Below are 236,742 nucleotides of genomic sequence, written 5' to 3'. Positions count from 1 at the left end.
CAATTGCTTGGCTCCACTTCTTCCTGGAGGGCAGAGCTTTTCCTTTTCCATTCTACCATCAAACTTTCTATCAGATAGACGTGAGAAAGAGACTTGGCTCTAAAGCCCTTAATTAAGTTACCTCTCATCACCAATTCTAAGGTTTTTACCCTTGGGACTCATACTTCATGCCCAGATTGCTCTGGACAACGTTGAGGAGACCCAAGCGCCTTCAAACCAGTCCTGTGGCACCGGTTTGTGTCTTCAAATATAGGCCATTTGGATTTGGGGCTGTGAATGTTCAGGCATTTGCAGCCATTGAAAAGAGGGAACCTTGAAAAGCTTCTCAGTTGCGAAATCTCCTTGGACCCAAGACAACCAGAGACTGTAATGTATATTTCCTTTACCCCTTTGATATACATTTTCTGTTCATTGTGGGAATTCTGTGTGCCATATTTGGTTCAATTCCATCATTGGTAGAGTTCAGAATGCTCTTTGATTGTAGGTAAACTATACATCCCAGTAACTACAACTTGCATATATCAAGGTCTATTTTCCCCCAAGAGCGCCTCAAGAGCGCCCCTGGGCAAAATCAACTATACTGCAAATGCTTACTTTGCGTAATGGGTTGAGCCGCCCCTGCCCCTTACCCAAACCCAAATCCTAAACCTTGCCCTAACCCTTACCCTAAGTGTCCTTTGTTTTCTCTCCTTCCTTCGCTCTCCCCACTCTCACTCCGCCCCCTCTCTTCCCTTATTCACAGCCGCCTTTGTGGCATCTCCGTAACGCTCGGAGCTTCCAGACCCAGCTATCATACTATCACCCTGAACATCTGGGTCAAATGGAAGAAAATTATTCCCTTTCCCAATTTTCCACAAGGTCTTCACAATCTCCACAGTGGGACACCAGCAACAAAACCCTTTTCAGAAGAGTCACTCATTCTATATATTTTTATTTCTTATTTTTCTCAGCACAGATATGTGCTGATTCCTATCAGCACATGTATGAACCAAGTTTGCAGCAACAGACCTCTTAGAAAAGCAGCATGCCCTAATCATCCTTTGATCAAATGTATCTCTCTCCCTTTCAATATGCCTACTTGTATCCCTCTCTGCCACTTCCTGCCCACATTATATTTTATTTCCTACACTTTCTATACGTCCATGCCCATATCACAAAATATATTTCTCATCAGAGACAGCCTCGGGGTCACCACCCTCCCATTGACCTCTTGGAGAAATTTCCTCGACTTTCAAGTGCGGCTAATCCTACACAAAGAGGACCATCAAGGATTCATTGATCATAATTATATCTGCTGATCTATATATGTGCACATGTTCACGAGCTGGGCACCAACCAGGAAAAGACAACAGCAGCTACTGGCCCCACACCCAGAGACAATGTTTCAGCCCTTTCAATTAAATATAACTAACTTGACTCACTTTAACTACCCTGTATCCCTTGCCTTCCTTCCCTATCTCTTTTGTGAAATGTGTTTTAGGTGATATAAAATGATATAAAAGGACAAGCCACACTGAGTTGTTGTAGATTTTTCAGACAGTATGGCCATGTTCTAGAAGCATTCTCTCCTGACATTTCACCTGCATCTATGACAGGCATCCTCAGAGGTTGTGAGATCAGACCTCATAACCTCTGAGGATGCTTACCACAGATGCAGGCGAAACGTCAAGAGAGAATGCCTCTAGAACATGGCCATATAGCCCGGAAAAACCTACAACAACCCAGTGATTCCGGCCATGAAAGCCTTCAACAATACAACCCACACTGACTTTCCCACCTCTACCCGACTCAAGCCAGATTCGGCTAATCCCGGAAATGTCCAACTTTGCTTCAGGCGGAGTGCACAGTCTGGGCAGGAACCATCTGGCCATTGTACACGACCAACATCGGTTAATGAGTTCCCCAATTCCCAACTGGGACTGACCCAGGTGCAAGCCAACCATCAGCTGGGTGTAATTCAAAAACAAAAGGACACTGATCACTTGGACACACCAATAGACATTTTTGGGACCGGACCCAGAGATCATCACCTTTTGTCCCCTACATCCTGGACTCCTCATCTCCATAATTCCATAATTGTCACACCCGGCTGACTGTTGTCTTTGGATCAAGAACTTAAGCTTCCCAAATATGGATGGGTCTTTCTGGGGAAGTCCATCCATCCAGAGAAACACCTCCAGACAGCTGATTAGACAGCCCTGGACTTCCTTGCCCAACAAGGAGGAGATTCCTGACTGTGCCATCAGGTCTTATACCAGTCAAGAAGCAAACCAGTCTAGCGCCTCCTCTTGGCCAATCAGGGTGGAAGTGTAGCTGGCCAGTCCCCATGCTCAGCCAATCATGTGCAGGGGCAGGAAAATTAAACAAAGTCAATATATGCAAATGGTATGCTTGCATACAATGGTATGGTTATGCTTGAACAACAACAACAACAACAGTTTTATTTCTTGCCCGCCTCTCCTCACAACTCAAGTCAGGTTACAGCATTACTAAAACATAAACAAACACATAATAATTTCAAAACACTTGATAAAATACATATATTGAAACATGTTTACATTGTAACCCTGAGGACAGGAAACTAGCACTTTCACAATGGGTAATATCATGGGTGGGCATTTTTAATTCCAGTATGTTATTTCATGCAGTAATTCACCATCAAGCTGGTTTCAATAGCTGAATTTGAGACCTCCAAGAATGCTGGTCATCAACAGTCTTGCCTCATGTTTTATAGCAGGTATGGACAAACCCAGGACCGGGGGCTGGATGCGGCCCCTTGGGCTCTTTTCTCAGGCCCTCCTCTCTCACACCATCCTTTCCTTCCTTCCTTCTTTCTTTCTCTCTTTCCTTCCTTCTTTACGTCCTTCTCCCCCCATCCCTCCTTCCCTTCCACCTTTTGTCCTTCCTTCCCTCCCTCCCTTTTTCCTCTCTCCTTCCCTCTTTCTTCCTTCTTTCCTTCCTCCCCTTTTGTCTTTCCTCCCTCCTTCTTTCCCTTCCACCCTTTCATCCTTCCTCCCTTTCCTACCTGCTTCCCTCTCTCTCTTTCCGCTTCCTTCCTTCCCTTTTGTCTTTCCTCCCTCCTTCTTTCCTTTCCACTCGTTCATCCTTCCTCCCTTTCCTACCTCTTTCCTCCCTCCACCCCCTCTCCCTTTCCCCTTCCTTCCTTCCTTCCTTCCTTCCTTCCTTCCTTCCTTCCTTCCTTCCTTCCTTCCCCCTTTTCCTCCCTCCCTCCTTCCACCCTCTCTTTCCCCTTCCTTCCTTCCTTCCTTCCTTCCTTCCTTCCTTCCTTCCTTCCTTCCTTCCTTCCTTCCCTCCCTTTTGTCTTTCCTCCCTCCCTCCTTCCCTTCCACCCTTTAATCCTTCCTTCCTTTCCTACCTCTTTCCTCCCTTCTTCTCCCTCTCTCTTTTCCCTTCCTTCCCTCCCTTTTGTCTATCCCCCTCCCTCCATTCCCTTCCACCTCTCCTACTTTCCACCCTCCTCTTCCTCCCTTCCTTCTCTTTTTCCTTCCTCCTTTCCTCCTGGGGATGTCTAACTGGGAGAAGAGACAGTTGAGAGGGAAAGAGAAGAGTCAAGGGAGGAGTTGGCAGGGAGGAGGCTTGGAGAGAACCCCCTCCCTACTGGCCTGCCCACCCTGTTCCGCCCGCCATGTGGCCCATACCTGTCTTATAGTCTCTATGCTGTGGCTTAATTAATTGCATCAGTCTATCTCAATTATCATCATCTTCTTTTCCTTCTTGCTTCCACTTTCCACTAAAGTAATGCAATGTAAATTGAAATACCTAATTAGAATCTGAAAAAGCCCTCTCCCCACTTTTAATGTAAACTCAATTAAATGTTAAAAGCTTTTTAAAAGCTTTTTTGATGTAAATATAACATAGTTATACTTTTTCACTAATAACACTGGTTCAAGTACTGCCAGTCTAAGACATTTCCAAACGTTTATTTTATTAGAAGATACAGAAAAAATAGCATTATTTTCCACATCCATCTATCCATGCCATTCACCTGCCATGCTATTCACCTACAATGCCTGCAGCATTTCAAAATATTATCTGAACACAAGATGAGAGGAAGGTAGATCTGAATGTACCATGACATCTTTAGGTGATCTGAAATTCTTGGTGATCTGCAGATCATCAAATTCCCGACTCCCAATTATTTAGCAATAGTTGGATGGTGGGCATAGGTAAAAGTTTCCCCTGATACTAAGTCTAGTCATGTCCGACTCTGGGAGGTCGTGGTTTTCTCCATTTCTAAGCCGAAGAGCTGGTGTTGTTTATACACACCTCCAAGGTCATGTGGCCAACATGATTTCATGGAGCGCTGTTACTTTTCCACAGAAGCAGTACCTATTTATCTACTCACATTTGCTAGGTTGGCAGAAGCTGGGCCTAACTGTGGGAGCTCACCCTGCTCTCCGGATTTGAACCTCCAAGCTGTTGGTCAGCAAGTTCAGCAGCTCAGTGGTTTAACCTGCTATACCACCAGGGGGACTAGGTGGGTATAGAAAGAGCCTAAAATATATTGCTATTATGAAGCAAGTCTGCTGCAACTGATACTCAGATTTTTTATACTGATGAATTATGAATTTCATTCAGACCCCAGGATGATAACACTGGCAGCAAAGATCCACATAGTTAAAGCAGTGGTATTCTCCGTAGTAACCTATGGATGTGAGAGCTGGACCATAAGGAAGACTGAGCAAAGAAAGATAAATGCTTTTGAACTGTGGTATTGGAGGATAATTCTGAGAGTGCCTTGGACCACGAGAAGATCCAACCAGTCCATACTTCAGGACTGTTAATTGGAGGGAAGGATATTATAGGCAAAGCTGAAGTATTTTGGCCACATAATGAGAAGACAGGAAAACTTAGAGCAACTGGACAACGATTTTAGTAAGGAGACGCGGAGGATCTTGTTTTTACTAATATATTTGCTTTTTATATTATATTTGATATTTGTTATGGTATCGAATCGCTGCCGACTGTGAACTGCCTTGAGTCGCCTCTGGCTGAGAAAGGCAGTATACAAATGTGGTAAATAAATAAAATAATAAATAGAGAAGACAATGATGCTTGGGAAAATGGAAGGAAAAAGGAAGAGGGGACAACCAAGGGCAAGATGGATGGGTGGTATCCTTGAAGTGACTGGCTGGACTCTGAAGGAGCTGGGGGTGGTGACGGCTGACAGGGAGCTCTGGCATGGGCTGGTCCATGAGGTCCCGAAGAGTCAGAAGCGACTGAACGAATAAAGAACAAACAACCTCAGGATGATTAAATTATAAAAGTTGGCCTTCTGCACCAGATTCTCGCTGGTGGATCTAGGGGTTCTAATAAAAAAGCAAAATTAACTGTGCAAGTCTGACATTTACCCACTGTTTTAATTAAGCATTTTTTAACTTTTTAAAACCATGTTTCAATATCTCATATTTTAGAAAGAAGCAGTTTAGAAAACATTTTGTAATACAGTTCCCAAAATTTCATGCTTATGGAGGAATTCTGGGAATTCTAGTCCAAAAAAGTAAGATTTCGATGTCCTGGCATTCAAGGACATAAGATGAGTTTTTCATATATTTTTTCCTAAAAAAATAATAATTCCAGAACAAAACTATGTCTTCAACTTTATCTGTCCTTTATAGGATATTGCCAAGGTCCTCTATTTTGGAACATCAAAATACCTTTGTAGCGACAAAGGTACAAGAGTCCCCTGCGAAAACTCGGTTGATCTTTAAAATTTTAGATGTGAGGAAAGGAATCTGGAAACTTCAATGGGAAAAATCTTGCTTCTTTTGTTTTTCTATATTCATCACTATACTTCACAGAAGGATTTTTAAATGTTTGGTACTTTATTCTCTTGGAAAGGTCTGACCCCCATACTCATGATTGTATCTGCAAATTAGTCTGTAATTGTTAAAATGTGCCATCTTCTCTGGAAGGAGAGATTTGGTCAGAGCTCCTTAAGCATGGCACAATATAAACACACCTCTCACTGTTTAATCTGTTGGTCCATATTTACATTCTCTACAATGGAAAATTACATTGAGCACTATACTGATGTGCAGGCATGCCCCAATGTATTTATTTTATGTATCTACCACACTTGGCACTAGGAGCCCCCGGTGGTGCAATGGGATAAACCCTTGTGCCGGCAGGACTGAAGACCAACAGGTTGGAGGTTCAAATCTGGGGAGAGCATGGGTGAGCTTCCTCCATCAGCTCCAGCTCCCCATGCGGGAACATGAGAGAAGCCTCTCATAAGGATGGTAAAACATCAAAACATCCTGGCATCCCCTGGGCAACGTCCTAGCAGACAGACAATTCTCACACACCAGAAGCAACTTGCAGTTTCTCAAGTCACTCCTGACACGAAAACCAAACCAAACCACACTTGTACCCTACCCCTCCCAACTCTGAAGGGGACTCAGAGCGGCCTTACAAAGGCAACAATTTATGCCACATGTATATACACATATCAATAAATAAAAATGCATTAAAATGTGGTCTTCCTTCATTTCACTTAGCCTCTTGGATTCATTTGTTTGCCATTTTAAAGAAGGAATACCATTTTGCTATTCCATTGTATATACTGTGGGCCCTTCCTCACAACCCTATATCCCAGAATATCAAGGCAGAAAATCCCACGATATCTGAGTATGGAGTCAGATAACCAAGTTCAAAGCAGATATTGTGGGATTTTCTGCCTTGATATCCTTTGATATAGGGCTGTGTGGGAGGGCCCTGGGATTTGAGCATCAACATATTTTGGTATCCATGGATTTTGTGACGTCTTGGCTCTACCTTTCCCTCTCCCCTGTTTTAGTTCCCCTGTTTATAGGCCTTCCTAACAGTGTAGATGTATTCCTTTGTATTAGTTTTTGGGTGGAGCTCCCCAAGAGGCCAATCTTAGTTGGTCTATTCCTTTTCCCTGCACAGAGCTCATTGCTGGACTCCTACTTTTTTTTCTACAGCAGAGCTTCTGTGATTTAGGCTTGAGATTGTCTGGTAATCCTAGGCCTAAGCAATTCAAACAGACATTCTTAGCTGCTGCATTTAGCACTATGATTATACCAACAGTCCAAAGGGCATCAGAAGCTTTTGGCCAGCCTAAGCTTCACAAGAGAGAAGATTAAGACAGTTTGTAAGCAACAACTTATAATCCATTGCTTTGCACTAGAGGCAAGAGAGACTTTCAAAGACCCCAGAAAGATTACTTCAACCAAAAAGATCTCCTTTTGTAATGTATTGTTTTAAATTACCTTCTAATAGTCCCAGGTGGAGTTAACCCTTTATTCATCTTGTTTCAGTAAACTCATTTTGGTTATCTTTTCACCTTGCCTAAAGTGCCTCTGTGCGTTAAGGGTCTGATCCTTAACAGAAGGTATACAGATACCCCCTGAGTAAAGCCAGACATTACAGTTTTCCCAAAGGCTTGGTCATGCCATCACATTATTGGACTAAATTTTTTGGCAGCGCACTCTAGCCACTTCCATTTTTAAAAACCCTTGCATGTTTTACTTGTGACCTAAATGAAAAGAATGATGTATTTGGAGTTCTAAAATAAAAGCCCATGGAGATAATTCACCCTGGAGACAAAGCAGGAGAAGGCTAGAAAATGAATTGCCTGCCAGGGCAGATGCAGCCAAAATCTATAAGAAATGAGACATCATAACCAAAGGCTATACAGAATTGCTTCATGCTTTGCTTCATCTCCAGCAGAAATCCTAATTTGCTTGATCGTTTCTTCATATTCAGTCAGTCCATGTTATTGTACATGATCATGGGCTCTTACAATTTTATGAAGAAAAACATATTCTTAAGAGAATGATCAAATCAATAAATTCCTTCTGTTGTAAAATATTAGATATCATCTATACTGCATTTTTGAATAATTGTTGTTGACAGAGATGTAATGGAGAGAAATGCTGGAAGTTATAATCCAAATACATCTGGAGGACTGCACATCATAGCTCTAAATCAGGGCTCCTTTTTTCCATTTGCGACCCTTTTCTGTCTGGGAAAATTTGACATTACCCCAGATATATATAGTAAATACGTAAATAAATGAATCCATATATGAAATAGGTATAAAATTAAATATTTACTGATAATAAATCAGCATTTGCAAGGCTTGCTAAACAGGCTGATTTGCCTTTTTATAAAGTATAGCTGAAGCATTTTCGATAGAGTCCACTGTAAACACTGCATGTTGTTGCTAAACATTTGCAGAAATGTATTAGTGGTATTCAGAAACCTTTTACTGTTGCAATTTTTTTTTCTGCATCCAAAATATTGAGCTTAGGAGACACCATTTGGGATCAAGACACACAGTTTAAGAAACAGTGTTCTAAATTTAGGTTCACACGAAGGAGTCAAACAGGCATTGCAGTTGGCCTATCACCTTTGGTTACAATCCTTACCACAATACTATGGGAATCCCACCAACAATTTATCTCCCGCAACCCATGATTCTCCCATCAAAAACTCCCTATCCCATTATATTTCCAATACATACTACAGTACCGTGGGTCCCTTCCACTTCTGTGCCAGCCTGCAGGAAGTCCTTTCCTCTCTCACCACCTTATGAACAAGGAAATTGCTGTTGCTTTTATTTTACATATATATTATAATTGTCAATGTTTAAAATGCTAGAATTGTACAATTGCGCTAAAAAAAGAATTGTAAGGCATGTTGGATAGGGAATAGTGCAAGAAGACAGAGTCACGAGGGTTTGTGGAAGACTGATTGTGGGACCATGGATTGGTGAACTGAGTTGCACTACTGAAGAGAGTGTGATATCATAGAATCATAGAATAATAAAGTTTGAAGAAATCACATGGGCCATCCAGTCCAATCCCCAGACATGCAGGAAAAGCACAATCAAAGCATCCCCAACAGATGGCCATCCAGCCTTTGTTTAAAAGCTTCCAAAGAAGGAGCTTCCGCCACATTAGGAGGCAAAGAGTACCACTGCTGAACAGCTCTTATGGTCAGGAAGTGATTCCCAATGTTTAGGTGGAATCCCCTTTCCTGTAATTTGAACTCATTGCTCTGAGCCTTAGGCCCTTTCTACACTACCATATAAAATCCATATTATACACTTTGAAATGGATTATATGGCAGTGTAGACTCGTATAATCCAGTTCAAATCAGATAATGTGGATTATCTGATTTGATAATCTGGATTATAAAATTTGCTAATCTGAATTATATGGCAGTGTAGAAGGGGTTCGAGTCTCCAGGGCATTGGAAAACAAGCCAGTTCCCTCTCCCTTATGGCATCCTTTCAAATATTCATATCTGTCTATCATGTCTCCTCTCAGCCTTCTCTTCTGCAGGCTATTGAAGCTGCTAAACTTGGTATGTACTCATTATCTACACATTACTGCTTCTTGAACTGGATACCAATTACAAATGGGGTCCCCTTAGCTCAATGTTCGCATTGTGAAAGTTTTGTCAGCAGTAAAAGGTTTCTAAATGCCACTCATTCACATACATATACATACACATATACATATACAGCAGTATGCAATGAGTTTGAATGTTTTCTACTGGGGGAAGGGGCATTTTGGATCCATCTGCTTACTTTAATGATTGATAAATCAACATATAGGCATGACGTGATATGAAGCTGACATTGTTAAACCCATATAAGATTATGAACAATTACCACACTTGTAATGTTTTTGCTCCTTCCATAGAAGCTTTATATCTGTATCATTTATGCAGAAACACTGTTTACACTGTAAAGCTAGTCCAAACAATGGGCCATAAGAGAGCAAGCAGGTTATAATAATTCACTGGAACAGTTAGGGTGTGCCCAAACTGTCACTATTGTATTTCAGTTTGGTTTTATCTTTCAGTGTCCTGGCACTAATCTCATGTATTTTCTGGATCTGGTGGCTTCCTTGGCCGTTGAACTTCCAACTAGGTTATAATCTTCATGAGCTGGTGAAAAACTGTTCACAGTTCAGTCCATATAAGCATTAATGCCTTGATTAATCTTTGAAGAAGGGATTGGAAAGTTGCAACGTCTAGCTTGCAGTTGAAATCCAGTGTACACTTCGGGTGCATCTATGCTGTAGAATTAATGCAGATTGTCATCACTTTTACTGCCAGGGATCACTGTTATGGAATCCTGATATTTGCAGTTTGGTGAGGCATCAACACTCTCTGATAGCAAAGGCTAAAAACCTTGTGAATCTACATCTCCGCACAACACTGAGCCATAGCAGCTAAAATGGTATCAAATCACATTCATCCTACAGTGTAGATGCACACTTAGACATATCACTAGACATGGCTAGATCAGGAAACAAATGGTAGTAGTACCAACGAACTGGAGGAGATAACTGTATACTTAATGATTCAATTCCCTCCTCCCTGAGTTCTAAAGGGTTTAAATGTCCCATTAAGAATGAAAAATTGGTTTATAGTTTGTTTGAATGTTCACAGTTTTGTGGATAACAGGGATATTAACGTAAAAGCTCTTATTGGCAAAACAGTGTTATTGAACTCAAAAAGAACCCCCTCCCTTTTATTAATGAGATGATGCAAACAGGGAGTTCCGCAGATCTTCCCCAGCACCAATAGAGCCACTGGTGGCCACCCTCAAACTGAATGGACCCAGCAGCAGCCAGAAACCCCATGGAGAACTCCACAACCAGTTCCTAAACTTTATTAATAAAATTAGACAAAAGAAACTCAGGTTTTCTATATGCTCTCTATGTATTTATCTGTTTTCCCTCCACTACATTCAAACCACTTCCAGGTTTTTCACATCAGCTGATGAGACCGGGAAAGCCAGCACAGACCCACTGCAGGGCCTGCATTTCCTTCCCCATCATGATCACAACTGTATAAAACAATAAGTACACATATAAAACCAGACCCTGCCCCCACCGGGCTCCAGGAGCTTCGACCCTTTAAACCACGGATACGAGGGCCATATCCGTGATCTTATGTGCCATGGTTCCCCCGAAATCCTCAACACCCCTCACCTAACCTATGACCCCTAGATTCCCCGGTAGCCCCACGATCGCCCCTATAACCTTTCCTTTCCCCAACTAACTACCTAATCCATAATCCCTTACCTTGCAATGAGACATTGTTCCCACCAGTATTGTTTTGTACCTAGTTTGGGCCTGGGGACCCTAAAAGTCCCTTGCTGCCCACTGATCCCGTGTATGTTTCCCCAAGCCCACAGACCCACTCTTGCCTATGGGACCCTCATGTGATTGCCTCTCCTCTCTTGTTTTCCCACACTATTTGCTTATTTTAATTCCCCATAAGAGGACCAAGGGAGGTAGGAGCCCCTTGGAGAGCCTTATCTGCCCCAATTTGTGTGTGAATCCCCTACCCAAGGGGACCAGGTTTCCAGTAGGGATACTTCTGTAACCACACCCCCTCGTGTGTATATATGTATAATTTTGTTTATGCTTTTGTATCACTGTATAAAATTGTTGGTGAAGTTGCCAGCCTAGCCTTGTCATGATGTTCATCTGTATTTTTCCTGTCCTGGGAAGATCAGCCAACATCTTGCCAGGCTTCATTTGCATTTGATTGGATTCAATCAGCTGCCTCAACGTAACCCATAAGACAACAGGAGCCAGGGGGGACCAACTGACCTTTTGTGTTGCTTCTTGAAAAATACATGACACTTGCCATCTTGGTATGGTGTTTGCAGTTGGGGAAACCATGCCACTGTCTTTGGAAAGGCTATTTCCCTTTTTTAATATTCCCAGCCACCAGACATTTATCCTTCCAAGGATGGACAATACTCTCTGCAGGAACTAGTTTGAAAGTCCGGTGCTCAGGGTGCTGGGCTCCATCAGGATTTTATATGGCAGTGTAGACGGGGCCTAACTTTTCCATTCCGATAGGCTATTAGGAATTGTGGGTGTTGAAGTCCAAGACACTTGGAGGGCTGAAGTTTGCTCATGCCTGATGTACAGTAGCTACATTGTAAAATTAATGCTGCTTGACACCACTTTAACTGCTCAATGCCATGAAATCATAGAAGTCGTAGTTGTACAAGGTCATCAGCCTTCTCTAACAAATAGTGCTAGTTCCCCACCAAACTACAATACCCAAGATTCCACAACATTGAGCCAATGTTGTGTCAAACTGCATTCATTCTATAGGACTATAGTGACCCTAGAGGGGCAAATCTCTCAATATCATTTGTATGTGACCCACGAACTCTTCCAAACTAAATTTGAATAACTCTACTAATGCTGATAGCAATTGTTATCCAAAAGTAACTGTAAACATGAAGAAAAACAAATAGGTTTATATTTCTTGCTTTCTCAGCTATGATTGTCATCCAGTGCATCTACAGGCGAATTTTCTTTCACACTCCCCTTTTGGGAACCAACATGTAAATCTCTGCTACCGGTCATGTCCGGCATAAGAACAAAGCCCCTCAGGCCGTGACTTTCCTGTATCCAAACAATAGTAACACCAGTGCTTACAGGACACATGAGTCATGACACACTTTGCGTGTTACAACATCCCACCAACTTTTCCTGTTCCTATTCAAGTTCTCCCTAGGAAAAAAAGACACTTCTGCCTTTGAAAAGAGAAGGAAAAAACCCAAAGCTCAATACAGTTAGGCAAGTCACACCCAGAAGTATTGAGTCAGTGTGATGTATTGAACATCTCTGTACAGGCAAAGCCTTATTTCCTGTTCCATCTGGGTGGATTACCAGAAAGATTCTGCAACTACATGGAAAGTGGTGTGGAGAAATGGATTAACCATAGCACGCTGTCATAAAGCACATATTTTGCAGATGTGATTCTGTCCCAATTCTAAGATTTGCAGGATTCCCTCTTCTAGTTCACACTGAACGACAAAATGAACTGAGTGACCTTGGACCAGTCATTGTACCTCAGGGTGCATCTAGACTGCAGAATTAATGTAATTTCGTATCACATTAACTGCCATGGTTCAATGCTATGGAATCCTTGGAGGTGTAATTTGGGGAGGCATCAGAATCTGATGGCAGAGAAGGCTAGAGACCTTAAAATCCTATAGCTCCCATTTTTTATGTGTTATAAGCAACTTGAGAAACTGCAAGTCACTTCTGGTGTAAGAGAATTGGCCATCTGCAGGGACATTGCTCAGGGCAGGCCCGTAGCCAGGATTTCGTTTCGGGGGGGGGGGGGCTGAGTTTCGGGGGGGGGGCTGAGTCTGAGTGAAAGAGGGTCTAGCCTAGCAAACCCCAATACCCCCATGCATATGGGATATATTGAGTATGGTGATCAGATCATGATATGAATAAACATAACCGTTTAAATAATGCACCAGTAAGGCCTTTTTGCGAACCACCATGAGAATTTGGGGGGGGGGGGGGAATGAAGCCCCTCAAGACCCCCCCCCCCCCGGCTCAGAGGATGTCCAGATGTATTACCATCCTGTGGGAGCCTTTTCTCATGTTTCAGCATTGGAAGCTGGAGCTGACAGATGGGAGCTCATCCCATCGCAGATTCAAACCGCCGACCTTCAGGTCAGCAGTTTAGTCGGCACAACGGTTTAACTCATTGCGCCACCATAATTCCATAGCATTGAGCTATGGCAGTTAAAGTAGTGTCAAAAGTCCTAATTTTGACAATGTAGATGCAGCCTCAGTCTGACCTTCCTTGACAGACTGAGGCTGCATCTCAGTTGTTCCCGCACGCCTGGCGGGAACGAGAGACAGGGCGTTCTCAGTAGTGGCCCCCCAGCTGTGGAACGACATTCCTACAGACATTAGATCGGCCCCCTCCTTATTGGCTTTCAGGAAGAGAGTGAAGATCTGGCTCTTCAAACAGGCTTTCAACTAAGCAGTGCAATTGATTGATTACTGGAATATGGATTAATGGACAACGAGATCTGATGCTGATTCTATTGATGAGATGTGATGGATTGTTGTTTTCCTGTATTGTTGTATTGATGTTCTGGTGTTAATTAATTGATATTACTGTTTTAAATGATTAATGATTTTGTACTGTGTTGTTGATACTGGTTGTTAACCGCTCTGAGTCGCCTGATGGCTGAGAAGAGTGGTATACAAGTGAAGTAAATAAATAAAGAAATAAATTATTGGAAGAAAGGGGATAAACACAGATAATGCATAAATAATAAGCTAGGATTGCTATCTTGCAAGCCAGGGTGAAACTTCAAATGTCTTCAAACTTTTCCACCCATTCTTCCTACTCCCACACACCATTAAAAACTGCCCTGAAATTTGCCTGTAAGTGACTTTTGGTTTCTCAGACCTCTCTCCCATTTACCAAAAATATTGGCATTACCAGTCAATGCTGGAAGAACAGAATTTTTTTTCAAACCCTCCGAATAATTTTCTCCAATATCATCTCCTCTGACTTGCAATGGCCCTTCAGAGATACAGGGACATAAAGTTCTTTTTCATTTCCTGAAATTGTATGCCACATTTGTATTTTTATTTATTAGGGCATTTTGACCCTTTCCTTCAGCCAAAGAGACTCCCAAAGCAGAGTCTTCTATTTACATATGATGGCTGATTCAGTGACTCCATCACAGGGTTTGATTTTCAAACAAGATTTGTTTAGGAGGGACTTGCCATTATCTTTAAAAGATGCTGAGGGCCTGTCCAGACAGTACCTTTATCCCAGGAGCTTCTGCAGTAAACAGGAGGGTGGCCAGATGCCATTCCCTGTAAAAACAGAAGCAATCGCTACCAAAGGCAAAAAACACAAGATTTCTAGGTGTGGGAATATTGCGATTTTGATCTGAATATACAGATCTTTAAAGAATCCTACTCACTCCATTGTATCAGCTAATCTTTAAGGTGATACTAAATACATTGCTTGTTTTTTTGCTGCATCTAACTGAACTTTTGGGGACATTGCAAACATTAGTGGCATTATTCACAAATAAGAGCATTGAGTATTGATTAGATGGAGTTTTAATGCTAATTGTTCATACTTTTATGTTTATTTAACTTTGTTTTAACTGGACACATACTCCATTTGATGATGTTCTTATTTTAACTGTGTTTTGTTTGATGGCTTGTTTCTTTATTGTCTTATAGACATTTGGTCCCATGTAAGCTGCCCTGAGTCCCTTTGGGGAGATGGTGGTGAGGTAAAAAAAATAAAGTTATTATTATTATTATTTGAAACACAACAAGGTGAGTCCACAGCAAACAAAATCACTCTGCTGGCTGTTGTATTGGATCACACGTCCGACACTTCCCAAGTGTCTAGGACTGTGTGACAGATCGGTGGATAATGCATGTACATCCCAGTAAGGTGGCCTTTTGCAGCTAGCAGATGGTAATTCTGTCAGCATCAATTGTGTTTAAGTGCAGGCCAAGGTCTTTAGGCACTGCACCCAGTGTGCCGGTCACCTTGACTGGCTTGTACCAGAGCCTTTGCAGTTTGATTTTTAAATCCTCGTATCATGTCAGCTTTTCCAGCTGTTTCTCTTCAATCCTGCTCTTGCCTGGGATTGCAACATCAACGATCCGTACTTTGTTTTCTAACACGATTGTGAAGTCAGTATTGTGCTCCAAAACTCTGTCTATCTGAATTCAGAAGACCCAGAGTAGTTTGACATGTTCATTTTCTGTAACTTTTTCTGGCTTGTGATCCCACCAGTTCTTTGTCGCAGGCAGATGGTATTTGTGGCACAAGTTCCAATGAATAATCTGAGCAATTGTGTCATTCCTCTGCTTGTAGTCTGTCTGCACGATCTTCTTGCAGCAGCTGAGGATATGAGCTGAGAATAATAAGTTATTATTTTTGTTATTATTAGTATCTTCACATGTCTATATGTCCCCTGCAATCAGAAATCACTGGATTTTTTTTATATCTGTGTTTGTTCCCAGGTTTTAGATGTTTGTTCCTGATTGGTTGGTTCCTAAAAAGAAACCCGCATCTTGAGGGTTTTTTTTTTTTAAAAAAAAAAACTTCTGAAGTTTCCAGTGGAAGTCCTGCGGTGGCCATCTTGGGAGCCTCTAAATCTCGTAACAAAGGCATCAAGTCTGGACAACTGAGGCAGAAATCTCAGAAGCAACAGGTCTGTACATGGACCTGTTCTGAAGTCCCAGGAATTTTTTGCCCCTAAAACCAGTGATTTAGTGCTGTTTGGAAGCACCCTGAGACTATCACTTACCTGAGGTCACCCAATAGGTTTCTATGATTGAGCGGAGATTTGAACCCCTGTATCCTAGTCGAACACTCAAGCCATTACACCATGCAGATGGTACCACTAAGCTGTAATCCTTGTAGCACTCACCGGGGCCCCTTCCACACAGCTGAATGTAATCTGAGTCCTTACTGGCATATATCCCAGTTCAAAGCAGACAATGTGGGAACATTATCTGCTTTGAACTGGGATATATGCCAGTAAGGACTCAGATTACCCAATTCAAAGCAGATATTGTGGGATTTTCTGCCTTGATATTCTGGGTTATATGGATGGGTGGAAGTGCCCTGGATGTGTGCTTTGAGAGCTGGTGCTTCCTTAGAAATAGTGTGTATATTCTGTTATGTTTTTACTTTACACTTTCTCCAAGTTCCTCAAGGATTGATCCAGTGCTATCAAGAGTCAAAGGACGAAGGTCACCCAGCTGGATTTTGGCGCCAAGATGATAAACCAGATCTGCCCAGTTCAATGAGATAATCACTAAGCCACATCAATTGTACAATGGAAAAATATGGCTAACTTCAACAGAATTACTTTTGAGCAGGTTCTTCTCATAATTTGATCTTGGGATCATGTTCAAGCATAAACACAACAAAAGATATAATGGATAGAAGAGAGCCAATGCGTTACTGTGATTTAAGTGTTGGTTTTAGACTCAGATAACCCAGTTCAAAGAAGATATTGTGGGATTTTCTCCCTTGATATTCTGGGATTTAGGGCTGTATGGAAGGACCCTATGGTTTCTGAGAAATTGCGGAGGGGGTTGCAGACCACATGCTCTCTCTCTCTCTCTCTCTCTCTCTCACACACACACACACACACACACACACCTTTTGACTATGTGACCTGTTGATGGCTGCTTGTTGGAAAAGGGATGTCCTGGCCAGATGGCACAGAAAATTATTTCAAATATATCTGAAAATGGATTGATACATTTTGTACCAGTGTATGCTGAACACATGAAAGTTGTGAGTAAACCAGATATGTTATTTTTTTCTATATCAAAGTCTACTTTAGTTTTGTCTCTTGAGTGCATAATATAAAACAAGTTGTTTTGTGGGAGAGTATATATTTTGGTCATATATACTGGTATATATACTGGTCATTGGAGGGAAGGATATTAGAGACAAGGTTGAAGTACTTTGGCCACATCATGAAGAGACAGGAAAACTTAGAGAAGACAATTATGCTGGGAAAAATGAAAGGAAAAAGGAGGAGGGGCTGACCAAGGGCAAGATGGATGGATGGGATCCTTGAAGTGACTGGATTGACCTTGAAGGAGCTGGGGGTGGTGACGGTCGACAGGGAACTCTGGCATGGGCTGGCCCATGAGGTCACGAAGAGTCGGAACGAATGAACAACATATATTTTTGGGCACTGAAATACACTTCTGAAGCACTGCTTTTTTATGCACTGGCAAAAATCTCTGTTTTCCTAACAAATCAGCGATAACAGGTTATTCAGTCTAACAACTGAAAACCATTGCCTAGTAACGGCGCTCCATGCAGTCATGCTGGCCACATGACCTTGGAGGTGTCTACGGACAACGCTGGCTCTTCGGCTTAGAAATGGAGATGAGCACCACACCCCAGAGTCAGACATGACTGGACTTAATGTCAGGGGACTACCTTTACCTTTTAGCATAATTATATCTGGTTGTACACCACAAGAGAAGATTCTACTCTAAAGGATTTTTGGCTCTCCTCTGAAAGGTCATGCTTTTCTAAAAAGTTACGATTTCCCAAAGATGTTTTACCAAAAGGTTATAAATGCCATTTTCCTAAAAAACAAAAACAAAACCCCAAAACCAGGGTTTGAATTCCCACTCAACCATGGAAACCCAATGGGTGACTTTGGGCAAATCTGAGGCCCTATCTACACTGCCATATAATGCAGTCTGGAACTACATTTCATGGTCAGATTCATATAATACAACTCAATGCAGTTAAACTACACTATACGAGTCTACACACTGACCATATAATTATATGGCAGTCTAGATGGAGCCAGACTTTCTCGGCATCCGAGAAAGGCAAGGGGAACTGCCCTCGGAAAAAGTCTTTCCAAGGAAATCCCGTGACAGGTTTGCCTTATTGTTGCCATAAACCAGAAACAACCCGAAGGCACACAACGAGAACAATAATGTTTACAGCCACTACATGTCCTAACAACAGCTGTCTTCAGAGCACCTTGTGAAATAGATGATGTAAGATAAGACACAAAAGTGTGGCGTCCTCAGTTCAGATGTAACCTGAAGGAGAGCTCCTCTGATATTATCTTTCCAGTGGGGGAAAAAACGTGCAGAGCTTTCGACTGTCTGAATGTCGTCAATGGAAAAATACAGTATCTGTTTGCAAAGAGCACAGCCTTCTTTGTGGTGTCACCATAACCTGTAGCAAATAGGCAAGGACATTGGTAGCAGAGCTACTTCAAAACCACGGATTCCAGAATTCCCATTTGAAATTTCCCATTGATAGTTAGCAACTATACAGCTTAATGAACAGGGGCACTGGGGCTGCATCTACATTTATTTACTTCATTTATGTTACTTACTTACTTACTTAGGCAATCCCTCGTTGTCCGAGTAGGATAGTCTTCCAAGATCAGTGCACTGGCTGTGGGTCCGTAGGTGACTGTGGAGCCCTATTCTTGACCTGCATGTTCTCCTGCATTGAGGGCATTGGTTTTTAGGTGGAAGGTGGTCCCGGTTGGGGTTGGCTTGACGTGCCTTCCTCTTGCCATGTTTCTCTCTTTCGCCCTCCATTCATGCCTCCTCAAATTCTACAGCACTGCTGGTCACAGCTGACCTCCAACTGGAGCGCTCAAGGTCCAGGGCTTCCCAGTTCTCAGTGTCTATCCCAGAGTTTTTAAGGTTGGCTTTGAGCCCATCTTTAAATCTCTTTTCCTGTCCACCGACATTCCGTTTTCCGTTTTCCGTTCTTGAGTTCGGAGTAGAGCAACTGCTTTGGGAGACGGTGGTCAGGCATCCGGACAACGTGGCCAGTCTAGCTGAGTTGATGGTGGGGGACCATCGCTTCAGTGTTGGTGGTCTTTGCTTCTTCCAGCATGCTGACATTTGTCTGCTTGTCTTCCCAAGAGATTTGCAGGATTTTCCAGAGGCAGCGCTGATGGAATCATTCTAGGAGTTGCATGTGACGTCTGTAGACAGTCCACGTCTCACAGGCGTATAGCAGGGTTGGGAGGACAATAGCTTTATAGACAAGCAGCTTGGTATCCCTATAAATGTCCTGGTCCTCAAACACTCTCTGCTTCATTCAGAAAAACATTGAACTCACAGAGCTCAGGCAGTGTTTTATTTCGGTGTCAATGCTGACTTTGGCGGGGAGGTGGCTGCCAAGGTAGCGGAAATGGCCAACATTTTCTAATGTTACACCATTAAGCTGTATCTCTGGCATTGGACAGAACACTCAGAATCCCAGCCCTGGGAAATTAAAGCGAGGTCAAACTATTTCAGCAACTATTTTTATAGGCAGCCCTTACAAGACTGGATGGAAATGAGAGCCCTGAACTAGACACAACTTTGCAAAACTACAACTCCTAGGATCCCAGCCCTTCTTTCGAAGTCAAACCGCTTCAACAACTCTTTGAAAGGCAGCCCTTATAAGGCTGGATGAAAATGATAGCCCTGAACTAGACACAACTTCGCAAAACTATAACTCCCAGGATCCCAGTCCTGGGAAATTAAAGTGAGGTCAAACTATTTCAACAAGTGTTTTGATAGGAAGCCCTTACAAGGCTGGATGGAAATGAGAGCCCTGAACTAGACACAACCTTACAAAACTGCAACTCCCAGGATCTTGCAAAACTACAACTCTCAGGATGCCAACCCTGCAAAATTAAAGCGAGGTCAAACTACTTCAACAACTCTTTGAAAGGCAGCCCTTATAAAGCTGGATGAAAATGAGAGACCTGAACTAGACAAAACCTTAGAAAACTACAATTCAACTGATCTTGCAAAACTACAACTCCCAGGTTGCCAGCCCTGCAAAATTAAAGCGAGGTCAAGCTACTTCAACAACTCTTTGAAATGCAGCCCTTATAAGGCTGGATGAAAATGAGATCCCTGAACTAGACACAACCTTGCAAAACTACAACTCCCAGGATCCCAGCCTTGGGAAATTAAAGCGAGGTTAAACTACTCTTTTGAAAGGCAGCCCTTATATGGCTGGATGAAAATGGGAGCCCTGAACAAGACACAACCTTGCAAAACTACAACTCCCAGGATCCCAGCCTTGGGAAATTAAAGCAAGGTTAAACTATTATTTTGAAAGGCAGCCCTTATATGGCTGGATGAAAATGAGAGCCCTGAACTAGACACAACCTTGCAAAATGACAACTCCCAGGATCTTGCAAAACTACAACTCCCAGGATCCCAGCCTTGGGAAATTAAAGTGAGGTCAAACTACTTCAACAACTCTTTTGAAAGGCAGCTCTTATAAGGCTGGATGAAATGAGAGCCCTGAAGTAGACACAACCTTGCAAAACTACAACTCCCAGGATCTTGCAAAACTACAACTCTCAGGATCCCAGCATTGGGAAATTAAAGCGAGGTTAAACTGCTCTTTGAAAGGCAGCCCTTATATGGCTGGATGAAAATGAGAATCCCGAACTAGACACAACCTTGCAAAACTACAACTCCAGGATCTTGCAAGACTACAACTCTCAGGATCCTAGCCTTGGGAAATTAAAGTGAGGTTAAACTACTCTTTTGAAAGGCAGCCCTTATAAGGCTGGATGAAAATGATAGCCCTGAACTAGACACAACCTTGCAAACCTACAACTCCCAGGATCCCAAAGTGAGGTCAAACTACACCCATTCCACAGAGGCAGCCTGGAAGCCTTGCCTGGCTAAAGAGTGCTGGTTGGTGCCTCCTCCCCCTCCTAAAAAAACTACAACTCCCAGGATCCTAATTGCATTCCTGGAGCCAATGGGAGTGAAAGTAGCAGCAGCCTCCTTGCAATTCATTCTACAGTAGAGTGAGTGGAAGAGAGCTTGCATTCAGAGAGTGGAAGCTGCTGCTGGGTTGCTTGCTTCTTTGCTTGCAACCGGGCCCCAAGGAGGAGAGGCGGGGAGAGGGAGTGTCCTTTCCCCGCGTGTCCCCTCCTTCTTTCGGGGGAGGAGAGAGGAGGAGGCCGGCGAGAAGGAGCAGCAGGAGGAAGTGGAGGCGTCGGCGGGGAAGGATCGCGCCCCGAAAGAGAAGGAGAAGGAGAGAGAGAGAGAGGCTGCTTTGCCTTGCCTTGCCTCTCCTTGCTTGCCTCGCCTGGCCTCTCCAAGGGCCTCAGCCAGCCCAACAACTCCCCAAGTTTTCCTGATGGCTGCAGAGGGGCTTCTCTTGTGCTCCTCCAGATCCAAAGCAAAGGAATAATAACACCCCCTTTTTGGAAGAAAAAAGAAGAAATAAATTCCCCCTCCAAATAACCCCAAATGGCAGGGAAATCTTAAAGAGAGACCTTTTTTCCCAGCAACCTAAGAAGAGGAGAGCACACCAATCTCTCCCTTGGTTGCATTCTTTTATTATTATTTGTTGACATTTTTTGTTTTGCTCTGGAAGAGAAGATGCAGACCTTTCTGAAAGGGAAGCGGGTGGGCTATTGGCTGAGCGAGAAGAAGATCAAGAAGCTGAATTTCCAAGCCTTTGCAGAGCTTTGCAGGTAAGGAAGAGCCTGGGAAAAGAATCAGTGGTGTGTGTGTGTGTGTGTGTGTGCTTGTCTCTCATGTGGAAATCATTCATTGCATGTTCCCATACTCTCTCTCAAGGATCTTAGGCATCAGTTCTGTCACTGGTGTGTGTTTGTTGTGTGGCAGTAATATAATAGTAATAATAATAATAATAATAATAGCAGTGGGGAGATCTCCACTGTGGCATGAATGCAGTTTGATCCCACCATGTATGGCTCAATGATTTGGAATCGTGGGATTTGTAGTTTGGCGAAGCACCAGCACTCTTGGGCAGAAAAGGCTCCAGACCTTGTAAAACTACAACTCTCGTACTAAGCCATGACAGACCAAGTGGTGCTAGACTGCATTAGTTCTAAAGTGCAGATGCTCCCTTGGGCAGAGAAGGCTCCAGATCTTGTAAAACTACAACTCTCATGATTCCATAGTACTAAGCCATGACAGTTCCAGTCGTGTCAGATTGCATTAGTTCTAAAGTGCAGATGCTCCTTTGGGCAAAGAAGACTCCAGACCATGCGAAACTACAACTCTCGTGATCCCATAGTACAAAGCCATGACAGTTCGAGTCGTGTCAGATTGCATTAGTTCTAAAGTGCAGGGATCCCATTGTACAAAGCCATGGCATTTTGAGTAGTGCCAAACTGCATTAATTCTAAAGTGCAGGTGCTCCCTTGGAAAGAAAAGGCTCCAGACCTTGCGAAACTACAACTCTCGTGATTCCATAGTACTAAGCCATGACCAAGTGGTGCTAGACTGCGTTAATTCTAAAGTGCAAATGCTATCTTGGGAAGAGAAGGCTCCAGTCCTTGTAAAACTACAACTCTCATGATCCCATAGTACTAAGCCATGACAGTTCGAGTTGTGTCAGATTGCATTAGTTCTAAAGTCCAGATGCTTCCTTGGGCAGAGAAGGCTGCAATCCTTGTAAAACTACAACTCTTGTGATTCCATAGTACTAAGCCATGACAAACCATGTGGTGTCAGACTGCATTAATTCTAAAGTGCAGATGCTCCCTTGGACAGAGAAATCTCCAGACCTTGCGAAACTACAACTCTCCTGATCCCATAGTAATCGAGTTGTGTCAGATTGCATTCGTTCTAAAGTGCAGATGCTCCCTTGGGCAAAGAAGGCTCCAGTCCTTGTAAAACTACAACTCTCATGATCCCATAGTACAAAGCCACGACATTTTGAGTGGTGCCAGACTGCATTAATTCTAAAGAGCAGATGCTCCCATGGGCAGAGAAGGCTCCAGACCTAATAAAACTACAACTCTCATGCTCCCATAGTACTAAGCCATGACAGTCCAAGTGTCAGACTGCATTAATTCTAAAGTGCAGATACTCCCATGGAAAGAGAAGGCTCCAGACCTTGTAAAACTACAACTCTCATGATTCCATGACATTTAAAGTGGTGTCAGACTGCATTAATTCTAAAGTGTAGACGCCCCCTATATGTATCACTACTTTAGCATCTCTCTCAATAATCTAAGAAACCATTTGTGCCTTCTGTGTGTACCAGTGGGTGCATCTACACTTCAGAAATAATGCAGTTTGATCCCATTTTAACAGTAATGGCTCAGTGCTATGGGATCCTGGGAGTTGTAGTTTGGTGAGGCACCTGCTCTCTTTGGCAGAGAAGATTCCAGATATTGTAAAATTACAACTCCATTATGTTGTCGAAGACTTCCATGACCGGAATCACTGGGTTGCTGTGAGTTTTCCGGGATGTATGGTGATATTCCAGAAGCATCCTCTCCAGATGTTTCACCCACATCTATGGCAGGCATCCTTGCAACCTTGGAGGATGCCTGCCATAGATATGGAGAAAAAAAATCAGGAGGAAATGGTTCTGGAACATCACCATACAACCCGGAGAACTCACAGCAACCCTACGACTCCATTGATTTCATAGCCTTGAGCCATGGCAGTTCAAGTGGTGTTAAGATGCATTCAATCTACAGGGTGCAGAATGAAAATAATAATGCACCCCCTTTTTCTTGACTCTCAACCTGACTCCCTCAAGGATCATCTTAAGATGGGCCTCCTTTTCCTTTAACCACAAGCTCACATCAACCTGCTCCTTCCAACACACAGTCGGATCCTGATAATTGCTATTTAGGGGAATAAGCTTTACAAATCATAATAACACCCTTGATCAAAGAGAAGGGAGCCCATGCCTGATGCCATGAGGATGTGAAAAACCTTGCAATTTGCTGTGCTTCTTTGGCTGCCACCGCCTCCTTCCTTCTTTCCTTCCTTCCCACTCTCTCCCCTGATGTACCAATAACAGATGCAGCATAATATGAGGCTTTGGGGATTATGGAGACACGTGCAAAAAATGTTTCATATTGAAGGAACTTCATAACCACACTTGTTACCGCTTATGATAACTTCCTACTATCATAGTAATTGGTCCATGAAGGCAGATTACTATCCTTTGGACAAATAAGCAGAGTCCTGTGCTGGTATTGAGGATTTGTTTTTTTATGGTAGGTGAGAAGCTGTTTCGAGCCATAATATGTGTCTTATAATGCATGCACTGTATTTTTATCCTGCCTTGAATCTCGGTATACTTATAGTTGTGAATCTTGTTTTATTTAATGTTATTGTGTTATTTTGTTTATGTAGTTGCCATTTATATGTTTGCACTATTGAGTACTTTTGTGAGCCACCTTGAGTCCCTTTGGGGAGATGGTGGCGGGATATAAATAAAGTATTTATATAAATAAAGTATGCAATTATTTACTAGCTTCGGGACCCGGGTTTTTCTGAGAAAGGCATTGTGTGCCAAGGTTGGTTTTTATCAGTTATTTATGTGGCTCACAGTGCTCTCGGGAAGTTAGTGAAGGTACTGCAAGTCCCATCGTCCATGGTCCAGCCTCCTCCAAACCGCACCAGGATGTAGAGTGGGTCATGGGTGCTCTGTGTGCCAAGTTTGGTCTTCATCAGTCATTGAATGTGGGTCGCAGCGGTCTCGGGAAATGAGTGGAGGTACTTCAAGTCCCATCATCCATGGCCCACCCTCCTCCAAATTGCAGTAGGATGTAGAGTGGGTCATGGAGGTTCTGTGTGCCAAGTTTGGTATTTATCAGTCTTTGTTGGAGGCTGCAGTAGTTTGTGGGATCCAAAGGGTTTGAAAGTACTAGAAATCCCATCATCCATTGTCTGTCCTCCCCCAAACCTCACCTGGAGGTCATGGGGGTTATGAGTGCCAAGTTTGGTCCTGATCAGTCATTGGATGAGGGTCACAGTGGTCTCGGGAAGTGAGTGGAGGTACTTCTAGTCCCATCATCCATGGTCGTCCCTCCTCCAAACTGCAGTAGGATGTAGAGTGGGTCATGGGGGCTCTGTGTGCCAAGTTTGGTCTTCATCGGTCATTGTTGGGGGCCATATGGTCCGTGGGAACCAAAGTGTTTGAAAGTACTATAAATCCCATAGTCCGTGGTCCAACTCCCCCAAACCGCACCAGGGTGTAAAGTGGGTCATGGAAGTTATGTGTGCCAAGTTTAGTCCAGGTTCACCATTCGTAGCGGTCACAGTAGCTTGTAAAAGTGGCAGCCAATCAGAAAGCTGCCACATACACTGCCCTTCCTCCCTCCGCATACAAACCCTGACTTTTATTATATACATAGACATAGATTGATCAGGATTTAAGGTCACTAACAACAGAAACAACAGCTCATACTTCCTCTGCAAAAATATAGAACTACACTAGAGTCTTGCTAATCCAACCTTCGCTCATCCAACGTTCTGTGTTATGCGATGCAGTCCACCTCCTACTTGGATCCACAGCTGTTTCAATACATTGTGATGTTTTGGTTCTAAATTTGTAAATACAGTAATTACTACATAACGTTATTTATTTATTTATTTACATTACTTATATCCCGCCCATATCAGCCCGCAGGCGACTCAGGGCGGTCACGTTATCGTGTACTGAACTGCTTTTTCTGTCGATTTGTTGTAAAGCATGATGTTTTGGTGCTTAATTTGTAAAATCATAACATAATGTGATGTTTAACAGGCTTTTCCTTAATCCCTCCTTATTATCCAACATTTTTGCTTATCCAATGTTCTGCCGGCCTGTTTATGTTGGATAGACGAGAGACTACTATACTCTAGAAAATGGGGTTATAAATATTCCGGAACTGGCCTTAATGAATACATTTTCTCGTTTGATAAAGGAGAAGTTCGTTGACAGCTTTCTTAAAGCATGGGAACCATTTGTATCATTCATAAAAAATGTGAAAATGCCTGCAGGTTTTGAAGATGAAATAAAATATCTGGATAGTAAGGTAGAAATAGAGAAGTCATTTATGATAAGAAGTCATCGCAGATCTTTCAGGTGAGAGGTGAGAATGTTTGAATTTAATGTTTTTATTATACAACAGAAGCAACACAATTAATAACTAATGCTCCCTCTGCAAAAATATAGAACTGCACTAGAGTCTCGCTTATCCAACCTCCACTCATCCAACGTTCTGTATTATATGGTTATTGTTTTTAGGTGGGATGGTGGGAGAGTTAGTTTTAATGGGGGTATAAGAGATATAAGTGACATTGTGGGAATTACTGTATACAAATTGCAGAATGAAGTTCTATTTCTGAATATAGATAGATAGATAGATGTTCAAAGGAGTATTAGTTATCTCATACACACGCACACACATTAGCTTGGGTACCCGGCGTTGCCCGGGTAATTAAAAAATGTCATTTTCTTTATTTTACAAAACGAAAAAGGTTGAGGGGAAACTACAACTCACACTATGCCAGGTTAGCCCCCTGAAATTCCATAAATACTTAAAGTTTGTCATGTTGGGCAAGTTTGCTCAGGATGCATAATCAGGGTCCTCTCCAGCTGCAGGATGAATTACAACTCGCACCATGGTAGTTCAGTAACGTCAAAACCCTTCAGTATGTTCAGTTGGTCATGGGGTTTCTGTGTGCCAAGTTAGGTCCAGGTCCATCATTGGTGGGATGCAGAGTGCTCTTAGATTGCAGGTGAACTATAAATCCCAGTACCTACACCTAACAAATGTCAAGGCCAATTCCACCCCAAATCCACCAGTATTCAAATTTTAGCATATTGGGTATATGTGCCAAATTTGGTGCAGATACATTGCTGTTAGCATTCACAGTGCTCTGTCGATGTAGGTGAATTATGATTCCTATAAATCAAGATGAATTTTCCCCAAAGTCCTCCTGGACTTTTTGTTGGTCATGAAGGTTCTGTGTGCCAAGTGAGGTCCAGGGCCATCGTTGGTGGGGTCCAGAGTGCTCTTTCATTGCAGGTGAACTATAAATCTCAGTACCTACAACAGCTATAAACCAAGGTGAATTCCTCCCAAACCTCTCCAGTATTTTTCTTTGGCCATGGGGGTTCTGTGTGTCAAATGTGGTCCAGGTCCATTGTCAGTGGAGATCACAGTGTTCTGACTCGATACAGGGTGAACTACAACTTCCATCATGTGGAATCAATCCCCCAAACTCCTCCAGTATGTTTAGTGGCTGATCAGTTCTGCTCTGTTTGTGGTACAGACAGAGTTGAAAAGAGTAGGAAAGGGTTAAGAGAGAGGCAGTGGGCGGGATCATGCAAATTCCACACCTATGGAGAGGGTAAGAAACACTGGGATGTCTGTGGTGGAGGAAACACATAAAATATTGGATGAAATTGTCTCCAAATGAAAGCATTCCTTAGGTGGTGGGCAGTAAGGTGTTTGGGGAGGACATGGGCAGGGGTTGGACTGTATGTCCTTGGCACTCGCTATAACCTAAAATGTCATTGGAGTTAGGGCTTTTGGTGGCCCCTCAGCACTGTGGGTTAAAGCTGTTTGTGGAGGTGGGAGCCAGTCTGTGGAAGTGGACACTCCAGCCACATACACATTTTCACTTTTATTATGTGTATAGGAGATATTTATATGTGTGTGTGTGTGGCGACTTAATCCCCTTTGATCTTGCTTTATTGGAATGAACATTGTCTTATGATATACTCCCTCTCCCCCTTAAAAAGGGACGGTAAAAATATATGTAAGTAACTGAGATGACCTTAAATGCTACCAGTTTTGCAAATAAATCATCTATGCAGAGCCTCCTCTTTGCCCTTTCCCAGCCTTACTCTTCAGGGCTTGTATCTTCCATTCAAAATCTTCCAGGGCTTATTAATAGTAAAAATAAGACAGACTTTTGCTTCGGGCTCGGAACCAAAAATGGGAATACGGTGGTTGGTGCTCCTAAAGCAATGAATGACCTGATTGTTTTGGTGAATAACACAAGCTATTGAGGTTTAACGATAAAATAGTCCTTTCACATGGGCATTGAATGGGTAAACAAGACAATCTTCCCAAGCTGTAGGAAGCTAAGTAATTTTTGAAACTGGTTGTAATGAACAAACAAAGGTTGAGTCTGTTAGTGGTGATGCCACCTTCATTCTCAGAGCAGTGATGCTTGCTTCTTGGCCTTTGTTGTCCTGCTGAATTCTCCAAAGCAAGTATTCCAGATATTTTCTGTGAAAAGCCAATAAAAACAATTGAGGCTTTATTGCTAAACCTCCAAACAACTTTTCAACTGTGTTGCTGTCCAAGACAATTTTCTTTGCTCCTTTTAAACACGATTTCCTCTTCGTTGACCTGCAGGGTTGAACTCATATATAATTCTAAGTATATTTTTGTCTCATAATGCAATAGTTGAGCTCTTTATGATATTTTGTTTTGTTATTGGGGTGCTAAAAGGTTAGGAGGGATCAGATCTGCTGTCCCACAGAGTTGGCCTGGGAGTTGTGTAAAAGTGAGTTGGCAAATTAAATAATCTGAGCAGAATTGGGCAGTGTGAGCAGAAAGTGTTGTCTGTGCAGGATGGATTTTATAACCAGGAGGAAGCTTTGCTGAGTGTGTTGCAACATCCAGGAAGCTTCTTTAAGGTTTAATTGGGCCATTGACCTGACAACATGGTTGACTACTCTGAGTAATGGTACTTCTCCAGGATTTTGCCAGCTACTCTTAGCAATGCCAACGTTTGAACCTGAAGTTTTTTGTATGTAGGATATGTGGTCAGTATCACTGAAAGTGCCTCAGTACCGCAGAATTGAGGCAATTTGACACTTCATTAAGTGCCATGGTTCAGTGCTTTGGAATCCTGGGAGTTGTGGTTTGGTAAGGCTCCAGCACACTTTGGCAGAGAAGGATAAAGACCTTACAAAACTACAAATCCCATAATTGAGCCTTGACCATTAAAACCATGAGTTGGGATGAGCTCTGTTGTTAGCCATAGCTTTTGCCAACCTAGCAGTTCGAAAGCATGCAATGTGAGTAGATCAATAGGTACTGCCTTGGTGGAGAGGTAAAAATGTGCTCCATGCAGACATGCCGACAACACAGTCGAAGATGTCCATGGACAACAGGCTCCTTGGCCTGGAAAAATGGAACAGCAGCACCTCCCCATGGCTGGAGTTGAGCATTGCCTCCAGACGCTGGAGATGAAAAGGGGAAGGCCTTGACCTTGTCTGTGTATTGTATGTCAATGTTGCAAAAGGCACTGAATGTTTGCCTTATATGTGTAATCCTCTCTTAGTCCCTCCAGGGAGATAAAGCAGATATAAATAAAGTGTATTATTATGGTATTATTAAGTGGAGTCAAACAGCATTAATTCTACAGCAGATGCACTCTGAGATACAGCAACATCTTCTGGTTATTCTCCTTTATATTATTAGTGCCACAGTTTGATCAACTGAGTTGACACAGCTGACGTCTAAAAAGTTTGGGGAAGTGTATGCTGCCATTTTCGATATGGTTCTAACGTGTATCTCAGCTCTCTTTGGCCTTTATGTGATGAGGAATCCTGTTGCCTTTGTAGCAATCTAGTCTGGAGTGGATGGCAGCATGCTTTTTAGAAAGTGTAATAGATGGCATCTTATTGTTTTACCATCTAAGTTGAAGTCTTCTTCATGGTCATCGGAAGTGGGATTCAAGCATCCTTAGCTACCATAGCCAACAATGAAGGTGAAAAATGTTCCCCTGAGATGTTTTCTTATTAAAGAAGGGCCGGGCTTTAGCACCAGCTGCAGAAAATCTTGCCAATCAAAAGATTGACAGTTCAAGTCTGGGTTAGTGTGACCTTCTAACCATCAGCCCAACTTCTTTTCACCAAACAGTTCGAAAACAGTAATGTTAAATAGGTACCGCTGTGTTGGGGAGGTAATAAAAGGCGCCCATGCAGACATGCCAGCAATTTGATCGGGAGAGCATCTAAAGACAACAAACTCCTCGGCATGGAAGATGGCGCAACAGCACCCCATGTGGCCTTAGTTGAGCACAGCCTCCAGATGCTAGAAATGGAAAATGGAAGCCTTTACCTCTGTTTATGTACTGTCTGCCTTTGTTAATTGTACAAAGGCATTGAATGTTTGCCCTATATGTGTACTATAGTCCACCCTGAGTGATAGAGTGGAATATAAATGAAGTATATTATTATTATTATTTTCAGGCGACAGGAATTTGTTGAATTTTTCAACTTCAGAAGAATGGAACTCTTGACCCATGATTTTTGGCATGAAAGTAGAATTACATTGTTTGTTTATTTAGGGTATTTATGCCCTACTCTAACTGCAAAGTTGGATCGCAAGGGAAGTTATTTTCTGTTGCTTATGATGCTAAAATTGTATTACCTCCTTTTTTACCCTTTGTCTCTGCCCCCCTTTGCCTGCATTGAGGTCCACCCATACCATCTTAACTCAGAGTAAAATATGAGACAAAATGTAGGCCTTGCCGTCAGTGATAGCCATGTTAACCATCTAAAACAAAATCTAGAACCCACAAATAAAAAATTCTTCATTCAGCCAACTCCAAAGCATAAAATACACTTGTTTATCATTACATTGTGCAAGTTTTTGAAGCTTCACTGGCTTCTTCATTAGACAGAGATGTTAAAAACAATGCAGAAGAAAAAAAAGGCGAAGATGTTAGAGCCATAGACCTACATTCTGTCTCAGATGTCATCATCTTGGCAATTAAAATGGCTTTGATGTCACACTTCAATGAAGGCAGAGACCATTACCCTTTTTGCCCATATGAGAACTTCATTGGAGGCAGACAACCTCAAAGACACAAGTTCCTGTTGTTTGGATCCATCTGGTTTTAAGGTTCTCTTGCTGTGTTAAACTGGATATCTTCAGATCCAGGAAACATATTCAGGGTTAGCTTTGTTGGCAAAATAAAACAAAATCCACAGAACAGCCATACCTTTATTTGGCCTGTAATTCAAACATTGCCACCTTTCTTTGAAATCTTGCATGATGAAAGTTAGCAATAAGCTCAAAGCTCTGGCAAGAGCAATCAATCTTTCTTCCGCTCTTCTGCTGGGCAGAAAAGAATAAAGAGGGGAGAAAGGGGCTGATGGAGAAAAATAATTGGCATATGAATCCTGGAATCCCAAGACAATATGCATGAATATTTTTGGAGATTGGTTACCCCAAGAAAATATTCACCATGGCATTACTTAACTAACTATGTATTAAACTGCAAGTAGAGACAGGAAAAGAACTGTGCACAATAGCCTCCTAACTGACTTCTTGTCTGTTCTTCTGCTGGGATACATGTGAATTTTTCGCAACTTGAGATTTCCCATTTTGTTGGAGTTCTTCCAGTTTCTCCACGTGTGTAAACAACATTGCTCTGTCATGTATTTTTAGATTCATAGCTGATATTTTTTCTCGAATCTGTGAGCAATTCTTACATTTATGATCACAGTGATAAGACGGGCCTTCCTTTCTAAGTATAGTTGAGACATCACGTTTCTTTATCTCTAAACTGTGGTTAGAGATTGAGGAACATGTTCTGGGTTCACGTAGTCCCTTTTCTCTCTTGTGTAGAAATGTCTGTTTCCTTTGCATCATTTTCTGTATTAGTATTATGCCTGTTATCATAGCTACCCAGGGGTAAAGCTAATCAGGTTCATAATTTGCAGACTCATGCCAGTCTGTGTTCTGTGATATTCTGTGGGGTGGTGGCATTCTGTAATTCTGCATGAAAGCACAGAATATGAGCCCATCTCCCTGAAAATGCAAATTCTTACTTTAAAATAAATATGGAAAACATCTTCTGGGGCCCTTTTTGTTGTGTGCCTTCAGGTAGTTTCTGACATATGACAATCCTGTCACAGGGTTTTCTTGGCAAGATATGTTCATAGGGGGGTTGCCTTTTCTTTTCTCTGGGACTGAGAGAGATCATCCGTCTCGTGGCTCGCCACGACTTTGTAGGGATTTAGACCCTTGTCTCCAGAATCATGATCCAACACTCTGACCACTACACAATCAGTCTTAGAGATTGGAAATGGTTACCTCAAGGTAATACAATTTTAGCATCATAAGCAACAGAAAATAACTTCCCTTCCAATATTAATAACGAGAGTAAAACAATAAATGTAATAACAATGGTCAACATTATCACAACTCAATAAAAGTTAGCCTTCCTGTCATTACAACTAAGTGTCTTCATCAAAAGCTTGCACGAACAAGAAGGTCTTTAGCTGCTTTTTAAAAGATGTTAGGGAAGGGGCTGTCTTAACTTCCTTGGGGAGGGAATTTCAAAGAGTTGGCGTGGCCACCAAGAAGGCCCTTTCTCTCGTCGCTGCCAACCACATTTGCAATGGTGGCGGCAATGAGAGGAGGGCCCCACTAGAAGATCTTAACGTTCGAGCAGGTTGGTATGAGGAGATGCTGTCAGATAGGTAAGTAGGACCTGTGATGTTTGAGAATGTAACATAGGAGTAAGCTACACTGAATGCATGGAGATCTTTTTTTTAAAGTACACATTATAGTTGTAAGATTCTTCATATTTAAGACTGCTAAATGGTACTGGGTAGGGAAGGTAATTTACCTACCATTCACTCATAGTTTTATTTATGCTTCTCCCTTTTTCCGACTCAAAGATGGCTTGCAAAACAGAAAATTGTAATTAAAGCTTACCTATTTAAAAACAGCTAAAGCTGAGATTAAAACAGTATAGTAGGCCCTTGGTATCTGCTGGGGTTTGGTTCTAGAGTCCTGTGTGGATATCTATGTTCTGGATGCTCAAGTTACATCATAAACAGTAGTGTAGTAAAATGGTGTCCCTTATCTAATGTGGGTTCACTTTTTGAAATTTATTTGGAAGTATTTTCAAACTGAAAGGTTGAATCTGACTGTATTAAACTAACAACAGAATCACAGCCCCTTAAAACGTAACTTCAAGACAAATACAAAAGATAGCACCATCTGTTATCAATCTGGCTGAAACTCTTTGGATCAGGTGAAGTTTCCAAATGCTCCCTATGTGAGTAACAGAAAGTAGACAAAATAGATACCTCCCACACTGAAAGCAGTGTCAGGATCCCTATTCTGTGCTAACTGCAAAATTTAAGGCATTGTAAGGTCTCCCTCTACTACTGTAGAATTGCGTCCCAGAGAAGTTCTGGCAGGCAGTTTCTCTCTTCTTTCATCTTAATTTAATAATGCTTATGGTGTTGGTATTTGTAAAAATCTTTCTGCATTTCGTTCTTGCTTGAACTTTGGAAATTACATTAGGGTAGAATATTGGGCGATACTCTAGTCCAGGGGTCCTCAAACAAAGGCCCGGGGGCCGGATGCAGCCCCCCAAGGTCATTTACCCGGCCCTCGCTCAGGGTCAACCTAAGTCTGAAACTACTTAAAAGCACACAACAACAACAACAATCCTATCTCATCGGCCAAAAACAGGCCCACATTTCCCATTGAAATACTAATAAGTTTATATTTATTAACATTGTTCCCCATTTGAATTATTGTATTGTATATATGTGTTTTTTGCACTACAAATAAGATATGTGCAGCGTGCATAGGAATTCATTCATGTTTTTTTTCAAATTATAATCCGGCCCTCCAACAGTTTGAGGGACTGTGACCTGGCCCTCTGTTTAAAAAGTTTGTGGACCCCTGCTCTATACATTCTGTACATTCACTGGCAAACAGTTCTTCCACCATGGTCTTACCCATGACTTGCTACCTGATCCTGGAGGTTGAAATGCAAGCCATCTGCCATAACACTGGATGACGGCTCTAACTATTATTAATATATATTTTAATGTGATTATAATGTGGTATTAATTGATTTTAGCATTTTATCACATCCCCATGAATAATTGGATCTTGAAAAATGATGTATAGATAACATTTCTCAGTGATTGCAGTAGGGCCTTACATTGTGATTGTATGCCTTCAAGTCATTTCCAATTTACAGATAAAGGTTCACCAAAAATACATAAAACATTATTGGTTTTTTGAAGTAAAAAAGGACCCATATCTGTAATAAACTTTTGGACCTCTGTACCTGAAATCTCCTAATGATGATTCATTTACCATACTGCTAAAATGTAAGACCCTTTTTCCTTCTGCCCCCCCCCCCCCCAAACTAAGGTAGGTATGTACCTTGGCTGAGATGGTTGTCATCTTTCTTTGGTTAGGAACTTTTCCTGTTATATGAATGACAATGTTTCTATCTTGGCATAATGATTAACTTAGGACTCTCTCCCAGGGGGGAAGTGGGAGAAAGTGTCCTTAAGAGTGGGCACCCAAGTTACCCCAGCAAGATCTGTCTCCAGGGATGGCCAGCCATGCCACGACGTTTCTCCATCTTCTTCCCACTTTCCTCCGGTTTCCACTGCTTTCTTCAAGCAGGAGTTGGAGATCATCATGAAATGGTTTCCATTTGCCAGCATACGAAGACATTAAGTAAACAGGGAAAATTAGAGTGGGATAATATCCTTAGTGTGCTACTTTACCATTATTCTATTTTTGTATATTAGCAGTTCATGTTCTGTGCCACAGTCTGCTCCTGGTCTTTTTGCAGAGAGCACGCTTCTTCTCCATCTTCAGCTTTCAATTATGTAATACGTTTGATTTCTGTATTGGACATTTGATATTCATGTGTACAATTTTTTATTTGATCATTGAAGATGTTTCAAATGAGCAGGCTTCACAAAATTCAATAATTTGCTCTCCCAAACAGGGATTTTTTTTTGTCTGTTGTTCGCTCTGAATGAGGAACGTAAGCTCAACTTCCAGATTCCAGATGTGGAATCTTGCATATAAATGGTTACAAACCCTATTAAATGAAATTACCCATTGTGTATCATTGAGTCGCCTGACATTTTTTAATGCACAAAATGTCAAACTTTAATATTGAATCATTCAAGTCAATTAAGCAGTGAATGCAAGTTATCCGTTTGGTACAGAAGGCTTAAAAAGAACCACATTTTGTCATCTGTTGAAGATTTGTTCCTCCACAGTTCTAAGTAACTTTTCCATTCCCCAGTTTATTGCTCTGCACAGTGGAAATCATAGCAAAGAATACCAGAAAGCCTTGTTTAGATTGTATGGATAATACTGGGGGATCCATGCTCAAATCCCTATTCAGCTGTGATACTCACTGTTTAGCCTGGGACCTATCTCCATATCTTAGCCAAACTTCAATTGTAGGGTTGACATAACAATAAAATGCTGTGATTTCCCTCAGAAAGTAAGAGGAAAAATACTATATACATTTTTTAAAAGTAGAAAGGTGGTTGACTGTTGTTTATCCTTGCCTGGCCACTGTCCATTGTCTACTACTGTGTTATCTACTAGGAGATTCGTGTTCAATGATTCGTAAAAAGCTGAATATGCTGAGTTTGGTGTGTGGGTGGGGACAGTCACCTGTTTGTGCGGAACATGTCAATGATTTAACTTTAGAGGGTGCTTTTTTCCCAAGGAGCGGGGCAAGAATAATTTTGGAGACTCGCCTGATATGGAATTGTTTTCAGCCGGGATTAAATCGACTCAATATGGAGTGCCTTTGAATTGTGACAGAGCCAGATCACTGGAGCAGAGCCGATGCCTGTTTGAAACCTATTACATTACAGGCTAATTGGAGAGCTCAAGTACACCGTGTTTTAAGTGCAGAGGAGCTCTCAAAACAGTTTCGAGTGGGCAAACGAATGATTCTCAACTTCTGCTTGGAGTGGGCAGGGTGCATATTTGGTAGAAAATATTTTGCATGACCATCTGCACACAAAACTGTACATTTTGAAGGTAGCTATCCCAGTGGTATGGAGCGATGCCAGCAAAATGATATTATAACATTTCCTCTTCAAAATAATGGGATCATGAATGACGCTTTAATGCTTGATAATCCACAATTGGAATTTGGTTGAGTTGGACAATGTTTGGCAATTAGATTGGATACAAGGCCGGGCTAATACAGTTCAATGTTCCTTTCTCTTTTGACTCTTCTTTCCAGCAGATAAATGAAAGTGAAATTTAGAAAATTTCTGACTGCTGTGTAATATGTATGCTATCACCTAATAGAAATGCATGTGCTTTCAAAGGTACAGCATATGGAAATAGTCCCATTTTCAATCCTGGGTATCATCAGGTAGTGCCGGGGAAGACCCATATCTGGAGAACGGCTGCTAATAGAACAGTCATTCCCAGCCTGGTGCCCTTCACATGCCTTGACACTACCTGGCCAAACATTTTGGGGATGAAGAGAGATGTGGCCCTCACATATCTGGAAGCCGCCAGTATCGTTGAGCAACCCATTCTGGCTTCAGAGCTGTTCCATAGAAAGGCTGGCTATAGCAGAGATAGATTCATAAGAAAGTAATTGTTTTGGGTATATTAGACCTGTCTTCTAAAAGTCCATTGGCATTTTCATATGTTGTTGATATATGGTGTTTCTTGTCTCTGTGTTTGAATTGTAATGCAGGCAACATGTGACTTTACACTCTTCAGTCACTGAGCTCTTGGCCTTATGAAAGGTCATGAATCATGTGTGTGGTTAAATATGAAGTTGGGACAGTGTTGAATTTTTACTGCCTTTTGTACGTGTGTCAATGACCAAACCTACTGAATTCGCCATTGTGTTTAATGTTTTTATATTGTTTTTATACTGGACGGGATATAAATGCCCTAAACAAATAAATAATAAATAATAGTTAAACTCAGTTATGTCAGGCAGATAAACTTGATCCATGGTGCTGTAGTGGTTTGAGTGTTGGGAGACCCAGATTCAGATTCCATTGTAACCCATTGGGTGATTTTGGTAAATTACACTCTCTCAGTAGAGCAGTGGTTCTCAACCTGTGGGTCCTCAGATGTTTCGGCATTCAACTCCCAGGAATCTTAACAGCTGGTAAACTGGCTGAGATTTCTGGGAGTTGTAGGCCAAAACACCCGGGGACCTACAGGTTGAGAACCTGCAATAGAGGAAGGCAGCGGCAAACCATTAATTGAATTTTGCCAATTGGTTAGACCACACCTGGAATATTGTGTCCAATTCTGGGCATCACAATTCAAGAGAGATATTGACAAGCTGGAATGTGTCCAAAGGAGGGTGACTAAAATGATCAAGGATCTGGAGAACAAACCCTATGAGGAGCGGCTTAAGGAGCTGGGCATGTTTAGCCTGAAGAAGAGAAGGCTAAGTGGAGATATGATAGCCATGTATAAATATGGGAGAAGAAGCCACAGGGAGGAGGGAGCAAGCTTGTTTTCTGCTTCCCTGGAGACTAGGACGCGAAACAATGGCTTCAAACTACAAGAACGGAGATTCCATCTGAAAATGAGAAAGAACTTTCTGACTGTGAGAGCCGTTCAGCATTGGAACTCTCTGCCCCGGAGTGTGGTGGAGGCTCCTTCTTTGGAAGCTTTTAAACAGAGGCTGGATGGCCATCTGTCAGGGGTGATTTGAATGCAATATTCCTGCTTCTTGGCAGGGGGTTGGACTGGATGGCCCATGAGGTCTCTTCCAACTCCTTGATTCTATGATTCTATGATTAATCAAACCCTGTTAATAAGGTTGCCTTCCATCAGAGTCAGCTTGAAGGCACATAACAACAAAAAATAGATATTAGCATGGAGCAATCCTATCTGGATTTACTTTTGATAGAAATCTCTGTTTCTTATCAATGGAATGTAAAGAGTTCTAGTGAACTCAAAAGCTTACACTTTATTATGGGGTTGTACTTGGCTGATTGTAGATTTGGGGTTTTGTTTGTATCATGCAGTATTGGAGGCTAATTTGGCAATCTGACCTCATGATGACGACAAGCAGCTGCTATCTGAGATTTCTGTGCAAAGAATGAGAAAAATTATTCCGGTGACTGTTTCATCGTTTAGCCCTACGGCTGTCACACAGATTCTGAATCATGAATGAAATGGAAAACTTGCAAACCCTGAATACTTGAGGTTTTGGAATAATTATGTTTAGTTCTTTGTTCATATAATAATTAGAGAAAATAAATTGGTAGCTGATTCGTTTCTGTGTTGAAATAAAGCAGCTGCGAGAATTCTCTGTAAAATACCTAAGAAATGCAATTGCCCCTCCATGTCCATGGAAACACATTTTTTTTAATTCCAAAAAAGAAAATCCAGTCTATATGTCACTAGAGAACATATATTATATCCTAAAATACACTAAAACTGGGTATTGCCAGAACCACATGAAGGCAGACATGATATTACATGAAGCCTGATTCAGAAAATTACATTGGATAGACCACATCAGCTCTAGATTATTACTGTAAATATGGTTTTCTGTGGGCGAGCAGATGGCGACTACTGGATGGCATATGTTCTGTATCAGAAACTAGAGCTGATGTGGTCTACCCAATGCAATTTTCTAAATCAGCACCCCAAATAATCAAACTGAATCCAGCAGATAAATGAAAGTGTGGAGCTCCTGGTGGCGCAGTGGGTTAAATAGCTGCGCTGCTGAACTTGACGACTGAAAGGTTGCAGGTTCGAATCCGGGGAGCGATGTGAGCTTCCACTTTTCAACCCAACTTCTGCCACCCTAGCAGTTCGAAAACATGCAAATGTGAGTAGATCAATAGGCCCCACTCCAGTGGGAAGGTAAGGTGCTTCATGCAGTCATTCTGGCCACATGACCTTGGAGGTGTTTATGGACAACGCCAGCTCTTCAGCTTAGAAATGGAGATGAGTACCAACTCCCAGAGTTGGACACGACTGGACTTAATTTCAGGAGAAAACCTTTACCTTTACCTATCGAATCTAAAGTTGACCAAAAACGGATTTGTAACCCTTTTGATACTAATGTTGGAGAGTGGATCCTGGTCAAAATGGTCCCTGGTAAAGTGGTCCCTTGTCAAAAAAAAGGTTGGAAACCACTGATATGTATGAATTGAATCAGGTTTCCTAGAATGAATCTTTGTAGCCAATAACTATTTACCTATTACACAAATATACCAATATATGTTAGATAATAATAATAATAATAATAATAATAATGTCAGCTGTAAAAGGACACCTTGCTTTGATCTGCGCTCATCATTCGAAAATACATTACACAGTCCTAAACTCTTGGGAAGTGTTTGACTTGTGATTTTGTGATACGAAATCCAGCATATATATCTCATTTGCTGTGACATACTGTGTTTCTATGTTAGTAAAATAATAATACTTTATTTATTTTCTATTCTATCTCCCCGGAAGGACTCAGAGCAGATTCCAAACATAAAAGGCAAACATTCAATGCCTGAATACAACAACAATACATCCATAGTGACGAAATTTAATACCCCAACATATAAACACAAATTATGACTTAACCACTTAAAAATTAAATAGAAAATGCAGCTTGCTCTATCAGACATAAGACAAAACATCAAACATCGAACAGAAGCAACAATTTCCCAGTTCCTTGGGGGCAAATAGATTGATCATTGCTTAAGATATCTAATCAGCTCTCTGTATCTACGGATTCTGCATCCACAGACTCAATCATCCACAGTTTGAAAAAAAGCCAAAAAGCTAACTTAATTAGCTCTGTTGAACTCCAAGAAAACTCCCAAGTTGTACTGTTGTGCAGTTATGCAAACTAATATACTTGCACACATAATATGGAAAAGAAAATATACCCTTTAACCAACCAGCATATAAAGTGAGTTCTTGGTATTCCACAGAGGTTTGGTTATCCAAAATCCATGGATATTCAAGTCTCATGATATATAATGGCATAGTAAAATGGTGTTCCTTACATAAAATGCCAAATAGCACCATGGTGATAATGTCAAGATTAGTAAGGGCGTAGTCAGCATCAGGGCTTGCTTAATTAGTTCTGCTGCCAACTGCACCCTTTTTTATCTTGACATTATCACCATGGTGGTAGCGCTGGTTAACTGTTAACTGCTGCAATGCTGTGGCTGATGGTTAATGGGTACATGCAAATATTAAAATAAACATGTTCACTGCCCTTCATTACACTGATAAGTTATTTCATTACTCCACCACAGTTATTTCATTACACCATCACTAAATTATTTCTGGGGTTTCATGGAATTGTTTCTTCCAAAAGTAAACCATGCTTCTCCAAGCTACAGGGTATAAATAAGAAAGCAATAGGCTTCACATGATACAACAATGATAAAGCAGTTGTAAAATCTTATATAATTTGTTTTTTAAGAGGACAGAAATTAGGGATTGTGGCCTAATATGGTATAGGAATTGGGAGCTGTGCCACTCTGAGTCTCCAGTGAGTTTCTGAGAAAGACAGAAACAAGCATATGAAAGCACAAAACAACAACAAATAAGGCTTATACCAATTTGGATCATTGGTGTAGCAAGTCCAGTACTATTTACCCCAGTGTTTCTCAACCTTCCTAATGCTGCGACCCCTTAATACAGTTCCTCATGTTGTTGTGACTCCCAACCATAACATTATTTTCATTGCTACCTCATAACTGTAACTTTGCTACTGTTATGAATTGTAATGTAAATATCTGATATGCAGGATGTATTTTCATTCACTGGATCAAATTTGGCACAAATACCCGATATAACCAAATTTGAATACTGGTGGGGTTGGGGAGAGATTGATTTTGTCATTTGGGAGTTGTAGTTGCTGGGATTTATAGTTAACCTACAATCAAAGAGTATTCTGAACTCCAACAACAACGGAATTGAACCAAACTTGGTGCACAGAACTCCCATGACTAGCAGAAAATAATAGAAATGCTTTGCGGGCACTGACCTTGAGTTTTGGCATTGTAGTTTACCTACATCCAGAGAGCACTGTGGACTCATACAGTGGTGGATCTGGACCAAACTCGGCATAAATACTCAATATGATCAAATGTGGACACTGGTGGAGTTTGAAGAAAATAGACCTCGACATTTGGGAGTTGTAGTTGCTGGGATTTATAGTTCAACTATAATCGAAAGAGCACTCTGAACCCCACCAATGATTGAATTGGGCAAAACTTTGCACACAGAACCCTCATGTTTTCTGATGGTCTTTGGTGACCCTTTGTGACCCCCTTGGGGGTCCCGACCCCCAGGTTGAGGAATGCCGATCTACCCATAATTGTCATGTTTCTCCTGTGACCGGCAGACATTCTCTGGTAGTTCTAATTCCCTAGCATTCCATGGTGACCTGTCATCTAAACAATAACCAGATAGGCATTGCTTAGCTCCTGAAATCAGATGAAATTCTATATGTTCAGGCAGATATTGTGACCATATTTGCTCTACTTCTTAAGAGACATGTCTTCACTACATGTTAGAACAGTGGTTCTCGGTCTGTGGGTTTCCAAATGTTTTGGCCTTAAACTCCAAGAAATCCTATCAGGTGGTAAACTGGCTGGAATTTCTTGGAGTTGTAGCCCAAAACAACTGGGGATCCACAGGTTGAGAACCACTGTGGTAGAGACTTAATTATTGAGCTCATGCACATCCTATTTCGGCTGAAATTAGAACTTAACGTGGAATCTATTTGTAAGATACAATACTGCATTATGACTCAAAACAACCCCAGCATGGCCTTATGTGTTTCTCAAAACATAAAAACTGGTAAGGTTATCTTTTTTTTCAAATGTCCATTAAATGAGAAGTATCATGTGGAGTGCAAATCCTATTAGCTTGCCAGTCTAGCCAATGGTGAGGAATACTGAGAAGGTCCAATCCAGCATCTGGATAACTATATGATCGCCATCTGTCGCTCAAACAGTTTAATAGAAAACTGTCTGGTGAATACAATAATCTAGAAACCATTACTAATCAAGTTTTACTTATTAATATGATGAAGTATGCTTATAACATTTATATGATCGAGATCCAATAGAGTATCAAGTACAGAAGAAAGAGCACTTTTATAGCTCGAGGCAAAGATGGGAAGATCCAAAAGATTTTAACTAAAGTATGGTCAGCATCTGGGGAATCACTTTAAGTTCCATAATGAAAGACATGTACGAAATTCTTTTTTTTTTTCATGTCAGGAGTGACTTGAGAAACTGCAAGTCACTTCTGGTGTGAGAGAATTGGCCGTCTGCAAGGACATTGCCCGAGGAAGGCCTGGATGTTTGATGTTTTACCATCTCATGTCACCGCATGGGGAACTGGAGCTGACAGAGGGAACTCAACCCACTCTAACCAGATTCAAACTGCTGACCTATTGATCAGCAGTCCTGCCAGCACAAGAGTTTAACCCATTGCTCCTAAATGAATGCAAGAAATAAACAGAACCAGAATGTTGTTGAAGGCTTTCATGGCCAGAATCACTGGGTTGCTATGAGTTTTCCGGGCTGTATGGCCATTTTCCAAAACATTATCTCCTGATGTTTATCCCACATCTATGGCAGGCATCCTCAGACGTTGTGAGGTCAGAACCAGAAATAAGTGACGCAGGGAAGGGTGAAACAATAGAGACTATGAGCATTTTGGACCATGAATGCATAGTCTAAAATAAATATTTGTCTCCTCTATTCCTTTATAGTGTCAAATAGATCAGGAACATACAATTACTGGAACTGGTAACACTTAAAAGTCTTTCTGTTACATAGTTTTAAGGAATAATTTTGGGACGAGTAAATATATGAACATTTTACTCTTCATTATAAAGGAAGATTTCCATAATCCATTTTTCAATATTTCCAATTTTTAATATTTTCTCATTTTTCTAAAAAAAGGGTTTCAGAAAAACACTGGTTTCCAGGTTTCCTTCCACTCCTCGAGCCTTCACATCAACAAGCAGAAAAATATTTTCCCCTACACAACTGGTATTTTCTGTTGGTCATGGGAGTTCTGTGCACAAAGTTTGGTTCAATTCCATTGTTCTTGGAGTTCAGAATACTCTTTGATTGTAGGTTAACTATAAATCCCAGCAACTACAACTCCCAAATGACAAAATCAATCCCTCCCCAATCCCACCAGTATTCAAATTTGGTTATATCGGGTATTTGTGCCAAATTTGGTCCAGTGAATGAAAATACATCCTGCATATCAGATATTTACATTACGATTCATAACAGTAACAAAAGTACAATTATGAAATAGCAATGAAAATAATGTTATGGTTGGAGGTCACCACAACTGAGGAACTGTATTAAGGGATTGCGGCATTAGGAAGGTTGGAGTAGATAGTGCTGGACTTGCTACACCAATGGTCCAAGTTGGTATGAGCCTTATTTGTTGTTGTGTGCCTTCATGTTGTTTCCAAACTAAGGCGACAGAGTTGTCCGAAGCTTGCCCAAGGTCAGCCTACGGGTTTTCATGGCCAAGTGGGGTTTCATGCATTAAAACACTTGTGCTAAAGAAGTAAACATTAATCTCTGTCTAAGCATCAAACAAGTGAAATGTTAATTCCTCTGCACAATCCTTTAGCTGCGTATCTGAGAGTCTAGTAAATTTGCTCTTATAATGAGTGTTAGATTTTGTTTTACTTTAGAACAGTTCTTTCCTGATGAGCCTATCACTGTGTATGTACACATTTCCACAATGGGCATTGTTTTATGGGAGACTTGGCCCAAAACCCTCTTCCTGTAATATATTTTTCTTCTCTGTCCTGAAGTTAAAAAGTAACAGTCATTATAGCCTTGTTTTTTTATTATATTATTTTTGGCTAACTCTCCCTACCATGTCCGTTGCTGACATAAAGAATGAGAAAGATATTCTTGGTTTTCATCAACTGGATGATATATTTAGCACTGCTCAGAGTTTGCAGTTTTGCTGGTTCCAAGCTGAAATCCTCTGATAGCTACAGAAGAGAGAAACGGATTTGCATTTGAGCTTGAAAATATATTGCTTGAAAATACACAAGACACTGTGCACATTTTTGTTATTTTATTTTCATTTTCTGTATTTGATTTTGTATTAACCTGTTTTGTTTACACTTCATGTTATTATTTGCTATATGTATTTTATTTTAATTTGTTGTAATTGTTGGGCTTGGCCTCTTGTTAGCCACCCCGAGTGGCTATGAGGATATGGTGATAGAGTATAAAAATTATTATTATTATTATTATTATTATTATTATTATTATTATTATAACAGACAGAGAGGTACACAAAGCTTAGTTCTAGACCTTTGGTTTATTGATCATTCTCTCCCAAGGATGGTCTTTATTTCTCGTATCTAATTCTTTATATGTCAGATGAACAAAGAAACTATCTCATGTGCAAATTGATATGGTGAATATAGCTAAAGATAAAGGTTTTACCCTGACATTAAGTTCAGTTGTGTCCAGCATTGTCCGTAGACACCTCCAGGGTCATGTGGCCAGCATGACTGCATGGAGCGCTGTTACCTTCTCGCCGGAGCAGTACCTATTGATCTACTCACATTTGCATGTCCTGACTGAGAGAACCATCATAAAGGTAAAGGTTTCCCCTTTAAAGTAAGATAAAGGTAAGGGTTTCCCCTTAAGTCTAGTCATGTCCAACTCTGGGGGGGGGGGGGTGTGTGTGTGCTCATATCCATTTCTTAGCTAAAAATCCGATGTTGTCCATAGACACATCCAAGGTTATGTGGCCAGCATGACTGTATGTAGCGCTGTTACCTTCCCGCCAGAGCGGTACCTATTGATCTACTCACATTTGCATGTTTTTGAACTGTTAGGTTGACAGAAGCTGGGCTAACAGTATTCGAACCTGTGACCTTTTGGTCAGCAAGTTCAGCAGCTCTGCACTTTAACCCACTGTGCCACCAGGTAGTCCTTAATGGTGAATATAGGTTGGTTTTTTAAAGATCTTTGAAAATGGTCCGAGTGTTGGTTTTGTACAACAGTCCAACCTCTTTTTGTTTGCTTGTTTATGACAAAACGTAATGGGAGTGAAGAATGCTTGTCCAGATGGGATATTTCTGTATAGACATTTCACTATACCATATGACTATCTTATTATGAAAAGGCAAACAGTTGGTTGATAGCATATCACTGCTTTCCAGCTGTTGTGAAGAGCAAGAGAGAAATATGCATTCGTTTCCTTATTCTTCAAAATTAAAAACAGCCCAAACAAGTAGTCTTGGAGCCCCAGATATTTAAGCTCATACAATAAACCCTTCTGGATTTACCCTCCCACTTCCCCATGCCCTTCGCTATATTTGCTGCTTCCAATATTGTTGATATCCAATGACATCTCTAGGGTTAGTGTAACTCAATGTAGTAATTCCTGGTGTCACCCAAATGGAGGTCCTTACAGACCATGCCATGCCATGATGTTGTGGCTAAAATATGAGAGATTTTGACAAAATTGGCTACTGTAAAACAACGTGTGCTTGTAGAGCATGCAGGTGAAACAAATAATTCAAAGCATCATTGCAATTGACTGGTGCACATAAGCATTAGATCAGGGGTCCTCAAACTAAGGCCTGGGGGCCGGATACAGCCCTCCAAGGTCATTTACCCGGCCCTCACTCAGGGTCAACCTAAGTCTGAAATGACTTGAAAGCACACAACAACAACAACAAAAATAATCCTATCTCATCACCCAAAAGAAGGCCCACACTGCCCACTGAAATACTAATAAGTTTATATTCATACTTTTTTCATATTATAATCCGGCCCTCCAACAGTTTGAGGGACTCTGACCTGGCCCTCTGTTTAAAAAGTTTGAGGACCCCTGCATTAGATGGTTCAAAAAGTAAATTAGCTTTACATGTAATGATACTACACATATAAGCTGGGCTAATAAAAATATTTTTGTGGTTAGACTTAATTACAGGGATATTTTTATTAAAGAGGTTCTGCTGAAACACTGCACAAAAGAATTATAGATAAGTCATTTAATGTTTCCTCCTATGATGATGCCGCCTGGTGAGATCCGCACTATTCAGTGTTGATACTGCGTAGATATCTCAGTTGCTTTTTGGTGCAAGTCTTTTTGGCAAAAAAAAAAAAAAAAGAAGTTAAATGTGGGCTAGGCAAAACTATGGTTAGGTGAGTCTGTAATTGGTTAAGTGAACGAACCCAAAGGACGTTCACCAATGCTTCCTCTTCATCCTGGAAAGAAGTGATGAGCGGAATGCCTAAGGGATCCGTCCTGGGTCCGGTCTTGTTCAACATCTTTATTAATGACTTGGATGAAGGATTAGAAGGCATGATCACCAAGTTTGCAAATGACACCAAATTGGGAGGCCAATACCCCAGAAGACAGGAGCAGAATTCAAAATGATCTTAACAGATTAGAGAAATGGGCCAGAACTAACAAAATGAAGTTCAACAGTGACAAATGCAAGATGCTCCACTTAGGCAGAAAAAATGAAATGCAGAGATACAGAATGGGGGACGCATGGCTCGTCAGTTGTACATATGAGAAAGATCTTGGAGTCCTCATGGACAAGAAGTTAAAAATGAGCCAACGATGTCATGTGGCAGCTAAAAAAGCCAATGGGATTTTGGCCTGCATAAATAGGAATCTAAATGTCTAGATCCAGGGAAGTCATTCTACCCCTCTATTCTGCCTTGGTCAGACCACACCTGGAATATTACGTTCAATTCTGGGCAGCACAATTGACAGGAGATGTTGACAAGCTGGAATGTGTCCAGAGGAGGGTGACTAAAATGATCAAGGGTCTGGAGAACAACCCCTGTGAGGAGCTGCTGAAAGATTTAGGTATCTTTAGCCTTCAGAAGAGAAGGATAAGAGGAGACACGATGAGGGCCATGTATAAATATAGGGAGGAGGGAGCAAACTTGTTTTCTGCTGCCCTTGAGACTAGGATGTGGAACAATGGCTTCAAACTACAGGAAAGGGAAGGAACATTAGGAAGAACATTAGGAAGAACATTAGGAAGAACTTCCTAACTGTGAGAGCTGTTCAGCAATGGAACTCTCTGCCCTGGAGTGTGGTGGAGGCTCCTTCTTTAGAGGCTTTTAAGCAGAGGCTGGATGGCCATCTGTCAGGGGTGCTTTGAATGTGATTTTCCTGCTTTTTAGCATGGGGTTGGACTGAACGGCCGATGAGGTCTCTTCCAACTCTGTGATTCTATGATTCATCAAGAGATGGTGAATTTTAAAGGTAATTTAAATAATATTGTATTTTAGCTGTCTTAACTTTATATCCATGAAGAAGTATTTAATTTTTTTTTAAAAAAAATGCATTTTCCTATTTAGAATTTTATTAGGTTGTGTGATAGTGCACCACCTTTAGTCCCTATGGGGAAAAAGGCAGGATAGAAATGATGATTATATCCTCAGTGATGGCTCATGATGTCTATGCTGATGAATCTGTTAACTTGTTTTAGTTTGAATTTTAAAGGCTATATTCAACTCACAGTACATATTTGGGGAAATAGAGGTCAGTGCCCTGGCTAGTTCTTTTAAAATTTGGACTCAAACCCAGAGTGGATCCACTGATGTGGAAATCACCAGTTGCCACTGAAACTGGTGGTTGATATGGCAGCTACTGGTGGAAGATGACTTACATTATTTGATCCTGGAAATATCATACTGACTATTACAGTAGTTGTTCCTGTAACTACCGTGCCCAAGAGCAAATAGTCAGAGGTCAGTTTGCTCAAGGTTAGTTATGCTTGCACAGACTTGATGTGAGGTATGTATTTTATTTGTTTCAAATTCCATTCTAGAATCTGGGCTGTATTTAAGTCTGACTATCTTGGTTTTCTTCCCAGTAATGTTAGAGCCATTTCTTATATTGTTCAAAATTCAGTTCAATGCACCTTCTCTTCTCTCACCTCAGATGTATGCAAACAAATAAAAAATCATTTGTATGGTATGTGTTGGGGACTCCAGAGGACAAGAAAGAAATGGATGGAATACTATAAGACAACCATAACTGTGGAACCCATATCCATGGTATCATTTACCTACACCTGGGAGAAAGTGGTCTTTGTAGGGATTTGCACTATTTACTCTTTCTATCATATGCTATCTTCAGAACTTACTATAGAGTTGCATTAGAGGACCTAGAGAATTCCTCACTTAACATGCTCTTAACATGCCATAGTTTCATTGGAAGACCTAGCCTCTCTAAATCTTCTAATGCAACTCTATGGTATGTTGGTACTGAATGTAAGCTAATTTAATGGCTTTTGCTTGTATCTGTGGCTACAAGTAACCATGTTCTTATCAGTGATGTATCTGCTGCTGACATAGGGTTTTACTGTATATGAAATGTGTATTTGTTATAATGGTTCTGGAGCCCCCGATGGTGCAGCGGGTTAAACCGCTGAGCTGCTGAACTTGTTGACTGAAAGATTGCCGGTTCGAATCCAGGGAGTGGGGTGAGCTCCACTGTAAGCCTCAGTTCTGCCAACCTAGCAGTTCGAAAACATGCAAATGTGAGTAGATCAAATGGGTATCGCTGTGGTGGGAAGGTAACAGCACTCTATGTAGTCATGCTGACCACATAACCTTGGAGGTGTCTGGACAACACCGGCTCTTTGGCTTAAAGAGGAGATGAGCACCATCCCTCCTCCCCAGAGTCAGATACAACTAGACTTAATGTCAAGGTGAAACCTTTACCTTTACCTTTATAATGGTTCTCTCAATCAGAAGTTTTGTAGAGGATGCTCTAGTTTTATTTTGCTTTTGGAAGTGCTGTGTATAGACCCTTGCTTTGACAGAACCAGTAGTTGCATTTGTTCTCTATTTTCTATAGCCTTGTGCTAAAGTGATTTTGTGATTTAATACAAGTACCTTCTCTTGAGTTTATACTCCCCTAATCTGCTTATAAGAATGCAATCAGTACATTTATAGGACTCTGAAGAGTAATGAAGTTACTGGCATGGAGGGAGGGCATATTTCACATTATTCAGTATATCCAGAGAATGATACTAATATATTGCAGGGAGAGATTCGTCTTAGTTGGAAATAATTTAAGCTAACTACATGTTATTCATTCCTTAAGAATCTGAAGCAATCCTTGTGCGTAGGTGTTGCTAGAGTCAACATGAGCCCAAATGCTCCAGTTCATTGCTTGGGGGTGTTTTTTTAAATGATGCAGCAGCGATTATGGGATTGAGTTACATGAGACAAGAGGTATGTCTTTCCCCCTTCTATTCCTAAGCAAACTTTCCAAGAAAATGAGCATGATTAATTAAACCTGCTGATTATATTAAACTTCAAAAAGCTAGTAAATTGAAGTCACTGCTTTGATTCTCTCTTAGAGGAAAAAAAAGGTGGTATATTAACAACAACAAGAACAACAATAAACAAGGTGTTGTTTTTGTATCTAGTGAAGGCATGGGCAAACTTTTTTGTCTTGGGGCTACATTGCGGGAGGAAAGAAGATCAGGACATGTTGGGTGGGGCGGTCCTGGGAAGGGGAGGGTCTGGGAGACGGTGGGGCCAGGAGAGGGCAGGGCAGGGCCCAGGTTATCCTCAGGTTGTCCTCCCAGCATAAGGACGAGGCTGCTTGACCTATCCTTATGTCAGGAGGAAGGCGGGACACGTGACGAATTCACCAATCCTCTCCCCCTCACCCGATCCCCCTTTCCCGATCCTCGGACTGTCTGTTTGGCATTATGTCGGGAGGAGGGCAAGACAGGAGGTGGTTGAGATTGCTCCAGAGGATTCTCAGCTGCCACATGCCTTCTTTGAACCATCCTCCCATCATAAAGATGGGCTGCTTGTACTGTCCTTATGCCAAGAGGAGATCGATACACATGCTGGCTGAGAGCACTCCAGAGGGCTTTCAGCTTTCTCCCCCATCTTTTTGGCAGAAGGATGAAGTGGGCCACCGTGTCCCTCTGCCAAGAGGACAGGTAAAATGAGGAGGGCCTGAGATAAGCACTCAGGGGGCCGCGTCCAGCCCCCGGACCTTAGTTTGCCCATGCCTGATTAGTATATCTTAGAAAAGCTCTGAAATGGCAGGTTTGGAAACCTGGAGTGGATGAAACTGTCTTCCCCCATTCCCTCCTGTCTTTCCTCATCTTTTGTGATGGCAAGCCATCCCACGTGCTTCTTCCCCCTGCCCCCCGACTTTCTGCCGGATTCTGCTGCGTGGAATTGGGTTTAAATGTTTATTTAATTGTTTTTTCTTCTTTTTTTGGTTTTGTTATTATACGTTTTTAATTGAAGCTGTTTTATGTAGTATTTGATTTGGTCTTTCTGCATTATTTTTTGTGGCAATGAATGTTTGTCATTTTTGTTTGGAAACTGCCCTAAGTCCCTTAGGGGAGATGGGGCAAGTTATAAATAAAGTTATTTATTTTTTATTTAAGATGATTTAATAACATGCATGACGTATTATTAAGGCCCCCTGGTGGTGCAGCGGGTTACACAGGTGAGCTGCTGAACTTGCTGACCAAAAGGTTGGCGGTTTGAATCCTGGGAGTGGGGTGAGCTCCAATTGTTTGGCCAAGCTTCTGCCAACCTTGCAGTTTGAAAACATGCAAATGTGAGTAGATCAATAGGTACCACTTCTGCAGGAAGGTAACAGCGCTCCATGCAGTCATGCTGGCCACATGACCTAGGAGGTGTCTATGGACAATGCCAGCTCTTCGGCTTAGAAATGAAGATGAGCACCATCCCCAGTCAGACATGACTAGATATAATGTCAAGAGGAAACCTTTATCTTATGACTTTAATGTCACCCATTTCTCTTTAAATACCATCAGCTTTCATGGATTTATAGATACAGGGTTAAAATCTGATTTTGAAAGTTGTAGATGGTTTGTCCTCTACTTCTCAACATTAAATGGTAGCTCTATGGCCGAAAACTTTAAAAATCGAAAGGGTCTGTAAGGTTACTTCACCACATCCACTGTAAGAAGAGATTGAATAAATAAGTCTTTCTCGGATTGAAATGGTTTCCCCCAGAATGGACCAATTGAAGCTACTTAGTGCGGAAATAATATTTGGCTTTGACTTAACGCTGCCATTTTAGAGCATTATAATTTTAATAGCCTGCTGGAAATATCTGCATTCTTTAATCTCGGTGGCTTGTATAGCTGGGAGGAACAAAAGCCCTTACAATCTCACTAGTCTTGTTAAATCAAGACTTGGCTGCAGTGGCTGTTCTGAACAGCTTTCCCCTCCCTTCGCTGTCATTTTGTTAGGTTGGGATTTTAGGGTTATTTCTGGCTATTAGGGCTCAGATCCAGAAGTGTAATACTTCCATCCTCAGGCTACAGAGCATGTTTAAGGGTTTTTGACACTGAACTCAGATTCTTGCACTTTATCTTTTCCCTCATCTGCCTTTACTGGATCCATAATTTTGAAACTAGCTTCAGTTTTCAGTTGAAAGCAAAAGACTACGGGCAAGGTGACAATATAGCCATGCTCACAAAATTCTTATGTGACAAAAAGGATGCAAAAGATCCAAGTGTTAGGGTTTTACTTTTCCCAGCTTGCAATTTTTTTAAATAGATGTTTCCTCCCTGAGATTTTCTAGACCAGTGGTTCTCAGCCTTCCTAATGCCGCAACCCCTTAATATAGTTCCTCATGTTGTGGCAATCCCCAACCATAAAATTATTTTTGTTGCTACTTCACAACTGTAATTTTGCTACTGTTGTGAATCGTAATGTAAATATCAGGATGTATTTCCATTCACTGGACCAAATTTGGCACAAATACCCAATTTGCCCAAAATTTAATACTGTTGGGGCTTGGTGGGGATTGATTTTGTCATTTGGCGGCTGTAGTTGCTGTGATTTATAGCTCACCTACAATCAAAGAGCATTCTGAACTCCACCAATGATGGAATTGAAGTGAACTTGGCACACAGAACTCCCATGGCCAACAGAAAACACTAGAAGGGTTTGGTGGGCGTTGACTTTGAGTTTTGGAATTGTAGTTTGCCTACATCCAGAGAGTTCTGTGGACTCAAACAATAATAGATCTGGACCAAATTTGACACGAATCCTCAAAATGCCCAAATGTGAACACTGGTGGAGCTTGGGGAAAATAGACCTTGACATTTTGGAGCTGTAGTCCTGGGATTTATAGTTCACTTACAATCAAAGAGCATTCTGAACCCCACCAATGATAGAATTACGCCAAACATCCCACACAGGAACCCCCATGATCAAAAGAAAATACGACATTTTCTGATGGCCTTTGGCGACCCCTCTGACACCCCCCACGTGACCCCCAGGTTGGGAAATGCAGTACAAGTTAGGTAACTGTGGTTCTCTTGCTTTCTAGACTACCGTTCCTATAATTTCTACTATTTGCTATGCTGTATAAGACTGGAAAATGTTTAACTCTCTTTTTTATAAAAGAAAAACTCTCAGTTCGTTATCACACCATTGTTAAAACTCCTATCCCCATTATCTAAAAGTGATGTCTATGCCGGCATGTCTTTGCTTGATTATTTTGATAAGGTACAAGAGCCAGACTCAGTCTCTTGAATGGCAGTGTCTTAAAAGAAGCTTAGTCATTTCCTTTTTCGCATTCAGGAAGAAAGAAAAGGAAAGAACGTGTTCTGGGTTTGTGGTACACAGGAGGTATTTCCGTTTTTACAGATCAGCTGATTGATTGATTAATTAATTAATTACCACATTTATATCCCGCCCTTCTCAACTCAGGGACTCAGGGCGGCCTTAGAAAGGCAACAATTAAATGCCATATATTAATACATTGGTAAATAAACAAAGAATGTTAAAACCAAACCCATTAAAAACATTAAAATCACATGATCCAAATCGTATTAAGGCGTATAGTCAGCCCTCCGTAGAGCAAACTACAGACCACCTATAACAATGCAGCCTGAGCCCTGCCACATGCACAATGGAGGACTTTTTCGCAGCCACACCAGAGACATCCCAAGTGGCTAGCTACTGGTCAAAGGACATTTAATATAATGCCAAGTTTTTAAACTTTGTGCTTTTTGAATACATTATAACTGTACCCTTGGTTTGCTTCTTCTACGATAAATAAGCGCTCCGTATCCACAGATCCATGTGTCCACTGCTTGAACACATTCAAAAGAAATCCCCAAAGCAAACCTTGATTTTGCTAATTGATTTTATTACAGCATTGCACAATGGGATTTAAGCACCCATAGAATTCTATATCTACAGGATGGCCCTGGAACTAAACCCCAACAGCGACCAAGGACCCATTGTACTATATAAATAAATAATAGACAAAAGCTAAGTTCTGAATCAATTGCAGTGGAATCCTTGAAACGAATGGCACTTGCTAATGTGGTACCCTTACATTTAATGAGTCTACTTCAGGGAAGAACTCACATTGGGTTCAGTTCACAGCACCAGCACTCCACCCAATTGCTTGGGAGTAATTTGATGCTATGTAGTAACTCTTCATGGTATTTTTGCCAATAATGTGCAATTTTTTCTAGGTTATTTATTTGCTGTCATTAACAGATTAGTTGCAATTATGTTCCTTCTACCTCTGAAAGAAAAAGTGCTCGGCCCCCATAAAGTCTTTTGGCTAGATTACTGTGAATTAATTGTGCCCACAACTCAGTTTGAGTTGTTCACCAGGAGCACCCAAGGTTTCAGGGCATGCTCTGCTTCCTTTCACATTCCAGTAGTGTATCTTCAAATGTGTGAATCTCATGCTACAAACTGTATGAAACTGATGTTGACTTGGCAATCTTAGTGAAGAATTCATTGTTTCATTCTAATAATGATCTATCAAAATAATTAAGCAATAGCTAAGCACCTAAGATGCTTTAAAGCAGTGGTCCCCAACCTTTTTTGTTTGACCAGGGACCACTTGACCAACATCTCCAGCATTAGTACCAAAAGGATTACGAATCAGTTTTTGGTCAACTTTATATTTGCTTTGGATATTTGAGGTGCTGAATCAGAAACTTGCATTGGGTAGACCACATCAGCTCTAGTTTTTGATACAGAATATATGCCATCCAATAGTCACCATCTGCTCGCCCACAGAAAACCATATTTAATAAGCCTTGGCACTATAAGAGGGTTTCATGAGAACAGTCACTCTCATTGTAACTGTGTAGCAACGGTGAGGCCTCAGATCATATTTTAGTTCATATGGACCACTGGTGGTCTATGGACCACAGGTTGGGAACCACTGCTTTAAAGTCTAAAAGCATAGAATTGAAAGAGGTCCTATCAAGTCCAACCACCTGCTCAATAAAGATCTTCAGCAGATCGCTGTCCAACCTCTTTCTGAAAATATCCAGAACCCCACCACTACTATAGGCATTTGGTTCCCTTTTGGAACTGCTCACACTGTCAAGAGGTTCCTTCTCATGTTCAATTGAAGTCTACCTTCCCGTAATTTGAAACAATAAGATTTTGACCTACTCTGTGGGGCAATAGGGAGCTAACGTTCTCTCCTCCTCTCTGTGGCATCCCTTGAGTATTTAAAGAGGACAATTGTGCTATTCCTCAGTTCCTACGACCTCTCCTCATATGTTCTGTTCTCCATACCTCCCATCAAATCCACCTACTACAATGGTAGTAGAATACAATCCGGAGGGTCCCAGATTGTGGAAGATGCATCTAATTCAGTCGTTTTTAGTGCAGGAATAGCTTTGGTTGTGGTGGAACCTTTTGTGCTAACGACAGAAATGAATGACGCTCTGTGTTGCTTTGGGTAGCACTAAAGCTGATTTCTCCCTTTCTTTGCAGTGCATTCTTTAGTGCTTATATAAGTCATCTGTGGCCATTTTTTAGTAGCAGAGAGCTTCAAGATTTTTCCCTTCCCTCAGTTTCTCTCAGGCCAGATATAGATGCGAAAGGTTGAAATTCCTATTTGTAAGTAGAAGAGAATTTATTTGAAGTGAGTTAACACTGAGTCACAAGACAGTGTTGTATGCACATGCACACATGTATTCACAGTCTGAAAAGTGACCCAAGTGGATAGCTGTATAGACAAAAAATATAGACATGTCTCTATCAAATTCCTAAACCTCTCACATTTAGGATATTTATAATACAGTCTTACCGGTGGCACAGTGGGTTAATCTGCTGAGCTGGACTTGCTGATCAAAAGGTTGGTGGTTCGAATCTGGGGAGTGGGGTGAGCTCTCGCTGTTAGCCCCAGCTTCTGCCAACCTAGCAGTTCGAAAACATGCAAATGTGAGTAGATCAGTAGGTACCGCTTCAGCAGGAAGATAACGGCGTTCCATTCAGTCATGCCAGCCACATGACCTTGGAGGTGTCTTCAGACAACGCCGGTTCTTCGGCTTAGAAATGGAGATGAGCACCAACCCCCAGAGTCGGATATGACTGGACTTAATGTCAGGGGAAAAACCTTTACCTAAACCTACCTACTTCATCACACTAAAGAATGAATCCACTTTAATTCTGGTTTCTGCCTCCTGCAGGATTCTGGGGTTTGTAGTTTAGTGAGGCTGTTAAAGGCTCCCCACTAAACTACAAACCCCAGAATTCTGCAGGAGGCAGCAACCAGATTGAAAGTGGATTCTTCCTCTAGTGCAGTGGTTCTCAACCTGGGGTCCCCAGATGTTTTTGGCCTACAACTCTCAGAAATCCCAGCCAGTTTACCAGCTGTTAGGATTTCTGGGAGTTGAAGGCCAAAAACATCTGGGGACCCCAGGTTGAGAACCACTGCTCAAGTGTAATGAGGTCCTCGGCTTGTTAACAGATGTAAGTAATAGTGGGTAAAACAGTCTTGAACAAAGGAGGTCTAGTCAGATAGCCCTAGTGCTATAATGTATTCTTCTGTTTCGACATTTTATTATAGTATATTATTTATTTATTTACTGCATTTGTATGCCGCCCTTCTCAGCCTATTGGTGACTCAAGGCGGTTTACAACAAATCAGTACACATAATATCAAAATACAAATAAAAACAGTATAAAACCACAACCACAACAACACAATAAAACCAACATCAGTGGCGTCTCGTTGTTAAAGCATTGTTCAATTTCATCGTCTAGTCATTTCATTTCCTATGTCAGTTACTCTGCATTTGTAAGCACTTTCCCCATCTTAGCTGTTTAAATATTTTTTTGCCTGGCTTTATCAATTGCCATTCTTTGAACTGCAGTGGTGCTATACAGGAATATGGACTACGTATGTAAACATCTCTTCATCAGTGGTTTTCTAAAAAAAGAATTACAGCTGGATTATCTTTAGCAAGTTACCGAAAAAGGAGGAGGGAAGCTGGGAGAACATTATTCTGCATAATGTAGCAATAGGAGGAAGTTCACAGAATTACCCAAGAATCTGTGGGAGGTTTCTTGGAACAAAACTATTCAGAAGTCAAGGGTTGTCAAGATTCCTCATCTGGCAGTTGGCATGTTGAAACTATATGACCCTGAAGATACTAAAAGATATGTTCCTCTCTCCTGTTCCATTCCTCAGTAGGGTGCCATCACATTTGGAAACAGAACCAGCCCCTCATTTGTTTTCAAGTTTCTGTATCTCCCTGCTCCTCTCTTCTCAGGACTGTGAGAAGGCAGTTGGATCCTCCAAGCTTTCAATTTTGCTTAATGTTGCTTATCATTTAGTTCTGTGTCACATGCACACTCAGTGTTTACAGCAATAAGTGACATTAAATCCAAATGAAAATAAATACAATGAAAACAAAAGAAGCAGTGAAAATGTGTAAACACTGAAAATGGAGGCTTTGAGCCCTAGATTTCATTCAGTTTGTTCTAATAAAGGTAAATCACAGTCATGTTCTAAGAAGGAAGAACACTTATATATGTTTACATTTATTTTCCTGGATATGTCATAATAATAATAATAATAATAATAATAATAATAATAATGCAAAGGTTCTGGCATAAACCAGTACAGGTGGTCCCAGTGGTCATCGGTACACTGGATGCCGTGCCAATAGATCTCAGCTGGCATTTGGAAACAATAAACATTGACAAAATCATGATCTGTCAACTGCAAAAGGCCACCTTACTTGGATCTGCGCGCATCATTTGAAAAAACGTCACGCAGTCCTAGATGCCAGGACTCCCCAGTGGTGCAGTGGGTTAAATGCTGGCAGGACTGAAGACCAACAGGTTGCAGGTTCGAATCCGGGGAGAGGCGGATGAGCTCCCTCAATCAACTCCAGCTCCAACATGCAGGGACATGAGAGAAGCCTCCCAGAAGGATGACAAAATATCAAATCATCCGGGCGTCCCCTGGGCAGTGTCCTTGCAGACAGCCAATTCTCTCACACCAGAAGTGACTTGCAGTTTCTCAAGTCGCTCCAGACACGACAAAACAAAACAAAACAAAACAAAACAAAAAACAGTCCTATACGCTTGGGAAGTGTTCAACTTGTGATTTTTTGATACGAAATCCAGCATATAGATCTCGTTTGCTGTGCCAAACTGTGCTTTTGTGACAGTAAAATAATAATAATAATAATAATAATAATAATAATAATAATAATAATAATGGAAGTGTCCGATGTGTGATCCAATACAACAGCCAGCAGAGTGATCTTGTCTGCTGTGGTCTCATCTTGTTGTGTTTCAAATAATAATAATAACCATCATCATCATCTTTATTTATACTCCGCCACCATCTCCCCAAAGGGGACTCGGGGTGGCTAACATGAGGCTAAGCCCAAAAATACAATACAGCAAAATAAAATACAAAGAAACAAAAAATTACATCAAAATAAGATACATGAAGTAACAAAATAAAATAAACAGTTGCAAAATAACATAATGAAAAGATAGAACACGATGGGCAGCCAAATGCACAGGATAAAAATGATAAAAACCCTGGATGAGATAGTAGTGGGAAAGTGTAATTCCTCTTGGGGATATTGCAACTCCATAATATTTGAAAATTGTAATAATCTACAGGCTCATTTTGAATGTCTGCAGACTACATCCCACTTCATTATAATGAAAGGCATTGCATAAATATATTGGCATAAATCAGGGAAGCACTTCTAGTTGTTGTTGACCTACAAGTCTTCACCAGTATAGCCAATAATAAGGATTGCTTCAAGTTGTCTTCCAGCTTTGAAGAATCACATAACTCCCACTTGTGGTCATAACAAAATTACTAGTCCCATCTATATTAGACTTGTTGAATCACTGGGATTTACGTTACTTATTTGTTGACTAAATTCCCATTGATTCATTGGTTCTTGTCTAATTGGAGCCAATAATTGGATTTAGGCTAATGTAGTTTACATGTTTTCCCCTTTCAGACAACTCAATTTTTTGGGTTTTTTATTTTGACTGTTTTCATAGAACAGCCTGATTGATATTAAATGATTTGCCAGTTTAGTTCTTTATTATTTATTATTACTGAAGCATACTGTCTTTATCCTAACTGTGCCTGTGGTCATAATTACTTCTCTTCTGGACTTCATAACAACTGTTATTTGACCTATTCAAACATGAACATGTGATATTTTGTTATGCGGTGAATCATCCTCTTTCATTCTTCCTTGCAACTCTGCGGGAAGGTAAGATATATAAAGAGATTAGGCAGACTACGTAGTTTGGTGTACCAGTCTGTCTGGGTTAAAATAGGACAGCCATCATGTTTATGCTTCATGTCTCCTAATAGAAAGTGGGAGTGATCTTAAAGCAAGGGGCTTTGTGAAAACTGAATTATTTTTAAAGGAATTTTTGTATCCCCTTTGTGAAAAAAAATAAAAAAAATAAAACAGTGATGCAAGATGAAAGAAGAGAAACATTAGAAACGAATGATTCACAAAGCTAAAAGGCAAGAACACAGCCCAAAATATCAGCAGATGTGCATTTTAACTACAGAAGAGATCCATCAAGTGGATAATCCCTCCATCTTCAAAATGACCTTTCCTTCTGATCCTAGTAACAGAGAATTTGGTAATTGAGTCAAATGATGGATGGCAAAGGCAAAAGGTGTATGTACACAGGATTTTCATCAGGAGGTCTTGCACACTGCAGTTATAGTACTATGATTCCTCTGCAACTGACATGGTTCCATCCTGTGGGATCCTGGGATTTGCAGTTTAAGGAGAAGGGTATTTCAGATTATTAACCAAAAAACTATTTTCTCCCCAAACTGCAAACCCCAGGATTGGATGGGATGTAACTGTGGTAGCTAAAGTGGAATATTAGTGTGATAATCCCGAATAGACTACTGCAACACACTCTACGTGGGGTTGCCTTTGAAGACGATTTGGAAGGTTCAATTGGACCAACAGGCAGCAGCCTGGTTTCTCACCGGAGCGGCGTGCAGAGAGAGGACACCCCTCCTATTGTGCCCGCTCAACTGGCTGCCAGTCTGTTACCGAGCACGATTCAAAGTTTAGCCTATAAAGCCCTAAACGATTCTGGCCCAGCTTACCTGTCCAAGTGTATCTCCCTCTATGATCCACCTCAAAGGCTAAGATTGTCAGGGAAGGCCCTGCTCTCAGTCCACCCCCCCCCCCTTGCAAGCACGACTGGTGTGGACGAGAGACAGGGCCTTCTCATTGGTGGGCCTTTGTCTACGGAACTCCTTTCCTAGTAAAATTAGATCACCCCCGTTCCGCCTGACCAAGCTTTTGGTCAGGAAGCAGCTTAGTAAGAGACTAAAAATAACGGAATTATTACTTGGATTAGAATATGATTTGGATTTTGTGTTTTTAACAGATGTTTTATTGTTTATGTTTTTAGTTGGGTTGATTTAAATGCAGTTATTTATTTACCAATATGTATATGTGTATATGCCATTTAATTTTGCCTTTGTGGGTCCGCCCTGAGTCCCCTTCAAGGCAAGAAGGGTGGGGTACAAGTGTGGTAAATAAAAGAAAATAAATAAATAAATAAATGTGTAGACTGAAAGTATCCCTGGTCCTTCTCATTGTTTTCCTTTTTCAATGGTCTTAAGTGGCTGAATTGATTTTGCTTGCACAATCCTGTGATTCTGTGATACAGGATGGTTTATAAGTATTTTAATATGCTAGTAGTTACTGTCATCATTGCACTTTCCAAAGCTGAGGTCCTCTTGAATATGTTAATGTTTTTATTTAGGCATTTCTATACTGATTTTTCTTCCAAAAGCCTCAAAGAAGTTTGCAATATTACATATTTAACCCACAAGATGCAATACAGTCAAATAGCAAAACTATACCACAGCAATAAAACAAAGAAGTCACCAACATAACAACATCACTAAAATTACTAAGAATACAATTACCTAGCCATGGTTCTTGTAGTCCAATGTAGTAAGGAAAGGACTAAGTTGAGGAAAGTTGATCATAAACAAAGAGGAACAGGCAAGTTCAATTTAATCAAACATTTTCAAGTTAATAAGTGTTCTTTCTCTTGGTAGCATTGCTGGTAAAACTAGATTTTATTCCATCCAGTTAAGAGCTGCATTTTTGTCTCATTTAGTTTGGCAGTTACTGTAGTTTCGTTTTTGTTTTAGGTCAGCGCTCACGTCTCTTAAAGGCATGTGTGGTTTGAAAAACTTGACATTTTATAGTTCTGTTTTTAGAAACAGCTTGCTATTCTTCCATAGTTTTGCTTAATCCGGTGATAGCTGACCCATGGAGAAGTGTGGGTTTTCTTAGGCTTCCCCTATCACCAGAAATGTCTACTATAAAATGACTTGAAGGCACGCACAACCACAAAATGACCAAAGTTTCATCAATCATGTTATGTGTTTCTCCTATGGTGGATCTTCATGGAATGAACATATATCTGGTTTATCCAAATCACTGTGTTTGTTTGTTTGTTTTTCCAAAGAAGGCGGGATTAAGATCAATCTGTTTGTGACTATTCATCCCACTTGGCAGTACCAGCATCATCATTTTGCAGTTCGCTTTTGGAGGTTCTGGGTTTGATGTTGGAGATGAAGGACGACTCCAGCTGGAGCAGGGAAGTAGATGAACACAACCTCACTTGAGAAAACTACCAGTTCACACAATATAGTTGGCAAAAGAAGTAGCCACAACTTTATTGATCATGTCTGTAAATAGGGTTACCCCTTACATGTGGATCCTGGATCTAGGCATTGACAAACCAGCCTGTTAATTCATGAGCCAATAATTCAGACCTCTGCAAAAACCTATGGAAAGGAACTACATGGGCCAAGGCCACCAGAAGGTGCAGAGAAGGGGCCCACTCCTGAATTGGGCAAGACCCCATTCTGTCCACCCCTCTTTAGGGGACCCTCATTCATTTACCAATAACTCAGACTAGTAATCCATATCCCAGAACCAGGACCCATGCTTACTTCCCCTTAATTGTGACAAAACAGCAAGCCTAACAATCGTACAGTCCAAGATATAAAAAGCCAACCAAGGTGACCACAATAGAGGGTGGAAGGGTTGAAGAAAACTGTTGAGTGAAAGCAAAATTAATCACCTAAATCCACCCTTACCAGACCAGAGTGAATACTGCAGTTCACTCTAGTCCATTGTAGCTTGGGAGTGATCCTAGACTCATTGTTGAGCCTGGAATTTCAGGTCTTGGCAGAGGCTAGGGGAACTTTTGCACAATTAAAACTTATGTGCCAGTTGCGCCCGAACCTTGGGAAGTCAGACTTGGCTACGGTGGTTCACGCTCTCGTTACAGCCCAAATAGATTACTGCAACGCACTCTATGTGGGGTTGCCTTTGAAGACTGCTCGGAAGCTCCAACTAGTCCAATGGATGGCAGCCAGGTTGCTCACCGGAGCGGCATACAGAGAGTATACAACCCCTCTGCTATGCCAGCTCCAGTTGTTGCCAATCTGCTACTGAGCACAATTCAAAGTGCTGGCTTTAGCCTATGAAGCCCTGAATGGTTCCTGCCCAGCTTACCTGTTTGAAAGTATCTCTTGCTATGAACCATCGTGAAGTGTAGGATCGGTGGGAGACGCCCTGCTTTCTGTATCACCGTCCTCACAAACGTGACTGGTAGGGATGAGAGACAGGGCTTTCTCAGTGGTGGCCCCTCACCTGTGGAACCCTCTCCCTAGTGACATGGTTATGGGCCCAAGCGTTCGAACAGTAGAGGCAGCAATCAAGAATGAGACCCAATGTGTGTGAATGATAATGGACTGACCTAGACTATGATTTTAAACTTGCATGATTTTAAACAGTGTTTTAGTCATTTAATGTTTCAATTGCTATTATTATTTATTACTGTTATTGGCATTGAATGAATGCCTGTGGTGATGCCGCCTTTAGTCTCCCTCTGGGAGTGAAAAGGACAGGATACAAATATGTGAAATAAATAAATAAATCTTCATCAGCCAATAAATGCAAATCCCTGGCTGTTGCTTCCTCCTTTCTTGGGGGATCCCTGGGAGAAAGAAGCAACCACCCTTCATTACCAAGAGGCACCCACATGCTCCACAGCACCTCAGACCGCAGTGCACTTGCATGGTGAGCTGTGTAGCTGCATAATTGTTGTGGGAATTAGATGGTTTAACCCTTGGTGTCAATTCTTCGGGTAATGTGGAAAATGGATTTTCCATATGCCACTCCTATCTGAGATGGCCAACCTGTTCACCATCCCACAACAATTGCTTCACACTGAACCATCTCCTTTTGGGACTTTTTCTTCTCTCAGGGTGCATATACACTGTAGAATTAATGCACTCTGACACCACTTGAATTGCCATGACTTAATGCTATGGAATCATGGGGATTTATTTTCACAAAGTCTTTAACTTTCTCTGCCAGAGAGTGCTGTTGTTTCACTGAACTATACCCCCCCCCCCAAAAAAAATCCATAGGTTTGAGCCATGGCAGGTAAAGTGTCAAACTGCTTTAATTCTACAGTAAAAATGAACCTTGGTCTTGCCCAAGTTGCTTGGGGAGTGGACAAGGAAGCTGAACATTCACTTTCTTTTCCTCCTTCGTTGCTCCTTCTTTTCCTCTCTCCAGCTTGGTGATCATGCTGCAATAAGAGAAAGAGAACGTGCTGGCAGATGGCAAGGGATGCAACTTAGAGCACTCAATCTGTTCTTTTTATAAGCTTTAAGCTCTACTACATAATTGCAGGCAGTACTATAGGATCCAGGGGCTGACAGCGGGTGGGGAGAAGAGCAGGTCCAGACCTTCTGAAATATACATGTGTATATTAAATCTCATTAGGGTTGACTATTTTTGGTTCCTTCTAGGCAGATGTATCTTTGGGAGTGGAGCTCACGTTAGGTAGTAGTAAATAATATTTGGATGACCAGAACCCATTCTTAATACGATTTATTGCTTGAGCAAAAGAGTTGCAGTTCACTGTTCAGTGGCTTACTATTCTCATTCCATGTATATTGTAAATCAGTTCAGGATTCTTTTTGTAGCTATGTTAAACTATATGTACACGTAATAAATTTAATCGAATAGCCTCTGTCATTGCCTTTGGAAATATAACAGAATCAGAAAAGCACATTACACCAATACCTTTATAAGACTAACAACAACAACAACAACAACAACAACTTTATTTGTATACCGCCCTATCTCCCCAAGAGGACTCCTCTTCCAACATATAATGTAAAACATTCAATTGCCAGAAAGAAAAACCATACGGACAAATTAAAAGAAACATAATAAAACATAAAAACCTGCTAAAACATACACTATTTTATTTATTTATTTGTTTATTTATTTATTTATTTATTTACAGCATTTTTGTCCTGCTCTTTTCAGCCCTTAGGCAACTCAGGGCGGCATACAGATTGGCAACAATTAGATGTCATAAACATACATACATACATATCAATTAAAAACATTTAATTTTACATAATAAAATCCATATAAAAACCAATAAAACTATAATAATTAATGTCTACCGATTCGACTCCATATCCATTTGCATCGTCTAATTTTTTTAAAACCAATTTCATTATAGTTCCATCTGATAGGTTCAAAAAACCAATGGCCAGGATTAGAAAATGGGTGTGGCCAACTATAAAATGGGTTGGGCAAGGGGTAGTGCAACAAAATATCATAGGGCCGGGGAAGTGGATAAAGTGCAAAACAGAGTACTATCTAATGGCCTAAGGAAAGGACCTAGGGATGAGTCATTCTCAAAAACCTGCTGGAACATTCAGGTTTTCAGGAAGACAGTGTGGGGGCCTGCTTAATCTCTCTGGGGAGGGAGTTCCAGAGTTGGGGAGCCACCACTGAGAAGGCCCTCTCCCTCATCCCCACCAACCGCTCTTGTAATGGAGGCGGAAGCGAGAGGAGGGCCTCCCTGGCAGATCATAGAGCCCGCGCCGGTTCATAGGGGGCGATGCGATCACGAATATTGGTAGGGCCTGAACCGTTTAGGGCTTTGTAGATGATAACTAATCAAAAGGTGCAAATTACATTACATAAGCTTTTCAAACTTACAGGGTTCTTCATAAAGAACAGATGTTAAGAATTATTTTCGGCAAAATGTGATGGTAATAGCTAAACTGCATCTTTCTTGAGATGTTAATAGTGTCATTAAAGACGGCCTTGGAAGAAGGATTGAAGCAGTTAGAGAGACTTCCCCTTGTTGACCAATAGGCAATTTGGGACACAAAGGATTTCCTTCTCTGTTGGTAAAACTAGATTTTATTTTAAAGCTGGGATGTATCTGTCCTGGTTATAAGACATTTTATAGATAAAATACAGTGAATCTTTCGAAAACCTTGTTGAGTTGGTTATATCTTGTGAAGAAAGCAAGCTTGATTTGATGTAGCCATCATACTTTGGTTCTTGACAGGGAACCAAGCTATGGACGTCCAACTATGGCTATGGACATCCAAGCTATGGACATCCAACTATGGCTATGGACATCTAACTGTGGCGTTGCTCTCTCCTCTTGGTTTAAAACCCTCCTACTAGATACATCCTTTGTTCATGTCCAGCATTTACTTTTAAAGTTTTAACTATAACATCTGGCCCAGCCATAGGTTTTTAAATTCTTCTGTGTTATTGTCCATGTCTGAGTTATACTAATTGTATTGTTTATTTTGTTTATTGCTTGTTGATTTTACTATTGTTTGTTGTTTTATCATGTGTTGTTGGGCTTGGCCTCATGTAAGCAGCTTCGCGTCCCTTGGGGAGATGATGGTGGGGTATAAATAAAGTTTTATTATTATTATTATTATTATTATTATTATTATTATTATTAATTATGACATAGTAAATCAGATGCTTCTTGTAATCTTAGGAGGCTCCCTCATTTGTAAGTGGACTAAAAAGAAGCATAAGTCTAGAACAGATAGAGGCATTGCGACTTTCTCATAGAAATGACTTGGGATATTTTGGAAGTCATGTGTGTTCATAGAAGAGTGTTATGGAAGAGGTATTGTTTGATTCCCCTGAAGGTTGAGAATCTGTTGATATTTTCTAATCAAGCCAATAGTGCTTCTACTAAGCGCCAGGCTTAATGTGTGGACAACTTTATCCTGATATTAGCTGAAAAGAGAAATGCTAGTGGTGAAAGTTTTGAATTTCTGATAAATAAATTACACTGTGTTATGCGATTTTTGTTCCTAGGTTATAAATGTCATTTCCTAATTGGTTCTATCCTAAAAACATTGAAAAAATGCATTAAACTGCAAAAACTGGAGCACATTTTGCTAACGTTTTTCAGTGAATATTCATTTATTTACCACATTTATATCCCGCCCTTCTGAACCCCGAAGAGGACTCAGGGCGGCCTTGAGTCTCATTGAGTCTTAGCCAATTCAACATAGTTTGTGGCAGCCACAAAAACAAAGTTTCAGGAATATAACAACTACCTTCAAAGTAAGTACAATTAAACACTTTCGAACTAGGAACATAAAAATTTGTTACATAGCATTATTAGACTAGTAGTTCAACCTCATCACATTCCTACTCACTCAAAAATAAATCCAGTGCCTGGAGGAAAAGAAAAAACATCAATCAGGCTTATCTTTAAGTAAATGTGTATAGATTGCAGTCCAAATTTTTACCCAGCACAGTCTATTAAACCTGGATCACAATTTTTTGTTAAGGCATAACATAATCTTTGATATAAATATAACAGACTAGCCTCAAGCTGGGCACTAATACCTATGTGTGTCATCCTTCCCCTTCCCCGTTATAATCTTGCACTTATTACATATGAAATGCTGCTTTTCTTATGAAGCTGATAATCTTATTGCGGCAGTGAGTCATTTGTTCATCATTGAGGGTTCCCTTTGGCTTCAAAACAATTTGATTGCATTTCTATACTATCAGCAAAGTGGGGATTTGAATTTTTTTCTGTTTCAATTTTGATGTGTTTCTCTAATTCTATCTGTATTTTCTTTGTGTCCTGATTTTGTATTGGATTGTAATACTTTTTTTTCTTACCACATGGAAATGTGTACATTTCTCCTAATGTAGCCATGGTTTAGTCATTTTACTTAATCATTATTGTGTATATGAAAGGTAAAGGTTTCCTCTTGACATTAAGTCCAGTTAAGTCCAACTCTGGGGGGGGGGTCAACTCGGGGGGGACGGACGGTCATCTCCATTTCTAAGCTGAAGAGCCTGCATTGTCCATAGACACCTCCAAGGTCATGTGACCGGCATGACTGCATGGAGTGCCATTACTGTCCCGCCGAAGCTGTACCTATTGATCTACTCACATTTGCATATTTTTGAACTGTTAGGTTCTAATAATGAAATAATAATGTGCTAATATAATATATTGTATAAACATAACATCTATATAAATAAAAATGTAATGTTCGTTTGTGGGATTAACATAACTCAAAAACCACTGAGCAAATTGACACCAAATTTGGACGCAAGACACCTATCAGGCCAATGAGTGACCATAAATCATAAAAACACTGGAAAACACAGTGGAAGGGACTTAAAAAGCCCCAAAAAAGTAAAAAGATGCTACAGTGCATGCGCAAAATCACACACGCACACACACACACACATACACAAATATATACACACACATACACACACAAAGCACACAGACTGGACCACAGCAACGCGTGGCAGGGGATGACTAGTATTGATAATATTATAGTGTAATACAATATATTACTAATAATAAAACAAGACAATAATTTTATATTTAATATTACATGTAATATTACTATTAATGTTACACTATAGTGGTATAGTTCAATATGGTAATATATAATATTAACATTGTGCTATGCTAATAATATAATATATTGTATGTACGTATACCTTGTAAGCCGCTCTGAGTTCCCTTTGGGGTGAGAGAGGGCGGGATATAAATGTCGTAAATAAATAAATAAATAGGTCGGGAGAAGCTGGGGCTAACAATGGGCGCTCACCCCTTCGTATAGACTCGAACTGCCGACTTTCCAGTCAGCAAGTTCTGCAATTTAGCAGTTTAACCTGCTTCACCACCGCGGCCCTATTGTTTGTATAGGCACTTTCAAATAACCTGTCAACTTATGGCAAACACATAAATTGCGTAAATTTTTCTTAGGAAAGGACTACTCAGGTGATTTTGCCCATTTCTTCCTCTGAAATAGAGCCCACAGTATCTATTATTATTTTGATTATACCACCCTTTTCCCAACAAATTAGGAATATGGGCAGATGATTTTGCCCATTGCCAGAAACATTTATGTATATATTTTTTCCAAGCATATACATTTTTAGCTTTTTTTAAAAAAATCATCATATGGTTGTGTATGTACTTAATGTGTCTAAAGCAGTGCTATTCAAAATGGCAATCTAGTCCATAGAAATTGGCTTCTGATCTGTAAGGAGTTTCCAGGAAGGAAGGAAGGAAGGAAGGAAGGAAGGAAGGAAGGAAAGAAGGAAGAAAGGAGCTATAGTTACTGGACATGAGTATGGTGCCTCTCCCTGGTCCGTTGTGGAGAGATAATCTTGCAGTTCCCCCACATCAGATAACTTAAAAATCACTAATCTAAAATACTCCGTAAAGCTCAGAGATGTGTGCATTCCCAAGGTGTGATTAATTTCTTCTTGCATCACCTCAGAAGTTTCAGAGAAGTTTGTGAGATTGTGGCATCCAAGAAAATTACTTTTAGTCTCTACAGCTGACTATATGCAACGTCTGATATGCATGTTTGATTGCTTCCGCAATACCACTTGCAAATCATTTCCAGACAATAAATACTTGAAATCTACCCACACCCTCATTGCTGTTGGATTGATTGCTTCATTTAGGATTGTGGGTGTTCACATGTAATCAATGGATCAGTTACAGTTTATGGGAAACAAGGATATGAAATTAGGAGAAATGAACAAACCTGTAAGGCTTGCTGAGTTTCTTAAGTATCTGTCAGCATTCTTGTACTGATTCAAGGGAGTATTTTGCTCCACATATGTTTTTTCTGGATTATTATGTACCATGTATTTAATGTACACCTATTGTATGCATTTTTACATTTACAAAATCATATTTACATTCATGTTTCAAATATAGCCAGCTCTCCATATTCACTGGGGATAGGGGCACAAGACCCCTGCAAATGTGAAAAACACAAATTACAAAATTGCTATTTTTTTTACCTCTCTAGAAAGGTTTAGTTTTTCCAGCATGACACTTTGGTCAACTTCTCCTTCTCATTGTCACCTAGGAAAAGAAAGCCAAAGCTGATGACTTAAGGAATTGTGCATATATTCCATTAAAACGTCTGTCATGTTGCACATCTTTTTATTTCCTTTAGAAGTGGGTGACATGAATTAAGTGAATAGACAGCCGATAAAGAAATGTCTGCTAAACCGCAAGTCAAATCCTATTTATTCCTGTGCTTCTGAAGAGCACCCTATCTCTCTTTGTCCCAGAGAAAGTAAAATAAACTTTTACAGGATTATTGCTGAGTGTTTGGCAGTTAACATTTTATGTGTTGCTTATCTATAACATTCTTCTTTTGAGAAAGCTTCTGATGGCTGGACTATTGAAAGAGCACAGTATGTTTGGAGTGCATCAGTAGAAGTGGGTTTAATGGGTTGGTTCCAGATTTACGATTTTTGCAACTTGGCTGGCTGAAACAGTCTTTTCTCCTGAAAAGCAATAGGAATATAGTACAGTACACAATAGGAGTACCATGTTCCTTAACTTATCGCGGGAATTCCATTCCAGGACCACCCGCGATAAAATAAAATCCACGAAGTAGGGACACCATATTAATTTTAATATTTATGCATTATTTTATATTTTTATATATTATTTTCTTACCCGCTCTTCCTTACCTGCCTCCTGGCCCATCCCAAGAGCACCTGCCTGCCTCCCTGGCCTCCGCAGAGCCTCCGTAGCCACACAGGCAGCAGCAGGCCAGGGAGGCAGGCCTTCCACCCTGTGCCTCAGGCCGCTGCACTTCCGGGGTCCCTGGCTTCCCTAGCCTCCACTGGATGTAAATATTTAATATTTTTAATTAATATTTTCAAAAATTCACGAAACAGCGAGTCCGCTAAAAGCGGACCGGGAAGTAGTGAGGGAACACTGTATAGAGTCTAGATCAGTGGTTCCCAACCCTTTTTTGAGCAGGGACCACTTTGACCAGGGACCACTCTCCAACATTAGTACCAAAAGGGTTACGAATCAGTTTTTGGTCAACTTCAGATTCGGTTTGAGGTGCTGATTCAGAAAATTGCATTGGAAAGAATGCATCTGTTCTAGTTTCTGATACAGAACATATTCCATGATCAGTAACAGGGAAGGAGTGGCAGGTGGCATGAAAGGATAGGAAACACATATATAAAAATAAATAAAGAGGAAGGGGGCTTGTGGACCAGATTTTCGATCTCGTGGCCCACTGGTGGTCTGCAGCTCACAGTTTAAGAACCATTGGTCTAGATCAAGGAAACTAACCTCACCTGGAATACAGAGTCCAGTTCTGGCCACCACATTTCAAGAAGGATATTGACAAGCTAGAAGGTGTTCAGGGATGGTGACCAAAATGATCAAAAGTTTGGAAACCAATCTCTACGAGGAATGGCTGAGGGAGCTGGGTATGTTTAGCTTAGAGGGGGGGCTGAGAGGGGACATGCTAGGAAAGTTTAAATATTTGATAGATGTCACATTGAGGAAGGGGAAAGCTTGTTTTCTGCTGCTCTGGAGACCAGGACACAGAGCGATGGATTCAAATTGCAAGAAAAAAAGATTCCACTTAAAACATTAGGAAGAAGTTCCAGATAGTAATAACTGTTTTGCAGTGGAATATGCTGCCTCGGAATGTGATGGAGTCTCCTTCTCTGGAGGCTTTAAGCAGAGACTGGATTGCCATCTATTGGGAATGCTTTGATTGTTTGTTCCTGCATAGCAGGGGTTGGACTGAAGGCCCTTGTGGTTTCTTCCAACTCTATCATTCTCCTCAGGAATTGATGGATCTACTCAGGAATTGATGGATCTACATTATGGTGTAGTGGTTTGAGTGTTGGACTGGGACTCTGAGAAGCTAGGGTTCAAATTACTCTGAGAAGCTAGGGTTCAAATTTTGGTTCAGCCATGGAAACCCAATGGGTGACCATGGGCAAGACACACTCTCTCAGCTGTAAGTGGTAATTCCTCCACACTGAATACATTGTGATGAGAAAACCCTTATCTAGGACAGAAACAGCTTCAAGGTACAAACCACCACCACCACCACCACCTGCACGACCACCACAAAAGACAGATCCTGCCATTTCCGTTCTGTATTGAACATCTTAGAAGATAATATCGACTGTCTGTATACATGTCTTTCAGTAGCTACTGTTAAGGGTTCATTTGGAGATAGCAGTAGTGTTGTCTAACCGTGAAAATAGTGATGGGCAAAACTCAGGATGACAAATACAAACCAAATAATTTTTAGTTTATTTCTAATTCCAAAGAAATTGAGTGCTGAAAGTAAGAATAGTTATATAGAGTATTTCTCTCCCTCCTTTCTCTCTGTATGATCCATCTATCATGTGTCCAGGCTCTTTTGTGGCATTTCATTTTTCAAGGGGAAAATCTCTGCTATGCAAGGAATGGTGATAAATCACTTCTGAACAGCCGAGTCTTCTAGTCAGCTGGAGTGATGGCTAAGAGTGCGTACAAAATTAATCCCCAAGATCATGAGTCAGCTTTTTCCTTTATGAAGTCTGATAGCATGATAGGTCTACTTTCTGATTTATCTGTGCATTGCCACCCTTCTCTTCACCCCAACATATGTTAAAGAAGCCCTTAAAACCTATATCAAGGTTCCTGTATTTTTATTTAAAAAATCAACAAGGTTTACGTAATCTCATTGAGACAGAATGTGCATTGATGACTTAAAACTGCCAAAGCCCTCTAATCCAAAACAGGAAGACGGCAAGTAACACAAGTTCAAGAGGAAAAGGATTATGATGTATGTACTGAAAGGCCAAATCCTCTACTGTGGCCTAGGAAACCCTGATTCTTTCAAAACGTTGCTTCTGATGCCTGGTGCATCTGTCTCTTAAAAACAATAGTTACTACAATGTAAAAGGAATATTTCAAATGCACCTAGCATTTTCCAACTAAATGTTAATTAATTTGTTATTTATTTATTTACTGCATTTCTATGCCGCCTGTCTCAGCCTGAAGGCGACTCAAGTCGGCTTACACTGGCATGATTGGATGCCACGAGGAACATAAACAAAATTAAAACAAAATTAAAAAACATTTAACACACATCATAAACACCCTGTAAAAATCATTAAAAGCATAAAATACCAGTAACTTCCTATCAGCTCATTTCCCAAAGATATTGTCAAGCCGTTCCATATTCATCCATTATGCTGCGTTTTCAAAGGCTTGTTCAAAAAGCCAGGTTTTTAATTTTTTCAAAATGTCAGTCAGGAGGGGGCTGATCTAATACCCCTAGGGAGGGAGTTCCATAGCCGAGGAGCCACCCCTGAGAAGGCCCTGTTTCTCGTTCCTGCCAGGCATGCCTGCGATGAAGACAGGATCAAGAGTAGGGCCTCCCCAGAAGATCTTAAATTCCTAGCTGGTTCATAGGGAGAGATATATTCAGACAGGTAGACTGGGCCGGAACCATTTAGGGCTTTATAGGCTAAAGCCAACACTTTGAATTATGCCCGATAGCAAACTGGCAGCCAGTGGAACTGGTGCAACAGAGGAATTGCTCCCTGAGCGCTGCTCTCATTTGCAACCTGGCTGCTGCCTGCTAGACCATTTGAAGGTTCTGAACAGTCTTCAAAGGCAACCCCACGTAGAGCATGTTGCAGTAATCTATACGGGATGTAACCAGCGTGTGGACTACCGTGGCAAAGTCTGATAATATACTTAATCCTCAGAAATGCTAATGAGGAAAACTGCATCAATTTAAATTATTATATTAAATATTTCTCTATTAGTTGCTTGATTAGTTGCTTTGTTTATCTATAGGTGCTCTAGCTCATATTAGGGGCAAGCAATACCCAACTTGCATGATAAGGCTCATGTATATTAATTGATCATGTCCTCGTGTACATGTGTAATTCCAGTCATTATTCCCATTGGGCATAGACCCACTGAATAAATGGAACACATATAAGGGCTGATGTGCCAAATTCTCAATAATCCATTGACTCTACTCACAGTTGAGTTCATTGTGCCACATACACAATGGAGGACCTTCTCATGGTGACACCAGAAGCACTCCAAGTGGTCAGCTTCTGGTCAAAAGAAATCTCATATAATGGCAAGTTTTTAACTTCGTTTGTGATTTTAAATACATTATAACTGTACCCCTAATTTGCTTCTGACATGATAAATAAATAGCTCAAGAACAAAAAAGTGAAGGTAAGTTACATAGAAATAGCTTGAATTCAACTCCACTTTCCATGACAGTGATTAGTGATTTCAAGTATTGCTGCTTTGGCGTAATATACTGAATCAGGTTCATATTGGCAGGGCACAAATCTTAGCCTATCACAACTCTGTACCATATACATGTTATTGACTGCAAATCTCATAGTTACCCAGTTATCAGACGAGCACTTCCAACACATCTGATGCCATGTTGGGTTACTCTGAGTGGTTATACGTACTTTACCTCTGCTTTACCTTATGCCATCTTGTCATATTACTATTTCAGGAATGCCTTGCTGTGTAAAATACTGTTGATGTTGGATAACATTTCTATAAATGATTTCCTAACTCTAACCCACTATAGCGGTGGTTCTCAACCTGTGAGTCTTCAGATGTTTCAGCCTTCAACTCCCAGAAATCCTAATAGCTGGAAAACTGGATGTGATTTCTGGGACATGTAGGCCAAAACACATGGGAACCCACAGGTTGAGAACCATGGCACTATAAATTTGGGTGTTTTTCCCCCATTTTTCATTCTAGTTATGACTACCACTGTAAAAATAATATTTAATCCAATTGTGAATGTTAACAACAGACTTTTTCTCCCCTTGAAGGTAGCAAAATTCCTCACCTGAATTAAGACCACGATGAATCTGAGGTTTCAGTCCCCCCTGTCTCTTTTGCTATATCTTATACTGTAGAATTCTGGAAATTGCATTTTATTTTTATTTAAAAAAATATTTTTATTTATTTTATCATAGTTCAATACATCTGTTGTACTTCGTTTGTTTTACAGCAGATACATATTATTCAATAAAACCTACCGTACTTTAACTTTGGGCATCTACTGTTATTTTTCTGCTTATACATATTATCTATCCCTCACCACTGTGCTCTCCTCCCCCCCCCCCCCACACACACACACATACACAAGCCACTGCTTTTACATATCATTCATCCAAAATTTCAATTCTTACTGTGGTGGTAACTTTTTGTCTTTCTTTTAAAATCCTTTTTCAATAATTTTTCTTCATACATCATCAGTCAGCCTTTCTCAGTAAGATGCTCTTTGTTTTGGGTTTCCATCAGCCCAATCAACATGGTCAGTGGTCATGGAAAATAAGCACTGTGGTCAGAAATATGTGAAGGGTACTAGCCTATAGTATGTCAAGGTATCTTTCTCTCTATAACATTAGAGCATCATAAAGATCTAAATCTTTACCGAGTGTCCACAGAAGCAGTGGGGAAGGTATGCAAAGTATGACCTCAAAATCTGGTGCCCCGGGACACCATAGAACTTCCAGACTCCCTCCTTTGTTTTTTTATTGCATTTTCATTCAAAAATAGCTCAAAACAAATGTGAAAGTTTTACTCCCTATAATACAGAGAAAGGATTCCCCGAAGTACAAGGGCAAGAGGCCACTATAAACAAAAATATAATACAATAATATAAACCATAAGAATGCATATATATGCTATAGTCATAGAACATTCAATGTACAAACAAAGCTTGTCGACGTTCAAAGTATACTCAACAATGACTAAAAGTACAAGTCTCTCAACCAAAATATTCCTTATATGGGAAAGTCAGATGATTCGTAAAGCAGAATTCAAAGGAATATGATCAATGTATTACAAACAAACATACTCAAAGGAAGGAAGATTTTGGTTGAGAGACTTGTATTTTTAGTCATTGTTGTGTATACTTTGAACTTCGACGAGCTTTGTTTGTACATTGAATGTTCTATGACTATAGTATATATATGAAAAAGATTCTTATGGTTTATATTATTGTATTAAAGTTTTACTCCCTTCATCCCCCTGATTCTTGAATCTCCAAATCCTTCTAAACTGTCCAAAGCAGAAGTGACTATATAGGAAGCATATGGCATAAAGAACCTGAGTGTAGTGTCATAAATATATAAGTGTGGCGCTTTTAAAATTTAATGACCTTAGCTTCAGAAGTGGTCATGACAAGTTGGAATCTCAGTGTGGTACTTTGTTGGCTTTGTATATATGGAAGCCAGATAAGATAGAAGAGATAACAAATGATGACTCGTATGATTGTGGGAGAAGTGGCTGAGGATAACATCCTGATGAATGAGGTTTGTCATCTGGGTGTAAAGCTGGATCTGATGTTCCATCAGATAATGTGTCCACAAGTTTCTTTTCTTGGATTCTGCTTTAGTAACTAGTCAAGAGTGTCTTTTTATCAGCTGCAGCCTACTTGCTGACTGTCTTTCTGAAAGGCGAAGACCTTGACCAAATCATCCAGTTTTTGGTTACTTCTCCAGTCTCCAAACTGTACTGCATGTATGAAGATCTGTTCTTCAAAAATCTGGAGCTGGAAGCAATACAGATGTTGCATTTTAACTATATCATCGGGATATCTGGATCAGGTTCCATTCCATATAATGTATGTTCTTTTCATAGCAAATACTTTCTGCAATAACAATGTACCTGACAGTGCTTTGGTTCTTCAGATCTTAGTGACTCCAACCAGTATGACGAGTGGCAGGGAATTATGAAAGCTACAATTCAAGAAAAGCTGGGGCAAAGTTCAACTTTACTATATGCCAGTGGTTCTCAACCTGTGGGTCTCCGAGTGTTTTGCCCTATAACTCCCAGAAATCCTAGCCAGTTTACCAGCTGTTAGGATTTCTGGGAGTTGAAGGCCAAAACATCTGGGGACCCACAGGTTGAGAATCACTGATATATGTTTGGTTGCCACATTACAGGAGTTTAATAATAATAATAATAACAACAACACTACCATCTCCCCAAGGGACTTGGTGCAGCTTACATGAGGCCGAGCCCAATACAACAATACAAGCAATAATAACAATACAAGCAATTAAAATAAAAACATGGACAATAAAATAATGAAACATTAACAATAAGACAACACATAATTAAAACTGTGGGAAGGCCAAATGTAAAATTGATGCTACATGGGAGGGTGCAAAATGAGGGTATTGCCTTCCCATAGGAATTTTTGAAACTTCCTTCAGTTCCCAAATTTCTAGGATTGCAGTGAGTGAGCCATTGGAAACTGTTCAAACCTAGAGCGCTTATGTGTGTTTGTGTTCCCTTGGCAACTTTGCTTGCCCCTTTTCTTTTTAGGTCAAAACTGTATTTCCAAGTACGCAAATGACGCTTAAATTAGTGCAATGCTAGAAATGTGGAGAGTGAAGAACATTTCATTGGCGGAGGCAAAACTCTTGCCTGGGAGACAATTTATGTACTTATATACCGGTATTTATAGCATTTCTGTATTGTCTCCCACCCACAAGTGCTCCTGAGGCAATGAACAAATAAAAACCAATTAAAACACTACAGAGATAAAAACATTTTGAAACATATAAAATACTCCCTCAAAACTTCCAAAGGCAGTATAAAACAATCATAGAAACCAATTTTGAAAGTGTTAAAACAGCACTTTTGAACATTAAATGCCATGTGGAATTTTGGCTTCTCACCAGAAGATTAAAAGAGATGGAGCTAGCTCAACTTTCTTTAGTAAAGAGTTTAAGAGTCGGGGCACTGCTACAGAGAAATGTATTATGTGTATCCATCAGCCTAACTTCTTGAGATGTTGCTACAAGCAACATGGTTTCCTGAAGAATTCAGATTTCTGGTAGGTTCATATTGGAAGAGGCGATGTTTCTGATGCCTTTGCCAGGTTGTTTAGGGCTTTCTAGGTCAACATCAGAAAGCCATAAACAACTGAACTGGAAATCAGTGCAGTTCTTGCAAGATTGGTGTGATATGGTCTCTTAAACATACCCAACACCAGTCTGTCTGGTGCATTTCGTACTAGCTTCACCTTGCAAACACTTTTGAAGGGCAGATCCACCAGGACACATTACGGTAGTCTGGTTGAGAGGTAGCTAAGGTATAAACTGCTGTGGCCAGGCAATGGTGCTCCTTGTTCAGCCTAAAGTGCTGTCTGATATTACTGTCAGTGGGGATTCTGGGTCTGAAAATGGGGATTCTGGACCTGAGATTTTAAGTCCTGAAACTGAGCAGTCTGTGTCTCCAGCTAGTCAAGGCCAATCTCTAGGAAAAGGACTTCAGAAGCTGAAATTCCAGGTGCCTAGAATAACAAGCTTCAAGATAATGGTAATGAGTTTGTTGATAGAAGACCTAGTTTTAGTAGACTTCAGGCTGATCAACAAAGAATATGAAGGTCACCGTACTTATTAGAAAAGAGGCCCATATCTGAATCTCATGTGAAAAAACATGATTGTTGGGTATATTAGGGAGGCCAGGAGTTTTGTCTAGCAATCTGGTCAACGTTAATATTTGAGGTAGCAGCTCTTGCCATGGGAATTACAGCCCATGCTCTTGTTCATGTATCTTGCTTCCAAGTTTGAATAATTGTTCCTGTATTCTTGTATTGGATTCTGTGCTGCATTGTTTTTCCTGGTTTTATTTGTATTCCTATGCTGGATGTTCTGCTATTTTGGGATTCTTGAATACTCTTGTGCCTTGAATCTTGTGGACTATTTTTGCTTACGGACTTTGAAGTTTTACTACTTTTGCTGAACTGCTTTTTATATAATCTTCAATAAACTGCTCTGCTGATTTGACTTGGTCTGGAGTATGGTGGTTAAGGACATACTTGTTTTCCTGGCCTGGAGTGCAACCTCCTTGCCACCACAGCAACCTAGCTTTCTAAAAGCAACACTTGCTTCAAAAGTACCTCCAAGATACAAACCTTGATCTCTCCACGTGTAGCTACACCCCACCACTTTCTGAGGATCTTTGTTGAGTGCTTCAAGAAGTAGGCTATTGCAGACATTATATAAAAATCAATTATTGCTGGGGATGTTTTTTTTAATTTGTGTGATGACTTCATGGTGAGTATGGTCTCCAAGCATGCTCATCTGTCTAATCTTTAACTGGATTTTCCTTAGGATTTTTAATTTTTTAATTTTATGGATTCTATAAGCCACTTAGGAAATTTCCATGGAAAGGCAATTTGACATGTTATACCCAAATTACTTGCAACCTGCACTGTGTAATAATCACAGGAGTTGCTTAAGACTTAGCATATTCCTAGGAATTTCTCTTGTGCTCAATGCTGAGCTACAGCATACAAGAACCAGTTTTCCATGCCTTTATGGGCCTGTAGATTGTCTTCTTTTGGCAGCTGTTTTTTTCCCTTATGTAAACATAATAAAGGGTTGCTGATCTGGTTCAGACATCTACTTGCATTTGCAAAGATGAAACAGTGCATTTCAATTAGATGAAACATAAATTAGTGCTGCAAAGCTACTTTTAAAAAGATTTCCTAGCCAAAGCATACTAAAACCTATCTACCTGTAGCCCCATTTGGTCTCTTATTGAAGGAAACGTTTAATTTTCTTAATTTTGAACAGTGAGAAGAACCACCATGCTGTAATGAATTTAGTGTTGGGCAAAGACTTTGGAGAGCAGGGTTCAATTTCTCATTCAGACAATTGTAAATTCAATGCGTTGTCCGAAGGCTTTCACGGCTGGAATCTCTGGGTTGCTGTGGGTTTTTCAGGCTGTATAGCCATGTTTCAAAAGCATTCTCTCCTGACGTTTTGCCCACATCTATGGCAGTCATCCTCAGAGGTTGTGAGGTGGGTTGGAAAGTAGGCAAGTGAGGTTTATATATCTGTGGAATGTCCAGCGTAAGAAAAATAACTCTTGTCTGCTTGAGGGAAGTGTGAATATTGCAATTGGTTACCTTGATAACATGGAATGGCCTCAATGGATAACTTTAAGCAAGCTGTACACTCACATGTCAAACCTCCCTTGAATGAATCTTGCCAAGAAAACCCCCATTATAAGATTGCCATGACTTCAAGGCATGCAACAATTACCCATCTGCACTCTCCCTTAAGGAATACTGTGCTTCTGATTTTCTTACTTTTGACAAGGCTGCAAATATATGCCTATCTTATTCACTTGATCTTGGATCTTTTTTGTAGTCTGACTGGTCCTCGTGAATCATCCGTCCAGCAAAAACAATTTTATTGGTGCTGTAAAATGACTTTGGGAAGAGACCATAAGAATGTTTGGCCACTAGGTTGTTGACATTTGTTCCTTCTGAAAGTGCAATAAAAACTATTGTTGAATGTGTTCAAATCTTTGGGGATGACTCCATCCTTAGTTATTTTTGCCTTTGTGCTGTCGCCAATGTGACATAGTATGAACATCAAATAGCCAGAGATGATTGTATATGGAAATAACCTGGACTCTTAAGAATTGCTGTCTGGTTAAGGAGTTATAACTAGATAATGCTGAATCCCCTAGTTACTTACTTACTTAGGCAATCCCTTATTGTCCGAGTATGCAGTGTGTTGGCGGTGGATATGTAGGCGACTGTGGAGCCCTATTCTTGACCCACATGTTTTTCCACAGTGAGGACATCGATTTCCAGGTGGAAGGTGGTCCCGATCAGGGTTGGTTTGAAGCACCTTCCTCTTGGCACATTTCTTCTTTTCAGCCTCTATTCGTTCCTCTTCTAATTCCACAACACTGCTGGTCACAGCCGACCTCCAGTTGGAGTTCTCAAGGGCTAGGGCTTCCCAGTTCTCTATGCCACAGTTTTTAAAGTTAGCTTTAAGCCCATCTTTAAATCTCTTTTCCTGTCTACCAACATTCCATTTTTCTTTCTTGAGTTGGGAGTATAGTAACTGCTTAGGGAGATAGTGATCAGACATTTGGACAACATGGTCAGTCCAGCACGCTGACATTTGAGTGCCTGTCATCCCAAGAGATTTGCAGGATTTTTTGGGAGCCAGCACTGATGGAATTGTTCCAAGAGTTGAGTATGATGTCTGTAGACAGTCCACATTTCGCAGGCATATAGCAGGGTTGGGAGGACAACAGCTTTATAAACAAGTACCTTGGTCTCCCTACGGATGTCCTGGTCCTCAAACACTCTCTGCTTAATTTGGAAAAATGCTGCACTCACAGAGCTCAGGCGGTGTTGTTCTTCAGTGTCAATGTTGACTTTTGTGGAGAGGTAGCTGCTGAGGTAGCAGAAATTGTCAACGTTTTCTAACATGACACCATTAAGCTGAATATCTGGCACTCCAGAAGGATTGGCTGGTATCTGCTGGAAGAGCAGTTTGGTTTTCTCACTGTTCAATGAGAGGCCAAGCTTCTCATATGCTTCTGCAAAGATGTTTAGAGTGGCTTGTAGGTCTTCTTCTGAATGCACACAGATTACATTATCATAGACATATTGCAGTTCTATGACAAATGTTGTTGTGACCTTGGTTTTTTACTTTCAGTCTGCTGAGGTTAACTAGCTTGCCATCTGTCCGATAGATGATTTCCACTCTGGTGGGAAGCTTCCCATCAACAAGGTGCAGTATCACAGCAATGAAGATGGAAAATAAGGTTGGGCAATAACACATCCCTGCTTGACACCTGATTCCACATTAAATGGGTTTCTTAGGATGTTATAGTCTAATGTATCTGAAGAGTAACAGATTGGGTACGTCACTGTAGAATTATTATTTTCTCTGTTGGAAATATAGATATTAAGCGCTGGGAACATCCAAGACAGTGTTTTCAGTCATCCTAAAACAATAATTAATCTATTTCTTTCTCTTTTCTTTTCACAGGAAAAGAGGAGTAGAAGTGATACAGGTGAGTACCATTCTTTCTGTTTGCTGTCCATATTATTTGAAAAGGAATTTCCAAAATCTCTTCTCATTCCTCCTCTTTCCTCTTACACTTGCAGACATTTAATATGAACAGTTACATGGATAAATTATAGCATGAACTACGTATTCATGGGGGATCGCTTTTAGACTATTTGTGGGGGGTCGTTTTTCATTCTGCAGGGCTCCGAAGAGATCCTTTTGAGTTTGTTTTCGGTGGCTCGGCTGCCAAGTTGCCAAAATTATCTGAAATGTGAATCGACCGACGGAATTTCACACACTGCTATTGAATTGTATGTTATTGTATGCAACCCCCAAGCATGAATAGAGTTTTATTGGTTTTAAAGTGTTTTCAGTGTTTATTTTTTAATACTGTTAATGTTTAATTCTATTTTAATGTGTGTACATTTTTAGGTTTCAAATTCTATTGTATTGGTTTTATTGTTTAGTTGATTTGTCGCTCTTTTTTAGAGAGAAAAAACCAGGATATAAATAGTAATAGTAGTAGTAGCAGAAGAAGAAGATGCTAATTATATCCAGAGCTTAAAAACAGCTTTTAAAAAGTAACATTTCTTGTGACGATTTTAAACAATGAAGTTAACATTTTGGATAATGAGCAACTTTACTTGTTTAATGTGTTATTTTGGAGTTTTGAACTGGGAAGCCATTCTTTGTGTGTGTGTGTTTTTAAAAATTAATAATTCACAAGATACTAATGAGTAGTAATAAAGGTAAAGGTTACTCCTAACATTAAGTCTAGTCATGTCTGACTCTGGGGGGTGGTGCTCATCTCAGTTTCTATGCCAAAGAGCCGGCGTTGTCCGTAGATGCCTCCAAGTTCATGTGGCCAGCATGACTGACTGGAGTGCATTACCTTCCTGCAGAAGTGTTACTTATTGATCTACTCACATTTGTATGTTTTCGAACTACTAGGTTGGCAGAAACTGGGCCTAACATTGGGAGCTCACCTGCTCCCTGGATTTGAACTGCCAACCTTTCAGTCAGCAAGCTCAGCAGCTCAGCGGTTTAACCCACTATGTCACCAGGGACCTGATAGATAGATCTGTTCAATTGCCTCAGACTTTGAGTTGATCTACTCACATTTGCATGTTTTCGGACTGCTAGGTTGGCAGAAGCTGGGCCTAACAACAGGAGCTCATCCCACTCCCCAGATTCAAATCGCCAACCTTTAGGTCAGCAAGTTCAGCAGCTTAGCGGTTTAACCCGCTGCTTTAAAAAAAAGGTATATGCAAACACAGATGCTCTGAAATCTTTAAAGATCCAAAATAATTGGTCCCAAGCATTTCAGATAAGGGATGCACAGCCTGTACAATCCTACAGATGTTACTGGACCATTAACTAAGATAGACAATGCTGGCTAGGACTACATTGGTGCACCTTGCAGACCCCTACCTCCAAGCCAGTTTTTCATACAATTGCTGTTAACATATAATGTCTATACTACATGGTTAGGTTGGACTGCCATTGTTAGAAAATTGATCCTCACATCTCAATGTCCATGTCTGTTTATTAGAGTCACAGAATCAGTGTGATGACTATCCTGCATGTATCTGATATTGTGTTTGTGTATGTATGTATACGCATGCATGTGTCTGTGCGCATGCCTGCACTAAAAATCTGGCTTTGAAACAAAAGCTAGATTTCAGAGAGGTAAAAAGTTTATTTCCATGGCATTCAGATAGTAGAGTGCCAAAATTCTGATGGACAGGAGCATAATTGCAATATGATTGGATTTCAGCTTTTGGAAGTCTGTAAAAATGAAGTAAAACCACATCTGAAATATAAAAAGAAGAACTAATAAATCTTTAATATAATGTTGGATTTGGAAGGAACTGAGTAGCTTAAACATGGCATGCGACCCAGGCTGGAGAAGCAATAGTTCCATTATCCAGAAGACAGTTTCAGTTTCTGGGTTAGCATGCTTTCCATTCCTTCCATTCTAACAACATTGTTCTTGAATGTTGTTATTAGCTGGCTCATTGCAACATGATGTATTCACAACATTAGCCTATATAAGCAGGATTGCAAACATCTAGGAATTTTAATACTGCTGGGGACTTTTAACTGGAATATTACTGCTGAGAATTAGTTGCTTAACAGTTAATTTAAATAAATGTATGGGGGAAACTAAGAAAGTTTTCAGCCATGATGATAAACACAAATATACTGTATACCAAATCACTGATAAGAGCTGATATGAATACAGTATGACATACACAATCAAAATCCATGAATGCTGCATTCACATTATATACAGTGGCCTAGTAAAATGGTGTCCCTTATATAAAATTGCAAAACAAGGAATTTTAAGAAAGGTTTTCAAGCTCTGGATGATTGAATTTGTGGATGTAGGATCCATAGATATGGAGGACTGACAGTATACCTAGTATACATTGGTATATTAACATCTACATAAATAAAAATGTAATGTTCGTTTGTGAGATTATCATAACTCAAACACCACTGGGCGAAATGATACCAAATTTGGGCACAATACACCTATCAGGCCAACAAGTGACCATCACTCATAAAAACATTGGAAAACACAGCAGAAGGGACTTAAAAAGCCAATAATAATAATAATAATAATAATAAGAAGAAGAAGAAGAAGTACATTACAACGCATGCACAAAACCATACGCACACACACTTATTTATTTATTTATTTGCTTTATTTCTATACCGCATTTTTCAGCCCTTGACAGGCGACACACACACCTATACATATTCACAAATATATACACACATATACACACATATATACACACACAAAACTCTACACAGACTGGGCCACAGCAGTGTATGGCAGGGGATGGCTAGTAATGGATATATAAGTATGTTTGCTTGTTTGTTTTTAATGCAATACAACTGTTTTGGTTCGTTCCTGACACAATAAATAAATAGCTACGAAGATTCATCCTAGGAGGAGAATTATATACATATAGATACATTTATAAATACGGTAGCACAGTGGGTTAAATTGCCAACAGCAGACAATCTTGCTAACCAGAAAGTTGGCAATTCAAGCTGTGGGTTGGGGTGAGGTCCTGCCATTAGCCCTAGCACCTGCCAACCTAGCAGTTCAAAAACAATAATGTGAGTAGATCAATAGGTACTGCTTTGGCGGGAAGGTAAAAGGCACCCATCCAGACATGCCAGCAATTCAATCAGGAAGGAGTCCACGGACAACAGGCTACTTGGCATGGAAAATGGAACAAGGGCCCCTCCTCATGGCCAGAATCGAGCACACCCTCCAGATGCTGGATATGGAAAGGGGGAAGCCTTTGCTTCTGTCTGTGTACTGTCTGTCTTTGTGATTAGTTGTATAATGGCATTGAATGTTTGCCATATATGTATTCTGTAATCTGCTCTGAGTCCCCTCGGGGAGATAGAGTGGAATATAAATAAAGTATATTATTATTATTATTATTATTATTATTATTATAGTCTAAAATGGCTGTTAGAATGAAAATCATATTTGACTCCATGTGGTTCTGAACAGTTTATTATGACATGGCAATATCCAGTTTTAGTGAATTTGAGGAGAGGAATATATGTCCTCCAGTGACGTATATATTGTTTTAGTTGTGTTTCCGAAAGAATAATTCATTTATGAATTGTAGCCTTTTCATAATGCTTTGTCTTTTATTATCTTACCTAAGTCTAATAGGAATAGCAGTTCAGCCATACATTTCCTTGTCTAACATAGGGCAAAAACATTGTCTGAAAGCTCAGCGTGATGATTTCTTGTCAACTCTTTGGGGCATACAATTAAGTTTAAGACTGGAAGTGTTCTTCTCTTTTTATCAATAACCACATTGCAAAATTCTAGATTGCGGTTAGTCAAACAATTGGGTTGGTGTCAAAAACAACTTGTTCTTGTTGTTATCATTGTTCTTTCTTTTTCCTAAGAGGACAGTTATTTACTCTTGGTTGTGATGGTGGTGATTCACAGCTGCACTTTCTTTTTATTCTTTAACAAGGATATATAAGAAGAGAGAGGCATTGTGCCATTCTTAGTTTTTAAGTTTAGATTCTTGTTTATGTACAAACCTACATACCAGGAGTACACCTTAAAGACTATGCTACATCTGTAGAGAGACTGACATATATTTAACCAAGTGTACTTTGGTGAAGGATTGTCAGATAGTGAGAGGACAATGTGATCTCTTCTGTTGCAGAGCAAATGCTCTACCACTGATCGACAGGCCCTCCTCACGACAGCATACAAAATGTACGAGAGTTATCCGAAAAGTAAGGTTACAAGGCACATAGCTCTTGTGGGGAATTTTCTTGGGGAAGTTGGTGTCACTGTCGTGTAGTGGGAAGTTAGTGGAAGCGAATGAGCAGTGCCAATAATCAGTAGCTCATTAATTGGCATTGTGGTGAAGATTAGAGATGAGTATCCTCATTCTGTTTCCCTCCAAGTGCGGAGTTTGTGCTGTAATATGCTACCTAAATGCTAAGGGCATGAACACCACTGCGATTAATTGCAAAATTATTTCAGTTTATGGAGTGGACATAATGACAGCATGTGACAAAATGGGTACGGAATATATTGTGAGACTATGAAGAAACTTCACAGAGCCATCCAAAACAAACGTTCTAGGATGCTGACGGCAGGAGCTTGTCTCCTTCATAGCAATGTGTGCCTGCACACTGCTCATGCAACACAAGAGTTGTTGACTTCATTTGGTTGGGATGTTTTAAGCTACCCCTCTCACAACTCCGATCTTGCACCCAGTGTCTATCATGTGTTCACTAAACTGAAGGAACACCTTGGGGGGAAACACTTTTCTGACAACAACGAGGTGAAAATCGAAGTGACAAACTGGTTGAAAAAGGTGGAGGGAAACTTCTATGATACAGGCATCAAAAAACTCGTCCCATAGTTGACAAAATGTCAACTGAATGGCAATTATGTGGAAAAATAATGTAATACCTATGCTACAATCCATGTAAGTTTTATTAATATATATTCAGTCTTTGTAGTTTTAAAAAATCTTGTCACCTTACTTTCCGGATAACCGTCGTATAGATTGAAACACAGGTAGGGATTACATATGCAAATCTATAAAACCACTGCAGTTGTTCAGCATAAGTGCAAAGAGACATCTTACACCAGTAGCAATTGGTGTTCTTTTTCCTAATGAAATGAACAAAAGTGGGTTCTTTTCGTCTCCTCCCACAGAGAAGAGTTGTGTTCTTAGTGATTACATCATTCCAATTCAGCCAAGATTTTCCAATTTGGAAGCAAAGAGTTGAATCCTGTGCCCATTCCACATCATGAACCTGAACTGGTGGCATGATGTTGTTGTTGTTTATTTGTTCAGTTTTTTGACTCTTCATGATCTCATGGACCAGTCTACACCAGAGCTCCCTGTCGGCCATGGCCACCCTCAGCTCCTTCAAGGTTAAGCCAGTCACTTCAAGGATACCATCCATTCATCTTGCCCTTGGTCTGCCCCTCTTCCTTTTTCCTTCCATTTTCTCCAGCATCATGATCTTCTCCAAGCTTTCCTATCTTCTCATTATGTGGCCAAAGTTTTCCCTCTAATATCCTTCCCTCCAGCAGCCAGGCATTATTTCCTGGAGTATGGACTGGTTTGATCTTCTTGAGGTCCATGGCACTCTCAGAATTTTCCTCCAGTGCCACAGTTCAAAAGCGCCTAACTTCCTTCACTCAGCCTTCCTTATGATCCAGCTCTTACATCCATAAGTTACTATGGGGAATACCATTGCTTTAACTCTGCGGATCTTCGTTGCCAGTGTGATGTCTCTACTATCCACTATTTTATCGAGATTGGTCATTGCTCTCCTCCCAAGAAGTAAACGTCTTCTGATTTGCTGGCTGCAGTCTGCGTCTGCAGTAATCTTTGTACCTAGAAATACAAAAGCGGTCACTCCCTCCAAGTTTTCTCTTTCGATTTCCCAGTTATCAAACAATCTGGTTGCCATAATCTTGGTTTTTTTTATGTTTAACTGCAACCCAGCTTTTGCATGACAATGCCCTCTTACTATTTTGGAAGTCCTCAGGCTGCTGATTTGCATCACACAGAGTTTTGTTCTCTATCACCTCGTGTGCCGCTCCACCCACATTGGACCCTTGTACAATGGAGTGGGCTAAACTACATGTTCCAGGATGGCATAGGATGGAAAACTTGATCTATCATTTCATAGCACTGTAATTAGGTAGTGTGAAATGCCCCACTATTTCCTGGCAGAGAAGAATTCCACACTCTGCCTAAGGCTACTTAGATCATAGTCTGAGGACATGGAACTGTCAAATTAACAATCTATAAGCTGCTCTGCAAGTTTTGGGTGGAAATACTCTAAATAAAATAAATGTAAATAAATGATAGGGCTGGTTCAATATTAAGTAGAATTGCAAGGATCCCTAATGAAAGAAACTGTCATTTGAAATACAGTATCATCATCATCATCATCAATTTATTCATTTGTATCCTGCCTTTCTCCTGATACTGGTGCTCAAGATTTCTAACATCATATTAAAAACAATGCGAATTAAATTATGTCCCATCTTTCATTTTCCTCTAACAACCCTTTTCTCTCCGATGTATGTCCTAGTGGGCATCTTCTTGCACTCTTCTGTTTTGTATGCAGCTTTGGCCAATTGAGTTTTGTCTTGAATGCAAAGAGATTGCACGGCTCACATATAGGCTTTGCATAGGAAAATAATTGGCCAGCCCTAGCTCTCCTGTGCTGTAGTTTTGGCCACTCACTTCTGCTGAAGAGTTCTTCTCAGGACATAGCAAGGGCTCTCATAAATCTTCACTAAGCTTATGACAAGAAATCGCTGGTAGCACTTGAACATGTCACTTCTCGGCTGCCGAACCATTCTGCACGCTGTGGGGAAAATGCTGAAGGTAGGATGTGTACACTTAAGGGGTTTAATTGGAGCTCTTCACACCAGTTAATGGCTGAAAATGAACTACTGTTGAACTAGCTCATGTACTTGGTTGCTCCTTAATTAACTTGAATTCTGTATTCTTGCTAACTTTCAAAGCAGCTGATGTGAAACTTCGTCTATAATTTCATATGACAATACAAACTGGTGCTAATGGGAGTCGCGGTCAAGGGACATCTAGAGGATCACATGTTTACCATGCTGGTTAGCAGTTTCCCATAATTAAAAATTAATGTCCAAATTATTTTTTAAATGTCCAAAATTACTTATTAAAATCTAATATTTTTAGATACCTCACTCTAAAATGATTCAGGTCAACCATCTTTTACATGCGATCTAGGCAGTTTCTTGATGGGCACAGAATAAAATCAACAGTCGAGAAAAGCATTGTGGAAACAAAGTGGAACATAATCCTTGGTTTCCTTCTATCGGCAGTCAGAAACATTTTTAGGCTTTTTTGACAGAATGAGAAGTGCTTTTAATGATGTGCTGTGTTGTTTTTAGGCTACATGGCTTTTTGGACAAATGTTTTAGACAAGGATTTGAGAAGGTTTTTAATAATGCGCTGTGTTGTTTTGTGGTTTGTATAATGTTTCTGTTTTAATTCTATACATGGTTTAATTGCTCTTTGAATAAAAAAAGTTTTTGTATAGTTACTTAATGGATTTTTTATTTATCATGTTAGAAGCTAATTGAGAGTACAGTTGTAATGCATTAAAACACAAACCAAGTTTAAATACTTAGCATTATACTAAATGTCCTTTGACCAATAGCTGGCCACTTGAAGTGCCTCTGGTGTTGCTATTGTGCATGTGGCAAGGCTCAGACTGCATTGTAATAGGTGGTCTGTGGGTTGCTCTTCTCCACACTTGCATGTTGTGGACTCCGCTTTGAAGCCTCATTTTTTAAGGTTAGCTCTGCATTTCTTGGTGTCAGAGCTCAGTCTGTTCAGTGCCTTCCAAGTCACCCAGTTTTTGGTGTGCTCAGGAAGGAGTCTCTCATTGGTATCAGCCATGGATTGAAGTTCCAGGTTTTAGCCTGCCACTTTTGGACTCTTACTTGCTGAGGTGTTCCTGTGAGTATCTCTGTAGATCTTGGAAAGCTATTTCTTGAGTTAAGGCATTGGCGTGCTGGCTGATATCCGAACAGGAGATGGGCCGGAGATGTCACTGCCTTGGTACTTTCATTATTGGCGGCTACTTCTGTCTGGTGGTGCAATACTGGCTAAACAGTATAATTTCTCCAGTGGTGTGGGGTGAAGACATCCTGTGATAATGCAGCATGTCTCATTAAGAGCTGAATCTACTGTTTTGATGTGGGACATTAGAGAAGCTCCAGGATTGTAACACATCTGAGCGTCCCGTGGGCACTCTCACACCAGAAACAACTTGTAGCATGCAACTTAAGAGATGACCTTGAGCAAGTCCTACTTTTCAGCCTCAGAAGGCGGCCAAAAGGCAAACCTTATCCGAATGCATCTTGTCAAGAAAACCTTGTGATAGGTTCACCATAAATCGATTGTGGAGACAGAACAACAACAAAGTGTAAAATTGGTTTTAAGAGTAGACATCTGGAAAGGTTTGCTGAAATGAAGGTACAAAATCAGACAGTTTTAGGGATAAGTAGACCTTTCTGGGAAAGTTATTTCAGTTCACTAGTGACACAGTTAAAAAGACTTGTCTCAGGTATCTACGTAGATAGTTGATTGTTCCTTAGTTGAACAAAGTTTGCAAACAAATTCGTATAATGGTGGATAGAAGATACAGAGATAAAGAGCCATAGAAAATGAACAAAAGGCCACTTTAGCCTCTACAGGATAAAGGAGTTGTATTGTATAAGCTGGTGATAGCTAGAGGAAAATATGTTTTTATCATCTTCTTCAATTTCTGCTTCAGAAGGGAATAATAGGAGGAATCCTTTCTGAAACTGCTGGATTTATTCACAGGCTGCAAAGAAGTGAGTTTGCCCGCAGTCTAAATGAAATGCAGCTGAAAATAGTTTTCACTAATTGTTGCTAGGCGACACTTGTTTTTATGAAATGTTGAGGGGTTTATTTTTGCGTGAAATGTTAGTGGACTAAGCAAAGGACAGCCCAATGTATCCAAGGAAAAGAATCTTGTAAAATACATACCCAATAACATATACAGACAGACTTCCCTGGAAGTCCTCCAAATCAAGAAAGGTCTGGAAGATGTTGGCGAGCTGGTTCCCTAGTATCAGAAGGAAAGAGCATTCCTTTAGAAAAACAAAACTTTTCAAATCCTTGTATGTCAATATCTTAATGAAAGGGCATCTTGCTTGTATTTTGTAACTCTCATCTGGATATATATATACCTTTACCTTTAAAGCTTGGACGTGCACATTAGACAACTTGACATTAATAAGTAATCTAAGACCAAGAACAAGTTATGAGAGTAAACACAAAGATCCACCCAGAGGAAAAATGTTCTTACCATACATCAAGGGAACCACCTTACCGCATAAGGAAGCTGGTGAAGAAACACAACCTGCAAACTATCTACAGATCCACAAATAAAATCCAACAAATGCTACGTTCAACAAAGGATAAGAGGGATCCTCTCATTTCTGCAGGAGTCTACCGTATACCATGCAGCTGTGGACAAGTCTACATAGGAACCACCAAGTGCAGCGCCCAAACACGAATCAAGGACATGAAAGGCACTGCAGACTACTTCAACCTGAGAAATCAGCCATAGCAGAGCACCTGATGAACCAATCTGGACACAGCATATTATTTGAGAACACAGTAATGGTGGACCACTCTAACAACCTCCTTGTCAGACTACAGAGAGAAACCACTGAAATCTACAAGCATGTAGACTATTTCAACAGAAAGGAGGAAACCATGAAAATGAACCAAATCTGACTACCAGTATTAAAAAACTCTAAAATCACAACAGTAAATAAGGAGGAAGAATGAAAAAACAGGGAAATTCCAGACAAGAATCAGTCAGGGCCAGCTAACACCTCTCAACAAAAGATTCCCCCAGGCAGCAACCAGCCGGGATTTGAAGCTGCTAGGCCATTCAGTGCTAATCTAGGAGGCCAATTGCAACATTCACATTTGCCTCAAGCAGACAAGAACTCTTTTTCCTACCCTGGATATTCCACAGATACATAAACCTCACTTGTCTTGTTTCCAACAGACCTCACAACCTCTGAGGATGCCTGCCATAGATGTGGGTGAAATATCTGGAGAGAATGTTCTGGAACATGGCCATACAGCCCAGAAAACTGACAGCAACCCAATCAGGTCCTTGCTTGTATCAAAGTGGTTCCAAATGTTGGTTCCCAATTCTTCCATCCATTCATTTCTCACCAAACCGAGCTTGCTTTGTGAGTGGGAATGAAGCTGGAAATTCCTTTTCTTTATTGAAAGTTTCACAGATTTCTACATTGACACTTAGAGACTGGAAAACAGATAGGAAGCAATTAGTAAAAGAGGAACACAATCAATAAAGAACCACATTAGATTCTTTATCATAGTTTGAAATCTGCTTCAGAGATTTGGAGCAAATGCGTAAGCAACAAAAGAACTGTAATGTCATTGTGATTTGGTTGTAGCACAGAACACAGTGCTGCGTAAAAGGCGCAGTTGCGTCAGAAATTGGTTTTTAAAATAATCTGTTTGCAAAGAGATGCCATCCTGTGTAAGTCTGCTCCTAAAGTGGAAACCGGAGTGGAGAAAGGAACCAAACAGCAACTTGAGGGCTATCTCTTTTTAGTATAGCACCTTTAAGTGTGAAGTACAATAAACCAGTCAGTCTTAAATTTCTCTATATATCTATATCTATAAATCTACCAAAAGTGTGTAGTTAGGTTCAGAAATCACAGAAACATGGGTCAAAAATAAAGATTTCCAGTGATTAGGAACAAAGTTGCTCAACAATTATGCAAAATAGTAAAGAAACAAATAAAAAAACAATAATGTGTGCTCCATATACAGTTGTATTGTGTACCTTCAAGTCACCTCCAACTTACTGTGGCCCTAAGGCAAAGCTGTCATTGAGTATTTTTGGCAGAATTTGTTCAGAGGGATATGCCATTAACTGGCTGGGTATCACTTCTCTAAAAAGCTTGGGGCCAGATTTTGGATCCCCCCACCTATATTCTTGTATTTGCATATATGTACATAATGAGATATCTTGGAGATGGGAACTGAGTCCAAACACAAAATGTTGTGTTTGGATATCATAATAAAGATGTTGTGAGCTTGTTTTCTGCTACTCTAGGGAGTAAGATATGGTGCTAATGGATTCAAATTGCAGGGGGAAAAGATTCCACCTGAATATTTGGGAGAACTTCATGACAGTGAGAGCTATTTGACAGTGTAATGCACTTCTTTGGGATATAGTAGAGTCTCTTTCTTTGGAGGTTTTTAAACAGAGGTTGGATAACTATCTGTGGTTTTGTAATTCTGCATGGGAGGGGGTTGGACTAGATGGCCCTTGTGGGTTTATGAAGATGGTGTTGTTTCTATGACTATGAATAGGTATCAAATTCTGTAATGATCAGTATTCATGTGCATATGTGCTGCAGATGAGGCTGATCTGCTTTCCCTTCATGATAACCTCAGATGGATTCAGTAGCAAATTCTACCAACAATTGTGGTGGGTTTTATAGTCTAGCAAATTACTACATTGTAGTAGTCTATTTGGGATGTAACTAGAGGGTGGACTATCGTGACAAAGTCTGACTTCCCATTTATACAGACCGAGGGTGCATCTTCTATTTACACTATAGAATTGATGCAGTTTGACATCAGTTTAACTGCCATGGCTTTTTTTTTTTCATGTTAGGAGCGACTTGAGAAACTGCAAGTCGCTTCTGATGTGAGAGAATTGGCTGTCTGCAGGGATGTTGCCCAGGGGGGACGCCCAGATGTTTGATGTGTAACCATCCTTGTGGGAGGCTTCTGTTATGTCCCTGCATGGGGAGCAGGAGCTGACAGAGGGAGCTCAACCTGCTCTCCCTGGATTTGAACCACTGAACTGTCGGTCAGCAGTCTTGCAGGCACAAGGGTTTAACTCATTACGCCACCGGGAGCCTAAAAACTATGTTAGGATTTTATGCTGTTGCTTTCAACTGAGCAATTTACCCCTTACTTTTCTTTCTCCTTATCATGAAATTGGAAGAAGTTTCCAAGTCATATTGGTCCAGTGGCTCTCAGGCTGTCTGGTTGAAAGGGAAAATAACTATTCTTTTCTAGTTTCTCAGGATTCCGCATTGATTTTGTGCACACTAGATGCAATTGTTTCTTTCCTGGAAACTTGCCCAGGACTAGTGACCAATAGCTCAAGTCTAAGCTCTGGTCAATGGATCACCATTTTTAGTAGCACTGATCTAATCTAACCTTATATCGTTACAACTAAATTCCATATGTGCTTCCTTGGGCAATCCCTCGTAGCCCGAGGATGATGGTCCTACAAATGTAGTGTCTTGGTGGTGGGTCCGTAGTTGGCTGTGGAGCCCTATTCTTGATTTCCATGTTTACCTGCAGCGAGAACATTGATTTCTAGGTGGAAGGCGCTCCCGGTCAGGGTTGGCTTGACTTGCCTTCTTCTTGTCATGAGTCTCCCTTTCTCCCTCCATTCGTGCCGCTTCAAATCCTGCAGCACTGCTGGTCACAGCTGACCTCCAGTTAAACAGCTCAAGGGCCAGGGCTTCCCAGTTCTATCTGTCTCTGCCACAGTTTTTAAGGTTGGTTTAAGCCTATCTTTAAATCTCTTTTCCTGTCCACCAATTTTACTTTTCCCATTCTTGAGTTGGGAGTACAGTATCTGCTTTGGGAGACAGTGATCAGGCATTTGGATAACGTGGCCAGTCCAGCAGAGTTGATGGTGTAGGAACATCGTTTCAATGCTGGTGGTCTTTGCTTCTTCCAGCACTCTGATATTTTTCCACCTGTCTTCCCAAGAGATTTGCAGGATTTTTAGGAGGCAAATTGTTCCAGGAGTTCAGTGTGATGTCTGTAGACAGTCCACGTTTCTAAGGCATATAGCAGGGTTGGGAGGACAATAGCACCTTGGTCTCCCTACAGATGTCCCGATTCTCAAACCCTCTCTGCTTCAGTTGGAAAAATGCTGCACTTGCAGAGCTCAGGCGGTGTTGTATTTCAGTGTCAATGTTGACTTTTGTGGAAAGGTGGCTGCCAAGGTAGTGGAAGGGGTCAACATTTTCTAATGTTACACCATTAAGCTTTATTTCTGGCATTGCAGATGGATTGGCTAGTGACTCCTGGAGGAGTACTTTCGTTTTCTCAATGTTCAGTGAAAGGCCGAGCTTCTCGTAGGCTTTTGCGAAGGTGTTTAGAGTAGCTTGTAGGTCTGCTTCTCAATCCCATTTATATATAATCCACAAAAGTATGGGCTCTGGTCAAGGGTTCCTATTTTTCGTAGCAGTAATATAATCTAACTGTAATCCATTACAACTAAATTCCATATGTATATAATCCCCAAAGAGCATGTTATGTGAAACTAGGGGAATTTTCATTTCAAACATAAATGGTTTACTCATCTCATACCAGAAATGTTTAGGCCATTCTATCTTTATTCTGGAAAGCCATTACTTCAGTTGTTAGTAAAAAGACTCCACAGTGTTCTCCCCTTACCCAACTCTCTCTTGCCAAATAACAGCCGGTTGTTTATAGTACTCTGATAGAATCAGCTGAAGAATGGATAGAAAAGACACCACTGGGATGGAGTTAATAGTGTGTTGAATCAAATATAAGGAAAACAAAAGATGAAATGTGTTGGCTAGTTTTGCAAATAATGAAAACTTTTGAAGCTTGAGCAAAGCACTCGGCCTTATGGTCTACATGCGTTTGAAAATAGTTTGTCTGATGGAACAATTTTGAAGTACAGCTTGACATTTGCAGTCCTAAGGCTTGAAAGTGAAAGGACTGCCTTTCACATGAAAGCCGGATTTGTTGTTGACATGTACCTTCAAGTGGACGCTGACTTATGGCAACTCTATCTGAGAGTTTCTTAGGCAGGATTTATTCAGGGTAAGTCTGACATTGATTTTCTGTGTCCAAGGTCATCTCAATGGCTTAGGGTTATTTATTCAAACTCTGGTCTCATAGAGTCAAACTAATACATGATGCTGGGTCATCAAATCTAATGAGCCCCCAGTGGCTCAGTGGGTTAAACAGCTGAGCTGCTAAACTTGTTGACCAAAAGGTCTCAGGTTCGAATCTGGGAGTGGCGTGAGCTTTCGCTGTCAGCCCCAGCTTCTGCCAACCTAGCAGTTCGAAAACATGCAAATGTGTGTAGATCAATAGGTACCACTCGGGCAGGAAGGTAACGGCGCTCCATTCGGTCATGCCAGCCACATGATCTTGGAGATGTCTACGGACAACGGCAGCTCTTCGGCTTAGAAATGGAGATGAGCACCAACCCCCCAGAGTTGGACACGTCTGGACTTAATATCAGGGGAAAACCTTTACCTAAGTCATAGTATAGGTTGATTATCTCTTATTCTGAAATCCGGAGTACTCCAAAATTATCCACACTAATGGTTGAGGTAGTGATACCTTCGTTTTCTGATGGTCCAGTGTCCATAAACTATATTGCGTGCATAAAAGTATTTTAAAATGTTGTGTATAATATTACCTTCAGGCTGAATGTATACAGTATTTATAAACATAAACAAATGTTGTGTTCACCTGGGTCTTATCTCAAAGCTATTCCATTATGTATTTGAAATATTCCAAAATCTGAAATCCAAAATACATGCCTAAGAAGTATTCAACTCATGTGTGTATATATGTATTTGTCTGTTGGTCTGTCATTCTAACAATTTCATCATCATATCACTTGTGGCTGAGTGTGATTGTTGTCCAAGTGTAGAGTCTTGGCAGCGGGACTGTCCAGGTCTTTCATAATGAGAGCATGCATTTCCAGATGAAAAACGGTCACTTCAAGGGTTTGCTTGATGTGCCTTCCTCATGGCACATTTCTTCCTTTTGCTGTCTGTTCATGTCTCTTCAAAATCCACAGCATCAGTGGTAATAGCTGACACTGAGTTACAGTGCTCGAGAGGGCCAAGGGTTTTCAGTTCTCTGTGTTTATGCCACATTTTTAAAGGTTAGCTTTAAGCCCATAGTTGCCAGACATCCCAAATTTTAAGGAACAGTCCCGCATTTGGATGAAAAGTCCGCGTCCTGTTATGTCCTTTCCCGGGACATTAATTGTCCCGTATTTCCACCAACCTCTTTCCCCTGCCCTCCCTCCCTTCACAGCAGCAGCAACACACTGTGTTATCCAACAGTGTCTGTGTTATCCAACAGTGTCTGTATGCTTCGTGTTCCAAAGTTCATTTTTCTTCCTGGAAGCCCCTAGCTATGGACCAGCACACGGGCGGTTGAATTGTATTCAGTTGTTCTAACTCAAGGTCTGAGGCAATTGAACAGATCTATCCATCGGGCCCCTGGTGATGTAGCGGGTTAAACAGTTGAGCTGCTGAACTTGCTGACTGAAATGTTGGCAGTTCAAATCCAGGCAGCAGGGTGAGCTCCCACTGTTAGGCCCAGCATCTGCCAACCTAGTAGTTCGAAAGCATACAAATATGAGTAGACGAATAGGTACTGTTTCAGCAGTAAGATAATGGTGCTCCGTGTAGTCATGCCGGTTGCATGACCTTGGAGGTGTCTACGGACAACACCAGCTCTTCGGCTTAGAAATTGAGATGAGCACCACCCTCACAGTTGGACACGACTAGACTTAATGTCAGGGGAAACCCTTGCCTTTTTACTATCTATCTATCTATCTATCTATCTATCTATCTGTGACATTGATTTTGGCAAGATGGACAATAGATCTATAGCAAATAGGATGATTTCTGGTTTCACTGCACTTTTTTTAAAACCTAAAGTAGAAACTTTCCCAAATTTGACTTGCGAAATAGTCCAGAGGGCAAATGGTAGATACATTAAGGAATAAAGAAGTTGTGGACATTCTGTTGTTTTGACACGTATAGATGCATGCTGATCTCCTCCTCCTCCTCCTCCTCCTCCTCCTCCTCCTCCTCCTCCTCCTCCTCCTCCTCCTCCTCCTCTTTCTACCCTGTTTTCTCTAAAAAGAAACCCAAAATAGCTTAAGTGGTTACGTATCTTTTTATTATTTAAGTAAATTTTAAAACAAAACAAAAAACAGATTGCTCTCATAGCTTACTGTGTATAAATAATGGTGATGAAAATATTAGACAGCCTATACTTTGAAGATTTATGGCATTATGAATACTTCTAGTTTCTGCACTTTTATTGGTAATTCTTATCTCTGCAAAGACAATGACCATAAAAGTTTATGAGAGATTGAACGAATGCTTTTTATTTTGATTGCAATAATTCCTGAATATAGTTGGTTGTGACTCTTTTCTGACAGTGAACATCTTTATGGAATATCTCAAGGTTATGCATGACTTTCAGCACAAGTGTTTATTTTCAATGTGTGACCTAGCAACTGAGTGTGTTGCAATGATGGGCATGCATAAAAAGAGCAAGTGTGGATTGATGTATCATGATATCTTGCGAGAAGTGTTCAATTTTGGGTAAAAGGAACTAAAGTCCACCAAAAATAAAATACTGCTTAATTGAGTTATAAAATTGTTGCATTTGGTAGTCTTCACATGGTGTCATTAAAGCATAACTTTTTGTAAAATTTCCTCAAAATAGAGCAAAATGGAGAATTCAATTATCTAGTTTTTATTAGAACCCATTTAAGATCAAACATGTTTTGTATATGTGTCTATATGACAACTATGTACTTGTAAAAACTAGGCCTGGGTAACAACGGAAAAATTTGTTTCTAAAATCGATTCGTTTTTTGGGGGTTTTTGCGTTTTGTTATTTAAAATAATTACAAAATTTTCCTTTTAAAAAGTTCGATATTTACGAAATTTCGTAAATGTGAAAAAAATTACAAAACATTAACGAATCGATTTCCAAAACAATAACGAATCGATTTGTTAATGGCGGACGCAACTGCGAAATACGCTAAAAAACCTCCAAAAACTTCTGAAGCTTCCCTCTCCCTCTGTTGTTGACTGTTGGTGTGATATTATAATTTTTTTTCACTAATTAAACAAAAAACTTGCCCCAGACATGCGGAAATAATAACGAAACGACCTCAGAACAAAAAGAAACGAATACAATAACGAAATATGAAGCATTTACAAAACGTGTTTAAAAATTCGTTTTTTTAAAAAAAATTGCTCCAGAATGGTTCGTTATCGTTTTGTAATAAAAAAATTAACGAATTATTAACGAATTATGAATTAACAAAACGAAACCGCCCAGCCCTAGTAAAAACGTCTCTTGCAGTATTTTGTTACAAATGTAGCCTAGGAAGAAATGTGCTTATTTATTTACGATATTTCTATCCTGCCTTTCTCGAACCCAAAGGTGATTCAAGGCGGCTTATAACCCTTACTTACTTAGGCGACCACTTGTTGTCCGAGTAGGATTATCTTCCAAGATCGGTGTACTGACGGTGGGTCTGTAGGTGACTGTGGAGCCCTCTTCTTGATCTGCATGTTCTCCTGCAGTGAGGGCATCAGTTCCAGAAGATCAGGAGGGAAGGGGCCGATCTAATATCCCTAGGGAGAGAGTTCCTCAACCGAGGGGCCATCACTGATAAGGCCCTGTCGCTTGTCCCCACCAGACGCGCCTGCAAAGAAGGTGAGACTGAGAGCAGGGCCTCCCATCGTATTCAGTGGAATCTACTTCTGAGTAAATCCAAAGGATTATGGTGTAAACTGAGACCATTGATCAAATGAGAACGAAATTACCAAGCAAGCAGCAATCGCTGTTCCAACTTTAACACAATGCGTCCTTGGTACCAAGATAAGCAATTTTGGGCATGTTGACTTTTGCAAAGAATAACATCCAAAATACTGTTTTCTGGTCCTGTGTACTGTACTGTTTCCTATTTCTTGCATAATTTTGGATCAGTCCATTTGGATCAGTCTATATCCCATACACATAAAAATTCATGAACAAAAACCGCCCATCAGTTGGTTTATTTTGAGTTCATGCTAATACGTAGGAGACAATTGCAACTGCAAACTCAAGCTAAAAAAAAGGAAGTGAAAACATAATAAATTTTATACACTAGTAAAATGCTAAATGTGCTTTGGCGAGAAAGGCTTTTGGTGAAGGCTTAACATGTTGTCTCTTTTTTGTCATATTCTAAGACAAGTAAACACAAAGAACATGATGCAGTAAATGTTGAACACTACTGACATGGATTCCAAGAGGCTTTGTAAGCAAGTGCTTATAGCCCTCTCCCCAAGCTGAACTAAATGGAACTGTTTGGCTTTGGTTGGATTGCTCCCAGATATATTTTTTATTGTTTGCAATTAATAAGTTGCAAAGGGCACACTCATTCAGTGCGGATCTTTATAACAGTACAGTTTCCCCCACAAAAAGAATCCAGTGAGAGGGATATTGTGACTGGCATCTCTCTCTGTCCTTTTGAACTTAATTCTGATTGTGTTTGGATAGTAGCCTATCTGGGGATTTCAGCTATCACTTTCACTCTGTTGCAGAATTTTGCAGTGATTTCCTGGGTTTGTTTTTGTTAGCCCTGTTTGATCACTTCAAAAGAGCTTGAGTTTTGCAGCCATCATGAGCAAGATGACTATTTTGTGTCCTTGTAGTTGAATATTTTATTCAAAATGGTTATGAGTTGAAACCATGGAAATGCATATCATGTTATGCCCTATGCGTCATAGAAATAATTCTCATCCCACCTCCAACAAACTATCCAGTATCCATTGTCTGCTGTAATGGATTGCAGCTCACCTTCACTTCTACTTTCTATTTCCTGAAAATGCCAGAACTGAAAGTAGGAAAGGGAATGTTTGCTACTGTTATGAATCGTAATGTAAATATCTGATGTGCAGAATGTATTTTCACTGGACCAAATTTGGCACAAATACCCGATACGCCCAAATTTGAATATTGGTAGAGTTGAGGGAGATTGATTTTGTCATTTGGGAGTTGTAGCTGATGGAATTTATAGTTCACCGACAATCAAAGAGCATTCCGAACTCCACCAACAATGGAATTGAACCAAACTTGGCACACAGAACAACCATGACCAAGAAAAAATACTGGAAGGGTTTAGTGGGCATTGACTTTGTGTTTTGGAGTTGAGTTCACCTACATCTAGAGAGCACTGTGGACTCAGCTTGAGTTTTGCAGCCATCATGAGCAAGATGACTATTTTGTGTCCTTGTAGTTGAATATTTTATTCAAAATGGTTATGAGTTGAAACCATGGAAATGCATATCATGTTATGCCCTATGCGTCATAGAAATAATTCTCATCCCACCTCCAACAAACTATCCAGTATCCATTGTCCGCTGTAATGGATTGCAGCTCACCTTCACTTCTACTTTCTATTTCCTGAAAATGCCAGAACTGAAAGTAGGAAAGGGAATGTTTGCCCATGATTTGATTCATCTTTAAAATTTGTGAATATACAGCCATTGACAGCTCCTTCATTTTTGCCACACCACCCTTTTAAAATTCTTATACTAAACAGTTAACCTTTTAAAGCTAGGTTTCTGGGAAGCCAGTGATTTTTTTACAATGGAGGATAAATGCTTTTGGATGCTTGCTGGTACTTACTGACTTACTTAGACGATCCCTCATTGTCCGAGTGTAGTGTCTTGGCAGTGGATACATAGGTGACTGTGCAGCCCTATTCTTGGTCTGCATGTTATTCCACCGTGTGGGCATCAATTTCCAGGTGGAAGGCGGTCCCGGTCAGGGTTGGCTTGATTCGCCTTCCTTTTGGCACTTCTCTCCCTTGCACCTTCCATTCATGCCTCTTCGAATTCCGCAGCACTGCTCGTCACAGCTGACCTCCAGTTAGAGCACTCAAGAACCAGGGCTTCCCAGTTCTTGTTGTCTATGCCACAGTTTTTAAGCTTAGATTTAAGTCCATCTTTAAATCTCTTGCAGGTATAGTTCCACATAACTCTTTCAGATTAGTTGGCTTTTCCTGCCTGCTTCCTTCACTGTCCAGCTCTAATAACCATACACAGATGTCTTCCTGTGACATTAATGAGAATTTGTATCCAAATTGAAATCATCTCAGATATGCGCTTAGTAAAGATCAATCACTCTTAGAGGAAAAAACTGTTCAGATTTAATGGTATGAGGTCAAGTAGGTTTATAAATGTCTTCATCTGTAAGCCAAATGTTTTTACGAATTCTAAGAAGAAAGGCTAGTCAAGGTTGTTGCTAGATTCACGGAGATAGCTTTCTCTGTGACTGGAATTGCTTCAGGGAGTGAGTGGAGGCCAAGAAACAGTGGAAGAAGACGCCTGGAAGTTTTGCCCGCCTACATTATAGGCTTCCTATCTTGAGCTATGCAAATATGTGGTTTGACATTAACATCCCAGTTTACCAGATTTTTGCATATTCATCTCCTTGTGTTATTTTGAGAACTGTAGTCTAGGAAAACTATATCCTCCAAATGTTGCCATGACATCCAGTTTTCTATACCATATTAAATGTAATAAAGTCAACAACTTGTCCCCTCGAGGAGATAGGGTGGGTTATAAATAAGTTGTTGTTGTTGTTGTTGTTGTTGTTGTTGTTGTTGTTGTTGTTAAACCCTTCTTCACAAGGTAGATGAGCCTCACCCTTATTTTGTGTTTTGCCAAGTTCTTCAAGGGCTGTCATAAAGCTGTAGCCATTTTTTAGTTAGAGTTTCTCCCATTTTTGCACAAGTACAGTTACAATTTTATTACAATCACCACTTATTTATTATTTATTTATTTACTACATTTATACACACCTTTCTCCCCATATGGCAGTGGTTATCTAATACAGCAACCCCTTAATATAATATCTCATGTTGTGGTGACCCCCAACTATAAAATTATTTTTGTTGCTGCTTCATAACTGTAGTTTTGCTACTGTTATGAATTGTAATGTAAATATCTGATGTGCAGGATGTATTTTCACTGGACCAAATTTGGCACAAATACCCGATACGCCCAAATTTGAATATTGGTGGAGTTGAGGGAGATTGATTTTGTCATTTGGGAGTTGTAGCTGATGGAATTTATAGTTCACCGACAATCAAAGAGCATTCCGAACTCCACCAACAATGGAATTGAACCAAACTTGGCACACAGAACAACCATGACCAAGAAAAAATACTGGAAGGGTTTGGTGGGCATTGACTTTGTGTTTTGGAGTTGAGTTCACCTACATCTAGAGAGCACTGTGGACTCAAACAATGATAGATCTGGACCAAACTTGGCACGAATAATCAATATGCCCAAATGTGAACATTGGTGGAGTTTGGGAGAAATAGACTTTGACATTTGGGAGTTGTAGTTGCTGGGATTATAAAATCGAAGAGAATTCTAAACCCCATCAATGATAGAATTGAGTCAAACTTCCAACACAGAACCTCCATCACCAACAGAAAATACTGTGTTTTCTGATGGTCTTTGGCGACCCCTCTGACACCCCCTCGTGACATTCCCAGGGTCCCGACCCCCAGGTTTGGAAACGCCGATCTAGATGTTCAATCCAAAACCGAATGGAGTTTTGCAGGGAAAAGCAGGAATGAATGAAACCCCTCCATTGGTTCCAGGTTGCTTGGTCAATTGGAGCCCTATCATTTGTACAGTCTGGATCTCAAACTTAGGAATGCACATTCTTAATTATTCCAAGGTGTGCCCACAGGTATACTATATTAGTTATAGGAATAAAGGAATCCTATATACCTTTGAGAATAAGAGGAGGTGGAAAATATTTCTGATACAAGCTTTCATGGACTCCAGATCACTTCTACAAATGCATAGATATCTTAGATCTCCAAGCAGTAGATGTTGAACAAAAACATTTTAAAAGGCGATTAGGAAGAAGAAACAGCTGAATTTGGCTATATATCCACAGGTTACAGCTCATTGTCAGTCATTTGAACATAGACAATGATTTGTTGGCATACAACAATATTATATCCCAGGGTTCCTATGCCTACCTAATTGCAAGATCTTAATGTATTTGGGCCCTTTCGCAGTACCATCAATCCACATTAACTACCAATGTTTCATCATATGGAATCCTGCTATTCACATTCTGTAGAGGGACGTTTAAAATTCTATGCCAGTGAAATCTAGTGCCTCACCAAACTACAAGTCCCAAGATTCCAGAAAATGCAGCCATGACAGTTAAAATTGGATTATAGTGCTATCTAATTTCCAAGCATTTGATGGTGTGCATCATTGGACAAGTAGTCCCCCTGTGTACCTATTGCACTGAGATAAACTCTACATGGAAAAATGCTGAGAATAGAAAAACACCTCTTGGACTGTGGGTTTTGTCCACTGTAACTTCTGAATTATCACATTTGTGAACAGACAACAACAGCCCTTTCGTAAGCTTTATTGCTCATCCTTCCAAACCATTTTAATGTTCATCTTGTGTATGTTTTAACTTTGGTGTGATTTAATTTGTAAGCTGCTTGAGTTCTAGTATTATTAATTTCTTATTTGAATTGGAAGCCATCTTTGGCTTGAAAAATGATTCATACCATACAATTATGCCCAAATTATGCCTAAAAGAACATTGTGTCTACAAGCTTCATTGAAATATTTGCCTTGATCTAGAGTAGTCATGCTGCCACTTTATCTGTTTATCTGTTTTTAATCAGTAGTGCGTGAAGTTCTTGTTGAAGTTTTTTGCCACTCCTTTTTCTTTTGGATTGTCACCAGCTAACAAGATTACACTAGAACACTAGCGTGTCTCCTTTGATTTTTACCTCCTCCTTAGATGCCCAATGAGTTTTGACTTCTTTGCTCAGTTTACACAACTCTGTAGAGGAGAAACCAATAATAGAGATTTTGGGCCCCTGGTGGCACAGCAGGTTAAACCACTGAGCTGTTGAACTTTCTGACTGAAAGGTTGGCTGTTCGAATCCGGGGAGTGGGATGAGTTCCCACTGTTAGACCCAGATTCTACCAACCTAGGAGTTCAAAATCATGCAAATATGAGTAGATCAATAAGTACAGCGAGAAAATAACGGCATTCCATGCAGTCATGCTGGTCATATGACTTTGGCGGTGTCTGCAAAGATCGTGGGCTCTTTTGCTTACAAATGGAAATGAGTAACACCACCACTCCCAGAGTCAGACACAACTAGACTTAATGTCAAGGGAAACCTTTACCTTTTAGCAATGACCGAATACCAAGCAGTAGTTATTTGGTAAAGCCCAACAATTTTAAAGACTATTTTGTAATGGAGCTTTTTCTTGGTAGTTGTGGTTGCTACTAGAGGTTTACAATAGGCTTTTTCTAAGTAACAGGTAGGATCAGAACCATTTCTGTTACAGCTGCTACAAGTTAATTGGGTGTGTTATCTGCTTCTGCATATAACAAGGCACTAGGTTTGTGAGCTTTGAGCTTCGCATTTGGCTTGATGGCTCGTTAGAGCTGAAGCAGTCAGCTGGTGCTGGGAGCGGTTACGTGGTTGAAGACTGAAGCTGTTTGGAGTGCCAAGGAAAACTGCTTATTTATGGCAAGATAAGGACATTCTGCTGACAACAAATTAGAGAGACTGTATTATTTGCTATGTGTTTGCATGTCCTTGTTTAAAGAAGAAGACTCACCGGAAATATTGTTTGTTGTACATTAGTGAGAACAACTCTTCTGTTTTATTGAAATACAGTGAAAAGAACTATATTTTCTCTTCTTCTTAAAGCAACAATCCAGAGTGCCACACATAAAATAAACATTGGTCAGAGATCCCCCAGCATCACCATCTGGGTCCAATCTTCCAGGAAGGAGCGCAGCCACTACAATGCAATGTCCCCAAGACCCATTCCAGAGAGCCGACCCAGAAGGATACCATGATCAATGGTATTGAAAGCTGCTCTGTTAAAAACTCCAATGTCTTGGTTTTGCCAGTCAAAGACATGGACTTGAAATGAGCTAGTTCAGCAGTACATGTTGAATGAGGAATTCATTAATGAACAAGTAGATTATTTGAGCTAAAAGGAGATTCTGTGAGACAATTGGATCAAAGTTCCTATAACATTTATGATATTATGTAAGAGACTGCTTTCCTCCATTTTTCTATCTCTTTATTATTTTTGGATGCAAAAAGAGACATTTTTATGTCTGGATAATCTGGTAGAAGATGGCCAACTAAAATAAAGACTATAAAATATTAGCATAATTGAGAGTCAGACTAGAAAGGTCGGGGCATAGCCAGGCTTGTATGCATGTCTTCCCAGTCTAGTAATAAACTTAGTATAATTATTGTATAATTAGTGTATAATTATAGTAAATTTTAAAAATGCACTGGTTATGGGAACCGGTTATCTCATTTATCGCTGTATTAATTACTTGTAGTCTGACATATTACTAATTATTTGATTTGGGTTGCAGGAGGGAAGTACTTCCAGTAACACAAAGTATCTGATGATGTTGGTTTTCTTCACCCATGTGGAGAAAAATATAAAAAGAAAGTGGGTGGAGACAACAGGGTATAGTAAAGGCGGTTTTGCACTAGAAAATGTACTAGTTCTTTATATTTTGTTATAATTTAGAATCAGGAGTGTTATTCCTGATTTTACAATAAAATGCCATCAAGATTAGTTATCAAGTCCTGGGAATGTTCCAGCAAATGATATAAAGATATCACTTTATAGAGGTATGTTTTAATATGTGTATTTGTGGTATTTTTGCTATTGTTGTTGTTTATTTGTTCAGTTGCTTCCAACTCTTCGTGACCTCATGGACCAGCCCACGCCAGAGCTCCCTGTTGGCCGTCACCACCCTCAACTCCTTCAGAGTCAAACCAGTCACTTGGATATCATCCATCCATCTTGCCCTAGGTTGGCCCCTCTTCCTTTTTCCTTCCATTTTCCCCAGCATCATTGTCTTCTCTAAGCTTTCCTATCTTCTCTTGATGTGGCCAAAGTAATTTGCCTCTAATATCTTTCCCTCCAATGAGCAGTCGGATTTTATTTCCTGAATTATTGACTGGTTGTATCTTCTTGAGGTCCAAGGCACTCTCAGAATTTTCCTCCAGCACCACAGTTCAAAAGCGTCTATCTTCCTTTGCTCAGCCTTCCTTATGGTCCAGCTCACACATTTTTTGCTGTGCTTGTGTTTTGATTCTGTAACGAGCCTTGAGCCATGAGAAGAGGCGGGTAAGAAATAAAATAATTATTGTTATTCTTATTATTACTGCTACTTTTAATCATCAACATTGTTGCAATCAGGATTAAGTAGTTATTGATCATATGGAGAAATGTCTTAAATATTACTGTGATAACTGCAAGAGAGTGATCATAAATGTATTAGTGTTTGAGGCATCAGAAGACTCTTTGTTTTGGTAGCCGCAGGCAATGAGAGGCACTTAGATGAGATTAAAAAGATCAAATCTGCAAGAACAGTTGGCAGGTGGAGAAAGCAATAAGGATTATGTAGAATTTGGGGATATTTTGTTTGCCTTTTAATAATTGAAAGGAAGAACCTATGGCTGGCATGATCTTTCCGAGAAACTATTTTGACATTGAAGAAAATTAGATGAAGTTATCTCAGAGTTCCTGTCCAATTTCTCAATTCTATTGGGAGCAGCTTTTGGCTGGATACACTAATTGAAGTTTAGGGAAGTTTCTTTTTTGGATTGCAACTTCCAAAACAACCTCATTCATAAACAATTATAAACCATAGTTCTGTTTTAACAGTATATGGCTGCCTTTGAAGGTAGTTTGGGAGCTACAACTGGTCCAGAGATCGGCGGCCAAGTTATTAACTGGAGCACTGTATCGTGAGAGGATGATGCCCGTGCTACGACAGCTGCCGATCTGCTTCCGGGCTGAATACAACAAGTGCTGGTTGTTGTCATACACCAGAGCAGGAACACCTCTGACCTTAAACACCACACAAGCTTGGTAAAAACAATAAAGGTCCAACATCCAAAATACTTCATAAGCTTCAAAGGGGAACAATATCATTGAGTACATAGAAATCAATGAAACAAGGCACTTAAAACCATGAAAGAAAACAGCATGAAAAACCCATAGGCAAAACTTAAACTTGGCAAACACCATTTATAGAGGATGAATAGGCACTATATGAAGGTTGGAAGTCCATTATTTTTCTAATAATGCAGGTTGAATTGATTCATCTGCATGCCAAAATACCTATTTTTGAAGGCCATGTAATGAAGTAAAGTAGTGTAGTTTCTCATCATTTTTGGTTGTTTTGTGTCTGAAAATTTGGGATTTTTTTATGGATATGGATAATTTTGGAGGGTATGAAAAGTGTTTTTGCAAAAAAAAAATCTGAAAATCACACAAAAAATTAAAAAATTGAGGATTCGGGGGCCTACAGAACTGTTGAGGAACTTCAAGACTTCCAAGAGTGGGCTTCAACCCTCAGTTTAGAGTTCGAACAACATGCTGAACTACAATTAATTCAAAATGAAATAAAGATGTATCAGGTTTTCTCCTGAGCCATAGTGATGGAAGAAAGAAAGCACATGAGCCTATGGCTCACTGTGGTTCATCCTTATAATGCTTAGCCATGCTTTAGCACAATGGTTCCCAACCTGTGGTCCGTGGACCATCAATGGTCCACAAGAATGAAAATATGGTCTGCGACCTCACCATTACTACACCGTTGCCTCAAAACCACGTGGCAACAAGAGTGACTGGTCACGCGAAACCCTCTTATACTGTCAAGGCAACAGGGATGTCGGGGGGGGGGGGGGGGAGAGGCTAACTACCCACAAATGATTACTACTACCACATCAGCTCTAGGTTGTTAAATGTAGTTTTCCGTGGGCAAGCAGATGGCGACTACTGGATGGCATATGTTATGTATTAGAAACTAGAACTGATGTGGTATATCCAAAACAATTTTCTGAATCAGCACCCAAAACAACCAAACCGAATCTAAAGTTGACCGAAAACTGATTTGTAAGCCTTTTGGTACTAATGTTAGTGAGTGATCCCTGGCCAAAGTGGTCCTTGGTCAAATGGTCCCTGGTCAAAAAAAAAAAAAAAAGGTTGGGAAACCTTCAATTATTATTAAAATTGAAAGAATGTCAACTCCCTCCCCCTGAGTGCCCCCACCCCCCGAGTATGCTATGAATACAGGTTGAACATCCCTAACCCAAATACTGCAAAATTTGAAAGTATCATTATGGGTAACTGAAATAGTGACACCTTTGCTTTCTGAAGGTTCAGTTTACACATACTTTATTTCATACACAATATTATTAAACTATTCTCTAAAATTACCTTCAGTCTACGTATATAAGGTGTATATGATGCATTAATTAATGTTCAGACTTGGGTTCAATTTCCACAATATCTCATTGTGTGTGTGTATATAAACACTAGTATTCATAAAAAAAATCTGAATTCCAAAACATTTCTGGTCACAACCATTTCAGGTAAAATATATTATACCTATATAACATGAACAGCTCATATAGTCTGTGCGTATGCAGGCTACCGAAATGTTTTATAGGACAGCAGCTATTACTGATTTATTTGCCTAGGCATATTCATCCCAAATCAACATCAAAAACTGCGTACTAGGGAGCAACCCAAAAATGCAGGAAATGTTACACAACAGAACTGGTGTATCTTTGTAGAGGCCAATGTTATTCTGAGACAGTAAATAGTTCTCCATTGACCCGTTTGCACATTTTCCCTACCCTGTTTTAAGAAGTGGGTCTAGGACAATTTGGAATATAAGTGGCATATCTTAGTCCAGTTTTAAACCAGTATGTAATATGATTTAATTCTTCAGCTTTTCTTCTGCTTCTGTATGCACCAAAAAAGGGGAAACATCCAAATGTTTTGGGCTTTAGTTCCCAGGAGAAGTTTCAGCCAATATGTCTAATAAGAATGGTTTGAATAGAAATCCGATCAATCAGGAGAACCAGTACGTACTTCAAATGATGCAGAGTCTATACCTGTTTGCTTGCAGGTTTTGAACAGCAGGCTGCCATGTGGGTATTTGCTAAAAAGGAACGTCTAATAGAGTTCATTATTTATTTATTAATTATATTTCTGCCCCACCTTTCTTCTCGGTGGGGCGGGGGGGGGGGGGACCTCAAGGCGGCTTACATTTATCCGATGCCTTCAAAGAATAGTATACAATCAAAAACATATAAATAGAATTATAAAATACATTAAAACAAATAAAACAATACCTTCACTGTATTGTTGAAGGCTTTCATGGCCGGAATCGCTGGGTTGTTGTAGGTTTTTTCGGGCTATATGGCCATGGTCTAGAGGCATTCTCTCCTGACGTTTTGCCTGCATCTATGGCAAGCATCCTCAGAGGTAGTGAGGTCTGTTGGAACTAGGCAAAAGGGTTTATATATCTGTGGAATGACCAGGGTGAGACAAAGGACTATTGTCTGCTGGAGCTAGGTGTGAATGTTTCAACTGACCACCTTGATCAGCATACAATGGCCTGACTGTGCCTGGGGCAAACTTTTGTTGAGAGGTAATTAGATGTCCCTGCCTGCTTCCTCTCTGTTGTTGTGCTGTTGTAATTTTAGAGGGGTTTTTTTTAATACTGGTAGCCAGATTTTGTTGATTTTCATGGTTTCCTCCTTTCTGTTGAAATTGTCCACATGCTTATGGATTTCATTGGCTTCTCTGTGTTGTCTGACATGGTGGTTGTGAGAGTGGTCCAGCATTTCTGTGTTCTCAAATAATATGCTGTGTCCAGGTTAGTTCATCAGGTGCTCTGCTATGGCTAATTTCTCTGGTTGAAGTAGTCTGCAGTGCCTTTCATGTTCCTTGATTCGTGCTTGGGCGCTGCGTTTGGTGGTCCCTATGTAGACTTGTCCACATCTGCATGGTACACGGTAGACTCCTGCAGAAGTGAGAGGATCCCTCTTGTCCTTTGCTGAACATAGCATTTGTTGGATTTTCTTGGTGGGTCTGTAGATCGTTTGTATGTTGTATTTCCTCATCAGCTTCCCTATGCGGTCAGTGGCTCCCTTGATGTATGGCAAGAACATGCCTTCACTGTTAACCACAGCAAACACCCTGAATTTGGTATCACGTTGGCTGTTACCAGGGGGAGTCTGGTGCACAATCTTGTATGCATCTGGATCAGGATTCTGTACTTCATTGTGGCATTTAGACTATCCAAGGATCTGTGTAGCATATACCAGACCTGGATCCCTCCCTAATTATTCTTCAAATGGGTAACAAGCTGTTTTTCAGGCCTTTATTGCTCATGGGCTAGTGAAATCATCACTATAGGAGCAATCATGTCTTTGTGCAATGTGGAAACTCAGGCACTTCATGGGGTGCTGCGGGGCACTTCATGAGGTACAAGGAGAACACAACCCCCCTGTTACGCCAGCTCCAGTGACTGCCAGTCTGCTACTGAGCACAATTCAAAGTGCTGGCTTTAGCCTATAAAGCCCAAAATGGTTCCGGCCCAGCTTACCTGTCAGGACGTATCTCCCTCTATGAACCATCTCAGAGGTTAAAATTGTCTGGGGAGGCCCAGCTCTTGGTTCCACCACCTTCGCATGTGCGATTGGTGGGAATGAGAGACAGGGCCTTTTCAGTGGTATCTCCTCGATTATGGAACTCCTTCCCCAACGAAATCAGATCAGTGCCCTGTGGGATCAAGCTTTTGGGCAATAAGCAATACAAGGAACAATCAGGGATTATGTGAAATTGATATTTGATATTGGAATGGCCTTGGACTATGATTTTCAGATTATATGATTTTAATGTTTATACTAATATGTTTTTAGCCTCACATTTTAATGTCTAAACGTTACTACGTTTTTAATTATGTTATTGTTGTTTTATGTTAGGTTTTTCGTATGTATGTTAGTCATTGAATTTTGCTGTTAATATGTTTGAAACCGCTTAGAGTGCCCCTAGGGTGAGAAAAGTGGTATATAAATGAAGTAAGTAAGTAAATAAATATGAGGTGACATGCCTTCTATTCAATTTTTCTAAAGAATTTCCACCTTAGTGTTCTCGTAGGATTATTGTTCTCTTCCTCTTTATTTAAATCTCACTCTTTTCTCAGTAATGAATGTAAGGTAGCTAAGGTCATTTAAAATAATGCAAAATTATTTTTTTACATATATATTGCTAAGAATATAAATGTAAGAGTTATTTAAAAAGTGGTGAAACAATTTTTTAAAGTTAGCACCCAGAACATTAAAAGCATTAACATTCATTAAAAGTCTCATGTAAACCTTTAAAATCTGCACAACATTCCAACCCTGTCCTACTCTGTTTCTGAAAGCCTGACTACATAAAAATGTTTTGGCTTGCTGATGGAAGGAGAGCAAAGTCAGGGCCATCCTGGCATCTCGAGAAAGGGAGCTGTCAAGTGTGGGAGTAGCCACCAACAACCTACTTTGTTTTTACCAAACAGAGAGAAGGATCTCTCCAGATGATATTAGCACTCTAATGGAGATACAGTCCTTTAAATAGCCTGGACCCAAGCCATATTGGGCTTTATGAGTAAAAAATAGTTATTTGAATTGTGCTCAGAAATAGACTGGCACTTCAGTGGAGCTGTTGTAGTAAAAGAGTTGACTGGAGGTAAGACTATTCAGTGGGATTTCCTTAAGTAGTTTCTCCCCTTCCTAGCATCCAGGGGAAAATTCATTTTTCTGTAAGACAGGTGATAGCAATGCAGCCCTCCATTTGATGTTGCAATCATAAGAGTTGTCTTTCAGCAAAATCTAGAAGACCATGTGTTCCGTATGTCTGCACTAAAACCAGTAGCCAAAAAAGGGAATATGTTGTGTAGGCTAGCTGAGAGCTCCTTGATTCTGTCAGTGTCATGACATTTCTGGCTTCTCTCAGCAGAAGCAATTGGAAAGGTGTAACATTATTTCGCAGTGGTAGAACAGAGGGAATTTTGGCTCTGTATTGACTGGGTTTTAACAGGTAGCAAAGGAGAGGCAGGTAGTCAGGTGTTCTATATACTACACGTGGGCAACTGAGTTCTGTATATTAATCTGGAGTGCACTACATTTAGAATGGTTTAATACCACTTTGAACAGTCATGGTTCTATTCAGTGAAACCCTTTGATTTGTAGTTTGGCGAGGGACCTGGAATTTTGTGCTATAGTTCAGGAGACTGTCTACACTAGTGCAGAGGATTGCAATCTTCAGTCATTCAGCTTTTGACTTCATGACAACAGTTCAGGAGACTGTCTACACTAGTGTATAGGATCTCAATCTTAGATCATTCAGCTTTTGACTTCATGACAGCAGTTCAGGAGACTGTCTACACTAGTGCAGAGGATCTCAATCTTTGGTCATTCAGCTTTTGACTTCATGGCCACAGTTCAGGAGACTGTCTACACTAGTGTAGAGGATCTCAATCTTGGGTCATTCGGCATTTGACTTCATGACAGCAGTTCAGGAGACTGTCTACACTAGTGTAGAGGATCTCAATCTTGGGTCATTCGGCATTTGACTTCATGACAGCAGTTCAGGAGACTGTCTACACTAGTGTAGAGGATCGCAATCTTTGGTCATTCAGCTTTTGACTTCATGGCAACAATTTAGGAGACTGTCTACACTAGTGCAGAGGATCGCAATCTTTGGTCATTCAAACTTTTGACTTCATGGCCATTTTCCAAGGATTTGGGGAATACAAAACACCCAAAAGACCAAAGATTAGGAATCTCTGGAGCAGAGAGAATTCGAAGTTCCTTTCAAAAAAACAATTAAAAATTTATTTATGCTTCATAGCTTATGGAGAGGTTGATGAGTAATGTTATCCCTCTCTGACCCGGCCGATGTCCTTGTTAAGGGTTTCTATATTTTTGAGAGACACGTTCATATGTATATCTTATATTTTCTATCTCATATTTAAATAGTATTTACTGCTTATGTATTTTATGAGGCCTGATTGTCCATCTTCCCTGTGGGGTCAATGTTATTAGTGTTTTTTTTTAGTTTTACTATTTGTTTGTTATTATTTCTAGATTGTTGTGTTTTTATGTGGCATTGAATGTTTACCTTTTTCTCTGGAAGCCACCCTGAGTCTCTTCGGGGAGAGAGGCTGGGTTAGAAATAAAGGTGTTGTTGTTGTTGTTGTTACTGTTATTGCCAAACTACAAATCTCAGGATTGTATAGAAATCTATGGCAGTTAAATTGGTCTCAAATTCTCATAAAAGTGTAAGGCACATACGCCCTAGTTAAAGGCTGCTGATGTTTTTTTCTGTTTCTTTGTTCACATTAATAAAGCTTATATTCACATCTTTCAAATTCAGGTGGGAGTTGTATGCTGCTATTGTGCATTTCACAAAGGGTTTCTCAGTAGCTTCAGCACACGGCTATGAGCTGAGCTGAACCTCTGTCCTGACCCTTGAATTAACCCACTTTCTAGGCCATAGAGAATATAATAGGTACTTGCCTAACAAGAACTGCTTACTCCAGTTTTTTCTGGCACTGTGGGTTTGTTTGTTGAATAACTTTGAAAAGGCTTGAAAGTTGACTCCATTGCCTTTATTTGGGCACCATACATGAAAATATTGTTGATTCCACAGGTATGCTGAAGCAGACCAGTCTGCTGTTTGTTTTCGATATAACACTGATGTAAACTGGGCTTTAGAATAACATAAACAAACAGAGAGGTTTCTGCCCCAGGCAAGCACAGTTAGCCCTCTGCATTTGTGGGTTTGATTTTTGTGGATTTACTTATCTGCAGATTTTATTATTCATGAAGTTGTCAGCAGAGGTTGACTATAGAATCATGCTGTAGGATTTGGAAATTCCTTGGGAAGTGTTATCTTCGGTTAAAAAATAGCATTTTTAAAAATCTACAGTCCTGTGCCCCTAACGCCAGCTAATGTGGAGGGCTGATTGTCTAAATTAGATTGCAGGGGAGATGACAAAACCATTTGTGGAGTTATTACATACAGATCGAAACTATCAAAATAGATCAAATTACTTCTCTACGGGGCATGGAAAATTGCATTTTATAGCAAAAGAATGCATATCCTCACTACATTTTTTATTTGTTCAGATAGATTTCTTTTTGGAAACAAGCTCCACATTTTGACATAAGTTTGCAACCTATGAGAAAAAGCAGATCAGCTAAAAAGGTGAAATCTGTGCAAGAGAGAGGATTATATATGTTTGAGCAGAAGAGTGGGAGAAACATAACAGTCTTCCTATCATGTGACCCCTTTGCACTATGCTGTTATCGCACTATGATTCCACTTTAATTGCCATGGTATTATGGGGTTTGTAGTTTTAAGAGGGACTAGTGGCCCTTCCACATATCTCTATATCCCAGAATATCAAGGCAGAAAATCCCACATTATGGGATGGACTCAGATAACCCAGTTCAAAGCAGATATTGTGTGATTTTCTGCCTTGATATTCTGGGATATAGGGCTTTGTGGAAGGGCCCTAGGGCTCCCTGGAAGAGAATTAGGGGCATAGGACCCCTGTGAAATGTTATTTTTGTTTAACTTAAAAGAACATCTCTCTATGAATTTCTAGGTCTTCCAGCACTTTTCTGTGGTCAACTTCAGCTGGAAACTGGCAATAGAATCACACTGGGGGACTTAGGGCAGGCATGGGCAAACTTCGTCCCTCCAGGTGTTTTGGACTTCAACTCCATCAATTCCTATCAGCCTACCTGACCTAGAGGTACCTAGAGATGTTTTCTCTCTAGAAATCTCTTGGTCTTCCATCATGACTGAATAAAGTTGGTCATGGAGTCACAATAAAGGACTCAGGTATCTTTAGAGCAGAGTGTCAAACTTGAGGCATTCCAGATGGGCCTCCAACTCCCAGAAGCTGGCCAAATCATAGAATCATACAGTTGGAAGAGATCTTGTGGGCCATCCAATCCAATCCCCTGCCAAGAAGAACAGAAATAGCAGGAATTCTGGGAGCTGAAGTCCAAAACACCGGGAAAGTTACAAGTTTGACACCACTGCCCTAGAGAGAATATGTTTAATCAAATCCGTAAACAGTCAGATCTGTAAAAGTCAAAACTATCCATGTGAAGGGACCACTATATAACTTAGTGCTTAGAAAACTTAATACTTCAAAAACAATTTTGGGGATAAAGACTTCCTGGATTCCAAATCCAGTGTGACCATGGCTTGAGGATTCTTAAAGATAGTTATGGGCCCTTCCACACAGCCCTATATCCCAGAATATCAAGACAGAAGATCCTACAATATCTGCTTTGAACTGGGTAATCTGAGTCCACACAGCCATATATTCCAGTTCAAAGCAGAAAATGTGGGATTTTGTTCAGCTGTGTGGAAGGGCCCTCCAATTTCAAGCTCTTTGCATGTTTTTCCCAGGATAGTATGATGACTACAGGGAGCTTGACCTTTAATGCACTGTAGCACTGTCCCAGTGACTGCTGTTCCAGTCACCCCAGTTTATTATTGTAGTGGTATTATAAATAATCCCCAGATGTGCTGAATCCACAGGGCCATAAAGAAATGTGCAGGTGCCGCTTCCACATTTTGAACTGCTTTGTCAAAGAGCATCTCCAGCACCACCTCTAATATCTTATCATGCCATAAATAAATCCAATCATATTTACACAAGGTGTTGTGCTTTGCACTTTGTCCTCCTTTACATTCAAAAGTACAGCAACACTCCACTTTATTTTCTTGTCCTCCCCATGGCAGAAAAAGAAGTACAGGAATTCATAACCCTTCTGCATGTATGTCCTGCTGCTTGCTATTGTGACTTTAACAGAATCCTAAAATGCAAGTACAATGAATGGGTGATGGAGAACAAAGAAACTGAGGAGAGGTTGGAGATGGAAGGAAAAGAGTTGCTATTTCAGTTGCTAACTGAGAGAATATAGGCTTTCCGCCTTTAATTAAACTAATTAAGCAGACCTTTTTGTTGCCAATCAGTTACATAAAGAAGGGTGACATAATGGTGTACTGATGCTGCTTTCTAAAGAATTCTCTTTCAAGAAGACATTGAAATAGTTGCAGACTTTCTATACTTTGGTTCAATCATAAATAAAAATATAGGGCTGCAGTCAAGAAATCAGAAGGCTAAGGATGCATCTACACTGTGTAATTAAATCAGTTCAACATCACTTTTTGACTGCCATGGCTCAATGCTATGAAATCCTGGGAGTTGTAGCTTTGTGAGGCACCAGCACTTTTTGGCAGAGAAGACTAAAGACTGCAATTCCCATGATTCTGTAGCATTGAGCCATGGCAGTCAAAGTGGTGTCAAACTTCACTAATTCTTCAGCGTAGATTCGTCCTAAGACTCGGAAGAGCATCTCCAAAGGAACTAGGCAAGATTCGCAAGTTTCAAGATACGTCATGAAATACCAAAGTCAGGATTGCCGATGTCATAATAGTTCTGATTTGTGTGTATTCTTGTGAAAGCGGGACAGAAAAAAAAGCTAAAAAGAAGAGAATCTGCTGAAATTAGAATATGATTTTTGTGTGTCAGGAGAAGCCTCCCACAAGGATGGTAAACATCAAAACATCCAGGCATCCCCAGGCAACGTCCTTGCAAACGGCCAATTCTCTCACACCGGAAGCAACTTGAGAAAACTGCAAGTTGCTCCCGGTGTGAGAGAATTGGCCATCTGCAAGGATGTTGCCCAGGGATGCCTGGATGTTTTGATGTTTACCATCCTTGTGGGAGGCTTCTCTCATGTCCCTGCATGGGGAGCTGGAGCTGATAGAGGGAGCTCATCTCCGTTTTCCCCGGATTCAAACCTGCGACTAGTCGGTCTTCAGTCCTGCTGGCACAAGGATTTAGCCCACTGCACCACCGGGGGCTCTTAGAATATGAAATGTGATGATGGAGGAGAGATCTAAAAATACTGTGAATTTTAAATGGGCCTTAAAACAAATCAAGCCTGAAATTTCCCTAGAAGCCAAAATAATTAAACCAAGACCATCATATTTCAGACACATGAAAAGGCATGACTCATTAGAAATGACAATAATGCTCATTAAAGTGGAAGGCAGTAGGAAAATAGCATGACTCCATTACAAATGAATAGATTCAGTCATGGAAGCCATGACCCTGATTTTTAAAGACCTTTAGAGGTCTCTCATTCATAAGATTACCATAAATGGAACTTATATTTTCGGCAATTAACTACAGCCATTACCTGGTATACTTTGCATGGCAAGGGGTTGTCCTTGTGATCTCTTCCAACTCTACAATTCTTAGCTGAAATGACCTTGACTATCTGATAGCCATAGATTGCTGGGTGCATTAGTAATTTGTGTACTATACTTCCCAGTCTGTTTCCTTCTATAACCACTCCATAGTTCGGTGCACACAAGAAATTATCCAGTTTGGCAATCTGGTGAAATAGCTCAATCCTCAGTTTGCATCAAAAAGATTATGAGCTTACATCTATTGCCAACAAAAGTAAAACCCAGTTTCCTGAAGGCAGTTCAGATAACTGGGTGATTATCTCCTAGAAAATATATAAACATGTGTAAACAGAAATATTCCAAGCTCTGATAATGTTATCTTGGATCGAACTGCGAAGGACAAAGTTGCAGCCTTCCATTGTTTTGCTGTACAAACATATTTATTATTCAGGACAAAGAATGCCATCCTATGCATGCTTGCCTCGGAAGGAGTCCAAATCGAGTATATTCTCCTTATGATTGAGTAGACATGTGTGTGACTTGTCCCACCCATTTCTTCACTAGGCTGCAGTTGGTTCATTTGGCTGTCAGAGTCCCATGCATGCTATGGTAGGGTGTGTATGGTAGGGTGTGTATTGGCTTCACACCCAACCAATATCAGGTGTTCCTGTTTGTTTTTTAGACACATGCACTCACAGCACACGTCAAAGCATGAAAGCACATTTCTGTGTGTGCCTCACAAAATGAATGCTGTGAAATGTAACACCAATCTTCAGGTGTTCTTCATATAATTTAGTCTATTAATAATAATGATAATAATAATAATACACTTTATTTATATTCTTCAGTGTATATTTTTATTTATATACACGGGAGAAGGAGACACAAGGCCTGATTCTTGCAGCTCAGGAGCAAGCCATCAGAACAAATGCAATTAAGGCCAGGATCGAAAAATCAGCGGATGACCCAAAATGCAGACTGTTCAAGGAAACTGATGAAACCATGACCATATCCTCAGTTGTTGCAAGACAATCACACAGACGGACTACAAACAAAGACACAACTCTGTGGCCCAAATAATTCACTGGAACTTATGTCACAAGTACCACCTGCCAGCAGTAAAGATCATAAACCCGCAAAGGTCGTGGAAAATGAACATGCAAAAATTCTGTGGGGCTTTCGAATCCAGACTGACAAAGTTTTGGAACACAATACAGCAGACATCACGATTGTGGAAAAGAAAAAAGTCTGGATTATTGATGTCGCCATACCAGGTGACAGTCGCATTGAGGAAAAACAACAGGAAAAACTCAACCGCTATCAAGACCTCAAAATCGAACTGCAAAGGCTCTGGCATAAACCAGTACAGGTGGTCCCAGTGGTCATTGGCGCACTGGGTGCCACGCCAAAAGATCTCAGCTGGCATTTGGAAACAATAAACATTGACAAAATCACGGTCTGTCAACTGCAAAAGGCCACCTTACTTGGATCTGCGCGCATCATTCGAAAATACATCACACAGTCCTAGACGCTTGGGAAGTGTTCGACTTGTGATTTTTTGATGGGAAATCCAGCATATAGATCTCGTTTGCTGTGATATACTGTGCTTTTGTGCCAGTAAAATAATAATAGTAATACACTTTATTTATATTCTGCTCTGTCTCCCCGGGGAGACTCAGGACGGATTACAGAACACACATATGGCAAACATTCAGTGCCATTATACAGTTAACAAGGACAGACAATACATAAACAGGGGTAAAGTTTTTCCCATCTTTTTCCATTATGGCCACAGGGTGTGTATGTGTGTGTCGTTCCATCTTCCATGCCAAGGAGCTTTGTTGTCCGTAGACATCATTCCGATTGAATTTCCAGCATGTCCTTATGGGCGCATTTTATTACCTCCCCGCTTAAACGGTACCTATTTATCTACTCACATTTCTGTTTTTGATATGCTAGGTGAGCAGAAGCCGGAGCTGATGGTGGGCACTCACCCTGGCCCGAACTGCCAATCTTTCGATTGGCAGGCTTTTTTGCAGCTTAGTGGTTTAACCATCTGTACTAAGCCCAGTGTCTTCGATCTCTTGACCACTATGACTGTTATCCCTAGCCATAGCTTTGGCTGCAGTACTTTGAAGAAGCCTGATCAATGCAGTAGTAACTTTAGTCCCTGCTCTGTGGCTTGGATGATTGGCCTTACTGTGCATTATGGTGGGATATACTGTTTTGTAAACATGCGATTTGCAAACTTGAGTCCCAATAAAGGTTCTGTATAGTTAGGTAGCAGCAATTCCACAGAAACATATTCTGAAATTTCCATGGACACCTTTGCAGTCACTGGAATTTGGTTCCAGGATTCTCCATAGATACCAAAATGTGTGGGTGCTCAAGTACTATTATATACAGTGTCATAATAAAATGCTGTCCCTTATATAAAATGGCAAAGTCTGTGTTTGCTTTCAGGAATTGTTGTGAATATTTTCAAGCCATGGATGGTTGAATCTGTGGATGTAGAATCTGTAAATACAGAGAGCTGACTTTGTAAATTCTAGCACACAAAACAGAAAAAGTGAAAGGAAATGTGTTCTTGAAGGTTTTCATGACCAGTATCACTGGTTTATGGTTAGTTTTCCGGGCTGTATGGCCATGTTCAAGAAGCATTATTTCCTGACGTTTCACCCACATCTATGGCAGGCATCCTCAGAGGGTGTGAGGACAAAATGTCATGAGAGAATGCTTCTGGAACATGACCATACACTCCAGAAAACTCACAACGAACCAGTGAAAGGAAATGCTTACAGATTGCTGCAGTTTAGATGCTGAAGGATGAAAAAAAATCATGCCAAATCACTTTTAATGAGCATAAAAATTCGGATTGCATATATGCGTAAAATGTGAAAATGCATGTCTAATCAAAATGTTTATAGGTATACGAGTATATAGATCCATTGGCATAACATAAGTTGACTTCAGTGTTTGTGCTAGAACATATTTTATTATATGCCAGAATGTATGCATGTTTCTCCTAGATGGACTTTCTCCTGTTTTGAAATTGCTTCTGTGGGTTTCCCTGAGGAATTCAGGACCTGACTTTAGTGCACTTGATTTATATGGCACTTGACTAATGACCTTCAGAAGGGCGAATGGTGAGACTAAAATGCCCTCTGAGCTAAATGAAGGGGAGATAAATAGACTTCACATCACTTCAGGCTTGTTAACAAGGTATCTTTTGCAACCTGCATGAAATCCATAGTAACGTAAAGGATGTTAAGTCAGAAAAGGGAAAACTTGTTGGCTGGATTGTTTCTCAGTTCTATAGCAATCCTGTGCTAACCAATTAGAACAAGTATTGATTTGTCACTGACTTGTACCATGGCCCCATCTTAGATCCAATTCATTAAAAGTTCTCATTAGTTGAGACAATCTTTTTTTAGTAATGAGCTCAGCCTTGCAGAATCCTGCAGCGAATGTAAAGTGGAAGTGGGTTTTGTCCCTTTTGATGTTTATCAGAAAGGGGCTTTATATTTGAATGCAACAAACATTTTCTTTAAAGAAAATCCAAGTTGGAATCTGTCTTTAGCATTTTTTGGTACTGTGTTTGGATAGAAAGGGTTTCAGTATCTTTTTGTTCCCAGCTCTATGACTAGAGGCAAATATAGGCAGCCAATTAGGGGAGCTGGCTGAATGGAGTTTTGTTGTGGAACAAGCTCCCTTTTTAGTGTTTTTTTTTAATTTTCAAGGAAAATTTTCTGTGTGTCAAGTTGACAGCCAAGGGGGCAAGACTGTTGGAGGTTTGCTGATGTATAATGAGAGATGTCAATTCTCCATGGCGAGTGTGGTTTTGCCAGGATAAAGCATTGAACTGGATTTGGGAACCAGTCGTGGGCAAAAAACAGAATATAAATATCCTTGTTCAAGTAGATTGTATTTTTTTAGAAAGGAGGAGTTAATACATCATTTTAGGAAGGCCACTGATCTCATGCATAGCTGCGCTTACATCTTCTATATAAATAAAAATGTAATGTTTGTTTGTTTGTGGGATTAACATAATTCAAAAACCACTGGACGAATAGACACCAAATTTGGACATAATACACCTATCAGGCCAACGAGTGACCATCACTCACAAAAACACTGAAAAACACAGCAGAAGAGACAAGAATCAATCAGGCAAGAGTTCTTTCCCCCACCTTAGACATTCCACAGATATATAAACCCCACTTGCCTAATTTCCAACAGACCTCACAACCTCTGAGAATGCCTGCAATAGATGTGGGCAAAACATCAGGCGAGAATGCTCCTGGAACATGTGCATACAGCCAGGAAAACTCGCAACAACCCATAGACTGTAATGCCCATCCCTCTGTCTTTGCAACAACATCCTGAATTTGGGTCTGTTGTGCTTAGAGGCTTTCAGAGAATGAATTAGGTACTGGCCTATCATACGCAATGCGGCTATTTTATATAAACAACTCATGTTTGTATATTTTCTTGAGGAATTTTTAATCCTTTCGTATTTAGCCCAAAAATAAGTGTTGAGTGTTCACCAAGACTAAACATGGGGAACAACCTCTTTATCTTTTACATCTGCATTATTGTTATTATGTTTATGTTTATTTATACCCTGCTTTTTCTCTCCAAAAGGAGACTCAAAGCCAACAAAAGTTGGCTGTGAATTAAATAAGCTGAACTCTCCCCTTTCTGACTGTCTGCACTGTATTCCTTCTATCATTCATCTCCCAAAAGTGTCTTTGATGTTTTTGCTAATGAACAGGAAGATTGGGTGTGGGAGGCTTAACTTGTTGTCCCCCTGTACCTTGTGTTACATATTGTGGTTCTCCCTATATCCTGTATTAGTCATCAATGAGGCAGACATTTGAAAAATTGCTCCCTTGGTATCTCGTGTTGGTGTTTCACTCCATATTTCATTTGGACCAGTGCCATGCTCAGTGGAAGATTCTAGGAAATGCAGCTCCCAGAGTGTAGTTTCAGCTCTGCTTTGTAGTGTGGATAAGTGCCTGAAGTCATATGCACATTTAGGAAGGAATAATCATAATAATAACTAATAACTTTATTTTTGTACTCCACCTCCATCTCCCCAATGGTACTCGGGGAGGCTTACATATGGCACAGTGTGCCTAAAACAACACATAAAAATAAATACACAATACAAGTCAAAGTAAAACCAAATAAAAGGCAAATAAAATGAAGTTTAAGCTCAAAATAGCACCCCATAACCTGTGACGAGAAATGTCATAAAACATATCCAACTGTAAACAGGAGCAGGGAATAAGATATTGCAAATTTTAGTTAATGAACTAGGACATGGGATGAAAGTGCAGTGCTGTGGCATTAAATTGCAGACCATTGGGACTAGACATTCTCAAAGGCTTGTCCAAACATCCAAGTCTTCAGTTCCTTCTGGAAGGAGGACATTGTGGGTGCCTGCCTAATTTTTTTTATTTTATCTTGTATCAAGAGCATTGCATAAATTAGTATAGAACTGATAAAAATAGAAGGAGCACAATCAGCTAAATATATTTTGACCCAAAATGGGCAACAGCAACGACATTGTTTGTAACCTCCAACAATTCTTCCTCAGTGTGTGAGGCAGGGCATAGTGGACAAGCATGCAGGTGTGGAGTTATCTGTTCTGCTCCACAGTCATGCAAGGTGGGGGATTCTTTTAGGTAGTGCCATTTTGCTAGGTTGTCTTTTGATCTGCCCTTTCTGCTTCTGAGTCTGTACAGGGACTTCCAAGTTGCTTATTCTTGGTTTGCCCCTGGAGGAAGACCCTCATGGGGGGCCATCCAATTGGGATTTCCTGGTTTAGCTGCCCAGAGGGATACCCTTGCTGTTGCTGGGGGGACGTTAAGAGGAGTGGTGGTACTCATGAAGCTTTTCTTTGATTTGAGTCTACCGGGAGGAGGCTGATAACCATGCAGTGGATGGCTTTCACTGTGTTCAACCTTATTTCTCACAGTTAGCAGCAACTTCCCATTGCACATCAGGGGGTGGGGGGCAATGCCAGCTAGCTTGTAGAGTTTATCAACAGGTGTAGGTTTAAGACATCCTGTGATTATTCTGCATGTTTTGTTCAATGCTATGTTCATCTGCTTCGCGTGGACAGACTTGTTCCAAATAGGGCAAGCATACTCAGCAGTTGAGTAAGACAAGGTTAGGGCTGATGTTCTTATTAATTTGAGTCTGCACCCCATGTGCTGCCAGTAGGTTTCCTAATAAATGTCATTGATGGGGCCTATGTTGTGGTTTGTGCATTGGACTATAACTCTGGAGACTAGAGTTCAAATCCTTACTCAGCCATGAAAACTCACTGGGTAATTTTCGGCAAGACACTTCTATCTCAGTGTCAGAGGAAAGCAAAGGAAATCCCCTCTTAACGGGACTTCCGGTTGGTGGCCGAATGGCGGAGGACGTGTTTCCAGCTGCTCTGGAGACAGCCGCGCTTCTTTTTTGAGTTAGGGGAGAAAAATCCCCTCCCTCACGAGACAGATTGAGGTCCCGGAGGGCCTTTTTTTCACCCACACCCGGCCGACGGTGCAAAGAGGTGCCCCCCTCAAGGGGGCTCCCAAATGTACCCGGCAACGGGAGTGTGGTGAGACTCAAACCGCGGCGGGAGGACATCTTTGAAGTCTCTCCCTTTATCTCCGCTGGCCAACAACACAAATATAAAGAAGGAAAGAACACAGCGAAAAAAGAAGAACCCTCAAGGCAAACTTCCTGATCTTGATACAACTGAGGTCGACAATAAGTAAGTAAAACTCAAAATCCAAGATAACGAAGGACAAGCCAATTGAATAATCGGAGGTAGTGGGAGAGATTTGGAACTAAGTTAAAGTCAAACCGAAAGGGGGGTGAAGATATCAGGGGGACCAGGAAAGAGACCGGGAAAGAAAAATAAGAAGGGGAAAGGCGACGAACGGCGCAGCGCCGAGCTCCAAGTGAGGAGTTGTTAAACCGGCCTTATCCAGATTGAACCGAAAGGGAGGAAGATCCCAAAGTGATAAAGAGGAAAAAAGTAAAAGGAAAAGGGTAACTAGCCGGTCCTAGCAGCACAGTCGGGTAGAGCCACGGAAAAGGCTCCCTCCCCATAAGGGGACGGCATAACCAAAGGGAGGGAGGGATACAGCGGGTGCCTCGGAGGAGACATCTGCGGTATCCCAACCCCCCGGGGTACAGCGGGCTGTGCTAGAAGGCTGAACGGCAAGCGTAGAGCATAGAAGGGCCGAAGAAAGGACAAAAAGAAACCCCTTCAAGAAAAGAAAATACTCAATATTTAATATCGGAACATAGAGACCCGGAACACATTGAACTGCGTAAAAAGAGGCGCAAAAAACCACGCACTCCCCCCGCCACCCCCACTACAAAACTACAACCCCAAAGAAAAGGCGGAGAGGAATTTAATAAATAATTAATTTTACTGACCTTGGAAAAGCTCCAGAAGCCTCAGGGAGCCGGCCTTGAGACAGAGGAAGAGATAAGGAGACACGTGGGAGGAGAAGTGCAGGAGAGTGACCAAGAAGAAGACCGAGTACCGCGAGAGGGTGAGATCACGCGAGAGGTGAAATCGCGCGAGAAGTCAGAGTAAGAGAAGGAGGAAAGCGGAACACAGCAAAAGACAGCAAAAGGAAATAACGCGAGAGGCAGAGATCACGCGAAAGGGAATATCGCGCGAGAAGACACGAGAATTCAGAGAAGAAGGAAGACGGAAGACAGCAAAAGGAAATATCGTGTTTTAAAGACATCATCTCGCGGGAAAGGGGCAAGAAAGGGTAGAAAGACGGAAGGAAAAAGAAAGCCCAAAAAGCAGCAAAAGAGAAAAGAGACAACAAAGAAGACAAGGTAGGCAAGAGGGAAAAAATATATGCCATTTATAAAGTAATTTATAACTAGAAGCATCAACAAAGCATTAAAAAAGCCAATCACAATTAACAAACCAACAAAAGACCCTATATTAACAATATAACAACTAAATCATAACACATAGGATACAAAAAGACACAAAGCTTCCCTGGAAAATAGACAATAAACAATTGAAAGGAACTAGCAAGGTGAAATAAGGAAGAGAAAGAAAGAGAAGCACCATTGCCAAAAAGAAACTTAAAGGCGCGAACAACTAGAATACAAGTAAAAAATAAATAAATAAATAAATAAATAAAAAAGAAACAATAGAGGAAAATAAAACTCCAACTCTAGTATATAAAGAAAGCCAAACCAAAACAACAAAGATGCAAAACCCAAAAGCCAAATCAACACCGCTTTTAACGCAAGCTGCCAAACAACAACAAAAAAAAGACTCTGTCACTGAAGAGACAGTCCTACAAAGCATACTGGAAGAAATAAAAAAAATATCAGCGAAACAAGATTCACAACACAAGGAACTACAAGAAGAAATAAAGAAACTAAAAACAGATTTAAAGGAAGACATAAACAAAATTCAAGAGGATGTAGACAAGATTAAAAAAGAAAACTTAACAATAATTAAAACGCAAAACAAGGCTGAATCCAAGATCACAAAATTAGAGAATATGAATCAAAAACTCCAACAACAGGTAGAACTTCTCGAGAACAGGGAACTGGAGTATCAGATAAGACTGAGAAATCTACAAGAGTCAAAAGAGGAAAATATAAAACAACTATCAATAGAATTATTGGCAGAATTATTGGATGTGAGCGGTGAAATTATTGGGCAAGACCTAGACAGAGCCTACAGGGTACCATCAGAATATGCAAAAAGGAATAAAACACCAAAAGATGTGGTCATAAGCTTTTGTAGAAAAAGCACTCGTGACGAAATATTAAAGGAAAGCGCCAGAAAACCAATCTATTATAAGGAGCAAAGGGTGATCATTATGAAAGAAGTTACGAAGCAAACACTAACAAAACGCAGAAAATATACCTTTCTAACTGAAGAACTGAAAAAGAGGAAAGTAAAATTCAGATGGGAAAAAGTGGAAGGGATCACGATCACCTGGAATGGAAACAAATATTGGATAAACTCGGAAGAGAAAGCAAAAGCCTTCTTCACAACACACATCAAACCCACGAGACAAGACCCTCAGAAACAACCGCAAGAAAACAGGAAAGACATACTGGAAAAAACTCCAAAAAGAATCCCAGAAGAAATAAACATAACCGAAGAAGAAGAAGATTTACACAATATACAGATGGGAATTAGAGAAAGAGAACAAAAAAGGTTACGGGAATTCTCTCCTGAGAATTATAAGCTGTTGATGACGCAGGACGTAGTCCATTGGGAAATGCCGGAAAACATAAATGAATAAAGACCTAAAGATATACTCAAATAACATAAATGGCTTGAATTCCCCGAATAAGAGGAGACGTTTCTTCAATTATTTGAAACAAAAGAATTACGAAATAGTGGCAGTTCAAGAAACTCATATAAAAAGCAAACACGTAAAACATTTAGAAAACGAAAAATTAGGAAAATGTTTCTACGCCTCAGCAGAAAATAAGAAGAAAGGGGTCGTATTGTACATCAAGCCCTGGCTACAACCCACACAGAGCTTTAAAGATGAAGAAGGCCGTTTTATTGGAGTGAAAATTGAAATAAAAAATCAAAAGATTTTAATATGTAATATTTATTGTCCAAATGGCTCAAAGCAAAACTTCCTGAAGGAACTCAAAAGAAATATTGATAATCAAGAGTACGATGATTTATTGATAATGGGAGATTTTAATGGGGTAATAGATCTCTCTTTAGACAAATCACCAAAGGATAAAAACGAGCCACCAAATAAAAATAAAAACAAATATAAATCTAGCCGGTTACCCAAACGATTTATAGCACAGTTGGAAAAGTGGTATTTAAAAGATACATGGCGACATCATAAAGGAAATACTAGAGATTATACCTTCTTTTCCGGAAGGCACAAATCGTGGTCCAGAATAGATATGGTCTGGGCCACCAATTCACTCATATTAAGGATAAATAGAATTAAAATACTGCCGAGAACATTCTCAGACCACTGTGCAATAGAACTAATAATAAAGGGACGTAATTTCAAATTCCAGTGGCGCCTAAAAGACAGTATGCTGAGGAGGGAAGTAGATATTGAAAAAAATAGAAAATTACTGCAAGAATACTTAAATTTAAATAGTGGACCAGAAACCTCAAAAGAGACGCAATGGGATGCGATGAAGGCAGTAATGAGAGGGCATTTCATTAAGCAGGAGGCCATAAACAAAAAAGACAGAGACAGAGAAATAAAAAAACTATTGGAGGCACTACAAGAAGAAGAAAAACTTTTAAAGAGAAACCCAAAAGAAAGGGCGGTTAATTTAAGGATTAAAACTTTAAAAAAACAATTAGAGATACTACAATTAGATAAAATAGAAAGACAATTGAAGTACGTAAGGGCAAAATTCTATCAAAATGCTAATAAAGCGGGAAAATGGCTGGCGAATAAACTTAAAAAGAAAAAGTACAGTCAAACTATAACCAAAATCAAGGTAGGGGAGAAAATTTACACAGAAGAAAAAAGTATTATAGGACAATTTGTAAATTTTTATAATAGCCTATATCAAAAATCGAATATTGAGGAGGAAGAAATCACAAAATATTTGGGAAAATTAAAATTGCCAAAACTTACGGAAGAGCAAAGAACATTGTTAAATGACCCAGTAACAACATCAGAAATAGACATAGCAATTTCAAAGGTTAAAAAAAATAAAGCCCCCGGCCCAGACGGGTTTACTGCAAACTTTTACAAAGTATTTAGAAACGAACTGAGCCCATTACTTCAAGAAGTGATAAATAATACCCTAAACCACAAAACATGTCCCAATACTTGGCAAAAGGCATACCTAACCCTTATCCAAAAAGAAGGCACCGATTCGGATGATATAAAGAATTACCGCCCGATATCGCTATTAAATACTGATTATAAAATATTTGCTCTAATCATGGCGGAAAGGTTAAAGAAATTTCTGAAGGATTGGGTTACCAACGATCAGGCAGGCTTCCTACCACAAAGGCAAGTGAAAGATAACACGAGAATGTTAATAAATACGATAGAATATTACGAAAAACATAATGAAAAACAGGCAGCTTTATTATTTATCGACGCAGAAAAAGCGTTTGATAAAGTAAATTGGACATATCTCAAATTATTATTACAAGAAATTGACATCGGTTATAAATTTCAAAACGCTGTAAACGCTATATATAACACGCAAAGCGCAAAATTAATAATTAATGGCCAAGAGACAGACCCCCAAATCCAAATCACACAAGGAACAAGACAGGGATGCCCACTCTCCCCCCTACTCTTCATATTGGTATTAGACACATTAATTAGAGATATAAATTCGGATTCAAATTTAAAAGGGATGCAGATAGCAAAGCAACACTACAAAATAAGGGCATACGCGGACGATGTGGTCTGCATTGTGGAGGACCCGCTAAGAAATATAAAGGATTGGCTACAAAAAATCGAAATTTATGGAAGATTGGCAGGGTTTAAATTAAATATCCAAAAGACTAAACTATTAGTCAAAAACATAGACAAAAAATCAAAAGAGAGTCTTCAAGAAATAACAGGAATAAAAATTGAAAATAAAATAAAATATTTAGGGATACAGATATCGCAAAGCAATATCAATTTAATAAAACATAACTACATTCCAGTGTGGAAAAAAATCCAACATGATTTAGATAGATGGAAATATCAAAACTTCTCCCTCTTAGGTAGAATAAATATAGTTAAAATGTCAATTTTGCCCCGCCTACTCTTCCTGTTTCAGACACTTCCTATCTTAAGGAACGACCATCTATTTAAAAAATGGAATACAGAAATCTCGAAATTTATTTGGAAAAATAAAAAATCCAGGATTAGCTACAAAATATTAACGGATGAAAAGAGGAGAGGAGGGCTGGGGCTCCCGAACCTAAAATTATATTATGAGGCCTGTAACCTCGTGGCAATTAGAGATTGGGCGACCCTAAAAAATGAGAGTTTACTGACAATTGAGGGCCACGATCTAAGGACAGGGTGGCACGGTTACCTCTGGTATAATAAAAGAAAAATAGAAAAAAACTTTAATAGTCATTTCATCAGGGCCTCGCTCATTAAGACCTGGGAGAAATATAAAGCCAGATGGTATTCCAAAACGCCAATGTGGATATCACCAATTGAGGCGAGACACAAGAGAGATATGGGTAACAACTATTGGCTAACCTATCACCAAATACTAAATTTCACAAGAGGAAAAGAACCTGAATTAAAATCTCTAGAAGAACTTAGAACTATAAATAAAAATATTACATGGCTCCAATATTTTCAAATAAAACAAGGGTTTAAAGAAGATGAGAAAATTGGCTTTAACCTAGAGAAAGGAACTTGGGATCTAATATTAGAAAAGGAGAAAAAATTAATAAAAATACTTTATCAACAATTGTTGAAATGGTCAACGGAAGAAGAACAAGTAAAAAATTGCCAAATTCAATGGGCAAAGGACTTGGGCCACAGCATACTAATTAGTCAATGGGAAAATATTTGGAATAACAAAATAAAATCCATGGTCGCAAGTGATATAAAAGAGAATTGGTATAAGATGTACTACAGGTGGTACTTTACGCCAGAAAAACTAGCAAAATTCAATAAAGGTATCTCAAATTCCTGCTGGAAATGCGGGAAAGAAAAAGGAACTTTCCTTCATGTATGGTGGGAATGTAAGAAGGTTAAAAAATATTGGAAAGAGATTCACATTATTATAGAAAAAATATTAAAGAAAAAATTTATTAGATCCCCTGACATTTATTTATTAGGACTAATAAACTCAGATTTCAACAAAAATCAAGAGAAAGTACTATTTCTATTAAGCACAGCCGCAAGAATGGTGCTGGCAAAAGAATGGAAATTAGAAACAATACCCAATACAGACACTTGGATGACTAAAATACTAGAGATAGTGCAAATGGATTCCCTATCACAAAGGCTAGAGAACACAAAAAAGAAGACGAACTGGTCAGGACTCCAGGACTATTGCAAAGGAGAAAAAATACCACTGATGATTGATCTGTCCAACATATAAACTGAGATGAAACAAGAAGAGACCTCAGAGAAGCAGAAGACATTGAAGAAGTGAAAAATGCAAAGATCAGATGAAGCTTGGGAAGTCAACGCTTTTTTTTAATCCCCCCCTTCCTATCCCCTGTTACCCCAACCCCCCCTTCTCTCCTCCCTTCCCCCTACCTGCACCCAGTCACTTTACCCCCACCCTACTTCCTACCCCCCTTGCTAGCCCTTACCCTTTATCCCCAATTCCCTATTTTTTCTTTTATCTGCATTGTAAAACTTTTGATAAATAAAAATTAAAAAAAAAAAAAAAGGAAATCCCCTCTTAACAAAATAAATAAAATGGTAGAGGAATTAAAACACAATGGAAGGGCCAAATGCAAAGGGTAAAGTTTATAAAACCCAAGGTGAGTAATGTGTCTCAGGGCATGTGCTGCAATCATTATAGCAGAAAATTTGACGGCACCAGCCTGAGATGTAGTTGTGAAGGGTGCTTCGCTCTTGTACTAGCTTCTCCTGACAGAATGATTGAAGAGTGAAAATAATTGACAGAGAAAAGCAATTTTATGATGTTTTAAGCATTATATTTACTTGTGGTCTTAGTGTCCCTACATGTTACATAATTAAAGCACTACTTAGTCTTCATGATGTAGAAGCCTTCAAGTCATATGTCAATTTATGGGTCACCTCATGAATTTCATAGAGATATTCAGTGATGGGATACTCAGTGGTGATTTTGCCAGTTCCTTCCTCTGAAATATAGCCGAGCCAGTGACTTAGTGCAGACTTTTATTGCAAACTCATAAATAATATCCAATTTTTGTTGTAAATTGTCTTCTGTCCTGAATTGGTAATAATACTTTTTAGCACAACACTGCCACAACTAAAGCACATGGTTAATACCAGACATGTTTATCTCTGTATGGATTTGCCCAAACCTGCACCACATTTTTGCTGAGCATGGGAGCCTGAGGTGGAGAAGGAAATGTCTCACTCCGTCCCAAGGAACAGGATATTTAGAAAGCATTCCTGTTCCCTCCTTGCCTCCAGCGTTGATGTGGATAACAGTGTAAAACCCTTCCAGGATACTCCATATCTGCTGCCTGAACTGACTTCATTCTGCTTAGTAGTAGGTCTTGGCTGCATCAGCCTAGTTCATATTTACACCATTGCAAGGGTCAACAGCCCTAAAGCCATTGTTTAGACCAAAAATGGAAAGGAGAGTGAAATTATCCAGAGTGAGGACAAGTTTTGGCTTCTAATTTGCATTATATTGCATGAAGTTGTCATTGCATTTTCACTAGGTTGGGTTTTTTTTTTTTGTTTGTCTATCAAACAAAAAAGGATCTGAGGAGATTACTCTCTGCGTTTGTGTATACTAGCCACCCCCTGCCACATGTTGCTGTGGCCCAGTCTGGTGCTCTGGAAAATAAAATAATGAGAAAGTGTTGGTTTCGAATATATGTAATTTCTTTATGCCTGTGGGTAAACAGTATTTCTTGCTGTTTATTTATTTATTTATTCATTTATTTAAAAGTGTTATATACCGGCCTTCTCACCTCTCTTGAGGGACTCAGACCAGTTTCCAACCATAATATCACAGACAATCAATAAAACATCATAATTCATATTACAGTAAAACATTAAAACAGCAATTACAATCAATAATTACAATGGTCAGTCGTCACACTAAAATCATTGTTCATCCTCCTCTTTCCATATCTCTTTGTCAGTGTTGATGTGGAGATTGTCTAGTTTGCCTACTCTAGATCATGCAACATATAATTGTCCTTCTTTGGGGGTCCCTTTCAAATCTATGATACTATATCTCTCTGTGTGTGAATCATATATATCAATTTATATCTGTGGCTGGATGACTCTTTGTCAGGAGGGTTTTGATTACGTTTTCTTGCCCTGCTGAAGGGAGTTGGACTGGATGGCCTTAAGTATTTTCTGTTGGTCATGGGGTTCCATGTGGGAATTTTGCCCCAATTCTGTCGTTGGTGGGGTGCAGAATGCTCTTTGATTGTAGATGAACTATAAATTCCAGTAACTACAACTCCCAATTGTTAAGGTCTATTTCCCCCAAACTCCATCTGTGTTCATATTTGAGCATATGGAATATTCGTGCCAAGTTTGGTCCAGATCCATCATTGTTTGTGTCCACAGTGCTCTCTGGATGTAGGTGAACTACAACTCCCAAACTCAAGGTCAATGCCCACCAAACCCTTCTAGTGTTTTCTGTTGGTCATGGGAGTCCTGTGTGCCACGCTTGGTTCAATTCCATCATTGGTGGAGTTCAGAATGCTCTTTGATTGTAGATGAACTATAAATCCCAGCAACTACAACTCCCAAATGACAAAATCATTTTTTTTGAGTGATGGTCACTCCTTGGGTTAGTAGGTGTCTTGTGGCCAAATTTGGCAGCAATTCGTCTAGTGGTTTTTGAGTTATGTTAATCCCACACACGAACATTACATTTATACACACACACACACACACACACACACACACCTCCCTTTTCTGTTTCTCTTGACAAACTCGTAAAAATAAGGTAAGCCAAGCTGGGTCACCTTCCTTGGAGAGAAACACCTGAGAGGATTAGTTAATACATTCTGTTGGGATTGATACAAAGATAAATGATAGCAGGAAGGCAGCCCATAGAGATTGTTGTTGGGTGAATAGTATATTCTGTGGCATCTGATTTATCCTGGATCATTCAGCACAGCCTGAGTAAATGCGATATGACTGGGCATGACAGTGGCCAGATGGCAAGCATGGGGTAGGATTGTTTTCTGATTCTGGTTGGATGCCAATGGACACATGTGCCTGCTTCATTTGGCAGAATTATACTCTATGGTCCATCTGTGACACTGTCACAGGATGGTACAGACACCAGACAGAACCTTCTCAGTGGTTGCTCTCAGACTATGGAATCCCCCCTCTCCAAATCAAGTGTTGGTTGCCCCCCCCCCCCTATTTTTTTTCAGTGGTCAACCTTTTCTTTGGACAGGGCTTTGGCTTTTAATGTGTTATGCAGAATTATTTGTTATTATAATGTGCTGGACTTTCGTGTTTATGTTAAAATATTATAAAATTAATTTTAATAAGATTGTCTATTTAATATTTTTGATTATATTTTGTTCTCATTGTCTTTTCTTTTAACCTATATTGCAAGCCAGCTTGGGTCCAATATTGGGAGAAGAGGGATATACAGGGAGTCATGGAATCATAGAGTTGGAAGAGACCTCGTGAGCAATCCAGTCTAACCCCCTGCCAAGAAGCAGGAAGATTGCATTCAAAGCACCCTCCGACAGATGGCCAACCAGCCTCTGTTTAAAAGCCTCCAAAGAAGGAGACCAGTGTTGTCCGTAGACACCTCCAAGGTCATGTGGCCAGCATGACTGCATGTAGCGCTGTTACCTTCCTTCTGGAGTGGTACCTATTGATCTACTCACATTTGCATGTTTTCAAACTGTTTGGTTGGCAGAAGCTGGGGCTGACAGAGGAAGCTCAAGCTGCTCCCTGGATTTGAACCTGCGACCTTTCGGTCAACAAGTTTAGCAGCTCAGTGGTTTAACCCACTTTTCTACCAGATACGATTTGCTTAATATTGCTAAATTAAGGGCAGGTGTGATGTATAAAAAGGAAAATGTTCCTCCTCAGATCTGAAAAACACCCACAAAAGCTATAATTTCAATTCCTGTGCCTAAGAACTGCTCAAGTACTGGTTTGCATATGGTTTCCATCCCCCAGTTAGATCTTTAGTTGCACTACATTGCTTCAAAACTCACAATCGGTCATTATTTTTAATACCCCAGTCTACTGATGCCAGAAATGGGCGAATGACTAAATTAGCTCTGGGCATGCATGCCTTTTTATGTAGGCTTCCTGTCATCTGCTTGTAACAAAAAGAGATCAAACTGCTTTCAACCCCAGCAGGCTTTATTCTGCTCTCCTGCTTTCCCTTTGCTCTATGCATCTTCAAGTAATCACCGGAAAAGTGTGTCCCTCGTGTGGCACGGCTTGTTGTTCTGTGCTGGAGAGAGTAATTATAAGTGTTGGAGTACATAAACAGCAATGTAGTGCAATTAGCTCCTGTGGCTTAAAGATTTTTCCAGAGGGAGATGAAATAAAGGTTGAGGAGAGAGATAATGTTTCCATAAGACTCTGTTGTGACCTCAAACCAGAACACTAAAATGCTGCTGGGAGGGGTAAGTTTGGAGAAAGCTCCGTAGGTATGCTGGGACGTTTCTGTTTACTCCACTGTTTCTTTGAATTATGAAATCACAACGTTGTAAAAGTCCTCAAGTCCAGTCCTTGCCATGCAGAAATATACAACTAAAGGAATCCTGGGGGTTGGCCATCTAACTTTTGTTGAAGGAACAGAGTCTGAAAAGGAAAACAATCTACGAGGGTTGAATGAAAAGTAATGCCTCCACCTTTGTAACCCCTCAACAGATGGCAGTACTGGTATGCAGCAGGTTCTGGCTTTTTCAGTAGACTCTCCTCTACAGGAGAGGAGATTTCCTGTTCAATGTTAAGGCGAGAAGCCTTAACATTGAACAATTGTGTTGTTAAAGGGCGAAGTATAAAACCCTGCGTAGACAGTTGGTCAATGCAACTTAAGCAACGTGCAATCATTGAATTCTTGACAGCAGAAGGTGTCACCCCAAAGGAGATTCATCAGAGAATGCAAGCTGTTTATGGTGATTGTGTTGATATGCGTACTGTGCATCGTTAGGTGAGTAAGTTTAAAGATGTTGAGGTGGGAACATCTGACTTGCGTGACAACGAGTAGGACGTCCTGTGATAGCAACCACCGAGTTCCACAAGCAAAAGGTTGACAGATTGATTCAGGATGATCATCATATCACTCAGAGAGAAATTTCAAGCATAATCGGCATTTCACAAGAAAGTGTGGGTCACATTATTACTTTGCTTGGCTATTGGAAGATCTGTGCACGATGGGTACCCAGGATGCTGACGCCTGAAATGAAAGCGCAGACTTGAAACTTCAGAGACTGGATCTCACCACCGTACAACATTCTCCATACAGTCCAGATTTAGCACTGGCTGACTTCCTTCTGTTCCCGATAATAAAAGATCTGCGAGGACATCATTATGCTTCTGATGAAGATGTTGAGAGAATTGTTAGATGCTGGTTGTGGAAACAAAGTGTCGACTTCTTCCATGACGGCTTCGGAAAACTTGTTCATCATTGGCAGAAATGTATCCAATTGTCTGGTGATTATGTGGAAAAGTGAATAGTGGTAGTTAAAGAGCACACTCTAAGGATTATTTCTGCGTTTGATTTATTAAAATATTCCCATCCAAACCCTAGTAATGTAGGTGGAGGCAATACTAGTTTCCAACAGACCTCTCAACCTCTGAGGATGCCTGCTATAGATGTGGGCAAGACATCACGAGAGAATGCTTCTGGAACATGGCCGTACAGCCCGAAAAACTCACAGCAACCCAGTGTTTCCTAATGCTCAGGTGGAATTCCTTGCCATACGAATCCCTGCCTCACATTCTGATCTGTGGACGAGCAGAATATAGACTCATCTGGTCTTCCACATGGCATCCTCTCTGATGTTTAGAGATGGTTATCGTGACACCACTCAATCATCTCTTCATCAAAGCTGAACATACTCTAAGCTGTTTTTCAAAAGGCTAGATTTCTAGACTTTGATCATATTGAGTGACTTCCTCTGGAAGCATTTGAGCTTGTCCATATCTTTCCCAGAAATGTAAGGTCTGACCAAGCTATTTAGAGTGATACTATTACTCTCTTTGATCTCAGTACTATAGTCCTGTTGGTTAGTTTGGAATGATTTTTGAATAATTTCTTTTTTGGTGTATTATACTTACTGACTTATATTTATCTTGCGGTTTGCTAATGGTACTCAGTCCTTTACAAGTATGCTCTTGTCAAGCAAGACCTCGCCCACACTCTGTTTGTTCAATTCATTTTTTCCTTCCTAAATGTACTAGACATTGTTGAAATGCATTTCCATTAATTTTGGCCCAGCTCTCCAAAGAGCTAAGATCATTTGAATTCTAATTCTGTCCTTCATTAGCTACCTTTCCTAATTTGATATTGTTTGTAAATTGTTTATTCCATCAGCCAAGTACTCTGAATGCATGTTCCTGCATGGCAAAGAGTTGGACTGGATGGCCCTTGTGGTCTCTTCCAATTCTATGATTCATTAAAATCATTCATAAAGACCTTGAACAAAATTAGGCCTAGGAAATGGACAACGTGTAGTATATTTTTCCATTGAACCACACTAATTAAGATATACTGAACCATATCATAGAATCATAGCATCATTGAGTTGAAGAGACCTCGTGGGCCATTCAGTTCAACCCCTTGCCAAGAAACAAGAAAATTGCATTCAAAGCACCCCCAACAGATGGCCATCCAGCTTCTGTTTAAAAGCCTCCAAAGAAGGAGCCCCCAGGGCAGAAAGTTCCACTGCTGGACAGCTCTCACATTTAGAAAGTTCTTCGTCATGTTCAGATGGAATCTCATTTCCTGTAGTTTGAAGCCATTGTTCCACATCCTAGTCTCCAGGCAGCAGAAAACAAGCTTGGTCTGACCAAGGCAGAATAGAGGGGTAGCATGGATCTAGACCCTATACTATTTATGTAGACCAAAATCTCATTGGTTTTGTTTGCCACCGGGTCACATTGTTGGTTCATATTTAACTTGTCCACAAAGGCTCCCAAGATCTTTTTCACACATACTGCTGTCAAGGGAGCTGTCCCCCATTTTGTATTTTTGCATTTAATTTTTTTCTGCCTAAGTGGAATATCTTGCATTTGTCTCTATTGATCTTCATTTTGTTAGTTTTGGACAATCATCTCTCTAATCTGTTAAGATCGTTTTGAATTCTGCTCCTGTCTTCTGGGGTATTAACTATCCCTCTCAACTTGGTGCTGGAGCACATCATTTGCATGCCAGAAGTCTCCAGTTCAAAGACAGTATTTTGGTTGAAGGATCTCAGGCAACATCAGCTTTACCACCAGAGCAGAAGGACCTCGCCTAAGGAAGCTGATTTTGAGTATTATAATAGGGGTGAAGGTTTATTTGTCTACTGACAACTCCAAAAAACTCTTAAGGTGTTAGAGGGCCGATGTCAGCCAAAGTGGATAGCACTAGCTTGATTCAGTATGAGGAAATGATTCATGCATTTTAAAACTTTTCCCTGGATGGCTCTCTTTGGCATAGTAAAAGTGGGACACACAGCCCCCTCCTGTACAAGACAATGGGTGCATTCTACATTGTAGAATTAATGCCGTTTGCCTCCACTTTAACTGAGATGGCCCAATGTTAAGGAATCTTGGACATTGTGGTTTTACAAGGTTTTTAGCCTTCTTTGCCAAAGAGTCCTAGAATAATAGAATCCCAGAGTTAGAAGAGACCACATGGGCCATGCAGTCCAACCCGCTGCTAAGAAGCAGGAAAATTGCATTCAAAGCATCCCTGACAGATGGCCATCCAGCCTCTGTTTAAAAGCCTCCAAAGAAGGAGCCTCCACCACACTCTGGGGCAGAGAGTTCCACTGCTGAATAGCTCTCACAGTTAAGTTCTTCCTCATGTTCAAGTGGAATCTCCTTTCCTGTAATTTGAAGCCATTGGTCTGCATCCTAGTCTCCAGGGCAGCAGAAAACAAGCTTGCTCTCTCCTCCCTATAACTTCCCCTCACATATTTATACATGGACATCATGTCTCTTCTGCAGTCTTCTCTTCTGCAGGCTACTCTCTCACCAAACTGCAAATTCAATCAAGTTGTGGTTGTTAAAGTGGTACCAAATTGTGTTAATTCTGCAGTTCAGATGCTCCCATTACGGTGTCAATTTGGGGGTGTTGTTTTGCAACCTTGGTTAGCCATGCTCCTCCTTGTGAAAAAAAGAGGAGATTACTTCATTTGTGTTCCCGCAAATACTTTCAGTTAATATCCTTCAACCATGAACAACTCCAACAAGATAGCTAGTGTCAATGACCTTGAGTTAAGCCATCAGCAAGGACGTATTTTACTGTCCAGACACCTGGAGATGAAATGTATTGATTGGGCAGTTTGAGATTATTCAGTTCTTCTTGGATTTTTCCAGTTCTCTGAAGCACAGGAAACTAGTGTTTCGACATCTTTTATTCACAGTGGGAGTTGAACTTTCCGTCTGAAGTCCTTCTGTGCCTAGCTATTTGTCCAGCCAGACATTGAAGAGGGAAGACTGGGAAACTTGCTAAGAGAAGTAGATTTTCTTTCCTGGCCCTTTGGTGCCTCCGTGGCACTTGAATGGGTAATTAAATGAACTGATTGTCCAGAATGTTTCAGACGGACGGAATAAATGGAAACCCCATTTGTTGAACTTTTCACTCTGCTGTTACAGACTGCAGAGGGTTTGTTCTGAATTTCCTCTTTGCAGACAGGATCGGGGTAGTTCTTCTGTCACAAAGGGTGGTTTGTATGCTATTGGTCCTCCCTTGCTGCCCTTTGGCTCCATTATGAGTAATGAATAAAAAGCTGAGTTTGTTCTGGCATCTGGGCCTGGGAGGGAGCATTACGATGGGTGGGGTGATAAGGAAACATATTAAATCTGAATCAATGACTTTAAAGTGCACAGACATCATAGAGCCAAATTTGTCTATTATCTGTCAGATAGTTGTTGTCTTCTCTCAAATTGTCCCACATTGTCTCCTCCCAAATGGGATGAGGCACAGAGAAGTTCTTGGACATATATATATATATGGAGAAAGTGTACATTCAAATGTTGATTTCCCAAGCTGTTTTGGGCATTTAATAACATCATCAACATCTAAAATTCAGCCAATTCAGTTCCTTTAAAACCAGTACCATGAAGTTTCTACAAGATCCTCTTGTCAGCCGTATCTATCCATCCTTACTTTATTAGTATCCCACCTTAGAATCATAGAATGATAGAGTTGGAAGAGATCTCGTGAGCCATCTAGTCCAACCCCTTGCCAAGAAGCAGGAAAATCACATTCAAATCAACCCCAACAGATGACCATCCAGCCTTTGTTTAAACGCTTCCAAAGAAGGAGCCTCATCACAGTTCACGGTAGAGAGTTCCACTGCTGAACAGCTCTCACAGTTAGGAAGTTCTTCCTAAAGTTCAGGTGGAGCAGGTCAGAGAAAAGATAGCAGAGATGGCTCAAATTATTGTACCTCAGAGATTACTGGAAATCATGTACTTTCCAGGCATAATTGGACTGTAAGGGTCCAGCCAATGAGGAATAATGTTAGGAATTACGGTCCCAACATTATTTGCAAAGGCACATGATTCATGCCACTCACTGTGAAAGAAGATTGCAGAAGAAATTTGAAATTGGCCTCTCTCCAGGGAAGGAGAAATCTTTTGAAAAATAAAGCTCATTTTCTTTTTTTATGCTGCTGCTATTCTTCTGGGTTGCCTACATATTTCTCATTTATCCTATTATTTTAGTAGTAAAATAAACTGGGTTGCTATTCTTGAGAATAACTCAGAAAAGCATTATTATTATTATTATTATTAATATTAATATTATTAATTGTCTGAACCAGGGGTCCACAAACTTTTTAAGCAGAGGGCCAGGTCGCAGTCCCTCAAACTGCTGGAGGGCCGGATTATAATTTGAAAAAAAAAATGAATGAATTCCTATGCACACTGCACATATCTTATTTGTAGTGCAAAAAACATTTAAAAACAATACAACAATTAAAATGAAGATCAATTTTAACAAATATAAACTTATTAGTATTTCAATGGGAAGTGTGGGCCTGCTTTTGGTTGATGAGATAGGATTGTTATTGTTGTTGTGTGCTTTCAAGTCGTTTCAGACTTAGGTTATCCTTGACTAAGGGCCGGGTAAATGACCTTGGAGGGTCATATCCGACCCCTGGGCCTTAGTTTGAGGACCCCTGGTCTGAACCCTATATAGACTGCAATGAATAGGAGTGGGGGGGGGGTGTAAAAGAAAAGAAAAGGAACAAAACTTGACTTCCCACCCTCCATCTTTAATAATAATCATAATCATAATAAGACTACACTTTATTTATATTCCGCTTTATCTCCCCGGAGGGACCCAGAGTGGATTACAGTACACATATAGGCAAACATTCAGTATGTTTTACACAACAAACAATGACATACAATACACAGATATGGTAAACCCTTCCCCTTTTTCCATCTCCAGCATCTGGAGGCAATGCTCAACTCTGGCCATGGGAGGAGGTGCTTTTGTTCCATTTTCCATGCTGAGGAACCTTTTGCCATAAGCGTCTCTAATCTTTTTGCCAGCATTTCTCCACGGGGCACCCTTTTACCTTCCCACCGAGGTATTACCTATTGATCTACTCGCATTGCATGGTTTTGAACTGCTAGATTGGCAGAAAGCTTGGGCTGACAGTCAAGACTTCACCCAGACTCGCATCTTGGAATTACTAACACTCCGATCATTAGCTTTTTCCTGCAGCTAGCTGTGTAACCACTGTGCTTCCTCAGCCCCTTTATGTACACGTTGGTTCTCCTTATATCATAAAGTGAAGTACAGTGTGATACACACATCTGTAGGGCTCATATCCATGATTTCATTTATCCACATCCAGTAGGCATTTTCAGCATGATTCTAGGGCAGTGGTTCTTAACCTGTTGGCCATGGACCACCAGTGGGCTACAAGGATGAAAATCTGGTCCACGAGCCTCCTTCCTCTTTATTTTATTTTATTTATTTTATTTCCCATCCTTTCACACCACCTGCTATTCCTTCCCTGTTGCTGACCATGGCATATGTTCTTTATCAGAAACTAGAGCTGATGTGGTCTATCCAATGCAATTTTCTGAATAAGCACCGCAAACTGAATCTAGGTAAAGGTAAAGGTTGTCCCCTGACATTAAGTCCAGTCATGTTCGACTCTGGGGATTGGTGCTCTTCTCCGTTTCTAAGCCGAAGGGCTTGCATTGTCACTAGACACCTCCAAGGTAATGTGGCCAGCTTGACTTCATGGAGCGCCGTTATCTTCCCACTGGAGCGGTACCTATTGATCTACTCACATTTGCATGTTTTCAAACTGCTAGGTTGGGAGAAGCTGGGGCTGACAGCAGAAGCTCACGCTGCTCCCAGGATTCAAACTTGCGATCTTTCAATCAACAAGCTCAGCAGCTCAGTGGTTTAACCCACTGTGCCACTGGGATTGACCAAAAACTGATTCGTAACCCTTTTGGTTCTAATGTTGGAGAGTGGTCCCTGGTCAAAGTGGTCCCTGGTCAAGTAGTCCCTGGTCAAGCGGTCCCTGGTAAAAAAAAGGTTGGGAATCATTGTCTAGGGTATTCTTGGCCAGATGTCCTTTATTTCAATAGTGTTTGCTAGTATGTTGGCCTCCTTCCCCCCTCCAAAATTTTGCGTTGCTGTTGCTTGATGTTTGTTTATTACTGTTATGCTGTTTTGTGTCTTTTAATTTGTAACTTGCTATTGTTTTGCTTTTAATTGAATGTTGCCGGGCTTGGTCCCATGTAAGCCGCCCCTTGGGGAGATGGAGGCGGGGCAGAAAAATAAAGTAGTAGTAGTAGTAGTTGTTGCTGTTGTTGTTGTTGTTGTTGTTCTCCTTCTTCTCCTTCTTATCCTTCTCCTTCTCTTTCTCCTTCTTCTTCTTCTATCCATGGTTTTACATATCCACTCAAAGTCAAGGAACATATCTTCCATGGATATGGGTTGTAGTGTATTATTAAAGAAGACTGAGTCTTTTTGAACAAATGTTAAGCACATTCATTCCATTAATAGGAATGTCTGCAATGGAGAAAGAGGCAGTTGCCAGGTACGAGAATCCAGGGTACACATGCAAATGGGCCCAGTGTCATCACCCAGCATTACTAGTTGAAAAATTAGTCTGAGACTCCGGAGACCCATGATCATATTCCTATTTGTTCCTGAAACTTCCTGGGTGTCCTGGGATAAGCCACTTTATCCAACTTAACCTATTTTGCAAAGTTATTATGAGTATAAAAGGTTTGTGGATGGAGCAGAGAAAACTATGTGTGTTGCCCTGTGCTCTTTGGACAGAGGATGTAGGAAGGGTAACAATCCAAACATAAGATAAATATTAATAAGAGACTGTACAGCAAAAAAAAGTCTGTAAGGCTTTTCAGAAATGTCTTGGAAGCCGTATTGCTACAGCTTAGTTTTGGGTGGACTTTAATCAGCTGAAATCTCAAAGCTGGAATGAAGGAAAAGAGGTTTTCTGGCCTGAGATTGCAGCCACTTTAGAAATGCCATATACAGACTTGGATCAGGGTTAATACAGGCTGGTGCCTGTACATTCTGTTCAAAAGAAAGTGCATCTCATTCCAGAGATTGCTGAAATTAGCAGCAAAGTGTTGAATTGTACAATTTATGGAAATATGTCAGAGTGCCATAAACCTGAGGCTGGAGTGCAACAAATGCTTTTTCCTTAGTGGGTGTTTTATCGCAAGGTATGGTCATGAACTCTGGATTCTGACACCAGGCAGTGTTAAACTTTAATTCCAAAGTGTATAAATCTGGCTAGATATTAACTACTACTCATCTAGAAATAATAAGTCTTATGTGTAAAACATCTGTGCTATGCTCCATGGAACAATTGTGAATTGTGAGCAAGGAATAATAATGTTTAATGTTTATATAAAATTTCATGTGTGTGTGTGTGTATGCAAACTGTATATGCGTACATGTCAATGGAGACCTTAGTAAGAATATTGGGACATTGTTAACCCTGAAGCAAAAAGTAGAGACATACTTCATAACTTGAAAAATATATCAAGGGCAAGAACGAAGAATTTTATTTCTCCTATTTGTATGGCTGAATGTAATAACATGTTAATGTAATAACATAAATAAAGTCTCTAAATTAATTTTACCCGTATATACTCGAATAAGCCAACCCGAATATAACTGAGGCATCTAATTTTATCACAAAAAAATATTTATTTATTTAACATATCAGGAGCAAACCTAGGGTACAGTTGTAATGTATTTAAAAAACCCACAAAGATTAGAAACCTGGCATTATATTAAATGTCCTTTGACCAGTAGCTGGCCACTTGGAGTGCCTCTGGTGTTGCTATAAGAAGGTCCTCCATTGTGCATGTGGCAGGACTCAGATTGCATTGTAATAGGTGTAATAGGTGGTCTGTGGTTTGCTCTTCTCCACACTTGCATGTTGTGGACTCCACTTTGTGGCCCCATTTCTTAAGGTTGGCTCTGCATCTCGTGGTGCTGGAGCGCAGTCTGTTCAGCACCTTCCAAGTGGCCCAATTTTTGTGTGCCCGGAGGGAGTATCTCATTTGATATCATCCATTGATTGAGGTTCCGGGTTTTAGCCTGCCCCTTTCGGACTCTCGCTTGCTGAGGTGTTCTTGCAAGTATCCCTGTAGATCTTAGAACACTATTTCTTGATTTAAGGCATTGGCATACAGGCTAATAATCGAACAGAGGATGGGACGGCCTTGGTCCTTTCATTACTGGCTGCTACTTCCCAACAGATTTCAGATGGTGCAATACCAGCTAAACAGTGTAATTTCTCCAGTAGTGTAGGGCGCAGACATCCTGCGATAATGCGACATGCCTCATTAAGAGCCACATCCACTGTTTTAGCATGGTGAGATGTGTTCCACACTGGGCATGCATCCTCAGCAGCAGAGTAGCAAAGCACAAGGACAGAGGTCTTCACTGTGTCTAGTTGTGATTCCAAAGGTTGTGCCAGTCAGTTTTCATGTGATATTGTTTCTAGCCCCCACTTTTTGCTTGGTATTTAAGCAATGCTTCTTGTAGGTCAGAGAACGGTCCAGGGCAACTCCTAGGTATTTGGATGTGCTGCAATGCTCCAGTGGGATTCCTTTCCAGGTAATCCTTAGACTTCAAAATGCTTGTCTGTTCTTAAGGTGAAAAGCACACGTCTGTGTTTTAGATGGATTAGGAATCAGCTGATTTTCCCTGTAATAGGCAGTAAGAGTGCCTGAAGCTTCGGAGAGCTTTTGTTCAACCATCTCAAAGCTCCCTGCTTAAGAGGTGATGGAGCGATCGCCAGCATAGATGAAACTCTCAGTCCCCCATACTAAGGAAAACTTATTGACTCGAGTTTAAGCCAAGGGTGGGAAATACAGCAGCTACTGGTAAATTTCAAAATAAAATAGATACCAATTACATTAATTGAGGCATCAGTAGGTTACATTTTTTTATATTTACATAAAACTGTAATTTCAGGTAAGACTGTCAAACTCTGATTAAATCATTATCCTAACCATCTTCAATGTAAATGTGTAAACTAGGAAAGGTTGGGATGGAAAGGAGGGCTGGAACAGTGGAGAAGACCCCAATCTAGAATTTGGGGGTGGGGGGGGTGGAAAATGCTGGGAAAATTGGGTTGGGAAAGAGGGACAGCTGGAAAAGATTGGGTTGGGGAAAGGAATATTGCAAAATGAGTAAGACTGAAGTGCAAAAAGGTGGAGGGGGGACTGGAAAGGTGGAAAGATTGTAGCGAGAAGGGGGCAAATGGAGAAGTAGGAAAGATTGAGGCTGGAAAGCGGGCTGGGAAAGTGGGAAGGACTGGGGTGAGAAAGAGAGGCGGGGAAAGTAGGAAACTGCAGTGGGAAAGGGGGCAAGACTGAAATGGGAAAGAGAGGCTGGAACCTGGAAAAGGCTGGAATGGAAAGGGAGCTGGAAAAGTGGGAGAGGGTGGCTGGGGATAGTAAAGACTGGTTTAGGATGGGGGAAACTAGAAAAAGGGAAGACTGGTGTGGGAAAGGGGCGCTGGAAAAGTGTGTGTGTGTGGGGGGGGGGAAACTGAGGTGGGAAGGGAGGAAGTGGGAAGGATGGAGGAGATGAAGGTGCGTGACGTCTCCTCCCTTCTTGGCACAGCAAGAGGAGAGGAAGGCACATGAGAGAGGACAGATAGCCTCTCTTCCTCTAGGCACAGCAACCCAGCTGGTTTAGTGTGCAGAGAGATGAGGGTTCTGGCGGGAAGCTGTGGGGTTGAAAGAACGCCTTCCCATCAGGACCCTCACTCAAGTATATGCCGAGAGGGCCTTTTTCCAACCTTAAAAAGGCTAAATAAACCTACACTTATCCTCGAGTATATTGTACTTACTATATATACATTACTCAGATCCATTTGTGGATAAGTCAGCTCAATTTTTCGGTCAATTTTAAAACTCAAAAATTATAGACTTACACATGAGTGTAAAGGCAAACAAGGTACTAAAATGTACTTACTGGGCAAGAATAATGAATAGTAGGAGTATTAATTCAACTACTTTGTGGAGAGATTTTGGTTGGATTTTCAGTTTATGAGGTGGCCAAGTTCATGTAGCCCCAATCCATGGCTCCCCCTCTCCCCCCCCCCCCCCCGGCCCCAGATTTTTGTTTCTTCATTGATTCCCTTTTCAGGGTTACGTCTCAGTTGCTGAGCTCCTCATTTAAAAGCCACTCACTGCTGACTGTTTTTCCCCTTTTTAAAACATCTTTTGTCTCTAATTGTGGAACTGTGCACTGATTTCCTTAAAGAAAACAGTCCTTTTGGAGTGAATGTGTAAATTTGGAAGAGAGAAACTGCAAAGAGCAGGAGGGCAGCAGTTCCAGCCAAGGAGAAACACTGGCTCGTTGTTTTGCACAGCAGAGGGTCCTCAGAAATGTACCCTAGACTTTGACAGGCTTGTGATGGGAGGTGATCTTTTGGCTGAAAGTGTTGTTACTGCTGGTTTTGTAAGAATGTTGTATGCCCCTGTGCAAAGGAAAGGTGGAAATGCTCCAAACTCTGTTTAAAATTGTTTATTTTTTTCCTACAGCTACAAATTGTTCTGAGTACATGGAGAACCTTCTTGCAAACAGTGTGTTGGTTGACATTGTCAGTTCTTGCTGTTCAAAGTCACTATCCTGAGAGCACCTGCTCCAGATTCAAAATCCAGATTGCACCATGAGGAGTTATCCTTTTTCTTATTAGAGTGGATTTCTGGGAATGATCAATCTTCATGCAAGGAAAAATTTGAGCACCATAGCAAGTTTTTATTACAAGCGTTTCATTTGACTAATTTCTTACCCTCATATACCTGGTGCTGCTTGTATTCATGCAAATTCATGCAAATCTGGTTGTGATGAAGAATGAGTAGTGTGATCTTAAACATTTCATCCCCAGGTCTCTTTGCTTTTAGAGAGCAGATTTCTGAAATGAAATAGGCCATCTGATTTACTGAACTTGGCCATCGCAGGAGTGGGGTTGTTGGGCTGCCATGTGGCGCTACAGCAGTGGTTCCCAACCTTCCTCCCTCTCTCTCTCCATTCCCTCCCTCCCATCCATCCATCCTTCTTTCCCTCCCTCCCTTTCCTTCCTTCTCTTTCTCCTTCCTTCTTTCCTCCTAGTGGATGTTTAGCTGGGAGAACAGAAGATAAGGGAGGGAACATAAGAACCATGTTACATTGAGGAGAAAGGGAAAAACTGACTTTCTGCTGCTCTAGAGACCAGAGCACGTGGGGAAAATGGTTTTGAATGGCAGGGAAAGAGATTTGACTGAAAAGATTAGGAAGAACTTCCTGGAGAGTGGCATAGGCTTCCTTGGAGTGGAGTGGAGTCTCCTTTCCTGGGAAGCTTTTCCACAGAGGCTGCCTATCAGGAGTGCTTTGATTGTGTCTTCTTGGATGGCAGGGGATTGCACTGGATAGCCCTTGGAGGTCTCTTCCAACTCTATGATTCTAGGATTATATATCAGAAGTAGGCAATACGGAGTTTAATGGATACACTTTTTCTCCCCTGTCCACCATCTCATTTTGACCAAGAATAACCCTTTTTGGCACCCAAATGTTTCCCGTCTTTCCTTCACTTTCTGCCTCTGAGAGAAAAGAGGAAGGGGAGGAATGGGCAGGGAAGGGACTTGGAGAGAACCAATTCCTTATGTCCCTGTGCAAAGGAATGTTCCTATGCAGAGGAAAGGTGGAAAGGCTCCAAACTCTGCAGTTTAGAATTGTTTATTTCTTTTTCCTACAACTACAAATTGTTCTGAGTACTCGGAGAACCTTCTTGCAAACAGTTTGTTGGTCGACACTGTCAGTTCTTGCTGTTCAAAGTCATTATCCTGAGAGCACCTGCTCCATATTCAGAATCCAGCTTGCACCATGAGGAGTAATCCTTTTTCTTATTAGAGTGGATTTCTGAGAAAGATCTATCTTCATGCAAGAAAAAAATTGATCACCATAAGAAGTTTTTATTACAAGTCTTTCATTTAACTGATTTGTTACTCTTATATACCTGGTGCTGCTTTTATAGGAATTCTTGCACATCTGGTTTTGATGAAAGATGAGTAGTGTGGTCTTAAACCCCATCTCTCTTTGATCCCCATCTCTCTTTGCTTTTAGAGAGTGAAATGTAAATTAGGCCATCTGATTTACTGGACTTGTCCATTGCAAGAGTGGAGTTGTTTGGCTGCCATGTGGTTCTACAGCAGTGGTTCCCAACCTTTTTTTGACCAGAGACCATTTTGACCAGGGACCACTTGACCAGGGACCACTCTCCAACATTAATACCAAAGGGGTTACGAATCAGATTCGGTTTGGTTATTTGGGGTGCTGTTTCAGAAATAAGCCACATGGTGGGCATGATCATACCTGAGCCAGGTATGTCAAGAGTGCTTGAGTCTTTAAGAACCATAGCCTGGCATAATGTTCCAGTAGAAAGCTAGACATTGAGCAAGACTTGGTGTCAAATAAGATATATTGGAGAAATATCGGAGAAATAGGTTTTTTGGCACTCCTGTCTGACCATGGAATGTCGATTCTAAATAAGTTCATTTGAAATCTGTGTTTTGACCTTTGGATGCTATTTTAAAATTCTTCCAAGTATTTTAAGAGTTTTAAAGGCTGTTTTGCCAGGAACCTTCAGTACCTTACCTACTACATTCTTGTTTAGATGGTTCTATACAGAACTGCCAACCCCCTCTCCTATTTCTCTGATATTTGTCCAACATGTCAGTGGTGCTTTGAATGCAACTTTCCTGCTTCTTGGCAGGGGGTTGGACGGGATGGCCCATGAGGTCTCTTCCAACTCAATGATTCTATGTCTTATGTGACACCAAGTCTTGCTCAATGTCTAGCTTTCTACTGAAACATTATGCCAGGCTACGGTTCTTAAAGACTTGAGCACTCTTGACATACCTGGCTCAGGTATGCTTAACATCTTATTTCATTTTGTACAGTGGGTAGTTTTATATTGTCTTAATTTGAAGACTGTCTTGATTATTTATATCTTTTCTCACTAGAAACAACAACCATCAGTGTTAAAATTCCTTCTGATAACCATAAAGATATATTTCCGAATTCATGGAAGCAGTTGCAGGACAAACCAAATTAAATAAATCAAACTTTTCCATAAATCCTTGTCCGGTCACATGGAATATTTTATTTCCCCAAACAGCTTTTGAAGAATTAATATGAAAATGGACCTGCACAAAGGAGGCATTTACAACATTGTCGCCTGAAAATGATGATCATGATGATGACTTATATCTTGCTAAAAAGAGACCCAAAGTGGCTAACAACACTAAATACAGTACAATATACATTTTAAACCATTAAAAATGTCAACATTAAAATAGGATTAAATAATTTATTAAGTAAAGGTAAAGGTTTCCCTTGACATTATCTAGTCATGTCTGACTCTCCATTTCTAAACTGAAGAGCCGGCATTGTCTGTAGACACCTTCAAGGTCATGACTGCATGAAGCGCTGTTACCATCCCGCTGGAGTGGTACCTATTGATCTACTCACATTTGCATGTTTTCAAACTGCTAGGTTGGCAGAAGCTGGGGCTAACAGTGGGAGCTCCTAAAATAATCTGTTTCCACACCTAAAAACACTGTACAATGCTCCCTGGCTTGGTCTTTAAAGCTTTACAAGAATTACTCACAGTAAAAATGTCTGGGACAAAAATTGACCTATAATTCTGTTGCATTTCTGTTGATTGCATTTTAGGCCCACACAAAAAGGATATTCTAACAGCTACTCAAAGTTGTGATTTCCTGGAGTATTATGCATCAGCCTTGATTTTCCATCCACTACATGGACATGAAACATTTTAACCCACTGCAATAAGTCAGCTGGGTCATTTTCGTCACCCAGAGTCATGTTTTGTTGCAAAAATCATATAGAACTAGTTTTCAAAGGTAGAAATCTTATATCATTGTCATCTGAAAATATGTGAGTGATGTGTCCTGGTTTCAGATGCCACATACAAACTTTTTTTTTAACACACACAAAAGTCTGGGAGAAAAATTGTCCCTAAAATTGGCAAATTTGTGTTGGCTGTATTTGGGGAGAGGGTAAAAAAAGAGTGCTGACAAATTACACCAAACACATGTTTCACAAATGTTATGGTTTCTGTGGGTGCTTGGCTTTTTAGGAGTACCTTTGATTCATGTACTCACAAACCACTTCTGTGGATATGGGGATTTTTCTGATGCCATGCAATAGTTAGTATTCTCATTAGGTTTAGAAAATACCCCAGATTAAAGCATTATATTGAAGATGTTTTAAAAACTGACCTGGATCTAATTTTTTTTTCTGTATAGAACCTAGATTGTTAGCAGTGATGTGTTGAGGCGGAAAACCCACAACATTTCCCTTTATATCAACGAAGAAGATTTTTTTTAAAAGCCTTACCACATGGTATATTGTCATGCCTCTGCTCCTTTTCGTTCTTATGTGCAAATTATGTTGTCTACTCTTATATTTTTGTCCTTAACATCTTCCCACACTTTCCGTCTGTGGAGCACTGTAATCTTCCTTGTTGCATGTCCTCTGCATTCTGATATTTCCTCTAAATATCATAGTTAAAATTTAGGAGGCAACCTGGGCTCACTTGCATTGAAAAAGTCTGCTATTTTCCCCTCATCCCTTTCTCCATTTGCTCTGCTTTTGCAAGCATGGCCTTATGCTAAATGATTACTCTTGGTATGTGTTTTGGCAGGAAGTGTATGTATGTGGATTCTGCTTGCCCCTCGTGTCCCAACATCATTTTCCTCTTAAAAGATTTTACAAGGAGAGATTTTGTACACAAAGCAATCTTAGATTTCAATTTGTTTCCATTTATTTCCTGCCTCTGTTCCAAAGAACATGGTAGTGGTATACAAAGGGAAAGGTTGTATTAAAATAAACATGCAGGTCTTCTCCAGCCCCCAGCATGTTAAGTACAGTAAGAATCTGAGCTGAGACCTTAATCCATTGCTTTCAGTGGAATTCCCTCTTTTGCATCCTAAATTCTGGTCATGGCTCTCAATAAATGTAAAAATGGCAAAGCAACGGGCACAACGGGTCCCAGCACTAACTGCTGCTCTGGGACCAGAGTGAAGAGAGGGGCCAGGAAGACACTTCCATCTTGTCTCCTGCATTATGCTAATTTAATATAATATATTGTATATACATATAATACTGATATTATAATGTAATACAATATAATACTACTACTAATAATATGTTTATCTACTCACATTGCTGTTTTCAAACTTCTTGATAAGCAGAAGCTGGGCTAAAGGCCAGGAGCTCACCCCGACCCGTCTTTGAACTGTTAACCTTTCGATTGGCAAGATTTACTGCAGCTGGTGCTGACCTAAAAGCCTGACCCTCACATGTTATAGTGTGATCAAGATGGCAAAAATTATTAATGAGGAAGACCATATAAGCTTGAACACTGCTTCTTAAACAGTTGGTTGAGATCTCAAATGGAATCCCCTTGGCTTAGTGCTGGGGTTGCAAAAAAATCTGGCAACAATAAAAGGTTTCACAACCCCACAACCTCTGAGGATGCCTGCCATAGATGCAGATGAAACGTCAGGAGATAATGCTTCTGGAACATGGCCATATAGCCCAAAAAACTTACATCAACCCTGTGATCCCGGCCATGAAAGCCTTCAACAACACAATAAAACGTTTCTAAATGCCACATAGACATTTACATTAATCTGTTAGCAACAGTGTCCAGCATTTAAATTGAACTGCAGATAATGCTGCAGCTGTACTTCATAAAAAGATTAATCGGTCTGTTTAGCAAGCCTTCCAAGTGCTTTTTTGCTATCAGTAAAATGTTTGATATTTATATGCCTATATAAATGTAAACATTTCTCAGGCAAAAATGTTTAGCGAAAAGAATTTATCAGGCAGAAAGGCACCACAAATAGAAAATGTTTAAAAAGTCCTGAGCTGAAAAAATGCTGCAGCATTTTGCGTTTGCCTGAACCTACTGAGAAGGATAGGATTTCACCCATCCTCTCCCCGCAAGTTAACTGATTGTAGTATTTTGAACATAGTTTACAACAATTAAATTAAACTGAGGACAAAGGTGAAAAATAGAAAAAAGAGCAAGAAACTGGAACATTTTAAAATCACTTGAATGAATGGTGTGTGAAATGATTAATCAAGACTTTCCTATCAAATTTGGACAGATGGGATTGGTATACAACACTTTTTTGTGTTCAGAGATAGATCTGTCTTAATTTTATTAAGTGTGGGATAATGAGCTTCAACTTTGACATTTGCCGTATACGTGTTCTGTATTCCTCTCTGAGTCCCCTTCAGAGCGATCAGGGTGGAATATAAATACTGTAAATAATAAATGCTGTTTGACCTCAGGTGTCATGATGACATCTTTGTAACCTTTGAGCGTATATGCTGCTTGTGTTGGCCTTTCATACTTAATCAAAATATAGTTCTATTCTATAGCTCTAAATGTGATTTTCCTGCTTCTTGGCAGGGGGTTGGACTAGATGGCCCACGACGTCTCTTCCAACTCTAGGATTCTCTGATCAGAGGAGATAGAAAGAGAAGTTAATATTTTCTCCAATTCATCTGTTTTCTTTAAACCCTTCTATACAGCCATATAATCCAGAATATCAAGGCAGAACATCCCACAATATTTGCTTTGAACTGGATTATCCGAGTCCACACTGGCATATATTCCAATTCAGAGCAGAAAATGTGGAATTTTATTCAGCTGTGTAGAAGGGGACTTTGACAACCCTCCCATGATATTGCTCCCCTCCCATCTGGTCATGCTTGTAATTTGGAGCTCAGATGAAATAAAAAGATCCAATAAGAGTAAGAAGAGCAGGCAGCGAATTAAATCGCACACAGGCAAACTTTATGTTTGCTTAAAATTTTCCTCCTGTTTTCGACAAGATCGGTTGAGATCGGTATCTGAATACATTGCTGTCATGTGTACTACGGGGGATTTATTCTGCAATAGAGCAGAAAATGTGGGAGGCATAACCTGTGATGGAATATGGAACTGAGAGTTCTGAGTGTGTCTAATATTTGCATTGTGCTCATCGACATGCCGTTCTGGCAGGGTGCTTGCTGATCATACGCAGATCCACCCCTTTTGCTGTACAATACAAGCATAGTTGCTTGCTTTCTCAAAATGTTCACTATTTTTGTTAAAAAAAACCCTCGTATCTTGCCCTTTCAGTATAGTTTAGGACTCTGCACAGCTTTAATACAATTTCAGTGTATTCTAAGTGTACAATGTGTAACACATATTTTTAAAAATATGGCCAGCCCTCCACATTTATTTTGATGTTGATTATTTGTGGATTTCATTACTACCTAGAGCACCGGTTCTCAACCTTCCTAATGCCGCAACCCCTTAATACAGTTCCACATGTTGTGCTGACCCCCAACCATTTTTGTTCCTACTTCATATCTGTAATTTTGCCAGTGTTATGAATCGTAACGTAAATATGCAGTATGTATTTTCATTCACTGGCATAAATACCCAATATGCCCAAATTTGAATACCGGTGGAGTTGGGGGGAATTGATGTTGTCATTTGGGAGTTGTAGTTGCTGGGATTAGTTCACCTACAATCAAAGAACATTTTGAACTCCAGCAACGATGGAATTGAACCAAACATGGCAGAAAGAACTCCCATGACTAACAGAAAATACTAGAAGGGTTTGGTGGGTATTGACCTTGAGTTTTGGAGTAGTAGTTTGCCTATATCCAAAGAGCACTGTGGACTCAAACAATGATGGATCTGAACCAAACTTGGTACGAATCCTCAATATGCCCAAGTGTGAACACTGGTGGACTTTGGGGAAAATAGAACTTGACATTTGAAAGTTGTAGTTGCTGGGATTCATAGTTCACCTGCAATCAAAGAGCATTCTGAACCCCACCAATGATAGAACTGGGCCAAACTTTCCATACTGAACCCCCGTGGCCAACAGAAAATACTGTATTATCTGATGGTCTTTGGTTTCCCCTCTGACACCCCCCTCATGACCTCCCCATGCCACCATTGCTACTCTGGTAGTTGGTAAGAGATTCTGTCTTGTAACCTTGGCTAGGATTTTTGACTGTAGTCAACTCGAGCTGCCTTGCCATTCTTGTTCCCCTACTGTGCCCTTGACACAACAGGATGTAGATTATATATCAGACTGCTGAGGATTCACATGTAGGTGGAATAATGGATATTTGCCTTTTCAGAGCCAAACCTAGTCCTTTGATGCTTAGAATGAGCACAAGTAGAGTGTCTTAAAGCTTTATACTGGACAAAGGAGAAAAGGAGGGGGAAGGGAAAAAAGGAATGTGGCAGCATCTTTAAGACTAGCTGATTATCATTGTGGCATCACCTTTCATGAATATAAACCGACTTCTACAGATGCTGTGCCAAGTGGTTTATAAAACATGAACCTTTTAATTTGTTTTTAATCTCATGGATACAGTGGCAAGAATACAAATCAGTCAAGACAAGCATTATGAGAACTTTTAATTGATTTGTAATGTTAACTTTGCAAAGATCCTGTGTGGTTTTATGGTTTTAGTGTTGGGCCATGGGAACCCACCTGGTGACTCCTTCTTTTCCTTAGAGGAAAGTAAAGGCAAACCCTCTCTGAACATGTCTTTCCAAGAAAATGCTGTAATAGGTTCTCCGTAGGGTTAAACCACTGATCTGCTGAACCTGCTGACTGAAAGGTCAGCAGTTCAAATCCAGGGAGCGGGGTGAGCTCTCACTGTTAGGCCCAGCTTCTGTCAACCTAGCAGTTCGAATACATGCAAATGTGAATAGATCAATAGGTCTGTAGGAAAGTAACAGCTCTCCATGCAGTCATGCTGGCCACATGACCTGGAGGTGTCTATGGACAACACAGGCTCTTCAGCTTAGAAATGGAGATGAGCACCAACCCCCAAAGTCGAACATGACTAGACTTAAAGTCAGGGGAAAGCTTTAGCTTTACATTAGGATCACCATAAGCAGGAATAATTGAAGATACACAACAACAGCAACAATTCTACAAGGGCAGGTAATTCGTGGCTCTCCAGATGCTGTTGGACTCCACTTCCTATCAACTTAGCCAGCACAGCCAGTGGAGAGGGAAGATGGGAACTGCAGTCCAAAAACATCTGCAGTAATATGAGTTGCCCATTGCTGCTTGATCAGGAAACTGAGTGTTTTTCTTATGAAGATAAAAATATGTTTCTCACCCTATCTGCTAGCTTACTGCTTTTTATAACAAATGTAAATAAGTGCACTGAGTACACTGTAGTATAAGTATAAACCAGTTTAGTGATAGAACCCAAACTTTGAATATGTAGTTTAATAGATCTGTAGGAATTCTCTAGGTCCTTAAGGAGTGCTTTCTGGCAGAAGTTGGTTCACATTAATACGGTTTGCTGTTATCTACAGTTTTTTGTTTACAGTAAGTTCTGGAACATTTTCCATATGAATACAAGCAATGTACTCTAATTAGAAACCAATGATATCATTTTTTACAGATTAAGACTTTTCTTTCTTTTTCATTACTGTTTCCCTCCAGCTTGACCTTACCAAACCAATAGAAGATCAGGGCCCATTAGATGTGATCATCCATAAACTGACTGATGTCATCATTGAAGCTGACCAAAATGACAGCCAGGCACTGGCATTGGTTCATAGGTTCCAGGTGAGTAATATTCCTGTTATCAATTATTTGTATGTTTTAGTGCTCATTGTTTACATTCAAAAGTGTATGTAGTTTCATACAATAATGTTCCAGTATAACAAATGCAGGGCAATAAAAACACAAAAGCAGAAAAATAATTATTTTAGAAAAACCTCACAACTTCTGAGGATGCCTGCCATCAATGCAGGTGAAACGTCAGGAGAGAATGCTTCTAGAACATGGCCATATAGCTCGAAAAGCCTACAACAATCCAGTGATTCCAGCCATGGAAGCTTTCAGCAGTACAAAATAATAATAATAAATTTATTTAAAAGCTGACCAAACCTTTTATTTAAAAATATATGATTTCTAACATAATGACATACATTTTCAAGATTTTTGTCATTTCTTGTTATGTTGTCATGATACACCTACACATTGCAGCTGACACATTAATGTGTCGCAACACACACATTGGAAAGCTCTGCCTTAATAAATGCATGGCTATTGTAGTTGTTAGTGATTTATCTTCAAAGTTTCTGTACACTCATCAGATGTACCTTATGTATCCTTCCTGTGAACATTGAGGACAATGGTTCAAGCAATGGTGAACCAATAATTTTACGTGTCAGGAGCGACTTGAGAAACTGCAAGTTGCTTCTGGTGTGAGAGAACTGGCCTTCTGCAAGGATTTTGCCCAGGGAACGCCTGGATGTTTTGATGTTTTACCAACCTTATGGGAGGCTTCTCTCAAATCCCAGCATGGGGAGCTGGAGCTGACAGAGGGAGCTCATCTGTGCTGCCCCCGAATTTGAACCTCCGATCTGTGGGTTTAACCCATCGCACCACCAGGGGCTCCTTGTTTTATGTTGATTTCAGATAGTTGTGACTCTCGTAGTTGGGAAGACATTGAATAATTTTAGCAAAAAAACTTAGGGGTAATATTGCACAACTAGCAGTATTCACAAGATGTTGTGGTATTTATAGCAAAAGGTGGATAAAGAAGAATAAGATTAGGTATCTTAAGTCATGCAGTTGTTACTCTTGTAAGTAAAATACGCAAGGCTTTATTCTCATAGCTGTTCCTTGCATTTCTTTTGGGAGGTATAACTTGACCTGGATATCGAGAACTGCTGCTTTTGCGAATTCTGAATGTAGCATTTTATGTTGCTGAGGTCTTTTTTCTTTCTTTCTTTCTTGAATTATACCCTGGGGACAAACTTCAAGGTGAAACCTATTTAAATAAGCGGAGCTGTTCCAGTTAATATATCCATAATCGGGCAATCTTTACACTTGCAGCCAAAGTTTTCACTGATGCTCTTGTAGCTTTAAAAATGCTTGTTCTTGGTTGTGTGAGCTCAGAGTATTAAACAGCTCAGCTGGAAACAAGCACTTAGCTGTTGGTTTTGAAGGAAGAGAGTTATTTAAGGAAATAAATATGGGAGGATCGCTGAACGCTGCTTGCCTCTAGTTGCCAAATTTCAAAAAAACAAAAAAAAAAAAGCAAAAAAGCAAATGAACTGTAATTCACAGAATAGATTCTCCTTATTTGTTTGTTTGTTTTTGTGTCAGGAGCAACTTGAGAAACTGCAAGTCGCTTCTGGTGTGAAAGAATTGGCCATCTGCAAGGGCGTTGCCCAGGGGACGCCTGGATGTGTTACCATCCTGTGGGAGGCTTCTCTCATGTCCCTGCATGGGAAGCTGGAGCTGACATATGGGAGCTCACCCCGCTCCCCAGATTTGAACAGCCAAACTTTCATCAGCAGTCCTGCCAGCACAAGGGTTTAACCCATTGCACCACCGGGGGCTTCACTTATTTGTTGAGGGGCTCTCAGCAAATGCAACTGAGTCTATCTGTGGTTTATGTCTCCTATATATATGTGTGTGTGTGTAACTACTTAAACCAAGTACAAAAGAGCCAAGATTTTCTGCTTTTAATCATTCAGGCTGAGCTTGGAATAAATTATCTTTATAAACTACAACTCCTAGATCTTTGAGTCAGCATGGTCAGCTGGCTGGGGTTTTCTGGGAACTGAAGCCTCAAAAAGTAAGTTTTCCATATTCCAAATCAGCATAGAGACCTTTGTAATGCACTGTAGAACAGTACTAGACCTATTCAATTTATTTGCAATTCTTTATTCAGGTTAATGTCCCCTTTCTTCTCAGAATTCACCATACTCTCACCCTCCTATAGTCTCCAGTAGTCTGTGGGTGGATCTACAGTGCCATATAATGCAGTTTGAATCAGCATTATATGGTCAGTGTAGGCCCATATAATGCTGTTCAATGCCAATGTCTACACTTACTATATAATGCAGATCAAACTCCAGTATATGTTAGTGTCAGTCCAGCCTTGGTTCCTGTATTGGTTGATGTAGAAAATCTTGGCTCTTAATCATACAGAACAGACTGGCCAGTAAAGGTGGTCCCAGTGGTGATCGGCACACTGGGTGCAGTGCCTAAAGACCTTGGCTTGCACTTAAATACAGTCAGCACTGACGAAATTACCATCTGCCAGCTGCAAAAGGCCACCTTACTGGGATCTGCACACATTATGCTCTGGAAGTCTAAGAAGCAAAGTTTTGTGGCCTTGAGTTCGAGTGAAGCTGAGTTTGGTGCTCTTTCTCAAGCATACACAGAGTCATGTGTGTTAAAACAACTATTGAGGGATCTATTGATTCCTGTTGGAGAACCAATAAATATTTTTGAAGACAATCAAACATGCATTTTGATGGCTACACAAGCAAGGGTTAAACAAAGGAGTAAACATGTTGACATAAAATATAATTGTGTCAGGGATGCAGTGAAAGATGGAAAGATTTCACTGACATATTGTGAAAGCGCAAAGAACCTAGCTGACATTTTAACCAAGCCGTTGGGTGCACAAAAACATAGACAGTTTCTAAGTGACTTGGGAATATTTGAATTTGCCTTGTGAAGGTTTCTTTAACACAAGGAGGGGTATTACGGTATATTGCTTTAAGTCCAGTGTGTGTGTGTTAAAGAAAGCCTTGCAGAAATCCTTGCAAAGTATTGATGGTTAACTGCAGCTGCAGTTAACTAGCCTAGCTCAGCATGGCTGGGCCACGCCTCTTGAATGTTATAGTTTGAAGTTTTTGCAAGTAGTTAGGCAGCAGTTGGGTGTTTGGCTTGCTGGAGGGCAGATGCAAGAAGTTTATGTTGTGGTGAAGTAACCATGTACTTTTGTTATGCTCTATAATTTGTAACACAGAAGATTTATTCAGTATTACTTACAGAGACAATGTAAGTGTGCAAAGCTGTTTATTTTCAACTCTGCAACCAAGAGTAAAGTTCTACTATTTTATTTCTTCTGACTGGTCTGTGTCTTTGGCATTGGGTTTCTGGGCATGTTGGACATTGCTACTGCGCAACAAATTGACTCAGCGCAACAATTATTTGCCGATACATCACACAGTCCTAGACACTTGGGAAGTGTCCGATGTATGATCCAGTACAACAGCCAGCAGAATGATCTTGTTTGCTTTGGACTCATCTTGTTGTGTTTCAAATAATAATACATCATACATAATAATAATAATACATCACACAGTCCTAGTTGCTTGGGAAGTGTTTGACTTTTGATTTTGCGATACGAAATCCAGCATATATATCTCGGTTGCTGTGACATACTGTGTTTTTGTGTCAGTAAAATAATAATAATAATCATCATCATCATCATCATCATCTTTTTTTATATCTCACCACCATCACCCTGAAGGCTTACAAGGCACTCCAGGGTGCACATATACAACAGATAATACCCTATACCTCTTTCAATTTAACCTGATAGTCATCTTCCAGGAGCCATAGACCTTTGTCATAACTGGCAGCAGCACTAAATGCTCATCAGTAACTTGGCATGTACATATCAAGCTGCTATAATTAGGCAGTTGGATGCACTCACGGTGCACAGATACATAGCAGACTTGACAATCAGTGGAAAGAAGGACTGGAGATGCTGGAAACAGTTGACTGCCAGATGAAGGAACCAAATATCCCTGCAGTGCAGATCATGAATACTCAGTTTAGGCTCATATGAAAGTCTTTGTTCTCCTGATTTCTAACCTATATTTGACGCAAGGCTTTGTGCAATGAAGGAGAAAAATAATGATCCACATGGCTAATTTTGCTGTGTCCAGTTTGATTGTGTTGTGACAACTTTGGCAATGCCACTTAGACATTTACATAAATCTGTTAGCAATAATGTGCAGTGTTTACAATGGGCTCTACAGAAAATGCTTCAGCTGTACTTTATAAAAAGGAAAATCAGCGTAGCAAGCCTTGAAAATGCTGATGTATTAGCAGTAAATGTTTGATTGTTATACCTATTTTATATACCTAAATACCTAGGGTTGTGTTAAGAATTACTCAGATATAAAGGGGTTTCGAGTGGAAAAAAGTATAAGAATCCCTGGTCTAGGTGATATACAACAAGTACATTTTAATTTTTTTTCCCCATAGCAGCACAATTTTGTTTTTAAGGCAAGAGGAAATCAGTGGGAAGGAAAAGTTTTCAAATGCTATTAAAAGTCCTGAAATGAGACCGGACACAAATGTTGAAAGGGGTAAATTACAGAGGAAAGGGAGAAGAGAACGTATAGGTGTGAGACAGAGGAAGTAACCAAGAAGAAAGTTTTATCAGAGTGGAGAAATGAAGAGAAGGCAGACAAGAGGAACTGAAGACAGTTGAAAATACAAAAAGAAGTAACTAAAACTGTGTGAGATAAGAAAATAGAAGGCAATAAAAGAAGTAGAACAGATAGAAAGAGTAGGGATATTAGGTAACAGAAACTAAAACCACTGGCAGTCTTTAGAATGGAGCTGGAAAGAAGAATTAAAGTACAGTTAGCTGTCTGCTTTTGTGGATTTTACTTTTGTGGGTCAAAATCAAACCAGGAAGCCCAGTTCTACAAAAAGTCAGAAAAGACTGGGAAAAGGGAGATTAGTGGAAAGAGTAGAAAGACCAATTGCTTGTATAATAACCTGTTTCGTACAACAAAGTGAAGTTTGTTCATAATGATCTACATCAGCGCTTCTCAACCTGGGTGTTGGGACCACTTGGGGGGTTGTGAGGGGGTTTCAGAGGAGTCACCAAAGACACATATTTCTGATGGTCTTAAGAAACCCTTTAGGAGAGAAGGCTGAAGATCTCTCTGTCTATCTTTCTCTTCCTTTTTTGAAACATACAATGTATCCTCCCATCAAAAACCCTCCTCCTGCTTTGATTGTAGGTGAACTCTAAATCCCAGCAACTTCAACTCCCAAATGTCAAAGTCTATTTTCCCCAAACTCCGCCAGTGTTCTCATTTGGACATATTGAGTTTTCATGCCAAATTTGGTCCAGATCCATCACTGTTTGAGCACACAGTGCCTTCTGGATGTAGGTGAACTACAACTCCAAAACTCAAGGTCAATGCCTTCCAGTATTTTCTGTTGGTCATGGGGGTTCTGTGTGCCAAGATTGGTTCAATTCCATTGTTGGTGGAGTTCAGAGTGCTCTTTGATTATAGGTAAACTATAAATCCCAGCAACGACAACTCCCAAATGACAAAATTAACCCCTCTCAACCCCACCAGTATTCAGATTTGGGCGTATTGGGTATCTGTGCCAAAATTGGTCCAGTGAGTGAAAATACATCCTGCATATCAGATATTTACATTTCGATTCATAACAGTAGCAAAATTATAATTATGAAGTATCAATGAAAATAATGTTATGGTTGGGGATCACCACAACATGAGGAACTGGATAAAGAGGTTGCGGCATTAGAAAGGTTGAGAAACACTGGTCTGCATTTTCTTACTGGATTTACCGTTGAATACAGTATAGTTCACACAGATGTTTTCTCCCTAAAACATGTAGACTACTGTTTCTGCTAAATTCAACACTGAAGATCCTTTATTCAATGCCATATATGACTGCACATCTGTGTGCGTATAAGCCAAGCTGTTGCACAACATATCTGCAATGCTTGTGATGTGCCTAGGTGTTCTTTGGAGTACACACTGCCTGCACCAGCATTACAAACATTCTTTTGGCTTTGTGTGCAAGCATTATTGATTTTGTCAATGAGTAAAATGCATGTTATCCAGAGCTTCAACTGCCTGAGATGTTTTAGGACGTTTTGTGCTATGCTCCCATTAAGACAGAAAGAAAGGACAAGTTATTGAGTCAAGATGAGTGATCTTTGCAGCGGTCACTTGCTTGTCTGCTTTGGTGAACTTGGTTTATCAGTGGAAAAGGAAGATAAGGGAGATACTGCTGCCACAATCTGTGTCTTTATTTATTTGTTTGTTTATTTATTTATTTATTTACAGCTTTTATATTCCGCCCTTCTCATCCTGCAGGGGACTCAGGGCGGATTACAGTGTACACATATATGGCAAACATTCAATGCCAATTTGACATACAACATATACAGACATAGACAGAGGCTATTTAACTTTTTCTGGCCGCCAGGGGAGCTGTCGCTTTTATCGTCCATCTGCGACACTGATGAAATACTTCCACATTCCCCGCATGCTTTTGCTGGAGTTTTTTTTATGTCCTCATAAATTAGTTAATTTAGCCTCCCCACACTTTAAGGTGGTACCTTATTTTCCTACTTGACAGAAGGACAGCTCCACGCTGTCTTTGGCAAAAGAACATGGAGCACCAAATTTTCCTGCTGTTGTTGTCATTATTAATGAGTGACGCAAGACTCATGGTCATCAAATGCCCTGCTCAGATCTTGCAAACTCAAGGCTATGGCTTCTTTCATTGAATCACTCCAGCAATAGGGCTGTCTTGTTCTTTCATCCTGCCTTCTACTTTACACAGTGTTCAGCTTTTGACTTTTCGTTCACAAATAACTTCCATGGCACCAAAAACAGGTGGACACTGAGTCATAGAAACATAGAATCAAAGAGTTGGAAGAGACCTCATGGGCCATCCAGTCCAACCCCCTGCCAAGAAGCAGGAATGTTGCATTCAAATCACCCCTGAGAGATGGCCATCCAGCCTCTGTTTAAAAGCTTCCAAAGAAGCAGCCTCCACCACATAAATCACTTACTTCTGCTCTGTCTGTTTGTGTATTGTCTATACAAAGCGGCATTGAATACTTGCCGTGTATGTGTACTGTGATCCGCCCTGAGTCCCCTTCGGGGTGAGAAGGGCAGAATATAATAATAATAATAATTATTATTATTATTTGTCATAGTGTTAGCAAGAAATGCTTAACTAGGGCAAGACAAAAATGGGGAGAGGATGCAGGAAAATACAGGCAGGAAGTTATAGAGGCCACCTGATTTTGGAACAACTTGATGTGCAAGAGACTTAACAAGAAATATATAGATTCTGTTCATGCAACAGTGGGTTGGGTTAGGGTTAGGGTTAGGGAACTGTCTGATCCATCTGCAGAAAAGCTATTGCCATTGCGAAAAAGGAACATAGTGGAATCCCCCATTGAAGGAATGGCAGAAGTAAATTTTACTTACTTCTGCAACACCTTCATTGCTACCAACCATACTATTTCAGAGGGTTTTCAACCCTCTGAATCATTTTTATAGGGCTGCAGAGATAAAGATAAAAAGTTTTTTAAAAAGCTCCTTTGCCTGATTAGAGTATTCTGTGAGTAAAAATCAGTATCAGACTTAGTTAGGAAATGAAGCTCATTTCTCTGTGGGTTACCATCTAGGATCTCACAATCTGCAGCATGACATAGCCTGAGCAAAATGGTCTCTGTATTAGCCCTAAGATGAACTACCATTGCTAAATAGAATTGCCATTTCTTTGTAATCTTTATTCCTCATGTGAAAATAACTGAACTGGTCTCCCAAGAGACATATAGCCTTTAGCTAGCTACGTAAGATGGTAGGTATGCCCAACTAGTCCGGCTCCCTGGGCCTAGTTGAAGGAGAGATATAAAGCAATGGAGGAATCTAAGGTCAAGCTAAAAATATTTAATGCCTTAATATAGCCATTTTAGCTTGCTGTTGCTCAAAGGGGCATTTCCCTTGCTTGCATGTTTTTTAAAAATTGCATATTCCTCTTGGTGACATGGTCACACACACACAGCTTTTTGTTTATAGCAATTATTGCATAATCCTGAAAGAGGCCCTATATCCCCAAAGACATCAAGGACAAAATACATTATGTGGCTTGTAGCACAGTATCTCCTTAATTATGTTGTTTCACAGTTAAAGCAGGAATTGCATGTGTTAGAGCTGCCTTGTCACCTTATTGTCTTCATTGCAGGAGTTCTAAGGCTGTGATCAAACCCAGCAGCTTCTTAACTTGTTTCATGGAATTGTTTTTGGCTCCCCAATTTCTTTGTACTATCTGCTTGAAAAGCTCGATGCATTAGCTAGATCCAAAAATTGGCCTGTTTAGAAGTGTGCTTTTAAGCCCATTGTTTTGTAGGAAGGCTGACGGTGATCTTTTCATCTCTTTTTGCTCCATTCTTGCCTACTACAATTGCCAAGAACGGTTAGGTTTTCTCTCTATGTATGCAATTAAGGAAGCTCTACAGAGATGACGATTCTATTGGCCCTCTGTGTTTAGTAAAGGAAAGCTAGGGAATATATTAATATTAAACAGCCTCGCTGAAAATGTTACAGCATCTCTGTCAATGGTTCTGAGAAGTAAACTGGAAATAAACATGTCTCACCTAACATTCTTTCATACACATGTAACTGATTATATCAGGATCATCCCCAAACCATTTGGTAATTGAAGTGGAGAATGAGATGCTTCAGCACTGCTGATGGGACAGCATTTTTCACCATCACCTAAGGGCAGTGGCTTACTGGACATGGAATGAATCACATAGCATACACAAAACTGATGTTCAACATCTAAAAGCTAATTGTTTATTTATTTATTTATTTGACCAGTCATATGATCATTTCAAAATACAACACGTGTAAAAGACAAGACAAAAAAGAAGAGGAGAGCAGCTGAACTACATCTAAAAGCTCATTTTCTCAAATCCCAACATTTGCTACCTGAGGCAACTGTTTCACTCTGCCTAATGATAGTGTGGATATATGATAATTAGGGTTTTCCTCATGGCCACTAGGGCATGCTCTGAGTCCTTTTCGGGGTGAGAAGGGCGGCATGTAAATGTCATAAAAATAAATAAATAATAAATCAATGTTGTTACAAAGCCTTAATGCAGCGTTTCTCAAACTGGGGGTCAGAACCTCTGGGGTCATGAGGGGGTGTCAGAAGGGTCGACAAAGACTAACATGGTATTTTCTGTTTATCATGGTGGTTCTGTGTGGGAAGTTTGGCCCAATCCTATCGCTGGTGGTGTACAGAATGTCTTTGATTTTAGGTGAACTATAAATCCTAGCAACTACAGCTCTCAAATGTCAAGATCTGTTTTCCCCAAACTCCACCAGTGTTCACATTTGGACATATTGAGTATTTGTGCCAAGTGTGGTCCAGATCCATCATTGTTTGAGTGCACAGTGCTCTCTGGATGTAGGTGAACTACAACTTCAAAACTCAAGGTCAATATCCAGCAAACCCTTCCAGTATTTTCTGTTGGTTATAGGAGTTCTGTGTGCCAAGTTTGGTTCAATTCCATTGTTTCTGGAGTTCAGAATGCTCTTTGATTGTAGGTGAACTACAAATCCCAGCAACAACAACTCTCAAATGACAATGTCAATACCCCCCCCCCAACCCCACCAGTATTCAAATTTGGACATATCTAGTATTTGTGCCAATTTTGGTCCAGTGAATGAAAATACATCCTGCATATCAGATACTTAAATTATGTTTCCTAACAGTAGCAACAAAAATAACTTTATGGTTGAGGGTCACCATAATATGAGGAACTATCTTAAAGGGTCGCAGCATTAGGAAGGTTGAGGACCACTGCGAGTATTTCCAGAAAAAAGAATTAAGTGCAGTTCAGAAGTAGATGTATAGGAATGTTACCCACTCCACTACATCACCATACTTCTTGAGTTTAAAAAATAATTAATCGATAACTACACGAATGCATCAACTGTTTTGAAAAACATTAACCCAAATCATGATTATTAAATTGTGTTAAAAGCCAAAGGATTACTCGAAATAATGAACAATTAGCAATGTTACGCAGACCAACTGCCTTGCCAAATTGAAATTTTGAACCCAGGAGCTGCCACCATCAACTTTTGATGTCAATAATGTCTTTGTCAGAGGACTCCCAAGAAATGACTTCCATTTTTCATGCATGAAGACTTACCAGATGGGATCCCCCTTGAGAAGCCTATTGGATTGAGATTGCTTCATTTTTCCAGAAGCTGAATTATGTATGCTGTGTCTTCTGGTGTGATAGAAAACCTTACAACTACCCATTTTTCCCACTCTTGCCTCATGCCCTTCGCCTCTGACATTGAGAATTCTCAAACAAAACCATACATTTTGGCTTCCTTTCAGCAAATATATTTGATAATGATGTCACATTGAATATCTGCCTTAAGATCCAGGGTTATCTCCCCAAACGTCTTTGTTTCTTTTTATTTGATTTGAACATTGTTAAAAAGTTAAGACAAAAGGACATGCATAAAGTATCCGGGTCAACTTGATCTTTAGCCAAAAGTATAGTCTTTTCAGAAGTCTTACAAGGATGTTTATGTCAATAAGATGGGTATGCTAGATAAGATAGGAACATGAAAAGATTAAGAGGAATTTCTGTAGACAGAGAGAGTCAGAGGCTTGGAGGTTTGGGTGTCTTAAATAAGTTATTATGGATATGCCTTAATTAGCAACCTCTGTGCCCTCCACAGTATCTGAGCAATTTAATTTATTTTTATTTGCTTAGGAAAGCATTTTTAAATTTGTTAATAATTTTGGTGAATTTGCTTAATTATGAGCTGTAGGCCTTTTTAATTTGACTGTGGGATTGATTCAATAGAGTTGCGAGCTGGGTAGATGCAGGGAACATCGTGGATGTAGCATATCTGTATTACATTAAGGCTTCGACAAGGTCCCCCATGACCTTCTGGCAAACAAACTAGTCAAATATGGGCTAGGCAAAATGACGGTTAGCTGGATCTATAATTGGTTATACGAACGAACCCAGAGGGTGTTCACCAACACTTTCTCTTCATCCTGGAAAGAAGTGATGAGTGGAGTGCTGCAGGGTACTGTCCTGGGCCTGGTTCTGTTTAACATCTTTATTAATGACTTAGATGAAGGATTAGAAGGTAGGATCATCAAGTTTGCAGATGACACCAAATTAGGAGGGATGGCTAATAATCCAGAATACAGGAGCAGAATTCAAAACGATTTTAACAGATTAGAGAGATGGGCCAAAACTAACAAAATGAAGTTTAACAGTGACAAATGCAAGATACTCCACTTAGGCAGAATGGGGACGCATGGCTTGAGAGCAGTATGCATGAAAAAGTTCTTGGAATCCTCGTGGACCACAAGTTAAACATGAGCCGATAATGTGATGCAGGTGCTTAAAAAGCCAATGGGATTTTGGCCTGCATCAATCTAGATCAGTCTAGATTCAGGGAGGTCATGCTACCCCTCTATTGTGCCTTAGTCAGACCACACCTGGAATCACAGTCTGTCCAATTCTGGGCATCACAATTGAAGGGATGTGTCAAACTGGAATGCATCCAGAGAAAGGCGACTAAAATGATTAAGGGTCTGGAGCACAAGCCCTATGAGGAACGGCTTAAAGAGTTGGGCATGTTTAGCCTGAAGAAGAGAAGGCTGAGAGGAAACATTTATAAACATGTGAGAGGAAATCATAGGGAGGAGGGAGCAAACTTGTTTTCTGCTGTCCTGGAGACAAGGACACAGACCAATGGCTTCAAACTACAGGAAAGGAGATTTCACCTGAACATTAGGAAGAACTTCCTGACTGTGAGAGCTCTTCAGCAGTGGAACTCTCTGCCCTGGAATGTGGTGGAGGCTCCATCTTTGGAGGGTTTGAAACAAGCTGGATGGCCATCTGTTGGGAGTTCTTTGAATGTGATTTTCCTGCTTCTTAACAGGGAGTTGGACTGGATGGCCCACAAGGTCTCTTCCAACTCTATGATTCTATGATTTTATGATTCTTTCTAATATGGAATAGACTCATCACAACATGATTGCATCTTTCTACCAGTGATGACAGTTACAATTCTTATGGTGCCATTTCCATTTCTGTTTAAGCTCTTCAGTCAAGTTTAACTTATGAATAATCATGTTGAATCAAATAGTAGTCTAGATCCACTTGATAACCGCAACTACAGTAGACATGAAATGTGCATGAAAGTTGTAGCCTTCTCTTGTTTAATTCATATTTAAGGATAGGCTGACTTTGAACGTGGAAATGCTTTGTACAGTGACTGTGACTAGTAGACATTGACTTATGGACTGTTCAAACATTTAGCAGTATTCACCCTCAAAAGTCCCTCTAATACAGTGGTTCTCAACCTATGGGTCCCCAGGTGTTTTGGCCTACAACTCCCAGAAATCCCAGCCAGATTATGAGCTGTTTGGATTTCTGAAAGTTAAGACATCTGGGGACCCACAGGTTGAGAACCACTGCTCTAATAGCTACATGCATCTTTGATATTTCTTAAATTGCTAAGATAGCATTCAATATTTTAGATAGTTTGGTCAGTGATTCAAGAAAGACTTTTACACATCCTTTCTCCATATATTTTATTTATACCTTCCCTATCTCTTAAAATGGGTCACAAAGCAATAGCAATATTATTTATAGTTAAATATACATTTAGATGTGTGTCATAAGAAGGATGAGATATTTTGTAAACCCTGAACCACCAATTTTGGATTATGACTGGGAATAATAGCTTCTCATCCCCTAAATTACTGCTTCCTACAAAATGAATTTACTAAGCTGCCAAGGAAATGGTGTGTTGAATCTGAGAAGCTGCCAGGAAATTTGAAATTTAGGCATTATCAGTAACTCGTAGGTAAACTGTGCTTGAGACACCATCTGGTGTGTTGTAATATATCTACTTTCCAGTAACTCAACATGTTTGACTTTTGTGCTGCATCTCTTCATATCCCTAGGAGTATATTGATGCTCATCCTGAAACCATCATTCTGGACCCTCTGCCTGCTATCAGGACGTTGCTGGACCGATCAAAGTCTTATGAACTTATTAGACAAATAGAGACATACATGCAAGGTAGGCACCAATATTTTCTGTCACAGCTTCACTTGTATTTGTGTGTTGAGGGGTGTGGGGAGAAACTAGATTCCTGATGGAAAGGGTGTTCTGCTTTTATGTCTGTGAAGTCCTTCTAAAGCTGATCTTTCATTGTCCTGGTGGAATACATACTTCCAAAGTATAGGAGCACAACAGAGGACTGCCTATGTCTTTACTGAAGATGAGTTCTCTTTCAGATCCCTGGATATATCCAGATATCTCTTTCTAAAAATAAAGATGCCCTAGGGAAGCATATTTATGGTATCTACACTGTAGAATTAATGCATATTGATACCACGTTAATTACCATGGCTCAGTGTTATGGAATCCTGGGATCTGCAGTTTGGTGAGACACCAATACTTTTTGGCAGACGATGTTACAAGCGTTGTAAAACTACAACTCTCACAATTCCATAGCATTGAGACATGGCAGTTAAAGTGGCATAATAGCTTAGTTCCTGTGTTCAATTGTATGAGATGCCTAGTTATCACACTAATGAATGGGACCATTTTGAGTCTTCCAGAGCATTTAACCATGCAGGATTTACTCACACAAGAGAAGTACGCATGCTACCCCTGCAGACATGTCAGGTGCTATTTCACTCCCATGTAGATTCACAAAAACAAAGCAAAAGTACTGTAGTATCTTTATTTAGCACATTAATTAGGCTAAGGTAAGAACAGAAACTGGTGTGTAAGCAAAAGGGACACAATCGGCTTCCAAAACACCCTAAAAAAACAAGTCCAAGGAGCTATTTTACTCTGAAGGAGAAAAAATATATTATGCCATTATTATGCTAGATTTGGACCTAGAAAAATGGTGTGAGGGAACTGGCCATCTGCAAGGATGTTGCCCACGGGACACCCTGATGTTTAAGCATCCTGTGGAAAGCTTCTCTCATGTCCCCACATGAGAAGTTGGAGCTGACAGATGGGAGCTCACCCCACTCCATGGATTCAAACCGCCAACCTTTCGGTCAGCAGTCTTGCCGGCACAAGGGGGCTCCCATTCAGTACTGAATTTGGAGTGGTTTTGTCTGTGTGCACGCTCAATTTCAGCATTTAACTGCTTATTACTAGCATCGTATTTTAATTGCTTAAACTGGTGTTTAAAAAGTACAATTACTTTAATTTGTATTTTAATGTGTAGAATTAAACTATGGTAACTATTGTGCAATGTACTGGTTTTCATGTTGCCTTGGGTGATACAGATCCTAGATGAAGGTGTAAATAGGAGCCTTTCTTATTATTTTTCCTTTGAATCAAAAATATGAGATATTGTTGTGTGCCTTCAAGTTGTATCCAACCTATAATGACCCTAAGACAAATTTACCACAAGTTTTCTTGGCAAGATTTGTTCAGAACGAGCTTGCCTTTGCTTTCTTTTGAGGCTGTGAAAGCATGAGTTCCCTAAGGTCACCCACTGGGGTGAAACCCTTATTACTAGCTGGCAGGACTGCTGACCAAAAGGTCAGCGGTTCAAATATGGGGAGTGACCAAAAGGTCAGCGGTTCAAATATGGGTAGTGGGGTGAGCTCCCATATGTCAGCACCAGCTCATGCGAGGACATGAGAGAGGCTTCCCACAGGGATGGTAAAACATCGGGGCATCCCCTGGGCAATGTCCTTGCAGACGGCCAATTCTCTCACACCAGAGGCGACTTGCAGTTTCTCAAGTTGCTCCTGACACACACACACACCCACTGGGACCCCATCTACACTGTTATATAAATCCAGATTATTTTGTTTGAACTGGATTATATAGCAGTGTAGACTAATATAATCTTGTTCAAAGCAGATGATCTGGATTTTATATGGCACTGGATTTCTATGTCCAACTGGGAAATTGAAGCCTGTCCTCCACAGTTCAGTACAGGTGTGAATCCACTACACCATGCCGGCTCTTTATGTTCCTCTAAAATGTGTTTTCTGAGTTCACATTATAGTTAATGTTGGGAAAGTTCAACCATTCTTCGTTTCCCTTTTTCTTTTTTTCCAAAATAGCTAAAATCTAAAAGGAAAAAACAGTCTTAAAAGCAGACATTGGTTTGTGGTTCTATGAAAATGGGATCTGGTTGAGTCCTTGCTACAGCCAAAGTTCTCCTGATTATATGGGAGATTATGCTTAAACCGTGGAATGTGGCTACTGTAGAGACATGCTACCGCAAGCATTTGCTCCACTTGCCAAAACATGATCTAAAGAATTGTGCTGCTTGATTAAAGAGCTGAAGTGTCTAACTCCAAGGTATTATTCGGTACTTTTACATAATAGTCTCTTTTACCGTCTGTTTTCTTTCTATCATCTTTGCAAGAGATGCATACACACACCTTTGCCAAACAGTGATTACAGATATACATTTTAAAAGATAATTGGCTTCTAATGAGCTGATGTGAAGCTAACATTGCAGCGGTTAGGCCTTTCACTCTGCTAATTTTTGTGGCATGGAAGCTATCAGTAAACTGTTGTTTTTGTTGAATGTGTAATACCTATATTAATATAAGGCATTAAAAGGAATTTCAAACCAGCTACCCAACACAACATGTGAAAATGGTTGGATTTTTGAAATACTTATATCTGTCTCTATATGTTCTGCCTATCTGACTATTTCTCTTATCTGTATGCCTAAAGTCGGGATAACTCTATGGGTAGACTCTACATTATGATTGCACAACTATGGCAGATCTGAGGGTGGGAGGCTCAGTTTTCTGGAAGCAGCCAATATATGTGTGTGTGTGTGGTTTATGGGAGAAAATTAAAACAAATTTGAAGTTTCCAGATGTCCATTTCTGGTTTTGAAAATTAACTTTAATGTAAGATACAAGGAGTGGCCTTGCAGCCTGTTAGTTAAGTGAATATCCTCACTGGGAGGCTTCTAGGAGAAAGAATTCATAATTTCGAGGATAGAAAAATATGATTTAATGCAGGTATGGACAGACCCAGGCCCGGGGCTGGATGCAGCCCCTTGGGCTCTTTCCTCAGGCCCTCCTCTCTCTCACTGTTCTATCCTTCTCTCTTTCCTTCCTGCTTCCATCCTTCCCTTCCTTATCTTCCTCTTTTCTCCTTCCCTCCTTCCTTTCCTTCCACACTTCCTTCCTTCCCTTTTTCCTCCCTCTTTCCCTCTCTCCTTCTCTTTCTTTCCTTCCTTCCTTCCCTCCTTCCTTCCTTCCTTTTTATCTTCCCTTCCTTCTCTCTTCCCTCCCTCCACTCCCATCCACTCTTCCTCCCACCCTTCCTTCCTTCTCTTCCAGCCTTCTACCCTTCCTTCCTTCTCTCCCTTCCTTCTCTTCCACCCTTCCTTCCTTCCTTCCTTCCTTCCTTCCTTCCTTCCTTCCTTCCTTCTCTCTTACCTCCCTCCTTCCCTCCATCCCCTTCCACCCTTCCTTCCTTCCTTCCCCCCTCCTTCCCTCCCTCCCTCCCTCCCTTCTCTTTTTCCTTCCTCCTTTCCTCCTGGGAGATGTTTAGCTGGGAGAATAGATGGTTGAGAGGGAACATGAGAACCATGTTTCAAGATTTAAAAGGATGTCCCATTAGGAGGAGGAGGAGGAAAACTGACTTACTGCTTCTCTAGAGACCAGGGCACAAGGGAGCAATGGGTTCAAACGGCAGGGAAAGAGATTCAACTGAAAAGATTAGGAAGAACTTCCTGGAGATCAGCTTAGGCGGCCTCAGAGTGGTGGAGTCTCCTTCTCTGGAGGCTTTTCCGAGTGTTTTGATTGTGCCTTCCTGCATGGCAGGTGGTTGGACTGGATGGCCCTTGGACATCTCCTCCAACTCTAGGATTCTAGGATTCTATATCAGAAGTCTTATGGATACACTTTTTCTCTCCTGCTCACCATCAACCCCCTCCTTCTCAGCCTGCTCCAATAGCCAATAGCTTTAAAGCAACCTTTTTCAATTTGGTATCCTCTGTTTGTGTTGGATTGTAATTTTGGTATCCTTGGCCAGGTGAAAATCAGCAATACCGTGTGAGCCAACATGGTGCAGGTTCTACAGGACCGGGATTTGAATCCATGCTCAGTCATGGAAACTCTATAGATGATCTTAGACAAGTCACAGTCTCTCAGACTCATAGAAATGCAATATCCAACCTCTTCTGAACAAATTGTGCCAAGATTACCAAAAGCTGCCTTGGATTGCCTTAAGTTGAAATAAGTAAGAAATCCTCAGTCAACAACCCACTGCTTTGGAGTGATGAGTTATTCGGTCCAATACATCTGGAAGAGGCTGTGTTGAAGAAGGCTGCTTTAAGAATTACCCAAAGCCAGAGGCCAGAATATGGAAGCAAAGAGGAACAAAATCCTATGGGGAAGCCTATAAGCAAAAAGATGAGTCATATAGTGTGTGGGAGTAGGCTCAGTTATGCTTATGTAATCTATGGTTAGTGTATTAAATGTTTCCTAATATAGGATTCATCTGCCTGTAAACTACGATTGTAGGAAACTATTTCAGTATTTTAGCTTTAAATCCAGGAAGTTTCAAGTTTCAAAACAACCGAGCCTTTTATCCCTAATCCTGATTTTAAAAACAGGCTTTCAGATTTCTGGTCAATACTAAACTAAGGACAGTATTATTCGGTATTCCATTCCTTCTGCTTTCCATGCAATCTTTTCCTCCCTGCTTTGTTATAATCTATGCATAAATTATGGAGTCTTCCCATTTGCATAATAAGGTTTTCACTGTGTCTTCAGTTCCTAGAAACAAAGGGTTTTAATGTCGAATCTTCATCCTCTAGTTCATTGCCTCTCCAGCAGTTTGATGGGCTGGGCTGTTATTTTCCCCCTCATTGTTCCAAGGACTGTTACTACACATTTGTGTCCTATTGTTATTATGTTCACTGGGTTTCTACTGTTTAGGTCAGCATTGCTCTTTCAGTTTCTTTACTTTAGCAGGTCTGTTCATCTGTCTCCCTTAAAAAGCCATTTGTACTTGTGAAGCTTCCTTTTGATCAAGGGTGGACTCATTGTAAAATCATGACTCACTATTCATTCATTCAAAATGAATTGATAGAATCACAGAATCATAGAGTTGTAAGAGACCTCATGGGCCATCCAGTCCAACCCCCTACCAACAAGCAGGAAAATCACATTCAAGGCACCCCCGACAGATGGCCATCCAGCCTCTGCTTAAAAGCCTTCAAAGAAGGAGCATCCACCACACTCTGGGGCAGAGAGTTCCACTGCTGAACAGTTCTCACAGTCAGAACGTTCTTCCTAGTGTTCAGATGGAATCTCTTTTCCTGTAGTTTGAAGCCATTGTTTCTCGTCCTAGTTTCCAGGGCGGCAGAAAACAAGATTGCTTCCTCCTCCCTATGACTTTCCCTCACATATTTATACATGGCTATCATGTCTCATCTCTGCCTTCTCTTCTTCAGGCTAAACATGCCCAGCTCTTTAAGCTGCTCCTCATATGGCTTGTTCTCCAGACTCTTGATCATTTTGGTCACCCTCCTCTGGACACATTCCAGCTTGTCAACATCTCCCTTCAACTGTGGTTCCCAGAATTGGATACAGTATTCCAGGTGTGGTCTAACCAAGGCAGAAGAGAGGGGTAGCATGACTTCCCTGGATCTAGATACTAGACTCCTATTGATGCAGGCCAAAATCCCATTGTTGTTTTGTTTTTGTTTTTTGTCACCATATGACATTGTTGGCTCATGTTTAGCTTGTCCACGAGAACTCCCTAGTTCAGACCTCAAATATTCAGACATCATGTTTCCCTAGTTCAGACCTAAAATACTTGCATTTTTATATTCGCTTGCTTTCCGTGATGATTGGCTTACTATGAATCCCTTCACTTTGCAGTAGACAGTGGGGCACATTCCCTAGTCCTATGATGACTATCCTGTAGGTACTCATAACTGAAGTACCTTAGATACATGTTCATGGAACTTTAGGAGTCCATAGGATACATTTTGAATAATCCAGTCTTCTTGATAGACACTTAGATCCAATTGCTCTTTGCTTCTGTTTGATTTATTGCAAGATGATCATGCAGGCACCACTGAGGCCTGGACAGTTATGTAGAAGATTGCCTCTTTGATCTTCCTTAAGACTTGACTACATTCTTAGATAATCCAGTCACTACCTTGGGCTGTCGTGAGTTGGCACTCCAGTTCTAGGACTGAACTCTGAAAATAATATGAAAGATAAATTGAATTATCCAGTGTGGTTTATTTTGTTGTTGTTGTTGGGTGCCTTCAAATCATTTCTGATTTATGATGACATTAAGGCAAAATGCTAAGTTCAGCAAAGGACAAGAGGGATCCTCTCACCTCTGCAGGAGTCTACTGTATACCATGCAGCTGTGGACAAGTCTACATAGGGACCACCAAATGCAGCGGCATTGCCCAAACATGAATCAAGGAACATGAAAGGCACAGCAGACTACTTCAACCAGAGAAGTCAGCCATAGCAGAGCACCTGATGATCCATATTATTTGAGAACACAGAAATGCTGGACCACTCCAACAACTACCATGTCAGGCTACACAGAGAAACCACTGAATTCCACAAGCATGTGGACAATTTCAACAGAAAGGAAGAAACCAGGAAAATGAACAAAATCTGGCTACCAGTATTAAAAAGAACTCTAAAATTATAACAGCAAATAAAGAACAACACTCAAACAGAGGGGAATTCCAGACAAGAAACAGTCAGGGACAACTAATCACCTCTCAATAAAGGATTCCCCCAGGCACTAACAAGCTACAGCTAAAAACTGTCAGACCATCAAATGCCAATCAATGTGGCCAGTTGAAACATTCCCACCTACCTCCAACAGACAAGAGTTCTTTCTCCTATCCTGGCCATTCCACAAATATATAAACTCCACTTGCCTACTTTCCAACAGACCTCGCAGCCTCTGAGGATGCCTGCCATAGATGCAGATGAAACATCAGGAGAGAATGCTTCTAGAATATAGCCATATAGCCCGAAAAACCTACAACAACCCACTTAAGGCAAAATGTTACAAGAAAATCCTATCACAAGAGTTTTTTTGTACTATTTGGTCAGCAGAGATTTGCCACTGCCTTCCTGTGAAGCCCGAGGGAGAGTGACTTGTCCAAGTTCTCTCCAGTGTATTTTCATGGCCAAGCAGGGATTTAATGATCTCCAGAGTCATAGTTCAACGCTCACGCACTACACCATGTCGAGTCCCATGTACTATTTTCAACCGAGTTTATTAAATCTAAAGCAGGATTTGTGGACTGATCCTAAAAAGAAATTGTTGCCTTGTGATGTAGAAGGACAGCATATTAAAGATGTTTGTTTTTGCGTTTTGTTTTTTGCCCGCTGACCTCCAGCTCCCTCATGTATTTCCCTTGCCTGCTCATTGCCTAGGAGATTCATAAAAGTATGATAGGAGCAACCTCAAAAAAAAAAAAAAAGATTCCTCTACTGCTGGAAAATAACCTCATTCTAAATTAATTGTGCCATTATTATTTCTCCAGAGATTTAATCATTACGGGCTTCTTGCAAGCTAACTTAGTGAGTCTCTCTGAATGCTTTACTTTGACAGCATTTCCCTACCCCTAGCAAATAACACATTAATCAATTGTTCCAGTTAATGTAAGTTGCTGTGATTTTTTTTTAAATGCTTTGAGTCTAAAGATTACAGTTCAAGATAGTTCTCATTGAGCCATGAAACTTACAGGAAAATCATGATTCCGTGAATCTCAATCTTGACCTATAAAGCACTGAACAATTCTGGCCCAGTTTACTTTTCCGAACGTATCTCCCTCTATGACCCACCTCGGAATTTATGATAATCGGGGGAGGTCCTGCTCTCGATCCCGCCATCCTTGCAAGCGTGACTGGCAGAGATGAGAGACAGGGCCTTCTCAGTGGTGGCCACCTGTCTGTGGAATGCACTCCCCAGTGAAATCAGAGCAACTCCATCTCTCCTCTCCTTCTGGAAAAAACTCAAGTCTTGGCTCTGCGACCAAGCATTCAGACAGCTGGCTGATCAACAACTGTAATGACTCGTGAGAATTATCAATGAAGAGACCTTGGACTGGAACTCTGGACTATAATTTGGATTTGCGGACTCAGATTTGGTTGTTTTAATATTTTAAGGCCCATTATTTTCAATGTATTTTTACTGTTGTTGACCTGTTTATGTTTATTACAGTTCTTTGTCAGCATCTAATGATTGCCAATTGAAAGCCACCCTGAATCCCCCTTCGGAGGTTGAGAAGGGCGGGATACAGGCATGTAGCCGGGGGGGGGGGGGGGGGGCTCGAGGGGATTCAGCTCCCCCCCCCCCCAAATTCTCATGGTGGTCCATGAAAAGGCCTTACTGGTGCATTATTTAAACTGTTACGTTTATTCATATCATGATCTGATCACCATGCTCAATATATCCCATAGGCATGAGAGTATTGGGGTAACGATACAAAAGGTTTGCTAGGGTAGACCCTCTTTCACTCAGACTCAGCCCCCCCCCCGAATCAAACTCAGCCCCCCCCCCACCCCCGAATCAAAATCCTGGCTACGGGCCTGGTGGGATATACATGTTATAAATAAATAAATAAATAACATATCAGACTGACCTGTCTCACTTGGTTATTCTGAGGATAAAGCAAGGAAGATGAACAGCCGTGTTCACTGCCTCGGGTTTTCCACGATAAAGATGGTATAGAAATGTATGATATAAGTCTATGAAGTAACCTTTGTGGACTATCCACATTGGCAATATACCCCTCAGGCCAGATAGGCAGCCATTTCCCCATTCTGGATGCAGTTCCAGCACCGTACTGAATACCACTATGGAGGGTCACCCAACATCCATTTGAGGGGGCTTAATGTAAGGAAAGGACTAAAAGGTCTCAAGGAGGGCACCAATTCTTCTGGTCGGAAATAGATGTATTCATTCTACTGGCTCAGATCACCTGTGTAAGCACTGATCTTCTAAATTCATCACAAAGGCAGCAGCTCTCCAAGGACTTTATTTTTCACAGCGAGGATTGCCAGGGATTACCCTTTTCTTCTCAAAACCTGATCTTATGTCATCTCACCCTTAGGAAATTCATTGAGTGACTTTCAGAAAATTGCTCTTGTCATCACAAGATAAGACGCCAAGATATCTGTGGACGTCTTCAAAAAGAGACCAGATAGTTACCTCCTGGGGATGATTTAGCAGGATATTCTGCTTCCAACTCTTCGATTTTATGGTTCTGTGATGCATCCATGCATGTTATACTTTGCTCTGCAGAAGATGAATAGAATATTACTGATTCTCAAGCTTTGGCTCTGAGATGTTTTTGAGTTTCAAGTTCTAGGCTGAGATCTTACAACAAACAGGTGAAACATAAAGCTCTGCAAGGGCTCAGACACAGATATGTGTGCTCATCTACATTGTTCAGATCTCACTTGGAAGACTGTTTGTGGTTCTGGACAGAACAATTCAAGAAGGATATTGAAGGAATATATCTAGAAGAGAGCAAATAAAAAAGTCAAAAGCCTGAAAACTATGTCCTATGAGGAGATCCTTAGGGTGCGAAGTATGCTTAGCTTGGAGAAGAGAAGGTTAATTGTTGTCATGATAGCCATGTTTAAATATTTGAAAGAATAAGCTTATTTTCTGCTGCCCCAGAGATTAAGGCATAGATTAGTGGATTCAAACTACAGGAAGAAGAAGAGAAGGCTGAGAAGAGATATGATAGCCATGTATAAATACATGAGGGGAAGTCATAGAGAGGAGGGAGCAAGCTTGTTTTTGCTGCCCTGGAGACTAGGATGAGGAACAATGGCTTCAAACTAGAGTAAATGAGATTCCATCTGAACATTAGGAAGAAGCTCCTGACTGTGAGAGTGGTTCAGCAGTGGAACTCTCTGCCCTGGAGTGTGGTGGAGGCTCCTTCTTTGGAAGCTTTTAAACAGAGGCAGGATGGCCATCTGTCGCAGGTGCTTTGAATTTGATTTTCCTGCTTCTTGGCAGGGGGTTGAACTGGATGGACCATGAGGTCTCTTCCAACTCTATGATTCTATGATTCTAAAAGAGATTCTACCAAAACTTAAGAAGAACTTCCTGACAGTAAAAGCTGTTTGACAGTGGTGGAGTCTTCTTCACTGGAGGTTTTTAAATGAATGCTGGATACCCTTCTGTCAGATTACATTGGTTGTGTATTCCTGCATAGCAAGTAGTTGAACTGGATGGCCCTTGTGGTCTTTTCTAACTTTTATGATTCTGTGATCTTGGTTCATAAGGGGAATGCAATGGGAATGAGTTCATAGACGGAGTGCACTTTTCTATCCCTACCCCTTGAAGTATTGGTTCTCAGCCTGTGGGTCCCCAGATGTTTTGGCCTTCAACTCCCAGAAATCCTAATAGCTAGTAAACTGTCTGGGGTTTCTGCGAGTTTTAGGCCACAGGTTGAGAACCACTGCCTTGAAGCTTCATTGTCTGAAATGCTTCCCCCTTCCTTCCCGCCTCACCATTAAGCTGTAGCAGACACATCCCTTCGTGTGATTTGAAAGCAGTGAGGGGCTTCTACATTGCACAAAGGACTACAGAATAACACCTTGCACTTCATCCCAAAAAAGGCATTTTTGTACAAGCCATGCTTATGTGAAGCATAACACTAACAGGATTCCAACCCTAGAATTAGTGACTATTAAGGGATGACTGGGAAGTGAACTCCAGAACATCTGGAGAACTGATGGTTGCACATTAGTCAATATGACAGACAGATGTGTATACATATTCCAATATTTATGCTTCTAGAAAGAAACCATTACACTCAGATATCAACACTGTAGATGTGTGTTGGTGTACCCATTCATGGTCCAATATTATTCCTGTAATTAGGTTCTTGTGGGTTTTTTCGGGCTATAGAGCCATGTTCTAGAGAAGAAATGCCTCTAGAACATGGCTCTATAGCCCGAAAAAACCCACAAGAACCTAGTGATTCCAGCCATGAAAGCCTTCGACAATACATATTCCTGTAATGTTTTTGATCTCTTTTGGCACACCAGGCTTTCATACATGATAGGCTTGAAGGTGGTTATAGTTGTTTATGGAGTGATAAGATGACTGTGTTGACTCAATATTGCTCCATATTCCCAATGCCTGCATGCTAGATATGGATATCTATACATTTTCCTTGAAATTGGGAAGATACATAGAAATCCATACATGTCCATCCAATTTGCTTCCCACATTTAGCCTGCAGAGCTAGCAACGTCATTCCAGTGCTGCCTGACTGCCTGATCTTTGAAGAGAGCTAAAGAGTGTCAGGAAAAAAATTGTACTGCCTTTGAATCTCCTATTAGAAACGCATCTGCTTCATGCTGCTTCATGGAACATCTATCCTGCCAGCTTCACCTGGAAATGCTGAGATATATATATTCCTTTCTTTTATTCTATTTTCTGCAAAGGATGAATGTGATTTGGGGGTTCCCAGCATTTCTTAAAGCAGATTCTGAAGCAGGGGAGATTGCTATGAGGCAAGTGGCATGATTAATAACTCTTTCTAAATTAGGAATCCCCTCATCTCCCTTCCTCCCAGCTTTCTGGGACTAAATCTTTTACTGACTTGTGAGACCAAGAAAGGTCATGTCTGTTTCCAAAGCAAAACTGGTCTGTTTTTAGATTTGTTACTTATTTCTGATTTATTTACCAACTCCAAAAGTTTCCATAGGCACAACCCTGGTCGATGGCTGACTAGATAATGTCAAGGAAGTTGTTTTCTGTAAATTTATGCATTTTTATTTTTGCCCACGTCTCCTTTTCCTGTTCTAGGTTCTCCCCACATGGCTATATATAGTGCAGAACCCAAAAGGCATAATTCTCATCATTTTTGTTTTGTTTTTTATTTTACCTAGAAAGTTTCACATGTTTCAGACTTAAACAGAGCTTGGAAAAGTTAAGTACAAATAACAAGTTGAATGTAATTAATTTCCTTTCCTTCATAACTTTGTCACATTATGCTCATAATTATGGAAGAAAGGGAATTAATTTAGTCATGGGGAGTTAAGGGATAATGCCACTCCGTTGCAGTGTAACTGTGACTAGTTTTGCAATTTTTATATAAATGATATATGGCCTCATTCTTTTGATATGGTCTGTGGTTTGTAGATTTCCAAGAATGTATTTTATTTATTTATTTGCAATATTTCTATTTCACCCTTTTCACACCACAGAGGACTCGGGGCAGATCACAATGCACACATATATGGCAAAAATTCAATGTCATAAACACACAACATACAGTATATAGACAGACACACAGAGACTATTTAACTTTCCAGCTTCAAAAGGGTATGCTTTTAATTCTGGCCACTGGGGGAACTGTCGCTTCACTATCCACTTGTGACACCAATGGAGAACTTCCTCATTCTTTTGCATGCTGCTGGGAGTTTTTCATGGCGTCGTAAATTGGTTAAATTAACCTCCCTGCATAAGTGGTACCTAAATTTCCTACTTTACATATGCAGCTGTCTTTCAGGCTACAAAGGTCGACAGCAAGCTAGACAAATAGTCGGGAGCTTATTCCAACCTGATCCAGGCTGGCTTCGACCTCATGACCTTTCAGTCAGTAGTGATTTTAATGTAGCAGATTCCCAACCAGCTGCGCCACAACCTGGTCCTCAAAGTAACTTAATTGGTTCTCAGAGTAACTTAATGATAATTATTTTAGGTTCATTTGAATAAAGAAAACATATCATTACTATTTAAAAATAACATGTATAACAGCAGCTACTATTGAACGCTGGAAAGCAGAAGTTGAGGTATAGATTTTCTGTTGAGTAGTTTTGAGTACATAATTTATCATTCCAAGACTATTTTGTTGTGTTACTAACCATTCTATTTAATTCTCAGTAGGGCTGCCTGAGTAAAAAAGGGAATATACCTCCAGTCCCTATTATACGAGCAGGTGTTGCTTGTTACCTTGGTGTGTGATGAGCAACATAGCCATTAATGGGGCGGAATATGTTTCCAGTTTTCACTCTTGACAACCCTCCTCCTCAACCACATCTAGCATCAAAGAGACATTTTATTTATTTTCCCCTCTTTTATTCAAAGCCTTTTATATGCCATCTTTTATTATAAAACTTGTCCATGACAGTATATAAATAAAGTACTGCAATATTAGTAGCGTTACTACAAATAAAGAATAACAAACCAAATACTATAATTGGTTTGTGTGTACCTTCAAGTCACTTGTTACTTTATGGTGACTTCATGAATATCATAGGCGTTCTTAGACAAGGAACCAAAGTCAGGATTATCTGTGTCTTTGTATTTCTGATATCTTTGTATGATTGTGGAAGCTGAACAGTGAAGAAATCTGATAGGAAGGGAATCAACCTGTTTGTTGGAATGTTGTGTTGGAGAAAAACTCTACAGATGCCACAGATTGCCAAAATAATTGCCAATAAAGCCAACCTTCCATATCAATGGATTTTGCATTCATAGATCCAGTCATACGCAGTCTGAAAATATTCTAAATAAATTCTAAAAAGCAATTTGATTTTACCATTTTATATGATGGACACTATTTTACTACACCATTGTATATCATGGAATTTTAGCACCCACAGAATTCTTGTATCAAGATGGATCCTGGAACCAAACTTCAGTGGCTATCAAGGGTCCACTGTAAATGGACAAATCAAGTCTGAAGTCTCCTAGAAGCCAAAATGGCAAAGCTGTAAGTTTTGTACTTTGGATATATTATGAGAAGACAGAGTTCATTAGAAGTAAGTGGAAGACAGTATGAAAAGAAGACCACAGCACAGGTGGATCAGCCCAATGATGAAAGCCCTGGCCCTGGATTTGCAAGTCCTAATAACAGGGTGACCTGGAGATATCTCATTCTTTGGATTGTTATAAGTTGAAGTTAGTTTGACGACAACTATCAACAACAAGGTATTCTTTAATGGCCTCCCATCTATTTACCATACCTGATTCTGTATTGTCAAAGACTTTCATGGCTGGAATCACTGGTTGTTGTAGGTTTTTTGGGCTGTATGGCCATGTTCTAGAAGCATTCTCTCCTGACGTTTTGCCTGCATCTATGGCAAGCATCCTCAGAGGTTGTGAGGTCCTCACAATGCTTGCCATAGATGCAGGTGAAACGTCAAGAGAGAATGCTTCTAGAACATGGCCATACAGCCCAAAAAACAACCAACCTATTATCTGACCCTGCTTAGCTCCCGAATAATCCCTTAGTGAAATCAGGAGATCCAAAGGAAGGAAGGATACAGATTGCCTTGTAAAACAGTAGTTGGAGAGCATCGTGAAAAATTGGATAGCCAATCCCTTAGCTGCTCATAATTCTTCCCAGAAAATGCTCATATGTGGTGGTAAATGGGTCTGATGCCTAACTAAATAGTAATATCTATTCTTTATTAGGCTAGTAAGACATACACACCCTCAAATCTGGAAAACTAGGCGGTTTATTGGAGCACTGGATGGCTCAGCACTGGAGCAACTCCAGATATTGGGGCGTGATTCTCCTCAGCCCTAGCCAGCGTTGTCAATGGGGAAGAATAACGGGAATTGATCCAGGAACAAATGGAGAGCCACATTGTCCCCAGTTATGTTCTAGGGGTGTGATACATTATACTTCTATTGCACATGTTCTCTTATCTGGCACTGGAAACCTTTTCCATTGTTGAGCAACCCAGGACGAAGTTTCCAATTTTGTTTTCAATTCAAAGAAGTTCAGATTGTTGGATCAATGTAGCCAAAAGGACCGCACATTGTTGTTTTCGACTCTTCTGCATTTAAAACAGCTCTAGTTGAAAAAGCTTGTCCATCAAAAGAGCGTTTAAAGAGTCTCAGAAATTTGCATGTTCAGTGGCATAAACACCGTCATCTTGTAGAGGAGAACAAACAGTCATTTGAGCCTAGATTTTGAGGAGTACAAGAAGTGAACAAAAGACCGTTCCTCATTCAGTGGTTGTTGACAGTGAAAGATTTGTCCTTTTTCTCTAGTTGGTTGGCAAAAAGAGAGATACATAAAATATGGCTCTTGTTTTGCTATGCAGAACGTTAAAGTTTTTAATCATGCTCCTGGTAGAGAGAAAGACACAGCTCAAGCTGAGGAGGAACAAAAAAGAGAGAGAAAGAGAGTGAAGAGAGATCTTTTCATCCTGAAAGAAGCTTTGATACATTACAAAAAATAGCAAGTGTGTTGACCAGCTGACAGACACATTTGCAATGAATTCATTATTCATGGAGACTGAAGAAACAGGTGCTGGGGACAAGATGTTCTTTCAACAACAGCAAAATAATTGCCTGGGAAGAAATGCATCCTATTACATAGGATTGGGAGCAACAGGGAGGGGAGAGTGGATTATTCTTTTTCTGTCCCCAAACAAGCTTCAGCAGGCATATGGGATTAATGCTGTCACCCGCTTAAAGGAATCTTAGCTCATTTAATATGCGGGGTTTAAATCAATTAAATCTGCATACATTTGCATATTAATCAACTATCCTTAAGATTAAAATGAGACTTTTTTAATTGAGGGTCTGAATTTGCAAAGCAGGGAGGTGTCACAAGATCCGAGATTCAGTTCTGGCTCTCCTGTTAAAAGAGCAGCAAGTGATGGAGAAGACCACTAGCTCTGAAACCCTGGAAAGCTGCAGCAATCACTGTGAATGCTTATTGGGATAGAAGTAATCTGCCCTGATTCCATGTTGTGTGTTAGAGAGGAAGTCTGTCTCTTCTTTAATAAATTCTGCCATCTTTCTTTGTATAAGTATTTACTGTATATAATCATAGAATCGTAAAGTTGGGAGAGACCTCGTATCCAACCCCCTGCCAAGAACCAGGAAAATCGCATTCAAAACACCTCCAACAGATGACTATCCAGCCTCTGCTTAAAAGCCTCCAAAGAAGGAGCCTCCACCACACTCCGGGGCAGAGAGTTCCACTGCTGAACAGCTCTCACAATCAGGAAGTTCTTCCTAATGTTCAGATGGAGTCTTAGAAAGAACTTCCTGACTGTGAGAGCTGTTCAGCAGTGGAACTCTCGGCCCTGTAGTGTGGTGGAGGCTCCTTCTTTGGAGGCTTTTAAACAGAGGCTGGATGGCCATCTGCCAGGGATGCTTTGAATGTGATATGTTGAGGACAGAAGGGCAAAATTATGGATTTTATAGACCATCATCAAGTTATTGATTTCAATGCACACAAGTCCCTTTAATTTTAAAAAATCAGGCAAATTTTTAAACATGTTTCTTGTTAATTGAAAGACTATGCATTGATTACCATACTGCAAATTATGGAATTACTACAAAATTATTACTACTACTGCTACTGCTACTACTATTACTACTATTTGTATCCTTCATCTCTCTGAAAAAGGCACCCAAAGTGTGTAACAGTAACATCAATAAATATATAATTTAAAACCTAGAAAACATACAATCATTAAAGTCTCTGATAATATATTGTACTTTTCTCATGTGTATTTCTGAGGCTCTTCCTAAGAATAATGTTGTTTTTGTAATAATTATAATGTCACACTCTAATGCTTTATTTATCTCCTTAATCCTCATAACACCCTTTGTGAATAAGAAAAAAATCTATAGTAATACAGTTTACAGAGGAAGGTATAAAATCACATTCGCATAAAAAAATTCTTAAATAGTCTGGCGTTATTTTTTATTTTAAAAGTAATGGACTAGAAGGCCAAGGGTACATGTGAGACAGGAAATGAAGGGGGAAGGTAAATAAAAAAAAGATCAAATGGCAAAGAAGATTCCATTTTTTAGATTCAGAAGCAATAATAGACACAAATTATAGATGAAAAGGTTTCTTAGATTTATTAATCAGCAAGCAGAGTACATACCAAGCATGTCACCCCCCAATAATGTTGCTGGGGGCCCCGTGGAGCAGCGGGATGGGCCCCTTCTTCACAGTCACTTGATAAACAGCACCTCAGCCAACAAATCCATGTTGAAGCTCCAACTTGCGTTCTGGCCCAGAGAATTTTTATACTGGCACAGTGGGTTAAACCACTGAGCTTCTGAGTTTGTATGAGCTCCCACTGTTAGTTTCAGCTTCTACCAACCTAGCAGTTCGAAAACATGCAAATGTGAGTAGATTAATAGGTACCACTCCGGTCAGAAGGTAACGACGTTCCATGCAGTCATGCCAGCCACATGATCTTGGAGATGTCTACGGACAATGCTGGCTCTTCGGCTTAGAAATGGAGATGAGCAGCACCAGCCCAGAGTCGGACACGACTGGACTTAATGTCAGGGGAAAACCTTTACCTTTACTTGTTTACACCTTAAGATGTGCTGGACATCATGTCACCCCTTGGCAATATCACAGGTGCTTATCTTACTCAGGTCCAACCTTACACCAAGATTGAACTCCCCTTCAAGGTTGTTTTGTTGTTTATTCGTTCAGTTGTTTGCGACTCTTTGTGACATCATGGATCAGCCCACGCCAGAGCTCCCTCTCAGCCGTGGCCTCCCCCAGCTCCTTCGGGGTCACTTCAAGGATAACATCCATCCACCTTGCCCTTGGTCGGCCCTTCTCCCTTTTTCCTTCCATTTTCCCCAGCATCATTGTCGACTTTTAGGGTATTGCCTCATTTGCAGAGTGTTTCGTTCTGTGATTTCTTTTTCAAGAGGAATCAAAATATTTTTAAGAGCTCTTGCTGCCAATTTTTTGTTACATAACTCACAGGTTGAAAAATGTTTCAAAGCATCATCTGTTGATCTGTAGCTTGGAAGTGACAGCCTTTGCATTCACCCACCCTATAAACTCAGTCTGCTCTTGGTTCTCTAATAGGAAAGAATAAGAATAATATGCCTGATGTACTTAGAAGTGTAGGTAAGGACCGGTTTTTTTTCGTAATGTTGTGAATTGTCTTCAGTTGTCTCTGGCTTAACTTCTTTAGAAACTAAACTTGAGTCTGTAAACAGCTGAAAAGAAAAATAAACTGAAGTCTAAAAGAGGATATTAAATAACTCAGACAGAAAGGAAATGGTTTGTCTAATAAATCCAATATTTCTTTATACAAGCCATGCTGGCCCATGATGAGAAGTGTCTACATTGCTGCATTTAGCTGTTTCTTCTCTGAGAAACAGCCAGATTCTCAGCAACGTCTCTCCTTTCCTCTTTCTCCCTCCTTGATTTACCTTGTGTTGTAGCCCAGATGCTCTTATTAAGACAGCATAAATCCATATCTGAATACTGGTGGGGTTCAGGGGGATTGATTTTGTCATTTGGGAGTTGTAATTGCTGGGATTTATAGTTAACCTACAATCAAAGAGCATTTTGAATTCCACCAACAATGGAATTGGACCAATCTTGGCACACAGAACTCCCACGACCAAGAGAAAATACTGAAAGGGTTTGGTAGGCTTTGACCTTGAGTTTTGGAGTTGTAGTTCGCCTACATCCAGAGAGCACTGTACTCAAACAACGATGAATCTGGACCAAACTTGGCATGACTACTCAATACACGCAAATGTGAACACTGATAGAGTTTGGGGAAGATAGACCTTGACATTTGTAAGTTGTAGTTGCTGGGATTTATAGTTAACCTACAATCAGAGAGCACTCTGAACCCAGCCCGCACTAGATCTGCACCAAACTTGGCACACTACCTACATGACCAACCATGAACACTGGTGGGGTTGGGGGGAGGGCTGTTTTTGAATTCAGGGAGTTGTAGTTCACCAACACCTAAAAGGAAGAGAAGGACAAGTGGAGAGATCTTCAGCCTTCTCTGCCCAAAGTTTTCCTAAGACCATCAGAAATATGCTTTTCTGAGATGGTCTTTGGTGACCCCCCCCCCCCCCCAGGGTCCCGACCTCCAGGTTGAGAAACACTGCTCTAAACTCCAAGTCACAGGAGTCCCTAAGATGGAAATGGTGAAAAGTGGAACCATAGTGCTATAATTGCAATGTGAATGGGCCCAGGTAGCAGGTAATGCTGGAAAATCATTGCCCAGAACTTCACAGAGCCAAGCCACGCCTTAACCCTGCACTAGATGATCAATCTGAGGTGACCTGAAGCAGTTTCCCAAATTGCTGCAATTACATTTGTCCCTGTACAGCATGACCTCACAACCGTTATGCTATGTCCTGGTTTTCTGCAGCTTAAAGGATTATGTGACTCAAAAAGCCCTCCTTTATTTGTCTGCTGTTGAAACTTTTGAGCTCAGTCAGCTAATTAGGCCATACTGGCAGTTGCAACAGTCTGCATCTCAAGTGGTTGTGAATAATGCTTGTGTGTTTGTGTGTGTGCACCATCAAAGGAAACCTCTCATCCTTTAGCAGGTATTACGAAGTCCCCTGAGTTTGTCATCAGACAGAGGTGCTAGATGAAAGGGTCTTGTTAACATGTTTTCATGAAAGCGGTTGCTTGTTTCACTTCAGAGGAGTCCAAAAGCCTTCTTTTCCAGCCTGACCTTTTCCCACTGTGCTGCCCTCGAGGTGTGTGCATGTGTGAGGCAAGGACCGCTTGTCTGCAGTTATGAACATCATATATTAATACAGAAATAAAAAGGACTCTCTAAAGTAGGGGTTTCTGTAACCAACAACAACTACTCTAGAAAATTAATTTTTGAGTGGTACATTGCATTGGAAAGTGCCCGAAATGTTTTCAGTCTTTCCTAGGTAGACTGCAGTCTGGGATTGGCAAGGTGTTTTCATAGCCTTTATGTTGTGGGTTTTCAGATGATACCATGTAAACCAGTTTCAGGGTGCAAATGGCAAACTCAAGCCACAAAGCAAACCTTCATCCTGATTGTGTTACCGTGCAATCCTGGCGAAGTTTTGTTAAAAGTTAGGTTTTGTTTTAGTTACAATCATTTTCCAAATATTTTAAACTAAATCCACACTTTTCAATGACAAATAAACAGTTACACTTGGAATGTAGTGTACCCTTGGTATCCACCTGGGTTTGATTTCAGGACCTTCCATGGATACCAAAATCCCTTTATGTACAATGGTGGCAGAGTGGGTTCAACCGCTGAGCTGTTGAACGTGCTGACTGAAAGCTTGGCGGTTCGAATCCAGGGAGCAGGGTGAGTTCCTGCTGTTAGCCTCAGCTTCTGCCAACCCAGCAGTTTGAAAACATGCAGAAGAAGCTTAAACCCTGGTTATGGGATCAAGCGTTCACAGAATAGATGGTTTAATTGACTTTTTGCTGATAGCAATAGATTGATTTGGAAGATGACATGAAACAGTTAACTATTTTAATGTATCTTGTTTTTAATGTAGGTTAATTGTATATTATGCTTGTTTTATTGTTTGGCAATGAATGGTGCCTGTTGGTAGCCGTCCTGAGTCCCTCTTTGGAGGCAAGAAGGATGGGATAGAAATGCTCCTAATAAATAAATAATAATGAGTAGATCAATAGGTACTGCTTCTGCAGGAAGGTGACAGTGCTCTATGCAATTATGCTGGCCACATGACCTTGAAGGTGTCTACGGACAATGCCGCCTCTTTGGCTTAGAAATGGAGATTAGCACCACCCCACAGAGTCGGACATGACTTAATGTCAAGGGGAAAACTATACCTTTGCCTTACAATAGTGTAGGAAAATAGTGTATAAAAAGGCTAAATCAATGTTTGGGTTTGTTTTTCAAAAATATTTTTTCAAGCGGTAGATGGTTTAATCCATGGATGCATAATCGATGGATACGGATGTCTGGCTGCACACTTCCGTAAGCAGAATAGTAAAATGGTGTCCTTTATTTAAAATGGTGAAATCGAAGTTAGGTTTTTCTTTTAGAGTTTAGCATTGAATTTTCAAATGCAGAGGGGAGATTTTCTTGAGTGTCAGGAAATACCACCAACAAAGGTCATCAAATCCAGCATCTCTAAATAGACTCAGAGGACTACTCCGGCTCCACCTAGACTAGCCCCTTTCCCTGTCCCTCTTCTGTTATTGCCATGTAGTGTCTAGAGGCAGTTGAGGGTTGCTGCCAGCTGAGTTCTGACATCTGACTCATAGCCATAGCGGAGATGACACTATTGTCATGAGCTGTCACATGGTTGGTGACAGTCTTCGATTGCACCTTGCCTTCTATAGAGTCACGTTGTGAGTGCCAGGACAAAGTCTGCAGTGGAAAAGAGACTTCTTCTATTTTCAGAGACATTCTGCAAGAGGGAATAAAATAGGAAATTAACATTTAAATGAAATTTAAATGAGCAATTCTCCCTTGTGAGAGACCTTCTGGTTTTAAGTGATGAATAAATTGTCTGGTTTTAAGAGATAAATTATTTAATATATTTTTAGCCTTTTAAAATTATCACTTTTGTTGTTTATTATGCCAAAGGGATTTTATTTCACGCTACCCTGAGATTCTTGGAATATAGGGCATAATATAAATATTTTAATTAGTAAATAAATGCACACATTCCTACTATGAAGTAGCAGGATATTCCTGTCCACATAAAACTTACTTTTTGGCATAAGTATTCCTCAATCATATTTTGTTGTGTGTCTTCAAGTGGTTTCCAACTTATGGCAACCTAAAGCAATCCTATCATAGGGATTTCTTGGCAAGATTTGGCCTGCATCAATAGGAGCATAGTGTCTAGATCTAAGGAAGTAATGCTACCCCTCTATTCTGCTTTGGTTAGACCACATCTGGAATATTGTGTCCAATTCTGGGCACCACAATTCAAGAGAGATATTGACAAGCTGGAATGTCTCCAGAGGAGGGCGACTAAAATGATCAAGGGTCTGGAGAACAAGCCCTATGAGGAGCGGCTTAGGGAACTGGGCATGTTTAGCCTGAAGAAGAGAAGGCTGAGAGGAGATATGATAGCCATGTATAAATATGTGAGAGGAAGCTACAGGGAGGAGGGAGCAAGCTTGTTTTCTGCTTCCTTAGAGACTAGGACGCAGAGCAATGGCTTCAAACTACAAGAGAGGAGATTCCATCTGAACATTAGGAAGAATTTCCTGACTGTGAGAGCCGTTCAGCAGTGGAACTCTCTGCCCCGGAGTGTGGTGGAGGCTCCTTCTTTGGAAGCTTTTAAGCAGAGGCTGGATGGCCATTTGTCAGGGATGATTTGAATGCAATATTCCTGCTTCTTGGCAGGGGGTTGGACTGGATGGCCCATGAGGTCTCTTCCAACTCTTTGATTCTATGATTCTATGATTTGTTCAGAGAGGGTTTGCCTTTTCCTTTCTCTTTTTCTTTCAGGATGTGACTCACTCAAGGTCATCAGCAAGCTTCCATGGCTGAGTGTTGATTCAAACCCTGGTCTCCAGCATCAGAGTCCAATGCCCAAGCCTCTGCAGCACACTAGAGCTATCTTACTTGTCTCATTTCTACTTGTTTCTTTGTTAAATTTATGACCTAACTTTCCTCCAGTGAGCCCAATGCAACCTCATATGTTGTTTTCTTCCCACTTTGAGCCTCACATCAGGTGGAGATTGCAAATGGATTCTTTGTGGTTTCTGTAGTTGGATCTTCACTGCCATGCAACGCTGTTTCAGAATGCAGAATTGGATTATATGAATCTACACTGGCATACAATCCAGTTCAATGCAGTTAGTCTGCATTCTGAAACTGCATTATATGACAGTGTAGATGTGGCCTGTGACTGTGGGAATATCACACAAATCGGTGATATTCACCTGTGCAATGCATCTCTTGATGCAGTATGCTATCCACCTAAATCCTCAATTCCTTTCATCTGCTACCATAGTCGCCAATAAGATGTGCTGAGCATCTTATTGACTTCTGACTTTTGGCTTGAGCTTTGTGTCACTCCATCCTGCCTTTGGTATTTTGGATCAGATTAGTTTTTATGTGCATCTTGAACTTGCCTTTATGGACTTTGTATCTTTGCCTGTGATGGAAACTGCCCTGAGTCATCTTGGGGAGATAGAGCCAGTATATAAATAATTTTATTATTATTATTATTATTATTATTATTATTATTATTATTTGAAACACAACAAGATTAGTACACAGAAAACAAGATCACTGTGCTGGCTGTTGTATTGGATCACACTTCCCAAGTGTCTAGGACTATGTGATGTATCGGTGAATAATGTGTGTAGATCCCAGTAGGGTGGCCTTTTGCAGCTGACATGGTAATTTTGTTAGCGCCAATTGTGTTCAAGTGCAGGCCAAGATCTTTAGGCACTGCACCCAGTGTGCTGATCACCACTGGGACCATCTTTTCTGGTGTATTATTATTATTATTATTATTATTATTATTATTATTATTATTTGAGGTGATTTACAAAACCATTACTATTACCTTGCCCCCTTTTTGTTAATCTCAATGTAATTTAGATTCAGTTGGACATTATGCTGAGAGTGCTAGTTCCATGCCCAAGATAAGCTGGGCTCAAATTCTCATTCAGTCACAAAGCTCACTAGATAATCTTAAACCAGTCACAATCTTTCTCTCCTCCCCCCCCCCTTCTAATGACAGACCTGTTCTGTCTAATTTATTTTTAACTCCAGAAATATAAAAAAGCCGGTTTATACTGAGCCAGACCCTTGGTCTTTTCAATTCTGGTATACAGCTGTAGTATTAATGAGTTTTAGGCATTGCTTTTCTCCTAGCCCTATCTGGAGACTCATGGAAATCCTCATACAAAGACCAACCAGGTCCAACTTTGCTTAGCTTCCAAAATCAAAAGAAGATCAAAATGAGAAGCAAAGAGAAGCGTCCAGTGGGCTGTGGTTTGTTTCCAGGATCCTCTGTCGATATCAAAATCCATGGATACTCAAGTCCCATTATATGCAAAAGTATAGTAAAATTGTTTCCTTATACAAAGTGGCAAAATAAAGGTTTGCTCTTTGGAAAAATGTTGGAATATTTTCATGTTGTGAATATTTAGATCTGTGGGTGCAGAATCCATGTCTATGGAGGACCAACTGTATTTGTTTCTTGAAATACCTCGGAGGGACAGTAGAACAAATTCAGGAATTCTGGGGTTTATCATTTAGTGACACTCTAGCACTCTCAGACTGAGGATTCAAATACTGGTACCTCTCCGTGAAGTGCAAAATACCTCTCCCAGAAAAGGTTGCCATGACATTTAAAGTGGAATATACATTGATAGTGCTGTATGAAAGTTCAGTAAAGACTTTACTTACTTTACTTACTTACTTAGACGATCCCTCGTAGCTCGAGGATGATTGTCTTCTAGATGTGGTGTCTTGGCGGTAGGTCCGTGGGTGGCTATGGAGCCCTATTCTTGATCCACATCTTCTCCCGCATTGAGGACATCGGTCTCCAGGGGGAAGGCAGTCCTGGTCAGGGTTGGCTTGACGCACCTGCTTCTTGGCATGTTTCTCTCTTTTGTCCTCCATTTGTGCCTCTTTGAATTCCACAGCACTGTTGGTCACAGCTGACCTCCAGTTAGAGTGCTCAAGGACCAAAGCTTCCCAGTTCTCGGTGTCTATGCCACAGTTTTTAAGTTTGGCTTTAAGCCCATCTTTAAATCTCTTTTCCTGTCCACCAACATTTTGTTTCCCGTTCTTGAGTTCAGAGTAGAGTAGCTGCTTTGGGAGATGATGATTGGGCATTCGGACGTGGCCAGCCCAGCGAAGTTGATGGCGGAGGACCATCGCTTCAATGCTGGTGGTCTTTGCTTCTTCCAGCACACTGACATTTGTTCACCTGTCTTTCCAAGATATTTGCAGGATTTTTCGAAGGCAGCGTTGATGGAATTGTTCCAGGAATTGCATGTGACGTCTGTAGATAGTTCACGTTTCACAGACATTTAGCAGGGTTAGGAGGACAATGGCTTTAAACAAGCACCTTGGTCTCCCTATGGATGTCCTGGTCCTCAAACACTCTCTGCTTCATTCGGAAAAATGCTGCACTTGCAGAGCTCAGTCAGTGTTGTATTTCAGTGTCAATGTTGACTTTTGTGGAGAGGTGGCTGCCGTGGTAGCGGAAATGGTCAACATTTTCTAATGTTACACCATTAAGCTATATTTCTGGCATTGCAGAGGAATTGGCTGGTGACTGGTGGCTGGAACCTACCAGTGATTCTAAAAGTTGTCAAGGCATTTGCTTGAATTTATTGATAGTGATAGCTACTCTATTTTTCCCCATTTCATGCCACACAGAGGACTTGTTTATCATCAAACTAGAAAATTATTGCAGGACGGGGAGGATAAGAGGGAATTCCTGCTGCACACTTTCTGGTCTTCACCATTCTGCCAACAAATAGGTCTAAAAGGAAACAGTTGGTCAATGGTAGCTTTTTACATTTTAAATTGTTACTGTAGGTCTTTCTACAGCTCTTTATTAGAGATTTAAAGCCTTCCTAGGGGTATAATTTGGCAGTTTAAGACTTCCATGGGTGGTTTGTTAATTTGATACAGAAACTTCTGCTTTGCCTGTAATGGAATTCCCCAGTTGTTTGTGCCTGTGGTTTAACAAGTTAACTCAGAGATTTCAGGAGATTTAATTATCAATTTAGGCTTGTAGAAATGAATGAATTAAAATTACCCTGTAAAGTAATTACTTTATTCTTTTCTCCCTTCCATCTGTCCATAAGAAGCTGTTTAACAATAGCAGGGATGGTTTTTGTTGCCACCCTGATTTAGTTTTCCTAACCTCTTCCGAAATGGAAATTGATTGCATGCCATAATATTAGTTTTTCAGAATGTAGCACTAGCATGTCTTCAATAAAAAGTTTGTATTTGTGTTATCATCAAAACTGGTGGCTTAAATTGGGTTAAATCCAATTATTAGTCCAAAAAAGAATAGACCTCCTAAATCCAGTGGAGCTTCATATATTATCGTCTATGTAAGCAACATTGATTCAGAGAATCTATTCCACTTGGATATAATTTGGGACATAACTTATTTCACTGATTTTTATTATCATAAAAATACAATGGTATAATGGCAGTACAGTAGAGTCTCGCTTATCCAACCTTCATTCATCCAATGTTCAGTATTATCCAACACAGTCTACCTCCTGCCCGGATCCACAGCTGTTTCAATACATTGCGATGTTTTGATGCTAAATTCGTAAATACAGTAATTACTACATAATGTTACCATGTATCGAACTGGTTTTTCTGTTGATTTGTTGGAAAACATGACGTTTTGTTGCTTAATTTGTACAATTATAACATAATTTGACATTTAATAGGTTTTACCTTAATCCCTCCTTATTATCCAACATTTTCACTTATCCAATGTTCTGCCGTCCCATTTATGTTGGATAAGTGAGACTCTAAAGGTAAAGGTAAAGGTTTTCCCCTGACATTAAGTCCAGTCATATCTGACACTGGGGGTTGGTGCTCATCTCCATTTCTAAGCTGAAGAACCAACGTCTGTAGACACCTCCAAGGTCATGTGGCTGGCATGACTGCAACTTCCTGATGGAGCGGTACCTATTGATCTTCTCACATTTGAATGTTTTTGAAGTGCTAGGTAGGCAGAAGCTGGGGCTAACAGCAGGAGCTCATGCTGCTCCCTGGATTCGAACCTGTAACCTTTTGATCAGCAAGTTCAGCAACTCAGCGGTTTAATACACTGTTCCACCAGAGGCTCCCAAGTGAGACTGTACTTTATTTATATCCTGCCTTTCTCTACTCTGAGGGGGACTCAAGGCAGCTTACATCATACAATATCAAACTAAAAACATGGTTTAAAAATAAAAACAGAAAAACATAATTAAAATACATTTCAAGGAATCATGTCATCCAGAGTCAGAGTCTAAGACCATTACATAGTCATATTGTACATTTTTCATATTAACATTTCTGCACTGCTCTATTTTTCAAAAGCCTGCTCCCAGAGCCAGATTTTGATTCTCCTTACAAACACCAGGAGGGAGGGGACTGCCCTGATATCACTAGGGAGGGAATTCCCCGACCAAGAGGCCACCACTGAGAAGGCCCTGTCTCTCGTCCCCCACCAGCCACGCTTGCAAAAAAGGTGGGACCGAGAGTAGACCCTCCCCAGACAATCTTAATATCTGAGATAGTTCATTACCAACCCCTCCTTGTAAGCCAGTGAGCAAAGGTACGTCTTCACCTGTTTCTTGAAAGCAGGGAGGGAAGTGGCCATCTTTAACTCCTGAGGAAGGGAGTTCCAGAGGTGGGGGAGCGGGAGAAAGATGGGATATATTTCCACTTTTTCTCCACAAGTGACAGGTGTAAGTCCACAATAGTTGAGTTTGCACATTACAGTACATTTCTCATGGGATCGCTTGTGATTTTTTTCTCTGTCGCAAAGTATACATATTTATGAACATAGGATATACAAAATAAATCTATAGACATGCAGGATCTTTGCCTTTATGTGTTTGCAAAAAATAATTTATTGTCTTATACTTTCAAATGAATCTCAAATCAAAGCAGTGCTAAATAGGTTTTTAAAGTTTATTGGCATAGAAACGTTGAGGAACAGAAACATAAATCTCGATTTTAATTCTACAGTCTTCAAAAGACTCTATTCTGAACCGGAGGTGGTAATTTTGTTCCTGTTTTTTCATAGAGATACTTCTCTGAAAGTCTGTAAAACAATTATGAAAAATTATGGGAAAATATAAACACAGTCCACATTTCTGACCTTATGATGCACATCTGTTTCATGGTTTATATTCGTCCCTTGATTATCATTCGTGGAAATCGTTGCTTTACTGAAAACCATAGCAGTTCTCCTTATTGCTGGTATGTGGTGAAGATTTCTCGATACAGCCTTGTGTTTGGATGTGGGGTGGGAGAGAGGGATTTGGATAGAGGAATTGTTTACTCAAGCCATGGATTAGTATGACATAACTGGGTTTCCCTCTGTTTGTTCTGTAGGAAATGATACGGAACAGTGAAATCTGCTGTCACATGCTGTCTTCTCTCTAGTGCCCTTCTCATCTTCCCAAAGCAATGGCTTTCCTTTTATGCTCACAGGACACAGTCAGGGGAAGTGAGGTTCTTTCATCAGTAAGCTACGAATAAAGGTGGCATTAACTGGTGACTGGAGATGGACTTGTTTCTGCTTTTAGGGTAGTTTCAATATCAAAATGATGACTACAAGTAGCAGATTCATGAGCAACACTAAAATGTGCAGGGTAATTTCAGTTAAATCTCGGTAAGTATAGCAGAGAAGCAAGAATAATATCATAAAGAATATGGAGATGAGGGTCACCATATCGTAGAACAAATTTGATTTGGTATTGTTGTTGCCTGGTCAGATTCTGAGTATTTGGATGAGGAAAAAAGGGATGCTGGGAGAGATTCAGAGGGCCCAGAGAGAGATGTTTTGGAATCTCCTGGCAGTTCCCAAGAGAACAGTGAAGGCGATATTTGTTCCCATGGGAACCTGCCAGAAGTGCAGACCAAGGGAAATGTGGGAGACGAATGTTTATCCAGGTCACAGAGATTGGAGCTGAGGAAACAGGTCCCGCAATTAAGACAGACTCGGTGTTGGAGCTCAGCCTGTGATTGTGTTTCAGGATCAGGGTGCTTTGGATGTGGGGAGTGATATCAATGAGTTTCAAGATGAGTTTCAGGGTGGCAAGGGTTTGGTCAATGATATTGATGCAGAGAACGACCAGGAGATCCCTGTTCAACGTGTAGTTTCCCATGAGAATTTATTTATTATTTATTTATTTACAGTATTTGTATACAGCTTTTCTCACCCTGAGGGGATGGGGATGATATTGTGCGCTCTGAATTGTTACCAGGGAGTTCCCATGATAAGGAACATGAAAACAGCTCGGCACCTGGCCCAGCTGCAGAAATTAATGAGCAAATAGATAGATGGGAGGAAAACAGTCAAAACAGGAAAACCGAACTGTGGCTTTGGCGTTCCGCCAGGCTCTGAGAGAAAAAGATAAGAAATTCACAGCTAAAGCGAAACCAATTTCTGAGTGCTAGAGACATAGCTAACAAGGAGATAAAAGTCCCAAGTACAGGATATGTAGTCAGATGAAGCATCATTTGAAATCAAGTCAAGATCTCGTCCTTGTTTCATGGAAGCTTGGCTTGGAAAATTCATGTTTTAAGTGCCTTTGTTTCATGGTTTTGATGCATGGATTCTATGCTTTTATATTCATGCCTTGGATTCATGTTCCTGATTTCTTGCATTTTATTTGGGAAGTTTTGACTTTGTTTCTATGGACTTTGCTGGTCTATTACCCTGGACTACTTGGTTCATGCTTATCTTCCTACCTAATTGGATTTACCTATTTCTTTAAAGTGCTTTTTTTTTTTACTTTACTGCTTTTTAATTGTCTTCAATAAAAGGATTGTTTTCCCTATCCAACAGTGTGGTGTTTAAAGTCAAAGGGCTTTTCCTGTCCTGGAGTGCAACACTCGCATCTTCAAGTGAATTAGAGATAAGGAATGGGAAGGCAGGTGCAAGAGAAATGATCTCTTGGGAGGGATTCTGACTTATTAAAAGTGATTCATGCTGGTATAATCCTTGTGAGAGTAATACTGCATTCAGGTGAAGAGCTCTCAGTTTCATAGGCCTGGAATTCATTTATTAAAGTTTCCAATCTGTTCCTGTGTCCTGATCTTGTGAGACATAGTTTTCCCTGTCATGGATTTATGTACCGTGTCTTTGAATATCTTGGTAGAATTATTTTAGATTTATTTTTATTTCATGTCAAAAGTATTGCATAAATAAATAAATTTGAAACAGATAAAATAAAGGTATCAGCTAAATACTTTTTTACCAGATACGGGCAACAGCGACGGCATTGTCTGTAGCTTTAAACAGTTCTTCCTCAGTGCATGAGGCAGGACATTATAGGCAAGCGTACAGATGCTGAGTTGTTTGTTTTGCTCCACAATCACACACAGTGGAGGATTCTAGATAGTGCCATTTTTCTAGGTTGTCTTTTGATCTGCCAACTTCACTTCTGAGTCTGTTCAGGGACTTCCAAGTTGCCCATTCTTGGTTTGCCCCTGGAGGAAGACCCTCGTTAGGGGCCATCCAGTTGGAGTTGTCTGATTTTTGCTGCCCACAGGGATATTCTTGCTGTTGCTGGAGGAACATTCAGAGGAGTAGTGGTTCTCATGAAACTTTCCCAACTCAAACGCATTGCTTTGCAACATTATTTTAAAGACTTTATTTGAATTGATTTTTGGACTTATGCCCTTAAGAAACTAAATTTTTGAATGTTGATTCCTTTTTTATATATTTGCTTGCTTTTCATATGTTCAACTTTTATTATACTCTTCTTTTAATAAACTCTTACATTGGATCCCCTAGACAATGTGTGGTTTGTGATGAAAAGAGGTATGACTTGCAACGGATTCTAAGCCACTTGATCAAATATGTTCAGTTGAGTAAGCTGGAGTTCATGAAGGCTAATACTAAGTGCAATGAATAGGTCTTTACGGTGTCACAAGAATCTTTGTTGAACATCAATGATTATATTCATATATAGATAGTTAACCTGAAAACTTATCTTTTAATCAGAGATATTTTGAATGACTAATAGTCACTTGATTTGGAAGGAAATGTGCTCTGCACTCACATTCATTCTGTGTTTTGTTGGATGTATTCCATACTTCAGAATTTATCTTTAATTTGTGTATAGTTTATATATAATCCAGTCTAAAATTCACTAAAACCAGTATAACTGTCTTGTTCCATTTGCAGGGTATGAAACCAATGTTCTTTAAATGGTCATCTTTTGTGACATTTTAACTTTTCTGAGAGCTAAAATCATCTTGATACTGAATGTGATGGATAAATGTTATGATAGGTGTTTGAGAGATATGAGGATGGTGCTAGAAGCTTTGTTGACATGGTGTGCATCTACAGTGTAGAATTAATGCCACTTGACACCACTTTAACTGCCATGATATTGAATCCTGGGATTTTTAGTTTGGGGAGACACAACACTCTTTGGCAGAAACTAAAAACCTTGGAAAATGACACCCTCCACAATACCATAGCATTTAGCCATGGCTGTTAAAGTTGTGCCAAACTGCATTCATTGTACAGTGTCGGTCAGTGGTTCTCAACCTGTGGATCCCCAGATGTTTTGGCCTTCAACTCGCAGAAATCCTAACAGCTGGTAAACTGGCTGGGATTTCTAGAAGATGTAGATCAAAACACCTGGGGACCCACAGGTTGAGAACCAGTGGCGTAGATGCACCATAACTATTTTAAAAGTTAACCAAGGTAAAAAATGTAGCAATTCTGAAAAATTCATAATGATTTTTCATATGTCCTGTATCTATCTAGACCCGTGTCTCTCTTAAAACATTATGATGTGTTCCAGTCACATTTCAGAACATTAAGATATTTTTCTTAAAGCTTTTCTTCCTCCGTCTTTCCTTCCACTGCTTCCATAATCATGCATTTTGTGTAAATAGGTTGCTTTCCTGCTGCTAAAATGCAGTTGGTGGCATATTTTGAAACAGCTGCAGATACCAAGGCCAAATTCATATATGGATTAGCAGAACCTCAAAAAGTTGCACTTTTGAATTTTAACTTGTGGAATCCTTAACTTTAAAAAGTTATTTTTGTGGACTACGATTCCCATGATGCTTCAACTGACTGGGAAATATTGCCAGCTATGATCCCCCAAAAGTCTTTCTTCATGGTCTACTTTATTACTGACCCAGTTTTCATTTTGCTTTTGTTGAAGAAAGTCTACTTTGCAATTAAGAATGTGTCCTTATCGCTCTGGTTTTTGAAATCATTTAAGAGTCCTCTTTGTGTTCCCACTCTCCAAGTCTCATTTGATCGAGTGGCAGAGCTGGAGTGGGAATGCTGAATAATTGATGGCACAATGCCGGCATAATCACCTCTGAGTATTCCTTGCCTAAGAAAACACTGAAATTCATGGAGTCATCTTAAATCTTCTGGCGATTTGAAGGCGCATATACACATGATACATAAATAATGTGTCTGTGAAGGGTTTTTTTCCTCTCCCCTTCCTTTGCATTTGCATTGGAGACAAATGGAGGGAACCGAAGTAGAACCAGACAGCTCTCTGAATTTACATGCCTGACAGCAAAAAAGAGATTTGTGAGCTACAGACATATGGATGGGAACTTAGCCAAAGATGTTCCCATGTATCGCGGATGAAACAAGTGCAAGTCTTCCAATTAATTCAAGTTAAGGAACTTTCTTCAGGCAGAAACTTTTAAATATTGCAATACTGTCACGGATTTTTCTGCCTGTTTTATCCAGCTTTGAAGCATGGGAAAATTAAATTTTGTTTTAGGGGAGGGAAGGGAGGCTGTTTAGGTTCCCGTTGGCCTCAAAGCATCAATTTGTCTGTCAGCCTATGTTTTTGTAAGCTACATGCCTGCAGTCCTCTTTTGCACTGCCATCAAAGACCTGCAGGAAGATCAATATCAAAAGCCCTTGTTATCTACAACCCATTTTTCCCATGTTAAACTATTTTTTAAATTAATTTGTATACTTCCTTTCTCTTGATAGGGGACCTAAGGTGACTTTCAAGCTTAATACTACCAAAATCCTGATTATCAGCTAGAATGTTAAAACCCTTGTAATTTAAAATTGTACAAAATTGTTTTTAAGACCTAATTAGAAAGATAAAAATACAACACAGAGGTCCATTAGAGAAGCCTTCCTGCACTATCAATCAGTGGACAAATGCCAAGTTAGATAAAAGATTCCTTACTTGCAGGCAAAAGGTCTAGCTTCCTATGAGAAGGAAGTCCATACCTTGGGAGCAGGCATTGGGAAAGTCCTCATCAGGCAGACCTCTGATAATGAACAGATCATGGGCATGCTTTCCTATAAATTAATTGGCATGGGTCAATACATTGATCTGCTTTAAATGAAATGCTAAAATATGATGTGCTGTTAATTTATTTTGTGTAAAAAGCTTTGCATAAATAAGTCTAAAACTGATAAAAATAGAGGGAACCCAAGCGGTTAAATAATTTTTGACCAAAAATGGACAACAGCCAGCACATTGTCTGTAGTTTTAAACAATTCTTCCTCTGTGCATGAGACAGGGCACTGTGGACAAGCATACATATGTGGGGTTGTTTGTTCTGCTCCACAGTCGCACAAGATGGAGGATTCTTTTAGGTAGTGCCATGTTGCCAGGTTGTCTTTTGATCTGCCCACTCCTCTTCTGAGTTTGTTCTTGGTTTCCCCCTGGAGGAAGACCCTCGGGGGGGGGGCATCCTTTTGTGATGTCCTGGTTTAACTGCCCAGAGAGATAGTCTTGCTGTTGCTGGGGGAACATTAAGAGTAGTTGTGGTTGTCATGAAGCTTTCCCTTGATTTGAGTCTACTGGGAGGATGCCGATAGCCATGCAGAGGATGGCTTTCACAGTATTCAACCGTATTTCCTTCACAGTTAGCAGCAACTTCTTGTAGCACATTTGGGGGGGGGGGTAATGCCAGCCAGCTTGTAGAGTCTATAACAGGTGTATGTTTAAGACATCCTATTATTATTCTGCATGCTTCATTCAGTGCTATGTTCACCTGCTTCATGTGGACAAACTTATGCCAAACAGGGCAGGCATACTCAGCAGTTGAGTAAGACAAGGCCAGGGCTGATGAAATGCTTATTTTATTATTAAATGAAATGCTAAAATTTGGTGTGCTGTTATGGCCACTCATTCTACTGGATGCATCTGAGATGATGCGTTTAGATACTAGTTGAACTGGGTGAGGAACCTCTTTTAGCCTGAGAACTCAATTCAGTTCTAGAAGACTTCTTGGGAACCATGTTGCAATGGTAAATGGAGCACGAGCCCATAACTAACCCTTAGGAAAGACACTTTAACCTTTTAGAATGGATTCAGTGCATGGTCTAGAAAACATATACAAAAGCTGGGAAATCATCCAGTGATTATTGCATGGGGAAGAGACATGGTTGTGTGGAGAAGCTGAAAGGGCCAAATGTGGTCCCATGGGTTGGGTCTGTGGCCATATCTCACCAGGATTAGGACCAGACTACTAACTATGGCTGTAAAATGTCTAAATCAGATTTGTTCCAGATGTAAAAAACCAACACATGGCTGGGGATGAAAAGTGTTGTTAAAGACATCTGAAGGGCATTACGTAAGGAGAGTCTGCTTTATTGAAACAAAACAGGAAGAGCAATTTGAAATTGGTTAGTTTCCCTAAACCATAAGTAAGGGCACCATTTGCCTAGCATCAAACTCCAGAACATAGTAAACCATAATTTGGTAATTGCATTAGAATATGGGTTTTCATAACAAGCTGTCTAATATGTAAGAGCACTACATGTATAGTGTCAAAGCAGCAATTCATGGCTCTAGATTAAATGCTGTGGAAAAGGAAAAAGTACTGAAAAAGCCATGATCTTGTACAAGTGTATGACTCCTTAACACTCTATATTTACACATTTGGGCCAGCATACAAAACTGGAGTTTAATTTATAAGAAAGATGAGTTATTGATTATTGGAATTTTCTGTACTTTCAGCAAATCAAATGCAGCTAAGTAATTTCAGCAGTAGACACCACTAATTAAATTCATTTTTACTTCTGGGGAGAAATGCCGTATGTTGAGCTTTTCTCAATTCCATTTGACAGTTTTTCCATCTTTCAAGTTTTTCAGATTCTGAATATGCCATGACTGTTCTTTGTTTGGTAGGAATTTATTTGGACTGTACCTGATTTTGTTGTTTATCTAATTCTGTGGCCTAGGTTAATACCAGTTGTGGAGATAACCTTGTTTTTGGAACGTCTTTCAGTCAACAGAGAGTAGAGTGTGAGACTGGCTATTAACATTTGTCCTTTTTGTCCCTTTGGGATTCAAATTGTATTTTGTTTATTTATTGGCTGTACATTTTATGTAAAGAGCCATCATGGTGTTGTGTTTTGAGTGTTGGACGATGTAGCTGGAGACCAGGATTAAAATCCCCACTCAACCATGGAAGTTCACTAGGTGGCCGGCCACACTCTCTGGGTGTGCAAAACCTACTCTCTCGGCCTCAGAGAAAGCCAAGACCAGAACCCACTGTGAACAAATCTTGTCAAGAAAACCCCATGAGTGGGTCACCTTAAGTTTGCCATAAATCAGAGGTGAATTGGAGACACACAACAACATTTTATTTACCATATTTCTGACAGTAAACTCACAGCAAAGTAATGATATAAAACAATGGCATGTTCTCTGATAGGTGTGATATACAGTTTTATAAGGTATGCGAAAGAAAGAGGAAAATAAAGCAGAAACAGTATGTATGACCACATTTGAAAGATCAGTAATGGGGCGCAGAAGCAGGCACCCATTCCATACCTCCAGCAGTTGGGAAGTACTATTCTGCTGTTTCCCTGCTTTTCCACCCCATAGAATCACTTCCTCATTTCCATTTTTGAAGATGTTCAATGCATGGAAATGCTTTGATCCCGTATCTGGGAATGTGTTTCTTACACAATTGGGATTTTTGTGTATATGGAGGAAATCCAGCTAGTGCATCTCAGTAGCCTCTTTCTGAACATGTCCAGAGAAAGAGACCTCATGACTTCTCTGAGTATTTGGTTTCATGGTTGAATAGCTCTGTTAAGAATTACCATCAGTCAAAACCTGCCTTTCTGTGACTTAAAACCATTAAACCTGGTCCTACCCTCTGGAGCAGCTGTCTTCTCCGTGACAGCCTTTGAGATATTTAAAGAGTATAATCAGACATCTCTCAGACTTCTTTTCACCAGACTGAACTTGCCCAATTCCCTCAAGCTTTGCTCATATGCTTTGGCCTCCATTTCTCTTATCATCCCTACTGCCCTTCTTTGAATCGACTCGAACCTATATCCTTCCTAAAAATGAGGTGCCCAGTACTGAAAATGAAATTCCAATGAGGTCTGACCGGTGTGAAATATAGTGGGGTTATTATTTCCCTTGTCTTGGAAACTGTAGTCCTATTAATAAAGTAGTGCGTCATTGAAAAGAGCATTTGAAGTATTTGGTCCATTTAGCAACCAGTAGAACAACAACTTGTTTAGATTGTTTATTATTGAACCATTCCAAACTATTTGCCACCACTACATAGGCACCACTACGAATCATCATTTGTTGTTATTTAGTCATTCAGTCGCTTCCGACTATTTGTGGCCTTATGGACCTTACGTTGTCCGAATAAGATTGTCCTCCAAGTGCGGTGTCCTGGCGGTTGGTACATAGATAACTGTGGAACCCTTTTCTTGACCTGCATGTTCTCCCGCAGTGAGGGCATCAGTTTCCAAGTGGAAGGCGGTGCCGGTCAGGGTTGGCTTGACGTGCCTTCCTCTTGGCACATTTGTTTCGCCCTCCATTCATGCCTCTTCAAATTCTACAGCACTGCTAGTCACAGCTGACCTCCAGCTGGAACACTCAGGGCTTCCCAGTTCTCTATGCCACAGTTTTTAAGGTTGGCTTTAAATCCATCTTTAAATCTCTTTTCCTGTCCTGCAACATTTTGTTTTCTGTTCTTGAGTTTGGAGTAAAGTAGCTACTTTGAGAGATGGTGATCAGGCATTCAGACAACATGGCCGGTCCAGCAGAGTTGATGGCGGAGGACCATCACTTCAGTGCTGGTAGTCATTGTTTCTTACAGCATGCTGACATTTGTCCGCCTGTCTTCCCAAGAAATTTGCAGGATTTTTTGGAGGCAATGCTGATGGAATCATTCTAGAAGTTGCATGTGACATGTGTACATAGTCCACGTTTTGCAGGCGTATAGCATGGACCAGCCCATGCCAGAGCTCCCTGACGGCTGTGACTACCCCCAGCTCTGTCGAGGTCAAGCCAGTCACTTCAAGGATAACATCCATCCATCTTGCCCTTGGTCGGTCCCTCTTCCTTTTTCCTTCCACTTTCCTCAGTATCATTGTCTTCTCCAAGCTTTCCTGTCTTCTCATGATGCAGCCAAAGTATTTCACATTTGCCTCTAATATCCTTCCCTCCAGTGAGCAGCTGCTGCTGGTAAAAACCAGAGAGGGTTCTCAACAACAAAATTCTAATAGAACCAGCTATATTGATGGCTACTGGTAGGACACCGAGTGCCTTGAAAACTGCAGTGGTGCTAAATGTTGCTCATTCTTGTCTTCATAGCTAACCAGTTTATCATAGCATAAGTTGTTGCTGCCTAGATCCTTTCCTCAATCAGAAGGTATATCTCATATATCCATTTAAAGAAAAGCTGAGGAAATTTTGCAAACATTGGAGTGAAACAAAACAACAGCTATTAATGAAGGAAATCAGTTCTGGCACTGAACGATGGTTTGAATTGCCTCCTTTTTTGTTCTTGTTTTTCAGATGAAAGAATCTGTTCACCGCCATTTATGGAGTTGACAAGTGCATGTGGAGGAGATACCTTGGAGCAAATAGAAAAGAATGGAATTGCATTCCCATTCAGTATGTCATTTGGCTTTTCATGATATCTATTAGGGAAGTTCGCACCAAAACAAATGTTGCACTCGAAAAGAGTTCCTAGTGGAATGTAGGAATTTATTGTATTTGCACAAAATAAGAAGTGATGGCCAGCGAGTGTCTATAATTGGGGAGGAAGAAAAGTTTGGAATTGGATTGTTTGCAAATTTGCTTACATGCTAAACCTGTGTCAGTCAGCTGAGGATGAACACTTTGATTTGATAGAATAAATTCACAAGCAAGTGTTAAGTAAAGTGTTTGAACTCTAATGCAGTTCAGAGTGTATTTGCTTGAATGTGAGATGGAAGTTTCCCTCAAAAACTTTTCTTAACATTGTTCTGGCAGTATTATTATCATATTAATACCATATACAACGATATTCATATAATAGATTCATAGAGTTGGAAAAGACCTTGTGGGCCATCTAGTCCAATCCCCTGCCAAGAAGCAGAAAAATCACATTCAAAGCACACCTAGCAGATGGCCATCCAGTCTCTGTTTAAAAGCCTCCAATATCTGTCATATTAATTTCATATTGGTATGATAGAATCAGAATTTGGAAGAGACCACTTGGGCTATCTAGTCCAACCTCCTGCCCTGCAGGAAAAGCACAATCAAATTAGCCATTTCATACAATTTCTCTTAAATTACCAAGTTGCTAAACAACTGAATTGTAAATAATTTCTTGTAATGATAGGGGACATTGGCATCTTCAGATTATAAGAATATCTCTATTGGAGCAGCCTAATGATTCATGTCACTCAGCATCCTTCTTGCCAAAATGGCTAACCAGATGCTTCCATTAATCATGCAACTGATACAAGTTCTCAAAATGACTTGCAAAACAAATGCATCATAAACATACAACACATTACAGTACAGATTGAGTATCCCATATCCAAAATTATTGGGAAGAGAAATATTTTGAATACCTGTATTTGCATATATGTACATAATGATATCTCTGGGAAATGAGATCCAAGTCTAAACACAGCATTTGTTCAGGTTTCATAGACACTTTATACGTATAGCCCAGAAGTAATTTTATACACAATATGTTTAATAATTTTGTGCATGAAACAAAGTTTGTGTACATTGAACCATAAGAAAGCAAAAGTGTCAATATTTCAGCCATCCATGTGAACAATTTCACATTTTGGAGGATTTTGGAATTCTGGATAAGGGACAGAATTAATCAATAAAATAATAAAAAACTAATTAATCAATAAAATCACTGTGCACCCCTAATCATCATCATCATCATCATTTGTACCCCTCCACCATCTCCCTTAAGGGACTCAGGGTGACTAACAAAGCACTCAAGGTGCCACAGATAAAATAGAATTAGGTAAAGGTAAGGTTTTCCCCTGACATAAAGTCTAGTCGTTTCCGACTCTGGGGGTGGTGCTCCTCTCCATTTCTAAGCTAAAGAGCCAGCGTTGTCCATAGACACCTCCAAGGTCATGTGGCCAGTGTGACTGTATGAAGTGCTGTTACCTTCCCGTCCAAGCAGTACCTATTACTCTACTCACATTTGCATGTTCTCGAACTTCTAGGTTGGCAGAAACTGGGGTTAACAGCGGGAGCTCACCCCACTCCCTGGATTTGAATGGGTGACCTTTTGGTCAGCAAGTTCAGCAGCTCAGCAGTTTAACCCACTGCGTCACTGGGGGCTCCTTATAGAATTACATGTCATCAAAACAATACACAATTTGACTGAATACAAACAATGGACGTCAATCGATAAAATTAAAAAAAAAAAACACAGTCGTACTTGTGGGTCATTGGGTTTCTTCAAACATGAACTAAAGTGCATAACAATTATCAACGTCATCACATGACATCACCATAAACAAAACCATTAAAGACATCACAGTAAATATCACCCGGTTTTCACCTTTCATGCTACACAATTATATCTCTGTGATTCAACAATAAGGGCCATGGCTGTATCTTCTGGTCTCTTGGGTTTTGTAGTTTGATGAAACTTACAGCTCTCTGACTGGGAATTCTAAATATCTCCTCCTAAACTGCCCATGTCAGATTCTATAGGATGTTGCCATCACAGATAAATTTAATCATAGTGCTATTATGTCATGTAGAGGGCAAAGTCTGGCAAAGCTCATTTCTACCACTAGAAAGGCTACTATTCCCAGTGATTACTCAACTGTCTTCACTATGTAGAGACACACGGAGGAGGGCTCCTGAAGATTCAGAGATTTAGGTACATATAGGAGGAGGCAGCCCTTTAGATCACCTGGTCCCAGTCCATTCGTGGCACTAAAAATTAAGGTAACAAAGACAAGCTCTGGGAGCCAATAGACCTGACAAAGCACTGAGGTAATGTAGTCAAGACATCTGGTTCTAGTTCAAGTTCTTCCAGCCTTAGAATCATAGAGTTGGAAGAGACCTCATGGGCTATCCAGTCCAACCCTCTGCCAAGAAGCAGGAAAATTGCGTTCAAAGCCTTGTTCTGGACCAACATCACTTTTGGAAACATTTGTAAGATACTTCAATTACAATGGCTTGTTAGGTGCCTTGTCTACCATTATTGAGAAATAGGTGTGATAAATTAAATATCAAAACATATAAATTGCCCAAATTAAGCCCATCTGATAAGATCATAGGTGGCATATTAGCCAAAGCTGATAAAAAAATACTTTGCCCTATAGAGGTCACTTAAGCCTCTGATGACAGTCTTCAATCAGTAAAGATTCCCAGATTGTGAGCCTGACCCTTTATGGAAAATGTGATCTCATCTAGATCAGGCTGAATATTCGCCCTTTGATAACATTCACAATGTTAACAGGGTAGTTTACAAACTAGATTAGAAACTGTTCATTAGGAATCATAGTGAACTGTTTGGCATCTGCTCTCCTCCTTTTACTTACAATGTGTATTTCATTTCCCCCCTGTAGTTTGTAAAACAAGAGTCGCCCATGGAACCAATTCTCATGAGGTGAGTATCTCCCTAAAGCTTCATCTACTGCTTGATTTTTTAAAAAAATGTCATGGGTAGCTGTGCTGGCTGAAGAATTCTGGAATTGTGGTCCACTCTTGAAGTTGGGAATCAGAGCAAAAATGTCCGGAGGGCAAATAATGAGGGTTCTTTCTTTTTACATCTCGTATTTGATAAGAAATCATTGGAAACCTCATAATGGTATCCTCATATGACTGTTTCTTGGTGTCACAGTTATAGTCGTTTTTTTATTATGAAGATCAGATCAACGGAGACCTGTTCATTAACAACTATATAAAGACCAATTCATGAAATGCCATTAAGTCATTCTCCAACATAACAAGTTTCCTTCCCAACTTTGTTCCAGATAGATAACATTAGCCAGTTACTTAGAGCAGAAGTGGGCAAATGGCCCTGCAGCTGTTATAGGATTGCAGCTCTCAACAACAACAACAATAACAATATCTTTATTTATATCCTGCTTTTTTTCCCTCACGGGGCCCAAAGTGGCTTACAACACTAGGTCTAGTCAGTATAACCAGTGGTGAAGAATGATAAAAATTGCTGTTCAACAACCAGCTGTCCAACAGCCAAGTATGGTGACCTTCAGAAGGTTGCTACACTTGGCTTTCCAATGGCCACAGAATAGTAGTTGGGATGACCACAGTAGCTCAGTGGTAAGTCTGAGCAGTAGTGAATATTCAGCTGTTGTATAGTGACGGCCGACAGGGAGCTCTGGCGTGGGCTGGTCACGAAGAATCAGAGACAACTGAACGAATGAACAACAATAGTTTCACATGTGGAAGAGATCAGTCCCAAGACTATTGTGTCTCATCTGGAACCAGTTCTACCAACCTTGGAAGTAACTTATATATTTGAAACGTTGAGAGTTGCAATGGTAGCTTAGAATACCTATTACTGCAGACATTGTTGTTGTGCCTTCAAGTCAACTCCAACTAATGGTGATCTGTTGTGGTGTTTTCTTTTTCAGATGGCTATCATATTCAACCAGGAAGGCTTGAAGGCCATTCAGCCACCATGTGTGATTCAAAGCTTCATTAACCATAACGCTGTCTTATACAAAGTCTTTGTAGTTGGAGAGTCATACACTGTGGTGAAGAGGCCGTCGGTTAAGAACTTCTCAGCAGGTGTTTCAGGTAAGCTTGAAGGGTAGCAGTTTCAGGTATGCTTGGAGGTTGGCACCGGGACTGTGGCGCAACTGGCTGGGAGTCAGCTGCTTTAAGGTCACTACTGACTGAAAGGTCATGAGTTAAATAAATACTGTAAATAATAAATAAATAAATAAATAAATAAATAAATAAATAAATGAAATGTGAACAAGAGCAGAGGAGAAATCTCCAACACTTTCCTAAATGCTTAAACTTGTGCCAGAGATTTCTCAAGAAGGCACATGAGTGGAATCCTTGCAGAGAGCCATCTGTATGCTGAAAGCTCTGTGAAATGGAGCATGAATGCCACAATGACATTAGATGAGAACTAGATCAGGCCACCTCAAGCTTTCTCTTTAGAAAGTTTGTCCTTCCGTGCATTTTGAAGTTCAGCTCCCAAACTCCCAGGTGTGAAGGCCAGCAAACAAGCATTATAAAAATCATAGTCATAAGACATTAGGAAGTCCAAGATCCCTTACCCTTGTTCTTAAATAAACCAAAAAAAACCCAATCAAAACAGGAGAAAAAGTAGCTGCTGTGACAACAAATTCTTATGTAGGCTAATCTCCTCTTGCAGTTCCATAACTATTTTAGAAGCAGCAACTCTGTTCCTACTAGGATGAATATGGTCCTGCTTTACCATAGAATTTTTTACCCTCTTTGGGAACTCTTGCAAACTCCATCCTTTTCAGGAATTTTGCCTGCAGAAGAGAAGGCTGAGAGGAGACAAGATAGTCATGTATAAATATAGGAGGGGAAGTCAAAGGGAGAAGGGAGCAGGCTTGTTTCCTGCTGTCCTGGAGACTGGAATGTGGAACAAACTACAGGAAAGGAGTTTCCACCTGAACATGAGTAAAAACTTCCTAAATGTGAGAACTGTTCAGCAGTGGAACTCTCTGCCCTAGAGTGTGGTATAGGCTCCTTCATTGGAGGCTTTTAAACAGAGGGTGGATGGCCATCTGTTGGGGGTGCTTTGAATGCGATTTTCCTGCTTCTTAGCAGCGGGTTGGCCCAGAAGTTCTCTTCCCACTCTGATTCTATGATCTAGCCCATAGTTTGAGAAAAATTATTTAAATAACCCACTAAAATTAAAAATATCTATTTCTTGGCACCTGGACTCCTTCCTGTTATGATTTAGAATAGTTTGTGTTTTGAAATGAATTGAATTCTTAGATGAAATGTATGCCTCCCCCCTCCCTTTTTTCCTTCTGATTTATGGTGTTGTGACTAAGAAACAAGTCATTTTAAAGTTTCAGTGGGTTTGTTTACTTTTTCTTCGCTCCCAGCAAATGTAATCATAACAGTTCCTGTGTCTGCCTTATATTTCGCTCAACTCTCGTATGTACTGGATCTCTGCTGAATAAACTACGCTATTCCTATGTGCAGGTGTTTTATGGCTTCTTAACCCAAGAATCAATGTTTTAGTGTCCAATTGCAGGATGAATTAATGGTGCCTACATGCAAGCGTCTTAAATTCCCAAACCAAATACAAATCAAGCTTCTTAATAGAAGTCATACTGACAGAAAATGAGAATTGATATAGCACTTAAACTATCTTTCACAATGTGAGACCTGCAAACTTTACTCAATAGATAAATTAACTAGACATTTAGTAGATTCACTTAAACAAGACCATCTTATAAGTAATGGTAGCTCTCAAGTATAGTGTGACTACAAGTTAAGAGTACCTTTGTAAAAAAAAAAAAAAGGTTTTTTCCCCTTCTGGTTTCAACCATCCCCATGCATAATGAATCAGAAATCACAAAAAAGTGTCAGGAACAATAATGGAAATACAAACCGTCATGTTTGTATTTCCATTATTTCTTCCTTTGTATATGTATACAGGGTGATGGGTGCATTAAGATTTTCCTGCATTGACAGGGGCCTGTAGGTAAAGCTCTCATTAGCTAAGGAATGTTCATCTAAACATGGCATATGTGTAATGCAGTTACAAGCAGCAGTAGCACCTGAAATAAAGTTCTGCATTTTTGGAAACATTATTTACTGAACTGAGTAAGCCTGTACTTGACAGAAATATAGTTTCATCCCTATAGGAGTGCACTTGTCTTGCCTTTTCTTTTCTTTTCAAACCAGCATATATATCCGGTGTTGCCCAAGTGTGGATTTTCTAATGCTATATATTAGAAACTAGTTGTACCTTCTACACATTGCTGTGGCCATCCTTCCCTCCCTCTTTCTCTCCCTCCCTCTCTCCCTCCTTCCTTCCTTCCTTCCTTCCTTCCTTCCTTCCTTCCTTCCTTCCTTCCTTCTCTTTTTTTCTTTCCTTCTCTCCTTCCTTTCTTCCTTCTTTACCTCTTTCCTTCCTTCCTCTACCTTTTCCTTTCTCTCCTTTCTTCCTTCTCTACCTATTCTTGGACTGTAACTCCTAGTCTTCCTGACTGATAGTATCTACCTACTATCTATCTCTATCTAATCTATATATCTTATCTTTCTGGAGGATTGCTGGGAGTTGCAGTCTAGGAATAGGAAATATGTATGGATTGGGATGCTCTCAAAGAAATCCAAGGAGAAGAAAGCTTGCAGCTTGGAAACAGTGCATTTGGAGCATCCTCCTCCCCTAAAGGGCCTCATCTAGGGGATGCTGGGAGCTGTAGTCCTAAAGAGAGTGTGGATATGCTTTTGTGTGTTTTGTTTGCCAGGGAGAGTTGTTTTTGTGCATGTGCTGTGGTGACTTTTTGCTTTTTTTGACCTTTAAAGTCCCTTCTGTTGCGTTTTTCAGTGTTTTTATGAGTGATGGTCACTTGTTGGCCTGATAGGTGTATTGTATCCAAATTTTGCATCAATTCATCCAGTGGTTTTTGAGTTATGTTCATCCCACAAACAAACATTAAATTTTTATTTATATAGATGCTCATAGTTATTCCTATATCTGAATGTATGTATGTATGGTGGAGAGCTATAGCTTGACCAAACTGCTCGGATAGGGTTCCTTATTGAGGAGCTCTCAATAAGGCTGTCCCGCTGCCATCATCCCCACCAGAAGTCGACAAAGATCCTCAATTTCTAGGTCCTCCTATGGGACGATAAAATCACACTAGAATGGGCATGGACAAACTTCGGCCCTCTGGGTGTTTTGGACTTCAACCCTCACAATTCCTAACAACTGGTAGGCTGTTAGGAATTGTGGGAGTTGAAGTCCAAAACACCCAGAGAGCTGATGTTTGCCCATGCCTGCACTAGAGGACCTGCAGATACCTGGAGAAGTTTTCTTTGTATGAGCCTCCAGGTCCTCCATTATACCTCTGTGATCAACTTTGTCCTGGAGGACCTAAGGATTCCGGCTTCCACTTTTGCAAATCTGCAAAAGTGAAAGCTGAAAACTTGGGAGAGTCCGCTCTCACAGTTAGGAAGTTCTTCCTAATGTTGAAGTGGAATCTCCTTTCCTATAGCTTGAAGCCATTGTTCCGCGTCCTAGTCTCCAGAGAAGCAGAAAATAAGTTTGCTCCCTCCTCCCTATGACTTCCCCTCACATATTTATACATGGCCCTCATCATGTCTCCTCTCAGCCTTCTCTTCTTCAGGCTAGACATGCCTAGCTCTTTAAGCCGCTCCTCATAGAGCTTGATCTCCAGACCTTTGATCACTTTAGTCGCCCTCCTCTGGACACATTCTAGCTTGTCAGCATCTCCAGTTGCAGTGCCCAAAATTGGACACAGTATTTCAGATGTGGTCTGACCAAGGCAGAATAGAGGGGCAGCATAGCTTTCCTGGATCTAGATACTATACTATTGATGCAGGCCAAAATCCCATTGGCTTTTTTTGCTGCCGCTTGACATTGTTGGCTCAGGTTTAACTTGTTGTCCACGAGGACTCCAAGATCTTTTTCACATGTACTGCTATTGAGCCAGCCTCCCCCCCCCCCCCTAATTCTGTATCTTTGCATTTCTGATATCTTTTCATCTGTTACTGCAGAAATTTTGAGACCAAATACCCACATAGAATCAAGTACCTATAGGGAGAATCTTACCAAAGAAAAAAAGCAATGGAAACTTAAAAGGAGAGAGGAGATAAGGATAAATGACTGGTTTTGCTTCTGTCAATTACGTGATAGATTTACAAAAGATGCAAGGATAGGGTTTTCAACTAGAAAATCGGAATTTCGTCCATTTTCCTCCTCCATAATTAAACCTCTAGTGCAGTGGTTCTCAACCTGTGGGTCCCCAGATGTTTTGGCCTTCAGCTCCCAGAAATACTAACAGCTGGGAGCTGTTGGGGGTTGTAGGCCAAAACACCTGGGGGACCCACAGAGTGAGAACCACTGCCCTAGTGGGATGAAATATGTCTTGCTACCTCCAGTTTAAAGTTAGTGCAAATGAGGGTAGTTCAGATATAATCAATGTCTTCTATTGAACCTTGGGGTTGCACTGCCCCCTTGTGTTTGTGAGCTATATTTTTGGGGCCCAAGGTGACATGAACAGCCAACCTTCAGTGAAGAGAGAGCTAGTAGAATCGCAGGGAAAGACGCCTCTTTTTTTTCTGAAGGACAGATATTGCGGTTTTGCTTGCCCTTTGGAAAAGTAGGAAATTTGGGAGGATATAAAGAAATTATACTCTATTTTCCCTTTTTTAAAATGAAGTTTTATTGCATTAGAATGCTAGGAACTGTAAAGTATCCAGATTTGCACACTAGACAGCACATTTTTTCCATGTGAGGAGCGACTTGAGAAAATGCAAGTCACTTTTGGTGTGAGAGAATTGGCCGTCTGCAAGGATGTTGCCCATGGGACACTGGGATGTGTTACCATCCTGTGCGAGGCTTCTCTCTTGTTCCCACATGAGTAGCTGGAGCTGACAGACAGGAGCTCACTTCTTCTTTTTTTAAGTCCATGGAAATGAAAGCGAAGGGTCACCTTATAAGTTAATATATTAGAAACTCAAATTCCAATGTTTTCAGCAGTACCCTTGTAGTTTATTTGGATCTTATCTTGGATATTTTCTAGCCCCATGGGAAATTCCAGTGTATTTCAGGATGTAAAAATGCCACATACCACAAGCATGTAGAATGAGGGATATTTTACAAAACCCAGGCATCCAGAACCAGATAACATATATCCACATGACGCAGAATGGGAGATTGTTTGATGGGAGTTTTTATGAGTTCCTGACGTATCATTTTGTTTGCTGAAAAATTATCAATATAACATTGATTTTAAAAGTGTCTCCTCCCACATAGTAATATTTTTAAATACATTTTAATTAAATTTTTAACAGAAAAAAACCCAAAATAAAGAAAAGTAACAATACTTATATATACATAAGCACAGATATACATAAATGAGAATTACACATCAAACTGCACAACATAAGCTCTGCTGTAATTAATTTGTAGTCTAACTACAAACATATGTACAGGTAGTCCTCAAGTTGTGAACAAGATAGGTTCAGTAGGTTTGTTCTTAAACTGAACTTGTATATATATCGGAACAGGTACATTTTGTAAGTTGAACTCCAGCCAAATATATATAAATAGTTAATTAGTCCAAAGATTTGTTTTAGAGGCATTTGTTTCAATTTATAGTAGCCCTTATCTGGACTTTCACTTACCTACACCTTGGGGGGGGGGGGGATGTTCTCTTAAGGAATCTGCTAGGTCCTCCAGCACAGTTGTATGTTTTCCCCAGAAGTTACCAAAGAGTCACACTGGAGGATATCTTTCTAAGAATCTGTAGGTCCTCCAGTGCATCAGGAGGAATGAAAAGTCAGGTAATTTAATGGTGTTTGATCATATTTGCAATTTTAGGTGATCGCTGTCTAGCTAAGAACACATTCCCTGCAGATAAAGGAGCCTTAGTGTACCTTGAAATGCCACCTTAGATCCTACATATGAGAAAGGCAGGATTGAAGTAACAAAAACAAAAAACAAAAAAAAAACAGCAGCAAGAAGCGGGAAAACCCCCCTGCCCTTTGCTTTTTGGCTTCAGAATTTCTGGAGAATTTATATCACTACCTTTATGTAACCTTTACACTTCTGGAATTCTGTTTTTAAGAGTAATAATAATAACAACAACAATAGCAGCTGCAACAGCAACTTTATTCTTGTACCCCACCACCATCTCCCCAAAGGGACTCAGGCGGTTTATACATGGCACCAAAGTGCCTCAAACTCACAAATTTTATATTTTGTCTGTCTGTTTGCTTTGTTCTGTTAGAAATGTAATATAATTGACTGGTTGCCCTGACACGACAAATAAATAAATAGTGCCTCAAAACAGAGCATAAAATAAAACACCATATAAAATACAATAAAGTAAAACATATAAACATATAAAAAAAACCAACTAGAAAATTGCACATTAACATTACTCTTTTTTTTTTCAACCTGCAGATAGAGAATCAATATTTTTCAACAGCCACAACGTATCAAAACCAGAATCCTCTTCCATTCTAACTGCAGTAAGTATTATGGGTGTCTTTCTGGAAATAATTACTCGTTGTGTGGTTCAAACTAAGAAATAGAGCTCAGTGTCACGTCTTGTATAGATCTCTGGATTGGTAGCCATTAGTTCTTAATTTACTCTGGGTGTTGTTGCTTCAGCTCTGAATCATCCATGAAAGCCTCTTGAAATGTTTTGTTACGTCTTTTATCTCAAGTGACACAGAAGGTTGTTACCAGATCACAGAAACTACTTAACTATTTCAGGCTATTGGTTGTTGCTCAATGGTTGTTTTTATACTGTATTATGTTGTTGTTGTTTTATATTGTTTTATGATGTTGTCTATTTTAACTATGTTGATACTTTAATTATGTTGATCAGGCTTGTCCCCATGTAAGCCGCCCCGAGTCCCTTTGGGGAGATGGAGGTGGAGTACAAAAATAAAGTTGTTGTTGTTGTTGTTGTGGTTGTGGTTATGGTTATTGTTATTGTTGACTCAATCTTGGCTGGGGGGTGTATGGAGGGGACACCCTATCTTTTCAAGAACTACATCTCCAAGTCTATCTTAAATCAACCAGGCTATAGAATTTGACGGAAAACTGTCCTCAAAATTAACATTTCTGTCTCAAAATATCAGGCAAAGCTCTAACCCCTGAACTGCTGTTGTTCTTGCTGTTATTTAATCTGGAAATGCTCAGCACTGAATGAAGGATTTTCCATATACAAAAGATATGCTTTACTACAGAACGAGGCAAAATAAGTGCTGAAACCCCCAATGATTTCCTTAGACACCTGTAAAAAATGTAGTTTAGGTTTCATAAACCAAACACAGATTTTAACTGTTGCTCCTTGAATAGCCACAGAACCTCTATCATTGTATAACTTCAACATTATCCTGTTCTAAAATCTGCTGTTCAAGTCTGGAAATAAGTTAATTAAATCCAATCCACTTCAGTTAATTAGATTGAAAAATGTGACCCTGGCCCAAAGACTTGATTGGCCTGCATTTAAAAGAAAACAACTGGATGGTAGGACAATAGGATATGTTTGTAACTGGAGCTCCCCATTTATTAAACATGCCCCTCTTTTCTCTTTGTAGCTTGATAAGATAGAAGGCGTCTTTGAGAGGCCAAATGACGACGTCATCCGGTCAATCTCGAAGACACTGAGGCAAGCACTGGGGATTTCTCTCTTTGGGATAGACATCATCATTAACAACCAGACTGGTCAGCATGCCGTCATTGATATCAATGCATTCCCAGGTAAGAGTCAGCTATTACACAGATATAAACATATTGCATTCTTCCTTTCTCACCCCGAAGGAGACTCAGGGCGGATCCCAGAACACATATACGGCAAACATTCAATACCGATTATACAATCACAAGACAGACAACAGATAGAAGTATAATATAGGCTTTTCCCTATCTTTCAGTATCTTTGGAGGTTGTGCTCGGTTCCGGCCACAGGGGAGTGATGTCGCTCCATCTCGTTGCCAAAGAGCTTTCTTTGTTCATAAACTTTCCTCCTTTTTCTGATTGAAAGGTCCTGCCTAAAATACCTCCCCACTATTTCTATTCATCTGCTGACATTGCTATTTTCGATCCACTAGGTGGGCGGGGGAGCTGGGCTGAAGGTCAGGAGCTCACCCATATCCAGCTCCAAACTGTCAGCTTTTCAGTTGGCAAGATTTACTGCAGCTGCAGCTGGTGATTAACCTGCTGTGCTAAAGCCATCCCATAAAGGCTTGTATGCTCACTTACTCCTGGGATTTAAAAATCATACCCATAACCCTTCTGACCCCTGCAACAAACCCTGAGTAATAAACTTTGTTTCCTCCACTTTCACTTTTATGGTCTCAACCCATTGGGCCTTGTACATACACAACAATTTTACGTCTCCCGTTGACCTTTATGACATGACTTCAAAGGAGTTGTGACACCTGCAGTATAATGCATTTTATTTTATTTTTTATTTTTATAGCCCGTCTTTCTCAACCATATGGTGACTCAAGGCGGGTTACGGGATTGGCACGATTCGATGCCATGCATTCATAAAAGTGCGATTAAAAACAGTCAACATAACAATATAAAAACACTGGGTTGTTGTAGGTTTTTTCGGGCTATATGGCCATGTTCTAGAGGCATTCTCTCCTGACGTTTCACCTGCATCTATGGCTAGCATCCTCAGAGGTTGTGAGGTCTGTAGGAACTAGGATAAGGGTTTATATATCTGTGGAATGACCAGGATGGGACAAAGGACTCTTGTCTGCTGGAGCTAGGTGTGAATGTTTCAACTGACCACCTTGATTAGCATTTGATGGCCTGGCAGTGCCTGGGGCAATCTTTTGTTGAGAGGTGATTAGATGTCCCAGATTGTTTCCTCTCTGTTGTTTAGCTGTTGTAATTTTAGATATAAAAATATATATAAAAGCCATTAAAACATGTAGTCACCGATGTCATCTTGTTAAAATCATTTTCCAGTAACATCGTCTGGCCATTCCATGTTCATCATTCATAGTTTCATGTTATGCATGGCATCCCATCTTGGGGAAGAACCCACACTTGAGTACAACTGTATACTCACAGATGTCACGTTTTAGACTTTCCATCACTATGGAGGTTGTATGCGGAGAATCCAATAAGAAAGAATTTTGTCAGTAGAATGGAGAGAATAATTTGCCCCTATCCTTCTCTGCCATGCTTCTCCAAAGTCTGCCCCGAAGGATGGGAAGATTATTCAGAGCCAATTTTCATATTGCATAAGATTGAGGACAGTATGACATTTTCGTAGCACTAGCATTTGGATATCAGCATCACATTGGGTCCATGCCCTCTTGTGGAAAGTGGAGACAATGAGTTGGGAGTGCAGACCACATCCACACATTTGCTGAATGCACAGAAGGTACTTCTGAATGAGATTAGTCAACTGACAGAGAAAGAGAGTGGCTTTTTATTTGATTCATAGTGTCCTGTCTCCCTCTTATTGTTGTCTTCTGCCCCAAAGCTGATTTGTTAGTTGTCTAATTCACATCAACCTCTTTGTACTCTATTACTTCCTCTTCATTTTAGCCAACTGCCTGCCTCTGATCATATCTACATAATACAGCCTCCCATGAGACATCCATTTGGCTTTTCTAGATTAGCCCAAGCCAGGAATATTCCTGTAACCATTCCAATCATGTAGGCACTTGAGAAGCCTGGTCCTTTCTGTCAGTCCAATAACTGTTGTTACCTTTAAAAAAAAACCCCCAAAACCGACAGTCCTTTATTCTATGTGGTCAGGGGCACTGGAGATTCCTGCAAAAGTTAACAATCACAATTTTTAAACGGCTGTTTTCTTTACTTGAGAAATCTCTTATGTCCCCCAGCATCTGCTGGAATATTTGAATGTGTTGTGAAGGCTTTCATGACCGAAATCACTGGGTTGCTGTGAATTTTCCGGGCTGTATGGCCATGATCCAGAAACATTCTCTTCTGATGTTTTGCCCACATCTATGTCAAGCATCCTCAGAGGTTGTGAGGTCTGGTGGAAACTAGGCAGGTGGGGTTTATATATCTGTGGATGGTCCAGGGTGCGAGAAAGACGCGAATGATTTGTCATATTGATGTTTAATTGTTGTTATGCTATTGTTTTTAAATGTCCTAATGGCTTTGTAATGTGTGCATTGAAATTGCTGCTGTTAACCACTTTGAGTCGCCTAAGGGCTGAGAAAAGCGGTATATAAATTAAGTAAATAAATAAATAAATAAATAAATAATAAACTCTTGTCTGTTTGAAGCAAGTGTGAGTGTTGAAATTGGCCACCTTGTTGGACTGGATGGCCGACGAGGTCTCTTCCAACTCTATGATTCTATGATTAGCATTGATTGGCCTTGCAGCTTGAAAGCCTGGCTGCTTCCTGCCTGGAGGCATCCTTTGTTGGGAGGTGTTAGCTAGCCCTGATTGAAAAGCTGGACCATTCTAACAACCACCATGTCAGACTACACAGAGAAGCCATTGAAATCCACAAGCATATGGACAATTTCAACAGAAAGGAAAAAACCATGAAGATTAAAAAAATCTGGCTTCCAGTATTTAAAAACTTCAAAATCAGGACAGTAAATAACGAAGAACACTTTAAAAAATACAGAGGAATTCCAGAAAAGAAACAATCAGGGCCAGCGAACACCTCCCAACAAAGTATTCTCTCCCACTGGAGATCAGAACCGCCCCTTCTATCCTGACATTTAGGAAACAGGTGAAGACTTGGTTATGGAGACAGGCATTCGACGAATGAGCCAACACCCTGAGATATGGATGGAGGATGATGAGCAACGATTTTAGTGTGACGACTGACCATTATAATTATTTATTGTAATTGCTGTTTTTAATGTTTTACTGTAACATGTATTATGATATTTTATTGATTGTATGTGATATTATGGTTGGAAACTGGTCTGAGTCCCTCAAGAGAGGTGAGAAGGCCGGTATACCAAACTTTTAAATAAATAAATAAATAAATATTCCCCCAGGCAGGAAGCAGCCAGGCTTTCAAGCTGCAAGGCCATTCAGTGCTAATCAAGGTGGCCAGTTGCAACATTCACACTTGCCTCAAACAGACAAAGTGTTCTTTCTCCCACTCTGGACATTCCACGGATAAATAAACCCCACTTGTCTAGTTTCCAACAGACCTCTCAACCTCAGAGGATGACTGCCATAGATGTGGGCAAAACATCAGGAGAGAATGCTTCTGGAACATGGTCACACAGCCCAGAAAACTCACAGCAACCCGGAATATTTTAAATCAAATCTGCAAAAATCAAACCTGCAGATGTACAGGAGTAAAGTAGTGTTTAGATGAAGGTACTATTTCATATGACTTGCATAAATATGGCGACTCAGTACAGTCAACATCAGTCTTTGAGCGACTGCCATAGCACCCTACACAGAGGCCGTCTCTTCTAATTTTGGAAGCAAGGTCAGATTTAAGAATATTGAGCTAGCTCAAAGCTTTCCAAACTGAGTGTCGTGACACACCAGTGTGTCGTCCCTTGAATAGTCTTGGTAGCCACTTGGATCAGCGGTGCTCATTAAAATTTGTCTCTCCTCACACCTTTCCATTGCTCCTTACTTCCATCTTTCTCTACTACTATCCATTGCTCCGTGCCTGGATCTTTCCCCCTGATTCCCTTTCCTTAGTGTCTGACACCACTTTAATTGCCATGGCTCAGTGTTATGCAATCCTGGGATTTGCAGTTTGGTGAGGCAGCAGCATTCTTTGGCAGAGAAGGCTAAAGACTTTGTCAAATTAGAGTCCCCCTTGATTCAATAGCATTGAACCAGGACTCTCATGGGAGCACCAGCATAAACATTATACATATTAGAGACTGGAAAAAAAAGAACCTTTCATACATTCTTGAGAGACATAGAACAGCTACAGCTTTATGTAATATAATACCCATATAATATGTGGTGAAAAGTTGACGGTTCGAATCCGAGAAACAGGGTGAGCTCCCATCTGTCAGCTCCAGCTTCTCATGCTGGGACATGAGAGAAGCCTCCCACAGGATGGTTAAACATCTGGATGTCCCCAGGGCAACGTCTTTGCAGACAGCCAATTCTCTCACACCAGAAGCAACTTGCAGTTTCTCAAGTCACTCCAGACACGGGAAAAAAAATGTGATTCCTGCAAGCGTCACAATATATGTAGTGTTGGGGCTTACGAGAAGGAATAGGATGACTTGAACGGCAGTAAAATACTCAAAGATGTAGCCTTGTCAGTCTGAATCAATAAGCAAGGGGTCTGAGAGAGAAAGAATTTGGCAGTATAAGCTTTCATAGACTTACGTAAATCTGCTTCGCCAGGTGCAGTTTGACTGAGACAGAGAACCTAGTTCTCTGAATCCAAAGGTTTACCCAAACTAAACAAAATCAGTTTCAGGATATGTCTCCTGTGTTTAGATTAACATTTCTTACTATAGACCTTAAAATGTCCAGGTTTCCCTATTTTAGCCCATGTTTATTTTATTCTGTCATGAAGATTTATCATTGCTCTGAAAAACAACTTTCCTTAGAAAAGTGCAGCTAGCAACATGGTGGCCTCCCTTTGCTTTATTGCATTCTCACATCACTTTGGAGTGGAAAGTTGTTTCATTTCCTTCTTTCCGTGATCTTGGGGGTTGTCCCACATAAACCTAATTTCCTCCCCCACCTGATCAGCTTGTCAAATTCTAAAAGGGGAGAATGCTATGAGAATTTGGAAATCCCACTAACCCTCTCTCCTCTTGAGTTTGTATTCATTACTTTGGTTTGTGTGGGCCTAAAAAAACTTATAGTTCCGAAAGTGCCTTTTCAAAGCTCTGAATGCTTTCTTCTCATTTTCATCTAAAACAAGCAAATATATATACAAATTGGGTGTCCCTTATTTGAAATGCTTGAGACTGAACGTGTCTTGGACTCCCCCCCCCCCCCCATATATTGGAATATTTGCAATATTGTGGAGATGGGACCCAAGTTGATAATAATATACCTTCTTTACATTCTGACCTACTCCCATAAGGGACTCAGAGTGGATTGCAGCATTTACAGCAGATATAGGCAAACATTCAGTGCCTTTCCAATAATAATGGTAATATGCAAGAGCTGGTTTTGGATCAAACTGGGGGCCAAAATTATTTGGGGAGCTGTCTAGTCAAAAGCACAGTGGGACATCCATGTTTTATGCTTCATATACACAATATGCACATAGTCTGAAGGTAATTACTTGTTTAATAACTGTGTGCATGAAACAAAGTTTGCGTACATTGAAAAGCAAAGGTGTCCGAGTCTCAGCCGTTTCGATTTTGGAATGCCAGATAAGGGATACTCAACCTGTATTATATGAATATAAACCCACTTTGATTGCAAAAGCAATATATTCTTAATGTGGGTTGTTCTAGGTTTTCGGGCTGTATGACCATGTTCTAGAAGCATTCTCTCCTGACGTTTTGCCTGCATTTATGGCAGGCATCCTCAGAAGTTGTGACGTCTGTTGGAAACTAGGACAATTGGGTATATATATTTGTGGAAAGTCCAGAGTGGGAGAAAGAACTCTTGTCTGTTGGAAGCAGGTGTGAATGTTTCAATTGGCCACCTTGAAATTTGATGGCCTGACAGTTTTTAAGTGTGGCTTGTTACTGCCTGGGAGAATCCTTTGTTGAGAGGTAAATATGTGTTCCTGATTGTTTCTTGTCTGGAATTCCCCTGTGTTTGGGTTTTGTACTTTATTTGCTGTTATATTTTTAGAGGTTTTTTTAATACTGGTAGCCAGTAAACATCAGGAGAGAATGCTTCTAGAATATGGCTATACAGTCCGAAAAACCTAAGTTGTTGTGATTCCGGTGATTCCAGCCATGAAAGCCTTCGCCAATATTCTTAATGTGCTTTTGAGACGTCCAGGTGGTTTCTCCATGAGGCCACAACCACGGAGAAACCACCTGGATGTCTCAAAAGCACAGAAGCGATCTCTTTATTAATTGTTGCTCCTTGTGTATTGTGGATGAGAAGGGAGATGAAAGAAATGTATTAACTCATCTTGATTGGAAAGATTGACTTCATCTGATTCTTTATCACCTCTTTCTTCCTGGTTCCTTTCTCAGGGTATGAGGGTGTCTCAGAGTTCTTCACGGACCTCCTGAACCACATAGCTGCCGTCCTGCAGGGCCAGTCTCCGGAGGTGTCCCCGCTAAGCCGTAGCAAGCACCTGACCGAGCAAACCAGCCTTGTGGGGGAGCGGACATGCTGTGCGGCCGCAGCCTGCCGGAGCCTGGTGGGCAAAGACCCCTGGATTGTGGACAGCGAGACCAACAGCTCTGTGAAGCTTCAGCACCAGAGACTAGGCTGTAACTCGGCAGTGTCTCCGAGCTTTCAGCAACACTGTGTTGCCACATTGGCCACGAAAGCCTCCTCCCAATAACCCAATCAGTGCCACAGACTGAGAGAGAGAAAGAGAGAGAAAACTGTAGGCTCAAGGATCAGGACAGGCTGGTTGGTAATGCTACTACTAAACAAAACAAATCTTTGTTGATTCAACGTGATTTTGAAAATGAAAACAAAATTAGCACTCTGGGTCCATTTCATCAGATTCCTATTGTAGATCTGTAGTGAAATTACACACGTGGGTGTGTATGTCTGTGTGTGTCTGTGTGTGCATGTGTCTTAATCACTAGACCTTAATATAGGAGGATGGTTTTTGTATTCCACCCCACCTCTCTTGCTTCCCTCTTTGTAACTGTTAGTGACGAGGATCTCAAGGCTAAACCTCAAAGACTGAATAGGATGGCGCTGAAAATGTCTTCAGGTGAAATTAGCAGCCCCTTTTCTTGGTTCCTTCCCAACACAACGCAAAGAGTAAAGTGAGAGTCTACACATTTGTCATTTCTGTGCTACGTGTTTATTATTTGTGTACTGAACAAGGTAAAACCTAAAAGCCCATGTTTGGTGTTCTTCACTTTGACTAGAGCCACCTTCAAACTGTCTCCTGAAGAAGAAATATTGATTAGATTCTCATTTACTACTCTGAAAAATATATCCCATCACCTTGTTAAATTTCATAACAGAAGAAGGTTGATTCAACACTACTGAGGTTGGGAATCATATGGCCCTCGAGATGATGTAGGACTGTAACTCCCAAGAGTAATGATGATGGGGGATGCTTGGAGTTACATTTCAGAAATATCTGGAGGACTTGATGTTTCTCATCTCTGACTTATCTTGCCTCACGGGTTGGGAACATTAGCATATCTGACACAAGGGGTAACCCAGGGAAGTTGTTTATTTACTGGTCCTTTTTCATTGTCTGCTGCTTTACTGATCCTTAAATTCCAACTATCTTTGTGACACACTCCATCATTTCTTCAACATTGGGCATTATCTTTTAGTAAAAGGTGGAAGGGTTTGTTTTTTTAATGGAGTTCACTCCCCAGAATCCCACAACCAACCTAGTCAGTTCTGGGAGTTGCAGTCCAAAAATAACTTCTCCAAGGTCTAATTCCTTCACACTATTCCATCCACGTCTCTTGGGTTGATTATTTGGGGATAACTTCGCAAGGTCAAGATATACTAACCCGTCTTTTGCAGTCCTACCGTATGTTGACTCATGTGCATGCCTAAGCTGTTTAAGGAAATGCCATTAAAAGTGTCATACTTCACTAGGGGAGTGACTGAATGGGCTTGGAGTCTATGGACTAGTTTGCACATTGATTGATATGGCCTTTCTGTGTGAGGCAAGGGACTATGTGAATGCACTACACATCTGTCAGGATCCATAGAACAATAACTAATGATGAAAACAGTGAAATGAGGAGAAGGGTGATATGCCTGGGGCCTACTATGTGCCCTCCAAATCTTCTCCGAAGGGCTGGGAAACCTTGTGGGGCAAATTTTCTGTTGTTACAGATGGCTGGAGAAGGGAGGGGAAAGGAAAATAAGAGAAGGAATAGAAGAGGACTCTATTACGATAGTGGTTCGTGGCTAGCATTTTGGATTTAGACCAGAGGCAGACAAATAAAATGTATATGGCCTCCTATCAGGCGCACCTTCCCTCTCCTATTCCCTCAGGAAAGGTGTTTTTAATTATCACTCCTTGTATATACAGAAGCATACAGGAACAACCATTCCCCTTCAGATCCTTTTTAGCCTCTCGTTTTGCCCTTAAAAATGGATGTTGACTTCCAGTTACTTTTGGTTAGGGAAACTTCCCTAAAATATAGCAGCAGAGCATCCAAAAACAAACAGGATACAAAAGTTGAGCATCAGCTCATTAGCGAGCAGAGCGTGAAGTGCCGTGTGATGTGGCTGTAAAGAATTAAGAGCTTAGGAGGTAAATATACAGAGTCCAATCTTTAAAAAAATCACAAAAGGTTTATTTATAATAGTAAGAAATAACCACAGGTCTTAATAATCAAGAACTGGGTCTGAGCTACTCCAATATCCAGGTTTCAAGAGAGGGAAAAACTCAATCACTACACCTCTCTTGACACACAAGCAGAGAGAGATCTCAAAGCACACAGCACATACTCTCAGCACTAAAATGTAAAAAGGCAGAAGTCAGATTCAAAAAGCTTGCAGTAGAAAAGTATCCAGAAACAGAGAGGAGAGAAGAAATAAATACATTCCCAACTGTTATACAGGAGACACGGAGGAAGGAAAACCCTTAATCTATACTAAACTAACTACTCCTCAATGGGGACTTAAGACTTGGGCAGTGTGGAGTTGAATCCCAACACGTTTAACCTGGGTTGTGTAGTTTGTAGTGCATCCGATCCAAAGATATCAGAATTGCCCCTTGGCTCCCCAACTTCCTCATTCGGAGTCTGGCTGAAGTGCAGTGATATGGGCTGTACACATTACTCTTCCCCTTTGTTTACTTTTTTTCTTGGGCGAAAAGGAAGCTATTTATCATGTGGATGTATAGGCAACATCAGGTTGTACTTCGTCAAGTTATACAATGAAGCTTGAGTATTCCCAGTCCCTCAAACCTGGTAAAAATGACCCATTCCTGGAAGCGTATAACATATTACTTTACCCTCCCATCCCCTTGATACCAGGTATTTTTTAATCTCTGGAAAGGAAAGAGAACTAAACATGTCTCATGAAATTTTGGACTGGAGGAGAGGAAAATAAGATTTCCAGAGTCAGTGAAACAAAAGAAAAGTGTTTATCTAATCCTTAGGGGTATATTTTGTGAGGAAGGAGAGATAGGAGGGCTAATATATCTACAAAAATATTTAAATTTAAGCGGAAGCCTGTAATGAACTACAAACATTATTATTCTTTTTATATAAAAGGATATTCTTATTTTAAAATAGAAGTTAGAGATCATCAGATCTTTGTTCTGAATTCCTATATCAAATTCTGATCCTAACAATATTAAATAATTACCTTCCCTACTACTAAAAGTTGACATAGTGTCATAACAAAGATAAGGGCTCGTCTGCCATATTTTCCAGCCAGTGGGATAGAAGTGAAACATAAGTTGAACATGGATTTGTTAGCTTCTTTGTCAATCTATGAGCTAAAAGAACCAACTAAAACCTTTCTTTAGAGCTTGATTTTGTATGAATGCGGGTGTATGTGCAACACAAGCCAGGATGTCAGGTCGCCCCAGTGCAAATGGCATCTCTGAAAGCAACTGAGTCTCCCTGAAATATTTAATAAGTCATAATTAGTTGTCATCTTGCTTGGATCACAAAACAAACATCTTGAATTAGAATCATACTTCTTGCTTTACAAAAGTGTGAATTTAGCCCTTGCTTTTGGAGAGCAGTCAGTCTACCATATGGCATTACTACCTTACCATTTTTGCAACCATTATCCCCACCATGACACCCTTCATTTGTTAAAATGACAATATTCAAATTGGGTTACGAGATGAGCATCCCAAAAGAGTTGTTCAGCCCAATTGAGTAATGGGAGACATTTCAGAACTAACTGTTTACATTAATCTGAGTATTGGATCCTATTGCAGTGTCCTTAATGCTGTTTTCTTGTTTTAATAATGACTAAAGAATTTATTTTATTGGCTGCCTTCTACATTTTGGTTGGCTTTATTTTGCACTGCTTGATTACTTCAAAATAAACTACTGAAATATAATTGTGCATTTTTATATTTGTTTACAAATGATTATTAACTATGTTGTCGAAGGCTTTCATGACCAGAATCACTGAGTTGCTGTGAATTTTCTGGGCTGTATGGCTATGTTCCAGAAGCATTCTCTCCTGACGTTTCATCCACATCTATGGCAGGCATCCTCAGAGGTTGTGTTGTCTGTTGGAAACAAGGCAAGTGAGGTTTATATATCTGTGGAAATCATGAAAATGAACAAAATATGGAAACCAGTTTTTAAAAAAACCTCTAAAATCAGGACAGTAAATAAAGAACAGCACTCAAAAACAGGGGAATTCCAGACTAGAATCAATCAGGGCCAGCTTTTTTTTTTCATGTCAGGAACGACATGACTTGAGAAACTGCAAGTCACTTCTGGTGTGAGAGAATTGGCTGTCTGCATGGATGTTGTCCTGCGGACGCGCAGATGTTTTGATGTTTTACCATCCTTGTGGGAGGCTTCTCTCATGCCCCCACATGGGGAGCTGGAGCTGACAGAGGGAGCTCATCCACACTCTCCCTGGATTTGAACCTCCGATCTGTCAGTCTTCTGTCCTGCCGGCATAAGAGTTTAATCCATTGCGCCACTAGGGGCTCCTAACATCTCCCAACAAAGGATTCCCCCAAGAAGCAACCAGCCAAGCTTTGAACCTGCAAGGCCATTAAATGTGAATCAAGGTGACGATTTACAACATTCACACTTGCCTCAAACAGACAAGAGTTCTTTCTCCCATCCTGGACATTCCACAGATATATAAACCTCATTTTCCTAGTTTCCAGCAGACCTCACAACCTCCAAAGATGCTGCCATAGATGCAGGTGAAACGTCAGGAGAGAATGCTTCTGGAACATGGCCATACAGCCCGGAAAACTCATGGCCATCTGATTATTAAGTATATTTTGTAACTTCTCTGAAGTCTTAACACAGAATATGTCTTAGAGAAATACATCCCGGATCTTGATTATAACTAGAACCTGAGTTTCTGTAGCTGGGTAGGTTGCCAGCTTATTTCTTCCCATTCCTATAACTGATGCTAATTTAACAAACATAATGATGTGATTTTTTTTTAAATCCCACAAATATTCTGAAATTGGAAAGCATTATAATGGGATTTATCGGGTATCTTACCATTTTTAAAGTATTTTTCTTCTGTTGTAATATATTGAGTCTAACAACAACAATACTGCAGGGCTGTTGGTGTCAAAGAAAGTGTGGATGTTCTCCTATGAACTACACAGTAGAAGTGTTACCAAAAGCAAAACAAAAAAGTAGTTACATGGTTTTTAAATTGTGTGCTGCAGTTACGCCATAGCTCTTGGGTTCCTATTTGGTTCTGGAGGTATTCCAAAATATTTCTATATTTTTTGTTTCTAAGGACATCTTTCTGTGTGTGAACTTACCCCGCTGAATGTCTTCACATTTGGACATGCATAGTGTTCCCTGTTAAACATTGACTTCAGTCTTGACTATGGTAGATCCATTCAGTTAATTACATTTACCTGTGTATTTACTTATCATTCAGCATTTAATTTAATATGTCTACTCTGGTTGGGACTAACCAGCAAGATGTCAGCCACAGAGTGAAAAGAGTGAACACTTTTCCACCAAGAGGAAAAAGTATTCTGAGTTTTTCTATTTGGCTCAGTTTGCACCAGGAAAAAAACTATTGTGGCAGGTGAGTAGCACCCGAAAAGTCCCCAACAGACCTTGGAGTAGTTTTAGTGTTGTTCTTCAAATGTTTGTGACTTTGAAGTGATAGATGTGACGGATGAAAGGTTTTATGTATACGTTCAGTGTTTTCTTTGTTCTCCCCTTTTTAAAGAAAAGCACAGCCATCTGATGAATGAAGTGGGTGCAAGATTGAGGGCTGGCACAAACAAGAGAAACAGCTTACTGATGTAATGTTCAATGCACACCCTGTAACTGTCCTTAGGAAGATATATCTCCTGGTTTCGTTTTTCTGTTATTTGGGTACGTTGCCATATTGATCTACAGAATCCTGGATAAGGGTGATCTTAAGTAAGAATACATATGAAACAGACCTTCGGTCTACCTTTTGTTTAAGCGGCCCATCATACGTGTTCGTGAAGCTTGTTTGTAAGTGAAGCATGTGCATCACACACTTGCTGACATATAACAGCTGAGAAATTTGTAAACTTAATACCAGAAGATTTGCCACAGTTTGCACATAAAATGGCGGAAAGGCTGAAATGTTCTGATGCCAGATTAAGCAAACTGGAATTTTAAAAAATCTGTCCAGGAATATGAATTGTTGAAGGCTTTCACAGCTGGAATCACTGTGGTGTTGTGCAGTTTCTGGGGTGTATGGCCCTGTTCTAGCAACATTTTCACCTGATGTTTCATTGCATCTATGGTTGGCATCTATGCCAGCCACAAATGCAGATGAAACGTCAGGAGAAAATGCTGCTAGAACACAGCAATAATAATAACAACAACAGGAAAAGCAACTAGATATGAGGATTTAAAGCCAGTAAAGGTGGTCCCAGTGGTGATCGGCACACTAGGCAAAGTGCCTAAAGACCTTTCCCTGCACTTAAAAACAATTGGCAGTGACAAAATTGGCGCTGACAAAATTGCAGATGAAACGTCAGGAGAAAATGTTGCTAGAACACTGCTAACAACAACAACAACAACAACAACAACAACAGGAAAAGCAACTGGAAAAGCTTACATGATATGAGGATTTAAAGATAGAACTGCAAAGTCTCTGGCACAAGCTAGTCAAGGTGGTCCCAGTGGTGATTGGTACACTGGGTGCAGTGCCTAAGATCTTGGCCTGCACTTAAAAACAATCAGCACTGACAAAATTACCATCTGTCAGCTGCAAAAGGCCACCCTACTCAGATCTGCACGCATTATTCGCCAATACATCACAGAGTCCTAGACACTTGAGAAGCCAGCATAGTGCTCTTGTTTGCTGTGTACTTATCTGTTACGTATCTAATAATAATAATAATAGTAATATTTTATATATAACCTGGCCTCTCTCCCTAAAGAGATTCAGAGCAGTTTCCAAAGTATATAACTTATAAACAACCGAACTTAACCAAGGATAAACAAATAAACATAATATGGCACTAAGGGTCAGACCAATTTAAACACAATACATTTAAAGCATAATATAGGTTACAGCCCGGAAACCACACGACATCGCACTGTCCAGGAATAAATGGTGCTAGAGACGCTTTCAGATCGAAACCAAATGTTTAGCATGCTTTTCCCATAAGGGTTGATCTTAAACTTAACGTTACATTGACTTCGGGTTATTTTTATTAATTCTGTAGATCCGTTTGGGGTCCCCCCCCCCCAATAATACATGGAAATTATTATATAGAAATACCTAAAACCTTCCTAAACCTGAAGTTGGAACTGAGATGTATCAACCAGAATGATTCATGATAACTGCAAGATGAAATGCAGGTGCTTGAATATTAAATGCATACACTAGCATCACGGTTCTTCATTATCTCTGTACAAATTTCTCGGCATTTAGGCAAGTGTGTCTTGTAAGCTGCAGCAGCATCAAGCTTTGTGGACTTCTCTAGAAGTAGCCAGCAGTCATATATGGCAGTTTTCTAGATGCACATGCTAAAGAAATGTAAGATCAATATGAAACCGGCATCATGCAAGGTCTTTCCCATGACATATTGTGGTCTATGGATACCAACAATACGACATTTGGTTGTACTTAGCCAAACATATTTGGAAAGCTTTTATGTCTGAAAGGTGGGATCTAAATGAATGAATGAATGAATGAATGACAAAGTATGGTTCACGGTGATCCAAAAACTATGACTTGACAAGAAGAGGCACACATGCATTGCATTATGGTCAGGTCTGAAAGGGGGCCTCTGGTGGCGCAGTGGGTTAAACCACTGAGCTGCTGAACTTGCTGACCGAAAGGTCAGCAATTCGAATCTGGGGAGCGGAGTGAACTCCCACTATTAGCCCTAGCTTCTGCCAACCTAGCAGTTCGAAAACATGCAAATGTGAATAGATCAATAGGCACCGTTTTGGCAGGAAAGTAACAGCACTCCATGCAGTCATGCTGGCCACATGACTATGGACAACGCCGGCTCTTCCATTTAGAAATGGAGATAAGCACCACCACCCAGAGTCGGACTCGGCTAGACTTAATATCAAGGGAAACTTTACCTTTATGTTTATTTATTGTCTGAAAGGTTTCAGAACATACTTGGGCATAAATCTACATACCAGTGAATCTCAACCTCTATTCAAAAAACTCCTTTTTCCAGAAAACTGTAAAACACTCACACACACAACTTGTCACCTTCAGCGTGAATGTAAACGCCATATCTGTCTGCACTGCTTTAGTTCCCCTGTAGTGTGCAACACTCTTTTCTCAGAATCTGCTGTAAAGTTGTATCCTATTTATATAAATTATTCATGGCACTCAGATGTACTTAGAAACAAGAATGGGAAGTATGTAGAAGTACAATAGTAGTGCACCTGCATTAATACTGTTGTTTTCACTGGATTAACATTTTAAAAAGTTATACCTCCCAATTCCTTCTGGTCACTTTGTCTATATTAAATAAATAGTGTGATTTTTGTCATTTTGTCAATAGCTTTTTTTTTAATAATCGGAAAAATAAAGTTTTTGATGTCAGCAGCTTTGTCAGTTAAAACAAGGACAATATTACTCAGTTAAATAAATCCCAGCTGATTTAACTGGATAATGTGCTGGTTTTAAACTTAAATGATTTGAATTACAAATGAGGGGGTGAAAAGATCATTTTAAACTTGCTTTTTAAAATGTTGTTTTACAGTAATCCACAGATATGTATGGTGACAGTGACATTAGAAGTGACATTCTCCACTTCCTAAGAGAAGGAATTATTTTAAGATACTGTGTTGTCGAAGGTTTTCATGGCCGTAATCACTAGGTTGCTGTGAATTTTCGGGGCTGTATGACCATGTTCGAGAAGCATTATCTCCTGACGTTTCACCCACATCTATGGCAGGCATCCTCAGAGGTGATGAGGTCTGTTGGAAACTAGGAAATTTGGGTTTATATATCTGTGGAAAGTCCAGAGTGGGAGAAAGAACTCTTGTCTGCTTGAGGCAAGTGTGAATGTTGCGATTCACCACCTTGATTAGCATTGAATGGCTTGGCAGCTTCAAAGCCTGGCTGCTTCCTGCTTGGGGGTATCAAACTACATCTCCAAACAAAGGATACCTAGAGGACCAAAGGTTGGATGCCACTGGTTAAACCCCTCCAGGGACGATCAGGGATTTGCCATACTAGATCAGCCCCAGGATGAAATATTGTAGGATGCGCTGGCATAGGTTGAAACTTTTTTTGTCAGCTACATGCATTTTCCATGTGATCTGCTGTTTGCTAGAGATTGGATTCAGGGGAGTGTGATCAAATAGAGGGAAGCAATGTGTGTGCATCTCCAACAGGATAGTAGTCTCCAGTAGACTGTTAGGAATTGTCGTTGAAGTCTAAAACACCTGGAGGGCCGAAGTTTGCCCATTTCTGCAATGTAGACAATGATGAAGCATGTTGGGGTTTGAAGTCCAGCATCATTTGAAGATCCACACCCTGTACATGACAGGACAGCCAACATTCCACATTCGCAGATTTGACTTTTGGGACTTTGATTATTCACTTATTTAATTAAAATGTAGTTTCTAGGAATCTCTAGGTCTTCCAATGTGACTTTATGATCGGCGTCTGTTGGAAATTGAGCATGGTGTCATGTTGGAGGATCTCTAGGTCCTCCAGTACAATTCCATGGTCAATTTCCAGTGGAAGCTGATCATGCAGGAGAACTTAGGGATTCCTGGATAGGTGTTCCTTTGGGCAAAAACACAGCAATTTTATTATTTGTGCATCTTCATTTTTGTAAGGCCCAGTGCCCCTTAAACCCAATGAACATAGAGGGCTGGCCAAATCGTGTTTATAACATTGAGAGATTCTAAATGTGTTGTTTAGTCTTATTCTCAACACTATCCCGCACCTTCAAATAATTTCAGAGTTACTAATGGGTACTAAACACTATCCCACACCTTAAAATAATTTCAGAGTTACTAATGCAGCTAAAACGGAGATTAGGGAACTTTAGGGGTTTTTTTTTTGTAAGCCGCCCATGACAAGTTCTTTTTCCCCACCATAAGTCCAGTGATGGCATAATTCAACCTTCTGCTTTATGAACAGATCCATGTAGTATTTTAATGTTCCAAATATATATAAGTATTTTGGGGGAAATGTGATTATTATCTTCTAGACCAGTAGTTTCCAACCTTTTTTTGACCATGGACCACTTTGACCAAGGATCACTTAGTTTCTGATACAGAACATTGTTTAGCCTGAAGAAGAGAAGGCTGAGACATGATAGCCATTATAAATATATGAAGGGAAGTCATAGGGAAGAGGGAGCAAGCTTGTTTTCTACTGCCTTGGAGACTAGGACACGGAACAATGGTTTCAAACTACAAGAAAGGAGATTCCAGCTGAACATTAGCAAAAACTTCCTGTTAGAGCTGTTCAGCAGTGGAACTCTCTGCCCCAGAGTGTGATGGAGGCTTCTTCTTTGGAGGCTTTTAAACAGAGGCTGGATGGCCATCTGTCGGGGATGCTTTGAAAGCGATTTTCCTGCTTCTTGACAGGGGGTTGGATTGGATGGCCCATGAGGTCTCTTCCAACTCTATGATTCTATACTCCATCCCGTAGTTGCCATCTGCTCACCCATAGTAAACAATATTTAATTAGCCTTGGCACTATAAGAGGATATTGCGAGACCAGTCACTCTCGTTGCAACCATGTAATGGTGTGGCCACAGACCATATTTTAGTTCTTGCGGACCACTGGTGGTCCATGGGCCACAGGTTGAGAACCACTGTTCTAGACATGGCAGCTGATGAAAGAATATTCAAGAGGTCTTTATCTCTTTTGTAAAGAAAAGAAAAAATATCTAGTGCTTGGTTAGCATTTATTTAACTGTGTGAGATATATATTTAAATTATTTATTTCTTTAGATCTTCTCCTCAAGTGTGTTTGCAAGTACATCTACAGTGCGTAATTATAACAGTTTGATAGTGCTTTAATTGCCATGGCAATCTACTGGGGAGTACTGAGAATTGTAATTTGGAGAGGTATTTAAATTCTTTGCTAGAGAGTTCTGGGGCATTTATAAATACCTTATTAGACCACACTTCCCAGAATTAAACAGGATGGAACCATGAAAATTATAGTGGGACTGAACTGCTGTAACTACGCTTCCTTCCAAATGGGAATCCATTACAATTGACCCTTTGCTATTAGTAATTAACTGGGGGGGGGGGGGTTGTTTATTGAATCAGGAATACAAGTTTTTGGAATACAACTTTCACATGTAATGTTCCCAGTTCAAACCTCAAATACACATGGGACCATTTCCATGCACCTGCCAAGTTTGATGTCTCTTCCTTAAACCTCTGACGTTTCATTTTAGAGTTAGCAAGTGTGAGTGTTTGTGATTTGCTTTGGTCCTCTGCACAAAACTACTTTTATGAAAAACTAAATGATTTTTGTATTTAATGTGTATATATACATAAATATATATATAAAGATATAGATCTATATATAATAAAAAATCTGAGCTGATAAAAAACCAAAAATAGCTTCTTATCTTTTGAGTTATACAGCATGACGATTCATCCTTCTCGGTAATAATACGGTGCTTCCTTGTGCTTAAGTTCTTGATTTTCAATATTGATATATCCCGTTATATCTTTTTTTGCCAAACACTTGTGACGAACTTCCCGCCTCTCTTACTTTTAACAGTAGAGTTAAAATGCACTCACATTGTCATCTGTGTTGTTTCTGTGTCTGCCGTGAAGACTAAACTGTCTTTGCCTCAAAAAAACTGACTCTAAATAAATGCCTTATTCCAATTTCTTGTCCTGTGTTCTTGTTAATGATTCAAAGATAGCTGGGTGAAACAAGGCTGGAGTTCAGCAATAACAACAAAAGTCTTCATGCCATCTTTTCAAGATAATTCCAGTGTTAACTTTTGTCGATGTTATATAGTGACAAGTTGACTTTAAGTAAAGGTAACGGTTTCCCCTTGACATTAAGTCTAGTTGTGTCCAACTCGGGGGGGGGGGGGGTCATCTCCATTTCTAAGACGTAGAGACGGCGTTGTCTGTAGACTCCTCCAAGGACACGTGGCCAGCATGACTGCATGGAGTGCCATTACCTTCCCACCGAAGTGGTACCTATTGATCTACTCACATCTGCATGTTTTCGAACTGCTAGGTTGGCAAAAGCTGGGGCTAACAGTGGGAGCTCACCCCGTACTCCGAATTCAAAACACCGATCTTTCAGTTAGCAACTTCAGCAGCTCAGCAGTTTAATCTGCTGCACCACCGGAGGCTCACAAGTTGACTTCAGGCAACCCTAAAGTAGATGCTGTGCAGCAAGACTTATTTAGAAGAGGTTTGGGAATTGCCTTCCTCTCAATATAGCTATGGCACATAGAATTCCTTGATACCACCCCTTCTAAGTACAGATCAACTCCCATATCCACAGAAGCAATATGCATGGTCTCACTTACCTGCAATTTCACTTTTTCACATAGGACCTTCTCTACAACCTCTTCTTTGTCCCTCTATTGAAAATAATTTGCCTGTTTTCATGTATTCGTGCTAAATCTGGGAAGATGTTCCCTGTGGATATGGAGGTCGAACTGTACTAAGCAGGCCTGATCTTGCTTAGCTTCCAAGATCAGCCTTCAGGATATTTGGGCAAATACAGGCACTCCCTGAGTTACACACATCTAACTTACAAATGACTCATAGTTAAGAATGGGGATGAAACAACAGAAAGTGCGAGAAATCTACCCCTTGGAAAGGAACAGCCTGGATGTCCCATGAAGTGTCTTCCAACTTTATGGTTTTATGATTATATTAATTATGTCTGAACCAGAGCTTGGGAAAGTTCTCATTTTGCATAACAACACACATACCGCTTAAATTTCAGGGGCAGGCAATATAGCCTCTTGGCATGAAGGTGAGTAAATTTTAAGAACACATAATATACATTCAAAACATATACTCTGAGTGACTTTAGCATGTTGAAGAACAGTGGTACTCAACCTCTCCTGCACCCTCAGATGTTTTAAGACTTGTTCTCCAAAAAGTCCTACCAAGATGGCCAACAATCAAGGTTTTGGGGGACTGGAGAGATTCTGTATCTACGGATACAACTATTCATGGCTTGAAAATGTTTAAAAAATATCATAATAATCCAAAAAGCAAACATTGATTTTGCCGTTATGAGGGACACCAGTTTTCTGCGCAGAATGGAGCTGGAGCATCCATGGATTTTGGTATCCATAAGGCATCCTAGAACTAAGCTTTATATCAAAACCTATTGTAGGTCTTTTTGTTGTAATGATCTGTCTTTGATGAGCTGCTTTGAGTTTTGGTCTAGGAGAAAAGTAGGATGTAAACAAAGAGATGCATGGATACATGGAAAGTCTAGGACTGCATGAGGTTGGATCCAGGTTGTCCACCTCTTTTTCAGAGTATGTGACTAAGCCAAGGTCATATACTGAATAGCAATGAAGATCAACTCCGCTGGACTGGCGACGTAGTCCGAATGCCCGATCACTGTCTCCCAAAGCAGTTACTTTATTCCCAATTCAAGAATGGGAAACATTAACGTTGCTGGGCAAAAAAAAAAGAGATGTAATTATGGACTTAAAGCCTACCTTAAAATTGTAGCACAAGAGTGCAAAAGAACTGAGAA

The 236,742-nt window shown here is 40.3% G+C and overlaps 1 protein-coding gene across 2 annotated transcripts; it reads left to right on the top strand.

Moving 5' to 3' along the window:
- Window positions 1-21,172: 21,172 nt before the first annotated feature.
- ITPK1 (inositol-tetrakisphosphate 1-kinase) lies at window positions 21,173-223,731 on the top strand. Of its 2 annotated transcripts, XM_060756472.2 has the most exons (10): window positions 21,173-21,841; window positions 80,250-80,274; window positions 154,284-154,409; window positions 167,424-167,541; window positions 204,698-204,796; window positions 207,730-207,770; window positions 208,762-208,927; window positions 215,286-215,353; window positions 216,434-216,596; window positions 222,954-223,731. In XM_060756472.2, the coding sequence occupies exons 1-10, from the start codon at window positions 21,747-21,749 to the stop codon at window positions 223,268-223,270; spliced, it is 1,218 nt and encodes a 405-aa protein (XP_060612455.2). In that variant the 5' UTR covers window positions 21,173-21,746; the 3' UTR covers window positions 223,271-223,731. The 2 variants fall into 2 exon arrangements, with proteins under 2 accessions (XP_060612455.2, XP_067319070.1); XM_067462969.1 differs by lacking the exons at window positions 21,173-21,841; window positions 80,250-80,274 and adding an exon at window positions 87,124-87,196.
- Window positions 223,732-236,742: the final 13,011 nt, after the last annotated feature.

The sequence above is a fragment of the Anolis sagrei genome, chromosome 1 (assembly GCF_037176765.1).
Source record: "Anolis sagrei isolate rAnoSag1 chromosome 1, rAnoSag1.mat, whole genome shotgun sequence".
NCBI lineage: Eukaryota > Metazoa > Chordata > Lepidosauria > Squamata > Dactyloidae > Anolis > Anolis sagrei.
The sequence above is the reverse complement of the archived record's forward strand: the minus strand, read 5'-3'. Positions and strand labels throughout refer to the sequence as shown.

Bases quoted from the DNA above. Each gene is read 5' to 3' on its own strand.
- ITPK1 (XM_060756472.2), top strand. From the start codon at position 21,747: ATGCAGACCTTTCTGAAAGGGAAGCGGGTGGGCTATTGGCTGAGCGAG. The intron at 21,842-80,249 runs GTAAGGAAGAGC...TTCTTTTCACAG, and splicing joins GCCTTTGCAGAGCTTTGCAG to GAAAAGAGGAGTAGAAGTGA. The intron at 208,928-215,285 runs GTAAGCTTGAAG...TTCAACCTGCAG, and splicing joins CTTCTCAGCAGGTGTTTCAG to ATAGAGAATCAATATTTTTC.